At 39.7% G+C, this 261,634-nt stretch overlaps 8 protein-coding genes across 30 annotated transcripts in view; 3 read left to right on the top strand and 5 right to left on the bottom strand.

The window, feature by feature from the left end:
• Positions 1-8,970, bottom strand: part of LOC124147855 (kelch-like protein 12) — a 13,727-nt gene extending 4,757 nt beyond the window's left edge. The window contains exons 1-4 of the mRNA XM_046518660.2: positions 8,872-8,970; positions 4,812-5,248; positions 2,136-2,644; positions 464-692 (exon numbers count right to left, since the gene is read on the bottom strand). Of these exons, the coding sequence (XP_046374616.1) occupies positions 464-692; positions 2,136-2,644; positions 4,812-5,211 (1,138 nt within the window). The 5' untranslated portion in view covers positions 5,212-5,248; positions 8,872-8,970. The remainder of the gene's footprint in view (positions 1-463; positions 693-2,135; positions 2,645-4,811; positions 5,249-8,871) is intronic.
• Positions 8,971-10,226: 1,256 nt separating this feature from the next.
• Positions 10,227-21,078, top strand: LOC124147847. The gene is made up of 10 exons (XM_046518647.2): positions 10,227-10,664; positions 11,854-13,588; positions 14,979-15,113; positions 15,263-15,319; positions 16,073-16,297; positions 17,077-17,280; positions 18,742-18,771; positions 19,018-19,143; positions 19,641-19,767; positions 20,282-21,078. Exons 2-10 carry the CDS (start codon positions 11,893-11,895, stop codon positions 20,997-20,999), a joined length of 3,318 nt encoding a protein of 1,105 aa, XP_046374603.1. The 5' UTR covers positions 10,227-10,664; positions 11,854-11,892; the 3' UTR covers positions 21,000-21,078.
• Positions 21,079-26,906: 5,828 nt separating this feature from the next.
• Positions 26,907-125,893, bottom strand: LOC124147753 (cytosolic carboxypeptidase 2-like). Of its 20 annotated transcripts, none has more exons than XM_046518524.2 (26): positions 115,955-116,089; positions 97,453-99,016; positions 79,805-80,455; positions 58,183-58,369; positions 54,971-55,125; positions 53,942-54,020; positions 53,440-53,518; positions 52,848-53,031; positions 51,402-51,532; positions 50,917-51,105; positions 50,059-50,211; positions 48,888-49,033; positions 48,396-48,494; positions 47,479-47,603; positions 46,083-46,374; positions 45,438-45,588; positions 43,323-43,439; positions 38,711-38,839; positions 37,962-38,021; positions 35,980-36,130; positions 35,333-35,365; positions 34,075-34,192; positions 32,762-32,914; positions 31,869-32,031; positions 30,838-30,847; positions 26,907-28,300 (listed from the first exon to the last, which is right to left on the bottom strand). In XM_046518524.2, the coding sequence occupies exons 2-25, from the start codon at positions 97,595-97,597 to the stop codon at positions 30,839-30,841; spliced, it is 3,699 nt and encodes a 1,232-aa protein (XP_046374480.2). In that variant the 5' UTR covers positions 97,598-99,016; positions 115,955-116,089; the 3' UTR covers positions 26,907-28,300; position 30,838. The 20 variants fall into 20 exon arrangements, with proteins under 20 accessions (XP_046374480.2, XP_048239109.1, XP_048239048.1 ...); XM_048383152.1 differs by lacking the exon at positions 30,838-30,847 and having other exon boundaries at positions 26,907-28,070; positions 28,219-28,300; XM_048383091.1 differs by lacking the exons at positions 30,838-30,847; positions 115,955-116,089 and adding an exon at positions 125,849-125,893.
• Positions 125,894-137,459: 11,566 nt separating this feature from the next.
• LOC124147826 (general transcription factor 3C polypeptide 2-like) lies at positions 137,460-163,472 on the bottom strand. Of its 3 annotated transcripts, none has more exons than XM_046518620.2 (21): positions 163,387-163,472; positions 161,511-161,631; positions 159,704-160,965; positions 159,112-159,201; positions 158,057-158,206; positions 156,795-156,991; positions 156,141-156,355; positions 155,305-155,470; positions 153,925-154,037; positions 152,558-152,744; positions 152,020-152,143; positions 149,940-150,004; positions 149,534-149,667; positions 148,983-149,057; positions 148,481-148,793; positions 147,491-147,587; positions 146,667-146,798; positions 142,335-142,445; positions 141,345-141,449; positions 140,190-140,347; positions 137,460-139,545 (listed from the first exon to the last, which is right to left on the bottom strand). In XM_046518620.2, the coding sequence occupies exons 2-20, from the start codon at positions 161,572-161,574 to the stop codon at positions 140,219-140,221; spliced, it is 3,729 nt and encodes a 1,242-aa protein (XP_046374576.2). In that variant the 5' UTR covers positions 161,575-161,631; positions 163,387-163,472; the 3' UTR covers positions 137,460-139,545; positions 140,190-140,218. The 3 variants fall into 3 exon arrangements, with proteins under 3 accessions (XP_046374576.2, XP_046374590.2, XP_046374583.2); XM_046518634.2 differs by having other exon boundaries at positions 152,020-152,140; XM_046518627.2 differs by having other exon boundaries at positions 159,112-159,198.
• Positions 163,473-165,956: 2,484 nt separating this feature from the next.
• Positions 165,957-171,947, top strand: LOC124147744 (mediator of RNA polymerase II transcription subunit 30-like). The gene is made up of 5 exons (XM_046518501.2): positions 165,957-166,117; positions 167,851-168,110; positions 168,894-169,052; positions 169,886-169,981; positions 171,348-171,947. The coding sequence occupies exons 2-5, from the start codon at positions 167,880-167,882 to the stop codon at positions 171,444-171,446; spliced, it is 585 nt and encodes a 194-aa protein (XP_046374457.1). The 5' UTR covers positions 165,957-166,117; positions 167,851-167,879; the 3' UTR covers positions 171,447-171,947.
• Positions 171,948-172,526: 579 nt separating this feature from the next.
• On the bottom strand, positions 172,527-179,654 carry LOC124150318. Its single transcript, XM_046522301.2, has 3 exons — positions 179,528-179,654; positions 174,454-174,573; positions 172,527-173,522 (listed from the first exon to the last, which is right to left on the bottom strand). Exons 1-3 carry the CDS (start codon positions 179,586-179,588, stop codon positions 173,365-173,367), a joined length of 339 nt encoding a protein of 112 aa, XP_046378257.1. The 5' UTR covers positions 179,589-179,654; the 3' UTR covers positions 172,527-173,364.
• A 6,586-nt stretch (positions 179,655-186,240) lies between these two features.
• On the bottom strand, positions 186,241-199,935 carry LOC124147735 (leucine-rich repeat-containing protein 14-like). Its single transcript, XM_046518489.2, has 8 exons — positions 199,812-199,935; positions 198,143-198,406; positions 197,544-197,686; positions 197,151-197,255; positions 194,310-194,417; positions 192,625-192,757; positions 191,762-191,837; positions 186,241-191,227 (listed from the first exon to the last, which is right to left on the bottom strand). Exons 2-8 carry the CDS (start codon positions 198,403-198,405, stop codon positions 190,403-190,405), a joined length of 1,653 nt encoding a protein of 550 aa, XP_046374445.1. The 5' UTR covers position 198,406; positions 199,812-199,935; the 3' UTR covers positions 186,241-190,402.
• A 430-nt stretch (positions 199,936-200,365) lies between these two features.
• LOC124147721 lies at positions 200,366-228,495 on the top strand. 2 transcript variants are annotated; one of them, XM_046518471.2, is made up of 17 exons: positions 200,366-200,515; positions 201,327-201,463; positions 206,179-206,256; positions 208,575-208,627; positions 209,085-209,151; positions 210,472-210,515; positions 211,232-211,271; positions 212,112-212,432; positions 212,946-213,343; positions 214,215-214,534; positions 215,151-215,166; positions 215,552-215,618; positions 216,023-216,148; positions 219,612-219,767; positions 221,040-221,072; positions 225,615-225,690; positions 226,229-228,495. In XM_046518471.2, exons 3-17 carry the CDS (start codon positions 206,193-206,195, stop codon positions 227,271-227,273), a joined length of 2,826 nt encoding a protein of 941 aa, XP_046374427.2. In that variant the 5' UTR covers positions 200,366-200,515; positions 201,327-201,463; positions 206,179-206,192; the 3' UTR covers positions 227,274-228,495. The 2 variants fall into 2 exon arrangements, with proteins under 2 accessions (XP_046374427.2, XP_046374432.2); XM_046518476.2 differs by lacking the exons at positions 200,366-200,515; positions 221,040-221,072 and having other exon boundaries at positions 200,690-201,463.
• Positions 228,496-261,634: the final 33,139 nt, after the last annotated feature.

The following is a 261,634-nucleotide window of genomic DNA, read 5'->3' as shown; positions in this document are numbered from 1 at the left end:
CCTAAATTTGCAAAAGTAGACTGGTAGCCTGTAAATAGTTGAATCTGTGGTCGACAGCATGAGCTACAACCCGTGCTGCCCTTGCACAACGACACACAATCCACCAGCTCTCACTGGACTTAAAAAAAGTAAACTTTCCTTCAGTGGGAGTGATAATCTGTGAGTCAGTGAGTGAGTTGGTTTTAATGCAACTTTGAACAGGATTCCAGTTATATTACAGCTTAATGAGGGAGGAAAGCCTGAAGTGATGCAGGTCTCAGACCACTAAGGTGAAACCAACAAGAATGGGTTGGTGCTGACAAACCTAGAAACATAACTGAGGTGAAGCAGGATTCAAACCCATGATCAAAGATTTCTAGCATGCTCAAGTATCGCACCTCTGCACATCCAAATACGGAACTTGGGAACTTGGACGACTGGGACACCCGTGCCCCCTTCTGTAGGAAAGCATGTGACAACATACCTATCGCATACAAGACCCCTGCTACAGCTGCCACTGCAACAAACGACCTTGCAACCTTCATCTCTGTCTTGGGTATCCACTGCTTCATGACTGGGTCATAGCACTCCACACAGCGGAGGTAGAGGGTGTCCTCCTGAGTGTCGACCAGCGCACACTCCCCTCCCACTGCAAACAGCATCCCCTCCAGGCTGGTGGCCCCTACCGCCGTCCGGGCGATGTTCATACTGGGCTAAAATATACAAGAAGTGGTGGAGAAAAATATGGTCAACAAACATGGCTATGTAATCTTGGAGTACAGCAAATCCTCTTCAGACCATCCCTTTAGTTCAGATCCCTTTTGTTCAGATCCCTTTAGTCTAGATCCTGTTTGTTCAGACCCAATTAGTCCATATTCCTTTAGTTCGGATCTTGTTAGTTCGGATCTTGTTAATTCAGACCCTTTAGTTCAGACCTTGTTAGTTCAGACCAAATTAGTCAACATCCCTTTAGTTCAGACCCAATTAGTCTAGATCCTTTAGTTCAGATCCAGTTAGTATAGACCCTTTTAGTTCAGACCCAGTTAGTCTAGACCCTTTTAGTTCAGATCCAGTTAGTATAGATCCTTTTAGTTCAGACCCATTTAGTTCCGACCAAATTAGTCAACATCCCTTTAGTTCAGACCCAGTTAGTCTAGATCCTATAGTTGAGACCCAGTTAGTCTAGACACTTTTAGTTCAGACCCATTTAGTTCCGACCAAATTAGTCAACTTCTGTTAAGTTCAGACCCAGTTAGTCTAGACCCTTTTAGTTCACACCCAGTTAGTCCTGACCCTTTAGTTCAGGCCTTGTTAGTTCAGACCAAATTAGTCAACATCCCTTTTGTTCAGACCCAGTTAGTCTGGACCCTTTTAGTTCAAACCCATTTAGTCCTGACCCTTTAGTTCAGGCCTTGTTAGTTCAGACCAAATTAGTCAACATCCCTTTAGTTCAGACCCAGTTAGTCTAGATCCTTTGGTTAAGACCCAGTTAGTCTAGATCCTTTAGTTAAGACCCAGTTAGTCTAGATCCTTTTAGTTCAGGCCTTGTTAGTTCAGACCAAATTAGTCAACATCCTTTAGTTAAGACCCAGTTAGTCAACATCCCTTTAGTTCAGACCCAGTTAGTCTAGATCCTTTAGTTCAGACCCAGTTAGTCTAGATCCTTTAGTTCAGACCCAGTTAGTCTAGATCCTTTAGTTAATACCCAGTTAGTCTAGATCCTTTTAGTTCAGACCTTGTTAGTTCAGACTAAATTAGTCAACATCCCTTTAGTTCAGACCCAGTTAGTCTAGATCCTTTAGTTAAGACCCAGTTAGTCTATTCCTTTAGTTCATACCCAGTTAGTCTAGATCCTTTAGTTCAGATCAATTTAGTCCAAACCCTGCTAGTACGGTCAGACACTGTTTGTTCATATGAACACATTTGAAAGTTTTGCTAATTTCTTGAATCTTGAAAAGTTATCATCTTAAGCGGATTATTTCACTGGGAATGGTGCCATCATAAATTACAGGGTTTCCCTGAATCCTTAACTCTGTCATTCTTTCTGATTTCTGTACAACTAATGATCATCATTAACATGTTCTCAACAACAAATACACATATCACACGACAACAGAGGAAGGCATTTGTGTGACGATTCTCCCTCCAGGGCCTACCATGGACATCCACTGATCAGTCAGAAAGTCATATCTCTCCACACTCTTCAGCTGGCAGTCTGAGCTGTTCCTGCCCCCCACCACATATATACACGGGGGCTGGGCTCGGGGGGTCACAAGCTGCATGGCCGTCAAGTCCTGTTTTGTTCGAATCGCTTTGCTGATGAACAACTGGCACTTTGGACACGTACGAAAAAACTCTGATTTTAACACAACATTTTCCAAGTAGGGCAACTCGAGTAAAGCAAGTCGGATGTTTTGGAGAACGGTGCAGGCCTTGTCGAGACGACACACAGGGTCCCACTGCAGCCACGCAGATGCTGCCTCAAACACCTGGCTCTCTGTCATCACCTGAAGTTTATCACTTTTCAACAACTGGAGAAGCCTCTCTTCTGCGAGGTCAAAAAACTCCTCTGTTCGCACGACCTCAAGAAAGTTCTGATAGATGAATTGTCTTGCAATTGCTTCTAGCTCTGTACAGGTGTACATGTCTGCAAAATGCTGGATGCCTGCAAACATGGAGAATAGGGCAGATTCAGGCAGTGGAATTCTGTTACAGTGAATGAGTGAGTACGGTTATACGCCACTTTTTTTTTAGCAATATTCCAACAATATCACTAGTAACAAACTTAACGTCTACACACAACGGCCTACTATCTCTTGTACACGAGACGGTTGTGCTCTGTGGTACTTAGTGAAGCGCTTGACACTAATTACTTCAGTCACCTTGACAGGCCCACCCAAGTGTGACCCCAGCGATAGTGAGTGAGTGAGTACGGTTTTACGCCGCTTTTAGCAATATTCCAGCAATATCACGGCGGGGGACACCAGAAATGGGCTTCACACATTGTACCCATGTCGGGAATCGAACCCGGGTCTTCGGCGTGACGAGCGAACGCTTTAACCACTAGGCTACCCGACCGCCCCCCCAGCGATAGTTATTAAAGTGTCCTGTAAAATACCTGAAGTGTGAAAGTTATTGTCAATCATAAATAATAAAGTTTTCCGATCACGGATTGAGCAATTTCGTCATTTGCACTAAATATATTACCAAGAATGAACCATGTAACCTGCAAGATTATGTATTAATTCAATCTGACAAAAGTATGATAACTTGAATGATCTTTGGTCAGACAAACTATAAAACATGCTTCCTCTTACCATGCGCTATAGAGTCTGTGCTTCATCGTTTTGGCTACCATATCTTACCTGTTCACTTCTCCGATTTTCATGTATTTGCACTCGTGACAATGACCTCACAATACAATGTCAAATGTAAAATTAAGTCACAGCGGGTGACACCAGAAATGGGCTTCACACACTGTACCCATGTGGGAATCGAACTGGGGTCTCTGACAAGACGAGTGAATGCTTTAACCATGAGGCTACCCCACCACCCATTTCAGTGAATGAGAGATGTAAACATTCCCATTTTATCATGGAGTATCATCTTCATGTGGGAGGAAATTTTCACAGTGACGCAGGCTGTTGAAACACAGGGAATACGGGGGTGGTGCTGATAGCTAAGGGACCATAACTGGAGGAATCGGGGATTTGAATCAATAATCTGCTGATCCTGAAAGGTCTAAGGGACACAACTCTGGATTATTGCCTTACAGTTACAACTACTAACACCAGTGAGTCACCTGTGCCCGGTTTCTGCAAACTGGTACAGAGAAAACATAATGATGCAGCTGCCTACAAAATCATAGATCATATGATGAAGTGTTGTAATAGACAGTGTAGCCAGTATGACCATGCTGATATGAGCCGGGCGGGGCTGCCCTAACTTGCTTGCAACAATCAGAGATAACTGGAACAGCCATAGCTTTTTCTTCACATCAAGAGTGAGTGAGTGAGTGAGTGAGTTGGGTTTAACGCCGCTTTTAACATTATTCCAGTTATATCACGGTGTGTCAGCTTTACGTGGGAGGAAAGCCCGAAGTGATGCAGGTCTCAGACGTTTACCACTTAGGTGAAACCCACGAGCACGGGTATGGTGCTGACAAACCTAGAAACATAATCGGGGCGAACCAGGATTCGAACCCATAATCATAGATTTCTCTGCACAGCGAATCGTGGCGCCTTTGACGACTGGGATACCCGTGCCCCCTCACATCAAGACATGATAATAAAGGATACAATGTATTAAATGAGTGTTCATGTCCCACTATGTTTACGACACGAGTCGGGAAATACCGGAATTTAGACACTTGTGAAGTAAACATGGTAAATATAGTATGACATGAACACTCATACAATGTTCAATTTATTACCAAAGAAGATGTCTACCTACAGAGACAAAATTTAGTGTTAGCCTACAGTAGCGGAACCACAATTTGTCGAATGACGTCAACAATCTTCAGCTTTGACATCATTTCCAGTGTGACGTCATTCCAACCTCACGTCACAATAAGATTCAATGACGTCAACAATGCTGTCCGGATGACGGAAACAACACGCTGTTGTCTCGTGACACGATATGACCCTAGGGTACATATGATTTTTATGAACCCCAAATGTTTGCCCTCATAGGTAATAAAATACAGAACAATATTCAATTCAGTTTTGACATATTCGTATCCTAAAATACCTAAACTAAAAAACTCAAATATGTCTTCACACCACTAAGCTACTGTAACAGACACAGTCCGTCACGTCCACATGCCAACTTACCCAAGCAGTTGGATGCCACCAACTGTGTCTGTAGGAAATGTGAGCAGATGGTCCTGAGTGAGTGTAGTCCCAGGAGACTGGCCCCCTGGAGAATACTCTGCACATTCTCCACATTAATTTCTATGTTACTTGTGTACATGAAGTCAAGCAGCATCTCCATGGTGGTCGGCTCCACGCCGTGTATCTGGACACAGTCGCTGTCTGTCTCCAGCATCCCGTTGGTGAACATGGCCCGCAGGTACGGGCTGCAGCCTGCTAGGACCACTTTATGTGCATGGAACTTGGCGCCATCCACGCACAGGATGACGTCGCAGAGTTGCTGCTGCCGCCGCAGGTCTTGCATGACATCGAAAGCATTCTTGGCATGTGTTGGCACGCAGCAGCTGCGAGACTCGATCATGCCGGGCTAGCCAAGCAGGGGGCGATGAGGGGTCACCCTGCAATGAATGAGTGAGTGAGTGAGTGGGTGGGTGGGTTGGTGGGTGGGTGAGTGAGGCTAGCAACTGGCTGCATCAGGTTGTGTAATGGTATCGTATACTACAATTACACCTATCTCACCAACGGATCACACCGATTTGTGCACCAGATACAACTTATGTTGATACTGACACCTTAAAATCTTGTTTACAAAAGGTTCAACTAAAATATGGGTCAATACAAATAATGGGTGCAGTGGATTTCACTGAGCACATCTTTAAAAATCATTTAGCAAGATTAGTAAGATTCAAATTCAGCCGCATTATGTCAATAAATAAAAAAACAACATTAGCCAAGTTCATGATGTCAGCCCAAAGTTTCAAAACTAGAACGTAGTAATTAACATGTCTAAAATGTCTGCATAAATACTGAGGACTTTAACTAACATTAATATCTAATGATCTTAACAAAATGGGATGTTATAACAGGGCTCAATTTATCTATATAAAACATGCACCATTGCAACCTATTATTGAACAATGCAACCAAATATTTATGTCTACATGCATCAAATAAGTTTGTGTCCACACAGAATTGATCTTTGAACACTTTCAATACCTCTCAAGTTCATTCACTATACTACATCACTAAACCCTGTTTTGTGTGTAATTTGTCGTGCTTTCTTAGATTTGACGTGAATTAACTGTGGGTACTTCAAGACTATGTGCACATGTTCCTATTACATTTTCAGCAATTGTTACGTTACGTTTTTGGTGCAAGTTAAATCAAGTTCCTTAACTCTCGCCTGCATCGTAAGGAGCAACATACATGAGAAAGGTTAGCTCCCTCATACTGCTATGCCAGCATATTTCAAGGGAGAGGCTTCAAGAGCCAAATATGCCTATTGCGAGAATTTAAGAACATGGTCAAAGCAAGGTCAAAATTGAAAATATTGCAAAAAATGGAACAAATATGATAGAACTAAATTTATATGACTGCTATGGAGTCCATATTGAAAATCAGTGTGTCATCTTTGTTTAGAACAAGGATGCAAGGTTTGAGTGGTTTCTGAGGAGAAGCGTTTACATCTTACACAGCATGACAGACAAACACAACAAGGGCTTGCTTAACTTTCATAATTGACCATGAACTCCCATCGTTCAGTGCTGCATAAATTATTTTCTACAGTTATTATTATATTAACATACTGGCATCATCAGATCATGTAGCTTCAAATCCCTCATGTGATTAAAATGTGATATTATTTTCATATTTATTATGGTGATAGATTATGTGAGGAATAGATTAATTCCTGTGCACAGTAAGGAGGAAATGGCTGTCAACTGGAGCATTATGTATGCATTATGTATGCATTATGTATGCATTTTGTTTGCTATTTCCATACATTAATTTCAAATCCACATAACTTTTGAAATTATATACATTTTCCAGAATGTTTACAAAATCCCTATGCCAATTCTTATTGATATTTACAATAATGAAAAGTCATGAAAATTAATTACACTAGCACACTGGAAATAACATAGAAAGTGTATCATGCATGTGGTTTCATAAACACTTGGCAGTCAGTAAGTGGGTTGGGTTTATCGCTACATTTAACAGTATTCAAGTTACATCAAGGTGGAAAGCCTGTAGTGATGCAGGTCTCAGACGTTTACCATTTTGGTGAAACTCACAAGTACAGGTATGGTGCTGCCACCCTAGAAAACATAAATGGGGAGAACCTGGATTCGAACCCATGATCATAGGTTCTGGCACAAGCTCCTCACAACGATATACCGTTTGCGGAGCTCTCTACACTATAGCCGCCACAAGTCAAAGCTCCCCACTGTGATAGGCTACAACCATGCTTGGAGTAGAACTTGCAATCGACTGACTGTTATGTTTACAAACAAGTGATGACTGCCGTGACACCGAATACTCTTACCCCTGCTTAATTATTTTCTTTGTCAGTTTGAAATTCTGTTTCATTACAACTATTATGTAATTGGTATAGCAAGAATATAAGGGAGAAGTTGGTTGATTTTCTGTCCGTCTGCAATCTTGAACCAATCCGATCAAACAAACAAAAAGGTATATTCATCTGGGAAATATGGTCAGTAGTAAACCTTTTCAAAATTAACTGTGACTGCATTCACAAAGACATAAACAAAAATATAAACGTTACTACATGGGGTTAGAGAGCAAATTTCAAGATTTGTGTAATGGCCATGCCCACACTGGTGGCAGCGATGTTACCGAGAGTGTAACGAAGGTGTCACACGCTGGGAAGGAGCTTGGTTCTGTCATCCCCAAGGGATGCAACTCTGCACAGTGAATTTTGCCCCCATTTGGCATGTGTGGGTAGAGAACTGTATGCATCATATATATAATAAACCACGGAACTTTTTAGCAAAAATCATGCATAATCATTTCGAGGTCAATCACTGAAATATAACCATAGAATGGTCAATAAAGTTATTTCATCATCCAAAACTGGCTCCCACAGGAGATATCGCTTGGGAGAAATTGCATCACAATGCTTTGCAGACCATTCTGACATCATTGGTTACCATGATGTGACAATCAAATGACATCACTAATGGCTCTGCTTCTGAAGCTGTGAGCAGTAGTTTTTACACTTAGACACTGCTTATTACTGTCTAAAAACTGAAAAAGTTGGAAGAATGATGTTGGATGATAAATAAAATCTCACGCTCATGTCTTTTGACATCAAATATATCAACACTTGTTGATAAAAGTGGAAAAACACTTTTACTAACTCATATTGATATATTTGATATCAAAAGACATGAGGGTGAGATTCCCAATGTCCCTCGTTCAGGACCACATCCGACCAAAGAGGGAACAGGCACTATAATAACTGACAGCCTGGACAAAAAGGCGCCTCACCGCGCCCATTTCCTGATTCATACCCTCTTAGCCTTCTGCCATGAAGGGGGGTCGGTACAATGAATATGCATGAATTTCTCTAAGAAGTCCTGTGAATGAATGAATGAGTTTGGTTTTACGCCGCTTTTAGCAATATTCCAGCAATTTCACGGCGGGGGACACCAGAAATGGGCTTCACACATTGTACCCATGTCGGGAATCGAACCCAGGTCTTCGGCGTGACGAGCGAACGCTTTAACCACAAGGCTACCCGACCGCCCCTCCTGTGAATGAACATGAGTTAGTTGACAGTAACGTTAACAGAAATTATTGCGATGCCCATGACGATTGTACATACTCCATAAAATTAAATCATGCATATCACACTACATCATATATTAAGTTGTCATGTTTATCATTCAAAAATGTAAAATATGTATCTGATCCTTTAACGTCAACATAACATGACAAATGATACCATACTTCACTATTTCATCTATCACAAGTAGGAATCCTTTTTCTCTTTGTCGTTATGTGAAACAAAGGCACAAAAATAGCCATGACAACTGGAGGCAACGTGACAATGTCAACAGATGCATTGTTAGCACGTCTATGTAAGCATGATGTCGGGATGTTATTGAGTTATGACACATGACATGAACATAACAATCCGTCACTTGCGTTCTACTTGGAGTTTGGCCGACAGAGATACAGTCAAATAAACAACAAATGTATAAAATAAGGCACCTACAGCCACAAGACACGCGGTAGAGTAGTTGTCTCCGAGTACGAAACAAATTACTTCTTCGAAATAAACCGAGCACTCTGTTTTCGTGTTGTCGCTATTTGCGCTATGGCTAAAACGGCCCTCTGCCAAAATGGTCATTGCGAAAACATCCCAAACAGATTGGCGAAAACGGCAACATACATTTTTAGTGAGTGAGTATGGTTTTACGCCGCTTTTTGCAATATTCCAGCAATATCACGGCTTCACACATTGTACCCATGTCGGGAATCGAACCCGGGTCTTCTTCGTGACGAACGAACGCTTTAACCACTAGGTTACCCGACCACCCCTTTTAAATTGTATTATTTTAGAGAAACTTTATGGTGTGAAGGAACAAGGCAACACACATGGAGATTTCATCACCTGAACTTATTTGCGAACAATGGTAACAGTAATAGCTAGAAGACAATCAAATAGTTAGAATCTCAATCAAACAATTAACCTGTTGGGGGATTACACTAGGAGTGTGTGTTAATCCGATTGTTAAGTAATCACCTAATCTGTGGACTAATTAATCTGTTTTCTCAAGACGGCTAACGCAGTGACACAGGATTCACGGCTCTGTGACTGTATCAACCCCACTTTCGCACAGTGAGTTCCTGTACCTCAGACGATTTGATACTCGATCTGTGTCCCTAGTTTTGAGTGAGTGAGTGAGTGAGTACGGTTTTACGTCGCTTTAAGCAATATTCCAGCAATATCACGGCGGGGTACACCAGAAATGGACTTCACACATTGTACCCATGTCGGGAATCGAACCCGGGTCTTCGGCGTGACGAGCGAACGCTTTAACCACTAGGCAACCCGACCGCCCCCCTTGTTTTGAACAATGTTTAGCTAGGTAGATCTCTACACTGTACAAATTAATTTCTTTATAATGTCTGCAAAAGTGTTTGTAACATGCCTGATATGTTTGAAAAATTATCTAGATCTATGATGTTTTATACATGATTGAATACGAGGTTAAACACATAAGCGCCAATTTCTATCGTATTCGTTGTCTTTCTTTGACAGGGCCGTTTTTTCTGAACAAAACATGAGTCGTTTTGGCCAGGAGCCGTTTTAGCCAGTACCCGCTATTTTTCGGTCGAAAGAGAAGTTTCGAGTCGAGGGAGCAATTATTGTGTATAATGTAAACAGACAATTGTAAAGAGTATTCATTGGTATTCTGACAATGGAAACAAAGACGACTAGGTCACTAGAAAAAACAAGATGTTTGCCTGTTGGACAAGTTCTTGTTATTTCTAGGTCTAACACATTTAAAAAAAAAAAACAATGACAAAGATACCTGGTCAATAATTACCTCCCTGACAGAGAGAGTCACCAGCAAGTTAACTGATTATGTAGGTCACATAAAAGAATGTTAGAAGGCCCTCAAGTTTTCGAGATTTCATGACATCGTCTATGTTAGATATCTGTTTCATTGTTTTGTTAAATATGTCTTGTTTTTCGCCATGTTATTTTCCTCTGGACACACAGCTAGATATTGACCATTGTTAGTTTATTTTACTGATTTTGCATGGGACTGACGCAAATATATTTGGGCGTAATGTGCGAAACACGACGATGCTTTGTCGTCATTTAGTTGTATCACGGAATTTTGTCAGGAACGAATTATAGATAGTGGTCTGCAATAATAATTTCTTCAGTGATATTGCAAGAGTGACTTCCCTTTGACGTATTCAGGAAGAAGAATGAGCAAGAAGTTTGCTACAACTGTCTAAAAATTGATGCAAGACCAACTTTGTAATTAAAAGGTATGTGGGTGATAGGGTGTATAATACTGTTCTGTGGCGTGTATAATTCTGGTTCTGTGACTCTGGGGAGGACTTGGTATATGGTATGAAACATCGTGATACTGAGTGACAGGAGAATACAACGTGTATGTCCTATTTTCGATCACTAGGATAAAATAATAACTTCTTAATAAGTTAACCGTTGTAGTCAATTTGTTCACAAACTGCATTACTCGTTTACAAAAGTATTAGCTGACACTTTCACACACATATAGGCCTTCTCTGTTCACAAGATATATTCACAAATTGGCTTACCATTTCACAAATTGCCTGATCCGTACACAGTGATACAAAAAAGTATTGACGAGTTGTCAGTGTTTGTTCATGTAATGCTTGCCACTTGAATGACCAGCGTCAACACATTATTTAAAACATTTCGTATCATATTTACCCAGAAGGACATATTGCCTCAATTTAGGGCTGGGCTGTGTCCAAATATACTACCTAGCTGGGTACCTAACCCTACCTGCGTACTTGCTACAGGTCTCAAGACTTGAGAACACAATGTCCAATCTGTAATTGTTATGCTGGAGCCCTGGCAAAAACTATTAAGATACACATGATCATGCATACACCCAAGTTGACTGTTCAACAGTTTTGTATCCTTACTCAAAGATATTTAAGTTGGAAGAGATTTGTGAATGGTCACAAATTATTGTCATTTAACAATATATCATGTGACAAACCACAGGTCAGGATAGTGCTGTGGGCACCCCTGTCCTACTCAGGATCTACCCAACCAGAGTTACCTGTCCCAGCCCTCACTCATTTCTCACCTGTGATACTCGCCTGGAGGGGCGGTCGGGTAGCCTAGTGGTTAAAGCGTTCGCATGTCACGCTAAAGACCCCGGTTCTATTCCCCATATGGTTACATTGTGTGAAACCCATTTATTGTGACCCTCGCTGCGATATTGCTGGAATATTGCTAAAAGCTAAAACTCACTCATAAGGGGCAACTAAGTGGATTAGATGGTCCGACTTTGTGACTTGTTTGATTTACATGTGTTTGTGCCCCAACAGCATTTCTCCATCTATGCATGGTTTGTTTGTCACAGCATGTATTTACAGGTGACCTTGATTTTCCCGAAATATTGCTGTCTGCTGCATAAAACAACATGCACGTCTGAAAGGAATTTCCGTTTTGTTCCAGATGATGAGATACATAGTACCAGAGTTGTCATGGTGACAGATGGAGAACTACACAGAATGCATCAACAGTGACTGTGTTGGTATTGGCGTACCAGCATATCACGGCAGATGTCAGATGTGTCACCATGCTCATTATAATCCATTGCCAGAAATCAGTATAAGTGATGTTTCCCAACAAGACTTGACAGTTGAATCTGACCCTGTTGCTCCATTCAAGTGCTTGATAGAAAATTGTCCTCATTTTGGGAGCATTGATAAAGGACATTTATGCAATGAATGTTACAATACTCATCCTCACAGATGCAACACACTTCACTGTGAAAATGTCAGTCTTGCTAAGAATGACTATTTATGTAAAGACTGTCTTGAAAAACGTAAGAAATATTCACAGTTGGAAGGTGAAGGACATTCCACTGGAACATTTCAAGGTCAAGGACATTCCACTGGAACATTTCAAGGTCAAGGACATTCCAAGGGCACAGGTTCTGAAGATGGAGCAAGTGGAACATCCCGAGAGTGGAGCCATGTCAGACCTGGTGAAGAAACTCAGTATGTGAACCCTGTGTGGAGAAAGTGTCTTACTGCGGGCTGTGGCAATTCAGGTACTAGTGCCAATGGACTTTGTCTTCAGTGCTACTTGAGGCAAGTTGACAGTGAGGGGCAGGTGTCTGCATTCCATGTGTGTCCTGTGACTGGTTGCAACGAGTCAGGATATCAAAAGTTGCATGGTTTTTGCAGAAAATGTTACAGTGCTGGTAAGATCATGGATAAGATGGTAATAAAGAAGTCTTCTGTGGCTGAACATGCTCAAAAGGGTGAAATAAAATGCACCACAAAAAACTGTGATTTTTTCGGCCTAGAAGAACAGAATGGTCAATGCAGCAGTTGTTTCAATAAGTATCTGGATACTTTAACAATGGGTGCTCCAAGTCTTCCTCAAACTGCTGGAAATGACTCCTTATCAAGTCGATGTAGAACCCTTGGCTGTGAGTTTTTTGGTACCCCAGAAAGGCATGATCTGTGCAGCAGCTGTTTCAGAAAGACAGGCAGAAGGGAGAGAAGTCGTCATGCCAGTGGCCCCCCAGGGTACCTGAATCGGGCCCCTGCACTGCTGAATCTGCTTGGCAAAAGCAGCAGCAACAACAACAACAACAACGTCTCTAGCGCGTCTGGTGATACCACTCTCAACAGAAGTCAGGTCCAGGGTGTGGAATCCCGACCTGGAGGTCCTTCCAGCAGAGCTCATCCAGGAGCATCTGATTCTACCAACACGAACACTATTGTAATACCAGATATTCATGAGCCCGTCAACTCGGATGAACTGTTTGGAGAAGGACCCGACAGAAGCAGACCAACGATAAATATGAAAAGATCTTACAGCTCACCATCCGGGTTTACCGTGAGTGAAAAGGAATGCCAGAGGACGTGTGGGCGGAAATGTGTGGCTGAATGTGAACCTTATTGCATGAGCTGTTACGAAGATTTGAAACTGCAGCCACCCAGCAAGACTCAGCAACACCTCCTAGGGTCGTGTTTCCGCGCTGACCTTCGGTTTGCTAGTAATCCTTCTCTGTCGTCTCTGTCAGATGTGTGCGAGTCCCCAAGATGTGACAAGCCTGTGTCTGGCTTGGCCTACCCGCTGTGTCAAGGCTGTGCAGAGCAAGGTCAAGAGAGTAAGGCCAGACCAAATGGAGCTGATGAAGGTCGAGATAAGAATGACCCCGAGTCAGGGGAAGGTACTTGCACTATGAATGCACCTTTTTCAGAGCATGCTACACAACAAGGTAGAAATGTCTTCAGTGGTTAGTTTGTTTGTTCATCACTTAAATGACTTGGGTATGATTTGATTGAGGCTATATCAGTGTAAATGTTTCATGACGTATTGCTGTCCCATAGTCCTCGACACTTGAAACAGAATCATGAAATATCACAAAGATAACTGCATGTGTGCTAATACTTATAAAGTGCAAACAAGCCATTCCAGCAATGCGGGATATTATTTTCTGTAATAACAATAACTGCAAAGTGCGCTTTTCAAGAAATATATACTTTGCTAGGGATAAACATCATCAAGTTTGGATCACATGGTTACAATCTGGGTAAAAATCAACAGGTGACTGTGAGCGGATATATTTATCATCAAACTTGGTCGATTGGACTTTAAACACTACATCTGCACCTCTTTTTTCTTTTAGTTCATGCTAGTAATGAATGTGCACCGCACACACTGCCAAATATCAGTGATGATGTTTATTGCTAGCAAAATGGATTTAAATCTTTGAAAAGGAGACATTGCTGTTTTATCATTCCTGCAAGTAATATTCCTGATATGGCGTGTTTTCACTGTATAAGTATTAGCACACATGTATCTATCTTTTTTAATTAATCATCACGATATTTCATGATTCTATTTCTCAAGTGGAGAGGACTTAGTGCTTTTGTGATAGGTTGGTTGGAACTTGACAGGATTGTGATCACAATTGATTTGAACTTCTGCCAACATGAATGACATTAGCAGGATATTTTACCATGGATATTTTCCAAATTACCCTTTTGAAGTTGTTTGGCACATGTGACAAGAAGGCCAAGGTCATGAATGTGGTCAAGTTCAAGGATATAGATATAACACGTTCACATAACATTGAGGTTGTACTTTCTTTGTTGGTAATTATATTTTCGAAAACAAATTTAACTGAAACACTTGGAGGGGGCGTGATCAACCTTATCTTGAAATCAGAACAGATGAGTTTTTAATTTCACGCCCAGGTGCGTCTCGAAACAAATCGAATGGGATTCAAACCCGTATAATGACATTGCTGGGTCATGCCTCAGTACCCAGAACTACTTCATTTGATTTTTGTGGCCATTTTGTATGACAAAAAATCATCCAATATGCATTTTCAAGATGTTTCAGTATAGTATTTAAGCCATGTCCGAAAATGTTAGGCCAAGATCAGCCAAAGGTCAAGGTGATTGTTCTGTTCAAGGTTATGATAAGACTTGATTTGGTCAATTCAGTTTCTATGGCACTGGTACTATTAGCATGATATGTTGTTTTTTTAGTCCTACCACACCAAAGGGTAGTGATCAGATGATCTAATACTTCATATCTTCTTGTTTATTCAGGTGAACAATCTGATGGCTTGTTGCCTGAAAAGAAGATGATATCTTTGAAGCCTTTGTCCTTGATGCAGACAGACCTGTGCAGCATCAAGTGTGATTTCATCATCTGTCTGTGGAATAAACACAATATTGAAACCGGTAAGGAGATTCGTACTTCATAATATAAGATAGCTACAGGATAAATCGCAAAGTAACCATGGTAACCTTGATCACTGTGTCAAAGTGACCATTAATCCAGAATAAATCACGATCACTTCAGATAAAATAATTTATCAAGTTTGTTGCAGGAAACCATCCATTGCTGGATAAGATTGGAGAAGTGACTCAGACCCGAGATGTTTTTAGTAAGTACTATCAACCACAACTAACTATGTTAATACAACACACTGTTGCCATCCCCAATGAAGGTCCAGATTAGATTAGGGTTTCAGCAACCAATGCTTGTCATAAGAGGTGACTTACTCGCTGATTTGGTTGATGCATGTCTTTGTATTCCAATTGCGAAGAAAGACCGCCTCCGTGGTCTAGTGGCAGAGCATCCGCCCGGAGAGCGGAAGGTCCGGGGTTCGATCCCCGGCCGCATCATACCAAAAGACGCTAAAAGATGGTACTTGTTGTTACCCTGTCTGGCGTTCGACGTTAAAGGGCTAAAACAAGGACTGGTCGGCTTGGAGTCAGTATACTGTGTCTCAGTGGGGTATTCATGTTAAACTGCGGCATGGTATCTCAGTGTGCTAACACTATAAATCGGCATCAGTCCGGACTAGTACAAGCAGCCACAAACACACACACGTGCATGCACGTCGCTATAATCTTGGACGCGACGTTAAATCCCATTTCACCTCACCTCACCCAATTGCAAAGATCGATGCTCATGATGTCACTCACTGGATTGTTTGGTCCAGACTCGATTATTTACAGACCTTCACGCAGCTGGAATATTGCTGAGTGCAGCATTAAACAACAGAGAAACAAACACTATTATCATTAAGCGTCAGTTTCAGATCTTCACTCCTTATCATTCTCTATTTGACAGTGTGTGTGTGAATGGACAACATGATTATCAGGTATCTACAGAAGTGTTTGTTTGTTTACAGAAACGTCTCTCTCACACAACAAGGTGTTTGAGACAAGTGGAGGCCTGTCAAAGGCTGGTAGTGTGTTTCACTGTAAATATGACCATGCAGTGGACATACAGGTGGCCAATGCCCTACTCAGGTGTGTCAAGCAGGGAGAAGCGGAGGCCAGTAAGAAGGCCACACAGAAAACCACACAGAAGGCCACACAAAATACTGTCATGCTGTTTCCAGTTGCCTACATGGGTGTGTAGTCTTTTTTCATCTGCCTTTCACTGAAATAGCTAACTTCCTGATAAAGGATTTCAGCTTTACATGAAAATCCATATAGTCATGAAAATAGCTGAATAAGAATTCAGCACATCCAAAACTGCCAATCAGTCTGACTTTGGTGAAGTTCTTCCTAAAGTTGACTAAACTTCTAATTTTGTTATTTGGCCTTATTAGCCCTTAACCTTTTGACCAGTTAAGCAGTGGTAATTATTACAGGATTATTACTGGGGGCCCAGCCATCTAAGGCGCTGTAATTTGCTGGGTATGTCAGAAACCTATGAACATGGGTTCGATACCCAGTTCGCCCTGATGACATTTCTGGGTTTGTCAGTACCATACCTGTACTTGTGGGTTTCACCAAAGTGGTAAATATCTGACTTTCCTCTCACATTAAGCTGACATGATTTAACTGGAATACTGTTCAAAGCAGCATTAAACTTTTTCATTAGGTAGATTTGAATCATTTAGATATTAAAAGTCCATATTTCTTTGAAATAATTGTACTTTGTTTTTGTTTTTCAAAAGAACCTTTTTTCTTCTGCTGTGGTTGGAATCAAGGAAACTAGACTTGCTTTAGTTTGATCTAGACTTGCCAAGGCTTTAAGTGAGAAAAAAATCAATATCAATCTATCAGGATGCAGGACTTGATACAGATAAACAGACATCCTTAAGTTTCATCTACTTGGAATCTAAGTAATGTCAAAGAGATGCAGTTTACCGCAGCTAATATTTCTATCAAATCCCATGTTCAGAGGACCTGCGAGGAGATCCGGCCATGTCCACCCGAGTGAGCATGTACGTGATATCTTACATCCAGAGTGTCACCGGCTTCACACAGATGCTCAGCAAGTTCTGGCTCTGTGTCGACTCCCCCGACACCAGCAACAAATGTAAAGAAGAATACATCAGAGTCAAGGAGGAGAAGAACAAAGATATACATAAAACCAATCAATCAGGTAAGTAGGCTGTTTAGTGGTATCTTGGTTACTTGTGTGTTGATTATCTCCCCTCGTCTGTTTTTCTTGATGGATGTGATCAGGTTTGAAGTTATGTTCTCAGTGTGAGTTTCTGTAATGGAACTTGTTGTGAATCAGGAGGTTGGTATGCCATACTTAGTGTATAAGTAGCACTTGATGATAACATTCTTGGTCCCTGGTACTGGTAGAAATCTAATTGATTGATGACTGGGAATATTTTGTGGCACACATCTCTTGATTCCAACAAGTTCACCATATCAATGCACTTAACCTTATGCCTATTGTGGATGGGGACATCTTCCAAAGGCAACTGACTTTTAGGGAGCTAAGCTGGAATTTCGTGGCTTGATCGTAGAGTCACCAGTAGCTATTACATGTTTTTTCCCTTCTGTGTCCCTCGTTATGAGATTCCACCTCCTATATCACTTGCATTTGCTTCAAACAAAATGGCAGCGTTCAGTCAAGACAATGTGATCGATAAGTAAGATCTTACCTTGTGAAGTGCATCAAATCATTTGAGCACCTTGATTAAAACATGAAAAGATTACGAAAATATGTCGACACCCATTTGACGGTACAAATGCTCTGCTAATCCTTCGATCGACTGAATCTTCACAGCAGTCAGACTGGATGTTGATTTCGTTACATGATTTTGAGTGGACTATGCATTGACTCGTTAGTCCAGCCAAAATGTAACTCCATACTTCCAGCCCTGTTCGGCAAGGGTGGAAATTGGACTTTTACAGTCAGTTGGGACCCTTGCCTCAGGAAGATGGGATCGGGATTTCAGTGTCAGATTTGAGAAAATCAAACATGGACAGCCTGAACTATGATTGATCTTTTAACAGAATAGAAATTCCTGTTATATTTAACATGCACTCCACTACAGAAAAATTTGATCACTTGATAATGAGACCAATGAAGATCAGGGCTATAATTGGTCTTCAGCAACCCATGCTTGCCATAACAGGCGACTATGCTTGTCATAAGAGGCGACTATGCTTGTCGTAAGAGGTGACTAACAGGATTGGGTGGTCAAGCTTGCTGTCCTGGTTGATGCATGTCATCATATCCCAATTGCGTAGATCCACACTCATGATATCAATCACTGGATTATCTGGTCCAGACTCGATTATTTACAGACCACCAAAATATAGCTTGAATATTGCTGAGTGTGGCATTAAACAACAAGCACACAAACAAACAATTGTTGATGACTCCTACAACCATGCTATTTCACATTTACAATGTGAACTGTTTTTGTCCAGTGTGTCTCAGTGTATGTGCAGTATTTTGTGTCCAGTCGTCCAGGCAACATCTCACTGCTTCATCTATCCACCATGGGGATTCCAGGATAGAGTGGACCCCACATTGCTGACTGTCATGACAATGATGTGGTGCCTTCGTCATTTAATCATTGTGTGAAACATTATATTTCAGGTTGTCACCAGTGCAAGAATTCTCCAGCAGGTGAGTATCATTCTTCCTACTAAGTTAGTCTTCAACATTCTCCACCGACAGGCAGCTTTTTAAATATCAAAGGTTTTCCTATTTTTTTATAAGGACTTGTGACTAAAGTGTGATGATCGACCTCATGCAGGATGCCATTATGTTTTCAGTTGACTTTTTTTTTCTTTACATTTTTATTGCATGTAGATAATTTTTTTCCAGTTTTCAGTATACTGTTATGAAATAATAACTTTGTCTTCTTTGTAGCCAAGTTGAAGCCCTTATCTGAGACATGTACGGATCACTGTGCAGTGTTTTGTATCCAGTGTTTGAAGATCGGCCGCCGTGACCGGCTACACTGTCCCCGACATGGTCCATGCTTCTCCCCAATAGGTAGTGTGACTTCCACATTGATGTGTATTAAGGGTAAAGTGACCCCAGGGCCATAATAAACATGCCAAATGGATTATTATGCAGTTTCTTTGTATGTGAGGAAGGCGATTTTTTTAGAAAACATCAAAACATCTGTGTATTTAACTGTCAACAAATGTGATTCTCTTTAGTGCAGGGATGTGAAATCTCTGCGGACACAAGGAAAATCACGTTTTTTAGAACAGTTGTCCTCTGAAAGAATCATCTTCCACGTAAAATTATAATCAAAGATTTATAAAAAATTATCATGTTTCAGACTTTTGACCGATAGAAATGCTAAGCAAGGCATCACACATGTCATAGTTTCATGATTAAAAAGTAAATAGTAAGGATTATTCCTACTTACGGTATCGATTTTAGTGACAATGAGTGAATTTAACTCTAGTTTCCTTGAGGTGAAAGCATTATCTCTACCTCTGAGTCTACAAAAGAATGGTATGTTTCTCGATGTTCTCCAGGCCATGAAAACACATATGCCATTCTTGTGGCTGGGCTTGACAAATCTCCCAAAGTAACGGAACTGTTTGTCAAGGATGCTGAGTACCTGAGCAGGGCATTGCAGAGTGAGGACATCATCGGAATCAGGTGAGTAGCATGTAACCATGGTAACCCTTACATCTATTTTCAGTTAGATATAATTGGTATAGTATGAATGTAAGGGAGAAGTTGGGTGATTTTCCGTTAGTCTGCAATCTCGAAATTGGGAAACGCGGTCAGTCGTAACCTATTCAAAACTCACTATAATGGCATTCCCAAAGACATAAACAAAAATATAACTGTGACTGCATTTGGGGTTAGAGGGCAAATTTGAAGATTCTTGTAATGGCCACTTCCACACTGACGGCAGCCGAGAGTGTAAAGGATGTCTTCAGGTCCATAAAAAACTGGCAGTGGCAAGTCCCCCCTTACCAATTTTCCTTTTCCTTATCTCGATGTTTGATTGGTCGATAAAATCTTCATGAAAATCAAGAGCAGGTAATTTGAGATCGCGAGAACTACAGGAGTGGATCTAGGGGTTAGTGTCGGTTTACCAAATTGCGAGCCCTGGCGATACAGAGGATGTCTGTAGGATGTTTTGACTGTATTGTTTTGGCCACAGGAAGGAGAACATACGGGTCATCACCCCTGCTACAGAAGGATCCATGTACGAAAAGGTGACAAAAGCTTTCTCCACTCTGCAGAAAAAGATCCACCAAAACCAGGGCCCATCTTTCTTCTATTTCTTCTATTCTGGGCACAACGACAAGACGTCACTGAAACTGGGGAAAGGTAACGATACAATCACCCCGAGGAGATTGAAACGAGAACTCAGCAAGCTGGACGTGGAGAAGATTGTGATCATTCTGGATTGTTGCTACAGCGCCGGAGCAGACATGACAGTCGAGGTTGACGAAGAGGATTTCTCGTTGTCAATAGGTAGCTGCTCAAAAGATGACACCGAACCGGAAATATATGTTCCCAAATTGTGGAATCTAGAGGAAACAGAGGAGTCTGGGTCAAAAGGAGGAGACACCTGCGCGTCCCAGTGGTCATCGTCCATGAGTGAGGAGAAGTCCTACTTTGGCCATGAACAAAGCTTCTTCACGTGTAGCATTGTGAAAGCATTGAATGCAAAGTGTCCCCTTGACAAAGATCGCTGTGGGCAGTGTCAACAGTTCAGACAAGAAGTGATGAGGGCAGATGGAGTGTTCTTGAAGACAGTTCATGAAAGCGTGGATTACCACGTTCAGATGCTGGCACAGAAGAAGTACAGACAACAACATCCTCAGCTCGAGGGCAGCCATGATGATGTCCTCCTTGCATTCCATCGTTTCTGAACATGATGGTCTGTAGGACTGAAACACAAAGTGATTGTAGAGCGAGGGCTACCAGTGCTCTAGGCTGAAGTATGGGAGTTAGGAGGGTGGGGGGGTCGGGGTCAGGGGGTAAGAGGGTAAGATTAAGGTGGGTCATGAAAAGATTACACTGAAAGAGGTTGGGTGGGGGAATCACTATAGGGGGGCATGATAAATTAACATTGTTATATAATCTCCAATAAATCTCAAATAATTTTGTTAAAAATATGAACATTATTTAGGTACTGCTCAAATATTATAGGGAGGGGAGTAATGAAAAAGTGTTTCATGTATTGGGGGAGGGGCAATAAAGAAAATGTGCAATTGCTACGCTGGCTTCGTAAAACAGGTTCCAGGTTCTGATGACATGGCATTGAAGGTCAGTATTCTTAAAGGGGAGCTCCATCACCTTAAGCCTAGGTCTAAGGTCTAGACAATGTAATTAGTGACAAACTCAGACATTATCTGTGATCTAGGTAATCATTATGTGCTAGACTGATATACGGCATAAAAGTTGGGCATTGACTGACTTGAATCAACACTCAACAAATGCCAATTGGCCCAAGTCTACCGGGTAGTCCCCCTTTAAGTAACACTTTAGGAAACATATTGTTCTCCAAAAATCACTCATTATATACTGAAAGTAAGGGGCCATGAATATTTTCGGGATATTTAAAAAAATAATTGTTTGCTCAAGCCATCACTACAAAAAGATGTCCCCCAAAATAGTAATTATCCCAACCCTTTTTGTTCAGTATATATATACTTATGTACATAATAGTTAATAATGGCTTTGTAAATGCATGAAACATTTTAGATATTGACTGTACAGTCATGTTCATTATGTATAGAGAACATTCCTTTTGTTATTTTGTTTAGTCAAACAAGGAGAAAGTGGGTACCCTGTTATTGGTGATACGTTTAGGGGATATGTTCAAGTGATGTGTTTAGGGGATATGTTCAAGTGATGTGTTTAGGGGATATATTCAAGTGATGTGTTTAGGGGATGTATTCAAGTGATGGGCAATCTATTAAAATCAGGTCTTCGTTCTCGCTACCGCTAAAAAAAGAAATGAGAACATCATCCCAACCATGCGCAAACTTTGACCGACCAATGGAATGACCAATCAGAAGGCAGCTTTCTCTTGCTTTACGGCACTAATTTCTAATTGGCGACTACACTTCGAAACATATTTTGACAAATGCTTGATTAAAAATTTTAAACCTGAACAAAAAGACATTCAGGAATGGCTAATAGATGGTCATTAAGCCTGTTCGGAATACCCCATGTTAAAGTTTTCGAGGTGGATTGATTAATAATCACATTCAGACTGTCACTTTCATGACAAGCTCTTTTCTGTTTGCCCGGATGAAAGGTTGTTCTGACGTGACCCCTAATGGGATGTCTTCAGATCTTTCTTTAGCGGTAGCAAGAGCTAAGATATGATTTTAATTAGATTGAAGTGATGTGTTAAGGGGATATGTTTTAGTGATGTGTTTAGGGGATATGTTTAAGTGATGTGTTTAGGGGATATGTTCAAGTGATGTGTTTAGGGGATATGTTCAAGTGATGTGTTTTGGGGATGTGTTCAAGTGATGTGTTTAGGGGATGTGATCAAGTGATGTGTTTAGGGGATATGTTCAAGTGATGTGTTTAGGGGATATGTTCAAGTGATGTGTTTAGGGGATATGTTTAAGTGATGTGTTTAGGGGATATGTTCAAGTGATGTGTTTAGTGGATATGTTCAAGTGATGTGTTTAGGGGATATGTTCAAATGATGCCTTCACTGGGTGACAGCTTGTCAAGGAAGCCAATGAGCAATGGATCCCCCGATAAGACATGGGTAGTGTTTGTCCATGAGGAAAAACAATGTGATGAAAAAGCTGTTGGCTAGGGCCTACAGTGGTGAACTGCAGTTCTGAATGTGGGGTTAAGTCCTGTCAATTTCTGAATGGAATCATTTCAAAACGTACACATTACAATGATTTCCTAATTTGAACGTTTGAAGGCAGGAATAGTTTGGATAACCATGCTTTAGTGTTAAAAAAATATGAAACAAAATCACAATTGCATGCATAATCATGTCTGGTTGTCCAAATACTTTCTGAGGGTATCTAAGCATGTAGACTGCTTACATATATTGTGCAGTGTAATATCTGTTGTTGCCAGCTCGTTGCTGGTGTTGAATTTCATAATATCTTGTAAAGATTTTATATATATTTTTGTTTCTGTTCTTTTGTTTGTATATGTATATTGTTATTGCTCCTATTGCTAGCTGGTGCTTTTTGCTTTAGAGTACCCACAAAAGCAATTCTATGAATCTGTATGGTATCCATATATCTGCCAATCAAAGAGCTATGTTGTACGTCATGTCAGTAGACGAGGGTTGCTTTGTGCAATACTAGATTTTCCACTCTGTTTGTTGATCCCGTGACAAAGGACACGCTAAAGGACACGCTGCTGTCAAGCTCATTGTCGAGTGATCTAGATATGTATATTTAGCCACAGTTCCGTACACCATTGTGACTTGTTGATTGCCTGCTGGTGGCAGACAGACAGTGGGAGTCCAGTGTGTGCAGATCGGTTGTGACGTGCCCAGACAGATCAGCAACAGTCACAATCTCGTGTTACGGAATAGGGAATATTCATGCTAATTGTTATACATGTTATATAATGACAAATTATCATAGTTGATTTTAAGAAAACCAGGTATTTATCATATTTATAGAATATATAAAACTTTGAACCAATGAAAGGGCATTGTATATTCATGTATATTGGCAGATGTATAATGGATGTTCTTACAAGAAACGTGTGTAATTTACATATAAATCATTCTGACCCACTCAAGGTATTATGTCATAATGAGCGGATGAGGATGTTTTGTAAACAGGAATTTGTAAAGATATTTTGTTATCACTACTCCAGCACGTCCGATTAAAATGATCTCCGTGTTTTATGATGAATTTATTTAATCTTTAATCAGTCATTGACCTACACCATGTCTCCCAACAACAAGCCAAGTCAAAACCTGCATGTCGTGGGTTAATCGGTTTCATATTCAGCACAGTATGAAAAACAAAAAAATACATCTGTAAGTCATAATGGGAGGAGGGAGAGTTTTGATAGAAAAAATCCCAAATAAAGTTGTTAAAGCAGCAGTACAGTCGACATTTGACCACATACGTGATTTTGAATGTTGTTTTCATAATGGACATGATGTCATAATGAACTGTAGAATAGCCCAAGCGTTGTGGCAACAGTGTCACCTTCAAAAGTGGTAAGGACCGCCTCCGTGGTCTAGTGGTAGAGCGTCCGCACGGAGAGCGGAAGGTCCGGGGTTCGATCCCCGACCGCGTCATACCAAAAGACATTAAAAGATGGTACTTGTTGTTACCCTGTCTGGCGCTCGGCATTAAGGGGCTAAAACAAGGACTGGTCGGCTCGGAGTCAGTATACTGTGTCTGAGTGGGGTATTCATGTTAAACTGCGGCATGGTATCTCAGTGAGCTAGTATTATAAATCGGCATCAGTCCGGACAAGTACAAGCAGCCACACACACACACACACGTACATGTACGTCGCTATATAAGTGCAATAATCTTGGACGCGACGTTAAACTCCATTTCACCTCACCTCACCTCACAAGTGGTAATGATGGTAATGCCTGAAACATTATGTGTACCAGATGTGTCCATTCCATAAGCAGTGACTGCACATTTGACTCGCTGACTAGGTTGATGCATGTCATTATATCCCAGTTGCGTAGCTCGATGCTCATAGATACTCATGATGTCAATCACTGAATTGTCTGGTCCAGACGTTACTTTTTACAGACCACTATCATAGAGCTTGAATATTTCTGAGTGGGGCATTAAACAACAAACATACAGATAATAACTGATTTTATAACCTACAGAGCCATTATCATTGGATGTTTTCGGTCAGTTGATGTGTTCCTGTCATTTTGCTGTACAGAATTACTTAATAGAAAACCAATGGAATTATGCAAGATTATTTTTACCTTTGTTTACCACCTTGCAATTTGAATAAAAATGCAACAAAACATGCATGCTTTTCTTTGTCTTTAACAACTTCAAAGATCTCGTCATGAAATGTGACTAGCCTATAACCCCTCTGCTGTTCAGCAACAGCGGAGTTTGTGCTCCGAGCCTTCAACAAGAAGAACCTCATCTACTTCTCGATATGAGTGTTAAATAGTTAATGTAGAACAAAGATCTGCACTACACTCGAGACACGTGAAGATCCGAGTTAAAACTGATCTTCAGAAGTCCCTGCTTGTCGTAAGTGAGTGAGTGAGTGAGTTGTGTTTAACGCCGCTTTTAACAGTATTCCAGTTATATCACGGCGTGTCAGCTTAATGTGGGAGGAAAGCCCAAAGTGATGTAGGTCTCAGACGTTTACCACTTCGGTGAAACCCATGAGCACGGGTATGGTGCTGACAAACCTAGAAACATAATCGGGGCGAACCGGGATTCGAACCCACAATCATAGGTTTCTGGCGTGTCCAAGGGACGCAACTCTGCACAGCGAATCGCGGCGCCTTAGACGACTGGGCCACCCGTGCCCCCGCTTGTCGTAAGTGGTGATTAACGTGATCGGGTGGTCAGGCTCGCTGACATGGTTAATGCATGTCATCATTACCCAATTATGTAAAACAATGCTTATGATGCCTATCATTGGATTGTCTGGACCAGACTTGATTATTTACAGAACGCCATCAAATAGCTGGAATATTGTTGAGTGCAGCATTAAATAACAAACAAACACTGGACTCGAGATCTCCATTCTCCAATACTCATTATCCTTAATGCCTATCCTATTCCTTCAGTATTCCTCTCTGTTACTGATCATGCAACTTTATGTAGGCGAATTCAGATGCTCAGAATGCTTCAAATGATCCTATAAGTCTGCAAATTATTTTCTGTTATATAAAATCAGTGATAATAAAATTATATAACTTCTAGATAACAGACTGGTAATATGCTGTTGGAACTTCCACTGTTATTGTATCCTTCATGTTGACTCATGGGGTGCATGCTGTCTCTAGCATGGTCATATTGACCTAAATACAATCTCATAAAAATCTCATTTACGCTACCGCTAAAAAAAGAGATCCCATTTCGGGTCACATCAGAACGACCTTTCATGCCACCATTCAGATCGTCCTTTACCAGATTAGGAAACACATTCTGACTGCCACTCTGCCAGTCATGGAACCTTGAAAAAGGTTAACACGGGGTATTTCAAACAACAGTTATGGACTGATTCCATCAAAATCGACGTCTATCTCTTGCTTTAGGGATAAACAGAAGAGACTTTCCATAACCGGTAGAAGCTCCGCCATTTTCAATCGTGGCATCTGTTAGATATTCCAGAAGTATTATTTTTTCAGTTTCAAATATTCGATTGAGAACTCAATCAAAATAATTTTCAAAGCATAGTATGGAATTGAAACTAGAGGTAAAGTAAAGCTCGAGAAAGCTGCTTTTTTATTGGCTTATGTCAACTTCCTTTTAGTAATTTCATTGGTCGCTCAAAGTTTGCAAAAGATCGTTCTGACGTAACCCGTAGTGGGATGTCCTTTGGTGTTTGTTTTGCAGTAGCAAGAACTGAGATCTGATATTATTAAGACTGACCGTAAGAAATCTATTAATCATAAGGCATATATTTCAATTTCTCATTCCTGGTCTATTTGGCAGAGAAGAGTAATATCACCAGAAATGGGCTTCACACATTGTGCCCTTGTGGGAAATCGCACCTGGGCCTATGGTGTGACAAGTGAAGGCTTTAACCACTAGACTACCCCCTCTTGTTTTGAAAGGTAATTGTGTGTAACATGTAAATTGAAAAACAAACACTTTCACTTTGATTAACATTTTATACAATTACACAATATACAATTATATTTACATGAAACACAAAATACAAATAAAACATGGTAAGAAGGTACAGCCATACAAAGCATTTGACAGTATTTTGAAAATAACATAAAAGAAAACTTGCAAAAAGTCATCTCCTTTTGTAGTTCTTTAGCTTTCTTCTACAGAACATGAAACATTGTCCATATTTCACTATCACTAGTGTCAGTATAAACATATATCACAGACAGTCATAGTCATAGCAATAGACAGTGGAGTCCCAGTCGGAGGCAATGATTGGCTCTTGTAGCTGGTGATATCCTCCATATTTCTCTCTTCTTGACTAGGTGGAATATTATCCCTGATTCTTATTTAAAGTGTATTACCCACAAATGCATCAAGAAGCACTGTACCTTAAAACACATACAGGTAATAAAATGTCCAGTGGAACTGTTTTTAAGACACTGGAATTGTCCTTCACTGGTGTATTTGAACCCTGCCTCACTTTGAATATGACCTTGACCCTGCTCATTCATGATGCCTTGGGTCGTCTTGTTTACCTATGGTTCTTTTCATGTTCACAAGTTAAAGGTGAATATAAATTTTGACTGACACATATTGTTCTATAATAGACTGTTTGGTTGATAATTGGGAATTGAGTCTTACAAAAATATATAGTATTTCTTCCCACAGGCACACAAGCATGACAGCCGCATATTGATGTGGAAACACTGATCATAACAAGTATGATAGAGGACATGACTCCAATGCTCAGTACTTTCCTGTTTGTTGCACAGAACACACTGCTGAATATTCAGCTTCAATATCACACATTCATCATGGACGGTGAAATGTGTCAGGTCCAGGCACAATACTGTATAAGACTCGTGCTTGATACAATCTCCATGTTAGTTCAGTCAAGGTGTTACTTGATCTTTCCCTATGAACTGGTCATATCCTTGATTGGGGCTATGGACACTGGAATGTACAGATGAAAATTGTTGCACAACTTCATTATCAAGGCCAGGTAAATTAAGTGATGGCTCTGTCAATGCTCATGAATCGTCTTACATCAGCTCGTCAGTTGGAGAACCATCATACAGGTTTAAATTCAATTTCTGTGCAAAACACATCTTCAGGAGAGTTGTTCGCCCTTGAGAAGACCTTGACCTTGTCAAATTAAGTGATGGCTCTGTCAATGCTCATGAATCATCTTACATCAGCTAGTCAGTTGGAGAACCATCATACAGGTTTTAAATTCAATTTCTGTGCAAAACACATCTTCAGGAGAGTTGTTCGCCCTTAAGAAGACCTTGACCTTGACCTTGTCTTGACCATCACACTGACAGTGACCTTCAGTTGAAGCCTTGATGGACACCATTAGGTCGCAGACTCCTCAGCTGAGGACAAAATATAATTTGTTGGTTCAAATAGAAAAGGAAATAACATAAGACTTCATGAATATTTCTAAACAAAGTTCTCACAAATCTCTGATGCAGTTATTATTGTAAGGCCTAAAAGATGAACAGTAAGTTTTTGGTTCCCGTTACCTGCTGACAAAAAACATGGTAAGTATGTAAAAAGAGTATGCAGAGCTCCAGATAAGCTGCGTATCTGTGTAAAATACGCATCAGAAATGCAGAAATATGCAGTAAAATAAAATCCAAGCGTATCAAATACGCAACGAACATTACAGATATGCTACAAAAATAAGAATTACTGATAGAATTACTGATACCCAATGATTTTAAAATGCATGGGTAAAATACCCACAACACCGAAAGCTTATCTGGAGCTCTGGTATGTCTTGAATTTAAAATGAGAACAGGATTCGTACAAATAGATGAAACATTCTGAACATGGTCAAAGTGCAATAAATAGGTTTGGGTTAGCAGATGTCAGAGATCCAGAGCCAAGAAAAGTTAACTTTTAGACCAATTTAAAGTTATTACTACTATACTTGAAGCATTAAACGACCATACTTAAAGCATTAAACGACCATACTTAAAGCATTAAACAACCATACTTGATGCATTCAACTGCCATACTTGATGCATTCAACAACCATACTTGAAGCATTCAACTACCATACTTGATGCATTCAACAACCATACTTGAAGCATTCAACTACCATACTTTATTCATTCAACAACCATACTTGAAGCATTCAACAACCATACTTGAAGCATTAAACGACCATACTTAAAGCATTAAACAACCATACTTAAAGCATTAAACGACCATAATTGATGCATTCAACTGCCATACTTGATGCATTCAACAACCATACTTGAAGCATTCAACTACCATACTTTATTCATTCAACAACCATACTTGAAGCATTCAACAACCATACTTGAAGCATTAAACGACCATACTTAAAGCATTAAACAACCATACTTAAAGCATTAAACGACCATAATTGATGCATTCAACTGCCATACTTGATGCATTCAACAACCATACTTGAAACATTCAACTACCATACTTGATGCATTCAACAACCATACTTGAAGCATTTAACTACCATACTTGATTCATTCAACAACCATACTTGAAGCATTCAACTACCATACTTGATTCATTCAACAACCATACTTGAAGCATTCAACTACCATACTTGATGTATTCAACAACCATACTTGAAGCATTCAACTACCATCCTTGATGCATTCAACAACCATACTTGAAGTATTCAACTACCATACTTGATGCATTGAGCACCCAGGGTGCAAAAACATTTCCAAGGTGTGGGTGGTGTTATTGACCACATTCTCAACTTGGTTTTAGCTTATGATGCTGAATGTTTTCATAATAAAGGACGTTGTTTAAGCCCGGCCCTTAATGAGGCATTTAGAAGCTGGACATACATACAACAAGGAATACTATGAGTGAGTGAGTATTTACGCTGCTGTTAGCAATATTTTAGCAATATCATGGGGGGGAAGAGATACCAGAAATGGACTAAAGACACTGAACCCTTGTGGGGCATCAAATCCTGGGTCTTCAGGACGAGCAAATTCTTTAACCACAATCCCACTGCCCCAGGAATATAAGTTTTATTTATATTTTGTATAAACACAACAGTTGAGGGCTACTTCTTGAAAGATGATGAAGGGGCAGGAAGTAGTTCTTAATCTTTGTGTAAATACAAAAAAGAAATGGTTCTCCATAATATTCCTTGCCTTAGGGACGTTATCAAATACAGGTTATTACATGCTACATTCTTTTCAAACGTAAACTGTGATACGTGAAGATGTCATGCAAAACAAATGCCACAAACCCAAATGGGCACAGTGATGGATAGCATATCCATCGTCCATTAACACAGAAACCAGGACTCCTGGTGCACATGCCAAAATAAGATGAGAACAGAACAGGTGTCAACAGTCTGTGCAGAACATGAGGTTAACGCTGCTTTGAGGTGAGGTGAAATGGGGTTTAGTGTCACTTTCAAGACTACTGCACTTATACAGCGATGTGCCTGTTTGTACTTGTGTGGACTGATGTCATAACTGTGCTAGCCCACTGAGATACCATGCAGCAGTTAAACATGGCTCCCTCACTCAGACACAGTATTTTGAGGGGGCACGGGTGGCCCAGTCGTCTAAGGGACCGCGATTCGGTGTGAAGAGTTGCGTCCCTTGGGCACACCAGAAACCTATGATTGTGGGTTCGCACCCCGGTTAACAACAAGTACCATCTTTCACTCTCCAGGCTGCTTTGAATGTTTCGGTCATGTCCCAGCACACTGACTAACGTGGGAAGCAGCTCGTCCTCCACTTATATGAAACCAACAACCACATGTATGGAAGCTGACCTTACCACAATAAGCGAGTTTCTACTACATCTATGACGCAGACATAACATGGTGTGACGTATCCAAAACCAACGTGCACCAACACAAAACCCTGGAGTGATACACAGTCATACTCACATCAGTTAAACTGTTGAAACAATAACATTGTGTCACATTATTCTTGGTATCAGGCTCATTTATCTTGTTTGTTTGTTGTTTAACGCCGCACTAAGCAATATTCCAGCTATATGATGGCGGTCTGTATATAATCGAGTCTGAACCAGACAATCCAGTGGTTGACATCATGAGCATCAATCTATGCAATTTGGATATGCTTACAAGTCAGCACGCCAGACCACCCGATACTGGTGGTTGCTTCTCTTGACAAGCTTGGATTGCTGAGAAACAATTCTAACCCGAATTTTTACAGGGTGATATATCATGAAGGACTATCATAAAAGATGAATGCCTTAAAGGTGAGGTGAAATGGGTTTAACATCATATCCAAGATTATTGCACATTTACAGCGACATGCATGCATGAATGTGTGTGTGAGTGTGTGGCTGGTTGTACTAGTCCAGACTAATGCCGATTTTATAGTACCAGCCCACTGAGATACCTTTCCGCAGTTGAACATGAATACTCCACTCAGACACAGTATACTGACTAAGCTGACCAGTCTTTGTTTTAACCCCTTAATGCCGAACACCAGGCAGGTTAACAAGTACCATATTTTAACGTCTTTTGGTATGATGCAGCCGGGGATCGAACACTCAACCTTCCACTCTCTAGGCAGACGCTCTACCACTAGACCATGGAGGTGGTCGTACATGCCTTAAAGAAAGGCACATTTGAACATCACCTCAAAACATGTATATGACTTTTATATTTTGGAAACAAAAGTTACTAATTTACAGAATATATGTACATCGATGTGGATAAAGTGAGTGAGCTTAAGTCAGCAATATTCCAGCAAAATCATTTCTCATTATATTGGAGTGAGTTCTTACATTAGTGACACAACTCATTATGGAGAGCTGACACCGAAGAGGACTTCTGCAAAAAACATCTGAAGGTTTTATAGTGTCACCATATAAGTCAGCTCTTATGATAAGCTTCAGTCACTGAGGACATAATCTGCCCTGGAATCCCCACATGGGGATACCCACCAATGGTCCAGACGAGCGAGTGATGCGGGCCCGGTCATCTAGTTTCTGGTTGGTCAATTCTGTCGTTACAGATGACCGTCTTGGTGGTATAATTCCAGATGCAATCAATGGAGGTGTGGAGGACACCATATGTCGATTCACCGACTTTAAAACTGGACCCGTCCTGAAACAATGATAGGAACTGATGCTGCTTACATGGGAAGAAGGAAGCTGTCAAATCATTTTAGTAAATTACAACAACAACAAAAAATTTTAAAGTAATTAGATAAAGCAATGCCCTTGGATAAATAGGTTCATTTCCTTCTGATAGTGAAGGAGCAATTATAACTGATATAAAAGTTGTTCATTTTGCCTGTAAGTTTTCCATAATTGGAATACATCTTAGCTGTATTAACAATTACTGACTAAAAAATTGTGTAACTTTGTAAAACATTTTGAATCATATAATATTTCGGATTTATGTATTGTCGACTTTTTTAAAGACACTTTCTGCTCGAAGAGGTTGCTCCATGAATTACTCATAACATCCTAAATTTTATACAAAAATTATAAAGTTGGCACCTGAAGAAAACCTATAAGAAAGCCAAACTTGTGTACACCTCTCACATCATACTTGACTTCCTCTTGCAGTGTATTAAAGGGTAACAAGACATGCAAGAAAGGTGGACTTGTCTCAGACGTTTGGCTCCTTTGTCCACTCAGTGTAAAACGGAAATGTTGGTTATATATCAGTAAAGAAAATAGTTTGAACTCAATTATCATTTAATGATGACCAAAAATCCCCTACCTCCTAACTGCTGACACATCCCTGTAAAAGACCAATCTAACTATTAAGGGCATCCCAGCCAAACTGCCAGAGACAAGTCCCCCTTTAAGTGTGGGTGCCAGTGTACCTGACAGGCTTTCTGAACACGGGTGGAGGGAGGGGAAATGTGAGGGGGGGAGACACGTGGTCAAGCTGGTAGGGGTTGCGGCGTGACGACACAGGGAAGGTACGAATAGGAGTCGCAACATCGCCTGCTTCTGAGTCACTGGCATCGGAGGAGCTACAAGGGAAGGTTAGTGTTTCATCAACCAGTCACCATTTAGTGTCAACTAGCATGCATGATTAGAAAACACATTCAAAATGTCACTTTCATGATCTGGTAAGTGATGCTTTGATTGGTTGGATGAAAGGTCGTTCTGACGTGACCCGTAATGGGATGTCCTCAGATCTTTGTTTAGCGATAGTGAGAACTAAGATCTGATTTTAATGAGATTGTTGTAACCATCTGATCCTCATTCCGGTTGCTTATTAAGACAATCACTCTGTCTTCCCTGAATTCCATGTGCTGACACACATGAGAAACAAAACTGTTGTCATGGTTATGACAATACATATTCCATCAAGCATGCTATATTGAGTTTACAAACATGCAGAAACAACGAAACCAATACACACAACAAATAGGAGATCTAGCTAATACTGGTACATAATAAATAGTACTTCACTGGAGCTCACCTTGTCAAATAGTAAATGTCATAATCTTTTGCCTCTTACACCAATGAAATCTGTTTAGTTGGATAATCAAGACTGGTTATTCTCTGGCATTTAATTAACATGTCAACAAAGAAAACCACTTCAGATCGTTACTTTTAGCATCAACATTGTAACAGTTTCTGTATAAAGTTAGACTGATGGGGAAATGGACGTTTGATGAATGCCAAATTTCACCTTGGTGGCCATATTGAAAAATCAGATCAGAATTATTGAACTCATTTTTTGGACAGGCTTAACAGGTTTCGGCATCATTGCTCCACTGTGAAACGTTCACATTCACTACTACCAGATGCCAGACAAGTAGGCCAAGACATACGACCACGTAACCATTTGATCAGGTGAGCTACAATATCATGGTTCTCAAGTGCTGCCTATATCACTGCAGGACACACCCAGACAGTACTGTGTCTTTCTGCTTTAAGTTCCCTTAACCAATATTTTACAGCCACTTCACGAGAACCAAGTTTAATTTCTGTTAAATTTATTATGTTCATATTGAGATATGTTAACACAAGATGATCTGTCCACAACATTACATGCAAGTAAATAACCCTTGGGTAATTATGATTATGATATTTTTAAACATGCAAATTTTAGTATCTGTGGTGCAGTTTGTGAATTCATGCATGTGTGTTGGTCACAGGTAATTAGCATATGTGAGATTACCTCATGTCCTTGGGTCCATTAATGAGGTGACCACTGGAGAGGCCATTGGTCAGTGAGGTGGACGGAAGGATGAAGCCATTGGCACTGTGTACGCCTGGACACAGATCTCGGAAGTTGTCTGTGGAAACATTCACTTCTTCAGATAACATGAGAATAGAAATGGTGGATTTTGTACCTAATTTAGGCCAAGATGGAAACAAATATATAAATAGAAAGGGTATTTCATAATTACTTCTGAATATTTTGCCATATGTACCTTGATCGTTAAGTCGGCCTCACCCGTGATGCAGCTGGAATATCATATTCACATGGGGGTAGAGTTTGGTGTACGTCACCACACATGACATAGCACGTTGTTTATGGAGGAGAATTCAGTCCACACAAACACATAAAACTCTTTCATACAATTATTGGATGACTTTGATACCTGATTTTTAAACTATTTTTACATATTCCCAGAATCCTTATACAAACAAGCACTACTTCTATAGTTTCTGGAAAGCAAACGCAAAGCATAATTTCACATACACAACATAAAAACACCTCTAGATATATGTATAAATAACTAGGGATAGGTATTGGAGGTTTAGGGTGTATTACAATATTTTACAATGCAACAGGCCCTATTGCTATACATATCACAATATATTGTGTAATTCTAAATTTGTATTCAGAAGCAATTTAAAACACCAGTGTATGAATTGAAGATTGCTCCAGGTATTTGGCAATTGTATAAATAAATTCCCAAGGATGCACGCAAGTGTAAATACATGATAGAAATGGCTATTTGAAATCATCCGATAAATCTAGCATTAAAAAAGCAATATTGTGATATGGAAGGAATAACCCTCAATTTACTGATATACCGGTAATACTACGCATCCTTAAAAGCAACACTTAACACCAACATAAACTTACTTAATTTCATTATTCACCAACATCTTAATGTTTCATTCTATACCCTCAACAGAAGCACATAAAACAAACAAATACATGAAAGCAATAAATGTGTATACCACTCAAAAGAAGTTAAAGAACGCTCGATTTCTTCATATGACTACAGTTAATCTGTCATGGCATAACTGATCATCTACAGTCTTATGAAGAAATTGGGTGTTCTTTAACTTCTTTTTTTACACTGAGCAGTATCTATGGTGCAGGTAATTTTGAGTCTGCTTGCAACAACTAAATCTACCCAGCATGAAATCTTCAGCCTATCTAGCCAAGTGTACCAAGCACGAGTGTGTCGTCAACTCACAGAAAGATGCCACATTCACGGGGGGCTTATTGTCTGTGTGAACAAGTTGCTCATGTTGACGTACAGTTCCAAACATAACCCAGATTAATGCATTTGTTAAACATCAAACATATTCTAGACTCATTATAATATTATCATTTCAAGAACCAATAACAACAATATAAGACTGTGGTAATAAGAAATTAATGATAGAGCAGGTTATATTTTCATAAATTTGATACCATATTTGCCATATCAGGCGCCCTCTCACAAGTTTTAGACGAATCTGTAAGTTATCTTTACAAGCACCCTGTACAAAGCCTGGACATTTACATGATAGTTTTAGTTTCATCAGAGTTTGAACTATGTTTGTTCACTACCCTTCGATCTCAGACAAGCTTAACTCGTGTCAAAATTTACTAAGTGCCCAGTTTCTTACACAGAAGTAGGAAATGTGTCTTCTCCATATTAGGATTACACCTGCAGATGTTAATCATTTCATGACAAAAAGGGCCTGCTTTTTAAACACAAGCACATTTATTATTTCTGTGACCATTCCTGCTCCATCACATGATGATTTTCACACTGACACGGTGGTCATGTATGGCGTAAGTTAGTACCTATACAATGTAGCAACAATGAATTGACTTGTTGCAGTCTACACTTACCAGCATGAGTATACCCTGTTCGGACGTTGAAGCCAACAAGTGCCTGGGAGATGTTGGAGGTTCCCTCGTTGAGTGCCACCTGCAGGCGATGATGTATATCATCAGGGGAGGTAAGCGGAGGCTGCCCAGGTGAACTACTACCATCTATGAACTGCAGGAGGGAAGCAAAGTCAGCAAGCAAGGTCGGCAAGCAAGGTCAACAAGCATAGTAGGTAGCAGAAAGGTTGAGAGAAGCATAGATAGAGATGTGCTCCTGAGAGGCAAGGTGCAGGTGCATCGATCTTCCCAAGGCAAGGGAGTTAACCGACTCTAAAAGTCCAGTTTCCACCCTTGCTGAACAAGGCTGGAATTTCTGGGCTCGATCATGGCACCACCAGTGGCTATTAGGAGTGCATCAAATCATGTGAGCACCTTGATTAAAAATGTGACAAGATTTGGAAAATATGTGTCATCGCCCAGTTGATGGAACACATCTTTTACAAATCCTGCAGTCGAGCGAAATCTGCACGTTGAAATCCATGTTGTTTATGAACTGGATGTCGATTTTGTTAAGCGATTTTAATTGGACTATGCATAGACTTGTTAGTCCAGCCAAAACTTAACTCCACAATTGCAGCCTAGTTAGACAAGGGTGGAAACTGGACTTTTACAGTCAGTTAACTCCTTTGCCTCGGGAAGATGGGCGAAGTGTGGTAAAATTAGGTTTAAGGTCACGTTCAAGAATATTTCACATATGTAGCAACATGCATCAGCTGGAGTGTGTGGCTGATTGTACAGGTCTGGACTTGGCCGGACTTATCGTGATAGCCCATTGCAATAACATGCCGCAGTCGAACATTGATTCCCACTCAGACACAGTATACCGAAGCTGACCAGTACTTTCTCTTAGTACACCAAAATGTCGAGTGCCAGTCAGGGTGACAGCAAGTAGCATCTTTTAATGTCTTTTGGTATGACGCAACCAGGGGGTTGAAACATCAACCTTCTGCTTTCTGGGCAGACACTCTATTCACTACACCATGGAGACGGTGCTCCAGAGAGGACAGTCTGTCCACATGCAGCATGTACTGTGTTCCCATCACCGGCAGTCCATGGACCTTCTCTCACCTCATTGTTCTTCGTTATTTCAAGGAGATGGCAACTTATGTCACACATTCAGATATTCATGCTTATCAGGGTGCAGGAACAAAACAAATGCTCCCTTGTTCTTGGGAACAGTGAGTGAGTGAGTATGGTTTTATGCCGCTTTTAGCAATATTTCAGCAATATCCCTGCTGGGGACACCAGATATGGGCTTTACCCATTTTACCAATGTGGGGAATCGAACCCAGGTATTCGGCGCATTGAGCAAAGGCCTTAACCACTAGGCTACCCCATCCCCCCTTTTGAAACAGTAAGTAGATAGTGATTAATTATGTATTCTGACAGAAAAACTGTATGTAGATATTTCAGTTTCTAGAGATTCTAACTTGTCCTCAGACAACTTTACCAGTTCAACAGTACATTCAGGATAGACTGAGTCACACATGCTATATCTGTTGTGTGTCAATGCATCATTTTAGTACTAATCTATGTTGTAGAATCTGAACTATACTACTCAAAAGTTACCAAAGAATTGGGTGTTCACTAACTTTTTTAAGTAGTATATAACAGGTGAGCAGTGAAGCCAAGATGGAGGCCAGAGGATCGGAAGATCTAAGAACTATGTCAATAATACTGAAGCACAGACACTACTGCAGATCTACACAGTGTGCTGCTTCATCCCACGAAGCAGGACACAGTCAGAGGTACACAACTAACAAGGAAAGGGTCAGCATTGACGCCATTGCTTAGATCAACTGAAACAATGTTGAGTTCATACTGGACTACTTGTTAAGAATGGTAACTTTGGCATTTTGGCATTTTGGTAATTGTGCAAGAAATGTAGAAGTAATGACCCATATTACAAATATGATTGATCTATCTCTTTTTCACCAACTCACGAAAAAACTGAGATCCTTTTGTCTATCTTCCTCTGTTTTCTTCTTGATTTCTGCCATTCTCTGGAACATAATAGCAGAATACAATTAAAAACATATGAGTCAGAAATATCAGTAATGTTATAAACTATTTCAGGTCATTACATAGACGGACAAAGTCCATCAAATCTTTTATTACATGATAAATTTATGGGTTTTTTATTTAAAATAAACAGTTTTAATGCTATTTTGGTGTTGAATACAGTTGGCCAGTCACTTCCCTAGTTTTATCATCTAGTCTAGTATAGATTACACTGAATGCAGATATTCTGCAGTCATTACACGTGTCACAATGATTGATTCTTTGACCACAACTGCATATATACAGCTGCAACAATGACATCCTATCTAGTGCTTTATTCACTGTACCTCAGCTCACTCATATATTTCTTGGACCTGGACTGCAGGTAACTCCTATATAACAATGACATCCCATCCATTGCCTTATTCACTGTACCTCAGCTCACTCACATATTTCTTGGACCTGCACTGCAGGTAACTCCTATATAACAATGACATCCCATCCATTGCCTTATTCACTGTACCTCAGCTCACTCACATATTTCTTGGACCTGCACTGCAGGTAACTCCTATATAACAATGACATCCCATCCAGTGCCTTATTCACTGTACTTCAGCTCAATCATATATTTCTTGGACCTGCACTGCAGGTAACTATATAATAATGGTATCCTTTCCAGTATTCACTTTACCTTAGCCTGCCTCTCAATGCTCCTCTCCTCTGTGAAGCATGGCACTCCGCCATTGCTGCGCCCCTCGTACTTGCTGATGTAGTGGGGGCGGGTGGCCATCCTCATGTACTTGTCCAGGGCAGCGTTCGCCTGTAATCACAGCTTCTGTGTCAGGCGTTTTACACTTTCATTTGAATTTCACATCATCCAAACACACTGAAATCACTTTGCACTTTGGACATTTGTGACACATCTTAAAATTTTATGATTGTCAATCTTACAAGATCATGATTGATGAAGCACTTGAAACATATATACTAAAGGCAGAATTATTAAATATACAAAAAAAGAAATCAACATACAAGATACTACACAGAAACAACATGCGTGATATTTTGAAGGAATGATGATTTTCTTATGAATGTGAGCCCTCCCCCCATCCCCCCTCCTCCCACCCAATTTAAAAAAACCACAACCAAACATGAACAACAATCAGTTATGTAAGGAAGCAACAGTGATACATACAAGGAAGGTTGGGTCAGAGTGAAGCCATGCACACCATGCTATTAGATTCGGCAATTTGTGGCATTTTTTGTGAAAAAGGAATATTACCATACCAGCACACATCAGGGTCCATATGACTGACTATAGAAATATATATCTTTAACCCAACACACACATACAAACAGCAGAATCTTCCTGGTTCTAGAACTGGATAACTGGGATCCTGGAGGAGACACAGGAAGGTTATGCTACTGCTGTCCTGTAACTAGGGAACAGGTTATACTCAGACCACTATGATGGTACTGACATCAGGAACACAAGAAAGATGGATAACTGGGATCCTGGAGGAGACACAAGAAGGTTATGCTACTGCTGTCCTGTAACTAGGGAACAGGTTATACTCAGACCACTATGATGGTACTGACATCAGGAACACAAGAAAGATGGATAACTGGGATCCTGGAGGAGACACAAGAAGGGTATGCTACTGTTGTCCTGTAACTAAGGAACAGGTTACACTCAGACCACTATGATGGTACTGACATCAGGAACACAAGAAAGATGGATAACTGGGATCCTGGAGGAGACACAAGAAGGTTATGCTACTGCTGTCCTGTATCTAGGGAACAGATGTACACTCAGATCAATATGATGGGTGTTGACATCAGGGACACAAGCAAACTGGGTCACATTTTTTCTGTTGAGGTTCGTGGGGGAGTGAAAACAACATCATGATGCTTGAAACATACAAACACATTCTAAGTGTGTACCTTCTCCAGGAGACAGGCCAGAAGCAGGAACAGTGTAGGGATCCAGAAAGCATATTGGGTTCATATGTAGGCATATTGTTCAGAAAGGACAAGGGCACGTCCATAACTCAGAATCAGATCTACTGCAGTCCCCATAATATTGTCTCCTTTGCCATCAACTCTGGCGTGCTCTTGGCGACCTCTACCATGCAGGGATCTGCCATCCTTGCTGTGACTTTGTCACATCTTCTTTAGACTATGGAAGGTCTTGGTCAAGATATTTCAAGTTTCAAGGAATTTGCTCAGCTTAATCTTCATTATCTGAAATTGTTTAGTAATCTTTCCAGCATACAGCATGCAAGACGACTATACTGTATCCTTGCTGACGGTGTTCTACCACCATTACCATCATTAGCAATCACTTCTGACCAAGTTTTAGCAACCATAATGAGCTATAAGGGTTGATCGCCGACATGAGAAAGAAAAGTAATAATCTAATGTACCATGAAATGTACACCGTGCACTGCTTGAAGTCGGATCATGTTTGTCCAGAAGTGTAATAAAGGCTTTCCATTCTCATGATGAAACATTCGCTAGCACTTCATATTCATTCCTCAGATCTTCTCATACAGACATTTCTTAAACTTTCCTTGATTAAATAAATGATCAGCATAAATATAATGGAACATCACAGAAAATGAGAGAAGTTTCACGATTTTTGTCCAGCAGACACAAGACACCATTCAATAATTTATCTTCACTGAAAGAAACTCTTGCATTTATTCATTGTCAGTCCTTTTGCAGTTTTAATCAGATTGTGGACTGTGTGTCCCCTCCTCGTCCTACTGGACATCTGGGTAGATGGAGGTACACCTGTTGGTGTCCCAAGGGGATAGTTTGAACATGGTAACACCGATTTATCACAATGTCCAGCAGTCTTGGCTGTGCGATTCCTTGAAGCTGATTTGTTTGCATGACGTATATTTCTCAGTGGGTGAAACACAACCTTTCCATCTTCTAACTGTATTTTGAGAAATTGTGATGTGATCATCACTGAAGACAAGTCAGTGTCATCAGGGTATTCTCTGTACCTATGGTTCTTCAGCATCTGAAAAGCTTCAAAGGTGAGTCCGGGCATTGCTGACTGTAGACTGCAAGGGACATAACTCCTGAGAGTCTTATCGGGGAGAATAGAAAACTGTTTGGGGTTTAACACAATTGTTTTCTTCTCAGATGTTGAAGATTTGGATTTAGATGATTTCTGAAATTTCAAAATCACTTTGGTTGTATGGGAATGATTGGGTCTTGGACAGAGGATAGATCGATTCATCTTGAAATCTTGGAAGAACAAAGGAAACCAAAAAAGGAAATAAGGAAAATAAGAAAATTGAGACAAACAAATGGAAATTGATCAAACCAAAGCATCTACATGAAAAGAGTGAGTAAGTGTTGCTTTAAGCCGCATCAGCAATATTCCAGCTATTCACGGCTAGACATCAAAAGAGAACCAAAGCAGATAGAACAAGAACACATGACGAATACTACCAATTATAACATTCAGAAATGTGTCTTCAGCCCACTGATGGAGTGGATAAAGAAGACTGAAACAGTCATCTAGACAAATGTAAAGAGACTTTGTATCTATAAAACATGCATAACTTCTTTGAGCTTAATCTCATCAAGACATTTAGTATAATGTAAGCTGTTTTTAGAATGTGCAGATCATCAAAATCACTTTAAATGGTTGACACATAGTTCACAAACATGAAACAAGAAAACAGTTGTGTACATGAGCTCTAAGTAGCAACATCCAGCATGACTTGTCAGTGTTGCCAGATGACATGTGAACTATCTACAGTGGCTGACACTCATCCCTGATTCTGTGTAGAGCAGGTCAATCAAGCTGCTTCATTCATATAATGCATGTTTGTCTTGTTTGTGGTGTAATAATGTACTCCAATATAATGTAATATTCCACCAATATGATGGCAACCCATTAAAATGAACTCTGGTCCAGACAAACCAGTGATTGATGTTATGACAACAATCCATGCCATCAGGACGACACACAATCAACCAAGTCAGCGAGCCTGTCCACCTGATCAGTTTAGTTGCCTCTTGAGACAAGCACAGGTTGCTGAGGACCCATTCCAACATGGAATCTTCACATGGGTTTTCCAGACAGCTGGGGGTTAGACAAAGATCAGAAACTAGGTTTACTTGACATGAATAGAGCAAACGTAACTCTAATTTTCAGGTAACTTGCTGAACTTCCATGTTCTCAATTTTCTTTTGTATCTGGCTAAACAACAGTGAAGTTATTCCATTGACAATATGCCTCCGACTTCCAGCTTGCCTGACTTGTAAAGGTTACTACGCTCAGGGGTCACTCAATGGTGTCTTGTCCAAGGATCTACCGGTACCTGTCTGGCTCGTCCACTAACTGGGTGAGCCGATCACACCTGTCGGAGACCCACCTGTCTGGCTCATCCACTAACTGGGTGAGACGATCACACCTGTCGGAGACCCACCTGTCTGGCTCATCGACTAACAGGGTGAGCCAATCACACCTGTCGGAGACCCACCTGTCTGGCTCATCCACTAACTGGGTGAGACGATCACACCTGTCGGAGACCCACCTGTCTGGCTCATCCACTAACTGGGTGAGACGATCACACCTGTCGGAGACCCACCTGTCTGGCTCATCCACTAACTGGGTGAGACGATCACACCTGTCGGAGACCCACCTGTCTGGCTCATCGACTAACAGGGTGAGCCAATCACACCTGTCGGAGACCCACCTGTCTGGCTCATCCACTAACTGGGTGAGACGATCACACCTGTCGGAGACCCACCTGTCTGGCTCATCCACTAACTGGGTGAGACGATCACACCTGTCGGAGACCCACCTGTCTGGCTCATCCACTAACTGGGTGAGACGATCACACCTATCTGGCTCGTCCACTAACTGGGTGAGACGATCACACCTGTCGGAGACCCATCTGTCTGGTTCGTCCACAAACTGGTTGAGATGATCACACCTGTCAGAGAGCCACCTGTCTGGCTCGTCCACTAACTGGATGAGACGGTCACACCTGTCGCAGACCTACCTGTCTGGCTCGTCCACTAACTGGGTGAGCCGATCACACCTGTCGGAGACCCACCTGTCTGGCTCGTCCACTAACTGGGTGAGACGATCACACCTGTCGGAGACCCACCTGTCTGGCTCGTCCACTAACTGGGTGAGACGATCACACCTGTCGCAGACCTACCTGTCTGGCTCGTCCACTAACTGGGTGAGACGATCACACCTGTCGGAGACCCACCTGTCTGGCTCGTCCACTAACTGGGTGAGACGATCACACCTGTTGGAGACCCACCTGTCTGGCTCTGTACAGAGGTGAGCTGTGTGACTGGGATGGTAGAGACCCCACTGGGAGCTGATGGTGGGAGCCATGATGCGACTCCGGTGCACATACCAGGGCCGGCAGAGATGCCTGATTAGAGCAAACATTCAGCCAATCACCAGATTAGTGGCACACAAAACATTAATTACGCACACAATTAGTGTGACCAGATTGCAAGTCAGAATCCATCACCACGATATGACCGTCTTGATAATCCAGTGTGTCTCCACAATATTATGATACCTAGGACTCATTATCCACCACAGCCTTCCATATTCAGGTTAGTCTGCTATTCCAAGACTACTAATTTGTGTTGAGGACAAGTACAAATCTAACAATGGTAGTTCTCATTGACAAGTAGCATTTGAGCATTTTGTATTGCACAAAACAACCTTAGCCCTATGACTGCCGTAAGTCTATGTTAGTGAGTGAGATGGGTTTAACGCCACTTTTAACAGTATTTCAGTTATATCATGGCGTGTCAGCTTAATGTGGGAGGAAAGCCCGAAGTGATGCAGGTCTCAGACGTTTACCACTTCGGTGAAACCCACGAGCACGGGTATGGTGCTGACAAACCTAGAAACATAATTGGCGTGGCCAAGGGACGCAACTCTGCACAGCGAATCGCGGCGTAAGTCTATGTTGAGGTAAGGGAGTTATGATCACCATAGCACTAAGGTCGCTTTGCACAATGACACCCAGTTCTCAATGCTTCAATTTTGTTACAAATTGGAACTAAATAAAACTGATAGAAAATGTAAAAATAGTAAATATTTTTGTCTTGTTTAGGAGGGACTAGCTACAAACTCTGAGGACAAGTGAAATACTGGTCCTCTGGACTTGTCTTAAAAAGACTGAATTTCTAATGCTGTACCATAGTTTTGTTTTGAATCTGATTTGACATACACAATACTGAAAACAGCTAATGAACGAAAGAATCTGGTCAAAGCTACTGATGAAGATGGTGACATCACTTAACGATTGAAGTCGTATTTGTTGACGTTCATCAACTGATGAAGACAGTGCCTCACGTGAGCAAATTCCATGATGGGCGAATCGATCCTTATATGGACAGATACATAAATCATAACAAAACAACCCATTAAACATCAAACTTTCATTATTTATAGCGGACTATATCAATGCGGAGAGTCATGACGTCTTGACATCATCTGTCCCAAACATTCCATTTGGAGTGACATCCCTTGGTTTTACAAATGGCAGAAAATGGTGGCTACCGCATTGTCATTCGCTTGAAATACAAGTTGCACCCAGTAAAGTAAGCGGAGGAATTGGAAAGAAATCCAGACCCGGCTCATGCTGACAAATGGATGCATATTAACGTTCTGTGAACTTTTGGCGTGTGTTTGAGTCATACTGCGGCTGCTGATGACGGGGATTACCGCTTGAGGCGGCGCGGTTGGATTTACTGAGGCACGATAGTGTGGAGCTCGGTGATTTCTTTTGGTAAGTCGAGCATTCTCTGTTATAGCTTCGAATGGACGCTTCATTTCGGTGACCCGATATACACATGATCTGTATGACTTCCAAGCCTGCATCATTCATAGCCTAAATCGATGTCGCTCTCAGTTTTCCCTAATTATTTTTAATGTTATTTTTAGACATTGAGTAATTCCCCTAAAGTAGTTCTGTATGTCTCCGTGCAATTGACAATGTAATCATGTGACATACTGACGTTCATCGGGAAATGAAGAACGGTCCCTAGGCAAGGTCACCCACAACTGTCAATATTTATAAATGAAGCCATGGTACCACTTTATTTATCATACTAGATTGGGGATATACACACTGGAGTATCAAGACTGTGATATATCGGGAGTGCAAACAAGTCATGTCTCTTTGTGTTAGTATGTTTTACAATGCAACATGGAAACCATTAGTGGGAGTGCGTTTTGTTTCAATCAAATCACAGCAACTTTCAGTGCATTTAAATTAACACAAAATGACAAACAACATAAACAAATTACACTCATTAACTGTAGAACAGAATGTAACTACCACACTTGTGGCAACTGGATTATTCAACAACACACTGAAGTTGTAACTATGGTTACAAGAGACACTCACAGACAAAGCTTTCATCCGCGACTCTTCCTTTTTTTCAGCTGGGGTTGGTGTCTTCTTGTCACGGTCCCGCTGTTTGCGGGATTTCCGCTTTTTCTTCCGAGTTTTAGATTCTTTCATTTCTGGTTCTGATTCACTGTCGCTATCACTTGAACTGAAATGTGAAGCAGAAAGTGTACAGACAACCATTCTCTCAATAGTCCAAACAATCAGCAAGGTTACTCTTTCTCATCATCCAATCCATTTGAGTCAGTTCCTAAGACAAGCAGCATGTACAATGGACTGCCTGAAAAACCAAAGAGATCTAATACACTTAAACTTTAGAAAACAACAACTTTAGTAACAACTAACTTAGTGACATGGTCATCTTCTGGAACTCAAGACTTATAAACAAATAACTTAGACAAATAAAAAGTTAACCCAATCTGACAACAACAAAAGATTGACCAAATATTTTAATTATTCCAAGCTTCCATATTGACGAAACCACCTGAAAGATGATTTTGTGTGTGCAACTTCTCAAATTCAAATGGCATTTTGGCAATTTTACGGCTGTTTGTTCAATGACATAATGATGTAATGATAACATCACTGAAAGAGTTATTTTGGTTTGTTACAAAACTGTTACAATAGCATGTTGATACTTACTCTGATTCCGTGATAACATCTCGGACACTGAGCTCTGTGAGAATGTTCAGACAGCCATCCATTGTTTTGAGTGACATGTTATCGATAAGCTGATCAATTTCCTTCCGTGTTATTGCTGGTTCTTTCCCCCCGTTCTCCGGTTTCGTTCCCTTCAACTCCTTCTTTCCCTTCTCCGGCTTTTCTTCCAGTTGGGACTTTTCCCGATCTTTGGCCACGAGGGACAGAATGACACCAGTCCACTTCTCGGCATCCTCCTGGATCATCTCTGCCTCCATCTCGGACAGATTGGAATCTGAAACATCATCCATGAGTGAGTGAGTGAGTGAGTGAGTGAGTGAGTGAGTGAGTGAGTGAGTGAGTGAGTGAGTGAGTGAGTGAGTGAGTGAGTGAGTGAGTAAGTTGAGTGAGTTGAGTGAGTGAGTGAGTGAGTGAGTGAGTGAAGGGAGCATGTGGTTGAATGCCACAATGAGCAATATTACACCTATAATATGACAACCTGTAAGTAATCATTTTTGAACCAGGCAATCCGGTGACTGAAAGCCTGACAAAGAACTCATGCCATCAGGGCACCATAACACACAAGCAGTCAGGTCAAAGAGCCTGACCACCCAATCTTTAATTGCCTCCAGCAAGAACCAGTCTATCCTGGATGCCCACAGAGAGAAACATCCTCCACACAAGCAGTTAGGTCAAATAGACTGACCACCCAATCTTTAATTGCCTCCAGCAAGAACCAATCTATCCTGGATACCCACAGAGAGAAACATCCTCCACACAAGCAGTTAGGTCAAAGAGTCTGACCTCCCCATCTTTAATTGCCTCCAGCAAGAACCAATCTATCCTGGATACCCACAGAGAGAAACATCCTCCACACAAGCAGTCAGGTCAAAGAGTCTGACCACCCAATCTGTTTTAATTGCCTCTTACAAAAGCAAATCTATCCTCGATACCAACAGAGAGAAACATCCTCCATACAAGCGGTTAGGTGAAAGAGTCTGACCTCCCCATCTTTAATTGCCTCTGACAAGAACCAATCTATCCTGGATACCCACAGAGAGAAACATCCTCCACACAAGCAGTCAGGTCAAAGAGTCTGACCACCCAATCTGTTTTAATTGCCTCTTACAAAAGCAAATCTATCCTGGATACCCACAGAGAGAAACATCCTCCACACAAGCGGTTAGGTCAAAGAGTCTGACCACCCAATCTGTTTTAATTGCCTCTTACAAAAGCAAATCTATCCTGGATACCCACAGAGAGAAACATCCTCCATACAAGCGGTTAGGTGAAAGAGTCTGACCTCCCCATCTTTAATTGCCTCTGACAAGAACCAATCTATCCTGGATACCCACAGAGAGAAACATCATCCAAATAATGAAGTGACTGAAGGTCTTACCTTGTCTCAACATGGCGATTTCAGTGAAGCTAGGGATCTTGGTTTCCTGTGGGAGGAGCCCTCGACTCACTAGAATATCCTGAGTAATCACTCTTGTAAGGTCAAGGACAACCTCTGTCTGGCGACTGGCAACAAAGAGTAAAGTCACACTTTACTGCTTGCTCACTTCCGGGAACCAACACAAACATGTACTGACACAACATATTTGTGTCATTTCAGATCTAAAAGATCCATTGGCTTTTTCGTATGGACATTAAATATTCCATGACTTCAGAAACATGAATTTGATTAATTAATGCATGTGACTAGGCCTAGAAGAGGTGACACAGTTGATGACAGTGTAAACATTTCCTTTGACTTTGAAGACCAACTCTCAGTCAGGTCAAGCAGTTTTGGTCATCTGTCCACTTTATATCTATACTTCATTGTGTCCATCCAATACTCATATTGTTTCTTACAACATGAAAATCTGTTCTGCCTTGAATGAAAAATGAGCTCATGAACAAATTGAACCAATGGTAGCTCAGGAACAAAATGAGCCAAGTACAAACCCTGGACCAAAATAAGCTCATGGGAAAAAATAGAGCAAAATTAACCAATGGTAGACCAGTAAATATGAGCCAATGGTAGCCCAGTATGATAGAGCCAATGGCAGCCCAGTATAAAAGAGCCAATGGTAGCTCAATATAAATGAGCCAATAGCAGCCCAGTATAAATGAGCCAATGGTAGCTCAATATAAATGAGCCAATGGCAGCCCAGTATAAATGAGCCAATGGTAGCCTGATATAAATGAGCCAATGGCAGCCCAGTATAAATGAGCCAATGGTAGCCCAATATAAATGAGCCAACGGCAGCCCAGTATAAATGAGCCAGTGGTAGCCCAGTATAAAAGAGCCAGTGATAGCAGAGTACTAACGCCTTGTTCTGCTGCAGCTCCAGGTAGTCCAGCACCACCTGACCCAGGGTGTTCCCCATGTCCATGAAGTCACTGATGTTGAAGTGCCGACCCTGCCCACTGCAATGCAAGTTTTAGGATAAGGTACATGATGAGACGAATCTGAACACCTCCTTGAGATTAGGGTACTCATCAGTCCTAAGAAAGCATTTTGGGAAATGTTGTTTTGTTAATAAACAAGTCCCTGTTACAATAAGATATGTTCATCCAGTGTGGAAGAAGGCTTCTGTAAAGGCAAACTGATATTGTTGTTGCAGTGGGTGTTCACATGCCACTTTAAGAAATATTATTTGTCAAGGTATGTCTGATATTACAGGGAACCTTGTCTTGTCTCATGGTGACAATATATTATGGCATATGGCAACATTGGCATCTGTATATTTTCAACATATTGTTATACAGACACTCCAACACATTGCACTACCAATCCCTGCCTCCCCCTGCCACAAGTACCTGTTGAGAGTGGTTCCACTGAACGTTGCTTCCAGGGTGAAGCTGTTGTGTATCTTCATTTGTCTCCACATCACCACGCGACCGGTCGACTCCTTGCACTTCCGGATGTGAAACTTGCATGATGGGTAGCAGAACTTGTCAGGGGACTGAAAAAGGAAGCAGTGTAGTTATTGGCTGGTGTGGACTGAGGTCTGCTTATCATCCATACAGTCTGATCGAAAGATATTGGAGCACTTATTCTCCAAGTCTTCAAGAAGAGTGAGTGAGTGAGTGAGTGAGTGAGTGAGTGAGTGAGTGAGTGAGTGAGTGAGTGAGTGAGTGAGTGAGTGAGTTGGGTGTAACACCTCTTTTAACAGTATTCCAGTTATATCATGGCAGCAACAGATTTGTCATGAAGATATTTAACAATTGAAATACCCTTTGTAATACATAAGGACCACAGATTTTTCATCAAGATACAGTCAAGTCTCGTTAATCCGACACTCGTTAATCCGACACTCGGCTTTATCCGACACAAATGATGGGAACTGATTGATTCAGCGCTATTTAGTCCCGTTAATCCGACATTCTCGCACTCCGACTCCGACACACCTTATTTGCAACGAATTACCGAAATCACTCATTAATCTCGTTAATCCGACACAGTGGTCAGCGTACTCTGTGGTCATCTGCCCGCGAGTACACAACCCCGTGTTTTGACACGCACTGGCTGCAGAGATTAACTTTAACAATTAACACTAGATGCCGGGATCATAAAGAATTTCAAGCTTTATTATAAGAAACAAATGAAATTACACCTCGACAATGTTGATGCTGAAGAACCACCAGCCCTAGACGTCTAGCGAACAGGGGACTTTGAGAAATGTGCCTTCAAAATGTGAGAAACAGAAAACACTGACAGACTATTTTAAGTAGATGAAGCAAGTTGTTAAGACAGTAGCACTTGCATTTACACTAGGAAACACACGGTTATTATCTATCGTGAAGATGTCCGATTTTCGATCACAAATCACTTAATTTCGTTAATCCGACATACTCGTTAATCCGACACAATCATGTGCAACCAACGATGTCGGATTAACGAGACTTGACTGTATGTAACAATTGTAATACCTTTTGTAATACACAAGGGCCACAGATTTGTCATCAAGATATGTAACAATTGTAATACCTTTTGCGCCATGAGCCAAGGGAAGAGACGCTCATTGATAAATGTCCTTGCAGCACCATACTCAGACACATCTTCTTCAGTGGATGTGTTATTGCCATACATGAACACATTGTGTTTGCGACTGTGGCCATGCAGGTCACAATATAAAAGCACCTGTCAGAAAGAAAAAATAAAACCATTTTAGAAAAGTACTTATGGACCTGGTGTCAAAATAATGCCATGTATATCCTTGTGAACATCCATGCCTTCCCGCTATGGTGGCAGCTGCTCTCACATTAGTTTGTGAGCAAGTGACCTTAGCTCCTTAATCATGTCACTCTATACAGGCACCAGGGGTAAATTAACTCACTAGAGACTGCAGGGAAAGATCTAAGGGAAAGTATCAAGGTGACAGGCCATAATCTTGTCCATAAAAGTGTTCCATGATATTCTGATTTGGCACAAGTGTCAGTCAGTCATCGAATAGGCTTTCAGGGCACTGTTAGCAATATTGTTAGCCAGATGACAGAGGAGACACCAGAAAAGATAAAACCCATGTACAAAGCGAAGTAACTAGGCTAACCCATCAAATTTCAAGAACAGATTTTAGTGGAAAACAAGAACGTTTAACACTGACAAATATGCTACTCAAAAACCACTTGTTTCTTTCATATTACTATAGTTAATCTGTGGAACAGGTTCACTGGTGTGTTTGTGTTCAGGGCCCTGTTCCACAAAGCCATCTTAGCGCTAAGGTGATTGTAACTCCCATACTTTAACACTGGCTTACGATAGTCGTAGCGCTAAGATTGCTTTGTGGAACAGTGCTCAGGTTCACTGTAGGGCTGAATGCTTGTAAGGGTATTCGTGGCAACTCACCTCATGCCTCTGCACCAACACGTCCACCATGTTCTTCACGTACCAGATGGTGGGGAAGCTCTCGCACCGGGGGTGGCGGTAGTTCCTGTTTAGGTCTCGGGCAGCGAGAGAGCAGCGGTAATTCCCCACTATCACGCCATCAGGGTTTAACATTGGCACTATTTTGAAGATAACACTATTGCGAAGTTTCTGAAAAATGTACACAATAAAAAATTCAAGTACACTTTTGATGAACTGTTGAATAACACCTCAAAACCTAATATGTTCAGAAGGACAATTGGGAGAAAAAACATGCATGATTTGGGGATAGAAGTAAAGAAAATGGAAAGTTATTAAATGTTCAACAATATTCACACATTATTATTATAAGTAACAATTTGGTAAAGAGATGCTTGGGTTAAATAAAAAAAGGACGGGCAAACATTATTGGCTTGTTGCAAACTGACACATATATATGGGAATAAGTATGGGAATGGGAGACTGACCTTAGCTACAGGGTGTGAGCTTGTGACAAAGTCCAGTAGGCCCTTCATCATCCAGCTGGCCTGAGACTCCCCGGGGTGGACACGGGCCGACACCACAACCGCCTTCTTCCTGACTCCTGGTGTGGAGTGCTCTGTGACCAACAGGCACCATGTCAGACCATTGGGCATCATCAACATTCCCACCCACCCACTAGAGGCCTCTGTCTATGATTTTATACTCTATATAGTATGGCCACACTTTTTAATTTTATGTTTCATGCATTATTCCAGCTTTTCCATACAAGGTTGAAATAAAAATAAAAATAATAAGCTATGTCAATCATTTATTTATCTATATGAAAGTCATTCTGCTGTGGAGTTAAAACTGCAGCTGGCTTCTTAATCACTGATAGTGATATAGACATTGAATTTATATGTAACATTTTATATTGTATAAGAGGGTCTATATTACTAGGAGGAGACATAGTAAAAATAAATATTTATGTTTAATTTATTTGTTTTGCAGCTGCTATTCAGTAAGGATGGTGGGGCCGTGAAAAGAAAAAATAGAAAAATGTGTGTCCATGCTTACCATGAGTGAGCCAAGATACACATTCTACAATATCAACCTGGTGTCCTTTCCACAAAGCAGTCTTAGCGCTAAGGTGATTCAAACTCTTATACTTTAACCGTAGTTTTTCAGATGTCTAAGGGGTGGTCGGGTAGGCTGGTGGTTAAAGCGTTCGCTCGTCACACCGAAGACCCGGGTTCGAATCCCGACATGGGTACAATGTGTGAAGCCCATTTCTGGTGTCCCCCGCCGTGATATTGCTGGAATATGGCTAAAAGCGGCGTAAAACCAAACTCACTCACTCACTCACTCAGATGTCTAACATCTAGCCATTCTGTACTGATGCTGAGGGCTGGTTTATCATCCAAATGTACCCTGGGTACAAAACGAAGCAGGGAGTACTTTATCAGTTTATAGAACATGGTTGTGTATCCATATTGTGGTGCAGTTCATTAAACATTTTGTTTATTAAAGGTCTTCAGTTTGCCATAAACCAAACAAATATCTGGCAACAACTCAATATATTAATTTGTATCCAGGGTACATTTTCATGATGAACTGATCAAGAGTGTAGGGCTGGGACGAGTCCAAATTTACTACCTGGGTACCCAACCCCCTATTACCCACCCAACCCAAGTAAACTGTCCCAGCCCTACAAGCGTGACACTCCTTCTATTGTTTGGAGGTCCCTGCTGACTGTGTATTTCTGCACCTACAAGAGTGACACTCCTTCTATTGTTTGGAGGTCCCTGCTGACTGTGTATTTCTGCACCTACAAGAGTGACACTCCTTCTATTGTTTGGAGGTCCCTGCTGACTGTGTATTTCTGCACCTACAAGAGTGACGCTCCTTCTATTGTTTGGAGGTCCCTGCTGACTGTGTATTTCTGGACCTACCGAAGTTGGTGACTGTGATGAGGAAGCAGCTGTTCCCGGCCCGAGTCTCGCACAGCACCTCCCGCCTCATGAACTGCTCACGCTCCGGGTCCTGGAGAAGGGTGTCCAGATCCTCCTTCAGGTCCGTGAATGTGTAGGGGTAGCAGTGGGCCAGGTAGTATGTGTCCTCGGCGTGAGGGAACTCCTGTAACAGTTACATCATTGATCGTAGGGTTACCAGTGGGAACGCCTGTTGTATGTGTCATTGTGGGGAGGGATCTGTTGGGGGGGCAACAGCTACATCATTGTCAGTCAGTCAAGAGCAATTGATAAGATTGATGTATGGTCATGTGGGAAGAAAATCCCAAGCATGCAAGTTGTAGATGTTACTATTATTGAGAAATCAACAACATGGGTTTGTGCTTTGCAGCACATCAGGGCTTCAAGCATAAATCAAGCAGATCCTGGCACAGCAAAGGGACATAATTCTGATTGTTCTGTATTAAAAATCACCAGATTCAGGTTAATTTTCTTCTATTGCAAGTTTCAAATATATGATGTTTAAAAGTTGGTTGGAACACAGGAAGTGATAGTGTCCCAGCATGCATCTTACCATCTGCCACTCCAGGTAGTAGTAAGCTATGCCGCGCTGTAGCAGCGGACAGTGAAGGTAGGTCACATTGCGACTGTAGCTGAAATGGTACAAAGTAGCTCAATTGTCACATGTACCTACTGGTTTATATCACTCTTCAGTAAATCAGCACAACAAAGCTCTGGTTACATCCAGATAAGAATCTTGAATGTTGAAGAAATCTTTTTTTGGTGAAGGTCAGTTAGTTTACTTAAAAAAGCAAGTTCGAATATTGATGGGTGAGAACACAAACACATTCACATCTACAAGTTATGTCATAAAGCGAATTGTTAATTTGTCAAATTTTCTCTGACATTCAAAACCTATTTCCCTTTGTAGCTTTTCCTTTACTTTTTTTCATCAGTATATATCAGTTCATTGTCATGATTGTCTGTATAGTTTTGCAAATCAATATTCCATACAATGTATACTTTTGGTAGACAATATCACATTGTTACCTTGATGAGAAGAGTGTAAGTTTTACCTGATGTGGTGCCCTGTGCGATACCAGCCAGTGTTCCTATCGCGAGCATTTTGTTCTGAGTATCCCAACGGTCGCATACCTGACATTAATTAAACAGAATATGAGTTGAAACTGTTCATTACTGTATCATATACTACTCAATGTTTGATAAGGATATTGAAATCTTTCATTTGTTGCAAAATCAGAAAACAACACATTGCAATGCGTACTTAAAGTTGATTCTAACTTGGTGGGAAGTTGAAAATTCATCAATCCCATTGTGGTACTGCATACTATTTGTATGACAACTTCTCCAAGCAATTACTCCAAATCAGTCCCCAACATGGACACTCAGAATATCCCTATCAAATGATGAGTAGGATATTAAGTGGCATTTAGTTATCAGAGAAAGTAAAAAAAATGTATGTACGCTATTCGATGAAATAAGCGCCCCGCTCTAATAAGCACCCACGGCGATATTTTCTGATATATTGGCTGGTGAACAATCCCAATTAGCACCCCTTCCGATTGATCAATGCACACAAGACTTATTTATTCGCGTATAATGCACACTCGTGTGTTATATGCACCCTTAATTATGGGCAATTAAAATCTGGGAAAATATATCTGTCGTACATAAACATTTCAGGCTGTCACCATAAACCACGAAATTTATCTTTTTTCACAAAAATAATATTCTAATAAGAGCCCCCTATTTCTAATTTTGAGAGCGCCCTGGGCGCTTATTACGTCGAATACGGTATATTTTTTTATATTTAAATTCAGGTTTATATTGTATCAACTCTTAGGTTAGCATTGTGCAAATATTGTATCCGACAAACATCATCCTCTACATTAATTCAACAAGAAGTTAAGAAAAGGGATATTTCTTTGAGAAATACCTTAAAAGTCTAACAGTTTTCTAGTCTTGAGTTTTATAGAAACTTGTCATGAAATTAAGAGGAAGATTTGTAAAATATTTTCTAACCAATGTTTTCCTTTTCAACCAACCATAGTGAACCTAAATCACAATGATGGCAGTAAACTCACCATAGTTATATAGACTGTCCCTCTTGAGCAGGTTAACGATGCGGAACCTGTAGGTGACCCCTGGCACTGCGTTCCTGACCCGGAAGTAGTACCACTGAGTATGGCGGTTTGTGTACAGGTCAGTCTTTAGCACCAATTCATATTCATACTGACCTCTGGAATTAATTATTGATCTTTGAACATACAATACAATAATGCATATTTGACCATTTATCAAAGTTCTTCTATACATGAGAAACATATACATGAATTTAATATTTGTATGTCATGCTAAAGATATTTTAATTTGTCAAAATGTTCTCCACCTTTGAAAACCCATTATCACAAAAGACTCTGTTTATAAGAATTTCAAAATTTCAACATACAACTAAACGAAATCCAGACATAATATATTGGGTGATAATTGTGGTACCATTATGTCTAAAAATATTCTCGAGTATATATTACACCCCTAAATTGAATTCCTAAGCTACAATAGTTAGGAAATCCCAACTTACTCTCAGGAAAGCGTTGTCATTAAATACTCAAACACACCCCACACAAGCAGCATCCCTATTTACATGTTGATATTCCAACAACTGTTATTAACAACAGACTCAAAGTGAGGACCTAATCACTCTCCATACAACCAGTCAGGGCTAGAGTGCATTACTACAACACACATCAAAACCTAAACTGGAAACTTGAACAAGCCATGTATTACATTTGAGTGAATTCACACAAAACTTGGGGCAAGTTAACTATATTCATGATAGTCAGCACATTTCCATCTAAACAATTATTATTTAACAATGAAGATCCATAGGAAACGTAGTGCAGAGGTTGAGCTACCAATATATTAAAAAGTGTGCTCCATGTGGTTTTTTTGCCTTCAGTGCTAAGACTATTGTAAGCTTAAATAAATGCACAACAGCTACGAACATATTATCACTAAGAATACTTTATATATTTTGGGATTAAGTTTTGTTTATTTTGTTTGTTTGTTGTTTAACGCCGCACTCAGCAATATCCCAGCTATATGATGGCGGTCTGTAAATAATAAAGTCTGGACTAGCCAAGCCAGTGATTGACATCATGAGCATCGATCCTCACAATTGGGATATGAATACATGCATCAACCAAGTCAGCAAGCCTGACCACCCGATCCCGTTAGTTGCCTCTTATGACAAGCATAGTTGCCTCTTACGACAAGCATGGGTTGCTGAAGACCTATTCTACCCCGAATCTTCACGGGTCTTGGGATGAAGTGTCAGTGTGGATAGACCAGTGTGTTCATGTTTATAATATGACATTCTGTGCAGAATTGATACTTTTTGGAGTTGAAGAGAACATAAAAACAGGAAAAAGTGTTCAATTTACTTTTACTTATTGCAAAATTCTATATTTATTTTATGCAAGTTCCAAAATACCAAACCTTATTTTCATGTTTATAAAAAGGAAGCTTTTACACAAAACAGCATTGAAACAGATATTGCTTTCAAGACAGGTAGTCAGAAGAAATTCACTGGAGCTTGGATGCTGTATCCTAAACTTTTCGAAAACAAAGAGCAGCTTTCATTTTAATTTTAGTTTTGTACTTAAGACTTTAATGTTTGAGACTATGTACTTACCAGCACTGCAATATTTTATATAAACTTGAACAGTTTATGCATACTTGATCTATGCAGCATATTTTGTATTATTAGAGTGAATGTGTGAGTGAGAAGTATGATATTTTCCGAAAAAATCTAAGATGTACTGATAAGTTGTGCTACATGTCATGGACTTTCTGATACCCTGGGCAGAAGCCCATTTCTATGTAACAGGTACTTTTTTTTAAAAACAATAAATGAGAAAAGAAAAAAAGATTACTTTATATTACAGGCCTAATATAAAAAATCTCTAAATATCTCTTAGATTGAAAAATTGTCTTCTTAACCATGGAGGTGTGACGATAAATTTCAAAAGCAACAAGACTAGATTAGAAATGGTTCCAAAGAAAATAAAATCTGCAGTATATTGTAGGGTGTAGTTTCCTAACATGAAATCATTATTTCTGAATATACAGTGTCTCAATACCTACAATACCCTAGTGAGAGACAAACGTAACCACCTAACTACGACCTCTCTTTAAGCAGTAAAACACTCACATGTGACATTAACAAAACAAAACGTCTACATAAACACTACTAGAGTAAACCTTTATTCAAGCCAACACTAACAAATCAAAGTGTAGTGACTTGGGGTAACTGTATCCACCAATAACAGGCACCTGACAACTATAGGGAATTACATGTCGTATCCCACCAGGGGAGTATTCAAACACGCAGCCTACCTATACAAACTAGTACTGGTCGGAAACCTTTGTTTTTGCCAGTCTATTGGCTAAGTCAATATTTGACGATTGATTTATCTAAATATAACTGTACCTATAACACTTCAGTGTACTGCTAATAGAGCCTTGGTGCTAGGAATGAACTGGTTGGAACCTCTCTAGTACAACACCTTTTTATACAAGACTCCTGCCTTATTTGTAAGTCACTTTAATGATGATAAATACTGGTATCCATCCTCTCAACAACAACTGTGGTCATCTCATTAACAGTATCTATAGACATATTTGAACCAAGTATTTGGACCTAGCTCCTCTGCCAAGAAATACCTATGAGGATCTGTACCACGGACATGTAGAGGCCCTGAGGGTCATCATCAGACATGAAGGAGGAGGCTATTGTGAATAGACAGTTATAACCATCATATGTGGGGTCAAAATATATACTGAGGTTCGCCAAGAGAGATATGTAATGGGTCATAATGTTGTTTTAGAAACTTCAACTTGAGCAAATTTTAACCCTAGTAAATGTTCTATGACCGGTGGGAGTTATTTTCAGTGAGTTTGTGGTTTATGTAAACCCCACCAGCAAAAGATTAGTGCTGACAAACCAAGGATCACAGGCAGGATGAATCTGGGATTTGAGCCAAATCATAGGAACCTGGCACAGCAAAGGGAGCTAACTTGGTGTAGTGCATTGCAGCAAAATAGATGACTGGGTCACTAGTCCAACCTGCTGTACTGCTATACTGAGCCAACTATATATTGTACTCAAAAGAAGTTAAAGACCGCTTGGTTTTCTCATATGACGATAGTTAATCTGTCATGGCTGGCGGCTATTGCAACATACAGCCTTCCAATTGTGGGTGTTTGGGGTAATAGAGACAAACTATATCCTTACACTCTCCTTGCTTGGCGTAGATTGCCGCTCTCAAAACGGGACTCGAACAGCAGGTTGGGACAACACCCCTCGGGAACAGGCTGAGCGTGGTGTTCTCGGGGACTGCGTTCCGAGTCGTACACGATCAGCACCCCACGCCATCGCCCATGGAAGGGCGTATCCTGGTTTTCTGCTGTTCTTGAGACTGCTGTAAAAGAAGGAAAGTGTGAGTGAGGGATCTTGCAGCAAAGTGGGTGAATAATTCAAACATCGGCCAATGAAGACTAAAATGTCTTAATAGCTAGTAACGTCCAACAACAAAACTCATTAGCAAACACAGTGAGTGAGTGAGTGAGTGAGTGATCACCAAAGGTATCCAACACAAGGAACGTGCACATTTCCAAATGAAAATATGAGTTATCAAATCTACAGTTAGGGTACCTCAAATATCAAATCACAGCAGGCTTATCTTCTTACTGACTTAAGTATTCAACCAATATTCATTATGATGGTTCTTTCGTTGTTTAGTTTAGTTTATAGAGTTAAGTTGTCTTGATCACATGTTTATTGACTGATAGATCCCTGTGCAAGTCTGCATTTTAGGAATTTGAAACACAAAGCACTCAACTTCACATGGTGATGTAGAATGGGTACCCAGAAGGATGAATGGGGACGTAATTGACAGCTTTGAGTGCCTAAGTACAAGCTAAAGTGGCAGAAGCATTACTGGTCCATTTTGTCAAGTACTGTCAAGGATAGAAATGGTCCACGAGCCTGAAGCCTATACTTGTGTATGGATAATGTACCAGCTGCAGTGAGTGGATGCAGCTTCAAACACAACATCCAACCTCTTACCCTGTGGCCTGTGAGTGAGTTTATTCCAGTTATATCAGGGCATGTCAGCTTAATGTGGGAGGAAAGCCCAAAGTGATGCAGGTCTCAGATGTTTACCACTTCGGTGAAACCCACGAGCACGGGTATTGCTCTGACAAACCTAGAAACATAATCGGGGCCAACCGGGATTCAAACCCACAATCATTGGTTTCTGGCGTGCCCAAGGGAAGCAACTCTGCACAGCGAATCGCGGCGCCTTAAACAACTGGGCCCCCCGTGCCCGCTGTGGCCCGTGAGTAATAGAATCTAGGCCAACCAAACCAGGGATTGATAGCATGATTAACTCAGCCATTGATAACATAATTAATCTACATGGGCATATTACCAGTACTTTGATTACTGCATATTGTAAAGATTAAAACAACACAACATGTGTCTGTGGACTTTTGCACGTCCACATAGCTATCACCCAAAACTGTTTTAATGATTGAGATTTTGTTTTAACCTGGGTCCAGGGGCACAGACTCCGGTCTGCTAAAAATGATTTTAACCATTTTGAGCAGTATGTTTTAGCCCTTTTGTTGAAAGTTCATTGTAAATTTTCTTTTAATATTTCCTGTAGTGATCTATGATCAAAATGTTTGAGAGTTGACAGGTATGCTTCTGCAGAGCACACGTAAACTTTTCACACAAATTTTGTGATTTATTATGTATTTGTCAATTACGCTACATCAATGCTCATATTTCATGGTGTTCATCAAAACGTATCCAACTTGTTGAAGGAAAGCTTTACAGTGTCAATCAATACAGTGAATAAGTCCATAAATTTATCCGCCCATGAGCCACCTTTAGCAGTGTTAAGTGAAGGTCTTATCTGTTATTAAATGGGAGGTAAAGACCTCAGTTATTGAAAGAGCATGATTTACTAAATACTTATAGATTTATCAAAACTTCAGAGACAGTATAAAGAGGAGCTGCTACCAAATATACAGGAGGGAAAGGCAGTTCTTCGAAAAAGTATTGAATATATGTCGTATTTCATGCTTAAAAAATTGACACCTATTTAATAAGTGAGTGAGTGAGTTGAGATTATTTTGACACAGTATATCATCTATGACTGTCATATATCAGTTCAAAATGACCAAAGTTCAGTCAGCAATATTACAGTGAGTGAGTATGGTTTTATGCCGCTTTTAGCAATATTCCAGCAAAATCACAGCAGGGGACACCGGAAATGGGAGCAATATTACAGCTCTATCACAGCAGTCTGTAAGGTTCTAAGAGCAAGGACAGGAGCATGGACCAGACAGCTCAAGGAAAATGTTTTCTTGGCCACTGAATGGTAATAGTCCCACCTGGAACAGACAGACCAGTGCTTGATGCAACAGTGAGTGAGTGAGTGAGTTGGGTTTATGTCACTTTGAACAGTATATCATGGCATGTCTTGATGTGGGAGGAAATCCCGAAGTGATGCAGGTCTCAGACATTTCCTGCTCTGGGGAAACCCACGAGCATGGTATGGTGCAAACAAACCTAGAAACATTACCGGGGTGAACACATGAATTGCAGGTTTCCAGCAAATATACCTGGGATTTGCTGCTGCCTCCCTCAGACACCAAGACTTGGCCAACATGTGAGATAATGTTTGCTTGACTACTGGGTGCACTGAGGAAATTTGCTGTACCAACTTTTGAGTTTCCTACACTACGGCTCTTTGTGCCCAACACAGATCTTGGTGCATATAAAGATTATGAATTGTCAATAAATCATATCTGAGTTCATTTTACCACCTCCTTCAACAAAGAAATTTATGAACCAGACTTGTCAGTCATTTTGACTCTCAAAGGGAACAAGCACCATCTCTTGGGGCAACCACCCAATCAGAGAACAGTCAAGTTTAATAAGTGGGGAGGATAGGGTTTCAAGTGGATATAGATTGAAGGCAGAAACACATTAATATCACTTGACAGTCACTTGAGTGAGGAGTTGTCTCCCTTATTGTCACTCTTCAGGGATTGTGACAGTGACAGATGGGAAAGTACTGAAAGAAAATACCCCCCACTTTCTCTATGTTTTTCAAGATGACAAACACATGTCTAGGCTCTAGCAACCCAAGAGGATTGTTGCAGCCTTGTCTGTGCTCCAAGTGAGTGATGGGCGTTTTATGCTACAGTGAGCCATGTGTGAGCCATATTACCGTATTTTCTTCTGTGTAATATATGTACTTGAGTATGTAATACACACCCCCATTCTGGAGTACACATTTTAAGTGAGTGAGTTGGGTTTTAACGCCGCTTTTAACATTATTCCATGGTTATATCGTGGCGTGTCAGCTTAATGTGGGAGGAAAGCTCAAAGGGATGCAGGTCTCAGACGTTTACCACTTCAGTGAAACCCACGAGAACGGATATGGTGCTGACAAACCGAGAAACATAATCGAGGCAAACCGGGATTCGAACCCACAATCATAGGTTTCTGGCGTGCCCAACACATTTTAAGAAAAATGCTATCTTGTGTATAATGCACAGTCAAAAACCACATCATTTGCTTCTGGTGATGTTTTGGCTGGCGTGAACAGAAGATTACACACTTGGTCAAAATGTCAATGTTAATATTTTGCAATAAAAATGCTTTTTTATAAAATCACTTGTATTTCCTGTTATGCCATGCATGTGTAGCGGCCATAAAATTTCCGAGTCCCGTGATGGGATTCGAACCACGGACCTTCTGATCAGAGGTCGGACGCCTTGTCCACATGACCAAAGAGGTTAACCCCGTCAACAGAAGGCACGTCCCGGGCCGCATAGTAGGGTACTGAGGCTTATTTTGCTCAAATTTAATATGAACGTGCTCAGCCCCACGTTGGGCGCCAATGTGGCGGCCATAAAATTTCCGAGTCCCGTGATGGGATTCGAACCACGGACCTTCTGATCACAGGTCGGACGCCTTGTCCACATGACCAAAGAGGTTAACCCCGTCAGCAAGCTGACAAGGTAAGGATGTCATCTGTGGGATCACTCCACGCCCTGCTACACATGCTCTACATGCATCGATCACTAACAGTGTGTGTTATAATTCCCAAGAAACAGCAATCACCTGTACATGCATGAGTTCCCAATGTCAGTAAAAATCCTACATAAATGACTAAAATGGTTTTGAACGCAACAAAATTAATGCTGACACTGTCATATACGAGTAATAAAATGTTTTGATATCTTGTTACTGTAGTTACTGCTTGTTAAGATATGTTTTCAAAATAATCCTTTGGTCTAACAACAGTTAGTTTTTTGTATGTTACAGTTTTACATGTCACTGTGTTAGATTGAACAATCAGCAATTGATCATAATATGAAACATGACAAAATCATACAAGATTAAGAAAATATTGACTTCCAAAAGTCGAATAACAGCTGTCCATGAGCTAATTCTTCTATTTATTCTGACAATGTGCCAATAGCAGTAGTACGTACACTGATCGTGAATGCTGTAAATAATGTTGAGTTGCCGATCAGATCACACGTTTTTGACGGAATTACTATAAACGACATTAAATGAAATTTTAATGAAATGGAATAAAATCATTAAACCTGATATATTTGTATTGAACTGTAAAACATTGTAATAACGGGCCTAACTGGCGTACTTGATTGCAAATTTGTTGACATGCAATTCCCAGTGTTACAAGTTGGCAGTATTGCTTTTTGCTTTGGGAAAAAATCAAATCTCATTGTCTGCGTGTATATATTTATTTTAATTGTACACACCTCCCTACTGTATTTTAAGGAAGAAAAGTGTACAAAACCATTGAAGTTAAAATGCAAAAGGTGAGACCAGGCTTTGACCTGGTTGCCCTTTGGTAATAGTGGAGGGTAAACAGTTTGTTTGTTTGCTTGTTTGTTACTTAAAGCTGCACTTAGCAATATTCCAGCTATATGACGGCAGTCTGTAAATAATCGTGTCTGGACCAGATAATCCAGTGACTAATATCATGAGCATTGATCCACGAGATTGGGTTCGATGACATGCATCAACCAAGTCAGCGAGCCTGACCACCCGATCCCATAGTCGCCTTTTACGCAAGCTGAAGACCTATTCTACCCTGGATCTTCACAGGTCTGGTGATCTGTAAATAATCGAACCTGGACCAGACAATCAAGTGATATTATGAGCATCAATTTACGCAATTGGGTTACAATGACATGCATCCACCAAATCAGTCAGCCTGACCACCTGATCCTGTTAGTTGCCTAGCATGGTTTGCCTAAGATCAGTTTTAACCCAGATCTTCATGGGGCACCCTAAATCACTGACACACACAGCTGAAACCCAGTCCTCCAGGTTGAGACCTACATATATTATCCAAGCATTATCTGTGCTCAGCCACACTGGACAACCAATCTACTTGACTACTGGCGTTCTGTTCTCACTATAGAACACCACTGGCATGTTTGTACCATAAAAAATTCCACAATAAAGTCATGAAGTTCTATAACCAAATATTGACAGATGACCTTACAATTAGATACCCTTGTTGTGGCACATCTGATTTACAAATACTTCAGTCAGTCATTATATCCATTTTGGGTAATGTATAGCATAATGTTCACGAATCTTGGAATGATGGGTCATGTATGCTACTCAAGAGAAGTTACATCTTCCCGAGGCAAGAGAGTTAACTGACTTTAAAAGTCCAGTTTCCACCCTTGCCGAACTAGGCTGGAATTACTGGGCTCGATCGTAGCGCCACCAGTGGCAATTACCAGTTATGTCCCTTCTAAGCCTCTCCTATGGACCAATTAGATTCCACCTCTCGCATCACATGCGTTTGCTTCACGTAAACTGGTGGCGCCGAGTCAGGACGATCTGATCAATAATCAGTATCTATATTGTGATAAAACGGACTTTACATCGCGAAATGCAACAAATCACGTGAGCACCTTGATTAAAAACATGAAAAGATGTGGAAAATATCTGCTGACAACGAGTTGGCGGTGCACATGCTCTGCAAATCCTGCAATCAACCAAAATCTGCACGACTGTTTATGAACCGGATTTCGATTTCGGTGCACGATTTTGATTGGACTATGCTTAGACTCGTTGATCCAGCCAAAATGTAACTCCATAATACCAGCCTAGTTTGGCAAGCGTGGAAACTGGACTTTTATAGTCAGTTAACTCTCTTGCCTCAGGAAGATGGAGAAGTTAAAGAGCAGCTGATTCTTGCTAATGTTAATATGTCATGCCATGCAAATGGACCATAGTAATAAGAAAGAATCGAGTATTCTTGAAATTCTTTCGAGTAGTATATATTGCACCGGATATCTGTTGTCCTTCGCCAGTAGTCACTGATTTGTGATAGAAAATCCATGATTACTTATAAATGTTTCACAATCTTTTCTTAACAGATATACAACACTGTCCTTAATGAACAAATAAACAACAAACAAAATTAATATAAAACAACCCTGTCTTTAACCAAGTATGAAACAACAAACCTGTCTATAATTTCATGGGTAACAAATTGTCTCTTCACAACTTACCGTCATCGTCATCCTGAGGCGCGTCCTCCTCAGGCTCTGTTTCTGCGAGAGGCTCATCTTCCAATGGGCAATCAGAGATGTGTTTAGGTGTCACCAGAATTTCACCATCATAATATTGGGGCCAGTAGGGTCCATAGGGCCAGAATTTAATATCAGGAGGCCTGGTTTTATATTTGTTGATATATTCTTCCAACTGTTGTGAGTATGATAGATAACTGATTTTACTGTAGATCGGTGGTGGCGAGTCGGTATCACTAGACTCTGTTGCTACGACCTGACTTTCCTCCATTCTCAATCCAACACACTCCCTCCAACAATTTCACATCCACAAAACTTGACATTTGCTGTGTATTATCTAACAGAATTGGCCTCTTTGGCTAATATTCCAGTGTCCATATCGTAAAGTATAAAATACCAACAACAAGATATATAACTCTGTACAACCATCACTTTGATCAAATTATGTCCTTAAATATGACAACATCTACACACGTCTCCTGAATTCATTGTCTTCCAACTGCAATGTTTTCTTCACATTTTGTCCAAATTTCATTAACATTGGCTTCCGTTAAACATCCGTTCACCATGTATCCAAAGCCCTTCTCCACAGACCCAATGATCCAGTTCACGAACACTCAACTCTCATAAATCTCCGTGGGTTCTTGCAGGTCTGGCGTGTATTATTAAACTCCTCATAACAGCATAAGCAGTAACTTTACTGTTCTATAAACAATTTCTGTCCTTATGTTCCAGCAATTGTTTGTTCTGGAATATATGTCACCCCTCAACACATGACGGTACGGGCATATTTCCTATTGCTTCTGTACAAATCACTGACACAATGTCCGACAAAGATTTTGCAGGCTTACACCAACAAAACACGATAATCCCAATATTTTCACATCTATTGAATCGCCACACACCTACTAAGAATAAAGCCAAACATTTATAGCTACAGCATAAACATAATGATAATATGACGGATCTTCTATCTCACACTCCATTGTGATTGGATCTATAAATGGTATGTTATTTCCTAAGCACTGAATTCCAACGCTGATCCACTTTTCTCCCAGCGATTATAACCAAGTGAAGATTAAGTGCATTTGTCAATAAAAACCTCCAGCCTAGCTCCACCCGCCTACCTGGATGTTGGGTATAAATGTTTGTACTGACGACAGAATAGAGCCATCAAACAAGTCAGCCTCATAAATCTCCTTCTCAGGATAATTTGATTTTCTTTATCCGGAAACTACGGGAGAAAATGTTCTCACACGTGGACAAAAAGAATTGTACCTACTTCCACAGCTCTTGGCACAAATGCATGAACACCGACGTGAAAAGTCATCAGTTTTAGCTCAATTACTGACACGTCTGTTTCACGTTGAAATTCCAGCTCTCACTTTTCCATTTGTCTGACCGACACAAGGCTAACACAATGGCCAGGACTTCTACAGCTTAGCTTAATACCACTTTATTAATCAGGAGGCCAGAGAAAGGTTCCACTTGGCAGAACTTCTTACACAATTATTCATTTACATATCCTAAAGGAACAGGAAACAGTACTGAGAGTAATCCTATGTGAAGGTTGCAGGGTACAAAATGTCCACTTAGCAGACTTGGCTACAGAGCTACCACCATGAGCGGATTGTTTTGTATGTAAGTAAAACAACATCAGGCTTTTGTCGTTCCAGAGATCAAGTATATAGTAAAACTGCAAATAGCAAATTATATTGTACTGTTTGGGTACTTAAGTCACATATGAAATTGCAACAGTCTATATATCAAAGTCCTGTTTGATTTTTTGGTGACCAATTGTTCAATTTTGACTGATAAACAACTTTATGTCTTCTGTGAACCTTTGTGCACCAACATTGGTACACACACCATGGTACCATCAACCTGTTTCCTTGGTCTCACACAATATAGCAAAAAACGTGAATCCAGACTTGAACTCATCTCAATGTGTGCGCATTCTGTGCATCTCTCTGAACACTGACTTCTCTGGTTCTGCACCATACAGCTTACAAGTTTTCAAGGAGTTGACAGGTTTTTGTCATTCATACATTCCCATACGTAGAACAGATACATCCAATGACCTAGTGGTCCTACTTTCTGGTATCCCTTGTTCCTTGATCACAGTTATTATCAGAACACCCGAACCCTTTCTTTCCGAGGAAACTCTTTCAACAACACACCATCACATTCCTTTATCTCCCATGGTGCCGTCTTCCTTAACCGTCTTCAAATATCATTTTTCAGTCTTTTCTTCCAGTTTTGTATCCTTTGACACCTCCACTATGTCATTCTTGTCTGACTTTTGTGCCTTTCGGGACAGTGAAGCAGACGACAGATAGAGATGTGCGATCGTGAGTGAACGCCGCCGCTTCAACTCTTGTTCTGCATCCAAACTCTGCAGCACCACACTTTGCTTCTTGGTGACACTGCGTGGAGAATCCATAATGGGGGAACAGCACGTACTACATTGTCTACACTACTACCTGCTTTACAACCTGCAAGCAAATTGGTACCTTGGGAATTATTCTCATAGACTCTGCCTTAGACATACAAGTAATGTTTCCCTAGAAACAAACTGCTTGACAACTTAAAAACACATTGATCTTGAAAACATGTATTGATTTTATCCACATTTCTGCACACTTCTGATTTCAAACACAATGCTAATGTAACCCCCCAGAATGAAATACATGTATCAACAAAAATCAGAAAATATCCAGCCAAACAAACAAACATCAATGAGCCTTAGAAGACATAAAAAACATTCCTATTACTCCGGCCAGCTCAATCTATGCTACAACACAAAAGATGCCACCAGTGTCACATATTTCACAGCTGTCTTGAACCAAATTAACAATATATCTACCTCAACAGTCACCATCAGTCTGCAATCCACAACCTTGACAAACCCTCCTTGCCAGCTATCCTCAAACATCACCGGATGCTCAAATGGACTTGCTCAAACATTACAAAACAACCAGTGTATGACGCCATTACAAGGACCTGTTATCAAAACGCTCACAAGATCAAATTTCTGGCCCCAATTCAACCCCTGAACTTTCTATTGTGAGAAGAAGTCGAAGAATTGGTGATCAGTGACTCTGCACTAAACCAGTCAATCAACACATTTAACATATTGTCACACCCTCACTACATTCTGAACACTGACTGAATGAGAAACCATGGCTTTGTCACCATTAACACCCGCTTTTATTCCCTTTGAATAGAACCTCATTAATGCAACACATACATTCACATTCACTGTTCAACCATACCTAAGAAAAGGTGGAGATCAAAGGTGGCAAGGAATATTGAGTTTCCAGTTTTAGTGTTAACACTGACTTGATCATTGCAAAGATCTTTCAGCTAACCAGCTGTAATTGCTGAAGTGAGTTTACTTACTGGCAATATATATACAGTCATTGCTCAGGGACGAATGAGTCCAGTACATTTTGTCATCAACACTCAAATGGAAACTGTCTGTTAAAGATGTCATTACAGCTATGGACCTAAAGACCTTGTTGAGGCATTTTTATACCAAACATAGGCACTATAGTGCTTGTGTCCACAAACACTTGTTACCCTCTATATTAAGGTTTCAAATAAATTTTCATAAATTACCATGCCAACCATACAGGAAATGCAATAATTACATGTAATTTCTGATTGAATCATAAAATACTTGAAATTGTCAGAAAACTTTAACAAACATTATTAAGAAAACTAAGAGTGTTATGCATTTTGAATAACTTAAAGAAGCATATTTCTCAACCATCATCCTACTAAGCAGGAACTAAATTCATTACTCACATGTTCACAGATGGGAAAAATAAAAGTGTTATGCATTTTGAATAAATAAAACAAACATATATCCTCAACCATCATCCTACCAAGCAGGAACTTAATTAATTACTCACATGTTTACAGCCAGGAACATTGTAACATGTTAGGGAAAGTTTTTGTGACCTCCAGTCGAACATTTACAGTGGAACATTGACAGTCCACTAAGAGTCTCCCAGTAACTGCCATATTAAGATCTCTACTGTTGAGGTTGGGCGCGAGACAACACGCCATGACGTGACTCACGCTGCCTACTGTTTGATAGAAGATAACGGGCTTTGAATACAATGTGCCTGTAGGTGATGGAACAGACCACAGTTTCAGGTCTTTTGTTCTGACCAGTTTATGTTAGGTCATTATTGCACAGAAGAACTCAGTCTGACTGAAGGATTTCATATTGCTGAGATATTCAGTAAAAGGCATAAAAGTACATAAACCTTTGAATGCAAAGTAGGCACGATTTATGGAAAACAACTTCTTTATCTACTGTAAAGGCTATGTTTCGGTATAGATCCTTATACAATGATCCGTGACAACGGTGTAAGGATCTATACTGAAACATCATCTTTACATTAAATAAAGAAGTTGTTATCCATAGATTGTGTCTACTTTGTCATCCGTCAACTTCTAAGTAATGCCTATCAAACAATTCATTGAATGCAAGCTTCTTGTAGTTACAAAAAGAGTGAGACACTAAACATCACTTTAGGCCACCATGTTTCAGTTGGAAAATATACAGAAAATATAATAAACTTCACCCCATCTGGAGGGGTAGACACTTCTATTTATATTCAACACGTCCACAACCCACCTTGGACATGCGAGTTACGTAAAAATAACTACATTTTAGGATAAAATAACTAATCCGTGTATATTTCACTAATGTCAAACAAACGGACTAGTGGCTGTCCGTGTGAATGTTAGCCATGGTCATATTAACAAGACAAGCAATCACTCTGTCAATGAGATGTTCCCACCAAACCTAGTTTTTAATTTTGATTTTTAAGAAAAATTCAGACATTATATACAAATTTTAATGTGAATTCTCCAGTTTGTTTTGTTTTATGTATGTGAGCTACTTCATGCTTTCTGATTTCAGAATGAGCAGACAAAAAACCACAAGTGTATAGTACACAAAATAAAACTGTGTTGGTGGGCCCATTCTGACCAGGAATCCCCATGTTGGTGGGCTGTAGGTCTGTTCTGACCAGGAATCCCCATTTTGGTGGGCCTATTCTGATCAGGAATCTCCATGTTGGTGGTCTGTGGGCCTATTCTGACCAAGAATCCCCATATTGGTGGGTGGAGGACCTATTTTGACCAGGAATCCCCATGTTGGTGGGCTGTGGGCCTATTCAAGGCTATAATTTGAGAGTCAATATTGCCTACAGGAACCTGCAGGTTTGGGCTATTGTGAGAAGCAGACAACTGTGCTTGTCAGGGGAAAAGTTAATGGGCCTGGGAGATTTAGTGTCTACTTCACTTTCTTTATTTTATGTGTGCCCTTATCAGGTGAGATCACAGAGATTTCTCTCACCGATCCATACCTTGAACATTACCAACAAACGGTCAGTCTGACATATGCTGGAAATCAGGCCTAAGAAAATAACGGCATTTTCACTTTTGTGATCACATTAATGTAAAAGTTACTCCCAATGTAACAAAACAAGCAAGTGTAATGTGTGTAATTACAGCAGAAGCACACGAATGACTTTGATAATCAAATAATATAAAACAATTGTACAGGTTTTATTTCAATTTAATTATTTCTGAGTTCGAATTGTATGTCGGTTACAATGTTGCAACTAATTAAATTGATGAATCAAGGTTACACATACATGTATATATATGACAGCAATAAGCAGACATTATGTACAATTATAAACAAAAACTTTATACCAATACTTTCAAATACATGACACTTTTTATGGATAGCAACTTTTTTCATTCTTTGTCCCAATGTTTCAGAGCTACTTCTTGCCCCGTCATCAGGTGATTCACCAGCAAGAAGTAGCTCTGAAACGTCATGAAGAAAAAAAGAAGTTGCTATCCATAAAAAGTGTCATGTGTTCATGTCCTTATATCTTTAAAATGCCTATCAAAGAATATTTTCAAAGTCTTCTATATTATAGTTTTTCCAGCATTTCCAGGTTTTTTATTAGACATTGTCTACAAAGAAACCGAAATCTGGGATCTTTGTTGTGTACAATATTCTTTTTTTTTATTGATAGTTTCCCTCGGAGAAAAAGATAAATGCCACCATGATAAAAAAATGTTTAAACTTATCCTTCTCGTTTCATAAAATCTAAATAAAACTTCTTAAGCAAAGTTAAGTAAAACAATTTTCTTTCTATATTATTCCATACTATTGAAATTGTCATTATCAGTTGTATTCTACATATACTACCCAGGTTTTGATACTGAAACATGTCATTCTGTTACAAAACTCAGAGGACTCCAAAATATTGTAATGTGTGTTTAACTTGAAAGAGGTGTAAGTACAATGCAGTATTGAAAACTATTTGTCTGACAACATCTCCCAGCAGTTAGTCCCATTCAGTCCCTACGTGGCCACTCAGAATATCCCTATAAAAAGTTGAGCAGTATATGTGGTCTGTGCTGGTGACCAGCTGGACATTATAACACTGACAACATGGTGACTGGAGCTGCAATGATGACATGGCGACACTATCTTGATTCAACTGACCCCAGCGACATGACTATCTACCATCTAGTCACCACAACAAACATTTACTGTAGCACAGTAGGCCTGTGTGGAGCGTATCGACACTGCATCTGGTAATATGATGAAAGGAGTATGTTGATAGACAACCTCGCAAACTGTACTGTACATAACTAGAGAAAATTATACTGGCATGTGTGTCATACTGATTTTACAAAACGAATATCCCCAGCAAGAATGAGGGTAATACATGAATTTTAAATCAGTTTGACACACACGCGAGTGTAATAACTTCTTTATTTCCTATTCTTTATTAATCCTTTTGAACTACCTTTTAAAAAAATGCACTGATGAGAAGACCAAAGTTGTCGAACGACGTCAACAAACTTCAGGTATACCTATGTTTCTAGTGTGATGTCATTCCGACCTTAAGTCAAAATAAGATTGGAATTATGTCAACAATTCCGTAAACAATACACTGATGCATGTGAAATGATATTTGCACACAGGCAAATACAACTTTAATGAACTCAGTTATTTCTAACCCCATGGGTAATAAACATGGTTATAACCAGGGCATAGATATATGTCAAGTGACCAGCATAATTATTTAGGCTTCAATGTTAATTCTTCTTTTTAAATTGGAATACCATCATTGCCAACCCTAGCCACGAGTGAGTGAGTGAGTGAGTGGGTGTGTGAGTGAGTGAGTGAGTGAGTGAGTGAGTGAGTGAGTGAGTGAGTGAGTGAGTGAGTGAGTGAGTGAGTGAGTGAGTGGGTGGGTGGGTGGGTGAGTGAGTGAGTGAGTGAGTGAGTGAGTGAGTGAGTGAGTGAGTAGGTGAGTGAGTGAGTGAGTGAGTGAGTGAGTGAGTGAGTGAGTGGGTGGGTGGGTGGGTGGGTGAGTGAGTGAGTGAGTGAGTGAGTGAGTGAGTGAGTGAGTGAGTTTACTGCTGTTTGACAGTGTTTCATACCTTTATCAGGTGGCATGACAGCTTGATCGGGGAGGAGGGCCTGGAGGTTTACATATTTACCACCCATGAGCACAGGTAAAAGATATTACGGATAATTTGGGGTTCGAAGCAACAATCCTAAAATCCTGGCATGTCCAAGGGTCACATCTGTGTACACAACTGGGCTACTCGTGTACCCCCTCAAGGCCCCTCAAGGCCCCTCAAGTCATGGCCCATTGTAAAGAGTAATCCACTGAATATGACAAGACCCACTTAGAACGCTCAAACGTTTTTTGCACAGTTTTGTTGTTGTTATTGTTGGTTGTTTAAAGCTGCACTCAGCGATATTCCAGCTTTATGACGGCGGTCTATAAATAATCGAGTCTGGACCAGACAATCCAGTGATTGACATCATGAGCATTGTTCCACGCAATTGGGATACGATGACATGCATCAACCAAGTCACTGAAGCCTGACCACCCAATCCCGTTAGTCGCCTCTTCTGGCGTGCATGGTTTACTGAAGACCTATTCTGACCCATTTTTGCACAGACTGCCACTGTATAGAATGAAAAAGCCAAATGAATAAATCCAATCCATTTTAGATTCTGTGGTCCTGTAATCCCTTAAACCCAAAATATATTCACATGCACAGATAAAATGGAAGCAGCCTAGAAACCAGTTAATTGATTACATTATTTGCACAGCAAACTTCAGATATACCTTTCATCAAAGACCTGCATGCCAGACCTCACTGCTCTTACAAACAAAGCAAATCCACATCAACACACAGCAGCACAATGTTCGTTTCATGTTTACCACCTAAAAACTAGATAGCCAGTGGCTCCCTGGGGTGGACAAATCTCATAGGATATGAAAAGATTACACCGAATTGAACAATGTCCTTTACAATTAATTTCATAAATCTGGTCGATCCATATTTCCATATATAACTACAGGCATATAGTGTTATACAAACTGACAATCACACATGGAAAATATTGTGCATATTTAAGACGGCTCAAAGTGAAAAAATATTCCAATTCACTTTTTGTTTTGTCAATTGATAGAATAGAAATTGGCGAACCAGTGCAGAAATTCAGTGAAGAAATCCAGTACTTGGGCACTTGTAACTTAACCACAGAGGCATGCAAGTCAAGTAATGTGTTCAATATGAGAACGGTAAGGTTCAAGTTCTATACAAAGAGTCATGCCACAATCTTGTTGATAGCTATATTCAACCACAGACCCTTCATTCAGTTTAATTAGGCCCTGAGCATACAAAGTCCAACAGAACTCTCCGACCTTCATTCAACCACAAAGCAATCCTCTCTCCACCTAGCTATATACACAAACACACCTCACCAATATCATGAACACACGCACCCTTTATATCACTGGATTTCATTTGACTTGATTCAGCTTTTACCTATACAAGCATAATGGGTTTTTCTCCTGTTTGCACAAACATGCTAATTAACAGATAAGTTCAGGATTTCTGTGTGGGATCCATTCAGGAAAAGGGCGTGAGGTTATGGCAAGGGTGGCTGCAGGGGTTGACTCCAACTGACTGTGTTGTTAAGTACCTTGCAGGGGAACAGACTGACTGCATTATACAACTTGACACTGACAGCCATTATCTGTCAACACCTTCAACCCTAGTGACACCTTGCTCATCAATCATAGTTGAACAAATCAACCCCTATATTTAACATATTTACTTAATAATGTCTTAAAGGCCAAGTCATCATAGATTATTAGACAGTTATATAATCACTGACAAAAGCAATACGAATACCACACATGTTGGTTCAAATATGAAAAATTGCTCATATTCAAGAGACATCAGACTGGTTGGATGCACAAATGAACCTACTGGTATGTTGTGTGAACCAACGCTCATGGACGCATCACATGTGACGTCATAGATCCATGACTCGAGATGTACCATTTGTCTCGTGCAGGATTAGTGCGCAAAGTTTGGAAATCATGTGCAGCATTTCATGATAAGAATAAAGACAGTATGTGGTAACACTTGACTGATTGTTAGTTTTGTCATTTAGTGGTACACATTGGTAACATCTCTTCTTAATGTACATACTTCTCCGTATGTTTCTGTGGTTCGTGTTTCTTTTGGTGGTGAGTATACATATACCTATGTTTCTGATAACTGATTAAACCATCATTTCACTTGCAACTATTCAACATTTTTTCCATATCTGTATTGGAACTAGTTGTTTGGAGATGCTGACCGCATCTGTTATGGGCTGATCTTTCTTGAAATACATGTACTAATCTTTGCCTAACAAAGCGTTTATTCTGCTATAATCAGTACTGCAGCAATATCACAACAGAAGACACAAAACTGTACAATATGAAGAATCAAACCAGGAGACAAATGATGAATACCTTGACCAGTTGGCTAATATAACTTCCCATGGTTAGCAATTTGCAGGAATCTTGTCTTTTATGCCAAGCAAGAGGTTGATATGAAATAATTATATCACTAGAAACAGGGTAAATATGTGAATAAACAACACTTGTAACACATCAGCAATATTTGTCCTGCGACACCACACAACATCAAAGTTTATACAAGTACCACACTAACTTCCCAAATGTAAATACCGGTAAACATCACTTGTAACACATCAGCAATATTTGTCCTGCGACACCACACAACATCAAAGTTTATACAAGTACCACACTAACTTCCCGAATGTAAATACCGGTAAACATCACTTGTAACACATCAGCAATATTTGTCCTGCGACACCACACAACATCAAAGTTTATACAAGTACCACACTAACTTCCCGAATGTAAATACCGGTAAACATCACTTGTAACACATCAGCAATATTTGTCCTGCGACACCACACAACATCAAAGTTTATACAAATACCACACTAACTTCCCAAATGTAAATACCGGTAAACATCACTTGTAACACATCAGCAATATTTGTCCTGCGACACCACACAACATCAAAGTTTATACAAATACCACTACTGTTTCCCGAAAATGAGCCTCGCTTGTAACCCATCAGCAATATTAGTCCTGTGAAACTATACAATATTGTTAAATAACACTTAAAACTTACATGATATATCAATGTCTCCAATCATGAAACACCAAACACAATCAGAAAACCACTTCCACCTTCAGCAATATGAAATAATCCGTATCTCTCTCACCTTACTGGTTTGAATTGTCGTATCACCAAGCCTATATTCAGAAAGTTAAATATCCTCTTATCCTTGCCGTGCGCACACAAAGGAAATATCCTCCGTATTATTTCTTGGGTGCTTGAATAACAACAAAACTATATTTCTACTTATGTGACAACAACTGTTCACGAGATCAACGATATTTGCCACTTAAACCTTCTCAGGCCAGCGCCAATGTTTACCTAGCTAGTTCAATACACTCCATATACACAGTTCTTCATAAGCTTCTTACTATGTACAGACTTCACCATGAAACAGGTAGAAGAAAAGTATAATCTTATTTCAATGGCAAATTTAAATTTGAGTTTCATCCTTGTTAATATGCTCGTTAACAATTTACAGAAAGAATGAGACTTTCTTTGAATTGGAAAAACAAACAAGAACAATTTTGTGAATCGGTTTCTTAAGGTGTATTGCTGTAAAATGACAGTGAAAATTCACATCAGGAATTGCCAGTTTATCCACTTCCTTTCTTGATTTTGTCGCAACAATGGATGAGGCACATTAAAATCCAGAGTGTGAAGGAAGAAATTAAGGCTGGGACGAGTCCAAATTTACTCCCCATGTACCCAACCCCCTATTACCCAATCATACTCGTATACCCAGTGTAGGCCTCAAGAGATGGGTACAAGGAATGTCCAATTGGTCCAGGTAGTCCTGTTGGTACCCGGGTCCTACTCAGTACCAACCCAACTCAAGGACCCGAGTCACCCATCCCAGCCCTGAAGAAATCACGAGGAGCAAAACAGAATATAAATACATTTTTTCCAAAAGGCGATAAATGTGCATTTTTTTAATTGTTCATAAAGTTTCTTATTTCACCAAACATTTGTATTTAAATGATAATGTCCTCCCATATACCCAAACCACAACAGTTGAAAACATAGAAAATTATCTCAACAGCATACATTAAAAATTTAAGTTTGGTGTTCAAACAAGAATGATTAAACAATTAATCAAAATAATCCTTACACGTTTCATTAATACATTTACAAAAACCAATCTCATGCAACACATGTATAATCATACGACTGAAGAGACTTGAAAAACAAGTCTTGACTGACACAGTCTCCAACAATACTTACACCAATATCCGCTGCTACACATTTTGTACCCAACAAGACCTAAACAAACCAGCCAAAGTATTCCAGAGACAGAATAACATCACATTTCCACCCTGACAAACACATGCCCTCCCACCATCATGGATCCCAACTGTTTCAAACAACAGAACTGTTCCTGAGTCCAGACTATACTGACTGGCATGCTAATCAGTGTGAAATGATAGCACTGGACACCAGCATGTTATAAGGCAAACACTGTCCTAACACTTCAATGAAATCATCACATTCCATTATAAAAACTGTTGCCACTTACTTATCAAACCAAATAAAATTACTCTATAAAATGGCTTTTGTCGATATATTTTTAGAAAAGAAATTGCTTTATAGACAGCACAGGTGTATGAAATTGTGATTAATTATTCTCAGGACATTTATCTTACTGGTTCAATGAAAAGGTCTCTTTATCGTCTCACACCATGGCGTACGTTAGCCACCAATGCCTTTCAATGTCCTTGGTCTAAATAGCTAACCTAAACCCCATTGCCTGTCTACACATTCTAAGATGATATTACAAAAGGATCAATTACTTTTACTCTTACCAATTTATTTTGATACTTAAATCAATAACCGGGTAGGTTAGGGTTGGATAAAGTGAACAAAATACACTGGAAAAAAGATGTTACGGGCCACCCAAATCTTTCCTACTTCTATAGTTAATCTCTCATGCCATGACAGATTAACTAGGATAATATGAAAGAATCAGGTGGCCCTTCACTTTTTGGAGAAGTATAAAACAGGGAAACTATAATGTTGATCTAATGTTTGTTGCATTTATAAAAGTTTTTCAAACTTATAGCCATTTACCTACTGTCGTGCAAGGTTATTTACAAATCTAGCCAACATTTAAAGGTTGGACAAAAAGGAAATGAAGAAAAAAAGATTATTGTTTATGTTGGTTTGCATACCTTCTCAAATAAAACAGCAATACTTCTTTTGAGCCCATTTTATTCACTTTGTTCCCACACCCACAAAAAGGATCTACCTGAATATGTCTTGATCAGTGAAATGTGCAACAGTTGGATTTAAGCATTGTTAAGTCAAGATATATTTATTGCTGTCTATTTCTGCTTGATGTACCATACTATAACAATTCAAAGTCTATGAGTTGTAAAAAATATATACAAGGATGAAAACTAATGATTGATGATAAACTCATTTCAAAACGTTTCAGGTTAGTACAGAACAGTTGACCCAAGCCATGTGTTGACACACTGTGCTCTAGTCCTGGAAGAGTTGTGCCCCTTGGTGCACCAAGCTCCTGAACACATTCCAGTGACACAGATTACCTTTCATGTTTGCATGTTGCATATGAAGAATGTAGAAGGCTACATTTCTGTTGGTGTATCTATCAATATCATACTGAATGGGACGTTTTGATACTGTAGTCCTGGATAGCGAGAGGTCTTTACAGTATACACGCATTAAACTAAAGAATCAGAGAACATGTCATGACGAAGGAGGAGCCCATATTTGGTGAGGTGTTTGTTGGAGTTGTACGTTTGCACGCTGGTGAGGGTACAGAAGATGGACGATGCCATGACCAAGCTTCAGGTTGTACCTCATACAGACTGTGAACCCCTCCATCTTCGGGGGGGACCACAGGTCCAAGCTTCAGGTTGTACCTCATACGGACTGTGAACCCCTCCATCTTCGGGGGGGACCACAGGTCCAAGCTTCAGGTTGTACCTCATACAGACTGTGAACCCCTCCATCTTCGGGGGGGACCACAGGTCCAAGCTTCAGGTTGTACCTCATACAGACTGTGAACCCCTCCATCTTCGGGGGGGACCACAGGTCCAAGCTTCAGGTTGTACCTCATACAGACTGTGAACCCCTCCATCTTCGGGGGGGACCACAGGTCCAAGCTTCAGGTTGTACCTCATACAGACTGTGAACCCCTCCATCTTCGGGGGGGACCACAGGTCCAAGCTTCAGGTTGTACCTCATACAGACTGTGAACCCCTCCATCTTCGGGGGGGACCACAGGTCCAAGCTTCAGGTTGTACCTCATACAGACTGTGAACCCCTCCATCTTCGGGGGGGACCACAGGTCCAATGAGTCATTTATCCACCACATCCCATCTGCTTCATCAGAAGTACAAGGGAGATAGGTCTGTGAGAAGATCACTTGCTCAATAACGATGTTAGTATCTACACCGCAATCATTGTAATAAAGAAGATGTACATTCATGGTACTATCTCCATTGTTCATGCCAACCTCTAAACACCAAGTTCATCAGAAGTGTTGACATGATTCAATCTCTAGAAATGCCTGTTCTTAATTGAAGAAAGGGTTGTTCTTTACTTACCTGCCCAGTAAAGTTTAATGCTGGTGTGTCATTATTCGTGAATGTGATGTCGCATCAAGTCACATGAACTTACCTCACACAGTTGCAGGCCTAAACTGCAGCTCACCTACAAGCCAAATGCAACGTTTGTTCTTCTCTTTTAATACATAGTGTGACAACATTCATGTCCCACATCCCATTGTTGGGTTACGATGACACACAGCTTGCCACATCACAGAACCCGACCATTGGATCCCTATGTGTGTCGACCCCTGACAAGCAGGAGCTTATGGGGATCTATTTTGCTTGCAGACATGCTATGTTAAGATATCCTCTATATTACGTAGAGGGAATGTCTGAGTTGAAAATAATGGAGCCGAGGCCCATTATGTGTAAGGAATGGAGAGTTACGAGGATAATCCCCTAGTTAAACATATCCCTACTCTTACACATTGATAAAACATTCTAAAGAGCCATGTAACTTGCATAATAAACTACAGCTCATGACTGAGCACAGTGACAGAAACACAATCACTGTCCATTCCTGAAATAAAATGGAGTGCTCAAACAATAGAATGACATCACAGATGTGTTTTAACTACATATCAAGCCAAAACAAATTACACAAAGATAATTTACAAGAAAATATAAAAGTTTACAAGCAGTCTGCAGGATGCATACGATGAATACATGCTCAAATAACCAGCATGGCTGCTAGGCTCATCAGTCATACCCCTGTGGGGACCCAAGGAACACCGTACAACGGGCGAAATGGATTGGGTGGTCTGCCTCACCGACCGTGTAAGAGTGAATATTATCCTACCCTTTTTTTATCCCGGGGATGAAATTCTCTAGTATCAGGATGATTCTCCCTCGTGAATTTGAACCCACACCAATGTGTTTAATCCTATACTATACTATACTCTAGATTACAACTTCCCCCAGGATAATATTTAGGAAGGATATAATCCCTGCTTACAACTGCGTGTCATCGTACCCCAATGACATGGGACACTGCTCATATCGTTCACTGGGCTGTCTGGTCTGGTCTGATTATTTACAGGTCGATGTCATATAGCTGGGTTATTTCCGAGTGCTCTGTTACACAACAAACCAACAAGTAAACATAAGACTTACCTGGCAACAGGTATGAAAGAGGCTCGGGCTTCATGTCGAAATATCTAAATCTTGGCGTTGCATACAGTGGGAGGCAATCCAGTGGCCAGAAGGGGCCATCTTGGTTTCGTATAACACCATACTTGTCTCTGTAAGTTCCTTTGTCATCTAGGAATGTGAAACCATCAGGCAAGTGGCCAGACTTCATTGCTTGAAGGAAACCCTGTTTCGTATAAAAGTGTCGTATCTTTGGCTTCAAAGGAGGAAATCTCTCAACAGAATTGGAAAACTCTTCTCTTATATTTTTAATCCCTTCAGAAAAACTCTCTAATCCAAACACTCCTGGGAACTCATCCTGGTTGGATCGTGAGAGTTCATCCCGGAACACAAACTCAATCCGATTATTATGTTGCGCCATGATGTTCATATTTCGATTATTTTGTCGAGCCTGCAGTGCTCGCCATTGTTTTGATTTGAAGAAATGTCTGTCTTTTGATATATCAAGCAGTACATGAGAATTTATTTTCTCCAGTTCTTTATGCTGGCGTTTCCGTGCCTCTTCTTTCCGACGCTGGATGCGCTCGAGTGGCGGAGTCTCCAGAGCATCCCGTACTCGCCGGTCCAGTTCCTCCTCCATCTGTCTGCGGATGTTCTCCTGCCATACCGGTTTTTCTAAACACACAAACACTGATTGAGTATCTCAAAACACAAAATACACAAAAGTGAGTGAGCTTTAACTTCAAGCTTAGCTCCAGCAATATGTCAGTGACACCAGAGATGGGTTCAAAAGTTGTACCCATATGCGAATTGAACCTTAGCATGAAAAACATATTTCAATTACTAACCCTACACGCCTTGTGCATCAATGACATGTTAATAGTCAAATTCTACTTCAGAAATATATATAACATGAAAAGGAGAAGTTGTTATACAGCTGTTTGGATAACAACTTCTTCTTTTACACAACTTCAACACTTCGTACATATTATTTGATTCATGTAATAATGGGTATATTTATTTTGTTTGTTTTTTAACGCCATACTAAGCAATATTCCAGCTATATGACTGCAGTCTAAATAATCAAGACAGACAATCCAGTGATTGACACCATGAGCATCAATATATGCAATTGGGATATGATGGCATGCACAAACCACGTCAGCGAGCCTGACCACCCGATCCTGGTAGTCACCTATTACAGCAAGTATGGGTTGCTGAAGACCAATGCAAACCTTGATCTTCACCGAGGAATATTTATATTCAACACACAGTGCTATGTGCCCAAAGCGCTACTGGTCAATGGATCAGTGTGCTCGGGAAGGTCATCTCATCTCCCTGTGAAGGTTCCACCCCAAGCTGCCTAAGAAGCACCATCTCATCACCTAGCCCATTTTCTGGTGGGTGAACAGAGGTATGTTTCAAACAAAGTAACTTGCCTAAGGAGACACCACATGTAAAATGCATTTCAGTGTGGGGCAGAACCGATGCCCCAGAAATTGTCAGGAGTCAAGTCTGACATAGGGACCAAGTGAATGATGTTTTAGCTGTATCCAGCAGGCTGTGAGTAATCTGTTTTGACCATACAAACCAGTGGTCATTAGGAGATTGACACTATTATTCTTTGCGTTTCTCGTCTGCATGCTCAGCTTGAGAGATAAAAAATTGACAGATAAAAAACAAACAACTCCCTGATAACTTGTCTGTTACATATTAAGGTACATGTGTGTCCACATATGGTTAAATCTTGACCTCCAATGTTGTGAATTTTGACCATTTTCCAAATGGATGTGCTCATGGTATGGTTGTTGTGCCATGGTCATAGTGTAGCAGCTGCTGAGTCCAGAGTGTCCAGAGCAGAAAAGATGGAGATGTATTACAAGACCAATCAAAAGAAACAACAACCAGAGTTACTTCTCTGCTACAAATATCCTCTAATAAAATTCAGCAAGGATGTCTTTTTTAGGAAATGGAAAATTTTTTAATTTCTTTTTACAAAATTATTATATATATTCCGGCAGGTGAATGGGTTGAATCTAAGAACCTGAGTAGGAAACATCAAATTATATGGATTGCCTTTTCATCAGTTGCTACAAGCAGCATGGGGTACTTCAGTCCCAGTGGTCCTGGCATACACGTCAAACAGACCCCCTCGAGCTGTCCTTGCTTCATACCCACATGAAGGAAGAATTAGGTGGTCCTTATGACTCCTTAACTTCATTTGAGCAGCATATAATGTGACCAGTGTCTTACAACATGTTACACAACTTACACTTTCAGCCCCATGTTATTAATGCTGGAGATAATATTCAGTTAATATTTATTCTGTAATCTCTCTCATTCTGTTTCCTATCTTCATACATAGAAACAAATGAGCCTTGAACTCCTAGGTCTGCATAGACGACAAATAATGTCTTCAGAAAAAAATTAAAATTCAACTACACCCAATTTATGAAAAATCACAGCATCATTTCTGTCAATCCAAAAGTAACTAAATGGATCTGAGCTTAAAACCTAGATAAACTGACCTTTTTCTCTAATCCTCATTGTAGAAATAGTTCTTTTTGAAACAAATCAACATCCAAGCCATAAGACTGATCATGTTACTGTTGTTATGTGCCAAACACTCGAGGGATCCCTCCAGGAGACATTGTAGCCATACCCCCAGTATATTGCAACTCCTTCCAAGCCCGTATATCATGTAACACACTTATGAATATAGATGAGAGGAATTATTTTCAATTCTATGACTGGTTATTACCAGTGCTGAAGAGGTGACCCGTATATGAGCGATTATACCCACATAAAGAAGGAAATACGATCCCTTTAGGCATATTGTTACCTGTAACGGCTTCACAACTGAAAATAGATCATATCATTGACTTGTTTCCACACACTTTAAGGGAATAAGGAATATTATACACAACGTTTTTGTTATTAGTTGTTTTTAAGATATTTTTTAGTGAGACATTTATATTTCAGTTAGACTATTTTTGTTGTGTGATCACAGTTTGAAAATATTACCTCCCCCTTGCTTCAAGCCTGACATAAGATGTTAAATTGTCCCAATGAACAAGATTTGCATACTGTACACAGGTAACTGTGCACTGAGTTAACAATGACTGGAATCCAGGGTAAACTTTAGTGAGTGAGTGAGTTGGGTTTAACGCCGCTTTTAACAGTATTCCAGTTATATCACGGTGTGTCAGCTTAATGCATTGTTAATGTGTGAGGCAAGCCCAAAGTGATGCAGGTCTTAGACGTTTACCACTTCAGTGAAACCTATGAGCACGGGTATGGTGCTGACAAACCTAGAAACAAAATCGGGGCGAACCGGGATTCAAACCCACAATCATAGGTTTCTGGCATGCCAAAGGGACGCAACTCTGCACAGTGAATCACGTCGCCTTAGACGACTGGGTAAACTTTAATTTGCAAGGAAACTGTAATTTCAGAAAAGATATGATTTTAATGAGATATCAGACAGTTACACAAAGATTCAGTCCACTAAATTACCTAAATATCCTAAGACAATACTTCCAAACTAATTAATAATTACAATACATAATTTGAAAAGCTCCATATTTTTCTGCACAAATGCAAACTAATAAAAATAGTGTGTACAGCATCTTATACCAACGTAATCAGATAGATTTTTGAGGAAGAAAAAATTCTGAAATGTCTCTTTCTGTCTATTGACTTAGATTTTAAAACAGTCTGGCCTCATACATAATCATTGACCTATTCTTCATAGTTAAAACATTAACATCCATAACTGGGTCAATCAGTTTGTTTGAGTATGGCACAACACATGGATCGCCTTGCCACCTGAATTTCATCTTGTATGAGTGAGTGAGTTTGATTTTACATCGCTTTTAGCAATATTCCAGCAATATCACGGCAGGGGACATCAGAAATGGGCTTCACACATTGTGCCTATGTAGGGAATCGAACCTGGGTCATCAGTGTGATGAGCGAACACTTTAACCACTAGGCTACCCCACCGCCCCTCATCTTGTATGAACAAGGGCAACGCTTTGTTGGAATACGGTAGCTCATACGGCCCAATTTGCTACCAGTGTTCCACATGAAAATATCTCCGATCAGACAAATTGGACACCCCTGTAGGTCATGTCATGAAGCTAATCAGCCTAATACTGACATCATGAATAGTCAACCATCCTGAGATCTCTGTGTCCATGCATAGCTCTGTCAATGCATGTGTCACAAGCTCAGGTCAGTCACCAGGCAGTCTTGGAGCTTAAATACATAATGATTTTGCAAGCGTGTAATATGAAGTGTTATCACCGTACAATCTTGTGTGCACCAATGGGAGGCTTCTGTCACCCATAATGCTCAATGATAACAGTGATAACTCCCTATCAGATAACATTCAGTTGATTCCAGGGAGCAGTTTTAACCTTCATAATGTCCCCTGACATGCACATGCAATTTATCATTATTACGATAGCATCAGCTACCCATGTTGTGAAAACTCACAAACAAGCAGTTCCCGCTGAGCTTGAAATGCAACAACAGACTTTTGCAGAGGATATGCAACTCTGTCGACTATTTTTATTCTTTATCGAAGGAATAAATTCTTTTCAGCTCTGCATAAGCTGTTTTAGGAAAAGGAAAACAGTATTGATAGATTTATGCAATGATCTCCATCGTCTGAGTAACAGACATAAAAAGGAGAGGATATCAGACTCTCGTCTAATGGATATGAATGGTATTTCTTGTAGCCCAGAATTACAACTACAAATTGTACAGAGATACCAATAATAAATCAATGATAATAGGAGCAAAATATGTTTCAGGATTGAACAACTTATAGAAGCTTGAATCCCCTCAGTGCACTATCCATACCGGGTCACAACATAGGCTTGGTCGTCCCTGGTCGTCATCTGCCAGATTCCATCAAGACTCTGACTTCATTGTGACCACCCAATCCTCATACTGGTCTCCTCTATTGGTATTGATTATAAGGATGGCCCATGGGATACACCTCTGCAGGAAGCACTATAACACTATTTCAAATATTCATATTTTCAGGTATACATTAGCATGTGATTGGAAAGTCAATTCCATATTTATGTTAGGGAATTCACTCCACCTTAATCTAAAAAGAATTTACCTCTTATTTGATAAAAAAAAGTCAGTGTTTATTGACGTTGATGAAAGGTAAAGATTTAAAGCATTCTAATGTATGCATATTTACATACTCAAACACAGTCAAACCCTTAAACCAGTCAAATATTAATGCAAGATGATTCATTGACTTCTGTCAATTCAATTATGTATTTATATCTTAGCATATGATGAATATTTAATAAAATAGACTTCATAAATATTTCTTTCCCAATAAAAGCACCACAATATAATTCTTAATACCGACATCTGAAGAAAAAGATAGAATTTGACCAAAAACAGATCAGCCAAGTTCAGTTCGCGATCAGTGATTGGTTGAGTGAATTATAATGATGTCTCACACTGATGTCAGAAATAGTGCAACAATATGACAGCAGTCTGACAGTCATTGTTTCTAAACCAGACAGAGATTAGACCACACATTTTTTATTTTACTTTTCACAGGCCTGCCGCCCCAACTGGAAAGCAGCCAGTCTAAGAAATGAATGTCGCTCGCCACTAGTAATATAGACAATATAAAATGTTATATATAAATTCCATGTCTACATCACTGTCAGTGGTTCAATAAGCCAGCTGCTGGTGCACACCTGCCAAGTACAAGTCAGCCATAGCAGTGAACACCAAATCCCCATTTTACAAATGTGGATATGCAAAAACCTACTCTATTCTCCATCCACACAGACAGAGACAGGCCTGATGAAGTTACAAGTAAGATGTCACAGAATTCATCATATCTTTATGAGTGATGTTTCAGTGCCTACAGGGTAAAAGATCTTTATAGTCATAAGAAATTATGTTTGTTTGTTTGTTTGTTTGTCGTTTAACGCTGCATTCAGCTATATTCCAGCTAAATGACGGCGGTCTGTATAATAATCGAGTCTGGACCAGACAATCCATTGATTGACATCATGAGCATCAATCAACACATTTGGGATATAATGACATGCATCAACCGAGTCAGCCAGCCTGACCACCCGATTCCGTTAATAGCTTCTGATACAAGCATAGTCGCCTTTTTATACAAGCATGGGTTGCTGAAGACCTATTCTAACCCGGATCTTTATGGGTGAGAAATGAGGTAAATTTAGCTGAACAAGTTAAGTATTAAGAATCAAACCTGATTATCTCCATGGCAACATAACTGTTTAACGCCTGAGCTAACCAGTTTCCCTTATAAACACTGTATTAAGCACCTGGCTCCAAAAAGAGCCACCTCGAACCAACTTCTCGACTAATCTGTAAATAATCTTTATTATCGGCCCCTACTAAGACAATTTATGTGACAGTCCATATTTTCTTGTCTACATTACAGATTTTACAGAAGACAGCAGCATAGAAGGGGTATATAATTGCCTAGTAACTTTTATCGAAAAAGTTTTAGTTCAATAGATGTTGAACTCAGTCACTTCACTCCTACTCAATAAGTTTAACTTGCTGTTTATGGTTTTAATAAGCTACTACATCTGTCAATTTTCTAATCACCCGGGCACTTAAAATAATTATTATGGCGAATATGGTAAAGATAATGACATGCCAAAATCAGACATAACTTTGATGGCTTTCAACAGTGTGTCAACGTTCTCACATTTATTCTACATCCCCACAGCACACAAGTAAATCGTAACATCAACACTGTCGGCATATACAAACAAATAAAATATTACCTACCTGAAATGTTTCAAAATTGTCATCCAAATATGACTTCCTGAGTCAACACTGTCATCCACTGATTTCCCATATCCACCTCGTACATACACTTGACAATTCATCCCACATAGAACATCACTGAGATATTGTCACTCTCCTGCAATGCTTGTCACACTCTTCAACTAAAGACAAAGCTGATCCATACACTAACCACTTACAACCACCAAAACATTCTTACTATCCTGAAGCACTGATTTTCTCAAGTTCTATCCACTGAGGTCAGCAAGTCCTGCATAGTCAAACATTCTTACTATCCTGAAGCACTGATTTTCTCAAGTTCTATCCACTGAGGCCAGCAAGTCCTGCATAGTCAAACATTCTTACTGTCCTGAAGCACTGATTTTCTCAAGTTCTATCCACTGAGGTCAGCAAGTCCTGCATAGTCAAACATTCTTACTATCCTGAAGCAATGATTTTCTCAAGTTCTATCCACTGAGGTCAGCAAGTCCTGCATAGTCAAACATTCTTACTATCCTGAAGCAATGATTTTCTCAAGTTCTATCCACTGAGGTCAGCAAGTCCTGCATAGTCAAACATTCAAAAATATGCCAAAACTCACTGCTACCCTAACACCAGACATTTCGAATTCTACGTCATGATATTTTCCAGGACTCCCAGAACTATCAGGAATGTCACGTTCCATACAGAATATTAATTGTGGTATAACAAATGATTTCAACTCGTGGATAGTAAACTGCCGTTTGTCACTACGACACATATCCCCTTTTCATTATGTCCCAGTGTTGGCGTGTGCTGTCAATCGCTGGGTGCTATCTGTCATAACATTGTCAGAGCAGAAGGAATATTGCTGATAATCCCCACATTTATCCCTGGCGTGAGAGTGGTCATAAACCACGTCCTTCCGGTTGGCTAATCTGACAAGTTGGTTTGCAGCCGATCTGTAGATTACACATGTAAGTCCCTTGCTGGTTCACCTTCAAGTAAAAAGAGGTGTTCCTTCGAACTGTTGCCAGGTCAAAATATGTCCAAGAGATAACTCAAATACGAAGTTTTATACACTTTTTTGCTTTCAGTATTTTAATATACATGGCTCTTATAAAAATATAATCGATACATAACGGATGGTAATATTTCCCACACAGTATATATTTCAAGTTGACCCAAATTAAGACATATCAACTTGAACCTGCCTTTTACAGCCCAGATTAAAAATAATTAGAGTTGATTAAATCGAGGTAATCTTTCTATGGATCATAACATTATCGGGAAACCTGACAGGAATTTAAGGTGTTGTTTTATTATTATATCGTAAAATATATAAATTTTGCTGGTTGCACAGCAAAATGTATCACAATATATTGCAAGCATTAATCCTGTCTGGATAACTGAATTTGAAGGATTACTAAGTTTGTTTTGGAACACCGCACTCAGCAATATTCAAGCTATATGATGGTGGTCTGTAAATAATCGAGTCTGGACCAGACAATCCAGTGATTGACGTTATGAGCATCGATCCAAGCAATTGGGATACGATAACATGCATCAACCAAGTCAGCGAGCCTGACCACCTGATCCCGTTAGTCGCCTTTTACGACAAGCATAGTCGCCTTTTACGGCAAGCATGGGTTGCTGAAGACCTATTCTACTCCGGATCTTCACGGGTCGAAGGATTACTAAGCAAATAATGAAGACATATAATGAAAGGATATACTTCATTTCAGTATGTTACTCAAATATGAAAAGTGTGTTTTAAGTGATGAATATGAACTTGATTTTGCAAATCATTGAGTGGGCTTTAAAATTTGAGACAGCTGTGTTTACTCCACCAGCAAAAATGAGGGGTTGGGTAATGCTTTATACCCTATATCTGTAACTGTAAGATATGGTGCCCTTTCACATGCATGTATGACAACTGCTAATGACAAATAAATTCCAATTCCAAAGAAGCATTGCCATACACATTGCTTAAAATGCATGCTGACAACTACATGTGTTCATTATAACAGCGTTGGGGTAGAATAGGTCTTCAGCAATCCATGCTTGCCGTAAAAGGTGACTATGCTTGTCGTAAAAGGCGACTAACGGGATCGGGTGGTCAGGCTCGCTGACTTGGTTGATGCATGTCATCGATCCCAATTGCGTGGATCGATGTTCATGATGTAAATCACTGGATTGTCTGGTCCAGACTCGATTATTTACAGACCGCCGTCATATAGCTGGAATATTGTGGAATAATCTAACAGTGAGGAATACTTACACTGATAAGAAGGTGTATTATGGCAGCAGTTATAGGATCTCTCCATGTAATAGTGTACATACTCTAAAAGGCACTGGCTACAATGTAAAGGATTTGTGTACATTGTTGACTTACTGACTGACAAAAGAGACAGTTAAATGCAACAGTGTTTGTTAATACTTAGCAAGACATGTGAGCACAGAAAGGCTTTGCAGGTGCTTGTTGAATAACTCTCATAGTGACTGATTTTTTTCAGTAATTCACTTTCTATATTTGGAAAACCTTGTTGAATAACTCTCATAGCGACTGATTTTTTTTCCATAACTCCCTTTCTATATTTGGAAGACCAGGTTGAATAACTCTCATAGCAGACTGATTTTTTTCATAATATACACTTGTAAAACCATGTTGAACAACATTAAGTCATTCAATACATTCAAATTCTGTTTACCTTAAAAACAGAATATAAACAAGCAGAGGTAGAGCTTCTTGGAAAAGAGGTAAACCTAAAATACAAGAATGCTAGGACATAAGTCAGGAAACAGCATCATTTGTTTCTCCAAAATTCAGTTACTTAATTGCTATTTTTGTTGAAAACATGTTACCAAATGATTAAATACAAAAAAATTAATACTACAAACAACAAACCCACCCCAAGTTATCCGTGTATGGAAAATGAATTCACATCAAGAATTTTAGAGTTCATCTGGTCAAAGAAGAGTCTTCATTACTTTTGGTCATACAAAATATTTCCATATCAGCATTTAACATGTCAAAGTCATTTACACATAGAGGCCTACAAGGCAAATAGTGCTGCAAGGTCAACCATCAACCCTACAGTGCTGTTCATGGCATTCACAGCCATCCCTGTTTCACTGTAAGCTTGTACAGAATTAAGATTAACCACATTCCTTACAAAAAGTCAATGACCAAACCTGAAAGCCCTTTGATCTTGTTTTATTAATCTGTGAGATTAAAAGGAAGTAAGGGGATGTATCACAACTTTTATACCAAACTTTACCAGTCACCAATTATTTCTGTAAAATGATATAGGTTAAGTTAATATAACAATAAATTTTTCATGAACAGGAATATTCCTATTTTCTATTTCTACTTTAATTCAGGACTAATTATGTATAAAATGATAAAATTCAATATTGATGTTAATATGCTCCCCAGTTATCCATAAGAGCAAGGTATTGAGTGGGTCCAAACTGGTATTAATAATCCCCCTCAGATTGCCCTTTGTGCTTTACCTGTGGTCTACATGGCGTGTAGTGAGCACCATGGTAAATATGTAAGCGTTTGATTGATTGGCGTGAGGAAATACAGCATTGTGCACAACAAAGGCCAGTGGACGTCGAGACCAGTACAGCATGGGCGAGTTGGCTCAGTCCTTGCTCCCTGTTTATACTGCTACACATGAATGTATGGCAACACTATAGAAACCCATGCAACTGTGTAATGGCTGGTTTGTTTGCCTGAGGGATTGACAGATCAAAGATATATACGGGGCAATGCTTGTCAAGGCAAATTTGATTATGATATAGCACAAGTCAAGAGACTTTATATGTTAAATTCACATTGCATGTATTCATAAAAGAGGGAAAAAAATACCATTTTTTAAGTTGTTAGTCACAGATATCACATTTACACTTATAATGAGTGACTTTTGCTGTAGCAGATGTGATTATAATATATCAATATTTAGATTTGTGTTAAATTTACAATGAATACATTTCATAGGTGAGCAAAGAAATGTCCTACTGCTGGGTATATAATCATTACCACAGATTCCTCGTTTACCTGCAGGAAAATGTTAAAAACCAAATGTCAAACTAATAACTTGCAGCATTGATAATGTGAAATAGTATTCCAGAAACTGTACAACATTCACTATGTTGTAACATTAGGATGAAAAGAGAAATAAAACATATACATTTTTTACTACATTTCATTAATATAATTGTTTCCAAAGTCTTTGATTATAATGAGAAATTTAGAAAACCTGGCAACATCACCCTACACAATACACAATGCATGGTAATCTTATAATTCCATGATAAAATAAAATGTAACTTGATAGGATTATATTTTCAGCTGAAGCAGATTATTTCTAATTGGTTCAAGGATCAGAATCCTTAATTCTTAATTCTGGAACTTGAATTAAACCCACTGGACACCAATTACAAAGAGTTTAATTTTTACCTGAGGACATAATAATTAGTAATATTGCTTTTCGACTGCCTGTTATCAGCAACATATATAGTTTTTTTCTTCAATCAATCTTAACTGTTGTTCAAACAAGCTTTAAAGAACATACAGTAAACTATGGTTAGAACGAACTCAAAGGGACCACTAGTTTGTTATAGCCATAGTTCATTATAAGGATCTATATATATACAGGATATATGCATCAAATGCCCGGGACCAAACAACAGAACGTTGTATACGTCAGTGTATTATGAGCGCATTCGTTATAAAAGTAGTTTACTGTATTTGGTATTTTCTCCTTCTATTTTCCCCAACGTTTGCAAAATCTGTGTACCAGCAGGCTAATATTTTAGATAAGGAATACAATTTACAGCTTAAATCATATAAATGGCATTCTCAAATACTTTTAAACTTTCAAATGAATGTTTTCTATTGTATTTAGGTGTCAGTACAAAGGTGATCTAAAGACAGGATAATAATGGTATATCAAATGATGACAAGGGCTCATTTCAGCCCCTGTCCACATATAAAATATCAGCAGAGTTATCTCCCTTACAACAGATGGAATCGTGTTTTAGTTGTAAAAGGCATTTTGACTTTAAAATATATGGAAAATCTTACCTGAATGCATTTTTTTCAAATCCTACAACATTACCAGCATATTGAAACCCAAACTAACAGCCCTGTCGTCATTATGAATTATGAAGCTTACATTAATTCCCACTTAGGTTTCTAAAATAGCAATCATTAATTCTGAACAAATTTGTAACACCATAATGAAAAAGAAATAAAAACTAATTGCTCCTACCAGATCTTTAAGTCTTTCATCTCTTCTTTAAATCACCATTGCCAATTGTACACAACACCAATCGCCAGCAATTACTCTTGTACGAATGAGATAAAAAGTCAAGAGAGTCACAATTACCCAGCATGCAATGAGCGGTAACAATTACTGGAAGGAATCTGGCTACACAGGGCTTAGTACCAAACATAAAGCCTTCACTGACAATCAGATTTGCTCAGTGTGTAAAAATCAGGTATTATCATGTAATCTATATATGGTCTTACACGAGGTTCGAGATTGACGTAAGAGATAATAGGTGGGTAATGGGGCTTGAGTGAAATGATTAGGAATGCATGCTTCATAATCCATCTTGAATACTACAAAAAAGCTGGGATTGTACTAAATACCACAGCTCTTTTAGGTTAGGAGGTCAGATTTAATATGTTACGGTGAGTGAGTGAGTGAGTGAGTTGGATTTTAAACAGCTTTTAGCATTAATCCAGGAATATCACAGTAGGGGAACATCAGAAATAGGCTTCACACATTGTGCCCATGTGGGGAATTAAACCTGGGTCCTTAGTGTGGCGAGCAAACACTTACACCACTCCACTACCCTACCTCACCTGTTTATGATACCTGCATGGACGAAGGGGAAAACTTTACACTACAACTGTTGTACTTCAGTATCCAAGTCACATTAGGCCACCCTTTTTTAAGTTTATGTCTTACGGATTTCTTCCAGTATTTCCATACAAGGCCGATTGAAATAAAAATAAAAATAAATAGCTATGTCAATAATTTATTTATTTATTTATATGACAGTCATTCTGCTGTGGACTTAAAACTGCAGCTGGCTTCCTAATCACCATACAGTCCCGAATTTAATACGATAAATAATATTTCTTTAAGACATATATTTATGTCCTATTTTTTCATCTCCGATCATAAGGCAGCAATAATATTTTATTATTTATTAGATTTCCTTTCAAATTTAAAATATTAACTGTAGTGAACTGTTCTCATAAATTTCTTTGCAGCTCTGTGCAGAAATTCTATGACATGCTATAAAAAGACTAGGCTGAACAGAATGTTGAATCTATTATGTATTTTGACACCCTCTGCATATACACTGTTATGAAAATGTTAGAAGTGACAATGGACTGGCTAATCCAAATTTCTGTTTATCAAATATTATACTGGACCATACAGTCCCGAATTTAATACGATAAATAATATTTCTTTAAGACATATCTTTATGTCCTATTTTTTCATCTCCGATCATTAGGCGGTAATAATATTTGATTATTTATTAGATTTCCTTTCAAATTTAAAATTATTACTGGACAAGAAGCATCATACTTTCCACATTTAGTTTACTTTCACACAAACAGAGGAACCTGTGTGTATTAACTGGTAACAGATGGGATTCACATGTTTGTTTGGTAATAGTATGTCAATAGGACTCATATTCTACTTTTCTAGGTACTTGTTTGTACCATAAAATGATGTAAGGCAGAGTTGACAATGAAATAATTAATGTATTATGGCCATACCTGGTAGCATATGTTGACTTCCATTGCAATCATTGAAATTCATGTTCAATAGTGAGCTGGTTTACTAACTTGAGTTGTCTCCCTTTCACTGATAAACAGCCAAGTGAAAAATGGAAATTCACATTCATAAGTTTACATTGTATAAAGATACCCTATTGATTCTTTTCATTTTCACTTAATGCAACGTTGTCAAGCTATGAGAAAACTTGCAACCTCTTTACATCATTTGTGCTACAATCAACTGAAAATATTACTAAACAGATTTTCACCATCTGTTTGTCAAAGTGTTGATAATGTTATTTGTACATGTACAAACCAACATTTATAAACAAAGGTGTTTTGGGGAAATGTTTTTCTTAAATGCCACACTCCAGCTATATTTGGACCAGACCATCAACTGATTGGACATCCACCAATGCAATTGAGATATAATGTCATGCAATGGACCAAATCACTGAGTTTGACCACCCAATCTGTTTAGTTGCCTCTGACAAGCATATAGGTAGGGACCTTTATTCTTATTTGGAATACCCATGAGTGTTAAATCACATGTGATCCTGTATGTTTGTTTTTTAGTTATGTTAACAGTTGGATTTCAGCGGTTCACTCCCAAAACTTCTACATGCCAAAACATCTACAGAGAGTTGTCATGGCTGATTGAGTTTACCTATTGTTATAATAGTATAGTCCTCCTGTAATTAAGAAGACTCATTAGCTTCTTTCTGATGTTGTTTTAGAAAGGCAAGGAAGGGTACTTTGGGAAGATTAAATAGTTACAGATGTACTAATGAAAACAACTTATTTGGAGATAAAGAAGATTATAATAGATGGCTATCGTTATAACAAGAATGTTGTCAGACAGACATGCATTCACTGGAAGTGCGTAGACTCCACTTGTAAGGGCAGATTCACCACTGTACGTGACTTCATCAGAAATGTCTCTGATCACACTCATCCACCTGAAGACAGCAGTAGAGTAAGATTCATCAGTACCATGAGGAAGAGGGCCAGAGAAGAAACCACGTCGATGCGTACCCTGTTCAACGATGAGGTAGCTACAGAAGACCCGCCACAGCTGCTGCCATCGTTCCCATCCATAAGCAGTGCCTTGTACCGACACAGGCGGAAGAACATCCCAGCACTCCCACAGACAAGAGCTGAAGTCCAACTTGAAGGAAACTGGACTGAAACAACAGACAGCAGCCCATTCCTGCTTTTCACTGATGGAGATGCCAACAAGATTTTCTACCCATGACCAACTCCAAGCTTTGCAGTCTGTAGACACTGTATACATGGACAGAACATTAAAATCTTGCCCAGATCTGTGGAACCAGGTATACATCATACATGCAAGAAGTCGTTCTTGTATGTGCCCACTTGTCTTCGCCCTCCTGCCTGACAGACAGACCACAACTTACACCAGACTGTTCAGCCGATTCAAAACAGAAGTCCAACAGAGATTCAACCGTCCCCTCGCTCCTGCCACTGTCCAGACGGATTTTGAGAAGGCTGACATTCGTGCCGTCAACACAGAGTTCCCGAATGCCGACGTCAAAGGTTGTTTTTTTCATTATTGTCAGGCAATCTGGCGGAAGACACAGGATCTTGGATTAGCAGTACAGTACAAGGAAGATCCTGCAGTACAACAATGGATCAGAAGAGCTGCTGGACTTGCCCTCCTGCCCTTGCTTGATGTCCAGGACACCTGGTTGGATGCTATGCAGGCAAATCCACCAGTTCCGAGAGCTGAAGACTTCAATGACTATATGGTCATCAACTGGGTTGACGATGATGCTCAGTTTCCAATACCTTTGTGGAATCACCACCAGACAGCCGGCCCTCGCACCAACAACAATCTTGAGGGATTTCACCATCGCCTTAACAGAACCTTACCCCATCGCCACCCAATTATCTACCAATTTGTAGAAGTGATTAAGAAGATTGAGTGTGCAGACAGGACAAAAATCGCACAGTTAGACTTTGGTGCCGCCCCCACCCAGCAGGAAGCGAGTTTACAGAGAGACTGAAAATCGCCTGAGACGTCTTAAGGACATGTTGACTCAAGGACAGAAAACCCCTATCGAGTTCCTTGATGCTGTTGGTCATCTTCTCAAACTTGGTTAAGAGACTTGAAATATAGTAATTTTAGTGCTGTATGTGACAGAGTGAGGCCAGTTGTGACATTAAATTAGTGTGTGTACTATTTATTTATACCAGTGCTTACATTAAATTAGTAAGTAGTCTAGTGCAAAAAGTGTGTGTAGTATTTATTTATACCAGTGCTATATGAGTAAAATGTCTTCATTGTCTTCAAATTGTTTTGTTGTATGTTGTACACTTAATTAATTGGACTGTTCCAATCAGTGCCCAACAGGGGTTCCCTCCCATAACGTAGACCTCCAATTGGTAATAGCCAGGAGATTAGTGGTGCAGTGGACCATAAACTTTGTTGTTTTAAGCTGTAGAAGTTTTGGGAGGACACCATTTCAGCTATACCATGGTGGGAACACCAAGAATAGGTGATAGACTGTGTAAGTGTAAGATACATGAGAGAAGCAGGGTTTTATGCGACGCACAGATATGCGTCCAGTACTCACAAATGTTAAGATTGGACCCTGAAAAAGAATATTCTGCATCCCAAGGAACGCACAATAATATTCATTGTACCTACAGTGCATCAAGAGCAGTTATAGGTACCTGTTATTTCATCCATCATGACCACTGTCCACATGATCATTGATTAATTCCAGGATCAGGGGTGGTCGGGTAGCCTTGTGGTTCAAGTGTTCACTTGTCACAATGAAGACCCGGGTTTGAATCCCAACATGGGTACATTGTGTGAAGCCCATTTCTGGTGTCCCCCGCCATGATATTGCTGGAATATTGCTAAAAGTTGCATAAAACCATACTCACTCATTCCAGAATCTAAAGTTATTATCAATACATATAGTACTCCACACCATTTCATTACTTGACAGGACCCTTAAAAATATTTATTGGAGGTCCTCTGGATCCCCACTTTTGTAAGTCAAGGTAAACCGCTGAGAACACCAAGAATATATTTCTGAATTGCAGCCATGTAAATAAGCTATCAAACATCTCCCAGATTTGTCCTACCGACAAAGGGAGATAACTTTACTCAACTAAAATTCCATTTCACTTTGCAACTGTGCATATCCAACTGTTTATGAGTTCACTTGACTTTAGACCACATATGGGATGTTATCGGGTATCTTTTGTTGATTGCCCATCCATATTGTACAGCCTCATTTGGTTAAAAATTCCGTAATTAATTGATCTCCGAGAATTTCCAAGCCACTCAGATCACAATGATTGTCAGAAATTGATGCCTGTCATCCGACTGATTCAGATTACAACAGGTACTAAACATGCCGTGATACATTCTTTCCACATTTTAGGATTTATCACAATTTACCAACAGTCACCAAGGGTCACCAAATTATCACAACATTATAAACAGTCTAAAACAAACCATAAACCTACATTCTTACAATTTAACACTGGACCTCTGCAGGCAGTGACTGAAGGAATTCAACAAAAACATTCATGGATGCTACACTGCAGAAATTCTGCACTGGAAAAACATTGTTGTTTTGAAACATATCTTCCTCACCCCTATCTCTTAGTTATAAAAGATGTTTATCCTTCATATGTATGCATTATATGGTTCAAAGATCATATTGATGTACACCAAAACAAAGTCTTTTATTTCTTCTTTAAGTCTGGGTCATGCTTCATCATTCATATAAACACTTCAATAATATGACTTGAATTGTTGTTCAAAGCCACAGTCAGCAATATTCCAGCTATATGACAGCAGTCTACAAACAATTAAGTCTAGACTAGACAATCCAGTGACTGACATCATGAGCACTGATCTACCCATTTTGATACGATGACATTCATCAATCAAGTCAACGAGTCTGACTACCCGAACCCGAACGCCACTTACAACAATCATGGGTTGCTGAAGATCATTTCTAACCTCTATCTTAAGGGGTACAATAATACTAAAAGAATCAAAAGCCAAAAATAAGTTTCTTACCTGAGGCAAGTTTTTTCTGCTTTTGGTCTGCCAGTCGTGCAGCCTCCTCCAACTTGCGTACAATGATGAACTCCCCTGAGGAGCTGCCGTCCGTGTACGAGTCGGTGGTCTCCGTGTCTTCATGCATGGCAGCCATTTTGTCCATTTTCTGACTCAACTGTTTCTCAACCTTATCAATGACTTTGGCACATCAACACATCAGGAGGATTATAAGGCTAGGATTCTCACATCCTCCTCCTATTCTTCTTCAGAACAGAAAGATCAATCAACATGCCATCACACTCAACAATGTGACATCCGATCGTGACACAACTCTTTAGGAAACTAGCATCTTCACATGGAGATTGAGGGGGCCTCCATACAGTGTCTCTAATGTCAGATCACATCAGAGGTTGAAATTGATTGTCACTCCCATCAATGACTGGCTCATTCATTCACTTGTTTTTCTATTTTTCCTGGAATAATCTGATGAAAAAACGTACAAAATAACACAAAACATGGAGATACTGCCCCAAATTCATCCAACAGTAAAGCAGACCATTTAGCATCATACACGTTGGTCCTTCAGATCATCACTTCTACCTACATCCAACATGCATGCACTAGAAATTGCCTTGCAGTGCTGTGGATGAAGATGTCCAACTGCAAGCCAACAGTTGTATTGCGGCTGACAGTCACACAAACATCTTCTGCTGTCTGGAGGTGCAACTTGCTATGTCTCCATCCTGGGTATCCTGACACCTGCACAGGTGTGTGCTGTGTAAGGTCCTAGTGCTCAAGTACAGGTCACATCCCTCCAAGATCATTCTCCAGAAGTTCAGCAATATTCACATCTTCTTGAATAATAAATGGTCATCCATGTCTCTAAACTTTACCAAGTATTACTTCCACCAATGCGCAATAAAAAACACAAAATATATATCCCAATGGAAAGTAGGCAAGCTTTGTTATTACTCACACTTTCCAAATATTAATTTCAATCAATGCACCAGTTTCCAGTGTTGCCAGACATAGCTGCAAGCTACACTAGTGGCCTGGTTCACTGTTCTCGGTAATCCCACTGTGAGCAACTCCTGAGATCAGCCTTCCCACATCCCGTGAAGAGAAGGCTCATTAGGCAGAGCTAAGTAGATAAGCCATGTAATCCATACAGTAAGCCACTGGGATATTGCACAGTACGATTAAGCTCTGTGTTAATTAATGACTGGAGTTAGGTTAATTACTTTAGCAACACTTCATTAAGTGGTCTTTCATTCTTTGTCAGTATACATGTTCATTTAAGGAATTTCAGAAATTTGTAGGTTGCAATTCTGAATATGGAAAATTAAAGTTGACAGACAGACAAATTACAAATGGTTTGTGTAGTGATATGGAAAAATAATTGGTATGTTATTTCTCATTCTACTGTAATTTCCATCAAGTAATCTGAACCTTTTCATTCACATAATAATTTCACCAAGGTAGAGAGTCTTTAGTCATGATTCTTTCTTCGTAAGAAACACTGTATGATCATCTGTATCACGACTATCTTGTCCATTGTGTCTCAAGTGATGTTTCTTTTTATCTGAAAAGAGGAAATTCAATCAAATTAGTCACTTTAAATTGCAATTCATAAACATATTTAAACCTATTACAATGTACTACTCATTACTTATTTTAATTTTTTTTATACAAGGTCCTCATTCAAATCTCCAGGGCCCCATTCCACAAAGTGACCTCAGTGCTACGACCATCGTAGGGCTATGTTGAAGCATGGGAGTTACCATCATCTTAGCATCGTGAGTATCATAAGGCTATGTTAAAGTATGGGAGTTACCATCATCGTAGCATTATGAGTATCGTAAGGATATGTTAAAGTATGGGAGTTACCATCATTGTAGCATTAAGAGTATTCTAAGGCTATGTTGAAGTATGGGAGTTACCATCATCTTAGCATTATGAGTATCGTAAGGCTATGTTGAAGTATGGGAGTTACCATCATCTTAGCATTTCAACTATCGTAAGGCTATGTTGAAGTATGGGAGTTACCATCATCTTAGCATTATGAGTATCGTAAGGCTATGTTGAAGTATGGGAGTTACCATCATCTTAGCATTACAACTATCGTAATGCTATGTTAAAGTATGGGAGTTACCATCATCTTAGCATTATGAGTATCGTAAGGATATGTTAAAGTATGGGAGTTACCATCATCTTAGCATTATGAGTATCGTAAGGCTATGTTGAAGTATGGGAGTTACCATCATCTTAGCATTATGAGTATCGTAAGGCTATGTTGAAGTATGGGAGTTACCATCATCTTAGCATTTCAACTATCGTAAGGCTATGTTGAAGTATGGGAGTTACCATCATCTTAGCATTACAACTATCGTAATGCTATGTTGAAGTATGGGAGTTACCATCATCTTAGCATTACAACTATCGTAATGCTATGTTAAAGTACGGGAGTTAGCATCATCTTAGCATTATGAGTATCGTAAGGCTATGTTGAAGTATGGGAGTTACCATCATCTTAGCATTACAACTATCGTAAGGCTATGTTAAAGTATGGGAGTTACCATCATCTTAGCATTATGAGTATCGTAAGGCTATGTCAAAGTATGGGAGTTACCATCATCTTAGCATTATGAGTATCGTAAGGCTATGTTGAAGTATGGGAGTAACCATCATCTTAGCATTACAACTATCGTAAGGCTATGTTAAAATACGGGAGTTAGCATCATCTTAGCATTATGAGTATCGTAAGGCTATGTCAAAGTATGGGAGTTACCATCATCTTAGCATTACATTTATCGTAAGGCTATGTTGAAGTATAGGAGTTACCATCAGCTTAGCACTATGATTATCGTAAGACTATGTTAAAATACGGGAGTTAGCATCATCTTAGCATTATGAGTATCATAAGGCTATGTTGAAGTATGGGAGTTACCATCATCTTAGCATAACATTTACTTGTAAGGCTATGTTGAAGTATGGGAGTTTCCATCATCTTAGCATTATGAGTATTGTATGGATATGTTAAAGTATGGGAGTTACCATCATCTTAGCATTACATTTACTTGTAAGGCTATGTTGAAGCATGGGAGTTACCATCATCTTAGCATTATGAGTATCGTATGGATATAATAAAGTATGGGAGTTACCATCATCTTAGCATTACATTTATCGTAAGGCTATGTTGAAGTATGGGAGTTACCATCATCTTAGTGTAGCAGGGCGTGTAGTCATCCCACAGATGACATCCTTACCTTGTCAGCTTGCTGACGGAGTTAACCTCTTTGGTCATGTGGACAAGGCGTCCGACCTTGGATCAGAAGGTCCGTGGTTCGAATCCCATCACGGGACTTGGAAATTTTATGGCCGTTACATTGGCGCCCAACGTGGGGCTGAGCACGTTCATATTAGATTTGAGCAAAATAAGCCTCAGTTCCCTACTATGCGGCCCGGGACGTGCCTTCTGTTGACGGGGGAGTATGTAGCAGGGCGTGTAGTCATCCCACAGATGACATCCTTACCTTGTCAGCTTGCTGACGGGGTTAACCTCTTTGGTCATGTGGACAAGGCGTCCGACCTCGGATCAGAAGGTCCGTGGTTCGAATCCCATCACGGGACTCGGAAATTTTATGGCCGTTACATTAGCATTATGAGTATCGTATGGATATATTAAAAGTATGGGAGTTAGCATCATCTTAGCATTACAACTATCGTAATGCTATGTTAAAGTATGGGAGTTACCATCATCTTAGCATTATGAGTATCGTAAGACTATGTTGAAGTATGGGAGTTACCATCATCTTAGCATTATGAGTATCGTAAGACTATGTTGAAGTATGGGAGTTACCATCATCTTAGCATTACATTTACTTGTAAGGCTATATTGAAGTATGGGAGTTTCCATCATCTTAGCATTACAACTATTCTAAGGCTATGTTAAAGTATGGGAGTTTCCATCATCTTAGCATTATGCGTATCGTAAGGCTATGTTGAAGTATGGGAGTTATGATCATTTTAGCGCTAAGAGCGTCATAAGGGTATGTTGATCTTAAAGTTATACACAAAGCAGGATTTCAACTGCAGCCAGATCAATAGGTAATTTAATGCCTGATTACCCACTATTGCTTTGAATCTAAAGAAGTATTCACAGGTTCTGGAGTACTTTCAAACTTTCCTGTTACCTAGAAGTGTGACCACTGGAGCTGGCTGCTGGTCCTCAAGTGTTACTAAGGGGCGGTCGGGTAGCCTAGTGGTTAAAGCGTTTGTCGTCATGCAGAAGACCCGGGTTCGATTCCCAACATGGGTACAATGTGTGAAGCCCATTTCTGGTGTCCCCCGCCGTGATATTGCTGGAATATTGCTAAAAGCGGCGTAAAAACCATACTCACTCACTCACTCCAGTGTTACTAACAGATCACATCCCCTGTCTGTGACCCCTCCAGCCATCAGTAGCTTACACTATGGCAATTTATATCCTGTAACCATGGACAGTTTAACTGTGGGGTCAGACAATTAGAGTAACTTCTTTGAGAGGCAATTAGAAGTACTAAGGAGTACTAAGTAAGGATAATATATATGGATGAACAACTTCTTTATTAAGATTAGGAGCTAAGTGTAATAAAAAAAATGGTTGATCCACATATCTTATCCTTACTTGCAAATTAGTGGTTAATGAAAAATACATTTAACCCATTCAAGGAAAATCTGGATGTAAAATTCCCCAACAAAAGGAGAAAAACAACAACAACTGTTTACAAGTTTAGTGTTTCAAAGCCTATATTGTAAAATCGGACACTATCACATGCCATGCATATAAACCAATTTCTTTTTTTGAATTGTTACCACAAGTAATTCATTTCATCATGCCATAAAAAAAAGGGAGCAAAAATAATTTGATGTGTACTTGATGGCTTATATATCTAAGGATTGTAAAATTAACGATGTATGGCATGCAGAGTTGTAAATAAACAATAGCCTGGGCAGTTGATTGGTGCCATACATCAAAGTGTCAACACAACACTGCCATGCAGCCTGTCCTGCTGGATGGCCATTGATCCACACCGATAGGGAGCCCCACCAGTAAATCTATATGTAAAGGGAGGTAATCCATGAAGGATTAGGAAACGTATCTTGGTAAATGCAAAAACTAATCTGATCAAAGACTTCGATATTTGAAGAATAAATCCAAAAATCCATACTGGAGGGCTGACATTTTTTCCTTGTGTATGCATAAAATCTCATGATTCAATCTTACAATTTGAATTAAATGAATGTCTTTCAAGTATTTGTTCCAGACTAGATTCTGAATATAGCATGAAAACTAAAAAAAATCTTTTATTTTCATTCCATAAGTACATTCATAGATTAGACACTGAGGTAAACGTTTGTACTAGGGCTGGGACGGGTAACTCGGGTACTCGGGTCGGGTCGGTCCAGAGTAAGACCCGGGTACCCACAGGACCAGCCGGACCCCTGGTTAGTCACATGATATATTGTTTGATGACAAATACTCAACATAGCTCAGTGGTTACACTACAAGTCGCTTATGTTCGCATTTCTTTCTGACCATGCACACATACCTTTTGACTTGTATATGTCTGAGTAAAGATAAAGCTTCAGTCAACTTCAGTGAATGAATGATCTGATTGTTTGATACATGTATCTAAATAGTTTTAGCCAAGGCTGCGGTAAAACAATTACCAATCAGACATTTTTTTCCCAACTCTTGAAACTTGCAGTGGATACCCGGGTAGGTTCGGGTAATAGGGGGTCGGGTACCCGGGTAGTAAATTTGGACTCGTCCCAGCCCTATTTTGTACACTCACTCTGACATTCACATGACACAAGCGTCGGAAACATTGACACACAGTAGTAAGGGGAGACCCCTTCCATGTTGTACATCGAAGCTGTGCCTGGATCACTGGATCATGTCAATCTGCCTGTATATGTCAACAAATAATCAGTTCCACTTGGTTTGCTCAAGCACCACTAAGCATGTGGGAATTACTTTTCCTGAACTGTTGGCAATGTCTGAGCTATAACATGCTCTTTGTAGAAACACTTAAGTAGCATTTAGTATTTCCCCTGTTGTTGATAGTAATTGAAATGAGAAACTCCTGCAGATGCAATGGGTGTACACATTGTTTCATACATACATGTATATATTTACAGTTGCCTTTTATGAGGTTGCAACTCCAGGTACCAATTTACAAGCATCAGTTTATCAACTACCGTAATCCAACCTGGATAACTCAACATGTCCTTCAAAAACTACATGTCACATGAATTCATGGACACCCAGCTGTGAGATAGATTAGAGAAAAATAGAATTAACACTTAATGCAACTTAAATTAGATTTCAGTAATGAGTGGGTGAGTGAGTAAGTATGGTTTTACGTTGCTTTTAGCAATATTCTAGCAATATCACGGCTGGGGACACCAGAAATGGGCTTCACATTGTACCCATGTCGGGAATCGAACCCGGGTCTTCGGCATGACGAGCGAACTCTTTAACCACTAGGCTACCCGATCGCCCCAGATTTTAGTAGTGAGTAGTGCTGTAGTTATTGCAATGAGTATCAGCTAAGGACTGTTTCGTATTTGTATATTAATCAGCTAGTCATATAAAAGGGAGCTGCAGACGTCTGCCGGATTGTTCTCAGTAAGTCTTGTCTTACGCCAGAGTTGGCATAGTCTAGGTATATCACTACATCCTGTAAATAAGCCATTCTAGTCAGTTAAACCAGTGGTTGACAACATGAGTGACCTGTGGAGACACGGGTTAGAATTAGTCTTCAGCAACCCGTGCTTGTCATAAGAGGAGACTTAAAAGATTGGGTGGACAGATTCGCTGACTTGCTTGATGCATGTTATTATATATCCTAATTGCGTAGATTGATGCTCATGATGTCAATCACTGGATTGTCCAGTCCAGTTACGTGCTATAGCTAACAAAAGATTTGCAATAGATGGATGGCAAGTTAAAATATCAAAAGTTAACATTGATGCAATGATGTACAATTGTGTTGGTAAACCAATCACAAGACAATGGTTACTGTTAATCATGAACTTTTCCATTTGTCTTGATCATATTATTCTTTGAATAGACCCATGAGTATCTATGCAGAAAAAGGTCCATAGATATACCAGTCAAAAGAAGTTAAAGAACAATGACAGAATTAACTATAGTATCAGATGTTCTTTAACTTCTTTGAGTAGTACACAACTAAACTCCCAGACCTTACCCCCTCCTTCCCCTCCCCCTCCCCTCCAAACCAGAATATTTAATAGTCTATACGTAAGTGACTCACTACTGCAAAGAAATCTTAATTTAGATTTTCACTGCGTCTGATTGACACTGTACATTTTTTCAATTTAATATTGGCAATAATCCACTTAATATGACACTAACAGTGTGGAAAACATTGGGACAAACAATCTATTTTTGAACATCTAAAGATTATCCTGGCAGCTGAGAGTTGAAATCAAACAGATACTCACACACAGGCATTGAGGTAGTAAATCCTGTATTCCATGTGTATTACCAATATTCACCATGTCATAAACATGACTATACACCAGCAAATATATGGCAGAGATATCACTATCAACATGCAGGCTATGCTATTAGTTATCCACACACAATAAATCCCAAACAGACTTGATATCTGATAGGCATTCAAAATGACTGCAAATTGTTCCTCTGTGTTTGAACAATGGCTCAAAACTCTGTGTTTAGTTTGAAAGATCCTAGATAATGGGAAGCGTTATTGACGTGAAACAGCAGGGTATAGACAAACAGGAGAGAGATATGTGATAAATACTGATATACCCAACCCCTAGGAACCCAGCGTGTGCAGGGATATCACACACCCGTGCTCTATCACCCCCATCTCACAGACCACATTAATTAAGATTTAACAGTGAAACTCCAGACTCTGTCTACACCAAATTCAGCCATGTCAAGAGGAGAGACATGTTAACTCACTCCAGAACTAGATAGTTCATAATGCTATTAAAAATTCACTAAGTACACCACTTTTGAGGACAAGTTTCCATGTTGTCTGCTTGAATGCACCATACAGTGAGGTGAATGAACCTAGCTGTAATCGTGTGTACTCGTGGCTGACAGACTTCAGATAACGTCTTGTGCGGATGAGCTTGGTTAACACCTAACTCCTGGACAAATGCAAAGTGAAATTATTGGGTAACTTGTTATGATAACAAAGCTTGAGTAATCAGTTGCACAAAGTGATATCTAACCTGGGTTTCTTTAAAGTTTTAACTTATCTTATTTTTTGTACAATGGACAAGGAAATATAAGGGCTCTTTCTGGACCACTGGAAATGTAAAATTATGAAGTTGCAGAAAACTTTAAACAATTATATAAACGTTATCAGACATGATCAAACAGCTGACAACTTGAAACTTTTATTTTTCATAAACATTTTAGACTTGATATGATGCAAACAACATGACCATGGCTAAAATGATTGACAAAGGCCGATTTTGTGAACTTCTATCTATGAGCAAGTCTATGGCCCAAGTTGAAGCTTTCACCATATGATTGTACTTTCGTATACCGGTATGCAGCCTTCAAAACTCCCGCTAGTTCACAAGACTGAGACAACTACACATATATTGTGCTGAGGACAAGTAAAACTTCAAGTGAACCTTCCCTCACACAGATTTCAGTCTGATGAAGTTAACATTCTAATATATATCCTGCTCAAGGAGAAGTTTCCAGTACTTGTACATCCAAGACACATGGTAAACTCAAACACACAAGGCCCGTGTTTACTCCCACATGTCAGTGGGTGGCACCCTTGTCTGCATGGACAGGTACCACTGTTCATAGCTCATCAACAAATCTCCTCTGGAGGTGAAAAGTTGAGGTGAAATGGGGTTTAAATCGCGTCCAAGAATATTGCACTTACATAGCGATGTGCATTGATTTTATAGTGCTAGCCCACCGAGATACCATGCTGCAGTTTAACATGAATACCCCACTCAGACACAGTATAGTGACTCCAAGCTGACCAGTCCTTTAGTGCCTCAATGCTGAGCGCCAGACAGGGTACCATCTTTTGGTATGATGCAGCCAGGGATCAAACTCCAGACCTTCTGCTCTCCGGGCGGATGCTCTACCTTGAGACCACAGAGACGATCACACTACATCAAGGGCTGACTAAAATGGGAATCAGGTGGGTGAATGTTGTCTTATGGCACAGTCCAAGTCAACTGTGAATATTTTGGGCCAGGCAGAACAGAGGTTGATAGCAATGATCCAGGTATGTGTGGCATGACGACCTACACTCCTCCAGGTCACATGTTACAGCCACCATTCATCTCAAACGGCAAGCACAAAAATTGGTCTTATAAGTTAAAACAGAGATATTTTTAACTGATTTAAGCAAACAACAACAACCAATCTCATTAAAATCACATCTTAGTTCTCACTATCGCTAACAAAGATCTGAGGACATCCCATTAAGGGTCACGTCAAAATGTCCTTTCATCCAACCAATCAGAGGGTCGCTTACCAGATCATGAAAGTAACTGTCGGAATGTGTTTTCTTATCATGCAACCACAAATATTTAACACGGGGTATTCCGAACGACAGTTATAGGTTTTATGATTATATCCATACAATCTAGGCCATCTTATCAGTTTTAATTTTTTAATCGAGAATACGTCAAAATATGTTTCGAAGCGTAGTTGCCAGTTTGAAACTAGTGTCGTAAAGCTCGAGAAAGCTGCCTTCTTATTGGCTAATGTCGATTTCTTGTCAGTCATTTCAATTGGGATCGATGACATGCATCAACCAAGTCAGCAAGCCTGACCACCCAACCCCATTAGTCGCCTTTTACGACAAGCATAGTCGCCTTTTACGGCAAGCATGGGTTGCTGAAGACCTATTCTACCCCAGAATCTTCATGGGTCCAGAAAGAAAGGACAAAGCAGGACAAGGGCCCTTTATGATTGCAGGAAAAGTCAACTTCTGTGAAAAACTTTGATACATTGGTATGACAATGACAAGATGTTCAATTGGCTGACAACACGCCTTTTTTGTTTCTTACTCTTGCAAGTTTTGGTCTTCTGCCTCACTCAAACACACAAATATGGCAAACTTGAGAGTAAATGGAATATTTTCAGAACTTCAAAGAAAAGTATGAGCAAGTCTGTGACCAAAGAAGACATTTTTACCATATGTTTGTAATGTTTGCAAATCACATTTTTTATCTTTACCTATGTCAAAGTTCTGCAAAAACATTCAACTGAATAATGTCAATTTCTTGTCAGTCATTTCATTGGTCAGTCAAAATTCGCGAAAGATCGTTCTGACGTGACCCGTGATGGGATATCCTCAGATCTTTGTTTAGCAGTAGCGATTTTAATGAGATTGCAACAACATAATAACTTACACTTGTGTCTGTCCATTCTGAGCAGACACCTCCTTCAACACAAGGAGGAGACCCTTGTCCTGGCAAAGCTCCCCCCCTAAAGACCCTATCTATATGCAGCTTCCAGGAAGTCTGGAGTACCAGAACACAAAGTAATAATAGCCCTAAATCCTGCATGGTTTAACATAGATAGTTGCATATCCCTCTACACTGTATGACAGAGCTGTATACTTGTGTGGTTACATGTATGACAGATGTATTGTTACACATATAGTTCTCATAACCATATCAGACTCAAGGAAATGTATGGCTATAGGCTGAAGTATTGATGTCAGACGCATGGCCAAGTCTGACTTATGGCCAATAAGTCGAATGGCTGATCACACTTGCAGCCAATCAGACATATGGCCAGTCAGACGTATGGCCAATCTGACATCTGGCAAATATGTTGTATGGCCATTTAGATGTATGGCCAATAAGATGTATGGTCAATCAGATGTATGACCAATCAGATGTATGATCAATCAAATGTATGGCCAATAATATGTATGGTCAATCAGACATGGCCAATCAGACGTATCAGTTGGTTAAAGTATTTCTTAGCACATATGGCCATATTTTAAGGAATGACATCATCAGGCATAAATGAAATAATTGCGTGTTAACTATCTAGATAACTGTACTAAAGGATATCACAGGAAAAGTGCAGTTGAATGAGTATGCTCTTTCTCCCGACACCCGTAAACCACCACGACAGAGTGGCCACAGGAAGGTATTGTACGAGTAATACATCATTCTCTCATTTGGCCTGATCACACGTCAGGAGCCAGAAGCAGCCTTGAAATATCCTGTACAACAATAAAGATATCAGAATCATCTTGTTCCTCTATCTGCATCACGCATCACATTGTAAACAGCGACACTGATCCGTTCAGTCAGTGACACGAGGTGAGACAAGGGTACTGTATTGATACACATTCAGTAGCTACATGGAATTCTCCTTAAAGCATACTGACACAAGGCTATAGAAAAACAATACAATGATAGCATGGTAAAGTCTGTTTCAAATTAACAGTTGCAACCTTGCATAATGTAAACTGAAGATGAAAATCATGTATGTGTACTGTCTTTGAAACTGATCACCGGTATTGACCTTCAGAAAAAATGATCTTGCTTTCAGTGGCAACAAACAACAGGAGCAATGTCTCCTACAAAACATATCCAAAGATTTCAGAAAGAAAGGTTGTTGGTTGGTTTGTTGTTTAATGCCGCACTCAGCAATATTCCAGCTATATGACGGCGGTCTGTAAATAATCGAGTCTGGACCAGACAATCCAGTAATTAATATCATGAGCATCAATCCGTGCAATTGGGATCGATGACATGCTTCAACCAAGTCAGCGAGCCTGACCAACCGACCCTGTTAGTCGCCTTTTACGACAAGCATAGTCGCCTTTTATGGCAAGCATGGGTTGCTGAAGACCTATTCTACCCCAGAATCTTCATGGGTCCAGAAAGAAAGGACAAAGCAGGACAAGGGCCCTTTATGATTGCAGGAAAAGTCAACTTCTGTGAAAAACTTTGGTACATTGGTATGACAATGACAAGATGTTCAAATGGCTGACAACACGCCTTTTTTGTTTCTTACTCTTGCAAGTTTTGGTCTTCTGCCTCACTCAAACACACAAATATGGCAAACTTGAGAGTAAATGGAATATTTTCAGAACTTCAAAGAAAAGTATGAGCAAGTCTGTGACCAAAGAAGACCTTTTTATCATATGTTTGTAATGTTTGCAAAACAGTTCCGGACGAAGACATGCTCATGTTCAAATATTACAAACATTAGTCATTGAAACTTCATAAAGCAGCCATTTTGACACATTTTTTATCTTTACCCATGTCAAAGTTCTGCAAAAACATTCAACTGATTGAAAGGAATATATATTAACATGAGTAAGAAATGTTTTCGTCGGTAAGGACATTTTCATCATATTTAGTATTGTCTAGGTTGGCTTTTTTAAATTCTGGGTATGACTCTGTAGGGTCATAAATGTTTCTTTTTGCAGCTAGTCACCACTGGGCAAGTCAATTCCAAAAGAAATTTATATGCAATTTGATATGACTCAGGTTTATCATAAAATCATGTCTAATCCCCACAACATTCTCTAAAAGCAGTTCTAAAAGGGATCTTCTTTTAGAGATGACTGGAAATTAAGCTTAGTTTTCAAGCCAGTCAAGTGATCAGTATATGATAAGGGGTAACAACAAACAGTCTATTCCGTGACATCTTCAATACGGCTGTGGAAACATCTACACACTACATATAATCACAGAGAAAATTGATGCATTGTGGTCAGTCTATCAGTATTTCTCGTGAAGGGGCATACAAAGATGTTTCAGAATATAGACAGAATCAAGCATAGAAATAAATCTGGAATGTTTCCAGGGAAAGAGACAGTCTATAAGCCTATTACTGATCAAAGATAGGCCAACAATGGATACGGTAACACTGTTCTGTTGGAACAACTTGTAAGTGATTCACAAGATAGGAGTGGCCCTTGTAACTGGGTAGACTACAGTTCCTAGGTTCATTGACAGAAATAATCAGAGATTTACTTGGGCTTTATATTTGTAAGCCCTTGAGATGGTAAGGCCATAGGCATGCCAGAAACCTTGATTGTGGGTTCAAATCTCGGTTCACCCCGATTATGTTTCCAGGTTTGTCCCGTGTCTGTGTTCTTGGGTTTCACCGTAGTGGTAAACGTCCAAGACCTGCATCACTTTGAACTTTCCTCCCACATTTAGTTGAAATGCCATGATGTTGGTTGGTTTGTTGTTTAAAGCCGCACTCAGCAGTATTCCAGCTATATGACGGCGGTCTGTAAATAACTGAGTCTGGACCAGACAATCCAGTGACTGATATCATGAGCATCGATCCACACAATTGGGATTGATGACATGCATCAACCAAGTCAGCGAGCCTGACCACCTGAACCCGTCAGTCTCCTCTTACGACAAGCATAGTCGCTGAAGACCTATTCTACCCCGGAATCTTCACGGATCTGCCATGATGTAATTGGAAACCTGATAACAGTGGCATTAAACCCAACTCACTCACTGACTTACTAATGATATTAATGATACTGAATGAGTATTACTTTTACCACAACTATTTCTGGGTGCATAGCTTCGACTACCACCAACACTTGACCCGCTAATTCAGAACTCTGTTTTTCAATTCATTAATAGTAAGTTAGCTTTGGTGCTGAGATTTTTTTCGAAACACCTATGCCATTTTTTTCGCCATTTTGTGACAAGAATCCATGTCATATAAGATAAAAGACAGGTCTTTGAAAGGCATTAAGAAGTGTGTTCCTCATAAAAAAGAAGTTGACATCCATATATTCTCTTCCTTAAGATAAAACACCTTGCTAAGACAATAAGAAGGCACAAACATGATGTAAAATACATGCCCCCCAAAAATGTATGAAATGACTTTATACTTAAAACTGGGCCCATGGCATTTGCAGACAGGCCAGAACGGATACTGTTACAGATGTCGATAGAACAGGCTGAGGACGTCACTGTCAACAGCCTCTTGCAACTCAAGCATTGTCTTCAGACAAAGAGATAATCGGCATTGTGTTGTGTGCAGATATACAGATAATCTGCATTGTCTGTGGAAGAATAGCAGTCACACCTTGGGGAAACAATCCCAGCTTGTGGCTGGGGAATAACAGTATCCGTATCACACACAACCCGCGGAGTCCCTGCCTTCAGTGACTGTTATAGTGCCGTAGATACCAGGTTACACTATTGTGACATTGCCTATCAGATATAGTTGGCATTGCATTGCAGTCAACCATAATATGATGTGATGGATAGTGTTGGAATTTATCTCAAGGGACTAATGTTCCATATATACATTGTCAATACTTTATTTCCTTTGCAACAAACGCATTCAAGGTACAATAGCTCAGTTGAAGCATACATCTTTTGGAATATAGCATTATGTCTATTGGATGACATTAATTGTTATATTGCTCGATCAGCTCAAAACATATTTACCAATTTAGAAATGAGCTGTGTTCAGTCTGGAAGTGCTGAAGCAAACATGCTAACTTCATCTTCATCTCTGACTGACAATAGTAACTATGGGGGCAGCCATTTGGTAAAAATATATAGTTGAAATGAAGGACAATAGTACACTATAAACTCAAATGCTACGAATAAAGTATTAAATGTTACGAATAAAGTATTAAATGTTACTAATACAGGTAAAAATACAAAACAGACAGGCACCGGTAAAAAAATACAAGGCTGAAATAAAGGTCAAAAGCACGCAAATATAGTCAAAGGTTACGAATAAAGTATGAAATACGTTCGTTACTAATAAATATGTCAAAATACAAAACAAACAGATGCCGGTTAAAAAAATACCAAGTTGAAATAAAGGTCAAAAGTATGCAATATTAACAGTCAGATGTTACAAAAAGACGTCATATGAAAGAAAGAACAATGTGTACTAGAGAATGTTAGTACGCATGAAAGGACACTCAACTGCTAAAGGACAACGTTGACAATAGTGTAAAACATTCTGAGATTAATCGGCTTGTTCCGCTGTGTATACAATAACTGCATGTCAAGGTGCACAATGTATTACGTCATTTTCATAACTATAAAAGACTATAAAATTACCAGAGACGTAAGTCGTTTACTTTCCTGTCTGATGGTGTGATAAGTAACAGTAATGTGTGAGCCAGCAGGTCGAGCAGGAGATAAACATACTGTGTTTTCAATGTAGAGATAGAGTTCCTTAAGACTTAACTGTGCTAAATTGAATTTGGAACCGAATGTGAAGCTAACAATGGATAACTGCTTCAACTATGTTACCAGCTTGCCATCAGCTGAAGAGACAACAGCAAAGACAACAATTATGTGACATGATATCTAAAACAATCACTGATACATCGATCAAGCAATGCATAATAACATCCCTAACTGTAACCACCCAATCCGTATTTCGGTCAGCTTGTCTAATAGGCATGCAATACAATTGACCTTTTCGACTTAAAAATCATTCAGGGGACTAAACTGTAAGCGAAAGGAGTAAGTTTTGGACAGTTATACTAATCAAAAGAAGTTAAGGACCAAAAGATTATTCACATTACTATAGTAATATAAAAGATTTGCGTATCCTCAACGTCTTGTGAGCGGTATATTTTTTTACCTTCCTAACTAATGGGAACCCGTTTCCCAAATAAAAAAGAGCCTAGCTGCGATTGTTATATCATCAACTCCTTTAGACGACGAGGGGGCACCTGCCGCTGATGTCTCCAGTTCCTGGTGTGAGGGGATTTACAACACTCCCGACTCATAATGACATAAGTACACGGCAATGCTTAAATTGTCACAACCTTGCTCCCAAGTACAGATAAGCTTAGACATGCTAAGAGTCCAATAAATCTCAGTAGTTTGAAATGGGTAAGTGTGTATAAGTTAAATTGCACCATCATAGATGTAAAAGCTATCAAAATATTTATACAGGACACAATTCTGAATTATAATTATTGTTACCAATAACTTGTATGTGTATGGCTACTTGTACAAGTCCGGACTGATGCCCATTTATAGTGCTAGCCCACTGAAATACCACAGTATAACATGAATACCCCACTCAGACACAGCATACTGACTCCAAGCCGACCAGTCCTTGTTTTAGCCCCTTTATGCACAAACAACAAGTACCATCTTTTAATGTCTTTGGTATGACGCGGCCAGGGATCAAACCCCGGACCTTCCGCTCTCCGGGCGGATGCTCTACCACTAGAACACGAAGGCAGTCACTGAAATAAAAGATTAACATGGGAGTCTTGTGGCTCTGTAGCTCAGCTAAAATACCTTGAATCTTGTTACAGATTTAAAGGTAGCTTAATGAGATATTCAAAAGCCAGCTAAATAATATGGCCATGAAAAAAGTTAATGATCACACTTGATTAACACTATCGGAGACTGCTAAGTAAGAATCATGTGAGAGAGTGAATAATGTTTTATGCCCTTACACAGTTATATCACCTTTTTCTCAAGTCTTATTGACAGAGAAAATCAGGGAAAATCAATCAAATTGAACTGACCTCAAGCAGAAATATCACAACATGACCGAACGTAAGGAGACCAAAAATACTTTTTTTTATCCTAACGCTTAAGACATGGGTAATTTATAAACATGTTATAACACCTGAATGTCATATGAGCTGCAAAGAAAACTAAATTGGCATTCCGATGGTACAAGAAAATATCAGGTACCCTACTCACCTTTATAGCTTCACAACCAATATACCAGGCAAATTAATTTCAATTTACAGTATGTATAGAATACTATCATTTCATATCAGAGCCAGCTGCCTTGACTTGGCGATTAAGAAACATACAAATGTGTCATTATTCTGTTTCCCAGCAGTATATTTATCATGGTATATTTACCCAGACACTTAATGGTTAAGATCAGGTGTATAATCTCCGTAATCTCCTACCAGTAACATAGATACAGACTCACGTAGGTTTAACCCAGTGACATACACGTCAACACAATGTTTACTGCATACATAAAATATGTGACAGTCAATTGAATTTATGTTCTTACACTTTTTTTCTCAGAATGCTTTTCTTGTTGCAAGTGAAGTTTACGATGAAGCTTGAATACAAGGAGACCACATGTCTGATATAGTGTTTAGGATATGCATATATGTGATATGTATTGGAATAGTGTAATGAAATTGGCTTTACCGATTTTATCCGTGTGGGGAATCAAACCCAGGCTTCTGGCATGATAAGTCAAAACTTTAACCACTAGACTACCCCAGCGCCTCCTTGAATACTATCACTCCTGATAGAAACTGTGGTTAGAACAGAACACAAGGTGACTGCCCAAAATAAGATAGAACATTAATGAAAGAGACTGGGTTACTATAGCTTGATGAAAAGTTGATGCAAGCAAATCACACACCTTCAACATATAACAAATTGTGCTACTTTGGAGAATTGAAACCAGACCTTCTATATGACATGGATGCAGCATTACTCCATTGAATCTTTCTTCAGTCTGGTATTGGGGATGTTTTGGTCATATATATGTACATCATGACCATGCGTATCTGAACCTGGATCAAATGAACCAGTGGTTGAAATTTTGGCATCTGTCTGCATCAGTATTGCTTCTCTGATCGTCCTCCAGTCAGAAATGGTTTATACATTTTACCAGAATATACAGAGGCCCTGAGATGATATACAGCCATTAAACAGGAGGTCCCTTTTAAGACACAGAGGCCCTGAGATGATATAAACAGGAGGTCCCTTTTAAGACACAGTGAGTGAGTGAGTGAGTTTTGGTTTTACGCTGCTTTTAGCAATATTCCAGCAATATCACGGTGGGGGACACCAGAAATGGGCTTCACACATTGTACCCATTTCGGAAATCGAACCCTGGTCTTCGGTGTGACGAGCGAACACTTTAACCACTAGGCTACCCGACCGCCCCTTTTAAGACACAGAGGCCCTGAGATGATATATAGCCATCAAACAGGAGATCCCTTTTAAGACACAGAGGCCCTGAGATGATATAAACAGGAGGCCCCTTTTAAGACACAGAGGCCCTGAGATGATATAAACAGGAGGCCCCTTTTAAGACACAGAGGCCCTGAGATGATATACAGCCATCAAACAGGAGATCCCTTTTAAGACACAGAGGCCCTGAGATGATATAAACAGGAGGGCCCTTTTAAGGCACAGAGGCCCTGAGATGATAAACACCAGCAAGAGACACACCCGGGAATTCCCACATGGGATTGTAGCGGTATTGACAATAAGAAATGGTTAATACATTTTACCAGGATATACAGAGGCCCTGAGATGATATACATCCATCAAACAAGGAGATTGTTCAACATAATACAATATCATTTAACTTTCAAGTACATCTTCTATATTGAAATACAACATGTTTGATGAAATAATTAAACAAATTAACACTAAACCTAACCAATACAAATATAATATCAAACCTGTTAGCATCGTTAAACAATAAACAAATACTACCCGTACTTACATGTAAAGTCCATAACATCCAACTGAATTATTATGCCCGTATTTCCACATTACCTCCTAGTGTTAAACACAGTGCTGTAATGAACTAGCACCGACCTACCAGTTTCGTGAGCTCAACCGACTACAATAGGACGGTGATCGCACGGAGAGATCATTCCTAGCAACCCAAGGTGGCCACTCAGTATCGGAGGGGGTCGACGGAGAGGCGTGTACACGGCTCGTAGATCCTGTTATGTTATTGTATGCGGAGATTGTAACACATGCTAGTTTATAACACCCCAGTCAGCTGATTGTGTTTGATCGGCAGTGATTGTTATTGATTATCAGTGATGGCTGGCACTATAACTGGTATTGACATCTCATAAAAGCCTCATAAAAATGACATGACATTTGACATCCACCCTCTCGGTTCTAAAACTGTAAATGAGTCAAGTTATGTTGGCAGACCTCTATATGTTTTACGTCATTTGGTTCGCAGATGAGCCAACCCTTCACATATGAAAAATGGAAAGAAAATAAAGTGTTAAAAGCTAATACTTCTTTATATTTTACTAAACACAAAATTACTTGATCTCCAACAATATCTGAGAACACACATATAAAAAGTTTGAACCTTATAAATGAAATGTTCTAAATGTTTTATTATTTTTATTCCCCAGCCACCAACCATGTTTTTTTAACAAGAAAATACATATTTTATTAGACTTTTATTATTCTAATAAATCACTTTCTGAACTAACAAAATTTTACAAATGCTTTTCAGGAATTCTTTCAAATGTTTCTTGAGATGTTTTTAAGTCACATCATGTCACAAAAATAAAATGGAAACAGGAGATTTTGCCTTGATTATCAAGGAAGAACTGATATTGGACATATACTACTCAAAAGAAGTTATGGATCACTATTCTTTTATATTACTATAGTAAATATGTCATAGTTGACAGATAAATAATAGGAATGAATCTGGGGGTCCTAACTACTTTTGAGTAGTATATCATATAAATGAGGATCAAACCTGCCCTGCCTACAGAGCCACCCTGTACACTGAATACATCAATCAGTCTATAAATGTCCTCCACTTTATTAACCATGTCCCACACCATTAAGAGCCCGGGCAAGACCAGCAGGGCTCAATACAAGAACATGGCCATCGGTAACTCAAGCTACTAATGGCTGGTGACCATTGTTCTCGGAGGCGGTGGTCTGACAGTCACTGAGAGTAGTGACACACACAGCAGATTATGATTGATATTCATGTCATTGACTATGACTGGAGCATTTCTATAGAAGCCTTCCTCACCTTTAAATCTCCCCAGTTGACATGTCTATCTGAGAAAGGTAAACTCCTAAGTTGAACAGAGCAGTGGTAAGACTATGTGGACGTGCTCACACACATACTCTGATGTCACCTGATGCTCCCCCTGCCTGCACTGAATCCTCAGGTGAGGTGAAATGGGGTTTAACGTCGCGTCCAGGATTATTGCACATATATAGCGACGTGCATGCATGTTTGTGTGTGTGGCTGTTTGTACTAGTCCGGACTGATGCGGATTAATAGTGCTAGCCCACTGAGATAACATGCCGCAGTTTAACACGAATACCCCACTCAGACACAGTATACTGACTCCGAGCCGACCATTCCTTGTTTTAGCCCCTTACTGCCGAGCACCAAAGAGGGTAACAACAAGTACCATCTTTTAACGTCTTTTGGTATGACGTGGCCGGGGATCGAACCCCGATCTTCCGCTCTTTGGGCGGATGCTCTACCACTAGACCATGGATGTGGTCTCCATGCAGACACTCTACCACTAGACTACGAAGGCAGTCTCCCGGCAGATGATCTATGACTAGACTACAGAGGCGGTCTCAGGGCAGGTGCTCTACCACACATATCATCCCCCTATAATACTAACAGTCGGTTCCTAATGTGACCAGACAAGTCAGTTGTGAACAGTGACATCGGGGCTCGATTACATCTGGAAGCCGCCCATACATTTTGACCACCCAATCCCCCATTTAGTGGAGTCTTTGAAACAAGAATAGAACCCATTCCACCTGGAATCCAACTGGTGGGTTGAATGCATGCAAATAGTACCATACCAATAACCATTATTGATGGCAGTGTCAAACTGTCTCCCTACAATAACAAGTAACTGATTACTTTCTAACTGTCAGGCTTTTCGAACATTTTACAACTGTTACAGTATGGACTTTGATGCAAACAACATTATTCTGAAAATCATCGTCATTTTTCTAATGTAAATGAGTAAAAATGAATCAGAATTATCAGGCCATAAGTGTGAATTGTATTCCAGTAAAACATTATAACAGTTATCCAAAAACTGGTAACTAAAACAATTTAGGATGGATTGTGTATCCCTTGCCTACAAGAATTTAAAACAAATCACAACTGAAGTTATGGAGCAACACCAACAAATACAGGTAGTTTTTTTACACAACCTTTTTGTATTTCACCTCATTTTACCTACATTACACTTTCAGGGTAAAAATATGATTTAGACCTATCATTTATCAACTTGAACTGTAAAACCTGAAAACGTGCTTTTTTGGGATGACTTGACGACCCCTTCCTTTAAGACTGTTCCCTCCACCGCCCCCAAAAGACAATCATAAAGTGGTATATCTAACAACTGGTTTCATTTAGAAACAGACATTAGGAACAGCGGTTCTCCAGCCAAGCTGTTCTGATCACTCAAGGACAGGGCAGGAGCTCTGTGGGTCAGTGAACAGTTCAACAGATAATCTGATACGACATAGATCACCCACAGAGTCAGCCGATACTCCGCCAATCCTGGGACTCACTCACTGCATGTCAGACGTCATTACCAGGGCTATGCCTGCTCCTACAATAGCAAGGAACAAACAACAGGCAAATAGAAACTCTTCTACAGTTGGCAAAAATGGATGTTCAATACTGATAAATCCATATGGTCATTATCAAATCCAATTCATGACAGACCAATGCTATGGAAAAAAATTCCTGACAAGTATTTTTACTTTGAATATTATACATTTTATAGCTGGATGTGATTGGGAAAACAGGTCTGAGTGATCTTTCTCAGGCATATTTTTACACATTCTCACTAGCTTATCATGGTTAAATGGCAAATGGCTATGAAACAGTCAGGGTATATGGATGGATGTAGGATATGCATGTGGTGGAATGCGGTCCTATGAAACAGTCAGGGATGAATGTAGGATATGCATGTGGTGGAATGCGGTCCTATGAAACAGTCAGGGATGGATGTAGGATATGCATGTGGTGGAATGCGGTCCTATGAAACAGTCAGGGATGGATGTAGGATATGCATGTGGTGGAATACGGTCCTATGAAACAGTCAGGGTACATGGATGGATGTAGGATATGCATGTGGTGGAATACGGTCCTATGAAACAGTCAGGGATGGATGTAGGATATGCATGTGGTGGAATACGGTCCTATGAAACAGTCAGGGATGGATGTAGGATATGCATGTGGTGGAATGCGGTCCTATAAAACAGTCGGGGATGGATGTAGGATATGCATGTGGTGGAATACGGTCCTATGAAACAGTCAGGGATGGATGTAGGATATGCATGTGGTGGAATATGGTCCTATGAAACAGTCAGGGTATATGGATGGATGTAGGATATGCATGTGGTGGAATGCGGTCCTATGAAACAGTCGGGGATGGATGTAGGATATGCATGTGGTGGAATGCAGTCCTATGAAACAGTCGGGGATGGATGTAGGATATGCATGTGGTGGAATACGGTCCTATGAAACAGTCAGGGATGGATGTAGGATATGCACGTGGTGGAATACGGTCCTATGAAACAGTCAGGGATGGATGTAGGATATGCATGTGCCGGAATGCGGTCCTATGAAACAGTCGGGGATGGATGTAGGATATGCACGTGGTGGAATATGGTCCTGTGAAACAGTCGGGGATGGATGTAGGATATGCACGTGGTGGAATGCGGTCCTATGAAACAGTCAGGGATGGATGTAGGATATGCACGTGGTGGAATGCGGTCCTATGAAACAGTCAGGGATGGATGTAGGATATGCACGTGGTGGAATGCGGTCCTATGAAACAGTCGGGGATGGATGTAGGATATGCATGTGGTGAAATGCGGTCCTATGAAACAGTCGGGGATGGATGTAGGATATGCATGTGGTGGAATACGGTCCTATGAAACAGTCAGGGATGGATGTAGGATATGCACGTGGTGGAATACGGTCCTATGAAACAGTCAGGGATGGATGTAGGATATGCATGTGGTGGAATGCGGTCCTATGAAACAGTCGGGCATGGATGTAGGATATGCACGTGGTGGAATATGGTCCTATGAAACAGTCAGGGATGGATGTAGGATATGCACGTGGTGGAATGCGGTCCTATGAAACAGTCAGGGATGGATGTAGGATATGCACGTGGTGGAATGCGGTCCTATGAAACAGTCAGGGATGGATGTAGGATATGCATGTGGTGAAATGCGGTCCTATGAAACAGTCGGGGATGGATGTAGGATATGCATGTGGTGGAATACGGTCCTATGAAACAGTCGGGGATGGATGTAGGATATGCATGTGGTGGAATACGGTCCTATGAAACAGTCGGGGATGGATGTAGGATATGCACGTGGTGGAATGCGGTCCTATGAAACAGTCAGGGATGGATGTAGGATATGCATGTGGTGAAATGCGGTCCTATGAAACAGTCGGGGATGGATGTAGGATATGCACGTGGTGGAATGCGGTCCTATGAAACAGTCAGGGATGGATGTAGGATATGCATGTGGTGAAATGCGGTCCTATGAAACAGTCGGGGATGGATGTAGGATATGCATGTGGTGGAATGCGGTCCTATGAAACAGTCAGGGATGGATGTAGGATATGCACGTGGTGGAATGCGGTCCTATGAAACAGTCGGGGATGGATGTAGGATATGCACGTGGTGGAATGCGGTCCTATGAAACAGTCGGGGATGGATGTAGGATATGCACGTGGTGGAATGCGGTCCTATGAAACAGTCAGGGATGGATGTAGGATATGCATGTGGTGGAATGCGGTCCTATGAAACAGTCAGGGATGGATGTAGGATATGCACGTGGTGGAATACGGTCCTATGAAACAGTCAGGGATGGATGTAGGATATGCATGTGGTGGAATACGGTCCTATGAAGTGATGTGATGTGAAATGGGGTCAAACGTTTATTATTGCACTTAAATGGAACCTTGCAATGTCATCTTGCATATCATGTGAGTGAGTGAGTGAGTGAATACTGCTATCATAATTACTTCAGTGTGAAAGACTATGTTTTCTGAAGTTGAGGAAAGTGATATTTTCAATGCAGTGAACATAAGACTTTGACAGAATTATTATCATACAAAAGTTACCTCCCCTCAAATTGTCTCCCTTCATCGTAAGTGTGTTGACTGTAAACACACAGTTGACAGCCTTTTTACGCTAGTTCCACGTTGACAAGGCAAAATAATGACAGATGGTCATTTATGGATTAAATCGCTTTTCTCCGTTTGTTATTCTCATGAAAATGTGTTTATTGTCAACTGTAAATTTCTCATTTCGTTCATTTCACAAAGCGCCATTTTTGTTATTTAACCAGCATGTATTCTTTGGCTTCCAACAGCAGACTCATAGTTTTCAAGAATATTTTTTGTTAGAGTTGATTTTGTATTTATATATATGATAAAGAATTTTCATGACCCCAAATATTTTTGGATACTTTAGTTTTTCTTTTAAGATTTTGTGAACGCAAAACTATTTTTAAAGTCGCAAATACAAGGGGTGGTGAACTATCCCTGTGTGTCAGGGAGGCAGAATTTATGTTTCAAGGTTTGACATTTGTAATGAAATCATTTAATTTTCCGGTAGACAACCACACAAAAAGTATATAATAAATAAGATATTCCATGTGTAGGGTGAAATATCATGTTTCTCTCATCTTGTGATGGGAAAAAAAAGGAGATATTCTCACGAGTCTTTCAATGAGAGAAACATGATATTTCACTTGCCACATGAAATATCTGCTATTAAACTCTGCACTCAGCAATGTTCCAGCTATAAGTTGGCGGTCTGCAAGAATCAAGTCTGGATCAGTCAAGCCAGTGACTGAAAGCATGAGCAATGATCCACGTTATCGGGTTCTTGTGGGCTACACTGCTAGTAACAAATTAACTTGCTTCCAAATTAATACTCGTGCTTAAGGCTACCTGCTTTTCAGCGGGAACCTTTCCAGGGTTACCTGCTTCTCAGTGGGAACCTTGTCTTTCCCGACTTTTTAGCCGGGGAATCGTAAAATAACATACGTTGGGGCAAACAATTGCCACGTATATGGGCCCGGCGGCAGAAGTCGTCTTGTCAAGCAGTAGCTGACAGTTGGGTCCGCGGCGGTAGTCGCACAATGGTTTTGCTAATGGGGCCAGGCAGTGGGATCTGCTTTGGCCGGCTACCTGTTTATGTTAAATGTTTATCTATCTGCAACTCTATCTGTTTACTTAGCAATTATTCCAAGTGGCCATGGTGTTGTCAGGTTTACATGGGATTTGACAGAGATTATCTGTGCAGCTGATACTGCTAAGACAGGAAGTTCTATATGCAGGAGAATAATATGCTCTACATTCTTGCGTTGATGGAATCAGATAACCAAAAATACATGGTAGTGGCAGAGGAGATATTTGGATGGTTTCATGTCAACTTAGACTTCTGGTTAGAATTTGAAGACTTGGCTTTACTGCTGCTTTAAGAAGTACTTCAGTTATCTCACAGCTGTTAAATATTTCAGTTATCTCACAGCTTTTAAGTATTTCAGTTATCTCACAGCTGTTAAATATTTCAGTTATCTCACAGCTGTTAAATATTTCAGTTATCTCACAGATGTTAAGTATTTCAGTTATCTCACAGATGTTAAGTATTTCAGTTATCTCACAGCTGTTAAATATTTCAGTTATCTCACAGCTGTTAAATATTTCAGTTATCTCACAGCTGTTAAATATTTCAGTTATCTCACAGATGTTAAGTATTTCAGTTATCTCACAGCTGTTAAATATTTCAGTTATCTCACAGCTGTTAAATATTTCAGTTATCTCACAGCTGTTAAATATTTCAGTTATCTCACAGATGTTAAGTATTTCAGTTATCTCACAGCTGTTAAATATTTCAGTTATCTCACAGCTGTTAAATATTTCAGTTATCTCACAGATGTTAAGTATTTCAGTTATCTCACAGCTGTTAAATATTTCAGTTATCTCACAGCTGTTAAATAGTTCAGTTATCCAACGGCTGTTAAGTATTTCAGTTATCTAACGGCTGTTAAATATTTCAGTTATCTAATGGTGTCTGCTTAACGTAAGAGGAATGCCCAAAGTGATGTAGAACGTCTATGTGTATCACTTTTGTCAAACCCACGAACAGGGAAAGGATGCTTTCAAACTCCTGACCATCATCAGGAATAATTAATAACATCACTTAATAATGCAAAGAGTTTTATGTCCTTTGTTTGTAATGTCATTGGTGTCAAAATTAAGTTACACCATTGATGCCAAAATATGACATGCAGACCAAGAATCATTATCAGGTCCAATTGTTTCAAAAGTTGGTTGACATTAAATTAGGAAACTCGCATCATGAATTTAAAAACATGTTCATGTAATAAACAAATATATAACATGTTAAATCAAAATTTAATTAACAGCATATTTTTAAACTCTTATTCACACATACATGACCACTAAAGCTCAGATCCTTATCACAGTAAAGAACAAACCCTTGTCAACAGTAACCAAATACAGAAAACCTGTCTACATGCAACATTGCAACAATTTCAAACTGTCAACACCCGCGGGTGGAAAACGTGATCCCTGAACATAAACAGGCATTCACACGATCAGCCTCAACTTCACAGGTGTCAAATGACTCCACAGCTATGGCAATTGGTCATCATTAACTACACATATTGTTATTGTACACACTCAGGTGGGCACAAAACACCCCTTACAACTCGTAAAACGGAAAACTAATTTTCTATGAGGTGGTGTAATGAAATTCCTGCACTGTAGGGATCTTCATAATTACACCCCATGCATACCATTAAAACATTTGTGTTTGTTGCATGTATTTCTTTTTTAAACATTGTTATTTGAGAACTAGGAATTTGAGTATTGGTACAAAATATATTTTTTATCACACAGGCACTTATTGCATTTTTATGGAGGCCTTGTTATTTATGTATCATTAGCTATATGTTTTTTTAGCACAAATAAACATTTGACTACAATATTTCCTTTTGATCATATTGGTATTTCAAAGGACCAAGGACTATGGACATGGGCAGACAGGAGTGATTTCTAGTGTTTAATGATGTTTCCTCCTTTGAGATGGAGATGTGATGGTAGATAAGTTTGTCTAGGGAGGTATTTTATAGCTCCAGGTCACACTGACTTTGTTTAGGTATTTGTTAATAGCACTTTTGTGCAAAAATCCTGGTCAGTAGGTGGGGAAAATATGAAACCAAAAATGACAAAAACATTTTCTCTTCTACTGAAAGTTATCTCAATATATTGCCATGTGTGCAGTATTAGTCACCTTGTTGTTGAACCTATCTCAGCCTGTTGTTTTGCAAAACAAAGCACTAACATTATTACCCCAGTCAATGGATCAGTGTGAATTCAATTTTCATTCTCAGCTTACTGGGGAGTATAGAACCTCCTGTGAGGTTGCCTGTGAGGCGATAAAAGATTAACAGCCAGATTCCCATCTCATCCTACCAGGCACCCATTCACTGCTGGGTGAACAGAGGCACATTTCGCACAAAGTCACTTGCCAAAGGAGACACCACATGTGGTACAGGTCCAAAGCTCTAGAAATTCTCATAAGTCAAGATGTGGTTAAAATATAACTTGGCACTTGGAAGAATAAAAAAAGTGAGTGATAGGATTTAGTGTTAAACAACAGTCTGCAAAATTCCACATGATCAGCCATGTAACATTGTATTGTAACAAACCAAACATCATTTTAGTCTGAACCTAAACACACAAACCTGGGGTACTAGGTCCTATTCTACCCCGGAATCCCCTAGGGGAAATGTACCTCCTACAAACTGACAGCCAAATAATCTACACCAGCCTAAATTAAAAATCAATACCCAGACCTTGATGATACCACATTGTATTGATTAAGTGGACAATCTATATAAAATATAAGCTTACCAGACCTCTTCTTGTCTAATCACCACTACATGTAATGGTGGGAATACCTAACGTGCAAGGAATTAGCAATCCCTTAATTCTTAAGGTGTCATGGTTTGACACAGAATGTTTGATAGACTCAACATAGGGGGTTCGGGTTGCTAAGAACTTGAGACATTAATAAACTTTGTTTAGGAGATAATAGAATTATGCTAATACCTTGTAGCCAGTATTGAATAAACAGTATGACAAATATGTCAAACTATTTCAAGAACATACTGTGTTGTGAGTAAGGTTGTAGGATTTCACTTACATAAAGCTATTATTGATTTATTCCAAGAAAAGCAGACATTTGCATACTTATAGAGTTTGAAAAAACACATTTCTAGATTGAGCTGATGTCAACACACGCCACCCCACCCCACCTCTACCCCATCCCCACCACACCACCATACTACACCCCATTTCCACCCCAACCACCCAATATTGAGAAATTCATTTCCGTGGAATATTTATAAGTTACAGTATCTATCAAATTATAATTGACACATAATTTCACATGCTAACGATATAGCCTGATCAAAAGGCCAACTTTAACAGTATAAAGTACATATATAACAACATTATAAACGTAATGTCGGTTGTAAACAAACAATACTTCCATGCTTAACAAACCTCGCCTACCTGAGGTAACTTCCAAGCTAGACAGCCCTCTGTATCTGATCTCACTCGAGTCAAGCAGATCTACGAAATCATTCACCCAGCCTTTGAAATTCAGACTGCATTGTGACCCTTGACATATGAACTTTGACCATTACATGTATAAGCATGCAATTGAATGCAAGGCCTACTTAAGACACTGCTGTCAATCACTGTAAACTATTACAGTACAAGACTGTCATGACAAAAAGTAACATCAATATCATATACTGTATATGTCAGTCTCACTATCATGTATGGGGAGATCTTACACATTCATCACTTATGGTTCTTCATTGCCTACTTCTACACAAATTATTCTGACGGAAACGAATGAGGGAACAATGAAAAATAATGGGAAATAACCTTTTCTGTCAGTGCATTTGCAATAGCGAGCATACAAATTCAACAGATGTCAGAATCAAATGTTGAGATGTGTTTGTGTTCATTGTTTCCAAGGTGGTGAGGTGAAATGGGGTTTAACGTCGCGTCAAAGATTATTGCACTTATATAGCGACGTGCATGTACGTGTGTGTGTTTGTGTGGCTGCTTGTACTAGTCCGGACTGATGCCGATTTATAGTGCTAGCTCACTAAGATACTATGCCGCAGTTTAAGATGAATACCCCACTCAGACACAGTATACTGACTCCGAGCCGACCAGTCCTTGTTTTAGCCCCTTAATGCCGAGCGCCAGACAGGGTAACAAGTACCATCTTTTAACGTCTTTTGGTATGACGCGGTCGGGGATCGAACCCCGGACCTTCGGCTCTCCAGGTGGACGCTCTACCCCTAGACCACGGAGGCGGTCTTATTTCCAAGGCATATTTGGTCAACAAGGCTGGGAACCCATGATAGCATATCATTTTTTCTGCATCTAAAACTAAGTTTTCCCTTATTCATTACAATTAGTATATTTACAGTCTACACCTTCCAAATTCACAGGTTCTGAGGTGTCTTGTTTATTTGTTTGTTTGTTGTTTAACACAGCTATATGACCAGACAATCCAATGATTCATATTGTGAACAACGATCCACACCATCTACGATGATATGCTATGAACGAAGTCACAGAGTCTGACCACCCGATCAACAGGGTCATACTTAGACAAGCGTAGGTTGCTGGGGATTTATTCTAACCCGGAATCCCCACGTGGGCTTGTGACGTACAAACCATGTAAACAATCAACAACAAATACTCCTAGTAAAACAGACAGCAGAAGTTTTTTGTGAGCGACTTGCCACACACCACTCCTGCTTAGAACATGTCAGGAAAATACAGTACTGTGTCTATCAGCTCACAATACATTATAATCAAGCCACTTGACTAAAGGTTACTGTTTAAACAATATTTTATCATCCTAACTCCTAAAAGGAATTGAAAATGCAAACAGTGTAGAGGTGAACACAGCAAAGTTGTTCATGGTGCAAGACAATTGGTTTGGTTGGCTAATTCTTATTCTACCATGAATTTGGAATTTACTTGATTCTGATTGGTCAATCAGTGGCTATTAAATTTAGCATGGTTGAATCTACAGGTAACCTAGCTCTACATTGAAAACACAGTATATTTATCTCCTAATTAAAACTATAACTATAGGCTCAATTCAGTCGACAGTCCTTGGAAGTTAGATCCAAGGCATAGAAACACCAGGTCTGTCTCTGAACTCCAACTTACAATGGCCAAGCCAATCATGATTACCATATGGTTAAATCACAAAGACAAAGCCTAAGTGTAACATCGGGTTGTCAGAAGAGAGGATCTGGTATAAAATGTGCGTTAGCGTGATTTCCTTATTTTTTTTCAATTTTATGCCAAAACATGTTAACGCGTTTCTACATTTAACTATACAGTGGTACTCAAATTCACCAAATTCACCAAATTCACTGTAGACCATGAAATTTGGTATTGAGTAACAATAGACCAGCTGCAATTTTGAGAAATTTTATACTCCTTCAATAGGGTTTGTATTTTCACATTGTTCATTGTTCTGGAGGTTGGCTCATTTTACCTTTTTTTCAGTTGTCATAATGAGAACTGGCTCGCTGGCTCGCTGACTTGATTGATACTCGTCATCGTATGCCAGTTGTGTAGATCGATGCTCATGATGTCAGTCACTGGATTGTCTGGTCCAGACTCAATATTTACAGACTGTCATACAGCTGGGATATTGCTGATTGCCGCGTTAAACAACAGACAAACAAACAAAATGTAAGTTTTGTTTGTTTGTTGTTGAACTCCGCACTCAGCAATATTCCAGCTATATGACGGCGGTCTGTAAAATAATCGAGTCTGGACCATACAATCCAGTGATTGACATCATGAGCATCTATCCACACAATTGGGATCGATGACATGTATGGACCAGAAATCCAATAATTGATGTTATGTGCAACAGTCCACCATTTAGGTTGGTTAGTTGGTTGGTTTGTTGTTTAACGCCGTACTCAGCAATATTACAGCTATATGATGGCGGTCTGTAAATAATCGAGTCTGGACAAGACAATCCAGTGATTGACATCATGAGCATCGATCCACACAATTGGGATCGATGACATGTATCAACCAAGTCAGCGAGCCTGTTATTGTAATTAGTCTATCATAAAAGTACCTAGATCCTTGAACGGGTATAAATATATCCCTCAATTGTGGACTAAGATTTAAGTCATATATTGGTATTTTGATATAATGATTGACAGTGTCTCTCCATTCTTTAGGTATACTAAGTTTAACCTTATTATAATCTAATATTGTACCCTGTATATCATAACGTACTTTTAATATTTCAAATGGCAAAAATCCATTCTCATTACATAAGTCCTTAATTGTCACTATACCCTTTTTAAACCAATTTTTAATTATGTAGTTTTCATGTTTAAATTGGTGATTTAGCCATAGGGGCTGTGATAGAATTTCGGAGATCCTTTCTGAATTTGTTGTGAATTTTCTGCCGTAATTTCCCCAAACATTTAAAACATCTCTCCAAAAAGGGTTTTTCACACATAAATATTTATCAGCATTGACTCCTAAATTTATCATATCAGTGAAAGAAAAAACTGAGGGATTATCACATGTACTCTTTTTTAAATACTTTCTTAAAGTAGATAATTTTAGTGATTCTATAAATATTTTAATGTCCACCATTCTAAGCCCACCATCAGCATAATTTTTTTTCAGATTTTGCCTTTTAATTTTATCTGGTTTATTATTCCATAAAAAACTAAACAAAATTTTATTTAAATTTGTAATAAAATCTTCTGGGGGGTTTGGCAGTGCCATAAAAATATGGACAAGAGTTGAGAGAGCCAATGACTTGATAACAGTAATTTTACCTATAAGAGTCACGTTTCTTCTTCTCCAGTTTGCCAATAACCTATTTATTGTTTCAAGTCTTTTTCGGGTATTGATAACCCACAGATCTTGCAAATGGGGGTTGAGAATAATTCCCAACACTTCAAAATTGCCTACATGCCAGTCTAACTTTAAGTCTTCACAAATATTTGTTGAGCTCCCTGCTTTCGACCCGATCCATATGGCTTTTGTTTTATCAATATTTATTTTAAGTCCAGACATTTTAAAGAAACAATCAAGTATATTTATTGCTGCATACAGGCAGTCAGCCTCTCCGTTTAAGAATAATTGTGTGTCGTCTGCATACTGACCTAATTTGTACTCCTTCTCATTCAATACAATTCCTATAATGTTTTTATTGTCTCTTATCATACAGCCTAAGATTTCCACAGCAAAAAGAAAAAGATATGGTGATATTGGGTCTCCTTGTCTGCAACCTCTTTCATTAATAAAGAAAGAAGACATATGACCGTTTTGTATTACACAAGAGGATGCATTATTAGTTAGTAGGTGTATCCATTTTATCATATAAGGCCCAAAACCATACTTTTCTAATGCCCTGGAAATAAACTGTCTTGATATTGTGTCAAACGCTTTCTCAAAATCAATCAGCAGCAACATTCCTGGTCTATTTAGTCTTTTACATTCAAACATAATGTCATACAAAAGTCTTGTGTTTTCGCTAATACATCGTCCAGGAATAAAGCCAGTTTGATTATCATGAATTAGGTGATCTAAAGTTGTTTTCATTCTATTTGCAATACATGTACTAATTATTTTATAAAGTGCATTCAGCAATGATATTGGACGCCAGTTTTTTAGAAATCTTCTGTCTTTGTTTCCCTTGGGTATAACACGTAATGACTCCCCTTTTCATTGTATATGTCATTTCCTTATTTTCAAAAGTTTCGTTTATGTATCTAAAAACCCATATTTTTAAGTCTTTCCAAAAAAACTTAAAGAATTCTATTGGAAAGCCATCTACTCCTGGGCTTTTGTTATTTTTCATTTGTTTTACTGCCTTTGATATTTCATCTAAAGTGATTTTTTCTTCTAAATTAACCCTTAAGTCTTCATTTAGACTAGGTGTTTTTACATTTTTGAGTGTCTCAGCATTTTCACTATCATTTTCTTTTGGTAATGAGTAAAGCTTCTCATAAAATTTTCTTTGTTCATTTATTATTAAGTCCCCGTCAGTAATTTCTTCCCCTTTATTATCAATCAAAGTGTTTATGAGTTTACTTGTATAATTTCTAGATTCCAAAGTACAAAAGTAGCTTGTTGGTTTTTCACCTTCATCATACCATTTTATCCTATTTCTAATATGTATTCCTCTTGTTACTTCTTCATTAATTTTTTCTAATTCTATTTTATATTTGGATAGTTCAGCCAATTTATTTTCACTAATCTGTTGAAAGTTATTCCTAATGTCTTCCTCTACTTCTTCTATTTTATCTTCCAGTTCCTTAGTCTGGTTTTGCCTGGTTTTTTTAACATATGTTGCAAATGATATGGTTTTACCTCTAATTTTCATTAATAAAGTTTCCAGAAATAAACAGTCAACAATGGTTAATTCTAAGTTTTTATCCTCATCACCCTTAGTAAATGGAAAATGGCAATCTCTTTTTGATAATGATATTCAATGGAAAGAAGTTTATTCAAATTTCAGAAAATGTACTAAAGATACTAAATTGATTGACTTTCAGTTTAAGTTTATCCACAGAATAATTTACACCAAAAAGGAATTATTAAGAATGAAACTAGTTGATAATGATATTTGCTCCTTTTGTGACTTTAATGGCGAAAACCTTATACATGTATATTGGGAATGTGAATATGTTAAACACTTTTGGAGCAAACTGGAAACCTTTTTAAACCTTGACACAAATACTAGGATCTCACTTACCAAATACTCAGTTATTTTTGGATTCGACAAAAATAAACTTTTACTTAATCATATTATAATATCCAGTAAAAGATATATATATATATCATGTATTAAGGGTGAGAAACCAATTTTTGATAATTTTAGGAAAATACTAAAAGAGACAGCGATGATTGAAAAATTCATTGCCACCAAAAACAATGGTCTATTACAATTTGAACGAAAATGGGGAAAAATCCTACACAAATTAATATAATAATCATGCCCTGTACAATAAGGCTATAGATCAGCTATGCCTCAAATAGCAATACCACCATAATTGTTTTAGTTCTATCTGACTAGCGATACAACTTTTCATGCTCTTCTTGAGGCATATCGTGTGTGTGTGTGTGTGTGTGTGCGTGTGCGTGTGCGTGTGCGTGGGTGTGTTTCAATTATGCACGCTATATTTATATCACAAGAAATGTACATCTATGTAACGTAATTTCACTACAATTGACTAAACCTACTGTGTAACCTCTGAACCTGATGTACAACTCTTCGAAAGGAATAAAAAATGTCAAAAAAAAAAAAAAAAAGTCAGCGAGCCTGACCACCCAATCCCGTTAGTCGCCTTTTACGACAAGCATAGTCGCCTTTAACGGCAAGTATGGGTTGCTGAAGACCTATTCTACCCTGGAATCTTCACGGGTCTCAAAATGTAAGTGTCAACTCTCTGCCACTACACTCTGTACAGTTGTTAAGCTTGTAAAAGAAGTGCAATCTTAGTAGATCAAGATTTACTCTTTCCCAAACTATAAGTCAGTGGTATCAATGAACAGACGCTTCTCTCCTTACACCCACCTTGTCACGCTCGTGCTGCACGTGCACCGTCTCGCAGCACTCGGCGACAGAATGGAGCGTATAACATGTCAAGTGTCCTGAGGGCGTCTTCAGACGAACAAGCCCATCACAGACACTCTATAAGCCATGGTTAATAACTGTGTGGGCTTTGTTTGACGTTTGCACAGTGCGAAAACGTGTGAATCTAATGTCATATAATGTGTTATAAATGTCAGTGATTCGGTTGATTTAGATACGTGAGGAGTGATTGAGTGAGTATGGTTTTATGCCGCTTTTAGCAATATTCCAACAATATCACGGCGGGGGACACCAGAAATGGGCTTCACACATTGTACCCATGTCGGGAATCGAACCCGGGTCTTCGGCGTGACGAGCAAACGCTTTAACCACTAGGCTACCCGACCGCCCAGATACGCGAGGAACATTGAGGTCATTCAACGATTTTTAAAGCATCACCTTCTATAAGTATGTTTACTTGATTTGTATTCAATTGACTTGTGTCATATATTCACATACCACACAGGAATTATGTTTTAGTATGTTATCATTTGTAGTTCAAAGACACGGATCAACCTTAAGTTAGTTAGGAAAAGTTGTTCTGATTCTATATTTGCATCGTTTAGTACTATACTGGAACCGTTGGCATGTGGTGACTTTTTTTTATGAAATACGTCCGACATAAATATTGTGAATGACATTGTTCAATTACTAGTATCTTGGAAAGGGATGTGTTCAAATGCGCTCTAGATAGATGCAACAGGCATTTTGACTTAAATCTTCACTCTTGACTAGGGGAATGAGAAATTACCGGCGTGCACTCATCATGTGTCGTGTGTCAGCAATTGAGAAACCTTTTCATGCCTAGATACAATCCTAGATCATGGCATAAATGCCAAATACCAAAACCCTGTAAAACGTTTAAATATAATATTAATTCGTGGTGATACTAAGAAGTTACTTTCGAGACCTGTTCTTCAGTCAGATTCCTTATTGTCCTAACGTGGCAAGCAAAGGTTTGATACCGAATTGATGTTTGTTTGTTTGTTTAACGCCGCACACATCAATATTTCAGCTATAGGACAAAGGTCTGTATATAATCAAGTCTGGACCAGACAATCCAGTGATTGACATCATGAGCATCCATCCACGCAAATGGGACACGATGATATGCATCAACCAAGTCAGCAAGACTGACCACCTGATCCCATCAGTCGCCCTTTACGACAAGCATGGATTGCTGAAGGCCTATTCTAACCCCGATCTTCACGGGTGAGGTGAGGTGAAATTGGGTTTAACGTCGCGTCCAAGATTATTGCACTTATATAGCGACGTGCATGCACGTGTATGTGTGTGTGTGGCTGCTTGTACTAGTCCGGACTGATGCCGATTTATAGTGCTAGCTCACTGAGATACCATGCCGCAGTTTAACATGAATACCCCACTCAGACACAGTATACTGACTCCGAGCCGACCAGTCCTTGTTTTAGCCCCTTAATGCCGAGCGCCAGACAGGGTAACAACAAGTACAATCTTTTAACGTCTTTTTGTATGACGCGGCCCGGGATCGAACCCTGGACCTTCCGCTCTCCGGGCGGACGCTCTACCACGATCTTCACGGGACTCTTCCACAAAGATGACTCTCTGCATGCATACCTGGAACGTTTGGATTTGACTAGCATTTCGTCTCTCATGTGATGATATTTAAGGTTTATTTTCTTGACTTGGAATAGAAAGTCGCCAAGGCCACCTCCCCATTTTAAGACCGAATAAATGGTTCAGGTTTGCCGCAAATATGTTTCTAGGTTTGTCAGCTCGTGGGTTTCACAAAAGTGGTGAACGTCTGAGACCTGCATCCCTTCGGGCTTTCCTCTACATTAAGCTGGCACACATATTATGACTGGAATACTGTTCAAAGCGGCATTAGACCCATGAAGATCCGGGGGAAAATAGGTCTTCATCAACCCACGCTTGCCGTAAAAGGCGACTATGCTTGTCGTAAGAGGCGACTAACGGGATCGGGTGGTCAGGCTCGCTGACTTGGTTGATGCATGTCACTGATTCCAATTGCGTGGATCGATGCTCATGATGTATGTCACGAGATTGTCTGGTTCAGACTCGATTATTTACAGACCGCCGTCATACAGCTGGAATATTGGTGAGTGCGACGTTAAATATCAAACCATCAATGAATCAGTCAAAGCGGCATTAAATCCAACTCACTATATGAGCAAACTAATTGTGGAGCAGTTAGTCAAAATGTGAGACATGACTGATTGTGTTCATCATTGCTTGTGTCTGTAGTTTTTCAGCACAATATCGATGCTGGTGGTTTCTCCAAAGCATTAAACGTCTCTGACCTGCATCACCTCTGCCTCTCCTCCCATATCAAGCTGACATGTCCTGATATATAACTGGAATAATGTTCAAAGCAGCATTAAAACCAACACACAAAATGTCGTCTCTACAGTTTATAGATGGTATACAGTTGTTAGGAGCTGTAACTCAGTGTGGAAATTGAAATAAAACTTCAGAGGTATAAATATATTTAAAAGGGAAACAATGGAAATATAATAAGCTCGCACAACAAAGAAGACTTCTAATTGGTCCAAGAGAGGTGGTTTCCTGATGCTTAAAGCATGAGTGGGTTGATATTTGACCTCTGATCTTCACTATCTCAGCAATATGGGTAATTAGTCAGGCAGAGTTCTGTCCCCTAGCTGCCAGGTTCATCAGTGTTGGTCTTCTAACATCACACTATGCTGTGTTGATAGCACCAAAGGGCTAATCCTACTTGCATCAACTTGGGCTTTGAAGTAAGTCTGTGAAATAGCAGAAAGACTGTCCCAGCAATGTCCACTCACCAACTCCTGGGTCTCAGAAGGGGTCTGTGTCTGTTGCAAGAGCTGATTAAAATAGGAATTGTCCCAGTCAAGCATTGTAACTTGTTTCATCAAACTAAACAGCATTAATTTTGCTACAAACCACTGGGTTACTTGACTCAAAAATGTACTGGTTGCTGTGACAGCCGAGTATTGCTGAATGTCCCTAAAGCAAAAAAACCAAACATGAATGAGTGAGTGAGTGAGTGAGAGTGAGTTTGAGGTCTTACAGCACTTTTAGCAATATTCCTTCAATATCACAGCGGGAACACCAGAAAATGGGCTTCACAAATTGTACCCACATGGGCATTCGAACCCTGGTCTTTGGCATGACAGGCCGATGTCTTAACCACCAGGCTACCCCACCGCCCCAAACAAACAAAAAATTGTATCAGTGTTGGATAGATGTACAGTGGAAGAACAGTGAATTGCATTCACAACTCACAAACCAAGCTAAATACATCTTTCCTCAATAACTCTTTGTTGACACATATGACAGCTCATAATTCCCCAAGAGACATTGGACTTGTGGACTTGTTCCACGGTGATCATCATCATGTTTCCAACATTCAATGCTGTCTTATTAAACCTGCAATACTCATTTGTTAACAAAAAAAACAAAACAAACTCAAATTCATTGGGATGATTTAATAAATGCACTTTGTAAAATATGACTGTTCAATTTTAAAGTAAATGAGACAAAATAATGAAACATCAATTATATACAATGCTAAAATGAGTCCATGATAAAACCTGATGTACAATGTAAAACAATCAACACACAGTAACAAAGGACATCATGATGGTCTTCATAATCCCAGGTGGTAATAAATGGCAGCCTACTAGGTCCCTCCTCATGGTTGTATTTTCCACAAGACAATTGAAAGATAATGAAAAGGTATTATAACATTGAAAATTCCATGACTAGTAACTATATATCCTATGAAGATACCCCTTTTGAAGCATACCTAGCACATTATTGTGTTTCAACAGTGATGTAAAGAGTCAAAAACCTTTGCTTACTTTTCACACTTCAAGCCTCAAATAATGCCAGCGAGATGTCTGGTAGCAATAACAGCACTATACTTACGCCAAACACTATCAAAATTTAGATGTAATTTTCATGATTTGCACATGAGAGCTGCCAGATTTTCCAAAACTCCTGAGGCAGAAAATACCAAATGCTTATACAATGTACTGCAGCCATGTTACAGACAACAAATATAACGTCTTGATGATTTGCCCAGAATACAGTTTTATAATAATGAAATATTTACCCAGGACTTTGTAATTAGGCCCCTTCATGAAAAGTTCCTGATCCTAATACAGACTGATGATGATGGCCACATATACTAATAACTCTCTCTTTATATAATCATGTCATTGTAAATAGAAACGAGACATATTATTGACATAACAATTCTTTCACTAACATTTGCTGTACAAATGCAAACTGATTTCCGAATGAATTATTTCATGTAGCCTTAAAGAAATTTGAGTGCACCTTTCCTTTAAAAAAAGCTGTACATTTATTTGTATATTCACAATTCAGCACAGATAGACATCATCCCATAGCACTATGAAGAAAACCGGAAATGCTGCCACAAGTTATGGGTGTATTTGATTTGAGGGAAAGTTCAGGGTCTTGATAAAAGAAAGTTATGTTATCAGGAGATGTGTTGTTTCTTAATAATTATTTTGGCTAGACCAACTGTATTGTTCTTTCGTACAGAGAAGCCTCCAACCAGTTTATCAAAAGTAAAATGAATAAGAAGTACCATCCTCAATGGAAAATAATTTGATTTCAGAGGGCTATTTGTCAGTAATTTTATTGTAACTGATAAAAACTGTTTGGGGCAACAAGCTAACAAATACCCTCATCTCCCCCCCCCCCCCCCCCCCCCCCAAAAAAAAAGGTTTTAAAAAAAGTAGAAATTTGTATTGGATATTCTTGATAATTGACAACAATAAACATGATGGCTTTGTCTTGACCTCCTTTAGCCTTGACATTTGGGACCTGAAAATGAATAAATCTAGAAACAAAACTGGTTTGGTTTAAGTTTAAAAAAACCAACATATAATGAGCGACAACCCATGATCATCATTGTCCTTTCAGATCACGTGTTGGAAGTGCATCAGTGACTGACTGTGATTGTCGATTCAGCCTATCCTCAATAATGCTGACAGTAACATGTTATTTCATATTGGCAATACTTACCAAGGCATAGAACCATGAGTTCTACTATCACCCTGACATGAATTGAACTCCTTTCTAAGCTTTACTGGACAAACACCCTCCAACACATCTCTACACCGGTCCTACCCAAACTTGTAGTCACCCCAGGGTGGTCATGGTGAAAGAATCTACATTGAAACGTTGCTCAATGCAACAAACCAGAAGTTGTTATCAATAAAGTTGTGTTTTCTTATTTGGATACTTGGCTCTCTGGGCTGAACACACATTGGCATCTGAATAAACACTTTCGTACCTTCTTTAAGAGGCACTTACTTACTAACTTTAGTACCTGGCGGCAATCTGTGACAATGTAGGGCAAGTCGAGTACAAATGGTTCTCGTGGATGTTCCATATAGATTTGAATTTAACACTGAAATTACATATGATTTCTTGATCATTTTGAAACATGAACACAACTTTATTGCACATCTCATTCTAAAAACACTAAAAACAAAGTAAGAACTTAATCAACAGTCAATGCTGTCATATTAGAAAAATACAAGTCTTACTGCATAAACCCATTACGAAAGAATCATTCCCAAACATGCACAGAATCAGTGGCCAACACAGCCACTCCATACACTCCTTGAACCTGACAGCATGTGGCCCTGTGAATGGAAGAAGTACGACACCAATGTCATCCTCAGCAACAGTACAGCTGGATCTTGATGCTGAGTTCAAGCCTGGACTAGGCAAACCAGGGGTGTCAAGAACATCAGGATCATGGTATGCACACACATTAACAAATATAATTGGGTGGATTGTGCATCATGTTTGCTCAAGCTATCAACCATTGGTTTGTCTAGCCAGACTCAGTGTCAAACACCCACTCAAGGCTAGCCATAAGACAGCTTTGGTTCTTTCTGGGACACCTATAACATCCTACCAGGTAGAGAGGTCAGCGGACCCAGTTGCCTTGACAACAAGTGGAAGGTCAAGGACCTACATGGAAGCACACACTAGGATGCTGGTGTCACAAGTCAAGACTGAATTTGACATTTGTGGAAGTTTTGAGGTCTTGTCAAATCTAGCAAAATCATTATGGTCTAAGTTTATAGCTGTAGATTGAACAGCAGAATGAACACAGATGATGTTCACAAGAATTTAAGGTACACAGAAACCTAAATATGGATTATGCATGAACAAGAAAATAACAATTCAGTACTTCCAATGCAAACGTTCTGAACAATTACAATGTCTAGATCATGTAGATTGTGTCATTAAGAAATCTGTATGGAATAACCAATCATTACAATGTATTTGCAAATGGCAAAAGTCATCATTTACACGTGTCATTCCATTTCTCACTTGACAAACCTGGAAAATGCCCCTCGTGATGATCCGTGACAATGAGAGTGTATCTGATAATCAGTGATGCATGATGTCACATCCTTAAATTGAAGACTCCTGATGAAACATACTACTAAACACCTGATGGTGATATTCTTCGTGTGCAGGGTCTCGTTCCACAAAGCGATCGTAGCGCTAAGACGATCGTAACTCCGATACTTTAACACAGACTTACGACAGTCGTAGCGCTATGATCGCTTTGTGGGGCGGGGCCCAGATGAGATATAAATCTGTCTGGATGTTTGGAGATGTTGGCGTATGAATACTATACGATTTGGGCATAGAACTGATGCATGCTTCAAAACTATATATGGGAGCAAGTGTGCAAAGTTTTAGAAGATTTCCACAATATCGCAATAAGCATTGCACAGTTTATACACAGACTAAGGTCAGGAGACAACAACGTATATAAATGTTTAATTTTGTTCATTATGAAGTGAAGGTCAACATGTGTCCAGTCCAGCCCAAACCACATCCTATTTGTATGACAACATATCCAAACATCAAAGTTAATTGATTTATAATGTAAAATTCAAGTCATCGTTTTTAAATTTCTTAAACACCAGACTGAACACAGAAAGTTGAACAGGATTTGTCTCCTCTGTAACTATGGTAACATGACCATATATAGATATATATACAACCTATATACAATATTAAATGTACATAATGAGACTTGAATGATTGTTTTCCTCATGTACTACTCATCACACAACATCTTAATATCATTCAGCCTTGACTATTGTATGTCAGAGTATGGTACACACGACTGTCATAGCACTCAGATGACTTTATGGAATGGTCATTTCCAAATTACCATCAATAATTGTTTAGCTTCTATATCAACATTCACCAGTTTCTTTGTAAATACCATCAAATCAACCCCTGCTGTGTTTGATTGGTTTTTTTAAATCTGTAAGCCAGAAATATTGGCATGGCCATACTGTTTCAAGTGATATGCAAGCTGACAAGTCCTGCTATCTAACTGTAACGAGTATGGGGATATGCAAGCTGATCATAAGGAGGTATATGTATTCCAAAGCATCAGTAGTCTACATCTGCATATGTGTCTGTAAAACTGTTCCCACTCACGATGGCTGCCCTTCTAGTCATCACTCTAAAGGCATCAGTTTCTTGTCTGAAATAATATACAATTTTACATTATTTTCATGAAAGGTGTTTGATAGTTCGGAAAGAAAAACAGAATAAGCAATGCATGTTTTGTTTATAACAGCTTATTTGAAGATATTCTAGAATCAAGATGCACAATTTAATCATTTGAAAACAAATGAACGCGATTTGGAGCATCAAAGGTCCTCTGTTTTTTTGTCTCTAAAACACAGCCTATCAATGATTCAGGGAGTCTGTTATTTGACCCATAAGTATTCAAATTAATCAAGTTCAGACAAACATGACAGGCCGAATTTACAAGGTAAACAATTAAATCTAAGCTCCAACAAACATGAGAGAGTGAATGTTGTTTAACGCCTCAGTCAACAATATTCTAATAACACATGTGTGATGTGTAAAAATGTGAGAATGGACCAGATAAGCAGTATTTGATAGGATGAGCAATTTCCCACACCATCAGGGTACGATGGCATGCAATCAACAGAGGCTGACCACTCGATCCATTGAAGCCATTTACGCACAAGCTGCTGGTGACCAATTTCAACCAGGAAAATCAACCAGATTCAATCAGACCTGTGTGTTACTCTGTATAAGCTACTTGGGACCAACTTAATCAGAGGAGTCTCACAAACATGATGAAGGTCCACTTACAAGTTAGGTTTGGGAGGTGCAGCTCGATGCTACGAGATGCCGAGCTCTGTCTTGGCTGTGCTTGTCAACATGCCACACAGGTTGTGGAGCCGCAGAAAGCCAGCCTCGCCCCCACTCAGTATCCAGGTGCAGCTCTCCAAGTTGGGATTCACTGATATCTGCAATGCACTTGTTTATTTAGTTTCACCGAGACTGTAATGCTCCTCCGCAGGAATCAAAACATACAGGAGTCACATATTTGTTCTTTGTGCTTATAAATATGACATGGGACTTGAGTAAGTTAGCACCTTGAGTGCTTTCAGCTTAGAGTGAGTGAGTGAGTGTGTGAGTATGGTTTTACACCATTTTCAGCAATATTCCAGCAAAATAATGGCGGGGGACACCAGAATGGGCTTCACACATTGTACCCATGTGGGGAATCGAACATGGGCCTTTGACGTGACGAGCGAACGCTTTAACCACTCGGCTACCCAACCGCCCCCTTTCAGCTAAGAGGTCCCTAACATAATAATTAAACACAGAATGGTTTATCTCCAAGTGTGAACTATTTGAAGATAGCAAAGTGCCGAGTCCTGCGGCTTATGGTTGGGCGAGTGTTTCCCCCAGTGACTGCCAATCCATGTAATATCCACCCTAGGCAGTACTTGTGTCCTACAGACCAAGTCTGGATCAGAAATCCAATAATTGATGTTATGTGCAACAGTCCACCACTTAGGTTGGTTGGTTGGTTGGTTTGTTGTTTTACGCCATACTCAGCAATATTCCAGCTATATGACGGCGGTCTGTATATAATCGAGTCTGGACCAGACAATCCAGTGATTACTATCATGAGCATCGATCCACGCAATTGGGATCGATGACATGCATCAACCAAGTCAGCGAGCCTGACCACCCGATCCCGTTAGTCGCCTTTTACGACAAGCATAGTAGTCACCATTTACGGCAAGTATGGGTTGCTGAAGACCTATTCTACCCCGGAATCTTCACGGGTGCCATCACTTAGGAGTGCTCTGGACAAAAGTCACGGAGTTTGACCATCTAGTCTATGAAGACACCTCTAGGCTGCTGGGGACCTACTCTAACCAAGGCTCCCCTTGGGATCCCCTTCTCATCAAGGCCTTGATGTTTGATTCCAACCATACCACGGACACTTACTCTGTACACAGATTGTAGCGGAGCAGCATCAATGGCGCCAACCGAAATGCTTGGCATCTTATAGCCAGTGTCATCCTTGGAGTTGAGTGCCCGGATGTGACTCATCTAGACAAGAAAGAGAAGGGAAAACAAACTTGGGTTATTTTCAGTGGCTGATGATGCGTGTAATCTTTGAAGTTGAAGAGTTGGGGGTATGAACACCACCCTGAGCAGTATTCCAGTTATATCACGGTGTGTCAGCTTCAGGCTGGAGGAAAGTCTGAAGTGATGCAGGTCTGGGACGATTACCACTTTGGTGAAACCCAAGAGCATGGGTATGGTGCTGACAAACCTAGAAACATAATTGGGGAGAACCGGGCTTTGAACCCACAATCATAGGTTTCTGGTGTGCCCCAGGGATGCAACTCTGCACAGCGAATCGCAGCGCCTTAGACAACTGGGTCACCCGTGCCCCCTGACAAACTTAGAACAATAATCAGGGTGAACCGGGTTTCGAACCCTCGATAACAGGCCCCTGGCTTGCCTTATGGACACAACTCTGTACAGCAAATTCTGGCGCCACAGACGGCCAGGTCAACCTATGAGGCTGGGATTATATAATGAAAAGGTCGAATGTTGAATAATAAAAAGTTTTCTTGGAGACAATTACATGAGAGATATGTTCATAATTTTATATAGAAAACGTTACCTTAATACCTTGTGCTCAGAAGTTGACAAAAGGATATTATACATGAGGTAGAAACCAGGGGTCCGGAAAAATTAAAATCCCAATCGGACATTTGTATTTAGGCCACGCCCCCTTCAAATAGCGTATTTTAGTACGACTTTTCACACACATTACAAGTTGTTACGTATTCATAATATGATGAATTGTGAATTGTTTAAATTTAAATTGTTTAATTCACCGGACAGTTACTAACAAATAATATAGAAACTAGAAAAGACTACTTGTGTAAGCTTGTAAGACCAGCTGGTCAGGACTAAACTTACATGTTCACTGTCGCTGAACTCAATGCAGGGCTGATCTGACTCCTCGGATGGTGACTCGGCTTCAGACTTCTCTTCAGCTGATGGACTTGTGATATGGGTCGTGTACAGAATCTGTCAAGAAAGAAGCTACATCAAAGTAGGCACAAAGAACGTAGCAAAAATAAGGTTCACGACTGGAGTTTTGAGTGTACCGCTATCCAGTGTCAGGTTATAAAGGTATACCAAACGACAGGTATCTCAGTGTGATGCTGTCAATAGATGTTGACACAAGGACAACAACCAGGAACATGACATTTCATCATTCCGAAGGAAAAGAAACCAAAAAGATTCATGAATTTCTTGTTCATATTCCACTCTTCACTGTCTGATTTTCTTGTATTTAACAACAATAATAGATTACATGAACAAACAAACAAAATTAATAAAGTAACATTGTGGTCCCAATATTAATCTACACTGTTGTCTGATATTTTGGCTTGTCTCCAAGTACAGACACATGGTGAGTATGGTTATACACACCTCATGTCCCAACCATATCAAGGCAAGTAGTATAGACGTTGGGGGTACGAAGCCAAGCCACATAAAATTTATCATGATGCGGCAAGACACTCACCTTTGCACAAAAATTATGTGGTACCACAGAAGCATTAAATTTGCTAAATAGTTGCCAAACTGTTTAGCAAAATGTAGCAACTGCTAAGCAAAATGACCACTTACTGTGGTACCACATATTTTCTGTGCAAAGGTTAGCGTCTTGTCGCATCATGATATTATTTAATGTGGAATGGCATCGTACCCCCATCGTCTACACCATACTGCATTCGTGTGGGGAATCATATGCTAGGCTACCCCCACCAACCACCGGGTACAAAGTGTTAACAAGGGTCCAGTGTAGGCTACCCCCACCAACCACCGGGTACAAAGTGTTAACAAGGGTCCAGTGTATTACCCCCACCAACCACCGGGTATAAAGCGTTAACAAGGGTCCAGTGTAGGCTACTTCCACCAACCACCGGGTACAAAGAGTTAACAAGGGTCCAGTGTATTACCCCCACCAACCACCGGGTACAAAGCGTTAACAAGGGTCCAGTGTAGGCTGCTCCCACCAACCACCGGGTACAAAGCGTTAACAAGGGTCCAGTGTAGGCTACCCCCACCAGCCACCGGGTACAAAGCGTTAACAAGGGTCCAGTGTATCACCCCCACCAACCACCGGGTATAAAGCGTTAACAAGGGTCCAGTGTAGGCTGCTCCCACCAACCACCGGGTACAAAGCGTTAACAAGGGTCCAGTGTAGGCTACCCCCACCAGCCACTGGGTACAAAGCGTTAACAAGGGTCCAGTGTATCACCCCCACCAACCACCGGGTATAAAGCGTTAACAAGGGTCCAGTGTAGGCTGCTCCCACCAACCACCGGGTACAAAGCGTTAACAAGGGTCCAGTGTAGGCTACCCCCACCAGCCACCGGGTACAAAGCGTTAACAAGGGTCCAGTGTAGGCTACCCCCACCAGTCACCGGGTACAAAGCGTTAACAAGGGTCCAGTGTAGGCTACCCCCACCAACCACCGGGTACAAAGCGTTAACAAGGGTCCAGTGTAGGCTACCCCATCCAGCCACTGGGTACAAAGTGTTAACAAGGGTCCAGTGTAGGCTGCTCCCACCAACCACCGGGTACAAAGCGTTAACAAGGGTCCAGTGTAGGCTACCCCCACCAGCCACTGGGTACAAAGCGTTAACAAGGGTCCAGTGTATCACCCCCACCAACCACCGGGTATAAAGCGTTAACAAGGGTCCAGTGTAGGCTGCTCCCACCAACCACCGGGTACAAAGCGTTAACAAGGGTCCAGTGTAGGCTACCCCCACCAGCCACCGGGTACAAAGCGTTAACAAGGGTCCAGTGTATCACCCCCACCAACCACCGGGTATAAAGCGTTAACAAGGGTCCAGTGTAGGCTGCTCCCACCAACCACCGGGTACAAAGCGTTAACAAGGGTCCAGTGTAGGCTACCCCCACCAGCCACTGGGTACAAAGCGTTAACAAGGGTCCAGTGTATCACCCCCACCAACCACCGGGTATAAAGCGTTAACAAGGGTCCAGTGTAGGCTGCTCCCACCAACCACCGGGTACAAAGCGTTAACAAGGGTCCAGTGTAGGCTACCCCCACCAGCCACCGGGTAGAAAGCGTTAACAAGGGTCCAGTGTAGGCTACCCCCACCAGTCACCGGGTACAAAGCGTTAACAAGGGTCCAGTGTAGGCTACCCCCACCAACCACCGGGTACAAAGCGTTAACAAGGGTCCAGTGTAGGCTACCCCATCCAGCCACCGGGTACAAAGTGTTAACAAGGGTCCAGTGTAGGCTGCTCCCACCAACCACCGGGTACAAAGCGTTAACAAGGGTCCAGTGTAGGCTACCATCACCAGCCACCGGGTACAAAGGGTTAACAAGGGTCCAGTGTAGGCTACCCCCACCAGCCACCGGGTACAAAGCGTTAACAAGGGTCCAGTGTAGGCTACCCCCACCAGCCACCGGGTACAAAGCGTTAACCAGGGTCCAGTGTAGGCTACCCCCACCAGCCACCGGGTACAAAGCGTAAACAAGGGTCCAGTGTAGGCTACCCCATCCAGCCACTGGGTACAAAGGGTTAACAAGGGTCCAGTGTAGGCTACCCCCACCAACCACCGGGTACAAAGGGTTAACAAGGGTCCAGTGTAGGCTATCCCCACCAACCACCGGGTACAAAGCCTTAACAAGGGTCCAGTGTAGGCTACCCCCACCAGTCACCGGGTACAAAGCGTTAACAAGGGTCCAGTGTAGGCTATCCCCACCAACCACCGGGTACAAAGCGTTAACAAGGGTCCAGTGTATAACCCCCACCAACCACCGGGTACAAAGCGTTAACAAGGGTCCAGTGTAGGCTACCCCCACTAGCCACCGGGTACAAAGCGTTAACAAGGGTCCAGTGTATTACCCCCACCAACCACCGGGTACAAAGCGTTAACAAGGGTCCAGTGTAGGCTACCCCCACCAACCACCGGGTACAAAGGGTTAACAAGGGTCCAGTGTAGGCTACCCCCACCAACCACTGGGTACAAAGGGTTAACAAGGGTCCAGTGTAGGCTATCCCCACCAACCATCGGGTACAAAGCGTTAACAAGGGTCCAGTGTAGGCTACCCCCACCAACCACCGGGTACAAAGCGTTAACAAGGGTCCAGTGTAGGCTACCCCCACCAACCACCGGGTACAAAGCGTTAACAAGGGTCCAGTGTAGGCTACCCCCACCAACCACCGGGTATAAAGCGTTAACAAGGGTCCAGTGTAGGCTACCCCCACCAACCACCGGGTGCAAAGCGTTAACAAGGGTCAAGTGTAGGCTACCCCCACCAGCCACCGGGTACAAAGCGTTAACAAGGGTCCAGTGTAGGCTACCCCCACCTACCACCGGGTACAAAGCGTTAACAAGGGTCCAGTGTAGGCTACCCCCACCAACCACCGGGTACAAAGCGTTAACAAGGGTCCAGTGTAGGCTACCCCCACCTACCACCAGGTACAAAGCGTTAACAAGGGTCCAGTGTAGGCTATCCCCACCAACCATCGGGTACAAAGAGTTAACAAGGGTCCAGTGTATTACCCCCACCAGCCACTGGGTACAAAGCGTTAACAAGGGTCCAGTATAGGCTACCCGCACCAACCACCGGGTATAAAGCGTTAACAAGGGTCCAGTGTAGGCTACCCCATCCAGCCACTGGGTACAAAGCGTTAACAAGGGTCCAGTGTATTACCCCCACCAACCACCGGGTACAAAGCGTTAACAAGGGTCCAGTGTATAACCCCCACCAACCACCGGGTACAAAGCGTTAACAAGGGTCCAGTGTATTACCCCCACCAACCATCGGGTACAAAGCGTTAACAAGGGTCCAGTGTATTACCCCCACCAACCACCGGGTACAAAGCGTTAACAAGGGTCCAGTGTAGGCTATCCCCACCAGCCACTGGGTACAAAGGGTTAACAAGGGTCCAGTGTAGGCTATCCCCACCAACCATCGGGTACAAAGCGTTAACAAGGGTCCAGTGTATTACCCCCACCAACCACCGGGTACAAAGCGTTAACAAGGGTCCAGTGTAGGCTATCCCCACCAGCCACTGGGTACAAAGCGTTAACAAGGGTCCAGTGTATTACCCCCACCAACCACCGGGTACAAAGCGTTAACAAGGGTCCAGTGTAGGCTACCCCATCCAGCCACTGGGTACAAAGCGTTAACAAGGGTCCAGTGTATTACCCCCACCAACCACCGGGTACAAAGCGTTAACAAGGGTCCAGTGTATTACCGCTTTACTTCTGGGGGTTCCCTTGGTGAACTTAGATGACGGAATCCGCAGGTCGACAGTCTTCACAGCCACGACACAGCCGCTACCATCACAGGACAGCAGCACATTGAAGTGGGGTGAGTACGTCACATCCTACAAGGAGAAACAATCGATTAATATCAGGCTTTGTGAAGACAAAAGTGAAACAACAACCAATAACACACAGTTACTATAGTTAAGAGAAAGACAACTATTTCAAATTTACAGCAGTTGTGGAGTTTTAAGGTAAAGGGGGTCAGGGAAGCGGCAATCCAAGCAAGTTTGTTGTTCAAACACCACTTTGTATGTCTGATTACATCATGTATACTACTCAAAACAAGTGAAGAACACTAACATTAGTAGGCTGTGTGTTGGAATACCCACAAGCCATGGCAGATTAACTTTAGTCGTATGAAAAAAGTTGGTGTTGTTTACTTCTTAATCAATAAAGCAAAAAATGATGACTTCAACTACACAGATACACTGCCTCAGTTTTGCTGCTCTGACAATGTTCCAGCTATATCTCGGCATGTCAGCTTAATGTGGAAGAAATTCATACAGACACAGTCGTAGACATTTATTGCTTTAGCAAAACTCACAAGCACAGACAAGGATCATAATCAGGGCAAACATGGGAACATGTGTTCATCTGATCCTGGCATGCCAAGGGACCTAACTCTGTACAGCAAAGTGGCTCTTAGATGAAATTTGCCCACACAGGATTAGCTAATTAGTAATAGTTTTAGTCAAGAGTGTAAGACTGGATTATAACAGATGTACAGGGAAATGGCAATCTTGCTACTGACCCACACCACCGAGTTGTGGACACACAGCGCCTTGTCGAAGAAGCCATGGAGGCCACTGAAGCCAGTTTCCTGGTAATAGGATGTGTTGTGAGCCAAGCTGCAAGAGAGGATCCATACATACACTTATACACATTGCTGCAACAAAGACAAAAATAGCCTCAGTCCACAGCCCATCTCAAGTCAGTGAACTGGTGTCCCTTACCCAATACTTGCCACAAAACACACGTTAAATGTGAATTTAGATACAAAATAATAACTGATATTATACTTTTTTGCGACTTTCATGTCTGAATTTGAAAAGCTAAAAGAGAGGACAATTTATCAGGGACCGAGATGGCAAGATTAACAGGGTATCATTACAGTTCTGATGAATATGGGGCAGTGGGACAGCCTATATGTGAAAGCGTTTTCTCGTCACGTTGAAGGCCCAGATTCGATTCAAGACATGGGTACAATGTGTGAAGCCCATTTCTGGTTTCCTCGCATGATATTGCTGGAATATTAACAAGCAACTCACTCACTCACTCACTCACTCACTCTATTGAATTTAGACACAAAATTATAACAGACATGACACTTCTGAGTAATGCTTGTTTACAAGCTCTTAACTTTCAAGTCCGCATCTGATAATAAGCAGATAGTGAAGACAATATACAAGAAACAGAGACGTCCATACTAACAAGATGTCACTGCAGTTGAACTGATCCAGCTCCTTCTTACTTTATTTGTTTGTTGTTTAACGCCACACTCAGAAATATTCCAGCTATATGACGGCGGTCTGTAAATAATCGAATCTGGACCAGACAATCAGTAGTTGATATCATGAACATCGATCTACGCAATTGGGATCGATGACAAGCATCAACCAAGTCAACGAGCCTGACCACCCGATCCCGTTAGTCGCCTCTTACAAGCATAGTCACCAGTTATGGCAAGCATGTGTAGCTGAAGACCTATTCTACCCCGGATCTTCACGGGTCTCCTACTTACTGGAGGCAGTCGTCCTGCGCAGTGACCACTCCGTTGTACACTCTGCTCGCCCACTTGATACTAGTCAGCATGCCCATGTCGGATGATAACCACTTGTCGTATGGTCGATTGGGATTGTCCATATCCCAGAACATCACCACCTTGTCTCGACCAGCGGTTGAAAAACAGGACGGGACCGTTTCACTCCATGAGCACCCTGTGACGGCTCGGAGGTGAGCAGGGAAGGCACGAGAAGGGAAGATACTCTCCACTGTGTTGTTCAGCACTCTCAGTAGGGGAGAAGTTGTGATGAGGTCATAGACCTGGACACATCCTGGGGAAACACACAGACATAACAAACTTCGCAAATAAACATTTCAAATACAAAAGTAAATCGAATTCTCTGAAAGCTGCAATAATATAGCACCTCTTAAGTTTTTCTGTTAACTTTTAATCAAACTCCATTATATAGAAAGCAACAGTTTGTGTATCTCCGGTCTGGTGCTGCCTACAACTGGCCTACCTTGTGAGTAGCCTGCCAGGATGAACTGACTGCCTCCTGCCTTCTGCCAGTCAACGCACAAACAGCTGCCGGTGTCTGCCACATACAGGAGAAAGTAGGCAACATTTTATGGGAACAGCTACTTCGGTTTGGTAAATCTACGAGTCATTGAATGGGAACAGCTACTTCGGTTTGGTAAATCTACGAGTCATTGTATGGGAACAGCTACTTCGGTTTTGTAAATCTACGAGTCATTGTATGGGAACAGCTACTTCGGTTTTGTAAATCTACGAGTCATTGTATGGGAACAGCTACTTCGGTTTGGTAAATCTACGAGTCATTGTATGGGAACAGCTACTTTGGTTTGGTATATCTACGAGTCATTGTATGGGAACAGCTACTTCGGTTTGGTAAATGTACGAGTTTATAGGATGATGGATTAATTTCCCCTTGTGCATGTTGTGGGTTCTTTGAAATTAAACTTTCCATAATTGTAATAATTCCCTTTGTTTTACATTGCCAAAATTTGATGCTTGGTATCCTGACAAATATAACAATAGTAGAGTCAATACCTGAGTTGGGTCTGCTCGTTAGTGTGAGGCAAGGTTGAGCCTTGTAGACAGGAGGAGTTCTCTCCCTTTGTATCTGTTCTTCTGTAGGGAAGTACACATCACTTGTAGCTGCCAAGAATTGTGGATGCGGAATACTGTGATACAAACAGATGTTGTTTGTGAAATCAAATATTAACAAGAATCATAACTGCTAATTCAATGACATTAATGAGCATTTTTACCAAATTCCTGTTGACAAAATACCATGATCATCAAAACTGGCTTATGTTTGTATTCAAACTACATATCTCATAAATTGTAAAATGAATATTGGAAATGAGATTTGACAGTTATTCTGTCCTTTGAAATTAGCTATCAGTAAACTGTGTACTGATCCTGAAGTTAATACATGTAGTAGAATCAATACCTGAAGATTCTGACGGTTCCATCAGAACAACCCAGCGCCAGTAGGCCCAGCCTGGGGAAATCCTCCTGGAAACAATGGATTATCATGATCACACGCATGTGCAGACAAAGGGATCAGATTTTGTAAAACATGGGAAATAATCATGTCTAATTATTTCAGCTAAACTATTCATCATCGTCCCACACGTCACTGACAAGACTCACTGTCGTATGTTTTTTGTTGTAATGTGGAAGTAATTAACAAATTGTTGAAACTATGAGCAATTTCCTCACTAATGAGTATGATGACACACAATACACCAAGCCACCTTAACCTGACCATACAGTTCAGTTGCTCCACCCCCCTCTAGGGCACACCTGCCACAGACTCTGTACCCCTCACCTGTGCATCTCCCACCCCCCTCTAGGGCACACCTGCCACAGACTCTGTACCCCTCACCTGTGCATCTCCCCCTCCCCCTCCCCCTTTAAGGGCACACCTGCCAGACTCTGTACCCCTCACCTGTGCATCTCCCACCCCCCTCTAGGGCACACCTGCCACTGACTGTACCCCTCACCTGTGCATCTCCCACCCCCCTCTAGGGCACACCTGCCAGACTCTGTACCCCTCACCTGTGCATCTCCCATCCCCCTCTAGGGCACACTTGCCACTGACTCTGTAACCCTCACCTGTATATCTCCCAGCCCCCTCTAGGGCACACCTGCCACAGACTCTGTACCCCTCACCTGTGCATCTCCCACCCCCCTCTAGGGCACACCTGCCACTGACTGTACCCCTCACCTGTGCATCTCCCACCCCCCTCTAGGGCACACCTGCCACAGACTCTGTACCCCTCACCTGTGCATCTCCCACCCCCCTCTAGGGCACACCTGCCACTGACTGTACCCCTCACCTGTGCATCTCCCACCCCCCTCTAGGGCACACCTGCCACAGACTCTGTACCCCTCACCTGTGCATCTCCCACCCCCCTCTAGGGCACACCTGCCACAGACTCTGTACCCCTCACCTGTGCATCTCCCACCCCCCTCTAGGGCACACCTAAACTGACTGTACCCCTCACCTGTGCATCTCCCACCCCCCTCTAGGGCAAACCTGCCAGACTGTACCCCTCACCTGTGTATCTCCCACCCCCCTCTAGGGCAAACCTGCCAGACTCTGTACCCCTCACCTGTGTATCTCCCACCCCCTTCTAGGGCACACCTGCCACAGACTGTATCCCCCACCTGTGCATCTCCCACCCCCCTCTAGGGCACACCTGCCACAGACTCTGTACCCCTCACCTGTGCATCTCCCACCCCCCTCTAGGGCACACCTGCCACAGACTCTGTACCCCTCACCTGTGTATCTCCCACCCCCCTCTAGGGCACACCTGCCACAGACTGTACCCCTCACCTGTGCATCTCCCACCCCCCTCTAGGGCAAACCTGCCAGACTGTACCCCTCACCTGTGTATCTCCCACCCCCCTCTAGGGCAAACCTGCCAGACTCTGTACCCCTCACCTGTGTATCTCCCACCCCCTTCTAGGGCACACCTGCCACAGACTGTATCCCCCACCTGTGCATCTCCCACCCCCCTCTAGGGCAAACCTGCCAGACTGTACCCCTCACCTGTGTATCTCCCACCCCCCTCTAGGGCAAACCTGCCAGACTCTGTACCCCTCACCTGTGTATCTCCCACCCCCCTCTAGGGCACACCTGCCACAGACTGTATCCCCCACCTGTGCATCTCCAATCCCCTCCAGGGCACACCTGCCACAGACTCTGTACCCTTCACCTGTGTACTACCCTGCATTATTTTGTTTGTTTGTTGTTTATCACAACACTCACCAATATTCAAGCTTTGTGACGATGGTTTGTTAATAATCGAGTCCGGACAAGATAATGCAGTGATTGACATCATGAGCATCAATCCCCACAAGTGGCATACGATGACATGCATCAACCAAGTCAGTGAGCCTGACCACCCAATCCCGCTAGTTGCCCCTTACAACAAGCATTGTCACCTTTTACGGCAAGCATGGGTTGCTGAAGACCCAATCTGACCTGGATCTTTACGGGCCCTGCATTGCGTACCCCTCACCTTTGTATTGTCCAGCGTGACGACGGGTTCCTCCCAAACCCCTTTAGGACACCAGCACACCTGCCACACACTCCCGTAGTCATGGCCAATACTGAATGCAAGTTTGGGATCGGGAGTGGAACTGCTGGAATACAGATACAAAGGAAACTACAGTTCTGCCCTTTGTCAGGAGAAGGGAGTCAGATGAGTGAGTTCACTTGACTTAATGATGCTTTGAACTTAATGTTGTTCATATAGTATAAGATTGCTTGTTTGCTTGTTGTTTACATGATATAATATTGCTTGTTTTTTTGTTGTTTAACACCTCACTCAGCAAAATTCCAGCTATATGACGACAGCCTGTAAATAACTAAGAATTTGCCTGAAGACGTTCATAGTTTGGTAAAATCCACAGAAATTGTGTTGACAAAGTACGGATCTTAAACAGGGCAAACCCAAGACCAGCAGATCCTATCAGCGAATTGCAACATTTCAGGCCATCATCAATCTGTGTCCCCATGTGCCATACAGTCAATACTTCCCATCAAGCCAAACTCACTTGTTGCAGGTTAACTCTCCGAAGTCCCAGATTTGTACAACTGCGGGTTCACTGAACGTCTTATTTGTTGCGTGATCCGATGTTAAGTTACAAGACACTGCTGCAATTTGATTGGCTGTTTTCTTGAATGGTACAGGGCACCAGGCCAGGCCCCACACGGAGTACCCTGTGTAGCAGGTTGAATGACCTGCAAAGGGAACAACAGGCCACGTCAAACTTGAAATGATTCTTATCGCGGAATTTCTGTGTTCGATCGTAGCACCATCAGTGGCTATTACGAGTTATCTCCCTTCTATGTACCTCCTATTGACCAATCAGATTCCACCTCTCATATCACTTGCATTTGCCTCAAACAAAATCTGATCTGATTGATATCCAGATCTATATTGTAATAAAACGGGTCTTACTTCATGTAAAAGATCTATATTGTAATAAAACGGGTCTTACTTAACATAAAATCATGTGAAAAAACATGAAGAGATTTGGAAAAATATCAGCTGACTGTACACATGCTATGCAAATCCTGCACTCGACCAAAGACTGCACGGCAGTTTACATACTGGATGTTGATTTTTTTATGTGATTTTGATTGGACTATGCATAGACTTTTTAGTCAAGCCAAAATATAACTCAATAAATACAGCCTGGTTCGGCAAGGGGCGAAACTGGACTTTAATAGCCAGTTAACTCTCTTGCCTTGAGAAGATGCTCTAAGTGATGCCCTGCACAGTGTACCCAGTGCACAACAGGCACAGGCCACTCCAGGCTCCAAGCAACAGTCTAAATTAAAATGATCACATAATTTTCCACGTGGAAATTCACTAATCGAAAGTCACAACAGGGTAAAAACCAACACCCAATTATTCCAACTTATATTCCTGGTCGCTGTTGCACAAAACAACCATAGCACTACGACTGTCTTAAGTCTATGTCAAGGTATGAGAGTTACGATCACCTTAGCACTAACATTGCACAAAACAACCATAGCACTACGACTGTCTTAAGTCTATGTCAAGGTATGAGAGTTACGATCACCTTAGCACTAACATTGCTTTGTACGATGGCACCCTGGGCCTCGTTCTACAAAGCGAAACTAGTGTTAACGTGATCGTAACTCCCATACCTTAACATACTTTCACAATAGTCATGGCTTTAAGATTGCAGGTACAGGAACCTGTAGGGTACATCCAACATGACTAAATCGTGGTCCAATTTGGAGAACACTTGTCATGCCATCATGGATATATACATGTACATGCTCCCAGTGGTGCACACTATGTTGCTTGTGGAGAAACGAAGCGTATACAAGACTGTGAGGCATTGATGATGTGGTTCCAGAAGAGCTGTTGACATCTGACAACTATTACCTGTGGATGTGATGCATTCGGAGATTCTCAGTTGTTTGGCATCGTTTTTATCATTGCCACGTTTCACAACAAATGGATGACTATTCCTATCCGTCATGTAACTTCCGGCTTCCCTGAAAAGAACATATTCATGAAATGCTTCCATTTTTAAATCACAAATACTTGTGTTAACTTCCCGTCATTCCATTACATCAAAGTTCTGTCAGCACTATTCTTCTTATGCAATAGTCTACATGTCGGTACACATATGTGCACTTCAGTGCAGTTTCGGAGGGCATGGATGGCCAAGTCCCATAAGGCGATGCAATTTGCTGTGCAGAGTTGCATCCCTTAGATGTGCCAGAAACCTAGTATCATGGGTTCATTTTTGTTTGTTTGCTTTTTAATGACACACTCGGCAACATTCCAGCTAATACAAATAATCAATTAAAAATATTTTAAATAATCAAATCTGGACCAGACCATCCAGTTATTGATATTAAAAGCAACAATCCACATCGTTTGGGTACAATGGCATGCAATCAACAAAGTCACCGAGTCTTGACAACCCGGTCCATTCAATCGTCTGTTATGACAAGCCTAAGTTGTTTGGGACCTATTCTAAAATAAAATCTTGACCTTGACATTATATGACAATGGAACGGTACATTTCTTCCACAAATAAGATAACTGACAGATTTGAGAAATTGCACTAAATGTTGTTAAACACCACAGTCAGCAATACTGCAGCCATATCACTGCAGCTTAAAAATAATTGAGTCTGGACCAGACAAATAACAGTTGATGTCATGAGCAATGCCTGACACATGCTCAGTACGAGGACAATGAAACAACCAAGTCATCGAGCCTGACCACCTGATCCAATATATGCTTCCCTGACAAGTCTGGCCCAGAGAGCCAATCCACAAAGCCCTCTAAGCGCTAAGGTGATTGTAACACTGGCTTACAACAGTTGCAGCACTAAATTCGCTTCGTGGTTCGCGCACAGACAAACATTGACTTTGAGCATCAGCAACAATGTATCCGATCAGGTAACAGTGAGACACAATAACAACATGACCACCCAATCCACAATTTACTATTTTAGTCGGCTCTTATGACAGGCATGGGGGACTATCCTGACCTTGACTACCCACAGGGACTCAGATGGGAGACCCACCATAGGCATTAGTCTATACCATATTTCCTTGATTAAACGCCCTGGCGCATATTTACTTCAGACACTCTTTACCTCGGGCATTTAATCACAAAGATATTAATGGGGAGAATTCTGTGCATAAAAACTACCCAGCATTAAAACGAGGCCTGGGGTTTAATTGAGGAAATATGGTACACCTGTGCTGCAGGATGCACCCCTGGGCTATTCCATTGTACACCTACTCTGTCGGCAACTCCTTCCAGTTGTTGTTTCTGGGTATCAACTTTGGGAAGAGGACATTGTTGTCTTCTTGTTCCTTGGCTGCCAGTATTTCAAGGAAGAAGTCCGGATGATCACTGAAGTAAGGACTGTTTGTTGTATAGCTTCTGTAGGATTTCTTCATTTTCACTGAAATGATAAGACAAAAAATCAATTCACCAAATGACAGAAAATATTTTCTCTGTTCTCAGCACAAGTGAAGTGGGCAGAAACATATATATTGAATAAAAGAGTTTGGGATCATGAATATTTAGGGGGATATACAAATGAAACTGTGTCCTCACTACAAAAAGATATCTCCAAATATACTCATGATGCCTTACTTCTTGTTCAGTACAGCATCCTAGAACAACATGCAGGTCATGATGTCTGTGTTGTGTGTATCAGTGCATCAATGGTTGATAGCAATGATCAACACAATCAGCCACATCTCACATTACAACCTACTGTTCCACAGTTAGTTTGCTCATATAGTGAGTTTGATTTAATGCCCGAAGGGATGTGGGTCTCAGACATTTACAACTTTGGTGAAACCCACGAGCATGGGTATGGCGCTGACAAACCTAGAAACATAATTGGGGTGAACTGGCATTTAAACCCGTGATCAAAAGTTTCTGGCATGACCAAGGGACGCAAGTCTGCACAGCGAATTGCGGTGCCTCGGACTTGGCCACCCGTCCCCTTGCTCATATAGACATGAGGTACTGGAGACACTGGAGAAAACTTTAATGGTAATGGTTGAATGTAGACAAAACTACATTAACATAAAATGAACAAATATTGACTGCAACCAGCTCACCTTTATCCTTGGTTGTAACACCCTCATTATCCTCAATTTCATGATCAGCGTCATCATCATCTTCTTCTTCTTCTTCGTCACCGCTGCCTTGAAAGTCTCTGTCAACATCGCTGTCTTCTGCTCCACTGTAGTCATCTTCTGAGTCCCCCTTCCTCCGACCAGACCGAGATGTCTTCTTCTCGTCTGCCCCGATCTCAGCCAAGGTCTGCATGGCCCTGTGAATGAAGGTAGGTGGGCTTCAGCAATACTCAAAATACATCACAGTTGGCACTGATCCATCAACATGATCAAGTTGTCATCTCAACAAACTGTGGCCACTTAAGAAGCCCATACCAATGGCCAGAGGAATTGACAACCCAAGGGGGTCAGTTGCCCAAACCAATCTCTTTCAGTCTTTTCTCAACACCTTCACAGGGTTCACTCAAGGAATTTTTTTACATGGGCCCTTTATGTGAAAATTTCAAATATTCCAGAGGTACACCCATACAGAACAAAGTTAAAATGCCCCATAGTATTTGAAAATGTGGGCCTTTATTTCAAATTTAGGGCTAAAAGCACAAGGCCCCACCCTAGAATTATCCCTGCCTTCAAATGATGACATTTATCAACGCAAAGTAGAAAAACATTAAACTGAAATCACCAGCTTGAACCCACTTTTTGGCTGATTTTCTTTTCTTCTTCCCCAGCTTGTTGAGATCTTCACCCCCTTCTTCTTTTTCTTTTTGGTCCTTCTCTTCCTGCACCTTGAACTTCTCCTCATCATTGTCCCTCTTCTTGTGATACACCAGGTGGGCGTGGTACCACATGGACTTCTGGGACCGGCCACACACCTCGCACACCGTGCGCTCCTCCTGGGACAACACCGCTAACATCATGCACTGACTATATATACTGACACACTTTGAAAACACATGATCAACTTTTTGTTATATCTGGCACAATGGCCACAAAATTAAATCAGATTGTTCTGGGTATTTTGGCATGAGATAATCAAACACAATGCCACTGTAGATATTTCATAGTGTTTGAGTATATATCTTCGCTTTTGAACCTATTTCAGTTTAGCCTGTAACTTTGTGTTATGTAAAGGCACACTTTATCATGTTTCTCTTTTCTGTTTATTCAACTGGTAAATACTACATTTATCATCCAAAATTAAATATCGCTACAATGAAATTGCAGCACAATGCTCTTCAGATAATTGTGACATCACAATCAAATAAATCACTTAACGTATGTCTCTGCTCTTAAACACACTGATCATGCTGGGTAATAATGTTTACAAACAAAAAAGGTTGAAAGAATGATTTGGGACGATAAATAGAATCTCAAATCGGTGCCTTTTGATATGAAATATATCAACACTTGTCCATAAAAGTTCAAAACTCCTAAAAAGCCTCATAGCTTTAACATTTTATTGATGGGTCTTTATTTATTTCATATCAAAAGACACTCAAGTGAGTTTTTTCTTTAAAATATATATATAAACATATAAGTTGAAAATATTTCAGCATAGTTTTATGTGTCTGATAAACAAATACCATATTTGACGTAATAAGCGCCCCGCTCTAATAAGCGCCCACGGCGATATTTGCTAATATATTGGCTAGTGAACAATCCCAGTTAGCACTCCTTCCGATTGATCAATGTACACAAGACTTATTTATTCACGTTTAATACGCACTCGTGTGTTATATGCATTCTTAATCATGGGCAATTAAATTCTGAAAAAATGTATCTGTCACATAAAATCATTTCAGTGTGTCAGCATAAATCACGAAATTTATGTTTCAACTCTCTTTTTTCCACCAAAATAATATTCTAATAAGAGCCCCCTATTTCTAATTCTGAGAGGGCCCTGGGCACCTATTACGACGAATACGCTACATTTAAAAAGTAAAGGCTGGCCGTATCACCTCCCGGCCACACCACTGGATGTGGTGGACGTAGTAGTGGTAGTGCCGCAGCTCCTTCCTACACTTCTGACACACCAGCTTCCCCTGGGCCTTCATGATCCTCTTCAGCGCCGCGATGTCCGTCTTTCCTTCAGGGCAATCCTTGGCCCACTGAAGTGGATACAATATGTATAAGACTGGGAAATATTTCCTTCCCATGCAAAGCCTATATCAGTCAAAAATTTGTTTGCTGTTTGGCACCACACTCATCAATACTCCAGCTATGTGACGTCGGTTTGAAATAATCGAGGCTGGACCAGAAAATTTTGTGATTGAGATCATGAGCATCAATCTACACAATTGGGATACAATGACATGCATCAACCAAGTCAGCTAACTTAACCACCTGATCCCATTAGTCACCTCTTACAACAACCATAGTCGCCTTTTATGGCAACCATGGGTTGCTGAAGACCTATTCTAACTTCACAGGTTGTTCAAAAGTAATTACCATGATTACCTGAGCTGCTTGGAATAAAATTCAGCAACACTTTTCATTATTTCTCAGTCAAACAAACCTGATTTTTTAAAATATTAACAAAAACAATCTTGAAAGCAGTGAATGTAATATTTCAAAAGAAAAGTAAAGAACTTTTCTGGTAACTAATCAACACCATTAATATGTTATGCTAAACAATTAATAAATTATTCTTACATTTCAAAACTTTTTTCTCTTGCTGACCATGCTGACAGCTTTTATTTATAATAATATTTGGGGCTTGCATTCTGTATATTAAAGGTCATCATCAAAATTATGAATATGATGACTGTCAATAGAAATCAACTATAACATAGATATATACTGCAAGTAGTAAAAGTTTAACATCTTTAAAAGTGTTAAACTAACAAACTTTTACATCATCATGATCATTGTACATATTCAAGTTAACACATATTGCCCTATATCATGTATATTAGCTGAGGTGAGACTAGTTTAATCAAACAGATAAAAATACATAGAAAACATTTTTCTTAAAATTGATCTTAGATTAAATTTAAGCATGTTAAGACCCTACCAGTGCCTGGTGTTCTGTCATGAGGTGGAACTTGAGTCCTGCCAGAGTTATAAGATCCTTGTCGCATCTCGTACACAAAGTGGATGCCTGCTGACAAACACATCATATTCACATTATCATAAACATGATTAAATCAGGAACAATCCATTGTCATAATAATTCCATATTTCAGTTTTCATCAACAAACCAAGGGGCTGCATAAGCACAGATGGCCCAGTGGCCTGAGGCACCACAATTTACTGTGCACAGTTGTGTCCCCTAGTTGCACCAGGATGTGCTTATTGTGAATTCAAGGTGATTGTTACAGTAACCATGATAACTGGGTAAATAATGCATGGACATTATTTAAACACTGTTCAAATACTCCTGAGCATATTCACTCAACCCACTCACCATGTTCACCCCAAATGTGGCTTGTTCATAACATAAATCCATATCTGTAATTTTGTAATGTGATTATCATAGTTACACAGACCTCAACAGAAAGTATTGCCAGAAACTTGTTGATTTCTTCAGACACAAGATATACTAAGAGAGACAATTCAGCTGTTTTCCCAACAAAGATGAGTTTAAACAAGATGATCTGGCTTACCACAATTTCTGGAGATTTTATTTGAATGGTAGGTGTTTTCCTTGGTCTGCCTCTTTTAGCCACAGGGGTATATTCCAGTTCACAAGATTCATCCAAACTTCTCTTCTTCCCTCTGCCCTTGGGTTTGCGTCCCACGGTCGAAACCTCGCTTGTACTGTCCTCATCACTTACATTAACCTTTCTTCTTTTAGTTTTCTTTTTCTTACTGTCCTCCTCCTCCTCCTCCTCCTCCTCATCACTACCATTACTGTCACTTGCAATGTCTGAACCTAACTCAATGTCATCACAATATTTCTTCGCTTTTCTTTTCCTTGAGCTTGTTCTGAAGGATATACTACTGTCCCCATCCACAGAGGTGCTATGTCGAGAAGAATTATTTTCATCATCACCTTTCTCTCTCCGATAAGCACCTCTACCTCTACCTCTTCCTCTACTGCCCCTTGGCCGACCTCGGCCCCGACCTCGACCTCGACTTGGTAATGGAGTTGATGTGGGCAACGTTGTTGCATCAAATGATTCATCCAATGAATCTTCTTCCTTTTCCTTGTCAACAATTCCTTTTAATTTTCCTCTTGAAGTATTCACAGTATTTGAATCATTTACACTGGTATCCTGCACTTCAACAGAGTTGTCTCCCTTTGTTTTAGATTGTTTTTTAGTTTCTTTGCCTTTTCGTTTCTTTAACTTTGGTGTCACGTCCTCTCTGTCATGGTTGTTCTTGTCATTCAAAGACTCATCTTTTGATTGTTGTTCCTTGGATTTATTCTTCACCGACTCCTCACCAGCACCATCATCAAAGTCACTGATATATGCAGGCTTCGGACTACCTGACAGTTCTGTTTTTTTAACACTGGGATTGCTTTTGTCTTTTCCAGCTGAGTTACTTCCATCTTTCTTCACACTCTTCTTCTTATTATTAGAATCCTCGCTCTTTTCCTGGTCTTCCAGTCTGACATTGGGCATACGTGTTCTCTTGGAAGAGCGTATTTTGGGGAGCTGCTTTTCTTCATCCTCTTTTGCTTTCAGTTTTTTCTTGTCTGAAAGAGCGAGAGAGGAAAGAAGGTCCTCCTTTGAAGGACCGCCATCTCTTTGTGGTGAATCAGCCTCATTTTCATCTGGAGCCTCACTCTCAATCAATTCTTCATCCTTTTCAGCTGCAGGACTTTTAATTGGTGATATGGAAACTTCAGCACTTCTCCTGGGCTTTGGTCCACTACCCTTGGAGGAGGTTTGTTTCCCCTTTTTAGCTTTTTCAAAAGAATCTGAAAGTAAATTTTACAGAAAAATATAAAATCACTAAAAACAACTTCAAATCATATGTACACACACAATATACAGGGATGTGAATGGATATTTTCCTTTTCAGCTGAAACATCTTTGCAAAGGAGCATGGTCCATAATCTGGGGGGGTTAAGGGGGAAGCCATCAGATTTTAACAAATTTGTGGTCACTAAAATCGCAGAAATTCTCGGAAGATTCTCATCCCTGGATGTGGCAAGTATGGGTGGCTCCACATCATCATGATCATGTTCATAATAATTATCATGTTACAGCCTGTTTCATCTGTTTTAGCAATATATCACAAGTCGAGACAAAATGATACAGTCTGAGACTTCAGCCACAAGTCCGAAGCCCAAACATGATAACATTCAGGTCGTATGCTCAAGTAATAATAGGCCATATTTTAACATCTAACAGTCTACACAAAATGATGCCAATAGACAATTTCTGTCCAGTAGACTGTGAGGATATTGGCATAGACTGTACAGTGCTCATTCCCAGATTGGTATGACTGATACGAATTTACCTTCATTTATTTCTGCTGATGTGTCCTTTTTATTCTTCCCTGATCTCGGGGTCCTTCGAACCATTGTGATGCTTCTATAGGAACATGTTCACTGCACTCAATCACTCGTCTTGTGTTGAAACTATAATATGAGAACTACATTTCAACAACTATGTACCAAAAGGTGCCTTTGTATCTAATTTCCAATCCAAGTACAAAGAAAACACAAATAACAGTGCTTCTGTTTGTAACCATATGATTGGTTCATATACCCTACTTTCAAATAGGTATACAACATTAGGCATGTCACGATATGACTATCTCCCGACACGATATGTATCGTGATACATAATTTATGGCAATTTGGAATAAATTTGTTATATTTCATAAGGCATAAATACCAGTAAAAAGGTTTAAAAATTCCTGAATATCTCATCTCATATTTGAAACAACAATGTCTCATTTCAATCAATAATTTATTTCAGATAAAAATGGAGTGGCAACATAAGTATTTTCTATCATTAAATACAATAGCAAATTCCCTGTTTGCAAAACACTTCAGACATGCACCTGATATCAAATAACTTAAATATGAATCAATATAGGTCAATGTGTGAAATGATAGGGGATTAAAATATTAATCGAAACAGGTAAGTGTGTATCGTTTATTGTTACATTTGAGGATGTTATTGATGTATCAATGTATCGGTGAATCGTGACATCCCCATACAACATTATTCCTGCAAATTGTCAACAGAATTGTAGCTACCTTATTTTTTTTATTTATCCTTTTTCAATTAATATATACCCAAATGAATACTATGAATGTAGATAGCCTGTAAACAGGATAAATATGATAACCATCACCAACTACATTTTCATTGTCATAATTCTATCTAAAAATGTACTGTCACCAGAGGGAAACTGTTAATAAAGTAACTCCAAACATTGCCAAATATTGACATTAGTTTATGTCATAATGGTTTCACTCATTAAACAAAATAATTTGTTCCAAACATGAGAAACTATACATAAAGAGAGAAAACATATTTGTAGGCATTACCAACATGCTTCAATTTATTACTTCACGTTACATGTAGCAACCTTCTCATCAATTCTGTTCAAGTCAGTTTCAATATATTTGCATAATATAAATTTCTCAAGTAACCTATGACCTCAATGAATCTATTTTGTTGGAAAATGTATATACATATGTACAAATTATATTTTCGATATTCACACAGATGTACAAATTAGTTTGGGTGACATGCCTTGAATGAAATATATTCAAATACTGCCAAAACATACAAAGATACCCTTAGGTAACAATTTGTTTATAGTACAAATTATCAGGCTTATCAATTTTAGTGCCATTGTTTATTATGTTGAATGAAAAGTATTATTTATTACATGATTATGTCACTGTTGGTAGAACAATATCCTATTTATACAAATTATTTGACATAGGTAATTCTAAAACATTTAACTTTGAAGTTATTATCACAAAATAATTTAAAAGATTTAACAGTAAAAGCATTTAAAAAAATTATATTTCTTATCTAATAAAATAAGTGAACATAAACATTCATCTAGATCTATCATGACATCATAATAACTTATTACGAAATAAAACTCTTGCAGAAATATACATACCATTTGGAAAATAAATTGTTTCACTATTTTCAAACAGCATGTTTACATTTTTGGTGGTAAGAAAAATTTAAATTCGCCAAAATGTCAAAAATTTAGTACAAAGCTAGAGATCCTGATATGATGTCTTCGATGAGGGCATATATTTTGCTAACAACACGCCATAGACTGTGACTGTCAAGTTAGAAGACAAATAAAGGGTACACTCAACAAGTAAAAGTTAAAGTCGATGTGTAAAATAGCATACTTCTCGGGATTCGAACCAAGAACCCACAGACTTCGCCAAATACACAAAACCCTCCAAAACTGTCTCGCAGGTGCGAGAAAATCACGCGGGTTTAGCGAGAACTAACAATATACTATTTCCCTCAAACTGGTTCGAATAGTTTAACATATCAAATAGACTCCATGTGGACGCAGTTACGGCAGTTGGGGGAAGCGCTCCAGATGACTCGGTTGACGTCATGAATAAAATGTGTCACAATGTTAAAAAATAGAGTTTTATACTTTCATCTTAGATAAGTTTAGGTTGAATTGCATTGCGCTTTGATATAATTTTCTTGATGGTTTACATGTATAAAGAAAATATACAATACTATTCAGTAATATTGAATATTGAGGCTCAGCATATTGACTGCATAGCTCTACCCCAACTGCCAACAATTTCGTTCCATAAAATCATCATAATTTTATAAACGTATGTATCAAGTGTGGTTGATGTTTTTGGTCGACAGTTTACGAACGGTATCGTCAGGAATACATAGATATGTCAGTTGGATAGCACAACTAATTTAGCGTGATATTATTTTCAACGAAATTTATATGGTAAAATGTACATTTTTCGAGTAATAATACTACTAAACATCAAAGGTCATGGACACGCGAGAAACCTATGATTGTGTGTTCGAATCCTGGTTCACCCTGATTCTGTTTTTAGGTTTGTCAGCACCAAATCTATGCTCGTGGGTTTCACCGAAGTGGTCAATGTCTGCGACCTGCATCACTTCGGGCTTTCCTCCAACATCAAGCTGACCCTCCGTGATATAACTGGAATACTCACTCTTTCAATTACTTGTTTTACGAATATTTTTTTAATTTTCAGACGGTAGTGTAAATGAACATATTCTTTGGATATTTTTGTGTTTGTAAAATTAAGGTCTATAGGATTAACTTAAAATGGAAATAAAAACAAAGTTTTTCCTAGAATGTGTCTACTGTCTCTTCACAAGGGGCGGTCGGGTAGCCTAACGGTTAAAGCCGAAGATCCGGGTTCGATTCCCGACATGGGTACAATGTTTGAATCCTATTTCTGGTGTCCCCCGTCGTGATATTGCTGGAATATTGCTAAAAGCGGCGTAAAACCATACTCACTCATTCTGGAGCTCAATAGTCTTAACATGTACATAGTTATTGCTTACTTAAATTTACATTTTGATGTAATTATATTAAAATTTTTATGGTTGAGTACAGAAAGTGAGAGGATGTGAGTGGGGAATGAGTGTCAAAAAGAAAGAATGTGATTTTCTAATATCCAAACCTCTCACATCAACTTTACTATTAGTGTCAACGTGCATAACAAAAGCTTCTGAAACTCATTAAATAACCTTGCTCGTGTCTTCTTAAATTGTTTGTGTACCTTTTCTTACTTGACCCATGCGCTACCCTGGGTGTCAGGCCTATCTGTAACAGGGACGCAGAAATAAAATATCGTTAAAAAAAATAACGTTTCTTGGAGACAAATGCAAACTTCCTTTCCGTATTATTCCACTTTTTTAATGTAACTGAAATATTGTTCATTGGTACTTCCACTGAAAATATTACACCAATTTCTGAATACGGACTATATGCGAGTCCTGAAAACACTACACGCTTACCGTTTATTGAGTCAATGTTGATTTAAGAACGGGTAAAGCAAATACATCTTTTACAAATAAAGTAAATAATGACCAGAACGCGACTGTTATTTAGCAAATACAATAATGCATGTCTTAACACCGATAGGTACATGCACTATTGTAGTAGCTTCCCGACTATTTGTTGGAAAATTTACGGAAATAAACTGAAATGCACTGAATTAAGCATAAGGTGATGATATTGTGTTTTTTTTACAGAAGTACATTTTGAACTATTTATTTACTATACACATTACATCTTTGTTTTGGATCTAAATTAAAAAAAAATCATTTCTTTACAAGTCCAATTAGTGGGGTGGGGCATGAAAATCCCTCCAGTAAATGATTAATTTCACTTGATGATACGACAACGGAAACTTCTAAATTATATTTAACGTTTCTCATAGCTTATGAAACATTCGGACATATGAATCACGATGACGATTAGAATATATGCGTCAATGACATACAAAGTGACACCTTTTCTCAAATATTTTTTGTTACCAAGAAAATAAATACCCTAATATATAAATGTTCAAACGTTATTAAAAGTTTACAGCACATTTATTTTCCCTGTCGTTTGTGCAAGTGTACGGGAAATTTAACGCTCTTTCCAGTTTGTTATACCAAAGACGTATATAGATATGCGTCCGTGGTTATACATGTTTATATTCTTTTTTCGCGTTCCACATTTGAAGGTCACTAATAAGTGTGTTTAGGAAAATAGTTTACCAATCTGTTGGGTTTATTTTACTATTCACAGGAATTTGGTATAATAAATAATCTTTTGTATTGATCATAAATCTTAAAAAGACGAACATGTGATTGGGGCTAAATGTGAAGCAGTAAACTCGATTCTTGACGCTCTAATTACATCTTAAATGGAGTCCACAAAATTGTAACTTCTTATTTGGATATAACCAAGGGCGGGTAACTCTAATTTACCTTCTCTTGATCGGTTTTGTCTTCCATTTGAGTGTATTTGTTCTAAGTCAGTTACTGCTACACTCTGAGTATTTTTACGCTATTGGTATCAACAAATGGACCTTGGATCACTACAAAGAATATCGAGATCTTGATTTGAAAGTACGTACTGAAATATATTTCCCGCATTTCGTCAAAATCTTGAATCGGCATCACCACAATCACAAATATTATCAACTGACATATACCATGGCAAATGGCCAAATTAATTGTTGTTATCATAGATATACACCGATTGGAGTATGGGATATATTCCGATTGAGGAATTGGTTGGCGGTCTGTTCCCAGATCTGCCGTTATATTTACAATGTCAAAGTTTAGCCATAAGATCAATGTAAAATAAATACAGAGACTAACACTTGGGTGTTTGTTATTGTTGATATGTTTTCAAAAGAAACAATTGTTCAGATTCTTGTAATCACCAACCTTTAACTTCTAACTAAGTCTCCATAACTGACAAATGTAGTTCTATTTTGTATCCACATACTACGTAATATGATGAAAGATATGGTGTAGTTTTCAATCTGATATTTCTTGGGTCAGTTTTGACGGGTGCAGGCTAAAACAGCACCCCAGCAAAACGTCACCGATTTCTCTGGCGAAAACAGCACCGCATTTGGCGAAAACGGCTACTATGTGTCGGGCGAAAATGGCACCTCTATTTTTAATAAGGATAAGAACGATTTTTGTAGTAATATATATGGTTTATTTACATGGTCACAGTTATCACAGCATGTTGTTGTCTCTGACATTCTTCTCTCATGCAACACATCAAAAGGCCATTGTGAATAATTGTGATCTGAGCCACAGTTTCAGTTTAAATTGAGTTAAGGTGCTTAAAACTTGAAAGCGTATAGTGTTTTCACATTAAGTTAACGGCGCCTCCAATCAGTCGGCGAGTAAATTGGAGTAGGGGTCTAATTAGCACTAATAGCACTTATTTGACCAAGGTAAAAAAAATAATGAGGTGCCGTTTTCGCCAGGCAATAGTAGCCGTTTTCGCTTGAGTCGAGGTGCTGTTTTCGCCAATCAGTGCCGTTTTCGCCCGGTGACGTTTTGTTGAGGTGCCGTGTTCGCTATAACCCGTTTTGACTGACCATGCTAATAGTGGTCTGTTTTGAAGAAATTGGCTGGTCTGCTATACTGCTATTCGTTTAGTTATATATCTTTATTTAAATGAAAGTGGTGCAGTGTTCTTTGCAATGTTTACCACTCACACATTTGTGTTCATTTTATGATCTGATGATGGTTCCAAAGAAGGGGGAACATAATTTATGTAATAACACAGTTTCTGTAAAATGTGTAGAAATATGATAATGTATTGATAATTTATGAGTGTACAATAGTAGTTATCATCATCATCATCATCATCATCATCATCATCATCATCATCGGTAATTAGGACTACATGGTATAAAAGTATTACCGATATACTGCAATGCTTTTCAAACGATTCAAATGATACGTATTGTAATAGTTTTTTGTGTTCCGGTGTATTGGGTAAAAGAATTATGACAAGTTTCGGTATTATTTGTATCGTTTTGCCTAAAATCTACATAGAAATTCACTCAAAAATGATGTTTCCCTTAAAAATTGATTGATAAAATTATTATCCATGACAACAACATGGCAGCAACTGACCTTGCTGAGTAATATCTACTTTAGTATGTAGAAAATAGGATCATCATCTTCTGCATGTATAAACATGCTTTTACCTCTCAATATATCGCATCACAGATACCTGTATCACAATATATTACAGTAAAAAAACTTTTGCGAAAACCCAGCCCAATTAATAATCATCACAATTGTCATATTTTTGCCAATATTTTCAGACAATCCGTTGGGTACTACATCTTTGTGAATGATGGCTGGCCCAAGTCAACATTACCCTCTGACAGCCCAGATGTCAGCTCCGGCGTCCTATCAGGCGTATCAACCACCACCACCGCCGCAGATGTCACCGCAGCAACAACAGATGATGGTTCAACCCAAAGAGATAAATGCTGCTTTGTTTTGTAGAGCTGGGCAGGAAGCTGTCCACGACCTTGTTTCCAAAGCAACAGAATTATTTCAGCAGATGTATCGGTTACAAGTAGGTGAAACCTGAAATATTCCTCTGGTTGATGTCTATACCCCTGATTATTGCAAAAACATTACTAATACATATTTTGCAGATTTATTCCCCATCCAAAATGTTTGCCTTGTGCCCATGTAGCATTCTGTTTGCATACCATATTTACAGGGTGGGCACGGGTGGACCAGTCGTCTAAGGCACCACAATTCTATGTGTAGACTTGCATCACTTGGGCATGCCTGAAACCTATGATTGTGGGTTCCAATCCATGGTTGCCCCGATTATGTTTCTAGGTTTGTCAGCACCATACCCGTGCTCGTGGGTTTCACCGAAGTGGTAAACGTCTGAGACCTGCATCACTTAGTGCTTTCCTCCCACATTAAGCTGACACGCCGTGATATAACTGAAATACTGTTAAAAGCGGCGTTAAACCCAACTCACTCACTCACTCACTATGTTTTGTCAGCACCATACCTGTGCTCCTCTGAGATCTGCATCACCTCTGGCTTTCCTCCCACATCAAGCTGAGATGTTGTGATATAACTGGAATACTGTTAAAAGCGACATGAAATCCAACTCACTGTCTCACATTCACAGAAAAGTGTTATGTTTTTCAAAGCAGTATTGCAGCTTTTTTCAAGATTGAGAATCTCAAATGTAATGAATGAACACTATATCAACCAAAAAAGTGTTATTTAGAAAAAAGAGAAAGAGAAAGATTGACAACAAAATGTTAGGATGACATGTCTTTGAGCAGTGTTCGCTTGTTTTGAGAAAATACACTGGTGATGATGTGTTTAGATTCCAAATGGTGTGACAGCTGGTCCGCAGCTGTACCAGGAGCGGCGGATCAAGATTGATGAACAGCTGCGTGTCATCCTGCAGATGTTTCAGAAGCTACGAGTCATCTACAACAAAGTCAATGAAATATCCATACACTTCCCAGAACCCCCAGAAGAGGTGTGTTTATTGTCTAGCAGAGTATCTAGTAATGTCTAGCAGAGTATCTGGTCATGGGTATTGGCCTGGCCTTGGTATAGCAATTTATTGCAATAATGATTCATGTATTGCAAGACGTACCACAACGTATTGCATGCCTTCTTTCATCTGTAATTTGTTCAGAAACTGAGTAAAAATGGACCCATACATCAGATTTCCACCGCACATATTTGACAACTTCATAGTTGTCTGCCATTTTGTTGGATGTTGCAATCGTCACAAGGTATATGTAATAGACATATTGTATACAGGAAGCTGGCCCTGAATAGTTTTGCTTTTTCAATCACAGGAATCAAAGTTTCAATTCAATACCGTGCACCTCTAATAATATCAGAACTGGACAAAAATTAGGGACCACAATAGAAATGCCAGTGAGATGTTATACTGGAAAGTATTCTAGCTTATAGCAGGTTGTCATGATATAACATGGATATAGTTGACTGCAGCATAAACGTATCACTTGCTCACACAATGCTCCCAGTAATGCTACATTCAGAATGTTGGGCTTTATAGCATATATCGTCTTAAGGACGAGAATTTATGGTTGTCAACTTCTTTATTATGAGGAACACGTTTCGGAGTGTATACTTACATGCTTACTCCTTCATCAGGTGAATCATTTCATCCGATGAAGGAGTAAGCATATACTCCGAAATTTTGTGTTCCTCATAATAAAGAAGTTGACATCCATAAATTCCCGCTCTTTTGTGTATCACTTCTACACGCCTTTTAAAGACTTGATATATCATCTTGTCGTCCCGGTTTATTTCACACTCTAACCTAATTTCCTTCAGTTGCTGATTCCGCTGGTTGGTTCGGAGGTGGATCAGACATCAATGAACAATGATGTGTATAGATATGTGGCAGAAGAACATAGAGACATTGTAGAGGTGAGTTGAGGTTGTTACATTTAAAATAGATGTACAATTATGTTGAGTACAATTGCCACACTATCCATATACCTAATTGTACGACAAATTTCCAAAACCCATTTAGAAATCTAAAAAATAAAATGAACAAAAATAGGCTAGTTTGTCGCCAAAGTAGACTCAATTTATGGATAACACAGCGTTAGAAATTGGCACTAGTCCTGTAGTCCTTACCAAACTGCCCAATAGTAAAGGTATCCTAAGGACTAGTAGAAACTGGCCCATTTTAAGGGTTTTGCTATATGTTATCATTATAAGGGCTAGTGGACAAAAACTGTTAGTTTCTAACCCTGTAACAACTTCTTTATTTTACTGTAATGGCGACATTTTGGTATAGATCCTTATACCGTTGTCAAGCAATGCATCTATCGCCATAACAGCAAAATAAAGAAGTTGTTATCCATTAATTGAGTCTACTATAGGGACATCCTAGCTTTGTTATCCGTCAACTTCTGTGTAATGCTTTCAAGACAGGTAATCAACAGAAATTCTATGGTGCTTATATGCTGTATCATCAACTTTTTGAAAATGAGGAGCAGCTTTCAATTTAATTTTAGTTTTGTACTTAAGATTTTAATGTTTGAGACCATGTACTTTCCTAAACTGCAATATGATATATAAACAAGAGTGAATGTGTGAGTGAGAAGTATGTTATTTTCTGTAAAAAAAACAACAAAGTAAGATGTACTGATAAGTTGTGCTTTATGTCATGGACTTTCTGCTACCCTGGGCGGAAGCCCATTTATGTAACAGGTGCGTCTTTCTAAAAACAATAAAAGAAAAAAAACAAAAAAACAACTTCAGTGTAATGCCTATCAAACAATAGTGTGTAACCGTGTCATTGGATGGAATATGCATGTCAAGGTTTACAGTTTTATGGTATTTCAAGGACGTTACAAACATTACAAGGGCAAGGTCAATGTGTGTAGGTTACGTTTCAAGAAAGAGAAATTTGAACATCTGTGTTTGATATGTTTGAGGTCCATATAAAACATTCAATATCTTCAAGAATACCTATGGCCCAAAATTGATTTTCCAATATGGCGGACATGGCAGCCATATTGAAAATAGGATGGCCTTGGGCACACAGCCAATATGAGCAGAACATGAAACATGGTTTGTGTTTTATCTCTCATATTCCTGTTTCAAAGTTTTACAATCTTGCTGTGATATGCATAAAAATTAGTATTTGTAATGTTCTATGCTGGAAGAATGAAAAAGGTGTATTTTTTCCCCATTATCCAAATGCTTGGTGGACCCTACAGCAAAAACTAAGAAAGATATTGACCTGAGGTTGGCTTGACGTGACTATTTCTTTTGTTTACAGCAAGTACGAATGAAGAATCAGGAGATTAAAGACATCATTGACCAGATACGTTCCATCATCTGGGAGATCAACACCATGATTACAATGAGGAAAACGTGAAGCAAGGCCTTGTTCACCATGGGATACTGACGGAGGCTGGACAGCAGCGGGGCAGACATGGAGCACCTAGATACCTCCAGTAGTCCAGTGGAAAAAATGACTGTGGCCTTTAAAGACATCACCTCTAATTTTATGAGCATGTGAATCTCAGGTTTTCTTTTGGAAATGGGGCAACAGTTGGCTGAGTGGTCTGCAGTGGTGCATTTCACAGCAGAGTTGCATCCCTTTGCCCCGCCAGGATCTGGAGGGTTGTTTGTTCAAGAGCAGACTTGCCGCAATAATGATTCATGCTTTGTGAGCACATTCTCCTGGGTTTCAAGGATTTCACAGTGCCCTGCTTCGGGTTTTCCTTCCACATTAAACAGTGACACTGACAGAAGTGAAATATCGTTCTAAGTGGAATAAACTCAACTCACTTATAATAGGTGGATATGTCAGGAATGAGGAAACAATTTGTACAATATTTGTCATGTTTGAAAATAAACAGCCATATCCATCAGATTATGTTGTTCCAAATATTTGGACCGCCTCCATGGTCTAGTGGTAGAGCATCTGCCTGGAGAATGGAAGGCCCCTGGTTCAATCCCTGGTCGTGTCTTACCAAAAGACAGTAAAAGATGGTACTTGTTGTTATCCTGTCTGGCGCTTGGCATTAAGGGGCTAAAACAAGGACTGGTCGTCTCGGAGTATATTGTGTCTGAGCGGGGTATTCGTGTTAAACTGTATGGTATCTCAGTGGACTAGCACTATCAAATCGGCATTAGTCCCAACTAGTACAAGCAGCCACAGGCATTTTCCTTTTCACAAATTACAAATACTGTGCGAACTTGCCCTGATGAGAACTAATAAGGCAATATAGTTAACGCGCATATACTAGTATGTGAGTTAGTTGCTATCTACCACAACAGCCTGTAAAAGATCTAGTCTGAGCCAGGAAACCAGTGGTTGATAGCATAAGCACCGATCCACACCGTCAGGGCTCAGACAGGACTTCTTATTCCATACTGTCGAAGTTTGTTTCCACGACGAAATGAGTATCTACTGCTGGTTTATGAAACCACATATAAGAAATCCATTAGGTGTTGATGATATTCTTTATTGATTCAGAAAGGTGTTAGACAATGAATCCTTGTGACAACCCACTCCATCTCTAATGTATCGCTTATCACTGGATGAGTTCATTATAGAGAAGGGGGTAGGTCATCGAACCATGTTGCGCATATCATTACACCCAGGGTGAGATTCTTTCTTGTAGAATTGTTTATTACCTGATATGTTTGTTTTCTTGTTTCGCATATTTTACTTCAGTATGCCCAGATGCAAGAGGCAACAACGAAGATGTTCAATGGAGGTTACTTTTTAGGTTTTTGTGGCTTTCAAAAAACAAATAACCATATCAGGCAATTGATCTGCAGAATAGAATCTCAAAATGTGCAAAATGGTCTGAGTATATTCAATAATTTATTGATATGCATCTTTCCCACCTAAGCTTCCATCAATCACAACATTAATAATAATCACCAAACACAAAATGATATTTTCACTTCAATACAAAGTGAATAATTCAGTTACATGTTCATTATTTGTCTTCTACTGAAACATTGAAAAAGAAAGGAAATGTTATACACGTACAAATTACTTGCCACAAAGCATAAGTTATGTTGATGAGAGAGAGAGAGAAAGCAAGAGAGAGAGTATAAATAATGACAACTAAAGAGGCTCAGTTTGGGGTTTATACTGGAGTAAAGGCCGAACAAAGGAGGGTTGGGGTAATTTTACATGTATGTCCAGATATACATACTTTATTGAGAAAAAGTATACAAACAAAATTATTAAATCGTTTAGTTGCAAAATGCATTACCCTGCAGAATTGCAGCAGGGGAGTTCATTTGTCATTTTTAATACAAACACGATTTCCTTATCGGCTTAAGTAAAGTAGTACAATGGCCACAAGCACAACTGGAGTGAGCATGTTGATGCCTGTTGCCATGGCAGCGGAGCAGGTGCCATCACAGGTGATATTTTTGTCACAGACCAGCCTGTAGCCCGGGGGAAAGGCCTTGCACAAATCACCATCTGCAACAAACATGTAGACACTGAATAAACAAACATTCTATATTTTGTAATCAGAACACTCTAAAGCTTGTAGATACCTTGTCACGTGAATATCATTTCAATGCCCTGTCGCACATCAAGTAAATACACCCTGAATATCATGTGAATACCCCGTCACATACCATGTGAATACCCTGTCATTACCACGTGAATACCCTGTCATGACCATGTGAATACCCCGTCACTCCCAACGTAAATACCCCCGTCACTCCCCACATAAATACCCCGTCACTCCCCACATAAATACCACGTCACTCCCCACATAAATACCACGTCACTCCCCACATAAACACCCCGTCACTCCCCACGTGAATACCACGTCACTACCCACATAAATACTCCGTCACTACCCACGTGAATACCACGTCACTACCCACATAAATACCCCGTCACTCCCCCCCGTGAATACCCCGTCACGCCCCACGTAAATATCCCCGTCACGCCCCACATAAATACCACGTCACTCCCCACATAAATACCACGTCACTCCCCACATAAACACCCCGTCACTCCCCACATAAATACCCCGTCACTCCCCACATAAATACCACCGTAACTCCCCACATAAATACCCCCGTCACTCCCCACATAAATACCTCGTCACTCCCCACGTGAATACCCCGTCACTCCCCACGTAAATACCCCCGTCACTCCCCACGTAAATACCCCGTCACTCCTCACGTGAATACCACGTCACTTACCACGTGAATACCCCGTCACTCCCCACGTAAATACCTCGTCATGACCATGTGAATACCCCATCACTTTCCACATAAATACCCCGTCACTTACCATGTGAAAACCCCGTCATATGCCAAAAAAATACCATATTATCTCTTATTCCATGTGAATACGTTGTCAAATAAAGCACCGCTGTGCATACAATACCAACCTGTTGAACTATTCTTTACTTTGGCACACAACTTGTCGTCTTCAGCGAAAGTTGACGTGAAATTCATGATGCAGCTTGCGTCGTCAGTTCCCTTAGCGCACTTCTTGCAGGCGCTTTCACCTACAAAGATACACACCATCTTATTAACGCAATATGTCATCACAAATGTCAAGGTAAGAATGACATTAATATATAGTGAAATTGAGAGAAATGTTTCACACGTGGACGAGTGATTGAGTGAGTGTTAAAGACGTGTTCCATTATTAGAATAACGATGTACCGTTTTTCTAACTAGCATTTAAAGCTGGCCTCGCCCTGTGAACCACATCCGCGATGTGAGAAAACTGGCATGACGTCGCATTTTATTTGGCGCTATAATTACTACATCTTTGGTTGGTTGGTTTGTTGTTTAACTCAGCAATATTCCAGCTATATGACGGCGGTCTGTAAATAATCGAGTCTGGACCAGACAATCCAGTGATTAATATCATGAGCATCGATCCACGCAATTGGGATCGATGACATGCATCAACCAAGTCAGCGAGCCTGACCACCCGATCCCGTTAGTCGCCTTTTACGGGTCTACTACATCTTTGGGGTATCTGTGGTAAGAATCCATCTAGGAATACATTTGTTTCGTATTTAATCCTTACCTTATATTGGGTAATATTTTCGCTGATAAAACCATATGATGATCACATACGATGTGAAACCTGCCCCATAAAAAACGCATAACAGACGGCATATTCCTCGCCATTTTTACCGCCATTTCTGTCATTGTTACACATTCATTATTTGCAAATTGTGATATGAAATCCAAACCCATTTTGCACTTGTGACTATTTGAATGCAGTTCAAGTGAAATGAGTAAATATTTCAACTAAATGTATAACTAAACCTACACAGGAAATGTTTTCGGCTTTTTTTAAAGTGAATATTTTCACGTCTCCCGTTGTTTTGTTTCTATTACAGGGTGCTTTGCACAGAACGTGTGTTCTTTCTTACACCTGTGATTCATGTTGCTAAGATCTTTTGTATCCTAGAATTTCACAAATGTGGAATGAAAGTAATATTTTTAGAAGAGTTTTTTTTCTTCCAGCCGGTGAGTCGGACAACTAATTTTAGGAATAAGCACTCCAAATTACGTAATTATGACAAGATCGTTTTGTTTGTCAAACGAGCTTCTTTGATTTTCCTTTTACGTTTAACCGTTCGAACTTACTTTTACTTACACAAACACGTTTTGTCAAATATATTTTCAATTCCACCACCAACTAAAAAAATACAACCAAATAATTGAATGAAAAGGATTGACAGACAATGCTCCATCTATTTCCACGCCTTGACGTAACCGAAATACTGCTCAAAGCGGCGTTAAACCCAACTCACCCACTCGCCTTTTTCCAGAAGAATCTATATACTGATTATGATAGAGATTATATTATTATAAGAAGAAGTATATTTCAGTAATAAGGCCATAGGACCACATACGTAATAATCATTTAGATATATATTTAATTGTCAAATGACACACTCGTTATTTTGCTAACAGTGGTTTCTTTTAGCTGGTGCCTTTCTAGAATAAACAGCACACTGCGATAAGGTATTCCTATCGTTTCACAATAGTAGCTGATTAAATAATTGATTACTTTGGCAATTAGTGTAATAGAATGGCACATATGCTTTTCTAAGAGAGCTATTACATAACGTACACATAACGCTCGCATCTTATTAAATCGTAAGTATATTGGCGGTTTGGTAAGGAAGTTCCATTGCTGATACCGTCCCCAGTATGGTGTAAATTAGATTGAAACCCGTATGGCACTCACAGCAGTGTTCCCGAGACTATTAATAGCGTATATATACAAATTCATTTATCACTAGTGCCGAAACAAATACCATTCACAGGTAAACATAATTGTGTCTGTATGTTTATATATTACTTATCCGATAGCCATCTGACATGCCAATCATATACACGTTTGATAAATACCAGAACCTTGCACTAGTACAAGGGGCATACGTTTAACCATGGCAGTTTCTTGTACAGCTTAGATTTACCGTGTGAAAGAGGGTATTCAATTCCAGACTTAATCGATCTAAACACGTACACCTTCTTTATGAAAAGGTTATATTGCAAAACACCAACAGGGCACAGGTTCACAAAGACAAAAGTATGTTATGCATGCATACTACCTTACTAGGGGGCTTTCTTGTGTTAATTATGTACTGCATGCAGGGTTCTGATATCGATCTGTTACCGATGTGGTTTAGTACTGACTCGGACTTCTTTTCATTTTCGTTTACTGAATGTAGAATCGTGGGTCATGGCCTAAGCTCTCCGTTACCAGATTTCATCAAGAAAATAGAGATGTTTATAATTAAAGAGGAACTTGCCTCAAACAATTTTGAGTGAGATAGTTCAAAAGCTGTTTTTATCTGCAAAATAGAGTTGTACGGTGTACCAATCTAGCAGGTTAATGACATAATGACGTCTTAGATCACATATAGTGCTAACTGGAGCGTCTGTTGGTAGACTGGAGGTTAGAACCAAATGTTATAGCCACCCTTTGAAAACTTTAACAACAACAAATACTCGTAAAACAGGGCGAAAGCTTTCTAATCCCATCCTAACTTCCAGAAGGATGTCGCGCTTTCTAAAACCGGTTTCCATCTGGCAATCAAAGTGTCATCGTATACTTATTCTTACAACTGAATTATGTAATCATTTTAACGTTTGGTAATACACATATCACAAAATTATTTCCACAATAAATTGAATACATAGTTAATGCGCTACGTGTGAGCGATTGCTGTTTAATCACAATCAGCCACATTCCAGCTATAAATACATTCTGTAAATAATCAAGTCTGGACCAGACAGACCAGAGACTGGAGGCATAAGCAGCAACCAGCGCATCGGGGTATGATGACACGCAATCATCAACCCGTTAAGATTAGGGATACAACAGGTCTTCAGCAACCCATGCTTCCCGAAAGAAACGACTATATACTAGTAGACGCTTATCGTAAGAGGGGACTAACGGGGTCGGGTGGTCAGGCTTGCTGACTTGGTTGATGCACGTCATCGTTTCCCAATTGCATGGATCGATGCTCATGATGTCAATCTCTGGACTGTCTGGTCCAGACTCAATTATGTACAGACCGCCGTTATATAGCTGGAATATTGCTGATAGCGGCGTAGAACAACAAACAAACAAACACGCAATCATCTGCCAATTCACAGAGCATGACCACCCGGTATCTGCTTGTTCTGCCGACAAACACGAGGTGTACTGGGGAATATTCTGATCGGATTTCCCAAGTGCGTTATCTATGCAGTTTGGCTGAAACAATGTAACACTACCGAAACACCAGTACTAGTTGTAGAACTGGAAGCAATGAACGAACAACAGAAACGTCAACTGCATTTGCGGAGCGTACGTTTTGGAAAGAAAAGAATTAACATTGATTCATTAATCCCTCATGACTATTCTCAAGCGTTATAAACTGCCGGGCAAAAGAAATTATGCACCCATGTTTGATGGTGTCTAAAATGAAACAAACAAGACAGGGTTACTCGATGGTGTACAGTAAACTACGTTTATAACGAACACGCTTATAACGAACTGACGGATATAATGAACTTATTTTTTAGTCCCGGCCATTTGATGTATATATGCTGTTTATATGCTTATAACGAACTACGGTTATTACGAGCTAAAATTACTGGTCCCTTTGAGTTCGTTATAACCGTAGTTTACTGTATTTTGGGCAGTGTTTCGGCTGTGTCCAACCTTGTAGCGTTTTGATAACGTTTGTTATGTTTTGGTCAAATCCAATTTCGAAGTGTGTATTTTCATTTGCCCGGCAGTTTAGCTAATACAGGAACACGAAAGACGGCTGAGGAGTGGCTGGAATAAAAGATTTAACATTACCTCAAGGCTATTCTAAAGCGTTATAGATATGACATGGGTTCGCGTGAAAACGAACAATTGCTTTAAAAGATATAACGCAATGCGTAATATAACGCAACATCGACATTATAGTTTAAACGAATATGTCAACATACACATGAGTAAGGTTGAAATTCGACGCATGGCACAATACATGAAAACTCGACATATAACATATAGGATATTCAGAAGGAATCACTATAGAGGCTATGTGATACTAAGTCAACCCGAGTCGATTACATTAATAAAATTCATGTACGTCAAATAAATGTTCAAATCGTATAACACGCCCAAAGACATATTTTTACTGATTTATCACTATTATAACCGTGGACACAACAAATCAATTGAGTTATTTGCAAGACAGACTATGTACACGTCTTAATGCGTATTTTAGGCGTATTTGCTCAACAAGTCAGTCGCACTTTTATTTTCCCTCTACAAAACTCCTTTCAATCTCTACCGGTCAATGTCAACAAACTTGTGAAAAGAGCACAATTGTTTGACAGCATTTTAATTTGAAATTTTAAGAAATACTTATCATTAGAAAGCATATCGTCAGCCCATCTTCATTCCACCTTCAGTCATTCTTCAGTTAAACTAAACACCTGGGCACCAGATAACACACATGATAGATAAAAGAAGTTTAAGCTCTGAAAACCCACACTGTGATCGCATGATCTCAGTTCTACTTTTGATCTTTTTGTATGTATTGTTTTGTAAGAACGCATAGCCTACAGCATTATTAACGTACGACCCGTGAAGATCCGGGGTGGAATAGGTCTTCATCAACCTAACCATGCCATAAGAGGCGACTATGCTTGTGGTAAAGGGCGACCAAAGGTGTCGGGTGGTCAGGCTCGCTGATTGTCATGCTATCCAAATTACGTGGATCGATGCTCATAAAGTCAATCCCTGGATTGTCTGATCCAGACTTGATTATTTACAGACCACTGTGATATAGCTGGAATATTGCTGAGAGCCAGTTAAACAAAAAAGAAACAAACAAACACACCAACTTAATACAGAGAAGTCATCTGCCCAGACTAACTACCCCATCACATGAATTGTACCATTTACACAGGTAACCAAAATATCATAAATATTAAAACATTTACCTCTTTGGATCAAAACTACGGCCAGCATTGCCATGGAAACGGGAAAAAGTAAACGCAGCATTTTACACGAGGATCACTGAGCTCCCAAATACTTGTGCCAGGCTAAAGCATACTTCGTGACCAGGGCGTGATGTTGAAACGGCTATACTATTGTCACCAACCAATGAAATCAAAGTATACAGTCACATGACTTACAGCGTACAACTAACTTCCCTTCCAACATCGTGATACAAGCAGATAAGGAATGCATTCGTCATTTAATAGTTTGCCTGCATGCAAGAAGGTAGTCACAACAGAACATGTACAATTCTGCAGAGAGGAACTTCTTTCAATGTTAATATTTCCAACGTCAAAATATCGTGTTCCTAGACTACTGCGACTCCATACAAGCCGTAACATGAAACACACTTATACCGACTTATATTTAATATGACCGACAGAAGAATGCGATGTCAATTTTCTAGAGTTAATTGTTTTCATAACGTCCCAATATTTTAACAGGATATGATTGTCAACATCCACATTCATCGCACCTTTGTGCTATGTTGTGATCGTGTTGTAGGTCATCAAGGCAATAGGGAAGTTGCCTAAAAGCAGTGATAATAAAATACATTTTATGTTCACTGCAGAAAGTTTCTGCGGATGACGTTATGTCAGAACTTGATGAACAACCATCTGTAAGGCTTTCACGACTAATTGCATGAAGACAGCTCTTCCCAACATCTTTCAGTTTCTCGCTTACAAGCAGGAGGAAATTGGAATATGCTGAGTGAATCCTTACGAACTAGATCATGGAGCTGCGCCCAGGCGATGACCGTGACCTTGAGCAGCGTTTGATGCGCCTCCAAGGGCGTCTTGCACAAGGCTGAAACACATCGCTGCGGTGTCTCGATTCAACTGGCCATTTGACCAAGCTACAGGTACAGTAACAGTTTATTTGCGTCAGCGAACTTTGTCAATGGACCTTGTGCCAGCGAACTTTGGCAATGGACCTTGTGTCAGCGAACTTTAGCAATGGACCTTTCCTGCCTTTTCAGTGCATACTGTATTAAGTCAAACTGTATTTGACGTGACCAACATTTCGTCAGTGATGTGAAGTTATTGTTCGCGTTTCTTTTGTTGTTCCATTGAGTGAGTTTGAGTCATCAGGATCAAAGTTGGTAAGAATAACGAAACTTGTGGGGTACATGCAAACTGTACATAATTTGTCACAACTGATATCAATCGGATACACGTCTTATGTTTCTTAATGTCTTGAGTGAATTCGTATTGCTATGCGTCTATGCTACTGTTGCTTGATCTGTCTGGCTCGCCATGCGTCGTTGTCTCGAATGTCCGGATATCTCGAAGTTACAACATGGTCCCGCTAGGTTCGAGATAAGGGGGGCTCGACTGTACATGTATGGATAGTAACTGCGATATTTCTAGATATTAAACTGCAAATGTATGTTGACACAAGAGACTGTTCGTTTGTTTGTTGTTTAACGCCACACTCAGCAATACTCCAGCTATACGACGGCGGTCTGTAAATAATCGAGTCTGGACCAGACAATCCAGTGATCGACATTATGAACATCGATCCACACAATTGGGATACGATGACGTGCATCAACCAAGTCAGCGAGCCTGACCACCCGATCCCGTTTGTCGCCTCTTAGGACAAGCATAGTCGCCTTTTACGGCAAGCATGGGTTGCTGAAGACCTATTCTACCCGGAATCTTCACGGGTCGACACAAGAGACTGAAGTGTATGTGTTGTGCTGGTTTGCCTTGATTATGAGGCGCGGACAATCTCATATCTTAGTCATGGAAAATTGTTTGTAAGCGGTGCTGAAGAGTAAGCTGACAACGTGAAGATATATGTAACACTAAAATTATCAATTACTGATGATTGGTAAAAATATTCAATTATTTCATTATGTATATTTAAAGTTACAACGAAAAGCATAATGTTGCTAGTATCTGCAATCTTAAGCACATGTTCGAGTTTCCAATGTATTACATCTCAATTCTATTATGATGGATTCGTTCCGGAAGTGACGTCACTATCCCAATCACGTTCTCTATACAAACACAGATTTGTTCTCGCTCGTGTGAGTAATTTGATTGGACATTTTTTTAGCGTCGTGTTATTCCAATCCGACTCAAAACGGAGCTGTGGTGGCGAGTGGGTGAAAGCTATTTATCACACTAGAACGGAGATACAATACACTGGATAACCGAGGACGCATTATGCCAAGAGTCAAAGCTCAATGTTTTGTGCACGAGTATGCCAATGTTGCACTTGGACAAACAAAGCTTGATTTTACTGACTCTTGAAGTAATGACCAGTTTTTCCAATAGAATCTGATTTAGCAGTCAGGATTGTTTGATTCCATAGTTCATTTCAGTCATTTAAATGACACTCGTGTACATTGAAAATCACGTGAAAATCTCTTATGGGATTGAATACCCCGCAGAAACCAGAACATGTTGCAATGTCAGGAATGAATTAGAAAGTCTCAGACTTGTCGGTCGAAAGTAGCGACTCAATGGAATGGGCAGTCAGGATCGGTGCCTTGATTGATTGCGCGTCATCGTACCCTGGCTGCGTAGGATGCTGCTCATAGTATCAATCTCCAGTTTTCTGGACCAAACTCAATTATTTACAGATGGCCAATCATAAAGCGGAAGCCTCTATTTCCTTGGTTGAAACTAGGTGGTCAATAGAAGGTACCATGTTTAGCCTCCATTTCCTTGGTTGAAACTAGGTGGTCAATAGAAGGTACCATGTTTAGCCTGTATTTCCTTGGTTGAAACTAGGTGGTCAACAGAAGGTACCACGTTTAGCCTCCATTTCCTTGGTTGAAACTAGGTGGTCCAATAGAAGGCACCATGTTAAGCCTATATTTCTCTGGTTGAAACTATGTGGTCCAATAGAAGGTACCATGTTTAGCCTGTATTTCCTTGGTTGAAACTAGGTGGTCAATAGAAGGTACCATGTTTAGCCTCCATTTCCTTGGTTGAAACTAGGTGGTCCAATAGAAGGCACCATGTTAAGCCTATCTTCTCTGGTTGAAACTAGGTGGTCCAATAGAAAGTACCATGTTTAGCCTTAGTTCCTTGGTTGAAACTAGGTGGTCCAATAGAAGGTACCATGTTAAGCCTGTATTTCCTTGGTTAAAACTAGGTGGTCAATAGAAGGTACCATGTTTAGCCTCCATTTCCTTGGTTGAAACTAGGTGGTCCAATAGAAGGTACCATGTTCAGCCTTAGTTCCTTGGTTGAAACTAGGTGGTCAAATAGAAGGTACCATGTTTAGCCTGTATTTCCTTGGTTGAAACTAGGTGGACAATAGAAGGTACCATGTTTAGCCTCCATTTCCTTGGTTGAAACTAGGTGGTCCAATAGAAGGTACCATGTTAAGCCTGTATTTCCTTGGTTTCAACTAGGTGGTCCAATAAAAGGGACCATGTTTAGCCTGTATTTCCTTGGTTGTAACTGGGTGGTCAATAGAAGGTACCATGTTTAGCCTCATTTCCTTGGTTGAAACTAGGTGGTCCAATAGAAGGTACCATGTTTAGCCTCATTTCCTTGGTTGAAACTAGGTGGTCCAATAGAAGGTACCGTGTTAAGCCTGTATTTCCTTGGTTGAAACTAGGTGGTCCAATAAAAGGGACCATGTTTAGCCTGTATTTCATTGGTTGAAACTAGGTGGTCCAATAGAAGGCACCATGTTTAGCCTCCATTTCCTTGGTTGAAACTGGGTGGTCCAATGGAAGGTACCATGTTTAGCCTGTATTTCCTTGGTTGAAACTAGGTGGTCCAATAGAAGGTACCATGTTCAGCCTCCATTTCCTTGGTTGAAACTAGGTGGTCCAATAGAAGGTACCATGTTAAGCCTGTATTTCCTTGGTTGAAACTAGGTGGTCCAATAAAAGGTACCATGTTTAGCCTGTATTTCATTGGTTGAAACTGGGTGGTCAATAGAAGGTACCATGTTAAGCCTGTATTTCCTTGGTTGAAACTAGATGGTCCAATAAAAGGGACCATGTTAAGCCTGTATTTCCTTGGTTGAAACTAGGTGGTCCAATAAAAGGGACCATGTTTAGCCTCATTTCCTTGGTTGAAACTAGGTGGTCAATAGAAGGTACCATGTTAAGCCTGTATTTCCTTTGTTGAAACTAGGTGGTCCAATAAAAGGGACCATGTTTAGCCTGTATTTCCTTGGTTGAAACTGGGTGGTCAATAGAAGGTACCATGTTTAGCCTGTATTTCCTTGGTTGAAACCAGGTGGACAATAGAAGGTACCATGTTTAGCCTCCATTTCCTTGGTTGAAACTAGGTGGTCCAATAGAAGGTACCATGTTAAGCCTGTATTTCCTTGGTTGTAACTAGGTGGTCCAATAAAAGGGACCATGTTTAGCCTGTATTTCCTTGGTTGAAACTAGGTGGTCAATAGAAGGTACCATGTTTAGCCTGTATTTCCTTGGTTGAAACTAGGTGGTCCAATAGAGGGCACCATGTTAAGCCTATATTTCTCTGGTTGAAACTAGGTGGTCCAATAGAAGGCACCATGTTAAGCCTGTATTTCCTTGGTTAAAACTAGGTGGTCAATAGAAGGTACCATGTTTAGCCTGTATTTCCTTGGTTGAAACTAGGTAGTCCAATAGAAGGTACCATGTTTAGCCTGTATTTCCTTGGTTGAAACTAGGTGGTCCAATAGAAGGTACCATGTTTAGCCTGTATTTCCTTGGTTGAAACAAGGTGGTCAATAGAAGGTACCATGTTTAGCCTCATTTCCTTGGTTGAAACAAGGTGGTCCAATAGAAGGTACCATGTTTAGCCTGTTTTTCCTTGGTTGTAACTAGGTGGTCCAATAGAAGGCACCATGTTAAGCCTATATTTCCTTGGTTGAAACTAGGTGGTCCAATAGAAGGTACCATGTTTAGCCTGTATTTCCTTGGTTGAAACCAGGTGGTCAATAGAAGGTACCATGTTTAGCCTCCATTTCCTTGGTTGAAACTAGGTGGTCCAATAGAAGGTACCATGTTAAGCCTGTATTTCCTTGGTTGTAACTAGATGGTCCAATAGTTTGGTTAAAACTAGGTGGTCCAATAGAAGGTCTACCTTTAGCCTCTATTTCCTGGCAAGACATATTTGTTACTAGCGTTTCTTTAGACTGCCACAACACACTTTTATTATATATTTAATAAATATTAATAAATGTACCAGTGTGCAGAAGGGTACACAAGTGTGTGCATGTGTGTGTGCGTGCGTTTTGCACAAGGGGGTGGTCCTGGTTCACCTGTCCAAGCAGTAAAAAAAAAAATGAATGCGAGGTTGCCGAGGGATAAAGACACAGGTGGTGGAAAGGGCATCTCCCAGTTGAGCAACAATTCTAAGGTCCCTCTTTCACATACAAACCCTATCTTTTCTATTTTCCAGGGATATAACCCTGACTTCAGAAGTCACATGTGAGATAACATGAACACCACAGGTTGAACAAACTAACAAGAAGCACACTTCATAAACATTTTTATATCAAAAGTTCAGAATATCCCCATATTTCTTTTCAAAAAAGACAAACATAAACATGAAACAGACACCTGATCAGTGAAAGTTCAAACACAAGCCTAGTGTTTCAACATACATACACAATAAACATTGTCACAGTCAGATACACAAACCCCAAACAAAATACCACCCCCAAACGTCTGAGTGCTAATTATCAATACAAACCTACAACAAAAAGACCCTGTAAACCGGACAGCTAAAGAAAATGGAATCTTTGTGTTATTTGAAATGAAACATCTTTTAATTCAAAGACAAATAAAACTCGTCATCTGGAGCTAGCAAGTTTGTGTGAATTCTTAAAAATAACCTCACATTGTCTGCTGACTGATGTTAACTGATGCATATGAATCAAGTGTGATAATTCTGGCTGCCTTAAAGATGTCTCCATTCCAAAATTGATCATGATGGATTTTCATAATAAATCATAGCTACATATAAAAGCATTGTCTATTTTCTACAAATATACACGTTAAACAAATTTAGGTATAGTGTTTGGGTATTTGTAAGTCTGAAAACAAAGATATTGTCTGTGATCACACAAAATAACACATTGGGGTATTTCATAATTATCAAAGACATATCAAGACAGTTCTCAACCAAACTGGTTTTAATTGGTTACAGACATAGTTTGTCTGAGATTACAAAGCAATCTTAGTTGTGAAACAATTAAAACTTGTTTGTAAAAATTGTATCTTAAAGGGACATTTATCAACTCAAATGATACGTTGCCTAAAGTTTCAACTTAAATTCAGATATGAGCTCACACAGGCACAATATTTAGGAAATAAATAAACAAAGGTGTGTGCACAGCTGTCAGATCAGCAACCATGGCAACTCACAGGCCGTTGGTCTGATGGAATGTGTGCCAGACCTGACTAGGACTTGCCCACTTTTCATCTCTTCACTGAATGACTGGTTGCACATCACACATGCAACTTTTGATTTGTAAGAATTATTTCCCCCCCAATGTATGGCTTATCATCAAAGAAGTCATCTTCCTGAGGCAAGTGAGTTAACTGACTATAAAAGTCCAGTTTCCACCCTTGCCGAACTAGACTGGTATTATGGAGTTACAATTTTGCTGGACTAATGAGTCTATGCATAGTCCAATCAAAATTGCGCACCGAAATCGAAATCCGGTTCGTAAAGTGTCATGCAGATTTCGGTCGACTGCAGGATTTGCAAAGCATGTGCACCGCTAACCCAGGAATTCCAGCCTAGTTCGGCAAGGGTGGAAACTGGACTTTTAAAGTCAGTTAACTCTCTTGCCTCAGGAAGATGCAAAGAAGTAAGATAATAATGAAACACCCCAATTCTTATAACTCATATCTCATATACATAAATAGTAGTAAAACATACAGCACTTGTTTCGAAGGTTCAACACATTTATGACTGTCATCTTAGAAATTACATGATCACTTTTGCGGATCATGCTAAGCAACTTAGCTACACATTTGGCCATTATTTGAATTATCTCCCTTTATCAGAAGCATACCATTTATCCCAGTTTGATGAAACCAATCAGTTTCAATAGCCCGTCAGAAAACATCCATTTCTTCCATCTTTCTTGATTCTTTGTACCAGTTTCTTGTAAAGGTTACATTCCTCCAAAGCATCAAATAGCTGAACCGATACAATATGTACCATAACAACCCTGCCAGAGGAAATGTTTAGAAGAAGGGGAGCATAAGGGAGGGGTGGGGGATGAGGGGTGGGGGATGAAATGTGGCAAGACTTCTATCCAGTATCTTGAAACTTCTTACGATAATATCAATCGCTCATCAATCCATACCAAGAATGTTGGCATAAAGTCTGTGAAGCAGTGATATTGATGCACAAGACATAAGCATACACTATATATAAATCTACAGGGATTCCAGTGATTATGCAGAAAGCAGATTATGCTGCAGGCTCTCGAAACTCCTTAGAACATTTATGAATACAATAGATGTGGTACTATACTTTGGTACACTCATCCTCTTAATTTCCTTTGGCTGTTCTGACGTCACACTGCACTAAACAGATCTCAACACAGATCATGAAGGCGCTTATACTTAAGTCATAGCCCTAGCTACACAAAGAGGGCTTTGTTGAACAACGTCCAGGTGATCACCTTAACTACCTTACTGGCATAGAGATATGTTCAGGATTTCTCAACCCAAGTGAAACCATAGTTGGGTGTAAGAAATCCTCCCATTACCAGAAGGACCATGAGTTTTCTTGACCCTCCCATGAAATGCATAAAAATGTTTTTGTTACCCTCCACAATCAAAATTAGCTGGAACAACTTAAAAGAAGGGATGATATTGAAGGGTATGTAATCCTAATGACTCCGATATTGAAGGTTGTACACATCCTTACACCTGGGAAAGCAGATCACAGGAATCCAATTGAGTGATTGAGTGAGTGAATTTGGTTTAACACAACTTTGAACAGTATTCCAGTTAAACCAGCTTAATGTGGGAGGAAAGCCTGAAGTGTCTCAGACATTTACCACTGAGGTGAAACCCACCAACATGGGTATGGGTATGGGTACATTTCATCAGGGTGAATCAGGATTCGAACCCATGATGAGCAGTTCTTGGCATTGCCAAGAAATGCAACTCTCCACAGCAAACTGCAGAGTCTTATACAACTTCACCCATGCCCTCACTTGACACCAAAGTTCTGATTAAAATAATATACCCCTCCCTCCCTCTAAGACTCAGAAATGAATTACAATCAATAACAAGCATGCACCCCTCTTTTCCAATGAAATCAGGAATAATATGGTCATACCATCTCAGTATGAGCTTGCAACCATTAGTGTCAACTCACTCAAAAAAAACTATATTTATATTTACTCTCCATGTTTTTTGCAATACTGACACTTTTCTTGGTCACATCTGAGAATCCATGATGAGGTGATGCCACAAATGTGTCAGCCACATTAAAAACTCAAAGTATTCAACAGTAAATTTTAAGAGGCCCCAAAATATGGTGTACAAGAAAATCCCACATCAATCGAGAGATGTGGATGCTGTACAGAAGAAGCCATCATGCATATTCAGATATTATGTTAAAGCTATTATCATGATTATGTGCAAAATGTACAGATCTGTGGACATTCTTTGGGATCATAAGCCAGACCTGGCATCAAACAGCAACCTTTTCTTATTGCACAGAACATTATAAACATACAGAAACTTGATACAGAGATCTGATTATTGACAAAATGAATGTCACCGACGGTTTGTACAGTGTAACTTTATGGATTTGTAATACTGATGTTTGTATACCATGTATACAAGCATTAGTGTCTCTAAATAATAATAATTCATACAGCCTAAAGACAGGATACTTACTTATACCACATCTTTTATCGCAAGGTAATTACCATTTTCATCAGCATAAATTGCATGCAGTCAAACACCGTTGTGTCAAACTTGGATGTGTCAAACTTGCGTTGTCTCGAAGTGAAACTTTGGTCCCTGCTTTTTCCTTCATTATTCATCATTGTTGGTTATGTCAAACGTTGAATAACTCGAAGTATTTATGTAGGTCCCTTCAACTTCGACATAACGGTGTTTGACTGTATATTAATAGCATTCTCATAGTGAAAGAACAAAGTCCTTTTTGTGCAGGAATTTCTTACTTAATGCTACTCTGTTTCTCTATAGCACATGTTACCATTATTCCAGTGAGCGCTGATCATGCTTATAAACTCTTTCAGTGGGATTTGGTACTGAACTAGGGATTTATGTAGGATTTTAAACTATCTGCCAAATTTGAAAAACAACATATTGTCCAATATTCTTAAAAAAGTCTACACCATACTTTGAAGCTGTAAAGTTTCAAAACCTTTATCTCTTTAATGGTCTTGCTATCAGTGAAACTCCAATTTACAACTGTGTACAGCTAAAACATTCGTCAGAATAATAACCAGAAATTTACAATTCAGATTTGTTGTAGACCCGTCTAGAACACCTAAATAAATCCCTGTGAATTTACTGAACAATCTTGGACAGAAAGAAACGTTTTGGAAACCATCAACACTGCTGTCCTAACCACATATCTCCTATGGGCTGTCCTACACATCTCCCATATCAGCATAACAACGAGTATGATTAATGAAAACTTATTTTATTATGCATACAAAACGTTTCAGGGTTACTTCATCACCTGATGGTAGGGGCATGACGTAGACCTGAAATGTTGTGTATGCAGAAAAAACAAGTTGTTACCATTATAATAACCAATGTTATGATTGTTACTTCTAAATGCCTATGAAGACTCTCATACCAATGCATAGATTAAGTTGTGTGAGTTCAAAGATGGCAAAACTGCTTGTTTGCAGTTTACTGAAATACTGGTAATGGATGATCCTTCACACATTCAACTCCTCACACATGTCCAATGTAGCCAACAAATGTATGTCTTGATGACCATCCAGTGCTGCAGCCACAGTTTGGATGAAGGAGACCACACTGCCTCTGGGCGATCTTAGCGCTTAGGCGATCGTAACTCACATACTTCACACAAACATATGACAATCGTAGTTCTAAGATCACTTTGAGGAATAGGACCCTGGTGTTCCTGTTGATGTGTTGTGATTTTCAGTGATGATACTGTCAAGTATTTGGAAATGAATGGATGTTATCGCAATGTTTTGATAACAATATTCACCATGGGTCTCAATTGTGTGCTTTGTATTATGTGGCCAACAACAAGCATACCACGGCTGCAGCTGTTAGACAATGCACAGATGTTATTTTAGAAGATGAAAGAGAAACACCTCACTATAAGGGGAACAAACTGGATTTGTTTGCCTGTATCCCTAACAATAAACCAGAGTGATATGGATGACATGTTCACTTACAGTGCAGAAGACACATGATTAAAACTTGTAAATTCAGAATGAAAGGAATTCTCATCACATGTCTGGCACATGTTTCATGGAAAGCCTGATTGAGCAAATACGTGGTATACTACTCGAAAGAAGATAAAGAACACACAATTCTTTCATATATGAAAGAATCAGGTGTTCTTTAACTTCTTTTGAGTAGCATAAATGGACAATTCTTTCGAATGTCTCTGAATGGTTATGGCACCAGCTTGTTTCAATTGGAAAATACTAACAGTCATGTTAGACATGAAATAATGGTTCAATGGATGGAACAGTGCCACTGAATAGGCCTTACGAGGCTTAACTTTGTGACTTTTTAAATATTTCCACCATCCTAACATAAACTTCAATTCTTCATACAGAACAATGTGTTTTTTGCACAGCTATGCAGAATAACCTGAGAATGAACACAGCACCTGAGTTAGATGCAGATTTCACCTGAGAATGTCCATGAAGTCCACAAAGTCCACAAATATTGCCTGCGAGAGTTTGACCACCTCAATGACTATATCCCCACGCCCCATGGCGTCCAACAGTTTCACCAGCTTCTGCTTCATTTCACAGTTATTATCCATGTTCAGGGGCTGTTCAGCTTCTTCCACGAAGCCCGACACACACGTTAACTTCAGTTTTTGCATACTCTTAATGTTAGCACAAGCCCGTGTAATGTCTAGCTGGTTCTCAGACGTAAGCACATTTGCTGAGATGTCCAACATTTTCAACTTTCTTAAAGTCCTCGTTAGAGTGTGGCAGAACTCAGGCACCGAGGAGTCTGATAAGTGGTTCTGGGACAGGTTAAGGATCGTTAGTTGTGGGAATTGTTTGAGAATCTTCAGGAGATAGGAAGGAGCTATTCTCCTCGTATCAAAGATCATAAACTGACAAAGCTTGCTGACATTGAGTTCTCGTAGATGTGCGGCATGTTTGGACTTGGCCAGAGAGTCTAAATCCTCCTCGTTAATGTCACAGCCCCTAATACTGAGATACTCCAAGGGTCTTCTCAATGCATCCAACACCTCCCCTAAACAACCCACAATGTAGTTGAAGCCAATGTCTAGTCTCACAAGATGTTCAAAGCAATGGAGTGTATTCACAATTTGCTGTCTGCCAGTCGTACAGCTTCGTGTTTTTCCCTCGTGAAGGTAGATATTACAGTCTTGTAGATCAAGTGAGCGCAAATTGGCAAACTTCTTTAGATCTGGTGCAATGATGAAGAATACATTTTCTTCAAGTTGTCGGAGAGATATTCCTTCAAGAGTCTGAAAAGAAGAAATGTTAGCCTTGTAAAGTAATCATACATCTCCTGCGGTCAGGTTTTATGAATTAGCATAATCAACATGATAATCTCGAACAATGCAGTAGAAAAAAACATGCAACGTCAAAAATCAAGGACGAAACAGAAACAAAACATGAATGCTTGTAACAGGGATGAAAACTGGCACAAGTCTGCAAGCCCCAGTTCAAAGTCTAATTTTGAAAGGTATCAGAGGGCTAGAGACATCCTTTTCATAATCACATATATATATCAGATACCAAACACTTCACACAGGTCTGCAGGAAGTCATAATCCGTATAAATTCCCAACACCTCATGATGCCTACCGATGAAGAGAGCCTACCAGGATATATAGCCGTAGAAATGCTGTCTGAGGCATGAGGCATAAACCATTAAACTATTCACAAATCAATATCTACATATAGGTCTTCATGTAGGTTGTCTGTTGCCATATAACAAGAATATAAAAACCTGCTATAAAATATGTCAAATGAGGAAGTTGTGTTCAGCTAGAGTACCTCTACATCCTGGCCTCGGAGGACGATGAACGGGGCCAGGGAGTCCATGATCTCATCTCCAACCATCAGCTCTGACCTGCAACATAGAAGTGATATATGATATATGATATGATATGATATGATATGATATGATATGATATGATATGATATGATATGATATGATATGATATGATATGATATGATATGATATGATATGACTAAAAGACAAAAAGACTAATGGTATGAAAATCTAATTTTCCCATGACACTATTCAATTTCCCAAAAATATTCCAGGCCTGGGAAACTGAAACTAATATTCCATAACCCATTTGGACCCTGATAACAAACTAAATGTGAGTGTGCATATCAACTATATTCTTCTAAAATCAATACAGGTATCTGACCAGTGATAAATAATAATCAATCTGATTACAATCAGATCTTAGTTCTCGCTACCACTAAACAAAGGACATCCCATTAGAGGTCCGTCAGACTGACCTTTCATAGCGTTGCTTACCAGATCATGAAAGTGACAGTGTGTTTTCTAATCATCCAACCTTGAAAAATTTAACATAGGGTATTCCGAACGACAGTTATGGGCTTTATGGCTGAATCCCTTCAATCCGGGCCATCTATTAGCCTTTCCAGAATGTTCTTATGTTCAGTTCTAAAATTTGTAATTAAGAATTTTTCCACTCTCTGGTCAGACACTCTATCTACTAGACCGCGGAGGCAGTCCTTTTCCCATGACAAAATTACCAGGGTCTACATTAACTAAGCTCTGCTTGTAAAACTTCAACTGTCACTGACAGAGATTGGGTCCATCTCACCAAGGGAGATAAAAAAACCTAATTCCCCAATATACCCACAATTAATTGTCCTACCTGATATGTAAAGTAGAGACCTGGATACGAAGTGGAGTGATGCTGCGGAGACAGTTGGAGATGAGGTAGTCCATGAAGAATGCATTGTTGGTGCTAAACTGCAGCATGTCCATCTTAACCACCATCTTGTGCCCTAAACATGTCCACAAAATTATTGGTGGCACCTTCACAATCTAAACACACAACAATAATAATGATAATAAAAATAACAAGTATTTGTCACAGAGTGACGAAATATCCCCCGCCTGTACACCATAGTACCAAATATGAAGACAATCCAGCGATTAGTTCTTGAGATATTGTGGCAACACCGTTTTCCAACTCCAAAAACAGATTTGCCTGCTGTGACCTTGAAAATGGGGTCAAGGTCACCAAATCTGACAGGTGTATGCGGTGTCTGTATATACACTATAGTTCCAAATATGAAGACAATCCAGCGATTAGTTCTTGAGATATCGCGGCAACACCGTTTTCTAACTCCAAAAGCAGATTTGCCTGCTGTGACCTTGACAATGGGGTCAAGGTCACCAAAACCGACTGGTGTCTGCGGTGTCTGTATATACACCATAGTTCCAAATATGAAGACAATCCAGTGTTTAGTTCTTGAGATATCGCGGCAACACCGTTTTCCAACTCCAAAAGCAGATTTGCCTGCTGTGACCTTGAAAATGGGATCAAGGTCACCAAAACCGACTGGTGTCTGCGGAGTCTGTATATACACCATAGTTCCAAATATGAAGACAATCCAGTGTTTAGTTCTTGAGATATCGCGGCAACACCGTTTTCCAACTCTAAAAGCAGATTTGTCTGCTGTGACCTTGAAAATGGGATCAAGGTCACCAAAACCGACTGGTGTCTGCGGAGTCTGTATATACACCATAGTTCCAAATATGAAGACAATCCAGTGTTTAGTTCTTGAGATATCGCGGCAACAAACAGGTGGGACGTACGGACGTACGTACGGACGGTCGTGAATACTATATCCCCCGCTTCGCGCTTTCGCGCGGCGGGGGATAATAATAAAAACACTACTACTACTACTAGGCTATTTATATTGCACATATTTCCACACCACTCAGGGGAATGCTCAGCTCCCTGGGGGAGCATACAACAAAGCTGCCAGCTAACAACCACATTGCCATCTCATCCTACTGGGTACCCACTCACTGCTGGGTGAACAGAGGCACATTTCGCACAAAGTCACTTGCCCAAGGAGATGCCACATGTTACAGAATTACTATGAAGATAACCTATTAATTTGGAGACAGCATGCATAATGAGAATATAAAAGTAAAAGTCTTGGTGAACACAGTACCCTAGCTATGTTCAGGCTACTTAAGAAGTAAGAGTTAATAACAAAAGTATTATGCCATACTCTTTGTCCCATCCTTCTGGCAACCATCAAAGTTCCTGGTCGAGCTAGCCAACATCTTCTCAGGCCTTGCTAGGAGAGTTATCGTTTGAATTATGCAAATTAACCTGTATCCTACAATAGTTTAATGTATATCATTCTGAGAATGCCTATTCAATGCCGATCCCGTTAGTCGCCTTTTACGACAAGCATAGTCGCCTTTTACGGCAAGCATGGGTTGCTGAAGACCTATTCTCCCCGGGCATCTTCACGGGTTCATCCCTATGAGGTGATAGAAAAGACATAAGTAATGCATAAAACACTAAAACGCTACCTCTGGGGAAGTTGATGCGGACATTGGAATACTTGATCATCTTATGACCCAGGATTTCATTCAGCAACTTGGGCAAGACTTCTTCAGTTAGTCTAGTGGCCTCAACACCTAGAAAGGTAAGTATGAGAAATTTGTAAGTTTTACATTAAATTGTATATATATATATATACTTATCCTATCTTACACTACCAATTTCTTCCTTATGTGGAAAGGTGCTTGAACGAAGTTTCAAGCTTCTTAAAACATTGCACCGAACACATCCCAGCATCACCATGGTCACCACCCAAACAAATTGGTCACTCACTGTAATCCTGTGTGTTGTGACCTAACATGACAACACCAGACTACCCTTGCAACATCATTCTCTTTCTTAGAACTGATGGGCTAGAGGAGCTGTGATGTGGGTAATTTACAAATTTTTAAACACAGCCTATCTCACTATGCATTTATCCAACTTTTGGACAGTGGGGCGAAGATACCCTCGCCTGTAGAGACCACAACCGTGATATATACACGGGGAAGCTGGTGCTAAACAGTGATGCAAATTAAAAGAATCTCTAAGACTGCCTAGTCTTGTGAGTTGGTAAAAACACCATAACAGGTGAATCCTTTTGCTAGTCAGACGTTACATCATGAAATCGGGTATGACAAGTTTTACCACCTAGGAATAGAGATCTATTGAGTGTACGACTTATAACCAATCTGGAAGTGGTCTTCAGGCAATCAGTTCTACAAGACAGATGACACAACTATCTCTTGGTGAGCCAGCCTAGTCAAAGCTATCGATCACACCTGCGGGATTGAAGCATGCTAAGACAAGAAGAGGAAGGATCGACAACATCCACAAGAGGATCATCACACCAATACTCAGACACCACATGCCTTAAGCAGAGTGAGCAGGTAAGGGCTTGGGACATTGCCGAAACATTTGAGCCTTGTGGCGACTTTGGTGTTGAAGAGGTGAGGTGAAATGGGGTTTAACGTTGTATCCAAGATTATTGCACTTATATAGTGATGTGTATGTGTATATGGCTACTTGTACTAGTCCGGACTGATGCTGATTTATAGTGCTAGCACACTGAGATACCATGCCGCAGTTTAACATGAATACCCCACTGAGACACAGTATACCGACTCCGAGCCGACCAGTCCTTGTTTTAGCCCCTTAATGCCAAGCACCAGACAGGGTAACAACAAGTACCACCTTTTAACATCTTTTGGTATGAAGCGGCCGGGGATCGAACCCCAGGCCTTCCGCTCTATGCTCTACCACTAGACCACAGAGGCACTAGCTCACCTTCCACTGGGTACTCAGTCCAATGATTATTCTGTACGTACAGGATATGGACTACAGGAGCAGGTACATTGTATTGTCTTGCGGTAGATCGACCTCGCCTGAAAGGTAGGCAACCGACAAGGATAGCAAGGTGACACATTTGGGCTTCTTGGCAGAAGAAGGCCAATGTCCTGCAGTCAACACCAGCTTGTGGCACTGCGTAAATATAAATGGAAAGCTTCCTTCGAGACTGGGAACACCTGTGGTCCTTAGAGCAAAGGCCCCGACAATCACAGCAATGATCATGAGGATCATCAGTGGAGAAAGTATGTCTGCAATTTTTACAGCAAAGGGAATTTATCCTGTTCTGATCCCATCCTCTTCTTCAATTATTGATGTAGACATTATTACGAAAGAGAGGTAGCTCACGCAAATAGAAAACCGAAAAAACAAGTATTCTCTAGAACACGTCTACACAGGGTGGCGATGAGAAAGAGAATGATGTTGCAGGGGTAGTCAGGTGATCAGGTCTTGTTAGGTCTCAACACACAGGATTACAGTGAGTGACCCATTTGTTTGGGTGGTGACCACAGAGATGCTGGAATGTGTTTGGGTGAAATGTTTTTAGAAGCTTGAAGCTTTGTTCAAGCATGTTTTCACATAAGGTTGAAAAGAAGAAGGAAGAAATGCAGAGTGTTAGATAGGATAAGTTTAAAAATATGTAACCGATAAACAAAATAACGACAAGCAACATAGCAATAATATTGTCTCAGTTCAACTTGGAAATTGTAAATGTTCACCATTTTGCAAGTTTCTATTTACAATTTTACCATGGCATTGCAGAAAAATTCTAAAACAAATTTGACAATGGTTAATTAGACATGTTTGATCATGTTGATATCATAGCTATGGCATAATGAGTGTGTGAATAACTTTGGTTAAAGGCAAAAGTTGGCAAATTGGCAGAGACAAGAGCTAAACAAGTATTTGTCACAAAGTGACGAAATGGCCCCGCCTGTATATACACCATAGTACCAAATATGAAGACAATCCCGCGATTAGTTCTTGAGATATTGCGGCAACACCGTTTTCCAACTCCAAAAGCAGATTTGCCTGCTGTGACCTTGAAAATAGGATCATGGTCACCAAAACCGACTGGTGTCTGCGGAGTCTGTATATACCTCATAGTTCCAAATATGAAGACAATCCAGCGATTAGTTCTTGAGATATCGTGGCAACACCGTTTTCCAACTCCAAAAGCAGATTTGCCTGCTGTGACCTTGAAAATGGGGTCAAGGTCACCAAAACCGACTGGTGTCTGCAGAGTCTGTATATACACCTTCGTTCCAAATATTAAGACATTCCAGTGTTTAGTTCTTGAGATATCGTGGCAACAAACAGGTGGGACGTACGTACGGACGGTCGTGAATACTATATCCCCCGCTCCCCGCTTTCGCGTGGCGGGGGACAACAAAGATGCCCAAAAGCATGTCATGGAGGAGTTGGATAATCAGCAATCGTTCTGAAAAGAGAGATCCTTGCAAAAGATGGAATTGTTCCCATACCGGCTGTCTTGGAAATGACTTTAGCCAGGCGCTTGAGGTTGAGCTGTGATTTCTTGAGAGACAGGACTGGCCACATCTGGATGATCAGCTTGCTAAAGGTAGTATCTACAACACAATACACATGTCCACAACACAGGGAAATAACAGTACATTTTGTCTTTGATCTTACAAATTCAACAGTTTATACTGCCTGTAGAAATTAAAATCCACACTTACTGAGAAACACATATCATTGCTTTATTTTGGAAAAATTATGTTCAGATCATCACAATCATGCTGATTGTGCATTTGGAGTAAATGTGTCATTGTCAGAAGACTTTGGTCATCATATATGATGACTGTTTATGAACATGTTAGTTTTTGATGCCATGGTTTAAAATCTTAAAAACTTACTCAGTTTGAATCCTCTGAAATCCAGGCATTTCATTTTACAAGCCTTTGTTCTTCCTAAGATGCCACGAAAAACAACCAAGTCAAATCCCATTTCCTCTTGGAATATATCTGCATAGGTCTTGTGGCAAAGTATCTCTCGAAAACTGGAATCAAACGAAATGTTTTCATGTTTATAAGTCAAACATAAAAATAAGAAACGAGAAACAAAAACAAGAAGTGTCGAAACATGTCTAATGTAGACTAAATATGTTTGAAAACAATCAGTGGAGAACTTCTCATGGATTCTCCTTGCCCAAAATTGTCTCTTTGCATCTTTTTCAGTAGATATGAGTATTGATACACACATTTCCTTAGTTGAGCGTCCTAGAGCAAACACTAATATACTAGACTTTGGACTATCAACCTGCTTATGAACAAATCATGCTCTTCTTGTTGATTTTTTAGCATAATAAAGAGTGCCAACTGTTTCTCATAATCATAAATTTGATTTGTCTTACAACAGTTATAAAATGTGATGAAGAAAGAGTTATCCTGATGATCCACTGCCTGAGAATCAAGACACACCTTAGCATCTCCCATCTGTTGATAGAAAAACTTACCAGAGACATGGAAGAGGCCAGCTTGCGATGAGGCTGCCGACTGCCTGTGGCTGAACATTATCAACAGCAGCTTTCAGCAATACTGGTGCTAGATGAACAGGAACTGATGTGATGGTTAGCTCAGCCAAGGGAGGATACTCATTTAGGACCTTACAGCTGATCTGCAGCAGTGAGCGAGGCTGGTTTGTAGGGTTGTCTCCCTTTGGTGTTTTGTCATTGATTTGAAGATGGTCATAGTCTATATGGTCCAATGCCCGGTACATTCTGTTGAACAAAAACATTTTGTGTAGAATAGAGACAATGACATGTTGATGATAATATCAAGACTGGCGGGCTCCTTCTCAAGTTATTAATGATATACAGGAGTACCTAAAGCATGGAACGGTAAACACAAAGGGACCAAAACGCAACACAAACTTACCCTGCCATACATCATGGTATGTATAGAATCACAGAATTACAATAAATTGAATCATATTTGTGACAAATCTTGAGGGAAGGTCTTTGACATTGACATTTTATATTAATAAAACATAATGTTTAATGTTAAAGTGTGTGTGTTTGCTGCCAATTGCCACACTTTATCTTACATAGGGTATATACAATATTACATCCTCATTCATGTGTACTGGAATAACAAACATTTGGATGTTTGGGGTCAAGTGCATGCCACAGACGGAACTCTGGACTGTGGAAATGTGGTGAAACATTTCTTTCCTGCACGAAGTCAAGGCTTCTCCTTTAGAAATAGTACCCACAAAAGACAGATCAGTGTGTGACATCAATTGGACTTATGGCACCATACACTGCAGCGCAATGACGACTTCACATGACACCACTGCCGCAGGCTAATTTGCATATCACTTGAGCAGAATTTTTGTTTACAAACATGCTACTCCTGAAATGAGGGCAGACTGATCTAATGAAAGCCTTTTGGCGCTATTTACAGCTTGTTTTGAATTATTATAAAGATATGTAACAACATCTGTGATGGCGAGGGTATGACAATATATATTTACACATGAAGTGACTTGGTAGCTATCCAAAACTGTTTGATTCTGCATGTGGAACCATACAATCATTGCAAAATAAATCATATAGAATATGCAAATGGAACAGTTTTTTCCTTTTTAGGGCATTTTATCTTATGTATTTTCATAGAATACATAGTTCAGACATATTCAAAGATCAAAAACCCATGTAATTTGTTGAATGGACTGTAGCCTGTTCTATGTGATAAATCATTACATCTCGCTGACCTGTGGCTGAGGTACTAAGTTGACCGCAAGGAACTCATGGTAGGAGAGTGATAGCAAGATATATCTCTGGTGCGTGTGAACATTCTTGCACCGAATACTGAAAAGAAAGGCCAATCTCCCTGAATTCGTTTTCGTCATTGAACTAACAGTTGGCCTATTGAGAAATTGACATCATCACTTTTTGGTCTAGACTCCATTTCAAGGCTAAAAATAGTAATTTACTGCTATACTTTATGGCATTACGTAGTTGTAGTTATGAAGAAATTGGGTCTGATTAGGTGTTAAGCATTGTACAACTACAAGTTTCTCAATTCAATTTTCAGATTCGGCAACATGAACGTTTGATATCCAAGTAAAGAATAAAATGTGAATAAAAGAAATTAGACACTAGAATAGTTGATTAACCATACCTTCTGGAATATCAGCCCAATCAAGAGGGAACTACATATATCTGTCGGGACCGCTAACTTAGGCTACAGTGTACGAGCTCATCCTCACTCATTCCCTTTCAGCGCCCCATGAGCGTTATTCTCGTAACATATCGCGAGACTAAACAAAGACATAGAAAACTCTTACAGGAAAACTAAAACGAAACTCAAAATCGATACAAAATGAGTTTAATCGTTGTTTTCATCGAGTAAAGGCACGTTTTCCTCATTTGGGTCTTATGTATAATTTATGTACTAAACTTTAGCTGCAAAATAATTTCATCTGTAACTGTTGATTTGTTTTCGATTTGTGTATCCCACGACTGTATACTGATTAGTCACAGTGTAGACTGGACCGTGTCGCTGCGTGACTATTTAATGTTATAATTAAGGCTGGGACGAGTCCTAATTTACTACCTGGGTATCTGACCCCCTATTACCCGACCCTACCCGGGTACCCACTGCAGGTCTCAAGAGTTGGGAACAAAATGTCTGATTGGGAATTGTTTTACCGCCGCCCTGGCTAAAACTATTTAGATACATGTATCAAACAATCAGATCATTCGTACACGGAAGTTGACTGAAGCGTTATCTTTACTCAAACATATGCAAGTCAAAAGGAATGTGGGTATCGTTAGAAAAGAAATGCGAACATTGGCGACTTGTGATGTAACCACGGAGCTTTTGTGAGTTTTTGTCATTAACAATATATCACGTGACTAACCACGGGTCCAGGTATAGTCCTGTGGGTACCCGGTAGGGCTGGGACGAGTCCATATTTACTACCCGGGTACCCACCCCCCTATTACACGACCCTACCCGGGGATGGGGGATGGGGGAGGGGTTAAGTGAATGCCTTGATCTCATAGGCTGGGAATAGGGGCACCGGAGAGTGGGACATATTACGGGTACGCAATATACATGTAAAAGAAGTAGAAAATAGGGGGTAAAGCGCAGTCATCTTGGTGATTAAGGTATGTTGGTATCATTAAAATAATCATCCTTGACCAGTGTTAAAACTATGTCAACTTGAAGTTTGTATATCTTAGAACGTCTCGCTGTCTATGGTTATTCCACCCCTCGTCTGTGTTCAAATGTATAATTATACTTTATAATGAGGGCAGATCGAGGAGTGTACTATACACGTGTCGGACGTGTAAATTAATGTGTTTATGTTAAAATCTGAAGTAACATGTTCTGTCTTTTCGTTACAGTATATATAATCCTAATCCAACATATTTTCAATCCACAATTTTGAATACACCGTGTTGTGTTGAATCTCCAACATGGCGCGGAACGTAAATGGGGAATTCCGGTTTGAGTGAAAGTTTTTGTACACCATAGCATTCTGGCTTTGGTGATTTTAAAGTATCTAATCTTTGTCATCTACCTCTGAGATCAAGCTCTGGAAACATTAAACTGTCATTATCAGTCTCAAGAAATAACATTATTTTTAGTGCTGACAGTCCTTTCTACTTTCGTTTTATTTTCTCGGAGGCGGAAGCTTTGCGTCGAAAATGTTATCAGAGTAACAGCTCCACAGAATTATGACAAGTCTTGGTCGATTCGTCATGGATATACGCCATATACGACTTAAATGAGTTCATCGTACTGATTCCACATTGCTTTCAAACGTGAGTACATTATTTTGACAAAACTGGCTCAGGAGGCCGAAGTTTGCCAAACATCTGTTAATATGGACAATAGAGGGAGTCATGTCTGTTGACAGCTGATAGTGCTGAGTTTTGTTATCTGGAAATAATACCATATCAACAGTTACAAGTTTGTTGGCAAAATGCAGTACATTGGTAATATCCCAATCTCATTAAAATCAGATCTTAGTTTTCGCTGCCACTAAACAAAGATCTGAGGACATCCCATTACGGGTCACGTCAGACCGACCTTTCGCGAACTCTGACCGACCAATGGAATTATTGACAAGAAGTCGACATTAGCCAATCAGAAGTCAGCTTTCTCGTGCTTTACGGCATTAATTTCAAATTGGCGACTACGCTTCGAAACATATTTTGACAAATTCTCGCTTAAAAATTTGAAACCTGAACAAAAGAACATTCTCAAATGGCTAATATATGGTCTAGATTGTATAGATTCAGTCGTTAAGCTCGTAACTATTGTTCGGAATACCCCGTTTTAAAGTTTTTGAGGTTGCATGAAGAGAAATCACATTCCGACTGTCACTTTCATGATCTGGTAAGCGACGCCCTGATTGGTCGGATAAAAGGTCGTTCTGACGTAACCCCTAATGGGATGTCCTCAGATCTTTGTTTAGCGGTAGCGAGAACTAAGATCAATTTTTAATGAGATTGGTAATATCCAGGTATAAAGTACTCTTGCGTACTGTTTTCTTGAGCCCCTGAGAAGTTTTTCTGATTACATGTCTAATAACAATCCCAATACACTAAAATTAAGCCTTACCTTAGAGAACATTTATTTCTGTTTGCGATTGGATAAATACCTCGCCAAGTGAGACAAGTCAGTCAGGTGCCACCTTGTTCATCTTGTTACTGCCACATGATTTCGAGCCCCTCCATGACAGTCAAGTTAAGATGCACAATAGAATCACAACATGATCAGTCACGTGACATTACAGACAGGAAGTTTACAAACAGCAGCCGATACATCATTGGTGCATACATATGTTCTTATGCAAGATTATAATCAGATTATGTTTGATTAAATGTGCATTTGTGAAAAAGTAAGTTTTGAGGTATGTTTTCATTACATATTGAATATCTTACGTCATGTAGCTAGTGGTAACGTATTGTTTGGGGTCTCGAAAACATGTTACATGGGGAAAATAACATCAAGTACCCTATTTTCAAACGACACTTAATTTTGGACAGCTATATTAATAGTGATTTGTCTCGTTATAATGAGAGGTGTGATGTCATCAAAGCTGCCAATTTTAGAGTGCACATTTTGTTGCCCATTTCATGATGAAAAGGAAGAGCAACATGTGTGAACACTATAACTTGACAAACAGTTATAGTTTGTTAATAATTTTCAAACTTTTAATTACTTTTAATGTCAACCTGCTAGAATTATGTTGCGAACTGTGCTCCAAAACGCGTCTTCATTCGTGGAAACCCTGCTAAAGTACAGAACCAATCGTGTTGGAAAATAGGTGACAACGCTCTTGTGCAGCAAAAGTTTACAGACAAGGCAATGGAGGTCACACCTTTTACTGAGGATGTTTTTATTTCGGAATAAAACTGCATTTTATTGTTGAAGACATCACCTACTGGTATGAAGCAGAATTTGAATATTGAATCACTCATCCCTCGAAGTATCAGCAATGCCATCTTAACTGTTCGAAAATAGGGTATTTCAGGATTTGTGTAACAAAAAAAACAAGATTGTCCTGACGAGAAATTGTGGTACTGTATTCTAAACATGCTAAAGGTGCTACTGTTATTTCTCATTGTATATCAGGTCTCCTAACTAAGCACTGTCCTGATATGAGTTAGGCATATAGTATGTCTGTAATAGTTTTCCTGGGCAGAGCAGTTTACAAGAGTGGTCCACTCATGAGACAATTACATGTTGAACTGTTGGATGAACTTGTGGACAGAGGTGAATTATTTTATCACATGATAGAAGATTGTAAAACCACTCTTTGATGGCTTAAGGACAACCAAATGAAGATTAACTCAGAGAAGTTTCAAGCCTTGGGAAGAAATATGAATTTGCAATAAAAAACTTTACATTTGGTGATATGACAATAGATTGCAATGACGGTGTTACCATGCTTGGTGTAGATATTGACCACATGCTGATACTCAACACTCACTTTGACAATATGTGCAAAAAGGCTGCAAAACACAATGGGTCTATACCTCACTAGGCAGGGTAAGATTGTTATCTACAAATCTTTCATTCAAATACTGTCCCCTTATCTGGCACTTCTGTAACCATGGTAACAAGACCAGCACCTCAAAATATTTTTTAAAAAAAGGAACAGAGCCCAGATTTGTCTACAAGGTCTACAAGGGTCCTCTCCCAAGCCTCCTATTTATAGCTGGCAATAACTATCTTCATCACGTTCATGTAAATCATTGAGATGTAAACCAAATCTATCATATTTAGTATATTCATTCAACTTTTATGAAATTTGCAACAACTTGATAACTCTTATCATAAAGTATATTTTACAATTTAGTTATGATAATACACATCTTCAAGACACAAGCTTTCATCTCCTGTTTTCTGTTTACAAAGTTAAAGGGGCACTGATCTAACGCAATTCCCCGGACTGGTTGTTGCCTTTGTTATTGTTTTTTTTCCCATGAGTACCCGGATGATACGCAACGCAACTGAGCGTGACCAGAGACTGTGCTACCGTCTGCAAGGACAGTCAAATAAACTTGGAGGCTGGAGGCAATATTTGTTTTACGCATTTTTGCATAAACACTGATTGGTTAACTGTGATCCATAAAGATTTCGACAAAGGGCGCATGCTAATTAATTTCTTCAGCCTAAACAAACAGACAAGAAGAACGACGGAGCTCATCGGATGTCGTCATTTGGAAATACTAAAAAAAGTATCCATGCAGTGAAAGCATTTTTGGATTCCGGCTTGCGTCGATAATGCAATTACTACTCCACATTTTCTCGTATAACCCTACACTTGTGTATTTGTCGTCATTTACTTGATGCTCAGTTAATGAATTTATTACAGGTACAATTAGTGGTAGCACCACTTAGATTACCTGACAAAGGTTCCCATTTGGCATGTATTGTGTCTGGGGTAATTATTCAATCTAAATCCAGGTTTGAAGTGAGGTGAAATGTGTGTTATGTAATATGCACGTGGCAGCCCAGCAAGAGATGAATGATCAGTTGATTTACTTTTTTTTGTAAATCAACGGATCGTTCCAAGTCATCAAAGGATTAACAGAAAATACGTTGATTGATTAATCACTGTTATCTTGCACAGTGGATATGTCAAAAGTGAGTGTTTACATGTGTAGGTTTACGAAAACAAAGGGAATACACTTTTATCATGGCGTGAAGTGCCGATGTAAAAACAACATACTTTGTTCAAAGGGTTTACTGATAATACGTTGATTGATTGATCATTGTTATCTATCACTCAATGGATTTTTTAAGAACCGTGGACGTTGTCACGTGGGCCTTTGAGACTTGACACCTATGTAAAACACCTGAAACAATCCAAGTGATCAGTTGAGAAACGAACACGGGTTATAATATCCCGAAACGATATACATCTTTTAAAATATTTGATTGTTACAGAGACACGTGATATCGAGTAAGTTTCTTTGTACAGCTGCAGACGAGTGGGATATTGTTCCTTTGTGTGGATATTCACGGATACATTTCTCGAACAAGGAAGCTGCCTAAAATTTATACACATAAATTTGGTAGGTTGTAATTATGATATATGCAATTTGTTTTCCTTCATTTGAACCGATTCGTTCTTGTTTCTCTACGTCTTAGTTGGGAAATTCTTCAATGCGCGATAGACGTTGTTTTCACAGGTCTTTTCCTTTGTAAGCGTGTATATATTACCGTCAATTTGTAAAATGTGATTCTCTCAGGCAATTTATAAAATGTGTAAATATTTCAGTCATTTTGACTTAAAAATCTGTCCAGATTGATTAAGACGACCAAAAGGGCCTACAAACATCACAACAGATTATTATGTAGGATTAGAAGCCAAAACAACATAGAAATGTACTTTTCAACGTAACATTTTCAGTCTCTTGGTGATGACATTAAACATCAAAATGTTTAGAAATTTGTTATCATAATAATACAGATGGAAATGTTTTTCAGTCACTTTGTGAAATAACTGAATATTTAGACGTTTAATAAATTTGTTACACATTTGACAGTAAAAAAATATGCACACTATAAAAAAGCAATGCTCAGGTGAAATATTTACTTTGTGTTGCAAGTCAAAATAGTGTAAACGAAAATCGCAAAATTACCAAGCAAGTGACTTATCAAAACTTCGTCACCATTGCTACCGACAAAGATACCTACATTTCCTTATTATCTCGAAAACTGTATTTCATTTTGTTGATCAATGTGACCATACGCCCTTATTGCTACCCATAAAAGTGACTAATGCGCTTACGAATGGCCCAGCAGAGGTCGCGAACTAGTCTAGATTTCTGCTATACATCCGGGTACTCACTGGGGAAAAACAATAACAAAGGCAACAACCAGTCCCGGGGAATTGCGTTAGATCAGTGCCCCTTTAATATGATGGATAAATTTTCCATGTATATTTCTTAGAAAATGGGAAATCATAACCTGACTAATAATTTCACCTGCAACCCTGACGTTTTCTCTTGTGTTGCAGCTGAATGAAGCGTCATGTCGGAGAGAGAGAGACGGAAATGTTTGGAAGTTTTGGGAGTGCCTTATGATGCTAGTGATGGTGAGTGAAATGCTTCAGAAATCTGTTGCAGAGAAAATGCTTCATTGCCACTGGTCAGCCTATGAATTCCTATTGACCGTCAGTTATCAGTTGAGAGATTGGCAGACGCAGCATATGTATATCGCAATGAATGAATCGCAATACCCAATTTTGTAAATATTGAGATCAGAGATTTATTGCATGTGAAACTGGTTTCCTTTCTTGCTACTGAAAGTTTCTAAACTGGTTTTACATAAGCATAAGCCAGCTCCACTCCACCACATACATCCTACACACAGCACAGAGGTTTGTGGAGGGGCATCTGGAATCTAAGATGCTGCAGTGAGCTTGACCAATGCATTTTTTAACATTTTCCCACTCAAGAGTTACCCATTCTCTTACCAAGTTACTCCTTCTGTGATAAATAATGACATCATAGTCTTCATCCTATAACTGCCTGATGACAAGAAAACTTTGAAAAATTGAGAATGTCATTATGGTAGTTACACAACAGAATCTTGATTGAATCTTGCCGTTGTGTCGAACATTGATGTGTTGAACTTACATTTGTCTCAAAGTATAAGCTTGGTCCCTGTGTATTCCTTCTTTTTTCATCATTTTGGTTGTTTCAAACCTCAGATAACTCAAAGTATTTATGTAGGTCCCTTCAACTTTGACACTACAATGTTTGACTGTAGTAGTTTTAATGAGTCTGGATTTAACCACTCATCTATTGACGGAACCCTCTTATCCCAGTTGATGTATTAAAGGAGACTTATTGGACAGCACTACAGAACACTGGACCATCTACATAGCTTACATCCCCAGAGCTCCAGATAAGCTTTTGGTGTTGTGGGTATTTTTACCCATGCATTTTAAAATCATTGGGTATCAGTAATTCTATCTGCGTATTCAAATTTCTGTTACCCACTAGTTTTTTACACATGTGGGTATTTAAGTTAAATATTTAAAAACACTATTCGTCTAGTCCCTGCAAACTGGTGTCGTGTGGGTTCGAGAGCTTTATAGGACTCAAAAATACCACGATACTTCCACAAGAAAGTGTGATGGCAAATGATCATGATCTGACTGTCATCGTGGAGTTTGGCAAGGTTGACGGAATGCCAACTTATAATTTAAAAATAAGTTGCTGATTTGCTAATCGAATACTCAGGGTTACTTCACAATATTTTGATGATACGCACAAGTTTTATTTTTGTAGCGTATCTGTAATGTTCGTTGCGTATTTGATACACTTGGATTATATTTTACTGCGTATTTCTTCATTTCTGATGCGTATTTCACACAGATACGCAGCTTATCTGGAGCTCTGCATCCCTGTCCTGTAGGTATTCCAGGTTTCCAGCAACAAGTGCTGGTTGTAAGAGGTGACTAAATGGATCTGGTGGTTAGGCTCGTTGATTCTGTTGATTGTGTGTCAGCTAGGGCTGGGATGAGTTCAAATTTACTACCCGGGTACCCGGCCCCCTATTACCTGACCCTACCCGGGTACCCGCTGTTGGTCTCAAGTTGGGTACAAAATGTCTGATCCGGAATTGTTGTACTGGAGCCCTGGCAAGAACTATTTAGATACACGTATAAAACAATCTGATCATTATTACATCTAAGAAGACTGAAGTTTTATCATTACCAAAACACATAAAGGTCAGAAGGAATGCATACAGTCAGAAAGAAATGTGATATTAGTGATTTTGAGTGTAACCATGGAGTTTTATTGTTATTGTCATTAAACAATGTATCATGTGAAAAACTGGGGTCCAGGTAGTCTTGTGGGTACCTCGGTCCTAGTCAGGACCCACCGGACACGAGTACCTGACATGTCCCACCCCTAGTGTCAACATGCTCCAAAGACTTGGATCGTTGTTCACAATATCAATCACTAGTTGTCTGGTCCAGACTCGATTATTTACAGGCTGCCATCGTATGACTGGTATATGGCTGAGAGCTGCGTTAAAAAAACCCAAAAAACTTAGGAGCTAATCAAGGATTTTGAAAAATGTAGGGTGCACACTACCCATGTTACAAGGCGAACAACATCACAAGGGGTGGAGGAGGTTGATCATATTGATAAGTACAGTACCGTATTTGACATAATAAGCACCACCCACTACAATTTCCCCCCTATTTCTAATTTTGATGCACCCTGGGCACTTATTAATTCAAATATGGTATTGTAAATACTGGAATGAGCCTCCAAGTCCTCCGCAAGTTCAAGGATAATGGTCAATTTACCCATGAGCATATTATTTATTTCATGTTAATCATGTCATTATTGAGACGTATTAAAGCCAATATAGAGCTCTGAATTTATTTTTCAGATGATATTAAGAAGAACTATTACAAGCTAGCCAAACAGTTCCATCCTGATAAGGTGAGACACTTTTGGAACATCTCCCATATATCAAGCTTATGTAAATATGTGCAATGTCGAATCAACAATGGTGGGTAAGTTTATTCCACGACCTGAAAATAATTGTCAGTGGTTGCAGTTTTACTACTGATCATCATGGCCTGTCACCTTGGTCATGTATTGAAATAAAACCGAAGTAATATTAACTGTCAAAGCTACCTATGTGTCTTTGTGTTTGTGGAAAAACATCAAAACTCTTCAACCCGTATAAGGCGACAACCCCCCCCCCCCCCCACCTTGAAATCCCCTTAATTTTTGGTACGAAAAACTCACCTTATACACAGCGATATACGGTACATACAGAAAAATTGTTTTGAGATGTATGCTGTGTTAAAAGAATCTATGTACAACACACAATCTGTCCATTTTTTGTTTGTCCTGCTGATATTATATGCTCTCTTGTTACTATGGTTACCAGAACACTGAGCCCGGCGCCAAGGAAAGGTTTCAGGAGATTGGCTATGCCTACAAGTATCTGACAGAAGGTTGGTATAGTATACAATATGTCTTTTCCAGTATACATTAAGATTTCCCTAGTGAGACTTGGGGGCAGAGGATTGCCTCAGTTTATTCCACCTGGTGAATTGTGGCATCAACGCAGCCAACATGAGACCCATAATACTGTCTCTGAGCGAATGATAATGATGTAAGGGAGGTAACTCTAAACCCGGAAGTATTTCTATAAATAGAACGCAATGTTAACGTAGTTTGGAATGGTTGTGTGAGTGTTGTGATGATGTCATCATAGTAATGCCGTTGTGTTGTCAGTTATGGTTTTGATCTGAACAAGTAAACATCGTTTGAGTTTACCGGCGACTTGAGTCTTCTTTCAATAAGTTGTTAGTACTGACAGATGGTGAGGAAGAATATCCCGTAAAACACACTCACTCACTCATTCACTAACCATGCTAAAAATCATCATGTGAGGAACCTTTAACCTGTGACCTGCTTTCATGGTTTTGATGTTCAATGGAGAAAGCTTGGTCGTAAACGGAAAGTTCTTTCCAGGGGGTATAAATGCGAGGTGAGATGAGGTGAAATAGAGTGTAACATCGCATTCAAGCTTGTTTGGACTAGTACTAGTACTAGTTTGGACATATGTCAGTTTTATCAAGCTAGCCCTCTGAGATATCAGTGCTGCAGTTTAACATGCATACCCCCCTCAGACCCAAAATACTGACTTTGAGCCAACAGTCCTTGTTTTATCCCCTTACTGGACTTAATGCCAAGCTCAAGGCAGGGTAACATCAACATCTTTGGGTATGATATAGGATCAAACTGTTTGGAGTCAGTGTTGTGTCTCTGGCCTGGGGTATCTGTGTTGAGCTGTTACATGTTGTCTCAATGGACAAGTGCTACAAGACCTGCATGAGCATGCAAGCATGTTGCTTTACTTTGTATATAAGAACAGTAACAGTATACAGTAATCTTGAACGTGTCATCAAACACCACTTCATTCCACCTTTAAACTTCGTTGTGACAGGTTTGCCGTTAGATGGTTTGATATTATTGATATTTACATTAACGCCAATGTTAGAATACCTCTGAATGTTAGAAATTAAGAACCATACTAAAAGTTTGAATTTTGAACCAAAACACACTTTTTTCCAAATTTGCCCACCGTGGGTAGTTAGTTTAAAATCCCAGATAACTCCCTGTAGTGCCTTGCTGTATCGTAATCTATATGTACATGCAACATTGTATTTTCAGTGCTTTTCTTAACAAGCTTGTGTGTGGAAAATGTGTGTTATAACATAATTTTGTTGTGGTTGTCATAGTAACACAGTTGTTCTCTGTTGCCACAGGTCCACAGGCTGTGGGGGCGGAGGATGAGGAAGATGGAATCCCTGTAAGTAAACCAATGAATACACAAATTTCATTATTTTCAAGCTTTTCTATTAAAATTTGCTCCTGAAAGGAATCCAAACGTTTAACAAGTGATTCAAACATGCAAAATATATCCAACAATAAAACTAAATTTGAAGTTAATAAATCTCACCTGTAAATGTTTTTGTGGTAATATGACTCCATAATATGTTTACATCTAACCATTAATAAACATCAGTTACACTATGCATATTCATTGGCATAAATTTATGTCTTATCCAATGATAACTGTTTATGATAACATTTTGTGGAATTATTTCGCTTCAGATTTGAATTCAAATTTTTCGAAAAATGAGTTTGTATTAATTTCTAAGGGGGAAATGGTTATGTTTTCACTGTAGAGTTTTGATAATTTGACTGCTAAATTCGTCAATCAGATATTGCGCCTTTTTTAGAGAACCTACAATAATTAATTTCAAGGGTCCTTACAGGAAATATGAGGGTTCTGTAAAGTAATGAAATGGTCTAGTGCACTGTACTGTAAAATATGATAATTATTTTAATTACAGGACCTTAATATTTCTTGTCAAGAATTTGGTACAATGAATACCATTGTGCTTTATACTATTTTATCTGCATTCTGGTAGACATCTGTTCATACTGGACACACATTTCTGTGACATGTCAAACCCTGAATGCCCATGTCAGTGTTTCAAATATGTTGTGTCTGTTTTTCAGTTTGAGGTTTTTGTGCGGCTATTCCCCTGGTTGAATGGAGGTAGGTGCCATGTTAAGTGTAGCAGTCAGTTGATGCTCAAGACATTTGTTTCCTGATATAGTTGGAATCGTTCAATCGACTCTCTACTTTTAGTGGAGATTTCTTTTCGTTATGGAATGAATTTTGTTGCTTTTATTTACATATCTTAGCTGCATTTGTTGAGTTGTAACAGTCAGCTGATGCTAAGGGCATATTTTACATAGCTAGGAAGTAGGGCTGGAATGATTCCAAATTCACAACTGGGTACCTGACCCCCTATTACCTGATCCTACTCGGATACCTGCTGTAGGTCTCAAGAAATGGGTACAAAATATCCGATTTGGAATAGTTTGACCATAGCCCTGGCAAAATGTATTTTGATTCACCTTTTAAACGATCTGGTCATGCGTACACTGAAGCTGACTGAAGTTTTATCTTTATTCAAACCAAAAAGGTCATAAGGAATTGGTGCGTCATCAGGAAGAAATGGGAACATTAGTGACTTGTAGTGTAACCATAGAGTTCTAGATAATTTTTGTCATCAAACAGTTTATCACGTGACAAACAACAGGTCCGAGTAGTCTTGTGGGTACCCGGGTCCATCTCAGTACCCACCCGACCCTAGTACCCGAGTTACCCGTCCCAGCCCTACTAGGAAGACATAATAGAATTGATCTTTCACTGCATGCTAAGGAGCGACATACACCATCATGTTTCAAATTTGTCTTGGAGATTTTGTATGTCTCAATATTGATATCAGTTTATATTGTTTGGCAAAGAAGTAACATTTATCAAACTAACTTTTTTCACATTTTTATTTTTCACTGAGTTAGTTTAACTAGATTACAATTTATTTGACAGCTTTCAATCCTTTTGGAAATCCATTTGGAAATCCATTTGGAAGTCCGTTTGGGAATCCATTTTTCGAACACATTCATTCCGGAGGACATTCCTTTCACCGAGAACACCATTACGGAGGTCACCGTCATGGAGGTCACTATTATCATGACTATGAAGAAACATTTTTCCCAGGATTTTATGATGACTCTGATGACAGTGATTATGATGATTATTCTTATACACGGCCATCAACATATGTTCCTGGTCCAACTAAAGAAGAAAAGAAAAAGGAGAAAAAGAAAAAAGCTAAGGAACGACGAAAAGCTGCAAAGATGGGTAAACGTGAGTAACAGTTTCTTTGATGTGTTGTTTTGATGTACAGTCTTTGACAAGGAGTAGAATTTGAAGTCACTGATTTTGTTTGAACAATAATCATTGATGTTGTAACTACTTGGATAAGGCATCAATAACACAGGTATTCTGCAAATTGAGTTATGTGATTTGTTGACGTAGTAGGTACTGTCGTGTGTGTGGTCAGTGATGTTTTCTGTTATTTACGAAGAAGATAACTGGATTCATTATTGGTTTAGTAAATAATCATTGAAAACACTTCAATTGTTTTCTGTAGTTATTAGAGTTCTCAGCTGAGTTTATTTACTTAAACTGTTATGTTGATAACTATATTTACTCATTTCATATATATGCAATCTGAATATAAATTAAGACAATCTCCATCTGTGTTTTGGATCTACCAAGAGATATAAAAATAATGAAAATTCGGCAAGTGAGAGGGAAACGTACATGTGCCCTTTGTCCGGTAAACATTTTCAGAATATACCCTGTATTACTCGACAGAATCACACGCCGCCTTTCAAGCCAGGTCAAATTCCAGCCGCAATACATCAGACTCACAACAGACATCGAAGCAGACGGCAGACAGAACTGACTCAAGTACTTCAGCACCAAACAATTTTACTAATGTCTTTCCAACACACAATTCCAATGCTCATGACAGCTGTGCCCCTGATTCGTCCTCTGCCAAGAAGGTTGAGCAAGAGAAGTTCAGCAATGGCTCTATACTACACAAGAACAAGGTGTCAGGAACTGAGAAGGTCAAGGCCACTTTGAGAGCAGAAGATGTTAAAGCGGGCGGCCATGACAGTTCAGGGGCATCAGTAGGGATCACTTCCCAGAATTCTCATGGCAAGAAAAGCAAGAAGAAACTTAAAGCAGAACAGAAACAACGTGAAAAGGTTTAGGAACATTTTCTTAGTTGTACACTTTTTTAAATAATCAAATGACCCTGCACATTCAGCAGTATGTAACTTGCCATCAATTTCTGATATCTTGCAATTATTTTCATTATTGAGTCACATGAACCTTCAAACTTGGTTAGAATTGGTCTTCAGCAACCTATGCTTGTCGTAGGAGGTGACTAACAGATTCGGATGGTCAGGGATGCTGACTTGGTTGATGCATGTCATCTAGGGCTGGGACGAGTCCAAATTTACTACCCGGGTACCCGACCCTATATTATCTGCAAGTCTCAAGATTGGGGAACAAAATGTCTGATTGGTAATTGTTTTACCGCAGCCCTGGCTAAAACTATTTAGATACATGTATCAAACGATCAGATCATGCTTTCACTGAAGTTGACTGAAGCTTTATCTTTACTCAAACATATACAAGTCAAAAGGAATGTGTGCATCGTCAGAAAGAAAGGCGAACATTAGCAACTTGTGGTGTAACCACTGAGCTATAGTGAGTTTTTGTCATTAAACAATACATCACGTGACTAACCACGGGTCCGGGTAGTCCTGTGGGTACCCGGGTCTTACTCAGGACCCATCCGACCCGAGTTACCCATCCCAGCCCTAATGTCATCATATTCAATTGTGTAGGTCAATGCTCATGATGTCAATCACTGAATTGTCTGAATTATTTAGACACCACTGTCATATAACTAAAATATTGCTTTAAAAAGCAGACAAACAAACAAACAATGAAACTGAAGCTGTCACAAAAACAAAACATACTGGCTGTGTATTATGAAAGGATGAAAACATCCCTTGAATGATCTTAGTTCAGATTAATAGTGTAATGTGTCATGTGAATATTTTGCAGGAGATGGAATTGATTGCTGCTGAATTTAAGAAGAAGCAAAAAGAACAGGAAGAGAAGGAAGCTCAAAGGAGGGCAGTGAGGGAGGAGAGGAAGGAAAGGGAGACTACTCTTGGTGGGCAGGATCTTGATGAAAGTGTTGTCGACAATGATTCAGTGATTACCGGAAATGATTCTGAGTCAGTGGAAGATGTAGATGCTGATGATGAGGCAGCCGCAGTGATGGAAGATGTGGACGACGACCTGGATGGTGACCTCGAGATTGATGGCATCGAGGACGGTCAGGATCGATCTGCAAGGAGTAGGGGAGAGAAGGACAAGCAGTAAGTTTAAACTAGTAATTGTGTTTTGAATTTGTGTGAAAAGAGAACCTGTATGGCAGCTGTTTAGTCAGATAGCATTAGTAAGCAGGTGAGGTGAGGTGAGGTGAAATGGGGTTTAACGTCGCGTCCAAGATTATTGCACTTATATAGCGATGTGCATGTACGTGTGTGTGTTTGTGTGGCTGCTTGTACTAGTCCGGACCGATGCCGATTTATAGTGCTAGCTCACTGAGATACCATGCTTCTGTTTAACATGAATACCCCACTCAGACACAGTATACTGACTCTGAGACGACCAGTCCTTGTTTTAACCCCTTAATGCCGAGCGCCAGACAGGGTAACAACAAGTACCATCTTTTAACGTCTTTTGGTATGATGCGGTCAGGGATCGAACCCCGGACCTTCCGCTCTACCACTAGACCACGGAGGCCGTCGCATTAGTAAGTTAGCCATACAGATGTGGGGTACGAGGAGTTCCTCGTGTCTATGCAAATCTGCATTTTGTAATAGCTTTGTAGGTCGATGACTTTTCATAGCCGTTTGAATATGATAATGGCCTGTATTGCATCCTCTTACATCCTTAAAATTATTAATGTCTTTCCATTTGTCATTCCAGATTCATGACACATAATGTAAGTTTTTCAAAATTTCATACTTTCTGCTAGAATTATCATTGGTTTTCTTGACAGTTTTAAAAGAAACAAAGTGATGTGCTCTTGAAGATGTGAAATTAGCTGATAAATGTCAAAACTTTGTTTTTTATTCTTTTAACAGTTCCCAAAGTCTGACTTTGTCTTTGTTTGTAATGAGAACACAAGTTTAACATGGCTTCTTGATGTTGCTGTGTCCAGTGAAGGTTTACAAACAGGTTGTGATTTCAGGATTTTGTACATTGCCAATATTCACCGTACTGTGTGACAAGTGTTTGCAGATTGGAATACAACTTACACCAAATGCTAGGAATTTATCATTTTAATATTTGGAAAGATAGATGTACACCTTATTGTCAAATTTCAGATGTCCAGTATGCAGGCATCAGGTAAAACTGATGTTTCTAACGGCGGTCCTGCACGACAAAAAACATGTAAGTTGTGGCTGCGTAATGCATTTGGGGTGTTTGCAGTGGTGCTCAACACCCTGATTGAAGCATTCAGAGCATATACTAGTGGGGTGTTCTTTAACTCCTGTTGAATAAGGAAGAGAACTTCTTTATTGTGAGGAATGCAAGGTTTCGGAGTAGGTAATAATGTAATAAACATATATGGAATTCAGCAGTTTGGGCCTGTTATCCCGTGATGGAATTCGAACCACTTACCTTCTGATCAGAGGTCGGACGCCTTGTCCGCATGACCCAAGAGGTTAACCCAGGCAGCAAGCTGACAAGGTAAGGATGTCATCTGTGGGATGACTCCACGCCCTGCTACACCTGCAATATTGTTTTTCATAGCACAAAATTCGATTGGATTTGATATTGATTTTTGTTGACAGCATCGAGACCTGTCCCACAACAGCAGCAGCAGCATGGTGCAACGCCCAAGACTTATTACCATGACAACAGGGGGTCCAGCCGGGGAGGTGGTGCTGATGTCAAGGAGGAGTCACTTAAAAGACACAGTATGTATTGCCCTAGGGTTGCGCTACCTAGGGTTACGACTTGGTTGATAGCGAGTCAGGACCCCCAAATTTTGGCAGTAAATTCCAGTTTTTATTCAATGAATCTACTTGAAAAGGACAATTATGATCCGCAAAGGCAGAGCCAATATTGCTGCAATGTAATTATTACTTTAAAAATTATGTTATAAACATGTATGGAATCATTGTTTTATTGTTATAAACTGAAAAAAACCCAACTTGATTTGGAACGAGATTATAATTTCTATATGTTCAAAGAATACGTCACTTCCAGAATTGTATGTAGCAAGAAGAATGGGATGAAACACAAAATATAGGAAGTGACAGTAATTTAGACGGATGTCATTATCAATTAACATGTCCAGGAAGGCATTCACGGAAGTAATTTGGAAGTATTCGTTTTACCAGAGACCATATAATAGAGGGACGGCCCTCTAGCCTATGCGCGAAACCATCAGTGCTACGGCTTGTACTGCGCAGCCTGTCCGGAAGCGAGCAGAAACGCGTTCACTGCAGTCATCGTTGTTGCCTTTTTTTCCCATGCAAAAGATATATTTCACAATACATAATTACACTCATATATTTCTTAACATTGTTAACATTACAACTGAGATTTGTTGGTGCCCTAAAGCATGTCGTTGTCACTGTATTTGATGACTGTGATCACGCTTTGTCTTTGTCCCAGAGAACAAAATGTCGCACATGTAAAATCGGCAAAAGTGCAGATTTTGATTTTCAATAACGGCCTCTAATTCGCAATGAAAGTCCTTGGTTACCTAGGTGTATAAAAAGGAGATATGTTAAAAATTGGCTTAGTGCCATTAACAAATTTAGGGCGGATCCGAAGTTTCAGATTTTGACTCCAGAAATGGGACTAAATCTGAATTTTCCCGAAATAATTACACCACAACTCTTAATTTTCGCATGCTTTCAGACGAACGTGTTCCTATTATCGGTCCTGAATTTAGTAGTTTTACATTCATCACGATTTCCCCTATGGCTTGGTACCAACTTTATTTAGGTACGATCGGTAGTTTTTTGGTATGATTTTTGGCGCAAGGCCATATTTTACGTCACATATTTTAAGTTAAATTACCATATAGCAGACGACATAACATGCATTTTGTCTGTGATCATCATCCGCATATATCCTGTGAAACATTCTACAAAGTGACTTATATTGTATGATCTTAGAATTGTTTTTGTAAAACGCGTATTTTTTTTACCATTGCTTTCGCCATTTCTTCTTAAGTTTAACTTTGTTTCAGTTAGGCCTAATCACATATCGCGCATATACTACATACTACGATACTACATATTTGTTATCTTCTGTAGGTTTTGTCTGTACAAATCATGACTACATTTAATCGATTATTTTTTTTATGCCGTGTAAATATTGATTATGAGCAAAAAGATATGGGCCGAAACCCAATCATAATAATGTAAATATGATGAAGGTACTACTTACTTTGTGTATTTACACAACAATGAAAACATCATACAAAAATAAAAATCCGTTACATGAAATATTTGTATAATAAAATTATCATTTGCTTTGTAAATGCCAAGAAAGAAGAAGGATTATATCGGCAGTCGTCGGGAGAGAAGTTCCAGACAACAAGGTCGAAGGTGTCATTCAGTAAAACATATAGATGGTCTATTGTCCTTTTCTGTGAAAAATACATTTACATATGTCAGAGTTTGTGATGTTTTGTTTTGTTTTAATAGTAATACATGTGTAGTTGCATGCTTTGTTCCAGGTTAGAGTTTAAAGTTTGTTTTCATTGATCAGATATAGAAAACTATGATGAAAGAATTTTGAAAACAACAAACGTTACTACAGTTTACGATATACTAGTACATATCTGGTACCATGCTCGTTGAAGCTATATTGTTATACCTGAAATACCTAATTATTTGTATGCTGAAATATCAATCTTATCGGGTAATATCGGAATATTTGGAATTTAACAGTAGCCTCCCTTAAAAAAAAACTTACCTCGCTCCAGCAAACCCTATTATCACTGCTAGCCCCAAACTGGCATTAACCAATAACTTTTGATTCTTTCGAAGCCCATTGTCGGACACATCGAAAATTCATTTAACAACGCTCGTAGTTTAATGTGTATTTCTAATTCATTGGAACTATTAGCATTATAAAATAGTAGCGAGTTTACATGAAATAAAAACATTAATATGGCGCCATTTTTTTTCTGGCTAATAGTAAAGCATTTACACCAGTCGGTGATCATGCATTTTTGCAAGTAAATCTAGTCTGGACTTATTATAAGATATGAAGTTAATATGGAGATATATTTTGTGAACATCGGGAATATGGTGATATGTTACAAGTGTCTTCCCTGCTTCTGGATGAGTTTTATTTACACTTCCTGAGTTCCTGTGCAATTTACCGGATCGTAGTTTTCTGTGGCGTTCGTAGTAGATTTGGTATATTTGTTTATTTATAATAGTTAACAATTACAGCATAAAATGAGATATTTTAACTGATTTTTAAAACAAATAGAATACGTTATAAAATACTTTTGATATCAGAACGGCTTTTTCTTCACATGCCCTCGAAAACTTACGCTTGTGGACAGACGTCATATTTTCATTTCCTATCTTTTTCTTTGAGTGAATCTTTTTAGGAGGTTTTAGCCAACGGCTTGGTAGCGGTAACATCACTGTCATTCTATTTAGACCAAGAGTCATCCGAAACCAACCCCTGGTCGAAGAGAGGGAATTCTTCAAGTGGCATATCTAGGTCCAAGACGAAATCGTCCCAGTGAATGAAGTCGTCCATGGCTGTGGCGGATGTAAATTGAAATAAATGTCCCGGAAGACACACATGTTCAGCAAATAATTTGCAGCCAACTGACATGTGCTTATGAGAGATATCATTAAAAAATCTTTGTAATCCGCTAAGAGACGTCCTTTTATTGGATTGTCGCTGGTCGTAGTCGGAGAAATCTCGGCTAAGGGAATTAACTCTTACCCCGGATATTATACAATATTGTTTACGTGGTTACCAGAATGGTCAGTCGTGAATGTCTGCGCATCTATTGCGCATCTGCAGCGGTACAGAGAGGTTAACAGCAGGGTGTCGGGGTGTATCAGTTACATGCCAGACCGTAGCGCTGATGGTTTATGATAAACTGTTGGGGAGGGCCGTCCCTCTATTATATGGTCTCTGGTTTTACTTATGTGGATTGAAACTATAAAAGAATTTCGGAATGAACAACCGAAATTGTGATGATGGCACCAATAGACAGTCTATGCAAATCACAGGAAACTGTTTATTATCAAAATAATACAATTAATTGATGTTACTACTAAAATGATGATCCTTGGTTTTGTCACGTTGTCCGTGTTCACCAAAGTGGTGAATGTCTATGATCGTTGTCACATTTTCGCCTTTCCTCCATCATTATCCATTGTTACCAAGGAAAGAAATATAAACCCCAAGAGTTTGAGGAGGATCCCGAAGTGGATGGCGTCCATGGTTCGGCTTACAGTGTCCTGATGCCCCAGAGTGAGGCGGAGGAGATGAGGATGTTCCACGAGGCCCTGTTGAGGAGTGAGATGGAGGCTGAGCAACAGGGTATATATTATTGAGTTTTTCTATTAGTAGTGCCTTCTTTGCAGCTCACCATGGCAACCAAGGATACTAACCGTGTCTGATGCATTGGTTGACCACATTGCAAGAGTCTTGTCTGCAGAGGTTTAATAAACGTGCAAAAGATGCTAGTTTCTCAGGCACACTTGCATCAGTGAAAACACCCAACATGAAAACATTTTATATCTGGCATTGGACGAACATGAACAAATACTGACACCAGTTCACATACTTGTTGACATTAACAGCTTTGGAATTTTTAAAAATATTTTAAAAACTAGTTCAAACGACTAGTGGAGACCTTATTTGACTTGACCTGAGTTGTGAACCCATGCTCATGATGTCAATCACTTGATTGTCTGATCCAAACTCGTTTAATACAGACCACTGTCATTACATATCGCTGCTTGTCCTTGAAGAAATGTTTGCTGTGTTTACATTTCTATCGTTTTATTCAGTTCCAATTTGTAGCAAAATTGAAGCATTGTGAATTGGTCGGTAAAATGTTGAAAATCAGGGACAGATAATTTGCGACCCCAAGATCCATTGGGAAAATGCGAGCCATCGCCCTGCCCCTCCCCACACACACAATTAGTAGTCCTGGGCTGCAGCAGGCTAGTGTGAATATTGAAGGCTGCATTAAAATGATTCGCTGGCTGTTTCGACTACTTTTCATGCTGATGGGGGAGCATCTGCTTTCACATCCGACGCTAGTCAGTATCTGGACGACTGGATGCCACACTGTGGAGACAATCCAACCAGATGCAAATATTCTTGGGGAAATTTATAGTTTTAGTGGCTCTTTATTGGTCTTAATTTGAACCAATATAATTACCTAGATGAACAATGAACCATTGGTTTATATTTTCCCCAAAGTTCTGTTTTTTGGTTTACTAATCTGTAAGCCAATTCAGAATATTTTTTTGAACACCTTGACATGGGTATTGTCGTTTTTTCCACAAATTTTCTTGGGTAAATGATGTGGTTTTATGAACTTTTTAATAGCTCATCATTTGAAACAATATTATCAGCTGAACAATTAACCATGATTAACCATGAGATATTCTCTTCTCCACTCCATTTATTTGGGTCAGGAGATCTGTGAACCGATTTTGGAATATCTTTGTCCTGTGATTGAAGATTTCAGGGTTAGGGTTATGCACAGAATGAACCATCTGATCAGTAGATATGGGAATGGTGTTTTTTATGTTTTTGGTATCTGGGGCTTTTGTTTAGTAATTCTGATATTTGTTGCAGATGACTTTGAAAACGTAGCAGCAGACGGGACAGGTGGGCGTGGTCTCTCATTGACTTCCATGTCATCTCATTGTTAGAACTTGCAGGAAACATCAGTCATTTTCCATAGCATGTTTATCACTCATTTACGTTTTGGTCTTTGTGAAAAATTTAACGTGATGTTTATCTGGTTATCTGGATTAGAAACCTAAAAATTTGCCAACACTGATAAAATGAAATGGAAAACAGTTTGACTGGAGGTCACATTTTCATCATAGAAACTCTGCATCTGAATGCATTAAAATTTAACTTTTGGGAAGTGAAAATAAGCATCTCACTTGAGATGAAGTTTGAACATACCACATGGTAGGAATTGATCTCTGTGTACATTCTTCCTGAACTGGTCTGTCTCTAGTTACTGTCTGGTTTGCTTTATTCGCTCACAGAGAGAGAGGGAGAGTCTATATTACCACGCCAGTCCCTGTTAGATCCCATGTATGTTACGAAATATATATCTTTATCAAGTATAATTATTATTTATGATATTAAACATGTTAAAGTAAGTTATCGATAGACGTTGTTTGGTATTACTGATTTAAAAGTGTAAAAGTCAACCTGCTTTATGTGGGAATGTGGTGGGCACTAGTGATGTAGAGATTATGTGTGTAAAAGTCAACCTACTTTGTGTTGGAATGTGGTGGGCACTATTGATGTTGTAGAGATTATGTATGTAAAAGTCAACCTACTTTATGTTGGAATGTGCTGGGTACTAGTGATGTTGTAGAGATTATGTGTGTAAAAGTCAACCTACTTTATGTGGGAATGTGGTGGGCACTATTGATGTTGTAGAGATTATGTGTGTAAAAGTCAACATACTTTATGTTGGAATGTGGTGGGCACTATTGATGTTGTAGAGATTATGTGTGTAAAAGTCAACCTACTTTATGTGGGAATGTGGTGGGCACTAGTGATGTTGTAGAGATTATGTGTGTTAAAGTCAACCTACTTTATGTGGGAATGTGGTGGGCACTAGTGATGTTGTAGAGATTATGTGTGTTAAAGTCAACCTACTTTATGTGGGAATGTGGTGGGCACTAGTGATGTTGTAGAGATTATGTATGTAAAAGTCAACCTACTTTATGTGGGAATGTGGTGGGCACTAGTGATGTTGTAGAGATTATGTGTGTAAAAGTCAACCTACTTTATGTGGGAATGTGGTGGGCACTAGTGATGTTGTAGAGATTATGTGTGTAAAAGTCAACCTACTTTGTGTTGGAATGTGGTGGGCACTAGTGATGTTGTAAAGACTATGTGTGTAAAAGTCAACCTACTTTATGTGGGAATGTGGTGGGCACTAGTGATGTTGTAGAGATTATGTGTGTAAAAGTCAACCTACTTTATGTGAGAATGTGGTGGGCACTAGTGATGTTGTAGAGATTATGTGTGTAAAAGTCAACCTGCTTTATGTTGGAATGTGGTGGGCACTAGTGATGTTGTAGAGATTATGTGTGTAAAAGTCAACCTACTTTATGTGGGAATGTGGTGGGCACTAGTGATGTTGTAATTCTGTGAGGCTATGTGTGTAAAAGGCAGCCTAACGTAGGCCACAATTATTAGATTTTAATCCAACTTTTTTTTTTAAATGTGAGACGGGATCCATTTTTTTTTATGGTTAAAAAACCCACAAACTTTTCAATGCCACGTTTGGTAAGACCATTGATATGGTGTATACAACTGTCTACATGAAGCGTTAACGTTTGGTAGGACCATTGATATGGTGTATACAACTGTCTACATGAAGCATTAACGTTTGGTAGCATTATTGATATGGTGTAACAACAATTGTCTACATAAGCGTTAACGTTTGGTAGCATTATTGATATGGTGTATACAACAATTGTCTACATGAAGCGTTAACGTTTGGTAGGACCATTGATATGGTGTATACAACTGTCTACATGAAGCATTAACATTTGGTAGCATTATTGATATGGTGTAACAACAATTGTCTACATAAGCGTTAACGTTTGGTAGCATTATTGATATGGTGTATACAACTGTCTACATGAAGCGTTAACGTTTGGTAGCACTATTGATATGGTGTATAGAACTGTGTACATGAAGCGTTAACGTTTGGTAGGACCATTGATATGGTGTATAGAACTGTCTACATGAAGCGTTAACGTTTGGTAGGACCATTGATATGGTGTATACAACTGTCTACATGAAGCATTAACGTTTGGTAGCATTATTGATATGGTGTAACAACAATTGTCTACATAAGCGTTAACGTTTGGTAGCATTATTGATATGGTGTATACAACTGTGTACATGAAGCGTTAACGTTTGGTAGCACTATTGATATGGTGTATAGAACTGTGTACATGAAGCGTTAACGTTTGGTAGCATTATTGATATGGTGTATACAACAATTGTCTACATGAAGCGTTAACGTTTGGTAGGACCATTGATATGGTGTATACAACTGTCTACATGAAGCATTAACGTTTGGTAGCATTATTGATATGGTGTAACAACAATTGTCTACATAAGCGTTAACGTTTGGTAGCATTATTGATATGGTGTATACAACTGTCTACATGAAGCGTTAACGTTTGGTAGCACTATTGATATGGTGTATAGAACTGTGTACATGAAGCGTTAACGTTTGGTAGGACCATTGATATGGTGTATAGAACTGTCTACATGAAGCGTTAACGTTTGGTAGGACCATTGATATGGTGTATACAACTGTCTACATGAAGCGCTAAGGTATGGTAGGACCATTGATATGGTGTATAGAACTGTCTACATGAAGCGTTAACGTTTGGTAGGACCATTGATATGGTGTATACAACTGTCTACATGAAGCGTTAACGTATGGTAGGACCATTGATATGGTGTATACAACTGTCTACATGAAGTGTTAACGTTTGGTAGCATTATTGATATGGTGTATACAACAATTGTCTACATGAAGCATTAACGTTTGGTAGCACTATTGATATGGTGTATAGAACTGTCTACATGAAGCATTAACGTTTGGTAGGACCATTGGTATGGTGTATACAACTGTCTACATGAAGCGTTAACGTTTGGTAGGACCATTGATATGGTGTATACAACTGTCTACATGAAGCGTTAACGTATGGTAGGACCATTGATATGGTGTATACAACTGTCTACATGAAGCGTTAACGTTTTGTAGGACCATTGATATGGTGTATACAACTGTCTACATGAAGCGTTAACGTTTGGTAGGACCATTGATATGGTGTATACAACAATTGTCTACATGAAGCGTTAACGTTTGGTAGGACCATTGATATGGTGTATACAACAATTGTCTACATGAAGCGTTAAAGTATGGTAGGACCATTGATATGGTGTATACAACTGTGTACATGAAGCGTTAACGTTTGGTAGGACCATTGATATGGTGTATACAACTGTCTACATGAAGCGTTAACGTATGGTAGGACCATTGATATGGTGTATAGAACTGTCTACATGAAGCGTTAACGTTTGGTAGGACCATTGATATGGTGTATACAACTGTGTACATGAAGCGTTAGCGTTTAGTAGGACCATTGATATGGTGTATACAACAATTGTCTACATGAAGCGTTAACGTTTGGTAGGACCATTGATATGGTGTATACAACAATTGTCTACATGAAGCGTTAAAGTATGGTAGGACCATTGATATTGTGTATACAACTGTCTACATGAAGCGTTAACGTTTGGTAGGACCATTGATATGGTGTATACAACTGTCTACATGAAGCGTTAACGTTTGGTAGGACCATTGATATGGTGTATAAAACTGTCTACATGAAGGTCATGCTTGGAGCTTCATACAATCAGAAAATCAAGACATGTTTGGGGATTAGAATGCCTGTGTTATGCTCGGTTTTAGAACAGGAAATACATTAATGTCGGATGTCAAATACTAAAATTTCTGGCACAACATTTGTCACCAACGTCCAGGTGTAATTGTTATTCGTGAATTGGTTTCAGACATGTGATTACACAGAGTGTTTTGATTGGTGCACCTGCATGATCGTTTCCTGTGGCTGATTCAGTATCTCTCTATTTCAGCATGCCGCTGACTTCTGTGTTTTGTACATTACTTCTTAAAGCCATACGTGTGATGCCTTACCAAATATATTGTGTTACGTTTCAAGGCCAATGTGCCAAAAATGCTGAGGCCCAAATTTCAGAAGAAAATTGATATTAATAATAAGAATGTAAGATATCATTTTTTTCTTTTCTGGAGTGCATTTACTTGTTTTATTTTCTTCAAAAGAGTTTTGAAATCATGTTTACACAACATGTTTGTTTTTCTTTGGTTCTTTTGCTTGATTGGAGGTGTAGACTCATCTGTAAAACATGAAATGGCCTAGCCTTGTTTAAGATGTGTTACTTCATGATCAGTGGTTACCATGGTTACAAAAGAACTATTTATCTCCATCTTTTGAAAGTGTAGCACCTGTGAAAATTTCCAGGTATGAATTCCAGATTTATTAAATCAACGGTTTGATATTCATTTAAAATTATGCTTTTCATTGTGTTTCACATATTTTTGTCTGCCAGGAGTGATGCCTCAGACAGAAGCAGAGGAACAAGCCATGCTGCAGGCGGCCTTGAGGCAGAGTCAGAATGCAAACTGGTGAGTGTTGGGCCAGCCCACATAGAACTTATGGTACTGGCGTTCTTTTCCTGGATTAGTGCTAGGTGGATAGTGTATCCCCTTTAATTAGTTGTAGGTAGATAGTGTTTTCATTCATAAGTAGCAGGTGGATAGTGTTTCCTTTGGAATAGTTGTAGTCAGTTTGTGTTTTCCTTGGATTAGTTGTAGATGAATAGTGTTTCGCTTGATTTTGTTAAAGTTGGATAGTGTTTTGCTTGATTTTGTTATAGTTGGATAGTGTTTCACTTGTATTAATTGTAGTCAGATAGTGTTCCATGGATTAGTTGTGGTCAGATAGTGTTTCCATGGATTTTTGGTAGGTATATTGTGCTTCCCTGCATCAGTTGTAGATGATAATACTTTCCTTGTATTGTGGCGGAGAATAACAGCAGCTCCTCCAAGCGTATCTGTTCTTTAACCAAACTAGTCCAGGAAAACGTTCTGTGTTCAATCTCAAGTGTTAGTATCCAAGAATATACATCTTAGCTTCTCTTCTAAACTGCACTCATCTTTGCAGGCATGGAAACATTCAGACACTGGATGACGTATCTGATGGTGATGACAGTATCTTCAGTGGGGGGAGCTCCGGCAGGGATAGTGGCAGAAGCTCTGGAACTCTGTGGCACAGCTCTATCGGCAAGAACTCCAAGAGACAGGAAAACAGCGAGATGTCCAGTCCTCCATTAAGGGGCAGCAGGAGTAGACCCAATCTCGGAGGTCTGGGCACGGGAAGCTGTGGATTTGGAAGTACCATCAGTCGAGGCAGAGGGGCTTCTACAGGAACAGCCGATCATGTTGGAAGAGGGGCTTCAGGGAAGCACGATCAGTTTGATCGGACTGTGGGGGGCAGGGTGAAAGGAAAGGATAGAAAAGCTCCAGAACATGGTGGGAGACAGGACGAGGCTTGGGAATTCGGAGGTTCAAAATTAGGACCAAGTTTTAAAAGTGACAATGCTGATGGCATTCAGTTTGGATTTGATGATGAGGGAGGAGCAGAGATCAAGGAGAAGCACTTTCAGACTTTCTACAACAGTAACTACAAGTCTGACCAGGACGAAGGGAAGAATGGAAGTAGCAATACTTTCCCTGTAGATGCTCAAACAAAGACAGGCCGCTCCCAGAATGCAACTGTCGGACAGATAGGTCCTGGGCACACTGACAACAATACACCACAGGTATCTGTCCTCGATGGCTACCAGAAGATTCCGCCACCACCAGCGCCGAATATATCTAAATTGCAAACATCATCAGCGCAATCAGAAGCACAGAACCGATCTCATTCCTCATCAGTTCCGGTGCATCAGGACTCACTCTACAAGTCTAGTCACACAAGTGCCGTACAATCTGCTGCAACGTCTGCTGCCACGTCTGCTGCCACGTCTGCTTCAACATCTGCCATCATTAATGACATGGATGATATAGACGATGTAGACACGTTTGAAGAGTCTAGTGCAGCCACATTCAGCTATCCCTCCCAACCTTCAAGTAGTTTTAGCTTGGACATACCGTCAGCCATGTGTAATAAAGAGAGGATGAAATCCTACTACAACTACAAGAAATGATGTTGGAGGACATAGTGATATTTTGCTGGCTGTGATTTGTTGGAAGTACTTGTGTGGCCATGTAATGGCTAACCGGACGTAGACACACCCTTGACAACCTCCTATCTTCTTGGAAACAAACATCATTCAAATGTACATGTTTGTAAAAAAAAGTGTGTTTCAAATTGAAACTTCTATGGCTAAGAAAAGGGGAATTTTTAGGGGAACTGACATTTTTGTTCCTAAAACATATGTCATGTATACTTGACTTTATCTTGTTTATTGGCAAGTATACTGATAGAAAAAAAGTTCTGTATTGTTCTGTATGACTATGGCAACTTAGTCTACAATTGACAGTTCTTGAAGTGTCGCTGCAATTTTTATGTGTTCTTTTATATTTTTCATCAGTATATTTGTTTTGTCAAAGAAGCTGATTAAAACAAGCGCTTCATCCATATTATTCATCATCATTGAGCTTATTTTGAACAGGTGTTTCAGTCATTTTATTTGTGTCGTAGCAAAGACTTTGGTGTTGATTTGTTCCAACTAGGATCAAGTACATTATGGTGTTGTAGGTTCACTTGTTGTAAGTTCAAACTGATACATCATGGTGGGAGGAAAGACCTAAAAGAAAAGGAAAGCATTTGTTTTGATTTCTTCTTCTCTCCATCAACCTAGATCCCTAGATGTGAACTATTTTTGGGGCAAAGTGGAAGATTGAACTTCCGTGCTTGTTCATGCATACTTTGGCATACTTATCATGTAAGACCGTTGTGTCTTACATGGTGTCACATAGGATTGGGTGGTGCAATGAGTAACCTGACTAATTGTGTATTATCATTCTCACATGGCTTGTCTGGCCCAGGGCCCACTTGTGCTAGAAACTAATTTCCAAATTATTGTAACTTTCACACCATCAACTCCATGTTCATAACAAAGTAGACTCAATTTATGGATAACAACTTCTTTATTTTACTGTAATAGCAACGGTGTACATGGTATAGATCCTCATTCCGATGTCTTGCTTGACAACGGTATAAGGATCTACACCGGAACAGACCTTGCTTGACAACGGTATAAGAATTGATACTGGAACAGGTCTCGCTTGATAACGGTAGTCAAGTCTCGTTAATCCGACACTCGTTAATCCAACAATCGGCTTTATCAGACACTAATGATGGGAACCAATTAAATCAGTGCTATTTAGACCTGTTAATCCGACAGTCTCGTACTCTGACTCCGACACACCTTATTTGCAACGAATTACCGAAATAACTCATTAATCAGTCTCGTTAATCCAACACAGTGATCAGCGTACTCCGTGGTCATCTGCCCGCGAGTACACAGCCCCGTGTTTTGATGTGAGACGAGTCGGCTAGTAGCTGCAGAGATAAACTTGCTTAACAATAAACAATTAATGCTTTAAATAAAGAAAACAGGATTAATCACATGCTTAGATAACGGCTATCTCATTAAAATCAGATACAAGTTCTCGCTATCGCCGAGGACATCCCATCACAAGTCACATCAGAACAACCTTTCGCAAACTATGACTATCCAATGAAATGACTAACAGGAAGTCAACATTAGCCACTAAGAAAGCAGGTTTCTTAAGCTTTGCGGTACCAGTTTCAAACTGGCAACTTCCATTCCAGACAAAACTTTTAAAGTATTTTGAATAAGTCATACAGTCCGTAACAGTTGTTTTGTGCTAAGCTTTTGAGGTTGCATGATTAGAAAACATATTCCGCTATCAATGTAATATAACAATATGAATATTTCATTTTTTCATTACGTGTTTGTATTGTTACCTATCGTGTTGTTGTCCCATTTTCGATCAGGAATGTTGATACTACTTAATTTTGTTTATCCGATATACAGACCTTGCTTGACAACAGTATAAGCATCTATACCGGAATGGGCCTTGCTTGACAACAGTATAAGGGTCTATACCGGAACGGGCCTTGCTTGACTACGGTATAAGGGTCTATACCGGAACGGGCCTTGCTTGACTGCGGTATAAGGATCTATACCTGAACAGGCCTTGCTTGACAACGGTATAAGGATCTATACTGGAACAGGCCTTGCTTGACAACGGTATAAGCATCTATACCAGAACAGGCCTTGCTTGACTACGGTATAAGGATCTATACTGGAACAGACCTTGCTTGACAACAATATGAGGATCTATACCGGAACATCGCTATTACAATAGAGTAAAGAAGTTATTATCCATAAAATTATGTCTACTTTGTCATTCATCAACTTCTAAGTAATGCCAATCAAACAATCTTTGTCCATATATCAGTGATCTGTGATTGAACAAGTTATGCACTTTCAAGACAAAACCCTCACAGTTTAGCAAATCATGGACGTCTTACACACTTGTACTCAGCAGACGTAATTGAAAATTAACAAAATCAGTAAATGCTGTATTGTGTCACTTAAGTACCTGGTCCATCGATCACTTGATTGTCTGGTTTGTTCACAGGCTGCTGTCACATGGCAGGAGTACTGTTGTGTGGCATCAGGCAAACAATTATTTTAGGCAAATTGTGTGAATGGCGGGTCCTACCGGTAGGGCAGGACATGCTTACCCTTTCCTCGAACACCTGGTGTCATCACTGATTTTCAGTGATCCATTCATATTTTGCCTTTTACATCTATTGAAATCTGTTTCAACGGATAATCAAGTCTAGTTGTCCTCTAAAGTTGACATTGTATATATATAATGAATATATAATGAATCTACCGAAATCTTTAGTGGATAATCTTCTCGTGACTTATGCATGTAAGATAACTGTTGTCCTGTGTTTCTACTGATCGTAGATATTACCATTTCTACTGATCGTAGATATTACCATTTCTACTGATCGTAGATATTACCATTTATGTATAAGACATGAGGTGGAAGAGGTGTACAGTCAAATACAATAGTCTGAAAGATGCAGTGTAAGAGAGGACACCCTGAGGATGGTCAGTTGGAATATATTGGTACACAGCAGTGCTTCACATTAGCAGGGGCCCAGGGAAGTGACCCCTGAAGAAAATAAATAGCATCCATTTCTGAGACAATATCACTCCCCATTCCAGTGACAATGGCGCTGAGACCATCATGAATCTATGTTAGCATGTGGGAGTTATGCTCCTCTAGCTTTTTGACTCACGCCCAATATTTAGCTCCTGACAGTTTTCCTATCCATCTAAAGCTCTCAGATGTTAAGGCTCATTAAATATTAATATTCCAAACTGGATATTGTTTTATTATTCTCCCAACCTAGAAGAACAGGGGTTCATAGTTATACCAAGGACTTCTTCCTCCGTCCATCCTTCTGATGACATTTATTGTGTATATTTATAACTTGAAAACTTCTGCATAGTATCTTTTCAAACTTGGTGAACACTTTTTATACTAATAGGAGCAGTGTGAAGTTTGATATCAATATTTGGATTTTGAGAAAAAATTCAGATATTTTTCATTTTTTGACTTGGGATCTTTTTACTTACACATTTGTGCGCCCTATAACTTAAACACTGCTGCATGGATTCTTTTCAGATGTAGCAAACAGTTTCCATACTAATAGAAGAGGTGCAGTGCAAAGTTTGATTTTGATATGTGTATTTTCTGAAAAATTTGCTTTTGCTTTTGATTTGGTTTTGAACTTAGAAATATGTTGGAGTCGAAATCGGGGGTGTTAGAGAGGCCTGTTCACTTTTTCCATGTTCAGACATGTCTCACTCATCATGAACAAGGAAAAAAGTGGTATTAATGTACAGTTGTAAACACCTTTCACTCAAATTAACAAGATGTTCTCAGTAATTAATCCTCGATTAATCAGTGTCAACTCAGTTTATTGCCTATTACAGTGATTGACCGATTGGACTATCATGTAGGTACGATGTATTTACAGCAATCAAAACAAACAAAGCTTGTCAGTGTAGTTAATCTTCATTGTGTTGCAACTGCAGACAGAAACTGCTCAGTCCTAACTGTTGATCATGTCCGGTCAAAATTTAAGAATGACCGGACAATACTTTTTAAAATGTCCGGTAAGCAATATTTTAAAACGGACATTTGAGATTCCCAATCGGACATGTCCGGCGCATATGACGGTTTCCGGACCCCTGCACTCATGTATATGTTTATATAATTTCCGAAAAAGCTATGGATGTTTCATTTAAAAACTGAACATTTAGAATATCTTATAAATTGTGCTGGCTGTGCCATTGTAAAGTCATGTATCAGGTCAGCATCCGAGTATCATGGTCACTCTGTATCCGTGTATCTTTACTCCCAAAGGTCCTATTTTACCAACTTGTGTCCTCCAGCACATCAGTGATATCTGTGATATGAATTCCCAGTCAGTGCTATGAGTGAATGTCAAATAGCTTTACCATATCCACACAAAGTGTGTAACAGCCAGCAAAGTACTGGGCCCACTTGCACAAAGCGATCTTAGTGCTAAGACTATTGTAAGCCTATGTTAAAGTATGGGAGTTACGATCATCTTAGCGCTAAGATCGCTTTGTGCAAGTGGGCCCGGAAGTGACTGTCTGATACTAAACACATGCCTTATTTATTTCCTATGCAAACTGACAGTGTTTCACCTACCATACCGAATTAGTACTGTACAGTTTTATTGTGTTGAAATTGAATGTTGGTTTAAATTGTTTTCCAGTAATGAGAAGTTTTTACTGAATATGGCTTCAAGCAAAATTCTTTCTTATGACTAGAATGTTGGTGAAATCCAATTTGTACTGATAAGTCTGTAATTTGTCACTTAGACTGTGTAACTGTTAACATTAATTCCCTTTTTTGGGGCTTCACTACACATTTAATACTCCTATAACATACACATGTATACACATCTGACTTGTCCAATGGTAACAGTCACTTGATCTACAGGGGCTGTCGGGTAGCCTAGTGGTTAAAGCGTTCGCTCGTCACGTCGAAGACCCGGGTTCGATTCCCATTATGGGTACAATGTGTGAAGCCCATTTCTGGTGACCCCCGCCGTGATATTGCTGGAATATTGCTAAAAGAGGCGTAAAACCATACTCACTCATACACTCACTTGATCTACAGTTGAAAATCATGATGCTCAAATTATTCTTAGGCCAGACCAATGTCATTAATTGTTTTATGAAAACATTTTTAGACATTTAGAAAATATAATGAAGATTATCATGTCTCGTGTTAGTAAACTTTATGTAAAATTTGATGTTTGTTGTTCCCTGCTTGCTACAGTAAAGACTTGCCCAACTCCTTCTTTACAGCCACCTACTTATTGCCAGTTTGTGTGTTCTTTTGCCTTACCATTGTGTACTTCTGTTTGTGCTTGATGTTTGTTTCTGTCTTTGGCATGGGATATATTGAGTTGTTTAAAGGGCAAGTTCACACGGAAATGCACCTATTTTTCTTGTACTTTTTCCACATTTAAAGTGTTAACCTAGAAGTGTCATAGACAAAAATATAAAAATATCACAATTAATTAACATATTTTTCCCATTAAAACGATTTATATTTTTCACATTTACCAAGTGTTCTATTTCCACAACAAAAACACCATGGCTTATGCCCCTTGCAATATGACGTCATTGGTGCCAATTGATAAACATTATGACGTCATTATGCTTTGTTAGAGCCGCTTCACGTGGTGTAGGTCCAGGTTTGTGATTCTAGCGTCTCAGATGCCAGCCAGCATAGTGTTATGCTGAGTCACCACTGCTCCGGAGTGTGTCGTAGGCCATGTTGTTTTACCGCAAACTGGTACTTGATATCTTTTGCGTTGAGAATAGACAGGGACCCAGTTGAATTGGCACCAATTACGTCATAATCTAAGGGGGATAACTCAGGCCAGTTTAGCTCGAAAAAAGAAGGCCTCATGACGGCATATCATTTTCACACTTTTGTGAGCTTCCTACTTTCACTGTGAAAAAATGAGTGTATATTTTCAAACACAGATACTAATTAATTCTAAAATTGCGTTTTGTTTAGAAAAAGAAAGACAGTGATTTTTGCGTGTACACTTCCCCTTTAAGATGTTGGAAACACATTTGTTTTCTTGTCTGAGCCTAGCTTCTACATGTACCTGCTTTAGTATACTCCTTTTTATTGTCTCATGTCCAAGTAAATAAATATTGTGTTCCTTTGTACAGCAAGATTATATATTTCTTGGTTCTTTTTGGAAAAACAGTAGCAGTTGGGAAAACATAGGACAAAGTTCTTTGAAAGTGATCTGAATATTTTTGCAGTGTGAACAGTTTTACATTGCTGTATTGTTCTTGCAGTTAATCTATTGTGTGTACAATTTTGGGGAACACATACGTTTGCATTGAACAGAATTATGACAAATGGGAGTTTCAGATTTTTATGTATTTTTCCTTCATCATTTCGGGTTTGTGGAACTACAACACCACTTTAATCACCTTGCTACTACTCTTGCCACACAGTGACAGTAGGAAACATGGCTATGGCTTGGTGAGAGGTGACCTGTGTCTCCAGCTTATCCCACGTGGGGCACCATGGGATGGGTGGTACAGTGTGTAACATGACTGTGTAGGTATCAGATGGCCCCCAGCCACGGCTTGTCTGGTCCAGGGTCCTCTTGCAAATATCAACCTTAGCCCTGAGACTATTGCAACTCCAGTACAGAGTCTAACACAGATCTAGCACTGCTCAGGTAGACCCAGATGCTGGGGTTGCAGTTTGATCTTTTACAAATTTAATCCATCCAGTTTTACTAACTGCAGGAAATAAGATGCATCAAGGTATCAAACATTGTTGTCAAATATTGACAAAGAAGACAACTTTTGACATTTCATGAAGAAATGTGTGTCTGTCATACTGTTGTAAAACAAGTAAGGATCTTGAATATTTTTTGGGATATTTTGATGATAGCGTGTGCTACGTCTTCACTACAAAAAAATATCCCCAAAATATTCATGATCCCGACCATTTTTATTCAGTATATATATTGTACAAGATATTTCAGATGGTATTTTAGTGAAACGTAATGAGCCGGGTATGTCATGTATCCGGTATGTCACGTATCCGGTATGTCACGGACCGGCATGTCACGTATCGGGCATGTCACGTATCCGGTATGTCACGTATCTGGTATGTCACGTATCCGGTATGTCACGTATCCGGTATGTCACGTATCAGGTATGTCAAGTATCTGGTATGTCATGTATCTGGTATGTCATGTATCCGGTATGTAATGTATCCGGTATGTAATGTATCCGGTATGTCATGTATCCGGTATGTCATGTATCCGGTATGTCAAGTATCAGGTATGTCATGTATCCGGTATGTCATGTATCTGGTATTTCATGTATCTGGTATGTCATGTATCCGGTATGTCATGTATCAGGTATGTCACGTATCCGGTATGTCACGTATCCGGTATGTCATGTATCCGGTATGTCATGTATCCGGTATGTCATGTATCAGGTATGTTCATGAGTGTGTCTGTATGCCAGAGCTGATTAACATTTTGATTAACATTTGAAAATTGTGACATCACTACTATTAAATGCCTGATCCTCAATTTAGGATATTTGTTGTTTTTCATAGTTAGACAGCTATTACATCTACTGCTAATACAACAATGTTATAGAGATTTAATTATAATTGTAACAGGAAAAAGAAGATATATCATCATTTTTGAAACCTTGAAACATGGGACTGACAAATTCTAAGATGTTCAAGTACCCACTCCTATGATCTGGGGGATTGTTTGACAAGCCCTGGTAGATACATAGAGCATCTCACCCCAGTGTCTTTTGATATCAACTATATGAACACATGTCAATTTGGGTTTAAAACCCTGAGGCTTGCTGAGTGTTTTTTAACTTTCATGAACAAGTGTTGATATGTTTATCAAAAGACATGAGGTAGAGATTCCATTTATAATCCAAAATCAGCCTTCCAGATTTCTCAGTTTGGAAACGGTAAAAAGCAGTTGAATGTAAAAAGTACAGGGAACCGGCTTCAGTGGAAGATTAGTGATGTCATTTGATTGTGACATCATGATAACCAATGACATCACAATGGTCTGCCAAGCATGTGAAGCAGCTATATCTCCTAGGAGATTCCTTCATGTATATCACCTATGAATGATTGAAATGGTTGATGGTTTGACATATCACAAAGTCTAATTCACCAAAGAGTATTACTGAGTTGGTATTCCATCAGTTTTTGATCCTGTATGTTTCAGATTCATTCCATAGGTTTCTCCAGCGAACACTTGGTGCCAGGTCTCATTGTCCAAGTATGCTATGGCATGTTGTTTATAGGTACCGTATTCGACGTAATAAGCGCCCCGCTCTAATAAGCGCCCATGGCGATATTTGCTAATATATTGGCAAATGAACAATCCCAATTGGCACCCCTTCCGATTGATCAATGTACACAAGACTTATGTTTTCGCGAATAATACGCATTCGTGTGTTATATGCACCCTTAATTATGGGCAATAAAATTCTGGAAAAATATATCTGTCGGACATAAACATTTCAGGCTGTCAGCATAAGCCGCGATATTTATCTTTGAACTCTGTTTTTTTTTCACCAAAATAATATTCTAATAAGAACCCCTTATTTCTAATTTTGAGAGCGCCCTGGGCGCTTATTATGTCGAATACGCTATTCCAAATATGTAGATGTATCAACCTCTCATGAACATTGTATACATGGGTAATATTACTTAATTGATGTAGCAAAATGATGGATCTTAATGGCAGCCATAATAGAAACAGTAATTGTATTGCCTAATCAATGTATCCTTGTAATTAGATGTGCTCAAAATATAATCATCAGTACAGCATTACTGGTAGTGAGCTACAGCACTCCTGTATTTGCTTGACTTATATATTTTTGTTATATCATAACATTAACGTTAAAGATGACTTTCTAAAGGGACAATATTTCCATTCCCTTGATAATGTGCTTGTTTTACTTTATAAAGTCTTTACTTTGTAAATATTTCATCATATACTTGTATTCTACTCTTCAGTCACATTGTTTCCATGAATATTTTTCATACACTTTTGGTAATATTCGATTCGTCATGCTACAGATTTGATATCAAAGTGTCTGTTAGCCTTTGTCAATACTTCACAGGTATGTGTATATACTACGTGTCTCCATAACCCATGAAGATATATGTCCACTTTGCAGTGTAGTCACTAATTTTAACAAACAAATCAAGCCATAGCCTTGTTCCAGCAAGACGGAAAACAGCGAATATTCAGACCGATGGGGGCTCAGCAATATTTCTCTCACAACATTTGCGCTAATTTTGCGGCCTTTATGCCAACTAATTTTGATTCAGTGTCAGGCAATGGTAGGTTTTGCACAAAGTTTGTGTCACTCGTTTCCTTACCTAAAGGACATCACCTGGACATGCATCACTATTACACTGCATAGCGGCCCTACTCACAGGTGGTGGTGGAATGTGATGTATACAAACCCATCACGTGTTGACAATGCTGTTGGTTGATACACAGCTGTAATTCATGTATATTTGTGCCATGTTCATATGATTCAACAATGTATGTCATGTGGTCATTATGTTAGCGTGTGCATGCACTTACATACTCCACTGATCTGTTCACAGACAATTCTTGATCAGGATAGTCAGCTTTAGTTGTAGCTGGAGACTTGGGGAGAATAGGTCCCGAGTATACCATGTTTGTCATGAGAGCTGACTAAACGGGATCAGGTGGTCAAGATCTTTGACTTGGCTGATTCCTGTCATTGTGTCTGTTACGTCCCGAGTATCCCATGTTTGTCATGAGAGCTGACTAAACAGGATCAGGTGGTCAAGATCTTTGACTTGGCTGATTCCTGTCATTGTGTCTGTTACGTCCCGAGTATCCCATGTTTGCCATGAGAGCTGACTAAACAGGATCAGGTGGTCAAGATCTTTGACTTGGCTGATTCGTGTCATTGTGTCCGATATGTTCCGTGTATCCCATGTTTGCCATGAGAGCTGACTAAATGGGATCAGGTGGTCAAGATCTTTGACTTGGCTGATTCCTGTCATTGTGTCTGTTACGTCCCGAGTATCCCATGTTTGCCATGAGAGCTGACTAAATGGGATCAGGTGGTCAAGGTCTTTGACTTGGCTGATTCCTGTCATTGTGTCCGATATGTTCCCAGTATCCCATGTTTGCCATGAGAGCTGACTAAATGGGATCAGGTGGTCAAGATCTTTGACTTGGCTGATTCCTGTCATTGTGTCTGTTACGTCCCGAGTATCCCATGTTTGCCATGAGAGCTGACTAAATGGGATCAGGTGGTCAAGGTCTTTGACTTGGCAGATTCCTGTCATTGTGTCTGTTACGTCCCGAGTATCCCATGTTTGTCATGAGAGCTGACTAAACAGGATCAGGTGGTCAAGATCTTTGACTTGGCTGATTCCTGTCATTGTGTCTGTTACGTCCCGAGTATCCCATGTTTGTCATGAGAGCTGACTAAACAGGATCAGGTGGTCAAGATCTTTGACTTGGCTGATTCCTGTCATTGTGTCTGTTACGTCCCGAGTATCCCATGTTTGCCATGAGAGCTGACTAAATGGGATCAGGTGGTCAAGGTCTTTGACTTGGCTGATTCCTGTCATTGTGTCCGATATGTTCCCAGTATCCCATGTTTGCCATGAGAGCTGACTAAATGGGATCAGGTGGTCAAGATCTTTGACTTGGCTGATTCCTGTCATTGTGTCTGTTACGTCCCGAGTATCCCATGTTTGTCATGAGAGCTGACTAAACAGGATCAGGTGGTCAAGATCTTTGACTTGGCTGATTCCTGTCATTGTGTCTGTTACGTCCCGAGTATCCCATGTTTGTCATGAGAGCTGACTAAACAGGATCAGGTGGTCAAGATCTTTGACTTGGCTGATTCGTGTCATTGTGTCCGATATGTTCCGAGTATACCATGTTTGCCATGAGAGCTGACTAAATGGGATCAGGTGGTCAAGATCTTTGACTTGGCTGATTCCTGTCATTGTGTCTGTTACGTCCCGAGTATCCCATGTTTGCCATGAGAGCTGACTAAATGGGATCAGGTGGTCAAGGTCTTTGACTTGGCTGATTCCTGTCATTGTGTCTGTTACGTCCCGAGTATCCCATGTTTGCCATGAGAGCTGACTAAATGGGATCAGGTGGTCAAGGTCTTTGACTTGGCTGATTCCTGTCATTGTGTCCGATATGTTCCCAGTATCCCATGTTTGCCATGAGAGCTGACTAAACAGGATCAGGTGGTCAAGATCTTTGACTTGGCTGATTCCTGTCATTGTGTCTGTTACGTCCCGAGTATCCCATGTTTGTCATGAGAGCTGACTAAACAGGATCAGGTGGTCAAGATCTTTGACTTGGCTGATTCCTGTCATTGTGTCTGTTACGTCCCGAGTATCCCATGTTTGTCATGAGAGCTGACTAAACAGGATCAGGTGGTCAAGATCTTTGACTTGGCTGATTCCTGTCATTGTGTCCGATATGTTCCCAGTATCCCATGTTTGTCATGAGAGCTGACTAAACAGGATCAGGTGGTCAAGATCTTTGACTTGGCTGATTCCTGTCATTGTGTCTGTTACGTCCCGAGTATCCCATGTTTGTCATGAGAGCTGACTAAACAGGATCAGGTGGTCAAGATCTTTGACTTGGCTGATTCCTGTCATTGTGTCTGTTACGTCCCGAGTATCCCATGTTTGTCATGAGAGCTGACTAAACAGGATCAGGTGGTCAAGATCTTTGACTTGGCTGATTCCTGTCATTGTGTCCGATATGTTCCCAGTATCCCATGTTTGTCATGAACATGGACTCAAGAGGATCGGATGAGCAATTTAGCTCTGTGATTGGTTAGTTACATGTCATTGTGCCCAATGGCGTTGATCATTGCTCATGCCTACACTGGTTTGTCTGGTCCAGACTTTGTTTTTCCAGGCGTCTGATGGAGCTGAAGTATTGCTAACTATGGCGTTAAACAACATTCACTCACTCCCTTCACTCAATCTGGTCTGCTCAAGTAATTGCATGCAATGCCTGACATGATGACTCACGACCCATGAAGATCCAGGGTAGAATAGGTCTTCAGCAACCCATGATTGCTGTAAAAGGCGACTGCTTGTCGTAAGAGGTGACTAACGGGATCGGGTGGTTAGGCTCGCTGACTTGGTTGATGCATGTCATCTGGATTGTCTTGTCCAGACTCGATTATCTTCAGACCGCCATCATATAGCTGGAATATTGTTGAAGGCAGCGTTAAACAACAGACAAACAAACATAATGACTAACTGACATCTCATCTACTGGTGGTGGAGAAATGTGATGAAAGGTGTGTCACTTGCCGGCTGTGTTGCCATCACTACTGTATGTACAGGATTATTACAAGATTCTTACTCAGACTTACTAAGTGCCAAGTAAGTTGCATGTGGTATGCCATGAAAGTCTCTAATCACAAACATGTAACATGAATGTGGAAACTAGGTAGTGTTGTTTAATCGAGACATGTCACAAGGCCCTTCATTAAAGTGCAATTTTAGCTACAGTTTAACATTTTGCGTCCTCTTTAGTTCATAGATATATCGTTGACATTGTTGTTGACATTGCAGAGTATTCAAGTATCCACTGATTTGTACTACACAGTACTCAAAATAGGTGGGACATTATTAGCCAAGTGACCTTCCGGGTCTTGGAGGTCATGTATCAGGACGAATGATACAGTTTTTGTATTCCTAAAGTGATAGTCATCATCTGGAAATACATATAATGTCTTTTTAAAATAATCTTTCAGATGAAGTTTTATCAACTGTTGTAACTTTAGAAACATATGAATACAATGCGAGAACTAGTCAAGGTCAAGGTCCCATTCTTGTCCGGTTTCACTCTTCTGAATCACCCAATGGATACCAAATGATTTGATGTTGCGTTGCAGAAACACCCAATTTAATATCTGTATCTGAACTTAATGGGATCGGCATGTTCAGTCCGACACTTTCAAGATGATCCAATCACTGTTGCATATACCTTTAAATTATGAGTCTGACAATTGATAAATATGTGTATGAGGATGATGTATACGATGTGTGGTATCTCCATCACTGAAGTGTTTGGGCCATCAGGTTTAAAGAGACCTGTGTTTGCCACAAGAGCTCTTCATTGTCAGTAAAGTAACTCGCATGTCATTAAGGATCTCCTTGGGGTTGTAAAGGAGCTCTCGGACTATTGAGAAATGTCATTCATAAAGGATCTCCTTGACTGTCAAATAATTATGGCCAACTAACGTTTTCAGGAAAGATAATTTTTTTAATAAAAAATGTTTTTGATTGAAAAATTTCATCGGTGTTGGTTTGATTGCCTTCCATATTTTGATAGTGTGTTTAACATTACTTTCCTTTATTTGCAATCAACATGAGAAAGACAATATCAATTATCAAAGCATTGGCTTATGACTATTAACTTGCCTTGTAGTTACACATTACTTGGTGTTTGTACACAGGGATTTATGTAGGTACCTTAACCGGCAAACTGGGAAAATTGAATATTTTGCCCAAACTCTGATTTCTTTTATATATGCCCAATCATGTATGGTGCCAGAATTCCTTGTGCCTGCAAGAGTCTTGTGATCCAGGAATTGATTCATCCTTGTTTAGAATCTTGGTTGTCAGCACCGTTCCATGCACCTGGGTTTCATCAAAGTGGTCAATATCTACAGGACCCGCATCACTTTAGGCTTCCCTCCACAATAAGATGACACCCTGTGATATGACTGAAGTACTATTGTAGTGGCATTCTATTGATCTCACTTGTTCAGTTAGTAAAACCAAGAGGATGTAAGAAATATCCACAAGAAGATCATGGTGATGTTATACTTTCTACTTTTTGAACTTTTTGTTAGTTTTTGAGATACAGAAATCAGATATACTGGTTTAATGCTCCGATCACTCTGATTAGAAAGGTCACTTGATGTGACCTCCTTTGGTGTCTTCGTATTTTCACTCAGAGAGGTGTTGTATTGGTATAAAAGACCTGATTGTAATGAGGGTCAGTTTCTGTGATGTGGGGGCAAGACATTAGAAAAACAAGTAATTCTAATTTGTTGTGTGTAATACTGAATACCTTGGCAGTATTGAATGTTACTATGCACATTTTCTTTGCTTCAAAGCTTCATGGCCGATGTAGTGCTCAGTAATTCTTCCTAACATGCACATTAGTGTATATAGGATATCATACTCTGTGTCTATTTAGGATGAAATAAAATTTATTTTTCAACCTTTGTTTTGTTGCCATGTTTTCGAAAAGGTAAACTCCACATTACCTTTTCCACAAGGTGACCTTTGTCTGAAGTGGGTTACATCTAAAAGACAACTTACTTAAAAAACAGATTTTCACAGTTGTTGCAGAGTATGGAGATTTAGACCTTTGAATCTTCCTCCATTATCCAGTATATTGTATATCCATTCTATTATGATAAATAATTTCACTGGCTTTATTAATTAATCTGAACTTCCAACATGATGAAACTGAAATATTGCAGAAGTGAATTAAAATGGCCAGTTCTTTTAATTTAATGAGAAAATGATTAAATCTTTGACCTAAGATGCTTTGGGTACCCTAACTGTCTTTACAAAATCTTTAAAGAAAATGAGCTTGAGTGAAATACTTGGTAATATTCAACTATTAGGAAATATATTTCTTCTGAAAACCTCTAAAATCAGCCTTTTGGCAGTTCAGCCTTACCTCTCATCTTCCTGAGGGAGTCAACAGACTATAAAAGTCCAGTTTCCACCCTTGCTGAACTAGGCTGGAATTTCATGGCTCAATTGTAGCGGCACCAGTGGGTATTACAAGTTATATCCCTCCTATTGACCAGTCAGATTCCACCTCTCATATCACATGCATTTGGTTCAAACAAAATGGTGGCGCCCTGTCAGGACAATCTGATTGATAATCAAAATCTATATTGTAATAAAACAGGTCTTACTTTGCATAATTCCAGCCAAGTTCGGCAAGGGTGGAACTTGACTTTTATAGTCAGTTAGCTCCCTTGCCTTGGGAAGATGCTTACCTCTGTGTTGTGTTGTAATAATCCAAAACATAGAAGTGCTGAAAAGTCATAAGTCTAACTCTCTCTCTCTTTAAACACACCAGACAACTGTTTCTAAATCTGTTGCTCATTCCTCATCGGCAGATCTTGGGGGAAAAAGGCTCCTTCAACCTTGTACTTCACAGCTAGTCAGACCCATTGCTGTACATTGTGAAGAGTTGCCGCCCTTACGCATGACATCCACAGATTCACACTGGTGTTAGTCAGGCGTGTTGTCACTTTGGACTTTCTCCAGCCAATGAGCTGACTACAGTGATTGGACTGAAATACTGTTCAAAGCTGTGTCAAACCAAGCTCACTCTGAGGAATATAGTCTCATTCTGTTTCATATGATCGGATCACTGTGGGAATTCCAGTTTAAAGTAGGTCCCAAGCAATAAACAGTTCTCAACAAGTGAACTAAAATATTCCACTGACTCTGTGTTTGTTGTTTGCTATGTGACGGCGGTCTGTAAATAATCGAGTCTGGACCAGACAATCCAGTGATTCACATTATGAGCATCAATCCACACAATTTGGACACGAAGACATGCATCAACCAAGTCAGCGAGCCTGACCACCCGATCCTGTTAATCATCTCTTACAACAAGCATAGTTGCCGTTTACGGCAAGCATGTGTTGCTGAAGACCTATTCTACCCCGGATCTTCAAAGGTTGTTTGACCCCACACTCAGCAGTGTTCCAGTTGTATGATACAATCCAGTGATTGACATCATGAGCATTATATTTGGTTTGTTGTTTATTGTTTAACACTGCACCCAGTGATGGGTTTGTACGACAATGTCGGCACTGGCGGTAACCAGGTACATCCTGCAGGTTTGCGGCTATAGGGATGTATGGTGTGAGGTGAAATTGGTTTTAACGTCGTGTCCAAGATTATTGCACTTATATAGTGACTATGGTGTGACAAGGTGATGTACCTGATGGCTATAGGGATGTATGGTGTGACTAGGGAATGTGCCAATGTGGCTATAGGGATGTATGGTGTGACTAGGGGATGTACCCATGTGGCTATAGGGATGTATGGTGTGACTAGGGGATGTACCAATGTGGCTATAGGGATGTATGGTGTGAATAGGGGATGTACCAATGTGGCTATAGGGATGTATGGTGTGACTAGGGGATGTACCAATGTGGCTATAGGGATGTATGGTGTGACTAGGGAATGTACCAATGTGGCTATAGGGATGTATGGTGTGTGTCTAGGGGATGTACCAATGTGGCTACAGGGATGTATGGTGTGACTAGGGAATATACCAATGTGGCTATAGGGATGTATGGTGTGACTAGGGGATGAACCAATGTGGCTATAGGGATGTATGGTGTGAATAGGGGATGTACCAATGTGGCTATAGGGATGTATGGTGTGAATAGGGGATGTACCAATGTGGCTATAGGGATGTATGGTGTGTGTCTAGGGGATGTACCAATGTGGCTATAGGGATGTATGGTGTGACAAGGGGATGTACCAATGTGGCTATAGGGATGTATGGTGTGACTAGGGGATATACCAATGTGGCTATAGGGATGTATGGTGTTACTAGGGGATGTACCAATGTGGCTATAGGGATGTATGGTGTGACTAGGGGATGTACCAATGTGGCTATAGGGATGTATGGTGTGACTATAGGGATGTATGGTGTGACTAGGGAATGTGCCAATGTGGCTATAGGGATGTATGGTGTTACTAGGGGATGTACCAATGTGGCTATAGGGATGTATGGTGTGTGTCTAGGGGATGTACCAATGTGGCTATAGGGATGTATGGTGTGACTAGGGGATGTACCAATGTGGCTATAGGGATGTATGGTGTGAATAGGGGATGTACCAATGTGGCTATAGGGATGTATGGTGTGACTAGGGAATATACCAATGTGGCTATAGGGATGTATGGTGTGACAAGGGGATGTACCAATGTGGCTATAGGGATGTATGGTGTGAATAGGGGATGTACCAATGTGGCTATAGGGATGTATGGTGTGACTAGGGAATATACCAATGTGGCTATAGGGATGTATGGTGTGACAAGGGGATGTACCAATGTGGCTATAGGGATGTATGGTGTGAATAGGGAATGTACCAATGTGGCTATAGGGATGTATGGTGTGACTAGGGGATGTACCAATGTGGCTATAGGGATGTATGGTGTGACAAGATGTTGTACCAATGTGGCGATAGGGATGTATGGTGTGACAAGGGGATGTACCAATGTGGCTATAGGGATGTATGGTGTGACTAGGGGATGTACCAATGTGGCTATAGGGATGTATGGTGTGACTAGGGAATGTACCAATGTGGCTATAGGGATGTATGGTGTGACTAGGGGATGTACCAATGTGGCTATAGGGATGTATGGTGTGACTATAGGGATGTATGGTGTGACTAGGGAATGTGCCAATGTGGCTATAGGGATGTATGGTGTGACAAGGGGATGTACCAATGTGGCTATAGGGATGTATGGTGTGACAAGGGGATGTACCAATGTGGCTATAGGGATGTATGGTGTGACTATAGGGATGTATGGTGTGACAAGGGGATGTACCAATGTGGCTATAGGGATGTATGGTGTGACAAGGGGATGTACCAATGTGGCTATAGGGATGTATGGTGTGACAAGGGGATGTACCAATGTGGCTATAGGGATGTATGGTGTGACTAGGGGATGTACCAATGTGGCTATAGGGATGTATGGTGTGACTAGGGGATGTACCAATGTGGCTATAGGGATGTATGGTGTGACTAGGGAATGTACCAATGTGGCTATAGGGATGTATGGTGTGACTAGGGGATGTACCAATGTGGCTATAGGGATGTATGGTGTGACTATAGGGATGTATGGTGTGACTAGGGAATGTGCCAATGTGGCTATAGGGATGTATGGTGTGACAAGGGGATGTACCAATGTGGCTATAGGGATGTATGGTGTGACAAGGGGATGTACCAATGTGGCTATAGGGATGTATGGTGTGACAAGGGGATGTACCAATGTGGCTATAGGGATGTATGGTGTGACTAGGGGATGTACCAATGTGGCTATAGGGATGTATGGTGTGACAAGATGTTGTACCAATGTGGCGATAGGGATGTATGGTGTGACTAGGGGATGTACCAATGTGGCTATAGGGATGTATGGTGTGACAAGGGGATGTACCAATGTGGCTATTGACCTTTTTCACACTTTCGCCATCTTGGATCGAAAACAAGGCTTGGAGAGCGTAGCTCCATGCAGTGAGAGTCGCATGAGCTCATAGGGAACAGACAGCATGTTGTGCATTTCACTGATGGACATTTTAAACAAACAAAAATGGTATCCTCTGTATCTAATACAGAAGATAATTCACATTAAATCATGAGGTCCAAATAAAATATGCCTGTAATACACTGGAATTAGCATTTTGCTGTCAGGATCCCGGAAGTGAATCGAAAGGTGCATTTCGAGATACGTATTTCAGAATTAGATTGTTTTATCATAACCTCGTCGGCATATAGGTACAATGTGACAGTACATTCAATGACAGAAGTTTTGTATCGTAAATAAACCGCATAACATGAAACACGTCAGTGTACTTTTGCAAAAATGCTCAGTCAATGCATGGCTTGGCGAACTCTAGATCAAGATTGAGATCATGCATGTTTATTTCACGTTTCATAGTCGTGTTTGCTGCACAACGCACTATATCGTTTTGCCATGAGTCCAGTTGACAAAAGACACTTTTTCTGGTAAGATTTTCATTTTAACATATTACAATGTTAATTATGAAAATAATTCGTGTGTCAAAATAAATTTTCAGAAGGGGCGATAACTCTATTCAGTGTGTACAATGACAGATGATACTTTCAAACATCACTTACTTAACTGATTATTGCTGATTGAGATTGCACCGTGCACGACAAAAGTAATAATGTGTGAACTGTTTAAAATAAGTTAAAAGGAAACTAAAAATTGATAAATATAAATAATGTATGAAATTGAAGAAATATAAGAATTGATACAACTACCAACTTCTTGAACACCCTCACCTAATCATGTATGATGAAAGGTAATTGTATATCAAAAGGAAGCTACTAATACATTTATCCTGAATAGTTTGAAAATGTCTTGATCAGATATGAGTACAGATAATATAACAAAAGATAAATAGGAATCAACTTCAACTGGTAATCAAGCCAAGATAAAATATATGTATCGGTACAAATTATGTTGATGGAACAATCTGGATTTCTCATATTTAACAAAGAAAAACAAACCAAAATTTTCATATCTTTATTTCTCACAATATAAGTTTTCAAAACTTAACATGGACTGGGTGTCTTTGTCAGTCAAAAGCACCTAATCAAATTCCAGGAGAAAACAAATGGTACAATGTGCTTTTTCAGTGTCCGATAAATATTGGCCATGTTGATTTGTGAGTGAATAAGGCTTTTCACTTCCTCGTTCTATTTAAGTGAAATGTTGATTAAATGATTATGGCTTTTCACTTCCTCGTCCTTTGACAGGACGCACATTGTAACCATTGTGTTATTGTCAGCAGAAAGCTCCACCAGACATCCGTCACCGGATACTATTACTTCATTGTGTTGACTCGCTTGCCTGAAATGAATAATTCAATAATATTGTAATAATATTCCTACTTCAATAACATTTTTTATAAACAATGCATATTCACCTTCTCTCAAAATATTGCTTATTTAGAAAACAACATTCTTCTGAAATAGAGAAGTTTAAGGAAAATTAATCACAGTGTGTAACATTACATGCTACTTAAGAACAATCTTGAAGGAATCAATTCATCTGATATGTCGAAAACTCAAACTGTATATTCTTTGTAAACAGTAAACTCAACAGATGCATCAATTTAATGACAGTGTACTACAGCTCTTTATATCAATGTCACACAGAAATTCACTCTTGTTTTAATGAAACACGTTTTGATATTTGTATTACCGGTATGTATTTAATCATGAAATACTTTGTTTACTCCGACCATGTTGAAAACATACTTTCGCTGGAGTGAAAATCAGGTGAAATATCACGTTTTGTCACACCTACGGTCAGTCTGCCTCATTGACACTATGGTTTTCTGAGTAAGGTCATGAAGATCACAAAGAAAATATAAGACTTGAATTTATTTTGTCAAATGCAATGTTTATCCCTTCATGTGGTTTACTAAAGTTGATATCTTGACTTGAAAATATTAACTTTGTCAGATCACAAGATGAAATATTATTAAACATATTTTATTGTCCAAAAAGACAAAGGGCAGCACTTATTACCACCTTCTCCCTATATACAGTTATACATAATATTGCATAATGAAAATGAACAATTTACAGTTGAAGCTTCACATTGTGGAAACATAATGCGCAATATATATACAGTGCTCATATGAAGGATATGCACAATGTGCTGGAAAGTGAAGACAGTGTGCATCTCATACATATCCTAATATTATACATTTTAGTGTAGAATATAGATTTAACAATATTAATGAATAACAGTTTGGAAACAATAATATGCTAGCTACTGAATCTGTTAGTCGTTTCTATAAATTTGTGTACAGACAAGAATATTTTTGTATTCAGGAAAACATCTAAGTTTGGATCACCAAAAAGAATACTATGTAGATTTTTTTGTCCTCCAAGATTATCGATAGCTGTCAGTAATGTCTCCCTAAAATCATCATATAAGGTACATTCGAAGAAGAAATGGAATGAATTTTCACAAGGAGCATGCTATACAAGGAGCATGAGATAAATTCATGCTCTCATCGTTATTTGACAAGGAAAACAAATTTCTTCTATGTATTTATTTTTTTATATTTTTCTCGTTTTGATTGAATTATAAAAAAATATCAAAATGATCACACCACTTGACTTGATTGAAATAAACTAAAGTTCTAAAGATTGTTAACAATAGTAAAATATGACACCATAACAATATAATTATTGCAAAATGACACAGTAAGCACAACTATATTCTTATATATAAATTGATATGATTATTAATCAATAATACATGGCAATTGCTTGCACAAAAGAAATCTTTTTGTTTTAAAATTTTCGAAACATGTTTGTGGACATAAAACCAGATGGGTTTCACAATTAAACAAAGGGAATAAATGAGTTATGATTGCAATACGCATGGGAATTAAAAATAATTCTTTTGATACTTTAAAATTTTAGTAATGTCAATATCAATTCATGCATTTGAAATATTTGAATACAAACTGTTAAAGAGTTATCTGTTTCTGTAAATTATATAAAGATCACATGTAGATTGAACATTTACTGGACATTAATTAGTTGTTTTTTTTGTTCATTTCATGACATCATTAAATTGGTACAGTAAAGTAAATATCATTTTGGTAGAAATATTAATTGTTACCAAAATTGCAGATGAAACTGTTCTCTACTTTAAATATTTACACACCCTTTATGTTATAATTCAGTTGAAATATTACACCTCATGCTATCTAACCTGTCAACACTGACAATCAAAATATCAACTGTTCACAATCACAACAGCACAAGTAGATCGAGAGGTCTAATATTTTATTGGAATGCATTTGAGTCCATTACAATTTACAACTGATGCAAACTTCTGACTTGTTACGATTGTAAATTCTCAGTAGGTTACAATTTGATACATTATATCAACATATCAATTTAGTTTCTGACATATATCTAGATATGGTCAAAAGGTCAATATTTCGACTTCAAATACAACCCGCAAAGTTATTTAAACTCACAATAAATAGTTTGGCTTAATGGTGTGTAAACAATGAATTATTCTTTACAAGATTTCAGTAGCATTTGTATTAAGTCTGTTGAGCTACCATAAACTGCACTGGGAGTTACCAGGTGGTCATGGATATTTTAAATTGAAATCACAACAGAACGGCCACTCAAATTTATATCGATAAGGAGACCAGATAACAGTAGAATAGTTTGTCAATAAGAATAATGTTCAATACTTACAATAAATGTACCGGGATGGTTAAATTGTCGCAGTTTGTCCCGATTGCGTGCCTTGTTGACATCTCCATGTGTTTCATGTGCTATCCAGCCTTCACCTTCTGCTCTCCAAGCCTCGCTTTCAAACTGGAAGTAGCGAAGTGTGAAAAAGGTCAATAGGGATGTATTGTGTGAATAGGGGATGTACCAATGTGGCTATAGGGATGTATGGTGTGTGTCTAGGGGATGTACCAATGTGGCTATAGGGATGTATGGTGTGAATAGGGGATGTACCAATGTGGCTATAGGGATGTATGGTGTGACTAGGGGATGTACCAATGTGGCTATAGGGATGTATGGTGTGTGTCTAGGGGATGTACCAATGTGGCTATAGGGATGTATGGTGTGACTAGGGGATGTACCAATGTGGCTATAGGGATGTATGGTGTGACTAGGGGATGTACCAATGTGGCTATAGGGATGTATGGTGTAAATAGGGGATGTACCAATGTGGCTATAGGGATGTATGGTGTGACTAGGGGATGTACCAATGTGGCTATAGGGATGTACCAATGTGGCTATAGGGATGTATGGTGTGACAAGGGGATGTACCAATGTGGCTATAGGGATGTATGGTGTGTGACTAGGGGATGTACCAATGTGGCTATAGGGATGTATGGTGTGACTAGGGGATGTACCAATGTGGCTATAGGGATGTATGGTGTGACTAGGGGATGTACCAATGTGGCTATAGGGATGTATGGTGTGACAAGAGGATGTACCAATGTGGCTATAGGGATGTATGGTGTGACAAGGGGATGTACCAATGTGGCTATAGGGATATATGGTGTGAATAGGGGATGTACAAATGTGGCTATAGGGATGTATGGTGTGACAAGGGGATGTACCAATGTGGCTATAGGGATGTATGGTGTGTGACTAGGGGATGTACCAATGTGGCTATAGGGATGTATGGTGTGACAAGGGGATGTACCAATGTGGCTATAGGGATGTATGGTGTGTGACTAGGGGATGTACCAATGTGGCTATAGGGATGTATGGTGTGACTAGGGGATGTACAAATGTTGCTATAGGGATGTATGGTGTGACAAGGGGATGTACCAATGTGGCTATAGGGATGTATGGTGTGACAAGGGGATGTACCAATGTGGCTACAGGGATGTATGGTGTGACTAGGGGATGTACCAATGTGGCTATAGGGATGTATGGTGTGAATAGGGGATATACCAATGTGGCTATAGGGATGTATGGTGTGACAAGGGGATGTACCAATGTGGCTATAGGGATGTATGGTATGTGACAAGGGGATGTACCAATGTGGCTATAGGGATGTATGGTGTGAATAGGGGATGTATGGTGTGAATAGGGGATGTACCAATGTGGCTATAGGGATGTATGGTATGTGACAAGGGGATGTACCAATGTGGCTATAGGGATGTATGGTGTGAATAGGGGATGTATGGTGTGAATAGGGGATGTACCAATGTGGCTATAGGGATGTATGGTGTGAATAGGGGATGTATGGTGTGAATAGGGGATGTATGGTGTGAATAGGGGATGTACCAATGTGGCTATAGGGATGTATGGTGTGAATAGGGGATGTATGGTGTGAATAGGGGATGTACCAATGTGGCTATAGGGATGTATGGTGTGGCAAGGGGATGTGCCAATGTGGCTATAGGGATGTATGGTGTGACTAGGGGATGTACCAATGTGGCTATAGGGATGTATGGTGTGACAAGGGGATGTACCAATGTGGCTACAGGGATGTATGGTGTGACTAGGGGATGTACCAATGTGGCTATAGGGATGTATGGTGTGAATAGGGGATGTACCAATGTGGCTATAGGGATGTATGGTGTGACAAGGGGATGTACCAATGTGGCTATAGGGATGTATGGTGTGACAAGGGGATGTACCAATGTGGCTATAGGGATGTATGGTGTGAATAGGGGATGTATGGTGTGAATAGGGGATGTACCAATGTGGCTATAGGGATGTATGGTGTGACAAGGGGATGTACCAATGTGGCTACAGGGATGTATGGTGTGACTAGGGGATGTACCAATGTGGCTATAGGGATGTATGGTGTGACAAGGGGATGTACCAATGTGGCTATAGGGATGTATGGTGTGAATAGGGGATGTACCAATGTGGCTATAGGGATGTATGGTGTGAATAGGGGATGTATGGTCTGAATAGGGGATGTACCAATGTGGCTATAGGGATGTATGGTGTGAATAGGGGATGTACCAATGTGGCTATAGGGATGCATGGTGTGACAAGGGGATGTACCAATGTGGCTATAGGGATGTATGGTGTGACAAGGGGATGTACCAATGTGGCTATAGGGATGTATGGTGTGAATAGGGGATGTATGGTGTGAATAGGGGATGTACCAATGTGGCTATAGGGATGTATGGTGTGACAAGGGGATGTACCAATGTGGCTACAGGGATGTATGGTGTGACTAGGTGATGTACCAATGTGGCTATAGGGATGTATGGTGTGTGACTAGGGGATGTACCAATGTGGCTATAGGGATTTATGGTGTGACAAGGGGATGTTACAATGTGGCTATAGGGATGTATGGTGTGTGACTAGGGGATGTACCAATGTGGCTATAGGGATGTATGGTGTGTGACTAGGGGATGTACCAATGTGGCTATAGTGAGTGAGTGAATATGGTTTTACGCCGCTTTTAGCACTATTCCAGCAATATCACGGCGGGGGACACCAGAAATGGGCTTCACACATTGTGCCCATGTCGGGAATCGAACCCGGGTCTTCGGCGTGACGAGCGAACGCTTTAACCACTAGGCTACCTGACCGCCCCCCCAATGTGGCTATAGGGATGTATGGTGTGACTAGGGGATGTACCAATGTGGCTATAGGGATGTATGGTGTGACAAGGGGATGTACCAATGTGGCTATAGGGATGTATGGTGTGAATAGGGGATGTACCAATGTGGCTATAGGGATGTATGGTGTGACAAGGGGATGTACCAATGTGGCTATAGGGATGTATGGTGTGAATAGGGGATGTACCAATGTGGCTATAGGGATGTATGGTGTGACAAGGGGATGTACCAATGTGGCTATAGGGATGTATGGTGTGACAAGGGGATGTACCAATGTGGCTACAGGGATGTATGGTGTGACTAGGTGATGTACCAATGTGGCTATAGGGATGTATGGTGTGTGACTAGGGGATGTACCAATGTGGCTATAGGGATGTATGGTGTGACTAGGGGATGTACCAATGTGGCTTTTGGGATGTATGGTGTGTGTCTAGGGGATGTGTACCATTTTGTTCCTCTAGGGGATGTATTCTGTGACTAAGGTATAAAAGTACATATTATTTCTTAGACAAGCCATCAAATTAATTCTTATTTTGACATAAACCCATCCCTTTATCAGTGGGAGGTGGACGCTATTCATTGGCTCCTCATACGAAATATATCCATGTGTATCTAAATACGCTGAACTTGACACTGACAAATACTGGACAACAAGGTCTGTTATCTTCTTTCATAACATAACTTCAGGAAACAGAGGTGTGATGATAGTGATATGCAAAGATACACAATGATACACTACGTATCACACTGCAAGGACAGACAACTTTCAGCTGTGACAAGGTTGGTTCGGTGTCATCATTGTCAGGACGTGTTGCTATACAACAGCTATACAACAGCAGCCTGTAATTGAATCTGGGCCCGGAAAACCCATGACAGCAGCGTCTCAGGATATGCTCCCACTCTGACAGCATGCATCACACTATCAACCGCCAGTGTGTTCAGGCAAGGCTCGACTGTACTGAACAACATGAGTAAGGGATCATGGAGATTTTGGGGGATACTTTTTTGAAGTGAAGACCGAGTTTCTTGAAATGTATACGGTACATACAAATATATACATCCTGTGATGAGTGATCTTGTCATCCTGTCACTTAATCCACTGATTCACCGACTTTGTCTACAGTTCACAGTTCATCCCTTCATCAAATTTCACAAGTGTGACATCCAGTCCACTTCAGACACAGGATATGGCCGCAATTGTGTGCTAGCTTATTGACTATTTTTGTCCATGCAAGTAGACATCTCTGAATAAACATACTTACAGAAACTATATGGATATACTATTGTATGTGAATTGATAGACTTTCATCCAACACTTTTAGTGAGGTCGAAGGCAAATTAGTGTTCATTTACATGGCTCAAGATCTAAGATTTCAATCATTATTCAACTTTAATTAGATATGATACCCTAATGATACATACTCTATATAAAGCTTTTATTAATAGTATATTCAGGGGGTATGCATGTGCAGGCAGGGCTATTTATGTCAACTCTCACTTGAAAGTCCAGAGATTATAGGGGGGACGGAGTGGGTGGTGGGGTGGGGTGTGCGGGGGCATTGGGGGTGTGTGTGGGGGTGAGGTGGGGGGGTGAGGTGTGTGTTTGGCTGGCATTTTATTGAAAAAAAACCCAAATAGTCCCCGAAAATTATTGAAAAAAATAATTATGCTTCAGACTGTTTAATTGCCAGCCACAAAACTTACATTGTTGCAAGGTGTATTTCTTAGATTAAGCTTTAGGCTCATAGTTTTCTAATTTCAATACAAAATCAGGCTGCCGGTCCTTGCAAAGTAGGGCCATTATGTTTCTCTCTGTTCACCTGTACCAGAGACAAGTCAGTTATATACTGGTAATATACCTGGCACTGATTGCAGACCTAGTTCTAACACAAAGCCAGACTATTACTTGCTATAATAATAATCTCTGCCTTTAATGAGGATGCATCTGTTTGATCATCACATCAGAGAGAACCATGTTTCCGGTTGTATTTCCTACTCGTATTGTGCAACCCTTGTAAAAAGATTGCCACTGTTACCATGGTGACCAGTAGATTGATGAAACGAGGACAAATAATGATAAAAGGATCCCTAATTACCACTTTCACGGATTCATTTTCCACACATTTCATAGTCACACCACTACATCAGAACATTTGATTAATAATTAATTAACACTGTTTGTATAGACTGTGGCATACTTATACATGATTTTCACTTCAAAGGAAATAATGACATCTTAATAATCCACAAACACAAAATACTTAAAATCAGACATTTATTGACTTATTGATACACTTAACAGGTAACAGTTACCACGGTTACACTAGCAATGTTGTTTATGCTAATAGTTCACCAGGTATACAATAAATATCAAGTATTTGGTGGGTAAAACTGCATTGTATTGATGGAAATCATGCCTCCAGAAGCAGTAGACACCAGAATACAAAAAGGATCTATACTCAAAAACAAAAGTAACTGTGATCATTTAAATGTATTGATGACTGAAAATTAGAAATTGTGTTGATGAGGATAACATGGCTTTACCCATTTATCAGTGTGTACAACATGTCAAGACCGACGAGGAACAGTAGTCATTTTAAGACATATGGGTGAGTGAGTTGGGTTTAACGCTGCTTTTAACAGTATTCCAGTTATATCACGGCGTGTCAGCTTAATGTGGGAGGAAAGCCCGAAGTGATGCAGACGTTCACCACTTCGGTGAAACCCACGAGCACGGGTATGGTGCTGACAAACCTAGAAACATAATCGGGGCGAACCGGGATTCGAACCCACAATCATAGGTTTCTGGCGTGCCCAAGGGACGCAACTCTGCACAGCGAATCGCAGCGCCTTAGACGACTGGGCCACCTGTGCCCCCTTAAGACATAAGGCATGATTGTGATCTAACAGATAGTAACACTTTCATGCCTTTTGAACTGCTGTTCATCTAAAATGGGGAAAGAATATCCAGGCATTTCACCATAGTGTCAAGAATACAAAAAGAATATAATATGAATTTGTGTAAATGAGGGTTACAAATTTGAAATTAATTTCCTCCAGATCATAGGACTGGCTATTTGAAAATCTTTCCAGTCCTTGTCAAAAGTTGCCACTCCCAAATATTATGGAATCAAAAAGTGATGATACATCTCTAATTCTGTTGTCTGTTATGTTGAAGTTGAATTAGTGTTGTTCAGTTTTGAGTGAGTGAGTGAGTGAGTGAGTGAGTGAGTGATGTTTTACGCTGGTTTTAGCAATATTCCAGCTATTCCGGCAGGGGACACCAGAAATGGTCTTCACACATTGTACTCATATGGGGTATCGAACCAGGGTCTTTGACATGACAAGCGAATGCTTTAACCTCTAGGCTACCCCATTGCCCTAGTTTTGTACAAAATAGACATCACGGATATTACTAATTGGCAGAAACAATACGACCATCCACAGCACGGTCAAACTTTGTATTTCACCTGTCTTTGACAGAATTAACCTGTTGTGGATGGTGGGACACACTATTATTTGCAACTCTGCATAAATATGAATGATGAAAATACACAAGTCTATAAAAAGCCCATAGAGTCAGTCTGAATTTATTACCAGTACTCTTTAAAACTTAAAAGAAACGTTTCAGTCATGCTTTTCTAAAATGTCACCATATGATGAATAAGGAATCACAGTTACTTTTGTGTTTAAGTATATATTGCACAAGGTCATAACTCACTGATGCTAACAATCCTCTCGGGAATGACTTACGGCCAGCCGTGTTCCACAAGGAGATCTCAGCACTACGATGATCGTAACTCGTACTTTAACCAAGGTAGGCTTGCAACAGTTATAGTGCTAAGACCACTTTGTGCAAGTGACCCTAGTCAGATGATTCTAATGACGATGAAATGATTCAATGACATAACATCATGGCAACACAAAATGTAACCTAGTTACACATTCCTGTACTTCGTACTTGTATTCCGTAAACAGCACTATTTACTTACACGAAGAGAGGTTCACTGTTTGTCAACATGATAACCTAACACACGAGTAAGTATAATACACGTTATACTGTAAATTTGGAAAGTCTTGCACCATGAAATTATTTCAAGTGGCTAACAATAACTTAAACTGTGTCTGATGAGATTACCAAAGATCATATTTACTTATGCGCGTTATTTTTAATGCTTGGGAAGCAATGTGATGAAAAGGTAACTAGGTGTCAGTGTTCTTCAAACTATAGATGCATGTGTAGCTGACAAGGAAAGTTGGAGGAGCGTGTTTATCTGACAGTAGGCTGGTTGGTTGGTTTGTTGTTTAACGCCGCACTCAGCAGTATTCCAGCTATATGACGGCGGTCTGTAAATAATTGGGTCTGGACCAGACAATCCAGTGATTGATATCATGAGTATCGGTCCATGCAATTGGGATACGATGACATGCATCAACCAAGTCAGCGAGCCTGACCACCCAATCCCGTTAGTCGCCTCTTACGACACGCATAGTCACCTTTTACGGCAAGCATGGGTTGCTGAAGACCTATTCTACCCCGGAATGACAGTAGGCTGGCGTATGTCTGGTCTACTTAGTGATATGTAAGCAGCTTGACGAGATGTGGCAGGTTAGTGAACTCTCCTGATCAGACTCTGGACACTGACTGACAAGGTGCAACTAAGGAAACACAGGGTATGAGGAATTATTTATTTAACCATGCACTGGTTGGTTTGACAATGTGGGGAAGCAAATAAAATAAATATGCCTCCTAACGTTTTATGTTTGTTTGGTCTGCGAAATAACTGTGTCATGAAACTATTGCGAGTATGTGTCACTTGCAGTTTTCACTGTACTTTCCTGGTTGCAAAACTTTCCACGCTCACAGTAAATGATTGTACAAATTCAAAATATGATAAAAACTAAAATCAAATTTTGTAACGTTTGTGACATTTGTATGATATGTGGTATATTGTCAAGCAAATATATACCTCTCCATGATATTCACTACTCAGAACATCTATTTTGTTAATGCTTATTGACTAATTCATCAATTCATTTGTTGCCAATGTCTACAGGAATCACGTGACAAAGATGGCCTGTTCATCTGGGGTGCATGGGGTCAAAGTTACATCAGTTGAAATAACCAAGTTGATTTGTAAGCATGTAGATCTGAATCCCTGAATAAATTTGAAAGTGTCATTTTTTCACGTCTAACTTTGCATTAAAAAATAGTGCCACAGGACTGTAGCTCACCTGGATAAGTAGTCACAATAAAGACAGACAATTAACAAAATTTGCTATCACAGCATTACATTTTCTGCTATTATTGAGAAAGAAAGACTTAAAAAATATGGACATGTACATGTACATCAGCTATATCTCAAGGGCTTGCATTTTGGTAAACCTACAGTAACCCCTGGATATTGTGATCTAAAACTGCCTGCCTACAGATCCAAGAATGCCTTTAGAGAGAATTTTAGGGTGTGGTAAAAATGAAACTGTTGTATCAAGACTAAAATTATAGCCAGAACATATATGATAGGGCCCACTAACTACAAATGCATCAAGTTTGATTATATTTGGTAAAAAGATGGTCTAGTCATAAAATTTAATTGGCATTTTCAATATGGCTGCCATGATGGCCATTTTTAAAACTTGGATTCGAGCCTCTTGAACAAATTCCTTGGTAGGAACAAGCTCTTGAAGTTTCCATGTCAAGTCGTTTCTGAGAAGAAGCGTTACACAGACCCCTATAATGCTGGATGCGGCAGACAAGCAGACCATGACAAACCCACACTTGACCTTTTGTAAGGTGAGCTAAACGGGAATTTTGTTCAATGGATCCACATTGTCATGATGCTGTTTTTTTTAGTTTCCACGAAATAAGAGAATATATTTCTTATAAAATAGACAAGAAAAATAACTTTTCAAATGTCTGCATCTTTATGAATCTTCATTAAACAGTTTATGTATGGTACATCTAAAGGAAAGTCATGCAGCAGTTCATTTCAAATCAACTACATCTGAGGCCTGACATTAGCCCAATGAAAAAAATTGGCCATTCCCCACAGAATCAAAATGTTTATCAAAATATTCTAAAATTTACAGCTCAATTTCCTAATTTATTACATTTCTGATACAATGGAATGTTACTATCTTTTGCTATTTTAATCTAAATGAAATAAGATTTCTCTAAAACTATCAAATAAACTTGATGCTGAACCGTACCTGGTAAAGTCACAGGCAAATTTCATTAAAACGATTCTTGTACAACTATTACAAAAACCTCAAAACATACTAAAAATACATACAAAATATACAACTATAAAACTGTGAAAATTGGACTCTTGAAAAATGTAGCACAGAAAACAACAAGCAGAAGCTAACACACAGTGACACCTCAGTAACTATCACTTAAATTCCTTAAAACAAGATGACTTAATGGTCCCCAAAGAATACTATATGATTATTGTCTCTGAATAATGTGTATTTTATTGGTCTTATGATCTCAAGGAGTTGAGTGATAATGGTTTAATGTCGCTTTTTGCAATATACCAGCAAAATCATGGCAGGGAACACCAGAAATTTGTTTCATGCTTTGGAAAATTGAACCAAGGACTTCAGCAGAAAAAGCGAAAACTTTAACCACTAGGCTATCCCACGTCACCTTTTCTCAAGGAACAAAATTAGTAGTTTGGCTTGATTTCATAAATACTGTTAGATCTAGTTATGTGATATATCAGTAGATATCATGTACTAAACATGTATCTGTATATTACAATAGTTTTGATTGTTATACATGGTACAATACCGGTAAAAATGCCTTGGTATTTGATTCATATTTCATTTTAATTACATGTCTTGCTTTTCTGATTACCCGTTATTGAAATATATTTGATAGTTCCTATCATGCAGTACACATGGGCAATAAACATGTGTTTTCATATTGGCAGGTGTTATATCTCGGCATCAAAACCTCAACCCCACCAGCAAGTCTTCTAAAAACAGCTTATCAATATTGTAAAATACAAACTATTCCAGTAATTTTCCACAGCACCCTTTCTCGACCCGAACTGTCACTGTTGTGAGACAGCATGACGTCACTCTGGCATGTAATGGCGCTGGGATACACTGGATGATGTCATCCATTCTCTGATATCTGAACCTGCATGGTCAACAATGTGGATAAAATCAACTAAATCGTGTCTTTCTGAGGCAAGGGAGTTACACAACAGTAAAAGTCCAGATTCCACACTTCCTGAACGAGGCTGGAATTTCAGGCTCTTTTTTAGCGCCACCATTGGCTATTGTTATGTTCCTTCTATGTCCCTCCTACCTGCAACTGCTTCAAACAAAATTGCAGTGCCAACTCAAGATGATCTAATCAAGTTAATCGAAGACATTTCACATTCCCTGTCTTACAGGAGCCCAGTGCATGTGGATTGTAGCACAACACTTGAGCATGTTGGTTAAAAACAATTAAAGATTTGGAAAATACCGGTTGAAGTCCAGTTAAAGGTACACATTCTTTGCAAATCTTGCAATCAACCAAAATCTGCTTGGCAGTCGCCATGTTGTTTACAAACAGGATGTCGATTTTGATACGCGATTTTAATTGGACGATGCATAGACTGGTTAGTTCAGCCAAAACGTAACTCCGGAATTCCAGCCTAGTTTGTCAAGGGTGGAAATTGGACTTTTATAGTGTTAATTTGCCTCAGGAAGATTTTTAGTATAGGTTGTTCTGATGAATTTTAATCAAACTTAATATTTTTTTAGCCAAGACAAACTGCATTTTTTTCAAAAGTTAAGAAGGTTCCCCTGTACTAAGAATACTCATACTATGTGTGAACGTGTCCAAATACCTGAATACACTATGATATGGTCACCGTGACAACTGGAAAAACTCATTTTGCCTGCCCCAAAACATAATAGCTCTATTAGATAAGCACTCTATCTGTAGTAATCTCTAAAATAGGAAGAGTCTATTAATCTTTTTGGCATATTAAACATACTTTGCAAGGCACAAAAGTGAAAAATAAAACATACTGGTGTTTTACACTAGCCTATCAGAATGTCACAAAGAATCTGTATTAAAAATAATTCCGGTGTGAAATAAAAATATGTTTTTTTCTGCCATCTCAGTCTTAACTCACTTGTCAGTATGATGTGACAATAAAAGGATGAATTCACAAACTCCACACACAAGTTATACATAACATAAATAAAATCAGACACAAATACTCTCACACAGTTTAAAGACAATCACAACATATCACAATATTACTTTTTTTTACCCTTGACGACATGTAACATAATAATAATATTCAGATGCTTTTGACAATCTGCACAAATTATTCATCTCGTGGTTCAATAGACATCGTCATAGCAACAGCAGCCTAGGCATGAGGGAGTTCTACTCTGGGACTCCTGAGTGAGTGAGTATTGTTTTACGCCGTTTTTAGAAATATTTCGGCAACATAGGGACTGTGCCAAGGTTTACTTTGGTTTATATATCAGCATGCCCTGGGGACTTTCGGTAAATATTTTGAAGGGTCCCCGGCATTAAAGATGGAGTCCAGAGTGACCACTGTAACAGCAAGGGAAATAACCTGCCGGGCAAAAGAAAGTAAACACTTGAAAATTGGATTTGACCAGAAAATTACAAACGTTATGAAAAGTTTACTAGGCTGAAAACAGTTGCCACAACACTGCAAACGTAAGGTCCAAAACACAACTATGATACCCATATCAAATACATCACCCTCAAATAACCATGTCTTGTTTGTTTCATTGTTAGCCACCATCAAACATGGGTGTATACTTCCTTTTGCCAGGCTGCATCCAACGACCTATATAGTTACCAAGCAACAACAAACAAGCTAAACATTTTCACTTTTAACACAAAAATGTTGACATCTAGGTATTTTCCACAAAACAAACTACCGTATTCGACGTAATAAGCGCTCTGGGCGCTCTCAAAATTAGAAATAGTTGGCTCTTATTTGAATATAATTTTGGTGAGAAAAAAAGAGTTGAAAGATTGTAAATTTCGTGGTTTATGCTGATAGCCTGAAATGATACAAAAGAAAAGTTGGTGCGTATTATACAGATATATTTTCAAGAATTTAATTGCCCATAACTGAGGGTGCATATAACACAGGAGTGCGCATTATACACGAATAAATAAGTCTTGTGTACATTGATCAATCTGAAAGGGGTCCTAACTGGGATCGTGCTCTAGCCAATATATTAGCAAATATCGCCGTGGGCGCTTATTAGAGCGGGGCGCTTATTACGTCGAATACGGTATTCATTTTGGGCATATTTGCGAACACACTTTACATTTAAAATATCTTCCCCCCTCCCCAAGACGTCCAATGGGTCCCCCCTCACTTGTTCCTGTAAACATGTGTTGATGAGGCTGAAGCTATGTGGGAGTCTTCAGATGAA

This window comes from Haliotis rufescens, unplaced genomic scaffold (genome assembly GCF_023055435.1).
Source record: "Haliotis rufescens isolate VD_foot unplaced genomic scaffold, xgHalRufe1.0.p SCAF_1, whole genome shotgun sequence".
In the NCBI taxonomy this organism is placed as follows: domain Eukaryota; kingdom Metazoa; phylum Mollusca; class Gastropoda; order Lepetellida; family Haliotidae; genus Haliotis; species Haliotis rufescens.
The sequence above is the reverse complement of the archived record's forward strand: the minus strand, read 5'-3'. Positions and strand labels throughout refer to the sequence as shown.

Bases quoted from the DNA above. Each gene is read 5' to 3' on its own strand.
- LOC124147735 (XM_046518489.2), bottom strand. From the start codon at position 198,405: ATGTACCGGGCATTGGACCATATAGACTATGACCATCTTCAAATCAAT. The intron at 192,758-194,309 runs GTAGCGTTTTAG...GGACATGTTTAG, and splicing joins CCGCATCAACTTCCCCAGAG to GGCACAAGATGGTGGTTAAG. The intron at 191,838-192,624 runs GTAGGACAATTA...TCTATGTTGCAG, and splicing joins GTCTCTACTTTACATATCAG to GTCAGAGCTGATGGTTGGAG.
- LOC124150318 (XM_046522301.2), bottom strand. From the start codon at position 179,588: ATGCTGCGTTTACTTTTTCCCGTTTCCATGGCAATGCTGGCCGTAGTT. The intron at 174,574-179,527 runs GTAAATGTTTTA...GTATCTTTGTAG, and splicing joins CGTAGTTTTGATCCAAAGAG to GTGAAAGCGCCTGCAAGAAG. The intron at 173,523-174,453 runs GTTGGTATTGTA...TGTTTGTTGCAG, and splicing joins AGTAAAGAATAGTTCAACAG to ATGGTGATTTGTGCAAGGCC.
- LOC124147721 (XM_046518471.2), top strand. From the start codon at position 206,193: ATGTCGGAGAGAGAGAGACGGAAATGTTTGGAAGTTTTGGGAGTGCCT. The intron at 210,516-211,231 runs GTAAGTAAACCA...TCTGTTTTTCAG, and splicing joins ATGAGGAAGATGGAATCCCT to TTTGAGGTTTTTGTGCGGCT. The intron at 213,344-214,214 runs GTTTAGGAACAT...AATATTTTGCAG, and splicing joins AACAGAAACAACGTGAAAAG to GAGATGGAATTGATTGCTGC.
- LOC124147826 (XM_046518620.2), bottom strand. From the start codon at position 161,574: ATGGTTCGAAGGACCCCGAGATCAGGGAAGAATAAAAAGGACACATCA. The intron at 141,450-142,334 runs GTAAGTTTAGTC...TTTCTTGTCTAG, and splicing joins AGTTCAGCGACAGTGAACAT to ATGAGTCACATCCGGGCACT. The intron at 140,348-141,344 runs GTAAGTGTCCGT...AGTGCATTGCAG, and splicing joins CGCTACAATCTGTGTACAGA to ATATCAGTGAATCCCAACTT.
- LOC124147753 (XM_048383091.1), bottom strand. From the start codon at position 97,597: ATGGACAAAATGGCTGCCATGCATGAAGACACGGAGACCACCGACTCG. The intron at 58,370-79,804 runs GTAAGTCTTATG...CTTCTTTTACAG, and splicing joins TCTTTCATACCTGTTGCCAG to CAGTCTCAAGAACAGCAGAA. The intron at 36,131-37,961 runs GTGAGTTGGTGA...TCCCTCCTGCAG, and splicing joins AAAAGGATCTCAGTTTTTTC to TTCATAGATGGTAGTAGTTC.
- LOC124147847 (XM_046518647.2), top strand. From the start codon at position 11,893: ATGGAGAACTACACAGAATGCATCAACAGTGACTGTGTTGGTATTGGC. The intron at 18,772-19,017 runs GTGAGTATCATT...TCTTCTTTGTAG, and splicing joins GTGCAAGAATTCTCCAGCAG to CCAAGTTGAAGCCCTTATCT. The intron at 19,768-20,281 runs GTGAGTAGCATG...TTTTGGCCACAG, and splicing joins GAGGACATCATCGGAATCAG to GAAGGAGAACATACGGGTCA.
- LOC124147744 (XM_046518501.2), top strand. From the start codon at position 167,880: ATGATGGCTGGCCCAAGTCAACATTACCCTCTGACAGCCCAGATGTCA. The intron at 169,053-169,885 runs GTGTGTTTATTG...AATTTCCTTCAG, and splicing joins TCCCAGAACCCCCAGAAGAG to TTGCTGATTCCGCTGGTTGG. The intron at 169,982-171,347 runs GTGAGTTGAGGT...TTTTGTTTACAG, and splicing joins AACATAGAGACATTGTAGAG to CAAGTACGAATGAAGAATCA.